This window comes from Oncorhynchus masou, chromosome 31 (assembly GCF_036934945.1).
Source record: "Oncorhynchus masou masou isolate Uvic2021 chromosome 31, UVic_Omas_1.1, whole genome shotgun sequence".
Lineage (NCBI taxonomy): Eukaryota > Metazoa > Chordata > Actinopteri > Salmoniformes > Salmonidae > Oncorhynchus > Oncorhynchus masou.
In genome coordinates this window covers 85,416,366-85,639,099 of record NC_088242.1, presented here as the reverse complement: position 1 = coordinate 85,639,099, position 222,734 = coordinate 85,416,366, and the positions used below count along the sequence as shown (strand labels likewise).

The following is a 222,734-nucleotide window of genomic DNA, read 5'->3' as shown; positions in this document are numbered from 1 at the left end:
AAGGACCATATCACCTCCACCCTACCTGACACCCTAGACCCACTCCAATTTGCTTACCGCCCAAATAGGTCCACAGACGATGCAATCTCAACCACACTGCCCTAACCCATCTGGACAAGAGGAATACCTATGTGAGAATGCTGTTCATCGAATACAGCTCAGCATTTAACACCATAGTACCCTCCAAACTCGTCATCAAGCTCGAGACCCTGGGTCTCGACCCCGCCCTGTGCAACTGGGTACTGGACTTCCTGACGGGCCGCCCCCAGGTGGTGAGGGTAGGTAACAACATCTCCACCCCGCTGATCCTCAACACTGGGGCCCCACAAGGGTGCGTTCTGAGCCCTCTCCTGTACTCCCTGTTCACCCACGACTGCGTGGCCACGCACGCCTCCAACTCAATCATCAAGTTTGCGGACGACACAACAGTGGTAGGCTTGATTACCAACAACGACAAGACGGCCTACAGGGAGGAGGTGAGGGCCCTCGGAGTGTGGTGTCAGGAAAATAACCTCACACTCGACGTCAACAAAACTAAGGAGATGATTGTGGGCTTCAGGAAACAGCAGAGGGAACACCCCCCTATCCACATCGATGGAACAGTAGTGGAGAGGGTAGTAAGTTTTAAGTTCCTCGGCATACACATCACAGACAAACTGAATTGGTCCACCCATACAGACAGCATCGTGAAGAAGGCGCAGCAGCGCCTCTTCAACCTCAGGAGGCTGAAGAAATTTGGCTTGTCACCAAAAGCACTCACAAACTTCTACAGATGCACAATCGAGAGCATCCTGGCGGGCTGTATCACCGCCTGGTACGGCAACTGCTCCGCCCACAACCGTAAGGCTCTCCAGAGGGTAGTGCGGTCTGCACAACGCATCACCGGGGGCAAACTACCTGCCCTCCAGGACACCTACACCACCCGATGTCACAGGAAGGCCATAAAGATCATCAAGGACAACAACCACCTGAGCCACTGCCTGTTCACCCCGCTATCGTCCAGAAGGCGAGGTCAGTACAGGTGCATCAAAGCTGGGACCGAGAGACTGAAAAACAGCTTCTATCTCAAGGCCATCAGACTGTTAAACAGCCACCACTAACATTGAGTGGCTGCTGCCAACACACTGACTCAACTCCAGCCACTTTAATAATGGGAATTGATGTAAAATATATCACTAGCCACTTTAAACAATGCTACTTAATATCATGTTTACATACCCTACATTATTTATCTCATATGTATACGTATATACTGTACTCTATATCATCTACTGCATCTTTATGTAATACATGTATCACTAGCCACTTTAAACTATGCCACTTTGTTTACATACTCATCTCATATGTATATACTGTACTCTACCATCTACTGCATCTTGCCTATGCCGCTCTGTACCATCACTCATTCATGTATCTTTATGTACATATTCTTTATCCCTTTACACTTATGTGTATAAGGTAGTAGTTTTGGAATTGTTAGCTAGATTACTCGTTGATTATTACTGCATTGTCGGAACTAGAAGCACAAGCATTTTGCTACACTCACATTAACATCTGCTAACCATGTGTATGTGACAAATACAATTTGATTTTAAATAAGATTTGATTTGGCTGACAGCTGTGGTTATATCAGACCGTATACCACTGGTATTACTAGGGCTGTATCCAGGCACTCCTCATTACGTCCTGCTAAGAACATCCCTTGGCTGTGTTATATTGGCCATACTACCACACTCCCTCGGGCCTTATTGCTTAATTATGTTCCAGGTCCCCGGACCATCTGCTCAAGAAAAATATTGTCCTGTGAATTGAGTTCATTATCCCTGGTTTAGGAAGTCGGAATTGGTTTGCAGCACTAATCACAGCTGGTGTTTTATAAAACTTAACTCTTGGACTCTTGGTCTCTCTAACTTCACAATGTGATAATTATTGTTGGTGTAATACATTGCAGGCTCAGGCACTTGACCTATCTTTAATTTAAATGTTAACATTGACTGGTTCATTTAGTCAATTTACCTACTGTTTTTGAAAGTTCTATAATGAAAACGGGTGAATCTCCAACCGTCATCAATTATATCGACACAACACATTATTTGGTTCTTATTTTTCAGAATAAATAACTCAGACATTAGAGAAGCTTAACCAAGTTTAATTCTTCCCAAAGGGTCTTTACAGCTGTAATTCAGACAACCAAACATTTCTCACCATCACAGGTGTGTATATACCACTTAAGACACTCCTCCTTCTCTCCAATCCTTACATCTAATGGTTCCACAGGAAGAGGGTAGTAAACCCTTATTACTCCCATCGGGGTATCTGACCTCACCTCCTGACCTCAACCCCTCCTTCGCCTCGTCCACAGATGTCCATCTGCCTCCACGATAGCAAACTTTTGATCTCTTCCCGTCCACCCAGCACATTCCACAGCCACTCTGTCTTTCTACAGATCTCACTCCAAATATTATATGTTTCTGATCTATCTGGATGTTCAAAGTTTAGCTGACTGTGTAGATTCCAACAACATTCAGTGAGACTTGATATTGGCGTGCTTGAAATACTTTGCAAATGCAACTTATTTCTATTTGAAAACTGAAATGGTTTATTCATTCCTTTTCAGTAGACACTCTTATCCAGAGCAATTTACAGTAGTGAGTGCATACATTTTCATACTGTTCACCTGTGGGAATCGAACCCTCAACCCTTGCATTGCAAATGCCATACAACTGAGCCACATCATCACAAACCACTTGATATATCAATGTGCTGTATTACTGTATTGTGCATTGTTTTTCTTCATGGTGATGGAAAGTCTACAGGTACAAACCTAATGTCCAACCTATGGTACAATACAGTAATAATTTACATTAAGTGGTTTGTAAGAGTGGTAAAATAATACTGCACAAAAGTGGGTGTTTTTCATGTTATTTGATCAAGAAAAATATTTTATTTGATGTGGATGTTGTGTGTTTTCCCATAACTTTGCACCTTTTTATATAAATGATTGAGGGCAGGGTTTTGTTCTTTCTGGACATCATTAGAATGACAATTGCAGAGAAAGCAACAGGGCAACAACTTATAATTCCAACTATTGAATCCTGCAAGATACTGTTCTTAATTAAACAACTACCTTTTTTGCCAAAGTAGAGATGCTGAAAAAAATGTTTCGTCACATTACAGATATCTATTTCGGTCCGCTGATATCTTTGTTTTGTTGTATTGTATTGATATATACAGTGCATTCAGGGAAGTAGTCGGACCCCTTGACGACTTTTTTCACATTTTGTTACATTACAGCCTTATTCTAAAATGGAGTAAATATTTTTTTCACTCAAATCTACAGACAATACCCCATAATGACAATGTGAAAACAGGTTTTTAGAAATGCTAGCAAATGTATTAAAACAGGAATACCTTATTTACATAAGTTTTCAGACCATTTGCTATGAGACTTGAAATTTTGCTCAGGTGCATCCTGTTGCCATTGATCATCCTTGATTGGAGTCCACCTGGGGTAAATTCAATTCATTGGACATGATTTGGAAAGGCCCACACCTGTCTATATAAGGTCCCACAAAAACCAAGCCATGAGGTTGAATGAATTGTCTGTGGAGCTCCGAGACAGGATTGTGTCAAGGCACAGATTTGGGGAAGGGTACCAAAACATTTCTGCAGCATTGAAGGTCCCTACGAACACAGTGGCCTCCATCATTCTTAAATGGAAGAAGTTTGGCGCCACCAAGACTCTAGAGCTGGCTGCCTGGCCAAACTGAGCAATCGGGGGAGAAGGGCCTTGGTCAGGGACGTGACCGAGATCCCAAGAACCAGAGTTCCTCTGTGGAGATGGGAAAACCTTCCAGAAGGACAACCATCTCTGCAGCACTCCACCAATCAGGCCTTTATGGTAGAGTGGCCACTCCTCAGTAAAAGGCACACGACAGCCCGCTTGGATGATGCCAAAAGGCATCTAAAGCAATTTTCTCTGGTCTGACGAAATAAAGATTGAACTCTTTGGCCTGTATGCCAAGCATCACATCTGGAGGAAACCTGGCACCATCCCTACGGTGAAGCATGGTGGTGGCAGTGTCATGCTGTGGGGATATTTTTCAGCAGCGGGGACTGGGAGACTATTCAGGATCGAGGGAAAGATGAACGGAGCAAAGTACTGCGAGATTCTTGATGAAAGCCTGCTCCAGAGCACTCAGGACCTGAGACTGTGGCGAAGGTTCACCTTCAAATAGTGGCCCAGTCAGAGCCCGGACTTGAACATCTCTGGAGTGACCTGAAAATACAGTGCCTTGCGAAAGTATTCGGCCCCCTTGAACTTTGCGACCTTTTGCCACATTTCAGGCTTCAAACATAAAGATATAAAACTGTATTTTTTTGTGAAGAATCAACAACAAGTGGGACACAATCATGAAGTTGAACGACATTTATTGGATATTTTAAACTTTTTTAACAAATCAAAAACTGAAAAATTGGGCGTGCAAAATTAATCAGCCCCTTTACTTTCAGTGCAGAAAAAGTTCAGTGAGGATCTCTGAATGATCCAATGTTGACCTAAATGACTAATGATGATAAATACAATCCACCTGTGTGTAATCAAGTCTCCGTATGAATGCACCTGCACTGTGATAGTCTCAGAGGTCCGTTAAAAGCGCAGAGAGCATCATGAAGAACAAGGAACACACCAGGCAGGTCCGAGATACTGTTGTGAAGAAGTTTAATGCCGGATTTGGATACAAAAAGATTTCCCAAGCTTTAAACATCCCAAGGAGCACTGTGCAAGCAATAATATTGAAATGGAAGGAGTATCAGACCACTGCAAATCTACCAAGACCTGGCCGTCCCTCTAAACTTTCAGCTCATACAAGGAGAAGACTGATCAGAGATGCAGCCAAGAGGCCCATGATCACTCTGGATGAACTGCAGAGATCTACAGCTGAGGTGGGAGACTCTGTCCATAGGACAACAATCAGTTGTATATTGCACAAATTTGGCCTTTACGGAAGAGTGGCAAGAAGAAAGCCATTTCTTAAAGATATCCATAAAAAGTGTTGTTTAAAGTTTGCCACAAGCAACCTGGGAGACTCACCAAACATGTGGAAGAAGGTGCTCTGGTCAGATGAAACCAAAATTGAACTTTTTGGCAACAATGCAAAACGTTATGTTTGGCGTAAAAGCAACACAGCTCATCACCCTGAACATACCATACCCACTGTCAAACATGGTGGTGGCAGCATCATGGTTTGGGCCTGCTTTTCTTCAGCAGGGACAGGGAAGATGGTTAAAATTGATGGGAAGATGGATGGAGCCAAATACAGGACCATTCTGGAAGAAAACCTGATGGAGTCTGCAAAAGACCTGAGACTGGGACGGAGATTTGTCATCCAACAAGACAATGATCCAAAACATAAAGCAAAATCTCAATGGAATGGTTCAAAAATAAACATATCCAGGTGTTAGAATGGTCAAGTCAAAGTCCAGACCTGAATCCAATCGAGAATCTGTGGAAAGAACTGAAAACTGCTGTTCACAAATGCTCTCCATCCAACCTCACTGAGCTCGAGCTGTTTTGCAAGGAGGAATGGGGAAAAATTTCAGTCTCTCGATGTGCAAAACTGATAGAGACATATCCCAAGCGACTTACAGCTGTAATTGCAGCAAAAGGTGGCGCTACAAAGTATTAACTTAAGGGGGCTGAATAATTTTGCATGCCCAATTTTTCAGTTTTTGATTTGTTAAAAAAGTTTGAAATATCCAATAAATGTCGTTCCACTTCATGATTGTGTCCCACTTGTTGTTGATTCTTCACAAAAAAATACAGTTTTATATCTTTGTTTGAAGCCTGAAATGTGGCAAAAGGTCGCAAAGTTCAAGGGGGCCGAATACTTTCGCAAGGCACTGTAGCTGTGCAACGACACTCCCCATCCAACCTGACAGAGCTTGAGAGGATCTGCAGAGAAGAATGGGAGAAACACCCTAAATACAGGTGTGCCAAGCGTCATACACAAAACTCGAGGCTGTAATCGCTGCCAAATGTGCTAAAACAAATTACTGAGTGAAGGGTCTGAATACTTATCTTGTTTCTTGTTTTTGCTTTGTCTTTGTGGGGTATTGTGTGTAGATTGAAAAAGATAAAAATATATTTGATCAATTTTAGAATAAGGTTGTAAGGTAACACATTTTTGAAAAAGTCAGAGGTCTGAATGCTTTCCCGACTGTACTGTATTTTTTTATTCTGATTTTTCAGGGGGTGCTGCAGCCCTACTTGTTAATACATTCGTTTTTTAGATTGAACCTTTATTTAACTAGGCAAGTCATGGGTGTTTGTTTGGTAGTGGAAAGTCCTTTGTGAGGATTTGACTGGCAACATGGGTTATTTGCCTTTTCGACCACTGTAAACTCGTTTAGATAATCTCCGAATCTTACTGAACAGAGTCCTTCTCAGCAAAATGTAGATCCAAGGGTCAAGGATGGCGTTGACGGCGGCAATCCGTATAGCCTTCAAATCTGCATGGGAATTATCTTCCCGTGATATCTGGTTAGCAAATACGCGTACCTACAACAGCATAACAAGAGATATGCCCATTAGACCCACTGCTTTCCTCGTAGACAAACTAAATTAACATATAAAATATTAAGACGTTCCTTACCACCAGCGGCGCTGAGCAACCTAAAACAACCATCGAGGTCACCACGAGCACCGTCATCATTTGGGCTTCCACGCCGGAGGAAAGCGCTGTCCAATGCGCCCGTGTGCTCACTCTAGTAACTGGACGTTGGATTTTCCTGCGATGCATTATCAATAGAGTGCCACAAACTGCAAAGTTGAGGACTATCGTCATCAATATGAGTAGAAAACTCACACTTGCATATAAAAACGAATAGGCTGCAGACCACGGCTCATGAGCCATCCAGTTGATGAAGCACCAGGTTTTTGAGGGCTGGCTCATGCTTTCAGTCATACCCATCACTGGAAGACAACAAAATACAATGTCGCTGAGATAAATGCAAAACAAGCACTTGCGCGCAAAATGTGGGCCAATTCCCCATCTTTGGTATGTGTACGGGCAGCATATTGCGAGGTAGCGCTCAGCAGACATTGCGCATATAATACTTAGTCCTGCCACTCCGAAGAACAGCAACAAAAATGAATGGAATTCACAAAGATGACGGTCGTGGAGTACATTTTTATCGAGGTAAGTGGCTATAGTGATTGGGCTGGCCAGACAAGTCCCAAGAAGATCGGTGATAGCCAAACCGCAAACTAAGGCGAAGAACGCCGACGACTTGCGCCCTTGCTTAGATCCAGATAGAGCGGCTATTGCTATTATATTTCCAATGACACCAACTGCAAACATAAATACAGGTAAAGCCATGGCTGCAGCTGACTTGTAAGGCACAGTGTGTGTAGTGAAATTACTTGTATCGTTCATGTTTTCCGTTCCAAAAGAAAGCTATCCAATGGGCGTTATTTGTTCCTTTCTTTTAGATAGATGCCACTTCTTGAGTCCATTACAATCCAAGCAGGATATTGACAAATGTGTTTTCTCTTGTAGAATCCCTATTTAATGATTGCTGTTGTTCAATAGCCTACATTGACATCAACCTTTTGAAATATCCCGTGGATGGAAAAACTTGGAAATGCGCTCTTGACGCACAGCAATCTGGTCCTAATAGATATATCAAAGCCAGTGGGGCGCAGAGCCAGGCGGCCCTATACGCTCACTACGCAAGTTGCGTAGGGCCCCGCAAATTACACAAGGGCCCCGCATACTCCTCGTGTCAAAGCCGGTGTTAATGTTTACAATTTCGATGAGAGGATAATTTTGTACAATTTTACTTAACCTTTATTTAACTTGGCAAGTCAGTCAAGAACAAATTCCTATTTACAATGAGGGCCTACCAAAAGGCAAAAGGCCTCCTGTGGGGATGGGCCTGGGATAAAATAAATAAACAATATAAATACAGGGCAAAACACTAAACAAGAGACACAACACTACATAAAGAGAGACCTAAGACAACAAAATAACAAGGCAGTAACACAACATGACAACAACATGGTAGCAACACAACACATGGTGCAAACATTATTGGGCACAGACAAAGGCCAAGAAGGTAGAAACAACAATACATCACACAAAGCAGCCACAACTGTCAGTAAGAGTGCCCACGATTGAGTCTTTGAATGAAGAGATTGAGATAAAACTGTCCAGTTTGAGTGTTTGTTGCAGCCCGTTCCAGTCGCTAGCTGCAGCAAACTGAAATGAGGAGCGACTCAGGGATGTGTGTGCTTTGGGGACCTTTAACATAATGTGACTGGCAGAATGGGTGTTGTATGTGGAGGATGAGGGCTGCAGTAGATATCTCAGATAGGGAGGAGTGAGGCCTAAGAGGGTTTTAGAAATAAGCATCAACCAGTGGGTCTTGCGATGGGTATACAAATATAACCTGTTTACAAAGGAGTATAGAGTGCAGCGTTGTGTCCTATAAGGAGCATTGGTGGCAAATCTGTTGGGCAAATGGTAAAGAACATCGAGCCGCTCGAGAGCACCCTTACCTGCCGATCTATAAATTATGTCTCCGTAATCTAGCATGGGTAGGATGGTCATCTGAATCAGGGTTAGTTTGGCAGCTGGGGTGAAAGAGGAGCGATTACGATAAATCTAGACTTGGTTTGCTCTAACTTTAGCCTGCAGCTTTGATATGTGCTGAGAGAAAATCAGTGTTCAGTCTAGCCATACTCCAAGTACTTGTAAGTACTTGTATGAGTTGACTACCTCAAACTCTAAACCCTCAGAGGTAGTAATAACACCTGTGGGATGAGGGGCATTTTTCTTACCAAACCACATGACCTTTGTTTTGGAGGTGTCCTGAACAAGGTTAAGGGTAGAGAAAGCTTGTTGGACACTAAGAACTCTTTGTTGTAGAGCATTTAACACAAAATCCAGGGAGGGGCCAGCTGAGTATAAGACTATCATCAGCATATATCTGGATTAGAGTTTCCTACTGCCTGAGCTATGCTGTTGATGTAAATTGAGAAGAGAGTGGGGCCTAGGATCGAGCATTGGGGTACTCCCTTGGTGACAGGCAGTGGCAGAGACAGCAGATTTTCTGACTATACACTGCACTCTTTGAGAGAGATAGTTAGCAAACCAGCCCAAAGACCCCTCAGAGACCAATCAAATAAAATTGTATTGGTCACACACATGAATAGCAGAGGTTAATGCAAGTGTAGAGAAATGCTTGTGCTTCTAGTTCTGTCAATGCAGTAATATCTAACAAGTAATCGAACAAATTCACAACAACTACCTGATACACACACACATGTAAAGGGATGAATAAGAATATGTACTCATAAATATATGGATGAGTGATGGCCGTGCGGCATAGGAAAGATGCAGTAGATGGTATAGAATACAGTATAGTCAAGATGCAGTAGATGGTATAGAATACAGTATATACATATGAGATGAGTAATGTAGGATATGTAAACATGATTAAAGTACTGTTATTTAAAGTGACTAGTGACACCTTTGTCAAGTCCATTTATTTAAGTGGCCAGAGATTTGAGTCTGTATTTTGGCAGCAACCTCTCTATGTTAGTGATGGCTGTTTAACAGTTAGATGGCCTTGAGAGAAGCTGTTTTTCAGTCTCTCGGTCCCAGCGTTGATGCACCTGTACTGACCTCGCCTTCTGGACGATAGCGGGGTGAACAGGCAGTGGCTCGGGTGGTTGTTGTCCTTGATGATCTTTATGGCCTTTCTGTGACATCGGGTGCTGTAGCTGTCCTGGAGGGCAGGTCGTTTTCCCCCTGTGATGCGTTGTGCAGACCGCACTACCCTCTGGAGAGCCTTGCGGGTTGAGGGCAGTGCAGTTCCCGTACCAGGCGGTGATATAGCCCGACAGGATGCTTCCGATTGTGCATCTGGAAAAGTTTGAGTGTTTTAGGTTACAAGCCAAATTTCTTCAGCCTCCTGATGCGCCGCCTTCACCACGCTGTCTGTGTGGGTGGACCATTTCAGTTTGTCCATGATGTGTACGCCGAGGAACCTAAAACTCTCCACCTTCACCACTACTGTTCCATGGATGGGGGGGGGGTACTGCCTCTGCTGTTTTCCTGGAGTCCACAATCATCTCCTTTGTTTTGTTGACGTTAAGTGAGAGGTTATTTTCCTGACACCACACTCCGAGGGCACTCACCTCCTCCCTGTAGGCTGTCTCATCGTCGTTGGTAATCAGGCTTACCACTGTAGTGTCGTCTGCAAACTTGATGATTGAGTTGGAGGCGTGCATGGCGACGCAGTCATGGGTGAGGCCTGTCAAAGTCCAGGACCCAGTTGCACAGGGCGCGATCAAAACCCAGGGTCTCAAACTTAATGACGAGTTTGGAGGGTACAATGATGTTAAATGCTGAGCATAACGAACAGCATTCTTACAAAGGTATTCCTCTTTTCCAGATGGGATAGGGCAGTGTGGTGGTGATTGCGTCGTCAGTGGACCTATTGGGGTGGTAAGCAAATTGGAGTTTGTCTCGGCTATCAGGTAGGGTGAAGGTGATATGATCCTTAACTAGTCTCTCAAAGCACTTCATGTTGACAGGAGTGAGTGCAACGGGGCGGTAGTCATTTAGTTCAGTTACCTTCGCTTTCTTGGGAGCGGGCTGTGTAAGTGGCACTGTATTTTCCTCAAAGCGAGCAAAGAAGTTGTTTAATTTGTCTGGGAGCAAGACGTCCACGACGGGGCTGGTTTTCTTTTTGTAATCCGTGATTGACTGGAGACCCTGCCACATACGTCTCGTGTCTGAGCCATTGAATTGCGACTCTACTTTGTCTCTATACTGATGCTTTGCTTGTTTGATTACCTTGCGGAGGAAATAGCTGCACTGTTTGCATTCGGCCATGTTTCCAGTCCCCTTGCCACGATTTAAAGCGGTGGTTCGCGGTTTCAATTTTGCGCGAAGGCTGCCATCAACCCACAGTTTCTGTTTAGGAAATGTTTTAATAGTCACCGTGGGTATGACATCTCCGATGCACTTGCTAATAAACTCGCTCACCGAGTCAGCGTATACATCAATGTTATTGTCTGAGGCTATCCAGAACATATCCCAGTCCACGTGATTGAAGCAATCTTGAAGCGTGAAATCTGAATGGTCAGACCTGAGTACGGGCGTTTCCTGTTTTAGTTTCTGTCTATAGGCTGGGAACAACAAAATGGAGTCATGGTCAGATTTGCTGAAGGCGGGGTGGGGGAGGGCTTTGTATGCATCGCGGAAGTTAGAGTATCAATGATCCAGAATGCTATCAGCTCGTGTCACGCATTCGATATGCTGATAGAATTGAGGAAGTCTTGTTCTCAGGGTAGCTTTGTTGAAACCATACATCCTGAGGCTGCATTTATTGTAGCTGGGGATTTTCAGTTTACATAAATTCCAGTGAGGTTCTTTCAGGGCCGACGATGTATCTGCTTGGGGGGGATGTACACGGCTGTGACGATAATCGAAAATAATTATCTTGGAAGATAATCCGGTCGGCATTTGACTGTGAGGTCAAAGTCAGGTAAATAAAAGGACTTGAGTACCTGTATGTTGTTGTGATACACCATGAGTCCTCTATCATAAGGCATACTCCCCCACCCTCCTTCTTACCAGAGAGATGTTTGTTTCTGTCAGCCCGATGCATGAGGAAACTGGGTGGCTGTACCGACTCTGATAGCATATCCCGAGTGAGCCATGTTTCCGTGAAAAAGAGAATGTCTTTCTGGAAGGCATCTTGTGCCCTAATTTTGTCCACCTTGTTATTTAGAGATTGGAGATTGGCGAGTAATATGCTCAGAAGCGGTGGATAGTGTGCTCGCCTTCTGAGTCTGACCAGTAGGCCGCTCCTTCTGCCACTCCTGCGGCAACCGCATTGTTTTGGGTCGGCCTCTGGGATAAGATGCCATGTCCAGGGTGGAGGTCCGAACAAAGGATCCGCTTCGGAAAGACATATTCCTGGTCGTTCTTCCTGGCTGTATGCAATAACACTTGAGATTTTCTGGGCTAACGATGTAAGAAATAATACATAAAAAAAGGAATACCTGCATAGTTTTCTAAGGACTTGAATCAAGGCGACCATCTCTGTTGGCGCCATCTTGCATCCAATACTCCTTAGCCAGGCCACAAGAATGGAATGGAATTGTCTACCGTATCAAAAGCTTTGGCCAAGTCAATACATACAGTGCCTTGCGAAAGTATTCGGCCCCCTTGAACTTTGTGACCAATTGCCACATTTCAGGCTTCAAACATAAAGTTCTAAAACTGTATTTTTTTGTGAAGAATCAACAACAAGTGGAACACAATCATGAAGTGGAACGACATTTATTGGATATTTCAAACTTTTTTTAAAAATCAAAAACTGAAAAATTGGGCGTGCAAAATTATTCAGCCCCTTTACTTTCAGTGCAGCAAACTCTCTCCAGAAGTTCAGTGAGGATCTCTGAATGATCCAATGTTGACCTAAATGACTAATGATGATAAATACAATCCACCTGTGTGTAATCAAGTCTCCGTATAAATGCACCTGCACTGTGATCGTCTCAGAGGTCCGTTAAAAGCGCAGAGAGCATCATGAAGAACAAGGAACACACCAGGCAGGTCCGAGATACTGTTGTGAATAAGTTTAAAGCTGGATTTGGATACAAAAATATTTCCCAAGCTTTTAACATCCCAAGGAGCACTGTGCAAGCGATAATATTGAAATGGAAGGAGTATCAGACCACTGCAAATCTACCAAGACCTGGCCGTCCCTCTAAACTTTCAGCTCATACAAGGAGAAGACTGATCAGAGATGCAGCCAAGAGGCCCATGATCACTCTGGATGAACTGCAGAGATCTACAGCTGAGGTGGGAGACTCTGTCCATAGGACAACAATCAGTTGTATATTGCACAAATCTGGCCTTTTTGGAAGAGTGGCAAGAAGAAAGCCATTTCTTAAAGATATCCATAAAAAGTGTTGTTTAAAGTTTGCCACAAGCCACCTGGGAGACACACCAAACATGTGGAAGAAGGTGCTCCGGTCAGATGAAACCAAAATTGAACTTCTTGGCAACAATGCAAAACGTTATGTTTGGCGTAAAAGCAACACAGCTCATCACCCTGAACATACCATACCCACTGTCAAACATGGTGGTGGCAGCATCATGGTTTGGGCCTGCTTTTCTTCAGCAGGGACAGGGAAGATGGTTAAAATTGATGGGAAGATGGATGGAGCCAAATACAGGACCATTCTGGAAGAAAACCTGATGGAGTCTGCAAAAGACCTGAGACTGGGACGGAGATTTGTCTTCCAACAAGACAATGATCCAAAACATAAAGCAAAATCTACAATGGAATGGTTCAAAATAAACATATCCAGGTGTTAGAATGGCCAAGTCAAAGTCCAGACCTGAATCCAATTGAGAATCTGTGGAAAGAACTGAAAACTGCTGTTCACAAATGCTCTCCATCCAACCTCACTGAGCTCGAGCTGTTTTGCAAGGAGGAATGGGAAAAAATTTCAGTCTCTCGATGTGCAAAACTGATAGACATACCCCAAGCGACTTACAGCTGTAATCGCAGCAAAAGGTGGCGCTACAAAGTATTAACTTAAGGGGGCTGAATAACGCCCAATTTTTCAGTTTTTGATTTGTTAAAAAAGTTTGAAATATCCAATAAATGTCATTCCACTTCATGATTGTGTCCCACTTGTTGTTGATTCTTCACAAAAAAATACAGTTTTATATCTTTGTTTGAAGCCTGAAATGTGGCAAAAGGTCGCAAAGTTCAAGGGGGCCGAATACTTTCGCAAGGCACTGTATAACTGTACAACATTGCTTAGAATCAAGGGCAATGGTGACATCATTGAGGACCTTTAAGGTTGCAGTGACACATCCATGACCTGGGCGGAAACCAGATTGCATACCCGAGAGAATCCTATAGACATCAAGAAAGCCAGTCTGTTGATTTTTGACATGTTTTTCCAACACTTTTGATAAACAGGGCAAAATAGAATTAGGCTTATAACAGTTAGGTTCAGCTTTATCTCCCCCTTTAAATAAAGGGCTAACCGTGGCTGCCGTCCAAGCAATGGGAACCTCCCCAGAAAGGAGAGACAGGCTTGGCGACGATAGGGGCAGCAACCTTAAATAAGAAAGGGTCTAAAACATCTGACCCAGATGATATTTTGGGGTCAAGTTTAAGGAGCTCCTTTAGCACCTCGGACTCAGTGACTTCCTGCAGGGAGAATCTTTGTAGCGGGGCAGGGGAAAAAGAGGGAGAAGCATTGGGGATAGTCGCATTGGAAGGGGTGGGAGATTAGGAAATGTTGGACAGGCAAGGAGGCATGGTTGAGTCAAATAGGAATCCTGACTTCATGAAGTGGTGATTTAAAGAGCTCAGTCATGTGCTTCTTGTCAGTAACAACCACATCATCAGCATTAAGGGACATGGGCAGCTGTGAGGAGAAGGGTTTATTCTCCAGGTCTTTAACCGTTTTCCAGAACTTCTTGGGGTTAGACCCAAAGAGAGAACTGCTCCTTAAAGTAACTAACTTTGGCCTTCCGGATAGCCTGAGTGCACTTATTTATCATTTGCCTGAACGAAAGCCAGTCAGCCTGAGTAACCTTGTGCCGATCCTTTCACCAAATGCAATTCTTGAGGTGGAGTAACTCTGCAAGATCACGGTCGAACCAGGGGCTGAACCTGTTTTTGATTCTAATTTTCTGTATCGGGGCGTGTTTGTTAACAATACCACTGAAAATATCAAAAAAGAAGGTCCAAGCGTCTTTGACAGAGGGGATGAAGCTGATTATATACCATTTAAGAGGCCAGTTTATGAAGGAAGGCTTGCTCATTTTAGTTTTGTAGCAAGCTTCTATGACAAATCAGGACAGGTCGTTTCACTGGGCAGCCATTATGAACACAGGCTGTTAAACAGTGATCACAAAGGTCATTACAGAAAACACCAGACTGATACCTATCAGGATTATTTGTGAGGATAACATCAAGGAGAGAGTGGCCTTTTCTGCATGTTTGGAGTCATACCTTGTGGGATTGGTAATAATCTGAGCAAGATTTAGGGCGTCCCATTGCTTTAGGACTTGGTCAGGTGTATTAAGCATGTCCCAGTTTAGGTCACCAAGCATGACAAATTCAGACTTCGTGTAAGGAGCCAGGAGACAGCTTAGTGCAGGTAGGGTACATGCCGGTGCTGATGGAGGACGATAGCACCCAGCAACATCCAACAAAGAGCTATTTGAAAGTTTAATGCTTAAAATCAGCAAATCATCAAGTTTTTCCCCAAACAATATGGAGACAACCGAGCACTGAAGGTGATCCTTGGTAAAGATTGCCACTCCCCCACTTTTGGAAGATCTGTCTTGCCAAAAAAGGTTATACCCAGAAAGGTTAACATCAGTATTCAAAACACTCTTCCTTTAACTACGTGTCAGTAATGACCAACACATTTGGATTGGAGCTGTGAACCCACACTTTCAATTGATTCTCTCTCTCTCTCGATGAAGCGGAACTATCCTTCTGGTCACAAAAAACACACCATGAGAGTGAATTGCGGTAAACTTGTGTTCTCTCCTCTCCAAGTTTGATGTCAGTAAATAACATTAACGTTAAGTTGATAGGCTAGCTTGCAGTACATGTCTCTCGAGTCTCTGTTTTGCTAACCTAGCTAGGCAGTGCGTCTCTTGGTCTGTCAGGGCTGTGTTCTGTGACTTTGTGCCTGGCAAAAGTGAAATGCAACTATTTATTACAGTTGATAAACGCTAACGGGAAACGGTGTTTATAAACGGCAGCTCGGAAAAGATAACGCGTCGCGCAGGAACATGCGTTCATATGCGAGTGCACAAAATGAAACTCGCGCTTTCCAGCTGCAACCTCTGTGGGGACCAGTCCATACAATATGAGTGTGATGGCACTCCTCATAGGCGCACGTTATTTTAAAACAAGACCATGATTATCTCGTCTCTCAGTCAATGTTTAGTTATCATTCTGGACTAATGCAAGATGGAAAGCAATGGATTCATATATTGCATTTAAAAAGTTGATTAGCTGGGCATACTGGACAATATGGATGCACATCTCTCAGTAAATAATAACCAAGTATTCAGCCAAGAGGTAGTATAAATAGTATTTTATATGTGAAAATTTATAAAAGGAAATCTGGGGGAGCCAGTTTGAATGGGCCTGATGCAGCTGTTAAAATTAATACTCATTTCTATAATTTACAGGTGCTTTGCGTAAGTTTGTCAGTAGAGAAGATGCTGGATCATCAGCCAGTACAAGCACAGACTCAATTGATCCACACCCAGCCTCAGCCAGTACTAACATAGACCCAGTCCAGCCGGCTTCAGCAAATACTAACATAGTACTTGCTGAAGATGGCTGTATTGGGTCTAACACAGACCCAGGTGAAGTACAGGCAGCCTCAGCCAGTACTAGCACTACTAGAGGTGTACAGCCAGCATCAGATACAAGCAGCTCAGACCCTAATAGAACAGTTGCTGCTTCACAAAATGACCCAGCAGATTGGCCCCCAGTCTTAACAGATTTTATGAGGACTGAGTTATTGCACAGAGGTCCATTCAAACCAGGACTGGATTTTTCTTACCCTAAAGACAAGTCTAGAAGAGGTTTCCATTCAGGCTTATTACAGAGACAGTTGTCAAATGGGGAAAAGATTACCAGGAGCTGGCTTTCATACTCAATCAAAAACAAAGCTGTGTATTGTTTTTGCTGTAAGCTTTTTCTACAAAAGACTACAAAATAATAAATGTGTGAATGACTGGTCAAATATCAACGCCATTCTGAAACCCCATGAGAGTAGTCCTGAACACACAAACAATATGATTAAGTCGAGAGAACTTGATCTGCGCCGAAGTCTGGGACAGACTCTTGACCAGATACAAATTACCATTTTGGAGGCTGAAAGAAAGAGATGGTGGGGATGTCCTTACATGTTTAATAAGTATCACCCAGTCTCTGGGTGAAATAAACCAAGCATTCAGGGGTTAATCAGACAACCTCTTCCAACCAGATAATGGAAAACTTCCTAAAAGAGGTTGAATTACTGGAAAAATTTGACCCCCGTTATGGAAAATCATCTCAGCAAAATTACCTTGGGAGGCGCACACAAAATGAGCTGATACAGATTGTGAGTGACAAGAAATAGTGACTCAAGTAAGAGACTCAAAGTACTTCTCCATTATCTTGGACTGTACACCTGACATTAGTCACCAGGAGCAAATGTCAATTTTTCTGAGAAGCGTGGCTTCAAAGGGAAAGCCAGAGATCAAGGAGCACTTCCTCGGCTTTGTGAATGTTGTTACAACGTGCTCGAATTGGTCCACTGTCATCTTAGATAAGCTGAAAACACTCTAATCTTCAGAGATCACTGTGACATCAGTGGAATGGAGATTCAGAATAGACCTGATCTGCCATCAGATATGATGACTACCTTTTGAGCTGCTTTCCTTTCTCAGTAAGAAAAACCTGGAGGAACTGTATCCTAAACTTTGGATAGCCCTAAGAATGGCAGTCACCCTACAGGTAACAGTAGCATCATCAGAGAGGAGCTTTTCAATATCAAACGCATCAAAAGGTACCTGAGGTCTACCATGTCACAGGAACGTTTGAGTGGTCTGGCCATCATGAGCATTAATCATGACGTGGGGAAACATGTCTTATGATGACGTCATTTATGATTTTGCCTCAAGAAATTGCAGAAGAGGAATATTTTGATGGTAAGATTTTAATTCAAACATTCAAATGTTTACACACTTAGTAATATTTGAGATTTTATGGCAGAAGTGCATTTGTGTAAATGACTGCTTAACTATGTGATATACTTTGATATACGTCCAGATAGACTGGTGTCCATGCTGATGCTGAAAATACCCAGGCTGTAGAGAGAACCAAAGCTAATCACACATCTGTATAGGTTTTATTGACTATTTTAAGACATATCGCTGCAGCCATAGGCTTATGTTTACATTGTGTAGAGTAAGCTAATTGTATAATATTGTGAGATTCTATAGAAAATATTATTTTCAATACATTTTGTTTATATCGTTCTATATAGGTCTACTTATTCTTAGACAGACAGATGGAGCAAACTGTTTTAAAGGAGGGAGGATTGTAGTGGGAGCACTGGGGTGTCAGGTGTGACTGTGTGGCATGGCAAATGGTTTACATGGCTCACGGGTCAGGTAGGAGGGCCCTTTAGCAGAATTTTGCTTAGGGCCCCAGGGAGGTCTGGACTGGCTCTGGTGTGGCGTCTGTGTTGATGTTAACGTCTCAACAGCAAAACCCAGACTGTGGATGGAATGGATTACAAGCCTGAACATTATTTTGTTAATGTCTCACAGTTGTCACTTGTTAGTCACCAAGCACGTGCATAATCTCTTCTGAAGTCAATATCAATGAGGCTCTCAAGAAAAAACTTGGGCTTTCCCCAAATGAGCATCATGAGCTTGTTGACATTTTTTAAATCCAAATGATAATGTTGTACAGATGATTGATAAAGCTGTCTATATGACTAATGTGGGAGCAGTTTGGCTAATAAATCATTTATTGAATGGATTTGATCTTGGTTTTAACCATTCAAATGTCACAACTTCCAAATTATAACTACAGTTCATTCACATAAATGTTAAAGGTTGTGGGTCTTTATAGAAGGACAACGAACCCAAACACACATCAAAAGTACCCAGGAATGGTTCAAGAAGAGTTGTTGGACTGCTCATTGTGTTTACTTGATAGCTACCGACACAAGTAGCTAGCTAGAACAAAGTGTTAATAAGATAAATTCATTAAAAAGACTAAAAGCAATACAAATAAAAGTTCTCCAGTAGGAGAACACTTAGGTTGGAGTCAATAAAACTAGTTTTTCAACCACTGCACAAATTTCTTGTTAACAAACTATAGTTTTGGCAAACCGGTTAGGACATCTACTTTGAAAAATTACTTCTATCATGCACAAACAATTTCTTACAGACAGATTATTTCACTTATAATTCACTGTATCACAATTCCAGTGGGTCAGAAGTTTACAAATGCTAAGTTGACTGTGCATTTAAAAAGCTTGGAAAATGCCAGAAAATGATGTCATGGCTTTAGAAGCTTCTGATAGGCTAATTGACATAATTTGAGTCAATTGGAGGTGTACCTGTGGATGTATTTCAAGGCCTAGCTTCAAACTCAGTGCCTCTTTGCTTGACATCATGGGAAAATCAAAGGAAATCATCCAAGACCTCAGAATTATTTTTTCTGACCTCCACAAGTCTGGTTCATCCTTTGGAGCAATTTCTAAACTCCCGACGGTTCCATGTCCATCTGTACAAACAATAGTACGCAAGTATAAACACCATGGGACCACGCAGCCATCATACCGCTCAGGAAGGAGACACGCTCTCTCTCCTAGAGATGAACGTACTTTGGTGCGAAAAGTGCAAATCAATCCCAGAACAACATCAAAGGACCTTGAGAAGATGCTGGAGGAAACGGGTACAAAAGTATCTATATCCACAGTAAAACAAGTCCTATATCGACATAAACTGAATGGCCGCTCAGAAAGGAAAAAGCCACTGCTCCAAAACCGCCATAAAAAATACAGACTACGGTTTGCAACTGCACATGGGGACAAAGATCGTACTTTCTGGAGAAATGTCCTCTGGGGTTGGCCATAATGACCAACGTTATGTTTGGTGGAAAAAGGGGGAGGCTTGCAAGCCGATGAACACCATCCCAACCGTGAAGCACGGGGGTGGCAGCATCATGTTGTGGGGGTGCTTTGCTGCAGGAGGGACTGGTGCACTTCATAAAATAGATGGCATCATGAGGAGGGACAATTATGTGGATATAGTGAAGCAACATCTCAAGACATGAATCAGGAAATTAAAGCTTGGTCACTAATGGGTCTTCCAAATGGACAATGACCCCAAGCATACTTCCAAAGTTGTGGCAAAATGGCTTAAGGACAACGAAGTCGAGGTATTGGACTGGCCCTCACAAAGCCCTGACCTCAATCCTATAGAAAATTTGTGGGCAGAACTGAAAAAGCGTGTGCGAGCAAGGAGGCCTACAAACCTGACTCAGTTACACCAGCTCTGTCAGGAGGAATGGGCCAAAATTCTAACTGACCTAAGTCAGGGAATTTTTACTCGGATTAAATGTCAGGAATTGTAAAACACAGAGTTTAAATGTATTTTGCTAAGGTGTATGTAGACGTCTGACTTAAACTGTATATTTACAAAAGTATGTGGACACCCCTTCAAATATTTCAACCACACCCGTTGATGACAGGTGTATAAAATCGAGCACATAGCTGTGGACATATCCATGGACTAATACTGGCAGTAGAATGGCCTTACTGAAGAGCTCAGTGACTTTCAACGTGGCACCTTCATAGGATGCCTCCTTTCCAACAAGTCAGTTAATCAAATGTCTGGCCTGCTAGAGCTTTCCCAGCCAACTGTAAGTGCTGTTATTGTGAAGTGGAAAGTCTAGGCGCAACAACAGCTCAGGCACGAATTGGTAGGTCACACAAGCTGACAGAACGTGACTGCAGAGTGCTGAAGTGTGAGGCGAGTAAAAATCGAAATTTCACTGCTGAGTTCCAAACTACCTCTGAAAGCAACATCAGCACAATAACTGTTCGTCAGGAGCTTAATGAAATGGGTTTCCATTGCCAAGCAACCACACATAAGCCTAAGATCACCATGTGCAATACCAAGCGTTGGTTGGAGTGGTGTAAAGCTCGCCGCCATTGGAATCTCTCTCTCTGGAGTGATGAATCTCGCTTCACCATCTGGCAGTCTGATGAATTAATCTGGGTTTGGCGGATGCCAGGAGAACGCTACCTACCCCAATGCATAGTGCCAACTGTAAAGAGTGGTGGACGAGGAATAATGGTATCGGCTGTTTTTAATGGTTCGGATTGGCCCATTAAAGAGATCTTAACGCTATAGCATACAATTACATTCTAGACGATGACTACCTAAATCGTCCAAACCCAGACGACACTGGGCCAATAGTGCGCCGCCCTATGGGACTCCTAATCCCGGCCAGTTGTGATACAGCCTGGATTCAAACCAGGGTGTCTGTATTGACGCCTTTAGCACTGAGATACATTGCCTTAGACTACTGCTCCACTGGGGAGCCTGTATATTGTAGGCCTCCCTATAAGGTGTTGTTTAAAAGTTTCCTTGCGTTGATACTGACCATACACTGTTTGGGCTCACCATGACTTACTGATATAATCATTGAGAAGCAGTTAGTCAAGCCAATTCTTCTTAGATTTTAGACATGAACATCCTGCATCCAAATTGCCTATTCGTTTTCCTTCCATATAGAGCACTGGACATTACATCTTGGTACTGCATGAGGTGTTACTAGTCATGACCATACTCCAGCACTGGGTTTCATTTGAGGGATACAATATGTTGCCTATTCCCTAGTTAGGTGTGTTCAGGTCAAGATCTCAAATGACAACCATTTGTACTCCATGTCAATGTCTTTATTGTAGACTGTAGGTCTCCTTAGAAGGCATTGTTTAAATTTTCATGTGAACAGTATTTGGCAGTCTGCCAGACTGCCACACACACTTTGTGTGCACATAGTGTGTAAGCTTGATAACCTTTCAAAGTTAGACTTTTCAATCGCTTGTTATAGTACCATTCGGTGTAATTTTGTAAATGCCGGCTCGCTATGGCAAGACCCATCATTCACCCAAATTGAGCCAGTGCTGTCTGAGATATCGCGCGTGATTAACGTACGGATGGAAACAGATTTCATGTGGGGGACAACTACTCAAAGGTAAAGGGATCACCAAGAAGAAACCTCATTACACACTAACCTTGTCCCCAGGCTATTTGCACAGATTGATTTCAAGGACAAAATGATAAATGACTTACTGATGTCCTCATTAATTAACACTAAGTAAGTATAACCTTGGTTAAGATAGGAGTAGGAGCCTATTCATATAGCAGATTGATGTACAAGTACACCCCCCGGAGAGGACATTAGTGTATCACAGGGAATGCCCCCAATTGAGTGCCAAGCAGAGAAGCATCCGGTCCAATTTTTACATTCTTTGGTATGACTCAGCTGGGGATCAAACTCCAAACCATCCAATCTCAGGTCAGAAACTCTAACCACAAGCCACTGAGTTGGTTATTGAGAAATACTAGAATCAACTTTATTCAGCCTTGAGATTCCCAGGATTTGTATACTGAATATATAAACATCCTGCTTTTAAATGAATGCCAATGAAGTTTTCCTTGGAAATCCATAACCCACAGATTTGTTTTTGTACAGTAATTAAATTATTCCATAATTTCCCCATATCCCCAAATTACAATCTGTAGAGTTTCAGACAATAATTAAGACCATCTTTGTGGTTTGGTAGAGTAGTTCTGAATAATTTCTTTCTGAATTAATTGTGCAATTGGGAAACTATAGTTTGAAAATGCAATTTGGGTAAACTGTGATCACTTGTATCAAAGGGAAAACCCCATATGAGAAAGTGTTCCTTTTGATCTAAGTCCTCTTGACATTTTGGTCTTGCACTAGGGCCTTTTTCCATGGTCTAACTTCTTAGGAAACCAGAAAGAATATCTAATTGAATACTAGTTTAACGTATGCCATATCCTCAGGTCACCTCTTTCTCTCTGCCAAATAAATGTCACTTTTTTGTTGCCTTATTAAAGTTTCATCATTGTCTTTGTTTACTTTCATTTTGAAGAGTTTTTAGAAAAGCACTGTGGAAACTCAGGATAAGCCTTATTCCTTTACCTTTATTTAAGTCAGTTAAGAACAAATTCTTATTTTCAATAACGGCCTGGGAACAGTGGGTTAACTGCCCGTTCATGGGCAGAACGACAGATTTGTACTTTGTCGGCTCGGGGGTTTGAACTTGCAACCTTCCGGTTACTAGACCAACGCTCTAACCACTAGGCTTCCCTGCCGCCCCTATACTTTAAGATGGTACGAATTGTCATTACTTTGTTGAAAAATAATTAAATGCGTAGCTAAATATATTTATATTTTTTTCTGGTAACTCGGCTTTAGTCGGGATTGTGCTTTAAGACTTCCTGTATCAGAACATTTTACAAAGCTCTTTATGGGAGAACATTATTGATACCCTACAACTGGAAATGACGTGGTTTCTATGGGAATCGAGAAGACTGGTAATTATTTAGTCAATGCCACTCCGACATTGCGCTATCTGATATTTATATATTTCTTACTTCCATTATTTTACTTTTAGATTTGTTTGTATTGGTGGGAATTGTTTTTAGGTACTACTGCACTGTTGGCGCAAGGAACACAAGCATTTTGCTACACCCGCAATAACATCTGCTAAATATGTGTACAATTTGATTTGATTTTGACTTGGTGCTGTTTGGTGCAAAGGTCCCTTCTGCCTTTGGTGACACTGACGTTTGACTGGTAGCAATGAAAATAACTTTCAAATGTATTGAATAAATCAAGGAAGGACACATTGCATTAACAGCCCTTACTTACCTCCTTTTGCAGAGCTGTCACTATCTGGCCAAGCTGGAAGTATGAACATTTTTCAAGCTGGAAGTAGGAACATTTTTCAAGCTGGAAGTAAGCCATTTTTCTCTAGAAAACCATAACCTTCCTAACCTTAATATTCCTAACCACATAACATCCATTAAGACTGGAAGGTTGATTTTTGTGTTCATTCATTTTCACAATATAGCCAATTTTAAGCTGTTACCACTTGAAATGTATCATTTCTATATACTCTCTGTATTACTGTTCCAGTGTGTTTTTGAGCTGACATTTTCATTCTATTTAGTATGTGATAAAAATAGCTTAGTGTTTCTACACCCGTTTAGCCCTTATTACCTTTGACTGTTACTTGTTTTATTATTGACATCACCACCTGGGAGATGATACTGTTGGTGGGAAAATTATTAATTTTTAAAGGGGAAATCTGTAGTTGCAACATTAATTTTGGGACTAAAAATTAATGATACAGTGCCTTCGGAAAGTATTCAGACCCACTGACTTTTTCCACATTTTGTTACAAAGCCTTATTCTAAAATGTTTGTTTTTTAAAATCCTCATCAATCTACACACAATACACCATAATGACAAAGCGAAAACAGGCTTTTCGAAATGTTTGCAAATGTATCAAAAATAAAAACAGATGCCTTATTTACATAAGAATTTAGAACCTTTGCTATGATACTCAAAATTGAGCTCAGGTGCATCCTGTTTCCATTGATCCTCCTTGAGATGTTTCTACAACTTAACTGGAGTCCACCTGTGGTAAATTCAATTGTTTGGACATGATTTGGAAAGGTACACACCTGTCTATATAAAGTCCCACAGTTGATAGTGCATGTCAGAGCAAAAACCAAGCCATGAGGTCGAAGGAATTATCTGTAGAGCTCCGAGACAGGATTGTGTCGAGGCACAGATCTGGGGAAGAGTACCAAAAAATATCTGCAGCATTTAAGGTCCCCAATAACACAGTGACCTCATCATTCTTAAATGGAAGAAGTTTGGAACCATCAAGACTCTTCCTAGAGCGGGACTCCCGGCCAAACTGAACAATCGGGGGAGGAGGGCCTTGGTCAGGGAGGTGACCAAAAACCTGATGGTCACTCTGACAGAGCTCTAGAGTACCTCTGTGGAGATGGGAGAATCTTACAGAAGGACAACCATCTCCACAGCATTCCACCAATCAGGCCTTTATGGTAAAGTTGCCAGACAGAAGCCACTCCTCAGTAAAAGGCACATGACAACCTGCTTAGAGTTTGCGAAAAGGCATCTAAAGACTCTCACACCGTGAGAAACCAGATTCTCTTCTCTGGTCTGATGAAACCAAGATTGAACTCTTTGGCCAGAATGCCAAGCGTTACGTCTGGAGGAAACCTGGCACCATCCCTATGGTGAAGCATGGTGGTGGCAGGATCTTGCTGTGGAGGTGTTTTTCAGCGGCAGGTACTGAGATACTAGTCAGGATCAAGGCAAAGTTGAATGGAACAAAGTACAGAGAGATTCTTGATGAAAACCTGCTCCAGAGCGCTCAGAACCTCAGACTGTGGCAAAAGTTCACCTTCCAACAGGACAACGACCCTAAGCACACAGCCAAGACAACGCAGGAGTGGCTTCGGGACACTCTGGTATCCACTACTGTCTGTCATGCTCTGTGTTCTTAGAAATCACTTTCAATCAATTTCAAAACCATTCAATACATGTTGTTTTAACATTACATTACATTACATACATGTTGTTTTAACAATCACATTAACCGTTGCTTAATCTAAAATATTAGGATATTTTCTGTAAGAAAATTTGGCTGGTAAAAAAATTGAGTAGCTGGTCAAATTTGGGCATCCATGGACCAAAAAGTAAATTTCCCACCCTGTCTTACACTGCCAATAGTGCGTGATTGCGGCACACAATTCCGGTCCCTCCTGCATGTGGGAATTCTTGTCTCTGTAGGAATACCTGCCCTGGAGCATCACGTTGGTTCCTGTATGAACATGGCCCCCCTTTGAGCACACTTGTCACACTTTTTCTTCATGCTTGTGTCACACTTTTTATATTCTGGATTCCCCTGATGGTCTGTGCGGGTCAAAATGGAAACAAAAGTATTATCTGAGTTTTTTTGGCTGCTGTGAGTTATCTGAGTTGTCCCGCCTTCCGCCTGCTTTGTACCGGAGGCCTCCCAGCTTGCACACAGTGTCCTTTGCACCTGCCTGCCACCTGCCCTCGTCGTCCCTAACAGAACTGCGGGAAAGCAGTGCCGGACAGGCGAGGACGAAGGACACTGTCATTGTCGCCCCCGCCTCTTCTTCTTCCTCTTGGGATTTATTGTCAGTTGGCGTCCAACGTCATGGTGCATTACCGCCACCTACTGTACTGGAATGACCCCGCCTCTGTACCAGAGTCCTGTCATGCCCTGATCTGTCTCACCTGTTCCTGTGCTTGTCTCCATACCCTCCAGGTGTCGCTTATTTTCCCCAGTGTATTTATCCCTGTGTTTCCTGTCTCTCTGTGCCACTTCGTCTTGTATGTTTGTCAAGTCAACCAGTGTGTTTTTCCCGCACTCCTTTTCCTATTCTCTTGATAGTCTTCCCGGTTTTGACTCTTGCCTGACGCTGGACTACTTTCCGCCTGCCTGATCATCCTGCCTGCCCTGACCTTGATTCTGCCTGCCCTTTGGTTTTGACCCATTTGCCTGTCCACGACCATTCTCTTGCCTTACAATAGGGTAAGAGTCCAACCATCTGCCTCCTGTGTCTGCATCCAGGTCTCGCCTTGTGTCATGATAGCACGAACTGTCCATGACAGATCCAGCAGACTTGGACCAGCTCCGCCACACTGTCTCCCTGCAGGGAGCCACCATTGGACACTGTGTTAACTAACCTCCAGACAAGTTTCAATGCCATTCAACTCTCCTTCCGTGGCCTCCAACTGCTCTTAAATGCAATTAAAACTAAATGCATGTTCTTCACCGATCGCTGCCCGCCCGTCCAGCATCACTACTCTGGACGGTTCTGACTTAGAATACTGTATGTGGACAACTACAAATACCTAGGTGTCTGGCTAGACTGTTTACTCTCCTTCCAGACTCCCATTAAGCATCTCCAATCCAAAATTAATTAAAATCGGCTTCCTATTTCGCAAAAAAGCATCCTCCACTCATGCTGCCAAACATGCCCTCGTAAAACTGACCATCCTACCTATCCTCGACTTCGGCGACGTCATCTACATAGCCTCCAACACTCTACTCAACAAACTGGATGCAGTCTATCACAGTGCCATCCGTTTTGTCACCAAAGCCCCATACACTTCCCACCATTTCGACCTGTACACTCTCGTTAGTTGGCCCTCGCTTCATACTTGTTGCCAAACCCACTGGCTACAGGTTATCTACAAGTCTCTGCTAGGTAAAGCCCCGCCTTATCTCAGCTCACTGGTCACCATAGCAGCACCCACTCGTAGCACGCGCTCCAGCAGGTATATCTCACTGGTCACCCCCAAAGCCAATTCCTCCTTTGGTCGTCTTTCCTTCCAGTTCTCTGGTGCCCATGACTGGAACGAATTGCAAACATCTCTGAAGCTGGAGACTCACGTCTCCCTCACTAGCTTTAAGCAACAGCTGTCAGAGCAGCTTACAGATCACTGCAGCTGTACATAGCCCATCTGTGAACAGCCCATCTATCTACCTACCTCATCCCCATACTGGTATTTATTATTTTATTTTGCTCCTTTGCACCCCAGTATCTCTACCTGCACATTCATCTTCTGCCGATCTACCATTCCAGTGTTTAATTGCTATATTGTAATTTCTTGGCCACCATGGCCTATTTATTTCCTTAACTTAACTCATTTGCACTCACTGTATACAGTGGGGCAAAAAAGTATTTAGTCAGCCACCAATTGTGCAAGTTCTCCCACTTAAAAAGATGAGAGGCCTGTAATTTTCATCATAGGTACACTTCAACTATGACAGACAAAACGAGGGAAAAAAATCCAGAAAATCACATTGTAGGATTTTTTTATTTATTTACATGATGAAAATTACAGGCCTCTCTCATCTTTTTAAGTGGGAGAACTTGCACAATTGATGGCTGACTGAATACTTTTTTGCCCCACTGTATAGACTTTTTGTTTTCTTTTGTTCTACTGTATTATTGACTGTATGTTTTGTTTATTCCATGTGTAACTCTGTGTTGTATGTGTCGAATTGCTACGCTTTATCTTGGCCAGGTCGCAGTTGCAAATGAGAACTTGTTCTCAACTAGCCTACCTGGTTAAATAAAAATAAATATACTGTACACAAACCATTATAGTGTGAATCTGTTTCTAGGGTACGGTTTTACATTGCTTTTTGATCATGTTGTACATTTGTGAATTTCAGCTCAACGGCAATTCTATTTGTAGGTTATTCAGTAGTCTTTACAACTTTTTGTGAATAAGCTTATTAGCTGAATAAGTAAGCTGTATGAAAATGACATTAAAGTACTTTCGTTTTGGAGGGATCTCATAACCGAACTTGTTCACAATTCTGAGAATGCCCATGAATGTCAGACAAATCTGAATTTTATACTTTCTCCATTCATGTAAACAAGGTAAAGTGGTTGTTTATGTTCCAGAAAGTGAAATCCATGCATGTTGTGGATCTCATAATGATGGGTGCTCATAAATCATGTTTGTCAGATTTTTTTATCAAGTAATGAAGGTGAAATACAGTTATGAGTATCTCACCTCCAATTTTGATTAAATGGTATGAGGCCTACTAATGGAACAGAAGCTTCGTAAATGGTAATCAAATCGAAAGACAGTTTTTTTTTAAATAAATGACTGTTTCACATGCATTTCATAATAAAAATCCATAGCCTATAAGTAACCTTCAGATATAAATGAACTCTTACAGTAGCCGTTTGTCACCCGCCCCACCTATTTCCTGATTTAGCATTGGAGATATCCATTGTGTAACAAACGGAACATTGTCGCGCAGCATCCTTGAATGACACAGTTCAACATGGATCACTTCATTTTCATCTACATTTAAGTTAAACTCCAAACGGACAAAGATGGTAAAGTATCACTTAAATATTGTTGAAACGACACAGGAAAAACATGCAAACGATGAATATTAAACAGCATATATATATATAGAAATTAGGCTATAACAACTTTGTAGCCCGTGTTCTATCTAACAGGTCGCGTTTCTTATTTGAGGTCGCATTTTTTGCGCTTCTACAAATACATGCGTGAAATGAAATGTCAATGACTCGAGCATCTATAAACCATATGTTCAACCCCAATCTTTTTTGGTTGAAGAGTGACTTTCACATCTACTCTTATGAGACCCAATAATCACTTGTTATTAGACTGGACATGATTGATTTCACTGTTCTCCAATTCAACAAAATGTTAATACATTTTTGTTTAGATTCAACGAAAATGTACAAACTTAAATGCTGAAGATGTGAAAATAATTAGCCTAGATTTAAGTACCTAAAAACGAAATATTGTCTTGAATAATGTTATTTCAAGGGACTAGTTTGAATTGATCATCAGGATATAGTCTGGAAATAATATTTTCAGTTTGTAAATGTCTCAATTAAGTTGAACATTTAAACATTGCACTCGAGCTATTTGATTGGTTGTTATTTCTCTGTGTAAGAAGTGGTGATTCAGTCAGGGAATTATTGATCACTGTTATAACCAGTTAATTATTAACACTCAGCATACCACACACAATGGATCCACACACTTTCTCTCCTATTAGATTAGATATTTGTTTCATCTGTGTTTTGTTATTTGGTATCACATTTTCCTTTAGCCTTCATACACCTATGCCATAAACAAACTATATGTTAATAACTCATGTGAACTCTTTGACAATTTTGGAAAGTTCTGGAGTCAATGATCATGTTAAAGGGCATGCAGTTCTGTTTTGAGTAAGCAAGTGCTTGAGAACAATGCTAGATAGACTCCATCTGTTGTGGTCCACAGACAGGTCTTTCTTATTTCCTCTGTGTGTCACAAGAAAAATATCTCTAGCAAAGCATGCACCTCATTGGCCCATTTAAGACTGCTACTGCATTTTCTATGGCAACCATTGCAGAGTGATACAGAGGTGAATAGGTGTGTGGTTGTAGTTACTTCCTGTTTCTCTTCATTGTTTTATTCTTTTAACTCTTTATTCAGCAAAGACCTTTACTCTTGAAGTAATAATTTTTGAGTGTGGGTTTTTCTAAACTTTTCAGAGAAGTAGCATTGATCATAAAAGTGCACTGTCTGTGACAATCTGACCTAATTGATTACTGTGCCATGACCTCTATCTCAGAACATCTTCCCTTACTGGCTCTTTGGTAGTTTCACTTGCATGTGACATTTGGTTTGGTTGCACCTAACATGTCAAATGTGCCTCAGAGAACACTATTCACACATCTATTGAAATATCTCTCTGTGTCTCAAAGAAAATAATAGCTTTCAGTTTTATCAGCTTTCTCTGACACTAGCACATTCAGAAAGACTTGTACCTGTATTTTCACTCTGGTGCTTGAGAGAGACTTTATATTGGTCAGAGCAAGTAATTTATTGAGCCTATAGTGTCATTTAGTGGTAGTAATGATGCTAGGATCAGGAACCGCTAGTGATTTGACGTGTGTATTCCCTCATTTGAATGATGCCTCAGTATTGGTGTGTGAAGAAAGAGAAATGTGTGTGTGGGGGTGGTTGCACTTGTTTTTGCTATTTTGCTAACTTCCTGCTTACAAACTGAGCCACATTCTCACCTTGCTGTATCTGTGTTAGGGGGAGAATGTGGATGTTCGTGCGTTGAGGGCCAGGTTCCATGCCAAGGCTGACATGGCAGGTAGCCAAGATAGTACTTCTCCAAAATCTCCACTGCCAGGATTTGGTAGAGGAGGCCCGTTGTTGGCAGATGCCGGTGTTACAGCAAATGGAGGGGTCCGACATAAACTGATGCCTACGGTTCCCACACCACCACTTTCTGGATCAAGCTCCACACCCGACCTTCAGAGACTACCACCACGACCTGTATGGGCTGAACTGGAGGGCATATCCACCATCCCCAAGCCTCATGGTGTCTTCCCCCGCCCTCCACCATCACACCGCCCCCATGGAGCCACCAAGGAGCCGCCCCGACCTCTACCCCCACCCTCAGACACTGACAGGCTAGGGAAGGTGAGGGTCACAGGAGAGCGCCTGCAGAATATGATGCTAACGCACAAGGGAGTACCCACCGCCCCTTCCAAGCCAGCGCCCCCCTCCCTACCCAGCCAGAGGAGTCTGACGGAGGTAACCCCCCTGAGAAGGACCCTGCCCTCTGAGGGCTCCAGACCCATAAAGCCCAGACGACCCCCCACGTCAACCTGCAGGCCCATCAGAGAAACACCAGGGCACCACACCTTGCAGGGCGCCCAGGGTTAAGGAAGACTGAAGGTAAGCAGCTTGGGCCTAGATCAGATCAAGCGGTCACCGGCGATAGCCGACACCCGCATAGCTGGTGTTTTGGCGGTGTCGGAGGTGTAACTTAGTTTGGCTAACACCTACAGTGCCTTCAGAAAGTATTCACACCCTTTTGCTTTTTACAGGCTTCTTTTTAAATTGATTGTGATCTACACGCAATAACCCATAATGTCAAAGTGGAATCTTGTTTGAAGAACATTTGAGATTATACTGAACAAAAATATATATGCTGCATGTAAAGTGTTGGTCCTATGTTTAATAAGCTGAAATAAAATATCCCAGAAATGTTCCATATGTACAAAAGGCTTATTTCTCTCAAATCTAGTGCACAAATGTGTTCACATCCCTGTTAGTGAGCATTTCTCCTCTGCCAAGATAATCCATCCACCACTCACAGGTGTGGCATATCAAGAAGCTGATTAAACAACATGATCATTACAGTCTCACCAGGGTAGACCTTACTGCAGTTCAGCATTGTAACCGATTTCAGCAGGTAAATGCTCACCTTCGCTGGAGAAGTGTGCTCTTCACGGATGAATCCCGTTTTCAATTGTATGGCGTCTTGTGGGCGAGCGGTTTTCTGATTTCAACATTGTAAAAAGAATGGTGGGGGTGGGGTTATGGTATGGGCAGTAGCGATGCGCGGGTTGACTTATAACCCGTAGTCCCCATGGTTACATCCACGGGGCGCATGGGTTTAGGGGTCATTGAATATTGGCTGAAGGGGTGGGTGGCGGGCTGGTTGAATAAATAGAAACAATACCTTTTAGAAAAATCAAGAAATGTATCATTATTGTGCAATTTATATAGGCTACATTGAGGTTTGTCGTTCATTATTTTAGGGTATTAGTGTATAACATGCTGACCACACTGGTTGCGTCGTGCCAACGAGCAACTTCATTGCCAGGCTCTAAAATAGAAGTTGATTCTATTTGTGGCACGGAATGCGCTGCAAGCCCTGTCTCTCCAATCTCCTCATTGGCTTTTAGAAGCATATACCCACGTGCCATCTCCTCATTGGTTATACCCACGTGGGCGATTGAAAGATGAACTGAGGTCAGTTATGGTAATACACCTTATTATGAAAGTTAGTTGCCAATCGCCATATAAAATCCAAAGAAGGAAAAAGCCTGGGAGGAGGAGGAGAGAGAACTAGAAACAATTCGGTTGAGCGTTGAATGTGTGGATTAATTGTCGGAGTAGAGGACCTTGTGCATTTCAGGTAAAATAACAACTCAATGTTTACATCCCAGGACAAATTAGCTAGCAACAGCAAGCTAGCTAAAATGCCTTAAATGTTTAATGCTTTCGAGCTGTCCCCAAATTAATATAATTGGTTAAGAGTTTGTTTTGATATTTCAACCTGTGTGTCCTGATCTTTGGTGTGGGGGGACAAAATCAATTTGAGCACAATGACACACATGTATTCAGGCACACGTTTGGTTTGGGCATGGTGTAAATCGAAACTTTAGGGCTTAACGGTACACTCGCCAAATAGCATACTCAGCCAATCGACAAATAATGTTTTTGGGAACAGGCAGAAAAAGTTAAGGGAGATTTTTTTTTAAAGGACATTGTCAAAGTTTAATGCAATAAGACAAAAGCTGCGAAAGGAGAGTTTAAAATAAAGTGTAGGGAGGGCCAGAGAAGTAATGTTTGGATAATATTTTGTGAAGTTGCAAAAGAGGATGATAGCAGTGCCGGTGTTGTGCCGAAAATCTCCCCCCTGCCAGAATCCCTCCCCCGTCTAATTTCCTTAATTTTGTGGCTGGAGTTAAATACTTTCTGTGACACACATCAGTCAAATACTTTCTACAGAACAAACTTCATGTCAGGATAGGCAACCAAAATTAATAATTAATGTATGTGTGTTATATTAAACATAGAGGAGGGAGTAAAATGCTGGTAAGCAATAAACATTTCAAAACAATTATGGCTGAATTATTATCCTTACACTTTCAAAAATACTAGTCGAATAAGAACTGAGAGTGATGACGAATTTTGGCAAAGAGATTTATCTAAAGACAAATACAAAATTCAGTAGCGGATTTAGGTACGGGCGACATGGGCAGCCGCCCCCGGTGCCCCCGGGTGTGGACGGGCGCGGACGCGGACGTTGGCCCAGGGCGCCGTACAAGTTAGAACCGCCACATACACTTGAAACAAATATACAAACCGAAAACTGCAGACAAAAATGCTTTCTGTTACTAAGGTCAGTGAAATGTAGCCTAAACTGACAACGGAGTGAAGAGCAGAAATCTCAACTCGCAAGCAAGTCGCAGCAATGAAGAACGCGAAGGGGGGGGGGGGATTCTGGCAGGGAGGAGATTTTCGGCACAACACCTGTTATGTTATGTGTGATGATTGTGAGACACTATACACATTCGACAGTCACAAGACGAGACTTCAACATTTGTGGACTATTTAATTGGCCTATGGCATGTCAAGGGAACTGTAGCCTACTGTTTAGATTGGTTAAATTGAAACTGAATAACCTCTCACATATCCTTAATAATAACTCCTGCAGAATTAAGCATTTCTTGCAGTAAAACGATACACCAAAAGTAGGCGAAATTTGGACTTGGGAACAGGAGTGAAGAAATATGATTTATTTATTTCTGCATCTTGAGAGAATGCAATGCTTAATTAGATACCATCTGTAGAGGTGCTCTCTTAATCATAAAAGCATCTTTAAAGCTGATAGTATTTTAACCACATAAAATATGCATTGAAGATGAACTGAAATCTTATCAGATGGGTCACTTGCACTTTTTTTTCGCTTTCCCCCCCTTACAACCAGTCAAACTGATATAATTTAGACATTTTGCACAGGAAATATTTCCGTTTTTTTTGCGTTACTGTATTTTCTCCCCAGTCCCTAAACGTCTTTGCTCCATGAAAGATGACAGAAAACTTTACTGACGTCAACTTTATTGAAGCATTCATTCTATTGATCTATGATATTATTCTGTTGAGCAAAGGTTTATTTAGTCTTCTAGGACGACATATATATGTTTCTTATTTAACTAGGCAAGTCAGTTAAGCAGAAACATATTTCAATCAGGCAAAAAAAAATCCTGCACCTCCTGTCAAAGAATTGTTCTGCTGTCTTTGACTAGCACATTGCGCATTTTTTCTATATTTGCAGGTTAGGGTTGGGTGCAAGCCTCAGATTTTCACTTTATCAGCGGTTGCAGATGGGTTATTAGCAATTGCTGTGCTACGGACATCGAATGCAATTGCATTTTATCAATTGCAATTTGAATGCACAGAGACACCGTGAAGAGATCCTGAGGCCCATTGTCATGCCATTCATCTGCAGCAATCATCTCATGTTTCAGCATGATAATCCACAGCCCCATGTCGCAAATACCTGTACACAATTTACAAGCATTTCGCTACACTCGCAATAATATCTGCTAACCATGTGTATGTGACCAATAAAATTTGATTTGATTTCACAATTCCTCGTAGCTTAAAATGTCCCAGTTTTTCCATGGCCTGCCTACTCACTAGATATGTCACCTGTTGAGCATGTTTGGGATGCTCTGGATCGACTTGCACAACAGTGTGTTCCAGTTGCTGCCAATATCCAGCAACTTCGCATAGCCATTGAAGAGGAGTGGTACAACATTCCACAATCAACAGCCTGATCAATTCTATGTGAAGGAGATGTGTCGCACTGCATGAGGCAAATGGTGGTCACACCAGATACTAACTGGTTTTCTAATCCACGCCCCTAAGGTGTCTGTGACCAACAGTTGCATATCTGTATTCCCAGTCAAGTGAAATCCATAGATTAGGGCCTAATGAATGTATTTCAATTGACTGATTCCCTTATATGAACTGTAACTGAGTAAAATCTTTGAAATTGTTGCATGTTGCATTTATATTTTTGTTCAGTGTAATAAAAAATAAAAAGCTAAAATGTCTTAAGTCAATAAGTGTTCAACCCCATTGTTATGGCAAGCCTAAACAAGTTCAGGAGTAAAAATGTGCTTAACAAATCACATTGTAAACTGCATGGACTCTGTTCAATAATAGTGGTTAACATTATTTTTGAATGACTACCTCATCGAGTAATTTCAAGCACACATTCAACCACAAAGATCCGGGAGGTTTTTCGATGCCTCACAAAGAAAGGAACCAATTGGTAGATGTGTAATAAAAAATATCCCTTTGAGCATGGTGAAGTTATTATTTAGGCTTTGGGTGGTGTATCAATACACCCAGTCACAACAAAGATACAGACAATTTAGTTTTGTTACTCCACAATACTAACCTAAATGATAGAGTGAAAAGAAGGAAGCCTGTAACAGAATAAAAATATTCCAAAACATGCATCCTGCTTGCAGCAAGTCGCTTAAATAATGCTGCAAAAAATGTAGCAAAGAAATTACATTTTGTCCTGAATACAAAGCGATATGTCACCAAATCAAACACAACACAACAGTGAGTACCACGCTTAATATTTTCAAGCATGGCAGTGGCTGCATCATGTTATGGGTATGCTTTTCATCTGCAAGGACTTTTTTTAAAGAAAAATAATTTTGGGATAAAAATAAATGGAATAGAGCTAAGCACAGGCAAAATCCAACAGACACTGTGAGACAAATTCACCTTTCAGCAGGACAATAACCTAAAACACAAGGCCAAATCTACACTGGAGTTGCTTACCAAGATGACATTGAATGTTCCGGAGTGGCTTAGCTACAGTTTTGACTTAAATCGGTTTGAAAATCTATGGCAAGACTTAAAAAATACTTTCTAACAAGGATCAACAACTTACTTGACAGCTTGAAGACTTTTTATAATAATAATGGGCGAACATTGTACAATCCAGGTGTGCAAAACTCCTAGAGACTTACCCAGAAACACTCACAGCTGTAATCGCTGCCACAGGTGATTCTAACATGATAAGTATTCTAACTCAGGGGGTTGAATACTTATCTAATAAAGATACAGTATATTGGTGTTTTATTTTCCAAAAACATTTTCTTTAAATGTTAGAATTTTTCTTCCACTTTGACATTACATAGTATTTTGTGTGGATCGTTGACAAAAAAAATGTAATTACATCCATTTAAATCCCACTTTGTAACGCAACAAAATGTGGGAAAAAGTCAAGGGTTGTGAATACTTTCTGAACGCACTGTAACTCTCTTTCTCTCGACCAGTCTGGTATGACTCTGATGTTGTTGGCACAATGTGTCGATAAGGAAAGGAGGGGCTGTGTTGGGTTTCCTCTGTCTATCTCAATCAAACACCCAAAAGCACAGCCACACACACCTCAAACCCACAGGGAAAAAGCGTATTTGAGAGAACAAATTAAACCCGTTGCACAATTTCTGAGCGAATATTGCATTAGCAAACAGCCTCCTTTCCAGACCAATGTGGTCACAGCTCTCCCTGCGCTGTGAGTCACCTGGGTTGCGTCAACCAGGCGAGGTGTAACTGCTTTAGAGCTGTCGAATCACAGCGTCTGCTCGTGTGGCCCGTGTCACAAAGCCACACCTTTCCTAATCGCATTAGAACTAGAAAGTGTAGGTTATATAGAAATAATGACACCCAAATTGAAAATCTTTAAACTAAATAATAAGGATTTCTATCAGCCTAATCGAGGAGTAATTACAACTCCTATTCCACTGTTCGAACTTGTAAACAAGGCTGCATGGGATTTCTCTTAATGCGACTTCATGCAGCCAATGGCAATTTCCTCTTTAGGTATAATGCCGGGAGCCGCTTGTGGATTTGACAGCTCTAATGCAGTTCCACCTCTGACACCGCCAAAACAACCATTATGCGGGTGTCGGCTAGTGTGGGTCTGACCTTAATCTAGGCCTTTCCTTTGAAAAAGCCCCCCTTCCGTACAAGTGTAAAATGGAAAACTGACTGTTTTGAATACATTTATACTATGTGTGGTCTTAATCCTGGATGATGGTTGGTGAAGACCGCATTTACTGTAAGCACCATAATGACTCAAGAAAGGTATCTGTTCACTTGCAACCTGTATAATATATAATTGTATAATATGCAGTGTGCTTTATCTAGTTACTAGTTAAAACCTCAACACGTCTCTCTCTAAAAAGTATTTTTGAATGACCTACTGTATACATGCGGAACAGTATCTTCTGTAAGAAATGAATGATCAAAAGAAATTCTCAGACTGCTGCTGCTGGTGCAGAGCATTGCCCTTCAATATATATGTTAATATTGAATTAGTTGGTGAAGACCTACTGTAGACGTACAGTGCAGGTTGTTTCTTTTCCTCAGGTGGCAGCAGTAAGTCTCTTCCAGGGATAGTCAGTCTGTCTGGCCCCTCAAGACTCCCAACCAAGCCCAGCAGCCTACCACGGCAGTGTACCCCTGTGTGAGTGTGCTCACTTGAAATGTCAAGTGTTGAGTGATAGTATGAACACAAATTGTAATTACTCTGTAGGCAACTGGATTTACAGGAACAAAAAAGCCACATTTTTCACTTAAGTATTTTTCCCTCTGATTCCTGTTGTTTTGTTAGACATTCTGAGGATGACCAGGGGGAATATGATGACATAGGCCTAGGCCTAGATGTAAAACCACCTCCCCCACCCCCAAACCCAAAACACCCAGGGAGCTGGGACAAGAGTGGTATGTCTGAAAATAACTACTATATTACCATGAACACATGCAAGAGATTCACTAGCTATTGTGAATTTAGGACTGAATCATGATGACTCTTAAATCGTGAATGTATGATTTATGTGAAAGCTTGAATTATATACACAAATAGTTTCTCAATCCATCATCCCATAATGTATGTATTTTACATGTTCATTGCTTGTTCATGCATGACATGAATTATATTTTCTGCTATTTCACCTACAGACTCCTGGAATGAAAATAGTTCTTCACAAATAGATAAGGTGAAAGAATACATGTTTACCATCAGTGACCATCAATGCAGAACACTGCTTTTGAATTATTTCTGAAATACTGTTCTTGATACACATGCTTTTCATGACATTTATGTTCTTATTCCTGGCTGCAGGGGAGCGATGAAAGTGAGGTCTATGATATGATTGATAAGTAAGTATAGTATTGAAATACAACTTTGATCCCCTGCCTACATAGAGTACGTGGTATCTTGGGTTTATGCTTGTCTTACAAGTAGACAACTCAATGTCTGGCACGGCATACTTTAAACAGCCAATATCACAAGGCTAATAATAATAAAAAAGACTTGGATACTCACATATCTGTTAAAATGTGTTTATATTGGCGTAATAGCTGTCCACTTCAAATAATCACTGACCCGTTAATTTATTTTGCCATCTCTGTCTTTTGCCATCTCAGAGGCAACCAAGAGGAGGTGAAAACCACAAGTTCTGATAAGAATAAACAGAAAGAGTTGAGCCGGCAGAAAGAGCAGGAGAGGAGAGAACAAAAGGAAATACTGGAAAGGGAAAACAAATACAGAAAGAAATTCAAGGTGATTTGCCACATTTCCATGCGCTAACAAATCCATAAATCCCCCCAAACAGTAATGTTTGTCATAACACACTTGCTACATTTGATACCAAGGTTTTGGATATGGTGCTGCAGCCTGGTCTCAGAGCATTTCTCATTATTCTGTATGTAAATCCAAGACACTCCATTTAGTATGATATGTTATGTTTCGTATGGTATGTATTTATATGTGGATGTCTATCACCCATTTCGTATGATATGTTGCAAATTACAATTCATATATGTTACAAATTTGCAAAATGTACATTATATTACGAATTTGCAAAATGTATGATATGTTCTAGCTAGGTGGCAAACGTTAGCTAGCTGGCTAACGTTAGCTAGGCTAGGGGTTAAGGTGAAGGTTAGGGTTAAGTTTAGAAGTTAGGTTAAAGGTTTAAGGTTAGGGTTAGGGGAAGGGTTAGCTAAAAGGGTTAAGGTTAGTGTTAGGGTTAGCTAACATGCTAAGTAAATGCAAAGCTAAAAAGTAGTAAGTAGTTAAAAAGTTGCTAATTAACTAAAATGCCTTAATTAGCCATCTGTCTTATGTAACCATACCAAACGTAACATATCATACTAATTTAAGTGTCCCGGATTTACGTTTACTATGCTACGTCTGAGACCAGGTTGGGAATTCTGGAACACACCTGTAATACATCTCTGTGAGCCTTTTACATATGGTGTTTTGCCAAGTATAGATGTACAGTAATGTAATCTCACATGCAGAACATAAATCTCATTAATCTCTGCAGTCTAAAAACACCACTTTACAACCCTCTGTGTTTATTTGTACCCTTCCACAGCTGGGGACTGGGGACATAGAGGTCCTTCACATGGCCAGGGTTCGACATGACTGGCAGGGGGGCAAGCAGGATCTAACTGTTCGGCAGGGAGACAGTGTGGAGATCTTACGGGTTGAGAACAATCCTGGGGGCATGTGGCTAGCCCGCACACAGACTGGCACCTGTAAGTAAACCACTGTTAAGTTCTATAGAACTAAGGGACGGTTCTACATTTAATGGGGTGAGGTGGCTGGTCCAAAATAGGGGGGGGGGTTGTCTATCTTATTTTTTTGATTTGTGGAGGGTTGTGTGATTTTTAAAAATGGGCACAGGGAGCGTATTTTTTTGCTTGTTACCTAGGTGTCTGGTTAGACTGTAAATTCTCCTTTCAGACTCACATTAAGCATCTCCAATCTAAAATGAAATCTAGAATCGGCTTCCTATTTCACAAAAAGCATCATTCACTCATGCTGCCAAACATACCCTCGTAAAACTGACTATCCTACCGATCCTTGACTTCGGCGATGTCATTTACAAAATAGCCTCCAACACTGTACTCAGCAAATTGGATGTAGTCTATCACAGTGCCATCCGTTTTGTTACCAAAGCCCCATATACAACCCACCACTGCGACCTGTATGCTCTCGTTGGCTGGCCCTCACTACATATCCATCGCCAAACCCACTGGCTCCAGGTCATCTATAAGTCTTTGCTACGTAAAGCACTGCCTTATCTCAGCTCACTGGTCACCATAGCAACTCCCACCCGTAGCACACGCTCCAGCAAGGTATATTTCACTAGTCATCCCGAAAGCCAACACCTCTTTGGCCGCCTTTCCTTCCAGTTCTCTGCTGCCAATGACTGGAAAAAATTGCAAAAGTCACTGAAGCTGGAGCTCACTAACTTTAAGCATCAGCTGTCAGAGCAGTTTACCGATTACTGCACCTGTACACAGCCCATCTGTAAATAGCCCACCCAACTACCTCATCTTCATGTTGTTATTTTTTTGCTCTTCTGCACCCCAGTACCTCTACTTGCACATCATATAGCCACATTTCCTCATCTGCTTGAATGCGCCCCCCTTATTAAGGTGTTTTGGTACTTTCCTTAAGCACTACGCTTTTCTGCGCGCCTAGTATACAGTCAACTCTATCTTGCCCATCTATACATAGTGACGATAGTGGTAGGTGGATAATTTGCACAGATTGGTAATAGGTTAACTAGCAATCATACTTCACATAAAATCATTCAAATCTGCACACATTTTCCATATAAATCTACAAGAACATAGAGGAATAGCTGATAGCTTTTTGATCTGCGTGTCTCCTATCGTATTGATCTTGTTTAGACTACAAATTTAATTGACTGTATAAACGGATTCCCTCTTCACATTTGTCAAAATAGTGAAAACTAAAATAGTGATTCTTTTAATTCATATCAATTGATTATTTTTAACAATAATTTTTCACTAACCGAATGCTGTGCTTCGCCATTGTAGTAGTTGGGGGTTTGGTTAAATCGCAGTTAATCAAATCATGGGAATAATCATTTGTGAATCACAAACAGTAAAAGGAAACAATTCAGCTGTAGTCTTCCTTTCGAATTGTGTCACTGTAAAACTAATTTCGTAGATGCTTTAAGTTGATCTGGACGTTCAACTTTTATTTTATTCTATATATACAGTTGAAGTAGGAAGTTAACCTACATTTAGGTTGGAGTCATTAAAAGTTGTTTTTCAACTGCTCCACACATTTCTTGTTCACAAACTATAGTTTGGCAAGTCGGTTAGGACATCTACTTTGTGCATGACAATTTTTCCAACAATTGTTTACAGACAGATTATTTCACTTATAATTCACTGTATCACAATTCCAGTAGGTCAGAAGTTAACATACACTAAGTTAACTGTGCCCTTAAACAACTTGGAAAATGTCCAAACACCTGAAGGTACCACATTCATCTGTACAAACAATAGTACACAAGAATAAACACCATGGGACAATGCAGCCGTCATACTGCTCAGGAAGGAGACGCGTTCTGTCTCCTAGAGATGAACGTACTTTTGTGCGAAAGTGCAAATCAATCCCAGACCAAGGGACCATGTGCAGATGCTGGAGGAAACGGGTACTAAAGTATCTATGTCCACAGTAAAACAAGTCCTATATCGTCATAACCTGAATGGCCGCTCAGCAAGGAAGAAGCCACTGCTCCAAAACTGTCATAAAAAAAGCCAGACTACGGTTTGCAACTGCACATGGAGACAAAGATTGTACTTTTTGGAGAAAGGTCATCTGGTGTGATGAAACAAAAATAGAACTGTTTGGCCATAATGACCATCATTACGTTTGGAGGAAAAAGGGGGAGGCTTGCAAGCCGAAGAACACCATCCCGACCGTGAAGCACAGGGGTGGTAGCATCATGTTGTGGGAGTGCTTTGTTGCAGGAGGGACTGGTGCCCTTCACAAAATAGATTGCATCATGAGGAAGAAAAATTATGTGGATATATTGAAGCAAAATCTCAAGACATCAGTCAGGAAGTTAAAGCTTGGTCGCAAATTGGTCTTCCAAATGGACAATGACCCCAAGCATACTTCCAAAGTTGTGGCAAAATGGCTTAAGGACAACAAAGTCAAGGTATTGGAATGGCCATCACACAGCCCTGACCTCAATCCCATTGAAAATATGTGGACAGAACTGAAAAAGTGTGTGTGAGCAAAGAGGCCTACAAACCTGACTCAGTTACACTAGCCCTGTCAGGAGGAATGGGCCAGAATTCACCCAACTTACTGTGGGAAGCTTGTGGAAGGCTACCTGAAACATTTGACCCAAGTTGAAAAATTTAAAGACAATGTTACCAAATACTAATTGGGTGTATGTTAACTTCTGACCCACTGGGAATGTGATGAAAGAAATAAAAGCTGAAATAACTCATCCTCTCTGCTATTATTCTGACATTTTACATTCTTAAAATAAAGTGGTGATCCTAACTGACCTAAGACAGGGATTTTTTTAACGAGGATTAAATGTCAGGAATTGTGAAAAACTGAGTTTAAATGTATTTGGCTAAGGTGTATGTAAACTTCCAACTTCAACTGTGTATATATATATTTTTTGCTGGCTCACCTCACTTATTCCTTATACAGTTAATGACATTTATATTGCCTTGGGGATGATACAATTAATCATTATTTTAGAGTTCATTTTATGAGGAGTGAGGCAGTGTATATATTTTTTTACAGTACAAGGGGAAAAAAACATTTACATTGGGGAGGGGGTACATTTTTTTTTTATGACACCTGGAGTTGGACAAGCCCCACCCCCCACTCCAGTAAATTTTGATCTGTCCCTAAACAATTCAATATGTGTTCCATATTTTATACTTGGTCCATATTTTCTTTGACAATGCTGAAAACCACACATTTCATGTACCTAAAGCTACCAAAAACCAGTAATGAAGTGTTACTTTGCAGATGGCTACATCATTAACACATGTGTGGATGTGGACTATGAGGAAGTGAAACGTAAACTCAAACTGTCCAGAGCACCTGACCCCTCACTGCCACCACCACCACCTCCACCTCCCGTCTCTTTTGAGGACAATGACATTTATTATGATGTCGACTCCTCACATAACATGAACAGGTAGCTCTCGCAAGCACAAATATACCATATTGCTTTAACTTTGTCGGTAATTGAAACAGTGTAACCTGAATGCAAGTGATTGATATGATTGATATGTTTCTCTCTTACAGCAGCATGACTCAAGAGGAGGGTAAGTGGAGCTGTGAATGACCGTTTTCCATTAAGTTGTTCATGTAGTATGCTTATGTTACTGTTTCTCTCTGTTTCTCTCTGTTTCTCTCTCTCTCTCTCTGTTTCTCTCTCTCTCTCTGTTTCTCTCTCTCTCTCTCAAGATGACTACGATGATGTGCAAGGAATAAACAATGACTTCCCCCTTCCACCTCCTGAAATAAGGTATTCCTCATATACAATGTCTTTGAATTCAATTATTATCATTTTTGTACCTTTCCGATACACAGGAGAGTAAGTCAAATGCCTTCCTCTGTCTGGGGTTTTTCATAGTGTGGTGTTGCTTTAATAGCTTGCCAACTTTGGCCTGTATGTTTACTTAAAAAATGAAAATCAAAGCTTGTATATGGTTTAACTTGTCTGTTGCATAGAGCATGTATTGCACTGTCTATAAATAAAGTAGTTGCTAATGGCTAACAAAAAGAAAGCATAAATAAGAAAGTTGGCTACTAAAAGAGGACAAAAACTACTTTTGTGATCAGACAAAAAAGGACATGTTTGTCTTTATGTTCCAGTCTACATCCAAAAATGAGCAAGAAACTGGAGAAAGATGAACAAGAGTTCAGAAAAAAATTTAAGGTAAATCTTAGCTTGCTCTTTTTGCATATCTGTTGAACTGTTAGTAAAAAAAAAGGCTTTTACCGCAATTCATGTGCACACATTACTCTGAAAGCACAATCACTAGTCGCCTAATAAAATGACATTACCAAGTCATATGAAAAAATAAACATCACTTTTATTTTGTTCTGTCAGTTTGAGGGACCGATTAAGGTGTTACACTGCATGATGGTTGACACAAGCATCAAGAAATCAGGAGGGAAGGATCTAGCTGTGGTTCAAGGAGAGATCCTGGAGATAATTCAACTCACCAGTGACAAGAAAGCCCTGTGTCGCAATGAGCAGGGGAAATGTATGTGAATACATCGCCCTCTTGTGAAAAGTTTCTGTAAAAGTCCGTTGTATATTTGATTAGGCTACAGCCTAATCAACTAAAGATTGCAGAAAATTCCCTGTTTTGATTACTTTTGTCAGCATGAGTGTCATTATTTTAATTGTTCATTAATTTTCATTCTCTCACAGATGGATATGTGCCCAGGGTTGTTCTTCTTCAGGCGTAGGTTTCTTGTATTTATTTTTATTTTATTTCACCTTTATTTAACCAGGTAGGCTAGTTGAGAACAAGTTCTCATTTGCAACTGCGACCTGGCCAAGATAAAGCATAGCAGTGTAAACAGACAACACAGAGTTACACATGGTGTAAACAATTAACAAGTCAATAACACAGTAGAAAAAAAGGGGAGTCTATATACATTGTGTGCAAAAGGCATGAGGAGGTAGGCGAATAATTACAATTTTGCAGATTAACACTGGAGTGATAAATTATCAGATGGTCATGTACAGGTAGAGATATTGGTGTGCAAAAGAGCAGAAAAGTAAATAAATAAAAACAGTATGGGGATGAGGTAGGTAAAAATGGGTGGGCTATGTACCGATAGACGATGTACAGCTGCAGCGATCGGTTAGCTGCTCAGATAGCAGATGTTTGAAGTTGGTGTGGGAGATAAAAGTCTCCAACTTCAGCGAATTTTGCAATTCGTTCCAGTCACAGGCAGCAGAGAACTGGAACGAAATGCGGCCTAATGAGGTGTTGGCTTTAGGGATGATCAGTGAGATACACCTGCTGGAGCGCGTGCTACGGATGGGTGTTGCCATCGTGAACAGTGAACTGAGATAATGCGGAGCTTTACCTAGCATGGACTTGTAGATGACCTGGAGCCAGTGGGTCTGGCGACGAATATGTAGCGAGGGCCAGCCGACTAGAGCATACAGGTCGCAGTGGTGGGTGGTATAAGGTGCTTTAGTGACAAAACGGATGGCACTGTGATAAACTGCATCCAGTTTACTGAGTAGAGTGTTGGAAGCAATTTTGTAGATGACATCGCCGAAGTCGAGGATCGGTAGGATAGTCAGTTTTACTAGGGTAAGTTCGGCGGCGTGAGTGAAGGAGGCTTTGTTGCGGAATAGAAAGCTGACTCTAGATTTGATTTTCGATTGGAGATGTTTGATATGAGTCTGGAAGGAGAGTTTACAGTTGAGCCAGACACCTAGGTACTTATAGATGTCCACATATTCAAGGTCGGAACCATACAGGGTGGTGATGCTGGTCAGGCTGGGTGAAGGCAGCGAACGGTTGAAAAGCATACATTTGGTTTTACTAGCGTTTGAGAGCAGTTGGAGGCCACGGAAGGAGTGTTGTATGGCATTGAAGCTCGTTTGGAGGTTAGATAGCACAGTGTCCAAGGACAGGCCGGAAGTATATAGAATGGTGTCGTCTGCGTAGAGGTGGATCAGGGAATTGCCCGCAGCAAGAGCAACATCATTCATATATACAGACAAAAGAGTCGGCCCGAGGATTGAACCCTGTGGCACCCCCATAGAGACTGCCAGAGGACCGGACAGCATGCCCTCCGATTTGACACACTGAACTCTGTCTGCAAAGTAGTTGGTGAACCAGGCAAGGCAGTCATCCGAAAAACCGAGGCTACTGAGTCTGCCGATAAGAATATGGTGATTGACAGAGTCGAAAGCCTTGGCCAGGTCGATGACGACGGCTGCACAGTACTGTCTTTTATCGATGGCGGTTATGATATCGTTTAGTACCTTGAGCGTGGCTGAGGTGCACCCGTGACCGGCTCGGAAACCAGATTGCACAGTGGAGAAGGTACGGTGGGATTCGAGATGTTCAGTGACCTGTTTGTTGACTTGGCTTTCGAAGACCTTAGATAGGCAGGGCAGGATGGATATAGGTCTGTAAACAGTTTGGGTCCAGGGTGTCTCCCCCTTTGAAGAGGGGGATGACTGCGGCAGCTTTCCAATCCTTGGGGATCTCAGACGATATGAAAGAGAGGTTGAACAGGCTGGTAATAGGGGTTGCGACAATGGCGGCGGATAGTTTCAGAAATAGAGGGTCCAGATTGTCAAGCCCAGCTGATTTGTACGGGTCCAGGTTTTGCAGCTCTTTCAGAACATCTGCTATCTGGATTGCTCTTGTTCTCCGTGGACTTCACAGTGTCCCAGAACCTTTTGGAGTTGGAGCTACAGGATGCAAATTTCTGCCTGAAGAAACTGGCCTTAGCTTTCCTGACTGACTGCGTGTATTGGTTCCTGACTTCCCTGAACAGTTGCATATCGCGGGGACTATTCGATGCTATTGCAGTCCACCTCAGGATGTTTTTGTGCTGGTCGAGGGCAGTCAGGTCTGGAGTCAACCAAGGGCTATATCTTTTCTTAGTTCTGCATTTTTTGAACGGAGCATGCTTATCTAAAATGGTGAGGAAGTTACTTTTAAAGAATGACCAGGCATCCTCAACTGACGGGATGAGGTCAATGTCCTTCCAGGATACCCGGGCCAGGTCGATTAGAAAGGCCTGCTCACAGAAGTGTTTTAGGGAGCGTTTGACAGTGATGAGGGGTGGTCGTTTGACTGCGGCTCCGTAGCGGATACAGGCAATGAGGCAGTGATCCCTGAGATCCTGGTTGAAGACAGCGGAGGTGTATTTGGAGGGCCAGTTGGTCAGGATGACGTCTATGAGGGTGCCCTTGTTTACAGATTTAGGGTTGTACCTGGTGGGTTCCTTGATGATTTGTGTGAGATTGAGGGCATCTCGCTTAGATTGTAGGACTGCCGGAGTGTTAAGCATATCCCAGTTTAGGTCACCTAACAGAACAAACTCTGAAGCTAGATGGGGGGCGATCAGTTCACAAATGGTGTCCAGGGCACAGCTGGGAGCTGAGGGGGGTCGGTAGCAGGCGGAAACAGTGAGAGACTTATTTCTGGAGAGAGTAATTTTCAAAATTAGTAGTTCGAACTGTTTGGGTATGGACCTGGAAAGTATGACATTACTTTGCAGGTTATTTCTGCAGTAGACTGCAACTCCTCCCCCTTTGGCAGTTCTATCTTGACGGAAAATGTTATAGTTGGGTATGGAAATCTCAGAATTTTTGGTGGCCTTCCTGAGCCAGGATTCAGACATGGCAAGAACATCAGGGTTAGCAGAGTGTGCTAAAGCAGTGAGTAAAACAAACTTAGGGAGGAGGCTTCTGATGTTGACATGCATAAAACCAAGGCTTTTTCGATCACAGAAGTCAACAAATGAGGGTGCCTGGGGACATGCAGGGCCTGGGTTTACCTCCACATCACCCGCGGAACAGAGGAGGAGTAGAATGAGGGTACGGCTAAAGGCTATAAAAACTGGTCGCCTAGAGCGTTGGGGACAGAGAATAAAAGGAGCAGATTTCTGGGCATGGTAGAATATATTCTGTGCATAATGCGCAGACAGGGGTATGGTGGGGTGCGGGTACAGCGGAGGTAAGCCCAGGCACTGGGTGATGATGAGAGAGGTTGTATCACTGGACATGCTGGTTGTAATGGGTGAGGTCACCGCATGTGTGGGTGGTGGGACAAAGAAGGTATCAGGGGTATGAAGAGTGGAACTAGGGGCTCCATTGTAAACTAAAACAATGATAACTAACCTGAACAACAGTATACAAGGCATATTGACATTTGAGAGAGACATACAGCGAGGCATACAGTAATCACAGGTGTTGAATTGGGAGAGCTAGCTAAAACAGTAGCTAAAACAGTAGGTGAGACAACAACAGCTAATCAGCTAGCACAACAACAGCAGGTAAAATGGCGTTGACTAGGCAGGGAGTGTCGGATTAACTACACACAGAGCCTGAGTGCGGCTGGGGCCGACAGATAAACATAAACAAGCAGAATGGAGTACCGTGATTAATGGACAGTCCAGCATGCATCAGCTATGTCGCCAAGTGATCAGATATATTTATTCAACACAATTATTGGTAGAATATCGATTCAGAATAGCCATAGTCTCTGTTAGTCACTGGTATCATAATTTACTGCTGACAACTGTGTCATAATGTTTTGGTTAATATGGTTTTCAATATTCCTTTTCAGGGAAGGGGAGGATATTTACGACGATGTTGATCATATTAACGGTAAGTTATTTTTAATTAATTATGCTTACTGTAAATACATTTATATTTAGACTCTGAAGTGATATTATGAATCTAGCTTTGGGACACAACATCAGGAGTCACAGACCCCAGATGAGCTCATGTAATATATACTGATCAAAAATATAAATGCAACATGTAAAATGTTGGTACCATGTTTCATGAGCTAAAATTAAAGATCCCAGAAATGTTCCATATGTACAAAAAGCTTATATCTCTCCAATTTTGTGCACAAATTTGTTTACATCTCTGCCTTTCTACGACAATAATGCATCCACATGACAGGTGTGGCATATCAAGAAGCTGACCAAACAGCAGGATCATTACACAGGTGCACCTTGTGCTGGGGTACAATAAAAGGTCACTCTAAAATGTGCAGTTGTGTCACACATCACAATGCCACAGATGTCTCAAGTTTTTAGGGATTGTGTATTTGGCATGCTGACTGCAGGAATATGCACCAGAGCTGTTGTCACAGAATTGAATGTTCATTTCTCTACCATAAGCCACCTTCAACGTCGTTTTAGAGAATTTGGCAGTATGTACAACCGGCCTCACAACCGCAGACCACGTGTAACCACGCAAGCCCAGGACCTTCACATCCGGCTTCTTCACTTGCAGGATCATCTGAGACCAGCCACCTGGACAGCTGATGCCCTTATGAAAACATATTGCAGTCAGAGTGTAGTATAACTGCAGCACATTGCAGTATAACTGTAGTTAGAGTGCAATATGACTGCAATATGCAGGAAAATACTGTGTCCAAAATAACACTGTTTTTTTAACTGCAGTAATTTTGCAGTGTAACTGCAGTATAACTTCAGTTCAACTGCAATTCAACTGCAGTGAACTGCAGTTATTCTGCAGTTACTGCATCCAAAATACCACAGTCAACTGCAGTTACTGCACCTTTACTGTAGTTTCAAAACTGCAATCTTTTTTTGTAAGGGTGAAACTGAGGAGAAATTCCGTCTGTAATAACGCCCTTTTGTGGGGAAACCTCATTCTGATTGGCTGGACCTGGCTCCCTAGTGGGTGGGCCTAAAGCACCCCTGCACAGTCATGTGAAATCCATAGATTATCGCCTAATTTATTTATTTCAATTGACTGATTTGCTGATATGAACTGTAACTCAGTAAAATCATTGAAATTGTTGCATGTTGCGTTTATAGTTTTGTTCAGTATATATGCAAAGTAGTAAAAGTACAAGTAGTTAACCCCTTTCTTGACCTCCTCTCTCCTCCTTACAGATATCTATGACAATGACAATGTCTATGATCACACCATCCACTGAAACCTTTTTCCTTTCCTGACCAACATGGATCACCAATCCTGGACTGACAATTTAATGCTTGTCTTCCAGGGAGACACACACGCACAGGGAGACACACAAACACACATGTCCTAAGAATTGAAACAATCATGGCATGACTGTTGTTTGCTCGAATTTGCTTGTAGGACTATTTAATACACTATGCTTTGTTCATGGCTGGGCTTCTTGAGATGAGTTTGAATAATAAATACTTTTTTGCCAGTTGTATTTTGTGTATTATTAATATTCTATTAGTGTACTCAAAACAATTATCCTCCCGAGAATTAGAAGAAGGATTTAAAAAGATGACACATTTATTGACATTCCCATGGAATTTATTATCAAAAGCTACCCACTTTTTCCGTTTTTTTCACAAGCGCATTGCATCTTTGAATATGTGATCTATTACTACTGCCTGCATGTTGTAAATATATCATTGAACACTTCCTGTTCAAAGTACAACACCATTTTTTCTGTGTCACAGATTGTAGAGGAAACCTGTTTTTGGTACTATTTCACACAATTTCGTGTGGATCTTCGAGCTGAAAAAGATGACATCTGTCACGTGCATTTACAGATCTTTGTTACTTTGACTCACAGTCATTGCTTTGACGTTGCAGTCAACACCGGCAGGATCAATTTGATTTCCATTCGAGTGAACAGAGCTGTGTACACCTGACTTGCAGACCGCTACTAGTGTGTTTACATAATGCAAAATTCATTGGAGTCGCTTGTGAATGTGCTTGAGTCGTACAGAGGAAGAGATAAAGTGGTAAGTGTCCCACCAAAACATTCAGCTATTTCATTTTAAATATGACAAATGTTGAGTCATTGCCCTATTTTAAATGAACATGCATACCACCACATTCTTCCTAATAGAATGGCCTTGTGTTATGTGGGATATTTGTGGGCAGATAAGGACACTGTGCTATGGGTCCCAGCTGGTTGGTGGGGTTCTGTCTGAGAAGCCAGGGCTGTCATCCGCACAGCTTGGAAAGAGCCTCCTACTGTTCTCTGCACAGCTAAGCCACTGTCGGACTGTACTTCGACTCTTCGATGACCTCTCCATGCTCACATATTCACAAAGCTATGGTCTTGGAGCCGGGGTGAGCAATGAGACTATAGCAGCGTTTCCCAATCTCGGTCCTCTGGACCCCTAGGGGTGCATGTTTTGGTTTTTGCCCTAACACTACACAGCTGATTCAAATGTACAAAGCTTGATGATTAGCTATGATGATTATTTGAATCAGCTGTGCAGTGCTAGGTCAAAAAACAAAATGTGCACACCTTGGGGGACTGAGTTTGGGAAACCCTGGTCTATTTCTATGACCAGAAATGCCCTGTATGAAACGTTTCTGAAATGACATAGCCAGCCATCATCTGTGACTCAAGACATGGCAATAGCCCCACTTCAATATCAAAGCATGTCAGTGTCAACACACAATTGAAACTAATTAAAGCCAGATTCCCGTAGTGAGAGATTGAGGGCCAGAGACTTAGAATAGAATTGACACTTTCTTTAGATTGACATGCATGTCCCTCTCTCCAGGAAGAAGATTCTGCACTGCGCTGGATGTCTGTGCTGAATAATATGGCTGACCAGTTGTATTACCCTTGTGAACATATAGCGTGGGCTGCCGATGCCAAGATCATCAGTGCTAAGTCTGACAAATGGTGGCTACTAAGCGGTATACTCTGGGGAATATCTCTGCTTTTAGGCGTTTTCAGGTAAGAATATTTCTCCACTGATGGTTTCATACTACATAACAAATCTGAGGCACTCTTCAATTAGTGAAAGTTACAATGCTGCTAGCCTATTTGGCATATGGCCAAAGTACTAAAAGTTGCTATTATCCTTGTTCCCAGGCTCAATTTCTACTGTAGAGAGTGGTTCAGTTTGGAGCTGGCTGGTGGATGAGATTACATTGGCATACTTACAGTACAGATTTTGGCATGGAGCTTTCCTTCGAATGTAGCCTATTGCTTTGGACAGGATTTGAAACACTCAGTGATAGTGGGAGGCATGTAGAATGGCTATAAGCAGGTGTTCTTCACCATACACACTTCTCATTCTAGGTCTATGAGGGTTGTCATGCTGCTGCGGAAGAAGTTAAGGAAGTCAACACGAGGCGACAGTAGGTAAGTCGGGTCAAAACTGAATCAGTTTACTTGTGTTGTCTCTGTGTGTGTGTGTGTGTGTGTGTGTGTGTGTGTGTCAATGACTGTGTTCCATTGCGTAAAATATATTGATGGAATCTTGACGTTCCCAATGCGTATTCATCACATCAATTGGGAGGACATTTCAGGTAAGGATACTAGATACATGTGTTGCTAAACCAATGAGTGTATATAAACGTATCTTGGGTTTGATTTGTCTCTCTCCAGTGACGGAACTGTTGCCAGCAGGTCTCAGCTCCGGAGGCAGGTGCAAGGGGAGGTCCTCAGTATTCTCAGCAGCATGGCAGATCTGAGTAATGCCATTCATTGGATGCCCCCTGGTTTCCTCTGGGCAGGACGCTTTCCAAATTGGCTAGTTGGACTTATGGGCACCACGTCATCCCTGATTGGCTTGATCCAGATGGGTGCCAGTCAAGCAGTCAGTGCCTAGTCTAATTGCTTTGACAAATCTTTTCTTTTTTTGACTAACACATTTGATAACCCAATCAGCATTTGTTGAAAAATCTACTGAAATTTGGGGAACATTCAACATCAAACCCTGTTCTGGATGACATCGTTGTGCCCAGTGTTGGTAATTAATGGTTTGTTTCTCTTTTCTTGACGAAGCTCCACAACCAGATGCAACAGTTGACTATTGTCTGTTTTTAAACCAACTGTTCAGCGGTGTTGAACATAGCCCAGGCATATTTTAAGTTGACTTGTTACTAGTAGGAATACAGTAAAGCATGGGAAGCTCTGTCCGCCTGTGCTTGAGTTGAGTCATGTTCAGCTGGCCTACTGTTTCTCCTAGCTAGGCACTCCAATTATTTGTTATGACTCTCAGTATTTCTCACATAAACCCATGGAATGTGAAGTGAAAAAATATAGAATATCTATTAGATTTTAATTAAATTAATGAACCTTTTTAACCTATTCTTTTCAGAATTCTGAATGTTAGATATGAACAATATTGCTGTAACATTAATTGTTTGGCATTTTGGCACCAATCAATTTTTTTTGTAAAATATAATCCTAACTTTTTCTCAGAGTAGCAATTGCCATTTCAGTATGGTTTTATGAACATTACCAATCAAACAACGTCAACACAACATTTGTGGCTACTATTTCAACCACAGAAACAGGCTCGACAATGAAAATATCAGCTGCTGTGAACAGTGATGAATTGTAATTTTTGTTCATAATTTTCCTAGAATAAAATAGACAGTTAAATTACATAATGTACCTGTTTTTATTATATATATATAAATCACATACAGTGCATTCGGGAAAGTATTCAGACCCCTGGACTTTTTCCACATTTTGTTATGTTACAGCCTTATTCTTAAATGTATTACATTGTCCCCTCCCTCCCTCAATCTACACATAATACCACATAATGACAAAGTACATTTCTTAAAAAAAAAAATGAAATTACATTTACGTGAGTATTCAGACCCTTTACTCAGTACTTTGTTGAAGCACGTTTGGCAGCGATTCCAGGTTTGAGTCTACTTGGGTATGACGCTACAAGCTTGGTAACACCTGTATTTGGGGAGTTTCTCCCATTCCTCTGCAGATCCTCAAACTCTGTCAGATTGGAAGGGGAACGTTGCTACACAGCTATTTTCAGGTCTCTCTGGAGATGTTAGATAGGGTTCAAGTCAGAGCTCAGGCTGGGCCACTCAAGAACATTCAGAGACTTGTCCCGAAGCCACTCCTGTGTTGTCTTGGCTGTGTGCTTAGGGTCGTTATCCTGTTGGAAGGTGAACTTTCGCCCCAGTCTGATGTCCTGAGTGCTCTGGAGCAGGTTTTCATCAAGGATCTCTCTGTATTTTGCTCTGTTCACCTTTCCCTTGATCCTCTGCCCTATCCCATCTGGACAAGAGGAATACCTATGTAAGAATGCCGTTTATTGACTATAGCTCAACATTCAATATCATAGTACCCTCCAAGCTCATCATTAAGCTTGAGGCCCTGGGCCTGACAGACTACAGGGAGGAGGTGAGTGTGGTGCCTGGAAAACAACCTCTCACTCAACAAAACTCAACAAAACAAAGGAGATGATTGTGGACTTCAGGAAACAGCAGAGATCCCCCCCCCCCTCCAATCGATGGACCGCAGTAAAGAAGCATCACTGACAAACTGAAATGGACCACCCGCACATACAGTGTTGTGAAGAAGGCGCAATAGAGCCTCCTCAACCTCATGAGGCTAAAGAAATTTGGCTTGTCACAGGAAGGCCAAAAAGTTCAAGGGCATGAACCACCCGAGCCACTGCCTGTTCACCCCACTATTGACCAGAAGGCGAGGTCAATACAGGTGCATCAAAACTGGAACCGAGAGACTGAAAAAAAGCTTTTCTCAAGGCCATCAGACTGTTAAACCGCCATCACTAGCACATTAGAGGAAGCTGCCTATAGGCATAGACGAGAAATCACTGGTCACTTTAATAATGTTTTACATATCTGGCATTTCTCATATGTATACTGTTTTTCTATACTATTCTGTATCTTAGTCCGTTCCGCTCGTCCATATGTATATCATCTTAATTAATTTCTACTTAGATTTGTGTGTATTGGGTATATGTTGTGTAATTTGTTAGATATTACTGCACTGTCGGAGCTAAAGCACAAGCATTTCGCTACACCCGCAATAACATCTGCTAATTAAGCGCATGTGGCCTATAAAATTTGATTTGATAAACATCCCTACAGCATTATGCTGCCGCCACCACAATGCTTCACCGTAGGGATGGTGCCAGGTTTCCTCCAGATGTGACGTTAGTCATTCAGGCCAAAGAGGTCAATCTTGGTTTCATCAGACCAGAGAATCGGGTTTCTTATGGTTGGAGAGGCTTTAAGGTACCTTTTGGCAAACTCAAAGCGGGCAGTGGCTTCCATCTGGCCACTCTACCATAAAGGTCTGATTGGTGGAGTGCTGCAGAGATGGTTGTCCTTCTGGAAGGTTATCCTATGTCCACAGAGGAACTCTAGAGCTCTGTCAGTGACCATCACTTCCCTGACCAAGGCCCTTCTCCCCCGATTTCTCAGTTTGGCCAGGTGGCCAGCTTTAGGAAGAGTCTTGGTGGTTCCAAAGTTCTTCCATTTAAAAATGATGGAGGCCACTGTGTTCTTAGGGACCTTAAATGCTGCAGACATTTTTTGGAACCCTTCCCCAGATCTGTGTCTCAGAGATCTACGGACAATTCCTTCAACCTCATGGTGTGGTTTTTGCTCTGACATGCACTGTCAACTGTGTGACATGTGTATGCCTTTCCAGATCATGTTCAATCAGTTGAATTTACCACAGGTGGACTCCAAGTTGTAGAAACATCTCAAGGATAATCAATGGAAGCAAGATACACCGGAGGTCAATTTCGAGGCTCATAGCAAAGGGTCTGAATTCTTATGTAGTAGGTTATTGATATTTTTATTTTGAATAAATTAGCAACAATTTCTAAAAGCCTGTTTTATTTAATTTTACTAGGCAAGTCAGTTAAGAACAAGTTCTTATTTTCAATGACGGCCTAGGAACAGTGGGTTAACTGCCTGTACCTTGTCAGCTCGGGGATTCGAACTTGCAACCTTTCGGTTACTAGTCCAACACTCTAACCACTAGGCTACCCTGCTTTATCAATATCGTGTATTGTGTGTAGATAATTTAAAAATGTTTATTCCATTTTAGAATAAGTAACGTAACAAAATGTGGAAAAGTCAGTGGGTCTGAATACTTTCCGAAGGCACTGTATGAAGTTCAGTTTGACAATATATTGAGCATGACTTAACTCAATTTTACGCATGCGCACTACGTCAACATTGTTTGTAGCGGCAGAGAGAAGACCACCGAAACAATTTATGTAACTCTGTAGTAGAGATGCATACAACAACAGCATTTTATGTTTCATACACGAGACGGACGTACTGCTAATTGCCTCAGCACAGTGTTGTTAAAAGTGTAGCTATTACTACGAAGACATTGCTATATTGCCGACTTGTTTTGTTGCAAAAGAGTTCCCAGCCACGTCAACTTCATCCGTGGCAGTAAAGTTCAAGCATTCATCGGATCCAGAATTTAACAGGGTGAGCATCTGGATCATGTGGTACTGCCAGTACTGCCAATATCGCCCTAAATGTCATGAACTTGTTCGCAAACCAGCAGGAAGATTACTAAAGCTTATTGGCTGTAAATTAGCTGAAAGTTAGCTGAGTGGATAGCCATACTTGCTAACGCGTTAGCTAAGCTAAATGAAGCTAACGTTAGCAAATTAGCTCTGGTGATTCAGTCAGGCTACAACAATGTAATACTGCAATTTCTCTAGCTAACAGTAGTGCAAGCATAATGATATGTTTTCAGTGTCATTATTGGGAAGACTGGTGTCTTGTATTTGTAAGTGTTAAATAGCGCACCATCATAATTACTTATGATGTTAGCTAGGATAATTGTTTTATATTGGTTACTGCGTTTTTTGTTACATATGGAGAAAATGTTACAATGACGACAGTAGCTTAATACGAATACAAACATACCGTATTGTCAGGCTCGTTTCACAAAGGGGACTTGGTGTCACATGACCATAACATGTACTTTGAGCCTGAAGCAATAGCAGCACTTATTTTTTGGACATGGGTCAATGAAGACAAAAACAGGGTGCTTTCATTATCCCCTGCACAAGAAATGGGGGTGAAAAGGGGTGAAAAGCATTTACAATTTTGATTACTGTAGGATAGTGTTAGACGATATGAAATTTGATGGTGTAAATATAAATGATTATTCATTAAGTAATATATTTTAATGTATGTTTTTAAAATGGTCTACTTTCACAGTGAAACAGTATATAGTAACCCCTTTAAATGGCTCAACCTTTGCCGAAACACCCCACAAGACATTGAAAGGTGCTTGTATGTGGAGTCTCTATCATGTCAACTTGTTGATGTGTTGCCAATGACCCGTACTCCTATCCAGAAAATGGAGGCTTATAATTGCCCTGCTGGAAACAAGGTGGAACAAACAGATTCCTCACCTCAACAGGAGAACACTGCTTGTGGTGGACCTGTTGTAGGTGATCCAGACAGTCAAAGCCAGTCACATAAAGCTGCCTCCAAGGCTTCCCACCCTGAATCAGAGGACCTGGACTCCTTTAACCTGATAGAGCCCCCTCCTCTGGACTGGAGGTCAGACGACTCTAGTGAAGCAGGGTCAGTGGAAGAGATGGATGATCCCAGCTTTCCTCCCTCGTCTGTCGCTATGGACAGTCCAGAGGATGTACTAGGTGAGTCCCTATCTGCCGTGGATGGAGTAGGTGAGTCCCTACCTCTCTTGGACACCAGTGACACTGTAGCTTTACCTGTGGCAGTTAGCCAGGAGGGGCTAATCAACTTTGCTCCTGAGGATAGAACCCCAACTGAACGGGTCCTGGATCCTTGTGAAAAGGAAAGAGTGGTGGGGGAAGAGAAGAAGGTTGAGATCTGGAGACCAGGTGACGAAGACCACACTCGGATCCACCACCTGTTGAACCGACTCCAAGTCATCAGAGAAAGCCCTTTCCCCAGGAACTCAAGCACTGACCCTACACCATCAGTGTTCTCTGAGTCCTCGGACTTTGACCCTGCAGGCCCATCTCTGTTGACTGACGTCAGCCTTTTCCTACCAGAGCAGAACCTGAACCAGGCCTCGGGGCTGCTGTTCTCTGAGAGTCAACAGAGAGACCTAATAGGGCTGCTGGAGTGTACAGAGATCGGGGTTCCCCAGCCCAGTCCCTCTGATACCCATGTTCTTCCTTACATGGCCCGGAGAGAAGAGATGGATGCGGTGGTGTCTGTCTCCTACAACCAGGAGGACGGGGAGAGGTTCTGGGACCACTTTGGGAACAGCGGGCGGCTGCGCCACATAGATGACTCCGTTGACTCTATCCCCGAGGATGAGGTCCCAGAGCCTGTGTGGATGAAGTTAGGGGAGGAGGCTCCAGAGGAGGTCAACGATGCAGAGAACATTGAGCGGGTAGGTGTGACATGCTGAAAGATGGTTATTAATGATTAATGGTGGTGTTATAATACTGAACAAAAATATAAACAACATGCAACAATTTCACTGATTTTAAAATTCATTAGGCCCTACTCTCAGGGGCACAGCCATGGGCGTGCCTGGGAAGGCATAGGCCCTCCCACTTGAAGAAGCCAAGGTCCTGGGCTGTTGTGGTTACACGTGTCTGCGGTTGTGAGGCCAGTTAGACATACTGCCAAATTCTCTTAAACAATGTTGGAGGTGGCTTATGGTAGATAAATTAACATTAAATTCTCTGGCAACAGCTCTGGTGGACATACCAAAAAAAGCAGACACCGATTAATCGGCTGATTTTAAAATAAAAATATATGTGTATTTATTTGTAATGACAATTACAACAATACTGAATGAACACTTATTTTAGCTTAATCTAATACATCAATAAAATCAATTTAGCCTCAAATAAATAATGAAACATGTTCAATTTGGTTTAAATAATGCAAAAACAAAGTGTTGTAGAAGAAAGTAAAAGTGTAATATGTGCCATGTAAAAAAAAGCTAACGTTTAAGTTCCTTGCTGAGAACATAAGAAAGCTGGTGGTTCCTTTTAACATGGGTCTTCAATATTCCCAGGAATGAAGTTTTAGGTTGTAATTACTATAGGACTTTCTCTCTATACGATTTGTGTTTCATATACCTTTGACTATTGGATGTTCTTATAGGCACTTTAGTATTGCCAGTGTAACAGTATAGCTTCCGTCCCTCCCCTTGCCCCTACCTGGGCTCGAACCAGGAACACACCGACAACAGCCACCATCGAAGCAGCGTTACTCATGCAGAGCAAGGGGAACAACTACTCCAAGTCTCAGGGCAAGTGACATTTGAAACGCTATTAGAGCACACCCCGCTAACTAGCTAGCCATTTCACATCGGTTACACCAGCCTAATCTCGGGAGTTGATAGGCTTGAAGCATTGCGAAGATCTGCTGGCAAATGCACAAAAGTGCTGTTTGAATGAATGCTTACGAGCCTGCTGGTGCCTACGACTGCTCAGACTGCTCTATCAAATCATAGACTTAATTATAACATAATAACACGCAGAAATACGAGCCTTTGGTCATTAAAATGGTCGAATCCAGAAACTATCTTTCAATAAACTATGGAACCGTTCCGTATTTTATCTAACGGATGGCATCCATAAGTCTAAATATTGCTGTTACATTGTACAACCTTCAATGTTATGTCATAATTATGTACAATTCTGGCAAATTAACTACGGTCTTCGTTAGGAATAAATTGACTTTACACAGTTCGCAATGAGCCAGGTGGCCCAAACTGCTGCATATACCCTGACTGCTTGCATGGAATGCAAGAGAAGTGACAATTTCCCTAATTATAAGAAATTAATGTTAGCAGGCAGTACTAACTAAATATGCAGGTTTAAAAATATATACTTGTGTATTGATTTTAAAGAAAGGCATTGGTGTTTATGGTTTGGTAACATTGTTGCAACGACAGTGCTTTTTTCCGCAAATGCACTTGTTAATTCATCACCCGTTTGTCGAAGTAGGCTGTGATTCAATGAGAAATTAACAGGCACCGCATCGATTATATGCAACGCATGACACGCTAGATAAACTAGCAATATCATCAACCATGTGTAGTTAACTAGTGATTATGTTAAGATTGTTTTTTATAAGATAAGTTTAATGCTAGCTAGCAACTTACCTTGGCTTATTGCTGCCCTCACGTAACAGGTAGTCAGCCTGCCAAGCAGTCTCCTCGTGGAGTGCAATGTAAGGCAGGTGGTTAGAGCATTGGACAAGTAACCAGAAGGTTGCAAAAACGAAGGTAAAAATCTGTCGTTTTTCCCCTGAACAAGGCAGTTAACCCACGAACCCTAGGCCGTCATTGAAAATTAGAATGTGTTTTTAACTGACTTGCCTAGTTAAATAAAGGTGTAAAATATATATATTTTTAATCGGTGTCCAAAAATACCGATTGTTATGATAACTTGAAATCGGCCCTAATTAATCGTCCATTCCGATTAATTGGTCGACGTCTTGAACCAATCAATCGTCAGCAAAATAATTGATACTTTACTAATGAGCTGTGTCTTTTACTTTGTTCAATTATCATTAACCTCTTCACTTACAGGGCACAGAGGACCACCCAGCCTATAAAGATGGTAAGCTAAACATAGGCTATGTAAAACTTCTGTGCTTTTTTATTGGAATCTCAATATTAATAATAATAATAGCAGTAATAACAATAGTAATACATTTCTGATAAGTCACTTTGTTTTTGTGTCAGTGCCTGGCCCCTGTGACCCAGATGACCTCCTGGATGGGGTCATATTTGGGGCCAAGTACCTGGGCTCCACCCAGCTCAAGTCTGACAAGAACCCTTCCACCAACGCACGAATGAAACAGGCCCAAGAGGCTGTGGACAGGATAAAAGTAAGTTTACTTTTGGCATTTTAGTCATTTAGCAGATGCTCTTATCCCAAGCAACTTACAATTTGGTGCATTTATCTTAAAGTAGCGAGGTAAAACAACCACATATCTCAGTCGATTGAGACTGCTAGGGTTTAGAGTGTGCTGCGGCAGAACCTTGTTTTTTTCTCCCGCTGTGGGTTGGTGCAACAGTAAAACTTTTCCTCAATAAAGCATCTATGACTGCAAAGTCGGTGCTAGTAAGAAAAGAAAGGCGCAAGTTCAATGGCAGGGTGTTTTTTTTCCCCTTCTACTTTTTGAAGGGGTAGGTTTTTAGATGTGGTCGGAGGATTGGCGGGGACTGTGGTGTCCTGACGTTAGGGGAAAGCTTGCCAGGATAGAGTATAGCTTTGACTGGGATAAGTGGGAAGTGGGGGGGCCATAAGTGCCAGAATGGGTCAGACAGATCATTCTGCTAAAAAGTGGTGATCTGCTTTAGATTGTGTCATCAAAACATCTGCTCTTGTCTTTTTCCAGGCCCCAGAGGGAGAGTCTCAGCCTATGACTGAGGTGGATCTCTTCATCTCCACTCAGCGCATCAAAGTCCTCAGCGCAGACAAACAGGTTTGGTTTGAATGAATGACAAAGTAGCTAAGGTCATTCCTTGAATAAAAGTGGCACTAATTTGCGTCGTACTCAGCCTGTACAGTTGAATAGGCAAGTGAATTTTGTGACAGTTTTTCAGCTTTTTTCCTACTTAATGGCTGGCTGGTCCTAGATATATAGTGGTTACTGTTAAACTAGCCTGGCCATCTTTGTTGTTAGACCCAGTGGGAATGGATCTATCATGGATTTCTTTCATTAGTGTTAAACTTACACCTAAAGGTTCAGCCCCTGGGTTTACCGTGATCTTGCAGAGTTCCTCCACCTCAAGAATTGCTTTTGGCGAACGACACAGCACACGCTGACTGGCTCTTGTTCAGGCAAATGAGAAATAAGTCCACTCAGGCTATCCGGGAGGCCAAAGTTAGTTACTTTAAGGAGCAGTTTTCTCTCTGTGGTTCTAACACCAAGGAATTCTAGAAAATGGTTAAAGACCTGAAGAATAAACCTTCCTCCTCACAGCTGCCCATGTCCCTTAATGTTGATGATGTGGTTGTTACTGACAAGGAGCACATGGCTGAGCTCTTTAAATCACCACTTCATTAATAACCTGTTATGGCCGCTGCGAATTTTCGCAGCTTTTTGTTAAAAATGCGCAACATTTCAACGTCCTGCTAGTCATGCCAGGAATATAGTATATGCATATGATTAGTATGTGTGCATAGAAAACACTCTGAAGTTTCTAAAACTGGTTCAATGATGTCTGTGACTATAACAGAACGAGTTCCGTGGTCAAAATCGCAAGGAAACCTGATCACAAAATCGACGAAGAAAAAATCCATCCGCCAGTCTCTGTATTGTCTATTGCACGCTATAATAGATGGAGATGGGCTTGCAGTTCCGACAGCTTCCACACGATGTTGCCAGTGTTGTGATTTCTAGGCAACTTAATCCTTGGTCAGATGAGTAATAGGCACATCCTGTCTTCGGGTACACAGCTGGAAAAAATGGAAGGGGGAAAGTGGACTTTGTTTTCCAAACTTGTTGCTATTGAATACAGATCGCTCCGTGATCAATTTGATCGTTTATTAATGTTTATTAATAATTAAATTAATTAAAGTTAATTAAAGTTGGATTACAGAAGTAGTTTGAAGTGTTTTGTCAAAGTTTATAGGCAACTTTTTTAATTTTAAAAAATGACGTTGCGTTGGGAAACGTGACTTTTTTCCTGGATTTGAATGTTTTATATTTTATTTCTGCGTTTTGTGTAGCGCCGGCTACGCTAATTTCTTTGTTTACGTCCCCTTTGTGTGTTTCTGGGGGCTGCCTGCTATCAGATAATAGCTTCTCATGCTTTCGCCGAAAAGCATTTTACAAATCTGACATGTTGGCTAGATTCCTTCTGTTCACCTGATTTAGAATTCCTCACAATCAAATGTAGACCGCATTATCTACCAAGAGAATTCTCTTCGATTATAATCACAGCCGTATATATCCCCCCCCCCCAAGCATACACATCGATGGCTCTGAACGAACTTGATTTAACTCTTTGCAAACTGGAAACCATTTATCCGGAGGCTGCATTCATTGTTGCTGGGGATTTTAACAAGGCTAATCTGAAAACAAGACTCCCTAAATTTTATCAGCATATTGATTGCGCAACCAGGGGTGGAAAACCCTTGGATCACCGTTACTCTAACTTCCGCGACGCATATAAGGCCCTGCCCCGCCCCCCTTTCGGAAAAGCTGACCACGACTCCATTTTGCTGATACCTGCCTACAGACAAAAACTAAAAAAAGAAGCTCCCACGCTGAGGTCTGTCCAACGCTGGTCCGACCAAGCTGACTCCACACTCCAAGACTGCTTCCATCACGTGGACTGGGACATGTTTCGTATTGCGTCAGATAACAACATTGACGAATACGCTGATTCGGTGTGCGAGTTCATTAGAACGTGCGTTGAAGATGTCGTTCCCATAGCAACGATTAAAACATTCCCTAACCAGAAACCGTGGATTGATGGCAGCATTCGCGTGAAACTGAAAGCGCGAACCACTGCTTTCAATCAGGGCAAGGTGTCTGGTAACATGACTGAATACAAACAGTGCAGCTATTCCCTCCGTAAGGCTATCAAACAAGCTAAGCGTCAGTACAGAGACAAAGTAGAATCTCAATTCAACGGCTCAGACACAAGAGGCATGTGGCAGGGTCTACAGTCAATCGCGGACTACAGGAAGAAATCCAGCCCAGTCACGGACCAGGATGTCTTGCTCCCAGGCAGACTAAATAACTTTTTTGCCCGCTTTGAGGAGAATACAGTGCCACTGACACGGCCTGCAACGGAAACATGCGGTCTCTCCTTCACTGCAGCCGAGGTGAGTAAAACATTTAAACGTGTTAACCCTCGCAAGGCTGCAGGCCCAGACGGCATCCCCAGCCGCGCCCTCAGAGCATGCGCAGACCAGCTGGCTGGTGTGTTTACGGACATATTCAATCAATCCCTATACCAGTCTGCTGTTCTCACATGCTTCAAGAGGGCCACCATTGTTCCTGTTCCCAAGAAAGCTAAGGTAACTGAGCTAAACGACTACCGCCCCGTAGCACTCACTTCCGTCATCATGAAGTGCTTTGAGAGACTAGTCAAGGACGATATCACCTCCACCCTACCTGACACCCTAGACCCACTCCAATTTGCTTACCGCCCAAATAGGTCCACAGACGATGCAATCTCAACCACACTGCACACTGCCCTAACCCATCTGGATCCTCAACACTGGGGCCCTACAAGGGTGCCTTCTGAGCCCTCTCCTGTACTCCCTGTTCACCCACGACTGCGTGGCATCCTGGCGGGCTGTATCACCGCCTGATACGGCAACTGCTCCACCCTCAACCGTAAGGCTCTCCAGAGGGTAGTGAGGTCTGCACAACGCATCACCGGGGGCAAACTACCTGCCCTCCAGGACACCTACACCTCCCGATGTTACAGGAAGGCCATAAAGATCATCAAGGACATCAACCACCCGAGCCACTGCCTGTTCACCCCGCTATCATCCAGAAGGCGAGGTCAGTACAGGTGCATCAAAGCTGGGACCGAGAGACTGAAAAACAGCTTCTATCTCAAGGCCATCAGACTGTTAAACAGCCACCACTAACATTGAGTGGCTGCTGCCAACACACTGACACTGACTCAACTCCAGCCACTTTAATAATGGGAATTGATGGGAAATGATGTAAATATATCACTAGCCACTTTAAACAATGCTACCTTATATAATGTTACTTACCCTACATTATTCTTCTCATATGCATACGTATATACTGTACTCTATATCATCGACTGCATCCTTATGTAATACATGTATCACTAGCCACTTTAACTATGCCACTGTTTACATACTCATCTCGTATATGTATATACTGTACTCACTACCATCTACTGTATCTTGCCTATGCTGCTCTGTACCATCACTCATTCATATATCCGTATGTACATATTCTTTATCCCCTTACACTGTATAAGACAGTAGTTTAGGAATTGTTAGTTAGATTACTTGTTGGTTATTACTGCATTGTCGGCACTAGAAGCACAAGCATTTCGCTACACTCGCATTAACATCTGCTAACCATGTGTATGTGACAAATAAAATTTGATTTGATTCACAACGAGTGTATCTTTAATTGAGTACCTTGCATGTGTGTTTTAATGTAAGTTTGAGTTGTATCGAGTACTATTAGTTGGCGCTCTGGAATTTCCGCTGATTTGGTCCCTGTACAGGTACAGCAGCCGTTAAGTCAGGATTCCTATTTGACTCAGCAATGCCTCCTTGCCCGTCCAACATTTCCTAATCTCCCACCCCTTCTAATGCGACTATCTCCAATGCTTCTCCCTCTTTTTCCCCTGCCCTGCAACAAAGTTTCTCCTTGCAGGCAGTCACTGAGTCTGAGGTGCTAAAGGAGCTCCTTAACTTGTTATGGCTGCAATCCCGTTAACGGGATAAGAGTCATCAACAACCACTGAATAGCATAGCGCTACATTCAATACATATTCCAACAAATATTTATATTCATGAAATCACAAGTGCAATATAGGGAAACACAGCTTAGCCTTTTGTTAATCCACCTGTCGTGTCAGATTTTGAAATTATGCTTTACAGCGAAAGCAATCCAAGCATTTGTGTAAGTTTATCGATCGCACGACAAAACGTTAAGTACACTTAGCATCAGGTACTTTGGTCACAAAAAATCAGAAAAGGAATCAAATTAATCGTTTACCTTTTGATCTTTGGATATCTTCACTCACGGGACTCCGTTACACAACAAATGTTCCTTTTGTTCCATAAAGATGATTTTTATATCCAAAATAGCTCCGTTTGTTTGTCTCGTTCTGTTTAGAAATCCACAGGAAAGAGGGGTCACGACAATGCAGACAAATTCCAAATAGTTTCCATAATGTCCACAGAAACATGGCAAACGTTTTTTATAATCAATCCTCAGGTTGTTTTAAAAATATATAATCGATAATATATCAACCGCAAATGTCTTTCACAGTAGGAGAGGAAAAAACAATAGCTGTCCAAAACTCATGTGACACAATGTTGACGCAATGTTATCTATCTGGCTCATTTTTCAAAATAAAAGCATGAAACTATGTCTGAAGATTGTTGACACCTTGAGGAAGTGATAGGAAAATGAATCTGGTTGATATCCCTTTAACCTCTTGGAACTCTAGGGGCAGTATTTCATTTTTGGATAAAAAAACGTTCCCGTTTTAAACAAGATATTTTGTCACGAAAAGATGCTCGACTATGCATATAATTGACAGCTTTGGAAAGAAAACACTCTGACGTTTCCAAAACGGCAAAGATATTATATGTGAGTGCCACAGAACTAATGCTACAGGCGAAACCAAGATGAAACTTCAAACAGGAAATTAGCAAAATATTTGAAGCTCTGTTTTCCAATGTCTCCTTATATGGCTGTGAATGCGCAATGAGAGAGCCTACAATTTCTGCCGTTTCCCCAAGGTGTCTGCAGCATTGTGACGTATTTGTAGGCATATCATTGGAAGATTGACCATGAGAGACCACAATTACCAGGTGTCCGCCCGGTGTCCTGCGTCGAAATTGGTGCGTAAACTTCAGCTGCAAGTATTTTTCCATGTGATTGAGAGGAGAAAGCAGACTTCCACGAACGATATATCAATGAAGAGATATGTGAAAAACACCTTGAGGATTGATTCTAAACAACGTTTGCCATGTTTCAGTCGATATTTCTCCTACACAAAGAATCTTTCAGGAAAAACTGAACATTTGCTATCTAACTGAGAGTGTCCTCATTGAAAACATCTGAAGTTCTTCAAAGATAAATGATTTTATTTGAATGCTTTTCTTGTTTTTGTGAAAATGTTGCTGGCTGAATTCTAGGCTTATAGCTATGCTAGCTATCAATACTCTTACACAAATGCTTGTTTAGCTATGGTTGAAAAGCATATTTTGAAAATCTGAGATGACAGTGTTGTTAACAAAAGTCTAAGCTTGAGAGCAAATATATTTATTTCATTTCATTTGCGATTTTCATGAATAGTTAACGTTGCGTTATGCTAATGAGCTTGAGGCTATAAATAGGATCCCGGAGACGGGATTGCTCGTCGCATGAAGTTAAATGGAGCAAAGGGAGGCTATGGGACATGGAGTTTTCAAAATAGAAGCCTCTTCCTGTTTTGATTTTCCTCAGGGTTTCGCCTACAATATCAGTTCTGTTATACTCACAGACAATATTTTGACAGTTTTGGAAACTTTAGAGTGTTTTCTATCCAATATGAATAATAATATGCATATATTAGCAACTGAGACTGAGGAGCTGGCCGTTTACAATGGGCACCTTTTCATCCAAGCTACTCAATACTGCCCCTGCAGCCATATGAAGTTAAACTGGGTCAGATGGTTTAGACCTTTCTTTTTTAAGGTTGTTGCCCCCATCTTCGCCAAGCCCATCTCTGACCCTTTTAACCTGTATCTTCTCTCTAGGGAGGTTCCCATTTTTATTTTAATTTTAATTTCACCTTTATTTAACCAGGTAGGTTAAATGGTCATGTGCAGGTAGAGATACTGGTGTGGAAAAGAGCAGAAAAGTAAATAAATAAAAACAGTATGGGGATGAGGTAGGTAAATTGGGTGGGCTATTTACCGATGGACTATGTACAGCTGCAGTGATCAGTTAGCTGCTCAGATAGCAGATGTTTAAAGTTGGTGAGGGAGATAAGTCTCCAACTTCAGCGATTTTTGCAATTAGTTCCAGTCACAGGCAGCAAAGAACTGGAAGGAAAGGCGGCCAAATGAGGTGTTGGCTTTAGGGATGATCAGTGAGATACACCTGCTGGAGCACGTGCTGCGGGTGGGTGTTGCCATTGTGACCAGTGAACTGCGATAAGGCTGAGCTTTACCTAGCATGGACTTGTAGATGACCTGGAGCCAGTGGGTCTGGCGATGAATATGTAGAGAGGGCCAGCCAACTAGAGCATACAGGTTGCAGTGGTGGGTGGCATAAGATGCTTTAGTAACAAAACGGATGGCACAGTGATAAACTGCATCCAGTTTGCTGAGTAGAGTATTGGAAGCTATTTTGTAGATGACATCGCTGAAGTCGAGAATCGGTAGGATAGTCAGTTTTACTAGGGTAAGTTTGGCGGTGTGAGTGAAGGAGGATTTGTTGCGAAATAGAAAGCTGATTCTAGATTTGATTTTAGATTGGATATGTTTGATATGAGTCTGGAAGGAGAGTTTACACTCTAGCCAGACACTTAGGTACTTATAGATGTCCACATATTCTAGGTCGGAACCATCCAGGGTGGTGATGCTAGTCGAGCGTGCGGGTGCAGGCAGCGAACTGTTGAAAAGCATGCATTTGGTTTTACTAGCCTTTAAGAGCAGTTGGAGGCCACGGAAGGAGTGTTATACGGCATTGAAGCTCGTTTGGAAGTTAGATAGCACAGTGTCCATGGAAGGGCCAGAAGTATACCGAATGGTGTCGTCTGCGTAGAGGTGGATCAGGGTATCGCCCGCTGCAAGAGCAACGTCATTGATATATACAGAGAAAAGAGTCGGCCCGAGAATTGAACCCTGTGGCACCCCTATAGAGACTGCCAGAGGACTGGACAACATGCCTTCCGATTTGACACACTGAACTCTGTCTGCAAAGTAGTTGGTGAACCAGGCAAGGCAGTCATTTGAAAAACCGAGGCTACTGAGTCTGCCGATGAGAATATGGTGATTGACAGAGTCGAAAGCCTTGGCCAGGTCGATGAAGAAGGCTGCACAGTACTGTCTTTTATCGATGGCGGTTATGATATCGTTTAGTACCTTGAGCGTGGCTGAGGTGCACCCGTGACCGACTCGGAAACCAGATTGCACAGTGGAGAAGGTACGGTGGGATTTGAGATGGTCAGTGATCTATTTGTTGACTTGGCTTTCGAAGACCTTAGATAGGCAGGGCTGGATGGATATAGGCCTGTAACAGTTTGGGTCCAGGGTGTCTCCCCCTTTGAAGAGGGGGATGACTGCGGCAGCTTTCCAATCCTTGGGGATCTCAGACGATACGAGAGGTTGAACAGGCTGGTAATAGGGGTTACGACAATGGCGGCGGATAGTTTCAGAAATAGAGGGTCCAGATTGTCAAGCCCAGCTGATTTGTATGGGTCCAGGTTTTGCAGCTCTTTCAGAACATCTGCTATCTGGATTTGGGGAAAGGAGAATCTGGGGAGGCTTGGGCGAGTAGCTGCGGAGACGGACCTGTTGGCCGAGGTTGGAGTAGCCAGGAGGAAGGCATGGCCAGCCGTTGAGAAATGCTTGTTGAAGTTTTCGATTATCATGGATTTATCGGTGGTGACCGTGTTACCTAGCCTCAGTACAGTGGGCATCTGGGAGGAGGTGCTCTTGTTCTCCATGGACTTTACAATGTCCCAGAACCTTTTGGAGTTAGAGCTACAGGATGCAAATTTCTGCTTGAAAAAGCTGGCCTTTGCTTTCCTGACTGACTGCGTGTATTGGTTCCTGACTTCCCTGAACAGTTGCATATCGCGTGGACTATTCGATGCTATTGCAGTCCGCCACAGGATGTTTTTGTGTTGGTCGAGGGCAGTCATAGCCCTTGGTTCACTCCAGGCCTATCTGTTCTTAGTTCTGCATTTTTTGAACAGAGCATGCTTATCTAAGATGGTGAGGAAGTTACTTTTAAAGAATGACCAGGCATCCTCAACTGACGGGATGAGGTCAATATCCTTTCAGGATATCCGGGCCAGGTCGATTAGAAAGGCCTGCTCGCAGAAGTGTTTTAGGGAGCGTTTGACAGAAATGAGGGGTGGTCGTTTGACTGGCGACCCGTAGTGGATACAGGCAATGAGGCAGTGATCGCTGAGATCCTGATTGAAGACAGCGGAGGTGTATTTGGAGGGCCAATTGGTCCGGATAACGTCTACGAGGGTGCACTTGTTTACAGGTTTAGGGTTGTACCTGGTGGGTTCCTTGATGATTTGTGTGAGATTGAGGGCATCTATCTTAGATTGTAGTACTGCTGGGGTGTTAAGCATATCCCAGTTTAGGTCACCTAACAGAACAAACTCTGAAGCTCGATGGGGGGCGATCAATTCACAAATGGTGTCCAGGGCACAGCTGGGAGCTGAGGGGGGTCGGTAGCAGGCGGCAACAGTGAGAGACTTATTTCTGGAAAATTCATTTTTAAAATTAAAGTTCGAACTGTTTGGGTATGTACCTGGAAAGGCAGCCGGTTCGTCTTTTATTTAAAGGGGAGATCAAGCTGATCCTAAATGTTATAGGCCTATTTCTATTTTGCCCTGTTTATCAAAAGTGTTAGAAAAACTTGTCAATCAATTCTGGCTTTCTTGATGTCTATAGTATTCTCTCTGGTATGCAATCTGGTTTCTGCTCAGGTTATGGATGTGTCACTGCAACTTTAAAGGTCCTCAATGATTTCACCATTGCCCTTGATTCTAAGCAATGTTGTACTGCTATATGTATTGACTTGGCCAACGCTTTTGAAACGGTAGATCATTCCATTTGTGTTGGCTGGCTAAGGAGTATTGGTGTTTGAGGGGTCTTTGGTCTGGTTTGCTAACTACTTCAGAGTGCAGTGTATAACGTCCAAACATCTTTCTTAGCCACTGCCTGTCACCAAGGGAGTACCCCAAGGCTTGAGCCTAGGCCCCACTCTCTTCTCAATTTACATCAACAACATAGTGGGGCAAAAAAAGTATTTAGTCAGCCACCAATTGTGCAAGTTCTAAAAAGATGAGAGAGGCCTGTAATTTTCATCATAGGTACACTTCAACTAGAAAAAATTAGAAAAGACATCCAGAGAATCACATTGTAGGATTTTTAATGAATTTATTTGCAAATTATGGTGGGAAATAAGTATTTGGTCACCTACAAACAAGCAAGATTTCTGGCTCTCACAGACCTGTAACAACTTCTTTAAGAGGCTCCTCTGTCCTCCACTCGTTACCTGTATTAATGGCACCTGTTTGAACTTGTTATCAGTATAAAAGACACCTGTCCACAACCTCAAACAGTCACACTCCAAACTCCACTATGGCCAAGACCAAAGAGCTGTCAAAGGACACCAGAAACAAAATTGTAGACCTGCACCAGGCTGGGAAGACTGAATCTGCAATAGGTAAGCAGCTTGGTTTGAAGAAATCAACTGATCCTTGGAAAGGAAAGAATGAATGGGGCCATGTATTTTGAGTGAAAACCTCCTTCCATCAGCAAGGGCATTGAAGATGAAATGTGGCTGGGTCTTTCAGCATGGCAATGATCCCAAACACACCGCCCGGGCAATGAAGGAGTGGCTGCGTAAGAAGCATTTCAAGGTCCTGGAGTGACCAGTCTCCAGATCTCAACCCCATAGAAAATCTTTGGAGAGAGTTGAAAGTCCGTGTTGCCCAGCAACAGCCCCAAAACATCACTGCTCTAGAGGAGATATGCATGGAGGAATGGGCCAAAATACCAGCAACAGTGTGTGAAAATCTTGTGAAGATTTATAGAAAACGTTTGACCTCTGTCATTGCCAACAAAGGGTATATAACAAAGTATTGAGATAAACTTTTGTTATTGACCAAATACTTATTTTCCACCATAATTTGCAAATAAATACATTAAAAATCCTACAATGTGATTTTCTGGATTTCTTTTCTTCTCATTTTGTCTGTCATAGTTGAAGTGCACCTATGATGAAAATTACAGGCCTCTCATCTTTTTAAGTGGGAGAACTTGCACAATTGGTGGCTGACTAAATACTTTTTTGACCCACTGTAGCTCAGGCAGGAAGCTCTCTCATCCATTTATGAACAGATGATAATCTTATACTAAGCTGGCCCCTCCCTGGAGTTTGTGTTAAATGCTCTACAACACAGCATTCTTAATGTCCAACATTCTTTCTCTGCCCTTAACCTTGTTCTGAACACCTCCAAAACAAAGGTCATGTGGTTTGGTAAGATGAGTTTACTACTTCTGAGGGTTTAGAGCTTGAGGTAGTCACCTCATAAAAGTACTTGGGAGTATGGCTAGACAGTACACTGTCCTTCTCTCAGCACATATCAAAGCTGCAGGCTAAAGTTAAATCTAGACTTGGTTTCCTCTATTGTAATCGTTCCTCTTTCACCCCAGCTGCCAAACTAACCCTGATTCAGATGACCATCCTACCCATGCTAGATTACAGAGACGGAATTTATAGATCATCAGGTAACGGTGCTCTTGAGCGGCTTGATTTTATTTACCATTCGGCCATCAGATTTGCCACCAATGCTCCTTATAGGACACGTCACTGCACTCTATACTCCTCTGTATATCCGGGGCAAGACCCACTGATTGATGCTCATTTCTAAAACCCTCTTAGGCCTCACTCCTCCCTCCTCCCTGTCTGAGATATCTACTGCAGCCTTCATCCTCCACATACAACACCCATTCTGCCAGTCACGTTCTGTTAAAGGTCCCCAAAGCGCACACATCCCTGGGGCGCTCATCTTTTCAGTTCGCTGCAGCTAGCGACTGGAACGAGCTGCAACAAATTCTCAAACTGGGTTGAGTTTTATCTCAATCTCTTCATTCAAAGACTCAGCCGTGGGCACTCTTACTGACAGTTGTGGCTGCTTTGCGTGATGTTGTCTCTACCTTCTGTTGGGTCTCTACCATGCTATGTTGTTGTCTTAGGTCTCTCTCTTTTTTTAAAAATTTGTAATTCTTCTCCCCAATTTCGTGGTATCCAATTGTTTTAGTAGCTACTATCTTGTCTCATCGCTACAACTCCCGAGAGATGACCAGTTTACAGAGGAGTATAGAGTGCAGTGACGTGTCCTATAAGGAGCATGGGAGAGACATGGGAGAGACATGGGAGAGACGAAGGTTGAAAGTCATGCGTCCTCCGGTACACAACCCAACCAAGCCGCACTGCTTCTTAACACAGCGCGCATCCAACCCGAAAGCCAGCCGCACCAATGTGTTGGATTAAACACTGTGCACCTGGCAACCTTGGTTAGCGCGCTCTGCGCCCGGCCGGCCACAGGAGTCGCTGGTGCGCGATGAGACAGGGATATCCCTACCGGCCTACCGGCCAAGCCTTCCCGTCATCCTAACCCGGATGACGCTAGGCTAATTGTGTGTCGCCCCACGGACCTCCCGGTTGCGGCCGGTCACGACAGAGCCTGGGCGCGAACCCAGGGCCTCTGGTGGCACAGCTGGCGCTGCAGCGCCCTTAGCCACTGCGCCACCCGGGAGGCCCCTTAGGTCTCTCTCTTTATGTAGTGTTGTGTTGTCTCTCTTGCCGTGATGTGTGTGTGTGTGTGTGTGTTGTCCTATATTTTTTTAATTTAATAAATTTTTATTCCTAGCCCCCTTCCCCGCAGGAGACCTTTTGCCTTTTGGTAGGCCGTCATTGTAAATAAGAATTTGTTCTTAACCGACTTGCCTAGTTAAATAAAGAATAATTAAAAAGACCAAATAAAGTGTTAGTAAACAGTTTCTATACATTCATCCCTCCTGCTTCTCCTATAGGAGGCCATGATGGACCACCCTCTCCAGATGATCTCCTACATCGCAGACATCGGCAGCATCGTGGTCCTGATGGCCCGCAGGAAGCCGGCCGTGGACCGTAAAGGCCAGGAGGAGAACCCCACCGTGGCCAACTCCCCCGGGCCACAGAAAAAGTGCTGCATGATCTGCCATGTGTTTAACTCCGATGATGTGAGTCAGCCAAGTGGAAACCGTACAACTTTATGTTCAATATGTTTTGTGTTTTTTTTGTTGAAAATAATTAGGTTGAACTGTTATTTTTTTTTCCGGTGCCAGTCTTTTTCTACAGTACTTGAGCCAACTTGTTGTTGTTTTGCCTAAGCAACTAGGTAAACCAGCTTTATTGAATACAGAAAGAAACAGCCTGGCACACAGGTTATTTTTCCATGCCAGGAGTCGATTAACAGGAGGAAACACTAATTAGCAGTTCATTAGATTATTATAGGTTAAGGTTCGGTTTAATAATACGTTAGCCACAGGCTTTTTTGTCTACTTGAACTACTCTGTGAGAAGGAACAGGTATGTAAAGGATTACCATACTGTTGGCTGCCAGTCTGGAACATGTCTGAACACGCCCACTGACTCACTGTCACTTTCCTGCATGTAGGCACAGGTAATCGCTCAGGCAATTGGCCAGGCCTTCGGTGTGGCCTACCAGCAGTTCCTCCATGCCAACGGCATCAAGGCCAGCGAGCTAAAGCCCAGCGAGTACAGCGACTACCTGGGCACACAGGAGCTCTACAACGGCGACCTGGTGCACTTTTCTGATTCAGATAACATCAGAGAGGTACAGTAACACTCAATTTCAGCACCTTGTTGTTAGGACCACCCGGGGTGGCCTTTTAAATGTAGGTCTACAAATGCGGTATTCCTCCCTGCAGGGATTCTCAACCCTCTCCTTGGGGACCACCAGACGTTTCACATATTGGTTGTAGCACTAAACTGGCACTACTGATTCAATTAATCAACTATCACCAAGCCCTTAACTAATAGAATCAGGTTTGCCAATTCAGGGAAACAACAAATGTGTAAAACATCTGGTGATCCCTGATGAGAGCTTTGGGAAGTACTTGCCTAGATAACAATCTGTTTTAACATTTGGTTGTTCATGGAGATAATATTGTCCTTAATAAACCAGAGGTATTTGTGGTTTTACACTATGCAACAACCACTTACTCTTTTGCTCAAGACACAAATGAAACAGATCCATACATTTCATGATTTTAGTGAAATGTACATCAATGTTGTGTAGCGTTAAGATAAAATCATGTTTAAATTGGGTTAGGTACTCCCTGAACTTGTCAACTGTTTTACATCTTGAAATTTGTTTCCCTACTGAACACCACCTTCCTGCTGTCTGTCCAGGTGTCCATCTCCAAGGCTCCCGGGGAGATAGTGGGGGTGGCGGTGGTGGAGTCGGGCTGGGGGTCCATCCTGCCCACGGTGGTGGTGGCCAACCTACTCCACGGTGGCCCTGCAGAGCGCTGCGGGGCCCTCAGCATTGGAGACCGCATCATGTCTGTCAATAGCACCAGCCTTGTGGGCCTCCCCATAACCACCTGCCAGAGTATCATACGGGTAAGAGGGGGTTGTGTTGTGCATCTGTGTTTCATTAGTTCCTGTGACTGTTGGCTGTCTATCATGTAGTTCGTAGAATGCACACTAGATGGTGCTGTATTGCTGAAGTCATACAGCAGGGTTCCCCAACTGGTGGCCCACGGGTTATTTTTATTTGGCCCATGTTGAGTCCAATGCTTCTCACATTTGTGTGAAGTTGGCTGGATGTCCTTTGGGTGGTTGACCATTCCTGATACACACGCCAAACTGTTGAGCTTGAAAAACCCAGCAGCTTTGCAGTTCTTGACACAAACTGATGCGCCTGGCACCTACTACCATACCTCGTTCAAAGGCACTTAAATATTTTGTCTTTCCCATTCACCCTCAGAATGGCACACATGCATCCCATGTCTCAAGACTTTAAATGTCCTTCTTTAGCCGGTCCACTCCCCTTCATCTACACTGATTGAAGTGGATTTAACAGGTGACATCAATATTGCATCAGCTTTCAACAGGATTCACCTTGTCAGTCTGTCATGGAAAGAGCAGGTGTTCCTAATGTTTTGTATACTCAGTGTATGATCATATACAAATGTAATCAAGGTTTGAAAAACAGATTATATCTTTTTGGGCTTCCGGTCAATTTGCAGCCCGGCCCCTTGACCATCTACTCTAGAAAATAATCTAGTTGATGATCCCTGGCATAGACTGATGCGGGTGACGTGTCGAGTGGGAGATCAATTGGTGTTTGCATTCTAAAGTATCATTTCGGCATGCGGTTGGACTTGATGGTAGGATGTTGGATTTCTTCGCCTAATGTTCTGTGCTCCGCACATGCACGGATGCACACACACAATACCCATTCTGTGAATCCCTTTCTTCATGTACGGAGCACAGAATGCAATTAGATAGTGAATGGATACTTTAAGGTGACATAGAAATGTATGTTGCAGGAATCTCTCCAGTATTTGTATGATGTATTTTCCCCTTTTTTTTGTTTTTATGAAAGGATTTGAAAAACCAAGCCGAGGTGAAGCTCAGTATTGTCCACTGCCCTCCCGTCACCATGGCTATAATCAAGCGACCGGACCCAAAATTTCAGTTGGGCTTCAGTGTGGAGGACGGCATTGTAAGTGGCAGTTACTTTGTATATCATTTTACTCTACATTTTTATTAAAATAAAAACGATGTATATGTATTCAACTGCCAGACAGAATCTAACATTCAGGTTATTAATGTTTCATTTATGTCAATATTTATTTGGTTCAGGCCCTGTCCAGTCAGTAGTGAGTAATATGCAATTGAGATTATTTTTTGTTTCTCACTTCAAGCATTGTAACGGTTTTGACTTGAGGTTATTATTTATAGGGGTGCCAGGTAGGTTTTGCCTACCAGAGAAAACATTGGTTTCTCCTTTTGGTTTGGGAGGGAATGAGTCCCATCTGGTCCGTCAAGTCTACACCAATACAAAGGACTTATGCAAAAGTCAGGATGGAAATAAACTTTTCATAAACCCTTAAAACATTGGAAAGAACTTCAAAAACAACTATTTTGCGTGGGTTGTATTAGCAACATCAATGATTACACACACATATTATTATATCACAATGAGTTCTGGTTCTTCTAGAAATGTCCTGTACCTCGGGCCTAAAAAGAGTCCAGCCCGGTAAAGGAGTTCAGGGAACTCCCGTGACCTTAGTCACGCAATGTTTGTCCGTTCATTCAAGTGTAGCGTAAACCCCGTATTAATCATACAATCCATGTAACAATTATTTTACCACAGAACTTTAAAGCGTATCAACTCTTACTAAGTCCTCAACTACAACTAACTACATAAGTCATCACCGTATACATGACATCAAAACAAATGAAATACCGTATACAAAAAGGTGGTAGTCAGTTGGTCAGTCAGACAATCCAATCCGCCAATAGATCTCCAGCGGAGAAAGGACACGAAGAACAGAGAGGTGTAGTCCACGGAAGCAAAGAGTGGATCCGATCCTGGGTAAACTCAATTAGACTACAAAACACACGTTTAACGGCAACAAAAAAACGGAATAGAGAAGCGTCGGGAACTGAGGGTTGAACACATCCTCATTCACGTCTCCATCACAACCCCACTTTTGCGCAGCTAATGCTGGCTATTTAATTGGGAATTAAAGGGAAAGCGCCCTATTGGATGGAGCTGCACTGAGACGGTTCAGAAAAATTCAGGACCGTCACAACATGGTCTTGAATAAAGTTAATCTGAAATCAATGTGGTCTGAAACTGACTTTTTTCAATTGAATAGTACCTGTACAGCATCCATTTTATGAAAGTCCATAGTAGTAAAGCAAAAGGGTAAATTGCCCACTTTCATAGCTTCACAACCTTCAATCACCTCAACTCTATCTTTTCATTCTGTATCTTTCTCATACCCATGTTGCCTTGAGCAGATCTGCAGTCTGATGCGTGGAGGGATTGCGGAGAGAGGTGGCATCCGGGTTGGACACCGCATCATTGAAATCAACGGGCAGAGTGTGGTAGCCACTCCTCACGAGAAGATCATCCACATTTTGACTAACGCAGTCGGGGAGGTGAGAGGATTTCCACCCCAAATCAAAGCACTAGATTTAACATTTACTTTAATTTCAAGAAGCCTACTTTCTTTTTTATTAGCTTTGACATTCATAACTGCTCATCTTTCTGAACAGATTCACTTAAAGACAATGCCAGCCTCTACATATCGCCTTCTAACGGGACAAGATACGCCAGTATTTCTCTGACAGAACGGAGAAGAGTGCAGCTGTGCTCACAAGCAAACGAGCTATACGCAAGCCATTCTCCAACTATACACAGGCCATTCTCCAACTATACACAGGCCATTCTCCAACTATACACAGGCCATTCTCCAACTATACACAGGCCATTCTCCAACTATACACAGGCCATTCTCCAACTATACACATGCTCACTCGCAGCCTCATTCTATTTTTTTTTCTCCCCATATGCAATTGTACTGTATCAGCTGGCTATTGATACACATAAAGGGGTTCTTCACCTGTACAGAATATTTGATGTATGTATGTTGGAATTACATGATGATACAGCACATTTTGATTTTTTAAAAATAAAACGCAGTTTATATTTGAGATGTTTTAAAGAAAATGATAACTACGATTGGTAATAGGAAAAGTGAGGTTATTTTTAGACTATACTAAGCATCTTAACAGGAACAGCATGAGTACGTACAGTGCCTTGCAAATGTATTCGGCCCCCTTGAACTTTGCGACCTTTTGCCACATTTCAGGCTTCAAACATAAAGATATAAAACTGTATTTTTTTGTGAAGAATCAACAACAAGTGGGACACAATCATGAAGTGGAACGACATTTATTGGATATTTCAAACTTTTTTAACAAATCAAAAACTGAAAAATTGGGCGTGCAAAATTATTCAGCCCCCTTAAGTTAATACTTTGTAGCGCCACCTTTTGCTGCGATTACAGCTGTAAGTCGCTTGGGGTATGTCTCTATCAGTTTTGCACATCGAGAGACTGAAATTTTTTCCCATTCCTCCTTGCAAAACAGCTCGAGCTCAGTGAGGTTGGATGGAGAGCATTTGTGAACAGCAGTTTTCAGTTCTTTCCACAGATTCTCGATTGGATTCAGGTCTGGACTTTGACTTGGCCATTCTAACACCTGGATATGTTTATTTTTGAACCATTCCATTGTAGATTTTGCTTTATGTTTTGGATCATTGTCTTGTTGGAAGACAAATCTCCGTCCCAGTCTCAGGTCTTTTGCAGACTCCATCAGGTTCTCTTCCAGAATGGTCCTGTATTTGGCTCCATCCATCTTCCCATCAATTTGAACCATCTTCCCTGTCCCTGCTGAAGAAAAGCGGACCCAAACCATGATGCTGCCACCACCATGTTTGACAGTGGGTATGGTGTGTTCAGGGTGATGAGCTGTGTTGCTTTTATGCCAAACATAACGTTTTGCATTGTTGCCAAAAAGTTCAATTTTGGTTTCATCTGACCAGAGCACCTTCTTCCACATGTTTGGTGTGTCTCCCAGGTGGCTTGTGGCAAACTTTAAACAACACTTTTTATGGATATCTTTAAGAAATGGCTTTCTTCTTGCCACTCTTCCATAAAGGCCAGATTTGTGCAATATACGACTGATTGTTGTCCTATGGACAGAGTCTCCCACCTCAGCTGTAGATCTCTGCAGTTCATCCAGAGTGATCATGGGCCTCTTGACTGCATCTCTAATCAGTCTTCTCCTTGTATGAGCTGAAAGTTTAGAGGGACGGCCAAGTCTTGGTAGATTTGCAGTGGTCTGATACTCCTTCCATTTCAATATTATCGCTTGCACAGTGCTCCTTGGGATGTTTAAAGCTTGGGAAATCTTTTTGTATCCAAATCCGGCTTTAAACTCTTCACAACAGTATCTTGGACCTGCCTGGTGTGTTCCTTGTTCTTCATGATGCTCTCTGCACTTTTAACGGACCTCTGAGACTATCACAGTGCAGGTGCATTTATACGGAGACTTGATTACACACAGGTGGATTGTATTTATCATCATTAGTCATTTAGGTCAACATTGGATCATTCAGAGATCCTCACTGAACTTCTGGAGAGAGTTTGCTGCACTGAAAGTAAAAGGGGCTAAATAATTTTGCACGCCCAATTTTTCAGTTTTTGATTTGTTAAAAAAGTTTGAAATATCCAATAAATGTCGTTCCACTTCATGATTGTGTCCCACTTGTTGTTGATTCTTCACAAAAAAATACAGTTTTAGATCTTTATGTTTGAAGCCTGAAATGTGGCAAAAGGTCGCAAAGTTCAAGGGGGCCGAATACTTTCGCAAGGCACTGTACAATTGTCTTCCTCCACCGCTCTTTAGTTGCAGATGTGCCTCCGTTAACTTGAGTTAATGGAGAGAAGCCTTACTTAAGGAAGATATCTCTTGTTGTTTCGTGCTTCCCGCCTCATTCTATTTTGGTATTTTATTAGGATCCCCATTAGCTGTTGCAAAAGCAGCAGCTACTCTTCATGGGGTCCACACAAAACATAACACAGAACATCATTAGACAAGAACAGCTCAAGGACAGAACTACATACATTTAAAAAAAGGCACATGTAGCCTACATATCAATGCATACACAAACTTGGTCAAATAGGGGAGAGGTGTTGCTTTATCTGTTTTTTGAAACCAGGTTTGCTGTTCATTTGAGCATTATGAGATGGAAGGAAGTTCCATGCAATTAGGGCTCTATATAATACTCTACGTTTTCTTGAATTTGTTCTGGATTTGGGGACTATGAAAAGACCCATGGTGGCATGTCTGGTGGGTCAGACCTGTGTGTAAGTTGACTATGCAAACAATTTTGGGATTTTCAACACATTGTTTCTTATAAACATAAGTGATGCAGTCAGTCTCCCCTCAACTCTTAACCAAGAGAGACTGGCATGCATAGTATTTATATCAGCCCTCTGATTACATTAAGAACAAAATGTGCCACTCTGTTCTGGGCCAGCTGCAGCATAACTAGGTCTTTCCTTGCAGCACTGGACCACACGACTGGACAATAATCAAGATTAGACAAAACTGGAGCCTGCAGAACTTGCTTTTTGTAGTGTGGTGTCAAAAAAGCAGAGCATCTCTTCTTTCTTTCTTTTTACGGCTAGACAATGTCATTGACTAACATGCACGTCAACTGGCGACTAAATGAGTTTTAAATTATTACACTGTATCTCTGAACGGTGTACTATTAAAATGCTGAAAGATGTATTTTGCATGCCATTCCCTATTCCCATTTCAGTGCCTGGAAGAATTCTTAACGTTGACTTCTGTATTTGCAGAATCAAAGGTAACTTTTAGCGTTAGATATGTTTTTAATGACTGCAGTTTTGGATGTTTTATTAAATTTGATCTATCCCTGGCAATTGCCATTGTTTATTGATTATGGACTGGGGATATGTGTGACTAAACCTCTAATGGTATTGTGTGATATGTCTTGTTGCTCTACCTCTACAGGTGTTATATTTAACTGAACAAGTTCCACAGACATGTGACTAACAGAAATGGAATAATGTGTCCCTGAACAAAGGGAGGGGAGGGGGGGGGGGTCAAAACCAAAAGTAACAGTCAGTATCTGGTGTGGCCACCAGCTGCATTAAGTACTGCAGTGCATATCCTCATGGACCGCACCAGATTTGCCAGTTCTTGCTGTGAGATGTTACTCCCCTCTTCCACCAAGGCACCTGCAAGTTCCCGGACATTTATGAGTGGAACTGCCCTCACCCTCCGATCCAACAGGTCCCAGCCGTGCTCAATGGGATTGAGATACGGGCTTTTCGCTGGCCATGGCAGAACACTGACATTCCTGTCTTGCAGGAAATCACGCACAGAACGAGTAGTATGGCTGGTGGCATTGTCATGCTGTAGGGTCATGTCAGGATGAGCCTGCAGGAAGGGTACCACATAAGGGAGGAGGATGTCTTCCCTGTAACGCACAGCATTGAGATTGCCTACAATGACAACAAGCTCAGTCCAATGATGCTGTGACACACCGCTCCACACCATGACGGACCCTCCATCTCCAAATCGATCACGCTCCAGAGTACAGGCATCGGCTCATTCCTTCGACGATGAATCCGAACAATCACCCCTGGTGAGACAAAACCGCGACTCGTCAGTGAATAGCACTTTTTGACAGTCCTGTCTGGTCCAGCGACGGTGGGTTTGTGTCGGTGATGTCCTGCCTTACAGCAGGCCCACAAACCCTCAGTCCAGCCACTCTCAGCCTATTGCGGACAGTCTGAGCACTGATGGAGGGATTGTGCGTTCCTGCTGTAACTCAGGCAGTTGTTATTGCCATCCTGTACCTGTCCGCAGGCGTGATGTTTGGATGTACCGATCCTGTGCTGGTGCTGTTACACGTGGTCTGCCACTGCGAGGACGATCTGCTGTCCGTTCTGTCTCCCTGTAGCGCTGTCTTAGGCGTCTCACTTTATGGACATTGCAATTTATTGCCTTGGCCACATCTGCAGTCCTCATGCCTCCTTGCAGCATGCCTAAGGCACGTTCACACAGATGAGCAGGGACCCTGGGCGTCTTTCTTTTGCTGTTTTTCAGAGTCAGTAGAAAGGCCTATTTAGTGTCTTAAGTTTTCATAACTGTGACCTTAATTGCCTACCGTCTATAAGCTGTTAGTGTCTTAACGACCGTTCCACAGGGGAATGTTCATTCATTGTTTATGGTTCATTGAACAAGCATGGGAAACAGTGTTAAAACCCTTTACAATGAGGATCTGTGAAGTTATTTGGATTTTTATGAATTGTCTTTGAAAGACAGGGTCCTGAAAAAGGGCAGTTTCTTTTTTTGCCGAGCTTATAAGGGCACACAATAGCAAAACATTGCGGAATAGTGAACTAAATATGTTGATGAATATTGAATCCACTTTTGAAATCAGTTATTGCAGTACCAACTATTTTTAGTGTACAGAATTCCTGTTGAAGAATGTGTATGCAATATGTCATAACTGTTTGTTTGTTTGATAAGAAGGTGTCTAAAAAACAGTGTTGGGCTATTTGTTATACTGCCTTATTCTATACCTAAAATTACCTCTACTTTTTTCTGTTATTGAGTAGTAGTAGTCGATCTTGTGTAACACTGCCTGTCATACTCCTGGCCAATCAGCTTCATTTGTGTGCCAAAATAGAGGTAGAATTGGCTATGCCATTAACCCTCAAAGTTCCAGGATTAGGGGGACAATGGCAGCCATATTGATCAGGGATAAATCCAAACCAGTCTAATTGGAATGAATGGCAGTCATCATCTTGATTTTACTTATGCAGGAAGATAAAAGTAAGGAATGTAATATATCAGAAATTGTGTAATAGAATTATTGACAACATAAAATATTGTCATATAATTATAAATAGAATTTATAGAGGTTTTAAACACACTTTCTGTATAGAACCCCAAAACTATTTTCAGCCAATTGAGAAAGAGATGTACTATCTCGATTTAAAAAAAAAAAAGCTAAAACAATCTACTTTTTAATCTCTGGTGATCCTGCAAAATTTTGGAAAACAGTAAATGCACTGAAGAGTACACATTCCTCTTCCCTGCTTAAGAAAGTTAGGTCTGACTCTGTCAACATAATTGAGAAGAATTGGATAACTGATGCTTTTAATCATAATTTTATCTCGCCAGGCTTTTTGTTTGAGAGAAACTGGGGTTTAATTGACCTTGGTCAGTCAATCGACTGCTCTTCCCTCTTCCAGCCTCTAGCTGACTCAACAGTTAACCCCTCAACTTCTAGTTCTAGTAAATCACTGTTTTCTGTGATGTGCTCGATGCCTTGCTTAAGATTTATGTAAATAATAATAATAATAATCCATTGGGGCACATATGATTGATCCATTTTTGCTGCAGCTCTGCCCCCGATTGCTGAATCATTAACCCATATTTTTAACCTGACGATCATATCTGCTACTATCCCCAAAGTTGGAAGGTGGCCCATGTACTCCCCCTTCACAAAGGTGGTGGCCTAAATAATTATCACTCTTTCTACTTTCTTGCCTAGCTAAAATATTAGACTCCTTGATTCATTCTCAGCTAAGATATTTATTATCTTTGAAATTTATTCTAAATGTACAGCAGTTGGGTTTTAGACCAGGTCATAGCACTATCTCTGCTGTGTTCCTAGTTCTAAATGATGTATGGATAAAAGGCAACGTTTTTCTGCCCTCTTCATTGACCTGTCAAAGGCTTTCGATACTGTTTGTCACTCACTGCTTAATTCAGAGGCTTTTGACCTGGTTGAACTCAATGTGTATCTACTGATGGTGTTAAATCAGGTTTCCTGGATATTAAGAAATGTGTCCTGTAGAGGTTGATTTCTGGGTCCTGTACTTTTTACTGTTTACATAAGTCTGTCTTGTTAGTCTGTAAAAATTGTAACTTGTACTTGACGATGACACTTGTGTATGCTTTTGCCCACATGGTTAACCAGGCTCTATCTAAACTGCAGTCTGCCTTCATTGTATTACAGAACAACTTTATTGACCTGAAATTAGTATTGAATGCAGGTAAAACTATGTATATGTTCTCTAGAGCGTTTAAAATAACTTATTTAAGCATATGTACTTTGGATTGTGTCCATGTTGATCGTGTCCCTGCTTACAAATATCTTGATATATGAAAAGGTGTCTTTTAAAAGCATATTGATGAGTTAGTTAAGAAACTAAGAATAAAAATGGGCTTCTATAGGTCCTGCCTCTCGCTAAATAGTAGAAAGCAGATTATTCAGTCGACGTTCCTATCTTTCATATATATGAACGCAGCTACTTCTTCATAAAAGCAGTTAGATACAGTGTCATAGCGCGCTGCGCTTTATTACGGGCAACAATTTTAGTACTCCTCGCTGCATTCTCTACCAGAAAGTTGGTTGACCCTCTTTGATGTCACGTAGGTTGATACATTGCTATGTTTGAATTTATAAAGCCCTTTTACAAAAAGTCCCACTGTACCTAATATCTTTACTAAACTTTAGACATATGAGTTACCACACCCGGTCTCAGGGATGGTTAACTCTGGAAATTCTTTTAGTCTCTACTGATTTAGGTAAATCAGCTTTTAGTGTTCTTGTTCCACAAATAAGGTGCAATCTTCAAAATGTTCTTAAATGTGACGTTTTGGTGCCTCTAGGGTAATTCAGAAAGCTGACTGAGGACCTTTATTACTGATGAATGTGTTTTTTTTTTGCTTGCGTTTTGTATTTATATTGATGTGTTTCTGTAATTTGTTTAATTCAGGCTGATCTGTAAAAGAGACCTTGGTCTCAGTTTTACTCCCTGATCAAAATTAAGTTAAAAATAATGTATATTGCCTCTAAAATATTTGTAAACCGCCTATACATGTCTCAATTTTAGTTTTGAAATGTTGGGTTATATTGCTTTATTCTACACCTAAAAATGTATTCCCCTACCCTTTTCTTGTTATTATTATGTAATAGTTTTTGAAAAATTATTATTATAATTTTGTTTTATATAATGTAGAAAAGTCTGTATACATACAAGACGTACACAACTAGACAATGATAACATATGCTAGGGGATACAACAAACTACAGATTATACAAAGACCTTAAAAGAAGCACACATTGATTGCTTTAACAGCTTTCTTATTAGAAGAATGTTGAATGGTCTTAATGTACTGCTCGAATTCCTTATAGAAAACACAGAATTGTTTTTTTATTAGTGAATTTACATTTATGAATATGACATTTTCCCATTAGCACAATTAGATTTATGAGGGAGAATTGTTTTTCTTTATCTTTATTATGGTTAAGGAAACCGAACGGCACATTCTCCCATTAAAAAAAAACAAAAGTCAACAAGAATATTAACAATTATAAAACTGTAAATATCTTTCCATAATTGTTTTACATGTAGACAATGCCAAGATAAATGCGAAACTGTTTCTAGATGCTCAACACAAAAAGTGCAATCAATGTTAATGTATTGTTTGTTTCTTCAGGTAATGATTCGCAGGGTAATACTTGTGGATCATTCTGAAAGAGACCATTATTATGTAGTAGTAATCGACCTTGTGTAACACTGTACGTGTCATACTCCTGGCCAATCAACTTCATGTGTGTACCAAAATAGCGGTAGAATTGACGGTGTTGCAACCAATGAGACAGGAAACCGGTTTCTGTAACCTCTGTCATAATCCTCCTTTAGCCAATAAACATCCACCAGTGGGCGTGCAGCCTGTAGATTTGATCTCCAATTACAAATACATGAGCTACACACACACAGTTTACGTCAATGCGGTACCGAAAATACTTATTTGGTACATATACACTGATAAATAGGAATATTCTCTTTCATGCGAAAGGTGAGCCTATTATATTATTGTCCTGGGATGCATCTCTTTCGGCTAAATTACCTAATTTAGTCCTTAATACTGCGTAGGCTGCTTTATCCCAAACACGTTAGCATCACTTTGGGAGAAGAGCATGTACAATTGTTATATTCTGCCCATTTTTGTAGCTATGTTAACGTGTAAAACCAGTCATTTATTTTAATGTTACATAATTATTTATCTGCTTTTATAGTTTTTTTAACAAACATTTTTGCTGACTTGTTTGAATGAATAATACTGGTATATAGCCCTGTAAATGATTACATTTAATTTAGTTATAATTTGATTAAGACCTTTTAATTGGAATTTAATTCATTAGTAATGAACGTGTTAGCCTACATTTGCGTGATCGCTGTGTAGCATTGCCTGGTATGGCATGTTGTTGACATACGTTCTTTCTCAGGTGTGTAGCCCAAATTGTGTGAAATGTTGAGAATACTTTCAAAATATGTTGTCATCCATTGTCAAACATTTAGTAATGTCTCTCTTATTCATTTTAGGGTGCAGTATTTAATTTGAGCCCAGGTCAGTTAATATTCTCTATGGGGGTAGACCAGGTTGCTTTTATTAGGCCTATTTGTCTTCCGACCTCTAGTCAAATCAACTTTCAAATCAAATTTCAAATCAAATTTATTTAGAAAGCCCTTCTTACATCAGCTGATATCTCAACGTGCTGTACAGAAACCCAGCCTAAAACCCCAAACCGCAAGCAATGCACGGCCCTAGAAAGGCCAGAACCTAGGAAGAACCCTACAGAGGAACCAGGCTATGAGGGGTGGCCAGTCCTCTTCTGGCTGTGCGGGGTGGAGATTATAACAGAACATGGCCAAGCTGTTTTAATGTACATAGATGACCAGCAGGGTCAAATAATAATAATCACAGTGGTTGTCGAGGGTGCAACAGGTCAGCACTTCAGGAGTAAATGTCAGTTGGCTTTTCATAGCCAGTCATTCAGAGTATCTCTACCGCTCCTGCTGTCTCTAGAGAGTTGAAAACAGCAGGTCTGAGACAGGTAGGTGAACAGGTCAGGGTTCAATAGAGTATCTCTCTCTCTCTACTAGTGTCATTCATCCAGGCCCCATCTGGGTTCTCAATTGAATTGTGTTTGATATAGTCAATTCCATGTCTGACATCAGCCTTACCATTTTGATCTGGTTGTTGTGGAGGTGTTTAAAGAAAAGGAACTTATTGAGCATGTATTGTATTCATTTATTTGCACATTATGATAGTGAGCATGTTATAAAGGTTTACTGTGGATAAAGTGCATCGTTGTACACAGATGAATGCACACATAATAGCTTGGCACTAGGGATAGGCCTATGAAATATGAGTGAGGGGAATTTGCAAGTGAAATCACACTTGTTTGCTGGTGAATTCATTTAGATGACATAATGCTGTTTATCAACAAATGATAAGACGTGGAAGCATTTGTTGAGCAAAAGTTAATTTAGAAATCTCAATCACATAAACCAATTGGGATAATGAGGATTGCAGGATCAACCTAGGGGGAGTCCTGAGCAGATTAATGTTTTCTCCTCTGTGACATAATAGCATAGTACCCTCATCTTCATGCTATTTCATTGTTTTTGTTAAATATTTATCCCACATTAGATGACATTACTCAAAGTTTTCCAACTGAAGCTACACTGCATCTGTGAAGTACAGATGTTTGTTAAAAGAGATTGTTTATTGTCTGGGTTAAGCTAGCCTGTCGTGATCTATCAGTGTCTTAAGACTCCCTGTGAGGATGTGGAACTTACAGGACGGTGTGCTCCCGTCTGCACCTGAATTAGCCATGTACTGTGGCAATAAGGAATATGTTAAGATAACAAATATCCCAATTTTTCTGCTAATTTTACATTTCCAAGTCGAGGTGCTCACACTGCTGCTGTTTAGTTCATTTTCTTTGGTCAGAAAATACTTTTTAGTCGAGACACAGGTAACCAACTGCTCTCCCTCATGTTTTGTTCCTATAGTGCTGCACTATGGCTTGGTAGCACCTTGCAGCACAACATGGGGATCGGGACTCAGCTCTTGCTCCTGCTCTGGAAGAACATCACTTACCGCAGGAGGAACAAGGTGGGAACTGAACTGGCACGTGTTCAGTGGTGTAGCAGTAGTTGGCCTTACATCACATTAACAGATGAAATTAGGATATTAAGAGGCAACATGTCTCTATGTACCACCATTTATAAAGAGACAGCATGTCTCAATGTACCACTTGTTATAAAGAGCAAACATGTATGTGTGTACCACTTATGTAAAGCCAACACGTCTCTATGTACCACTTCCGATTCTAATGTTCCTATTGACCATGTCCCCTTTAAAAATCATGAATGAAATTGATATCCATGATGTAACCTCACAAACTAATTAGGCCTTTTTGACCATTAAGCTACAGGTGCAATCTGTTGTCTTAAGACTCCTAACATAAGGCAGGCATCAAAGGCAGTGGTAGCTACTAGCCACTATTAGCCTAATGTGTGTGATGATGTAATCCCTCCCTCCAGGTCCAGTTGATTATCGAGCTGGTCTGGCCTCTGTTCCTCTTCCTCATCCTCATCTCAGTGCGTCACTCTCATCCTCCCTACAAACAGAGCCAATGTGAGTGCCCATCAGTCAGTCTACTCTTGTGTTGACAGTGTTGCTCTTGTGTCGACTGCCTACCAGCTCTGCTGTAACACACAGGTTAAGCTCTTCCTCCCTGCCTCAGAAATTTCCAGCCAACCATATAAGCTGATTAGCTAGGTGAGAGTGATTCTGGGTGCCACCAGACTTTTTCCGGCCTGTTCTGCTCTTGACCGTCTTGCTTATTTGTGGATTCTTGTCATGCAGTGTGTCAATTTCACGGTGATAACATTGTATGTATTTTAGCTCAATCTCAGTGTTTACATTTGTCCATGGTTCACATCATGACTGGTTGCCTCTCACATGAATCCTATCAGTCTTGAGACACCAGCAAAAATGGGCTTTAAATGTATCTGTTTGACCTAGATAGTTTGTGTATGTATTGATATGTAGGCTGCGTGTGCCTTTTTTTTAATTGTTTTTTTAAAAATTTAGTTCTGTCTTTGAGCTGTTCTTGTCTATTTTGTTTTGTGTGGACCCCAGGAAGAGTAGCAGCTGCTTTTGCAACAGCTAATGGGGATCCTAATAAAATAGCAAATAAATGTATCTGCATGTCCAGCCCTTATATTTAGCCTCACAATGAAGTGGTTTACCCTTTTCTTTTCAGGACAACCAGGGCACCAAGTAGAACACAACACAATTTGACATAAACAGTTGCATTCATGAGCTGTATTGACAAATGTCAATAAAAATAAGGTTAGCCAAAGCAAAAACCTGATAGAAATGAATGTATATGAAAGCTGTAAGTAAAGAAATTGTTTTCTCAGTGGGAAATTAATAATTAATATCCAACTTGTCAGTGACAACTGTGTGGTGAATTTGAAAGCAGCTATGTGCGATTCTGCTCGTCTGTAGTTCAAACACACAATGTTTAAAAGGGGTTTGAAGGTGGGACTCATTGGATTAACCATGTTCTGACAGACATCTCAGAGATGAGGCCAATCTTACTGTGTTGAAAGGAGTGTGATTATTACACACATCAAAATCTATCACAGGAACTGGGCAAAAGTTTAACAGTGTTTTGCATGTCTCAGGCCAATCCCACAGCTAACGTGTGTGTGTTTGTAATTCCAGGTCATTTCCCCAACAAGGCACTTCCCTCAGCAGGCACTCTGCCATGGGTTCAGGGGATCATCTGCAACATCAACAACCCCTGTTTCCACAACCCCACTCAGGGGGAGACCCCAGGGCGGGTGGGCAACTTTGACAACTCCATGTGGGTGTACTGCAGTGTATTTGTGTGTGGCCAAAGAACTTAATTGGTGGTTGTTGAACATTAGGGATTTGGGCCAGTTCTGTTTTCAATGTGTTGATAAAAGTGTTCTAAACCAGATAATGTGATACAATTAAAGTAAATGATTTAGGGCATGTGTTGGAACCAGAACATTTCAACATGTTTATTTTTTATTTAAACTGAATTGGAGTTGACTTCCAACCCTACTGCATGCCACTGAGTTTGTATAACAACCAATCCATAAATCTGTTTTTATCTCACCCCAAGTGTTTTTTTCCTTCTGCAGACTCTCTCGACTCTTAGTGGACTCCCAGACCATCCTGTCCTACAGTGGCAACCAGACAGCCTTCTCTGGCTTTCAGGACCTTCTAGATACTATACGGAGACTTGGAGAGAGGCCAGGCGCCTGGCCAAGTATGTGGCTGTCTTGAGACTGAATACGGATCAGAGCATTGTAGTCCGCAAATTCTCTTTGTGGATTGTCTCAAACAGGAGAAAACAATGAAATGTCTGTCTGTCTGTGCTATTTTGTTGTCCTGTTATGTCCTGATTCATGTTTTTTGTTTGCGTTATAGATCTTCCTGTGGGAGAATACCTGCGAGCCAATCAGACTTTCTCCAACTTTCTCCTGACCAATGGCAGCCTGTCTCCCTCTGCCCTAGACCAGCTGTTCAGGGCTCGCCTGAACTTTCAGGTGGTAAGCACTGCAGTAAACCACACGTTGACTCCCAGTCAGGATAAAAGTATCTCATGAGTTCAACCAAGGTAGTATATGCACAGAAAAAAACACTAATTGAATCAGCTGTGAACATGAACCTGACTATATACACGCCAACTTACATTATTTAGCAGGCAGTCCAGAGCAACTTACAGTAGTGAGTGTATACAATTTCATAATGGTCCCTCATGGAAATCAAACCTACAACCCTGAAGTTGCAAGCGCCATTCTCAACCAACTGAGCCACATGGGACCACTTGTTTTACATCTGTGTCTTTGGGTATCTTCTTGACCTCATGTATCTCTCTGGACAAAAGGAATACCTACAGTATGTAAGAATGCTGTTCATTGGCTATAGCTCAGCCTTCAACACCATAGTACCCTCCAAGCTCATCATCAAGCTCGGGGACCTGGGTCTGAACCCCGCCCTGTGCAACTTGGTCCTAGACTTCCTGACGGGCCGCCCCCAGGTGGTGAAGGTAGGAAACAAAACCTCCCCTTCGCTGATCCTCAACACAGGGGCCCCACAAGGGCGAGGTCTGTACAGGTGAATCAAAGCTGGGACTGAGAGACTGATAAACAGCTTCTATCTGAAGGCCATCAGACTGTTAAATAGCCATCACTAACCGGCTACCAATTGGTTACTCAACCTCCCACCTTAGAGGCTGCTACCCTATGTAGACATGGAATCACTGGCCACCTTAATAATGGAACACTAGTCACTTTTAATAATGTTTGCATATTTACTAATTTCATATGTATCTACTGTATTTTAGTCAATGCCTCTCCCGGCATTGCTCGTTCTCGTGCACTCTTGGAGCTAGGAACACAGCATTTCGCTACACCCGCATTAACATCTGCTAAATATGTGTATGTGACCAATACGATTTGATTTGTAGGTGTCTCTGGCAGGCACTGGGGTGATGCTGAAGGACATTGTGTGCAATGCCACTGTGCTGAGCCAGTTCCTCACTGTAGATCAAGAGGATTCTATGGCAGAGCTGCAGAGCCAGCTCTGTGCCATCCCAGCCGACACCCTGCAGCAAGCAGAGCAGCTCTTCCTCTCCCAGCTGGACTTCAGCAAGTTCTTCACGGTCCGTTGAGGTCGCACACTCTCTGTCCGTGGCTGTTCATGTTGTTTTGAAAGGAAAAATATATTGCTGTTTTCCTATCGAAGTGCATGTAAATTAACTTGTACAAAAATATTCAGCCACTCTTGGAGGAAAATGTATTTTTCAATGGGTCCCATAGTATGTCTGCTTGCTCTTTTATAGATTAATTCTACCTGACAACAGGTGCTTATTATTGTCTTCCAAGAATCAAGTACTGTATGCATGAAGTTAATAAATTAACTGCGTGTCATGTTCTTAGCTGTGAACAAGCTAAGAGCATCTGTCTATCAACCTTGCAAAAGACTCTTTAGTTACAGGGACTACATTAAAGTGCTTACTAAATATGCACTCAATTCACAGTAGCAGTGGAAAATAATAGTCTGGCCTATATAATCCACTGAATTCTATAAGAAATGTGGAGTAAATTGCTTGTTCAGTTTGGCCATTTACTTTTGGATAAGATTATTATATGAGCGGACCCTCTGCAATTATGTGGCTTTAATTAGAAATGTTTAGGTGAGCTCAATTAATTTGTATTGGGGAATACAACTGTTTGAAGGTTTTTAGAAAGCTAATTTACTATAGCATTTGTGCTAATGTAGCATTATACTCTTAACACCAACATAGAATATCATTGCACACAATAGAATCTCCAATCTTCAGAGTCTCTAGATGTGGACAACAGATCGAGCTAAATCCTAAGGTTAATCCTGGCTCTCCTTTCCTTCCTCAGAGAGACAGACTGAGGGCCAACGCCGGTGACCTCCGGATCATCAGTCAAGCGGTCACCTCCGTGTCCAAGGAGTTGGCAGTACTCATGGATGACGTAAGAATACCATCTTCTATTCTTTTTTATATCTCTTAGGTAAATGAGAATGAGATATTTCTGTAATTAGCCGTTCAAGCTTGAATACCTGCCTTGATAGCTTTGTGACACTGCCTAAAACACATTCTCACTCAGTAGTAGCAAAACTATGCTTCACACCTGCCTGCAGGAAAATCCATTAATGTTGCATCTCTCCTCTTTCTTCGCTCTCTCCTTTCTTTTTCCTCTTCTCTCTTACTTGCGCTTTTCCCCCGCTAGCTGTCCTCTCTTGCTAGCTTTAGGGAGTTGAACTCGGAGCTGCGTCTGCTCTCGCCAGAGAACCGTTCGACCCTGCCGCGGGAGAGCTTCAGGGCCTTCTCCAGGATTATGTGTGGGCACCCTGAGGTGGGCGGCGAGAGGATCCCTTCACTCAACTGGTACGAGGACAATGACATCAAGTCATTCCTGGGCAAGAACGGCACCGAGGACAACGACATGGAAAAGGACAATGTCACCAGTGAGAGAGAGATTTCAAAGTTCACTTGATATCTATAGGGTTTATGTGTGATGGCATTAGCTAATACTAATGAAAATCAAAACTAGCATGACTGTAGATCATCTCGGATGAAAGGGGATTTGATAATTAGATTGACATGTGTTTTCTTCTTTTTGGATGGAGGTTGAATTGATGTACGTTCAAAAGGTGTATTGTTTAGAATAAGTGGTGAGCTGATGAGCCGACAACCTACCTAACATGGGTGTTGTGTTGGTTCTCCCAGCCCCGTACTGTAAAAGCTTGATCCAGAGCCTGGAGTCCAACCCACTGTCTCGCATCGTGTGGAGAGGTATCAAGCCCCTGTTCATTGGCAAACTGCTGTACACACCAGACACCCCTGCCGTACGAGACGTCATGAAAGAGGTACATCAAGCCTCTTGTCTTTTCACACCCATTCGCTCTGTATTTATTGTTTATCCAATTTTCTCTTTGATCTGTAACAACAAAAAAATAATTCAATATTTTCGGTTTTCTTCTATGATCCCTGTCTTCACTCGTAGGTGAACAAGACCTTCCAGGACCTGCAGGTCCTAGAGGAGCTGAATGGTGCCTGGATGGAGGTAGCACCTGGTATCAAGACCTACATGGAGAGTAGTGTGGAGATACAGCTGCTGCAGGTACTGCACACATTAAAAATGCCAACAAACCTGGGAAGGTCTTGATTAAGAAAATGTCATCGTGAATACTGTGTGGCTATAGCTATGACATCTCAACCAAAGTGCATGGTCACTATTATTGTATGTTGTGTATATGAAGAGCCTACTGTAAACATTGCTTAAGTGCCAAGTAGTCCATACCATAGGACCCAGCAAGCCAGAACTTCTAGAAATTAGAGCCTCCCTGGTGAGAGTGGTACTATTTCTAGTCTGGCCTTCGCCATTGAAATCCTCCTCATTTGGCAGCTTTGGCCAATCGTGTCACTTCTTCTGTGTGACAGGATCTGCTGAGGCGACCGGAGGTGGCTGTGTTGGTTAATCTGCAGCTGGAGAACACTTCCTGGACAGCCAAGCGCATTGCCCGCTTCCTGTCCACGCCCAAAGAACCCAGGAAAGAAGGAGCGCCCCTTACCTGGCTGGACGTGTACTCCGACCTGAACAACACCATCACCACTCTGGCTCAAGTTACCCAGGTAGCTACCCCTCCTCCTACTGAACCATCTATGCTGCGTATTGTAGATTGGTGATCACCAACCCTGGTTCTGAAGAGCTTGTCATGATTAGTGTAACTTTTACTTAACCGTTAATTAGTCTAATTAGTTTAGTTGTTCTACCCCTGAATTAAAGTCCTCATTGGCATTGTGTCTGAGTTAGCTTCACTAGTCTACAGTTGTGGTTTCAAATCAAATTGTATTTGTCACAATCACATGGTTAGCAGATGTTAATGCAAGTGTAGCGTAATGCTTGTGCTTCTAGTTCTGACAGTGCAGTAATAACCAATGAGTAATCTAACCTAACAATTCCACAACTACTACCTTATACACACAAGTGTAAAGGGATAAAGAATATGTACATAAAGAGATATGAATGAGTGATGGTACAGAATGGCATAGGCAAGATGCAGTAGATGGTATCGAGTACAGTATATACTCATGAGATGAGTAATGTAGAGTATGTAACCATTATATTAAGTGGCATTGGTTAAAGTGGCTAGTGATACATTGTTTACATTTTACATTATTAAAGTGGCTAGAGATTTGAGTCAGTATGTTGGCAGCAGCCACTCAATGTTAGTGGTGGCTGTTTAACAGTCTGATGGCCTTGAGATAGAAGCTGTTTTTCAGTCTCTCGGTCCCTGCTTTGATGCACCTGTGCTGACCTCGCCTTCTGGATGATAGCGGGGTGAACAGGCAGTGGCTCGGGTGGTTGTTGTCCTTGATGATCTTACTGGTCTTCCTGTGACATCGGGTGGTGTAGGTGTCCTGGACGGCAGGTAGTTTGCCCCCGGTGATGCATTTCAGCCATTGTGTATGTACTTATTACAGTGTGTATAACTTCACCCATTCCCTCACATTGAGTTACATTATGTTTATCTTGTACATTGTTTTGTACTATAACGTTATTCATGTCCTTTTTTATCCTTCAGTGTTTCTCCCTGAACAAGCTGGAGGGTGCTGCCACAGAGGGACAGATGATTGACAGGGCCTTGGAGCTGCTGGAGGAGAGAGAGTTCTGGGCTGGGATAGTGTTCCTCCTTCCCAACACGTCTTTACCCGGTCTGCCCCCTCATGTCACCTACAAGATCCGCATGGACATCGACGATGTTGCACGCACCAACAAGATCAAGGACAGGTAAACTCACTCAGGGGAATGTTTGATATGAACAGTGCTATTGGTTGTATTTTGCGTCATCAAATCAAACTAGATTTGTCACATGCCGAATATTTCACCTTACAGTGAAATGCTTACTTACAAGCCCTTAACCAATAAGTGTTAAGTAAAAAATAAAAGTAAGAAATAATTAAAGAACAGCAGTAAAATAACAGTAGCGAGGCTGTATACAGGGGCTACCGGTACAGAGTCAATGTGTGGGGGCGAGGTAATTATGGTAATATGTACATGTAGGTAGAGTTGAAGTGACTGCATAGATAATAAACAGATTTGCAGCAGTTTAAAAGAGGGGGGGGGGGCAATGCAAATAGTCTGGGTAGTCATTTGATTAGCTGTTCACGAGTCTTATGGACCTAGACTTGGCGCTTCTGTACCATTTACTGTGCGGTAGCAGAGAGAACAGTCTATGACTAGGATGGCTGGTGTCTTTGACAATTTGTAGGGCCTTCCTCTAACACCGCCTGGTATAGAGGTCCTGGATGGCAGGAAGCTTGGCCCCAGTGATGTACCGGGCGGTGATCCGTTCCTGGGTCGTCTCCATTCCCAGGTGCGCCCCCAACAAATGAGTGTGGGCCAGCTAAAGAACAGTTTTGACTGTTCATCAGCAGCAACAACATCCCTCGAAGTTCCCCCTGTTCATGCGTCTTCTGATGCAACAGGTTCTTTTTTTATTTGTAAATAGTGACATCGCTAGTCACTTTCCCCAGAAGAACTGGCCATCCACCGTTATCATTTGGGACGCGGCGGCTTTCAAGTTCGGATCCTCCCACTGGGCGGTCCCGAACTGTCCCTTTGGGGCTCAGGGCAGGTGTGTCGGCAGGTCCCTCAAAATCGAGGAGGAGCATGGGCTCCTCTGGTTGTTCACTAGGTGACGTTGGTTCCGTTGCCCCCTCAGAATCCGACTCCGGGTCCGTAGACACTGGGTTAGCAACCGCTTGCTTCCGGGCCATGCATGCAAAGGTCCGTCCCCGCTCTCATCGGTCGTAATCTTTATTTATTATTTTTTTCCCCCATTTCGTGCCTCCACAGTGCCGCAAACAGAGGATAATCTTGTCCCACGAGGAGGGGTACCGGCAACTTGGGTATGGCACCCACCACCATCTGGCAGCTCACCATTGTAGCATCACGATGGTGGCCTGCCCAGTTAAATACCGCTTGGTGTCACCGTGGACACAGGAGACAGACCATAGTCGGTCGGATGGTCCAGCAGTCGCGCTTGTACGAGCGTTGCCATACTCCCGGAATCCAACAGAATGTGGCTGTAATTGGTGCTGGTGGTTCGCTGTGGGCCCAACGTAGTTTATTGCGTGGCCCGCTGATGGCATCAACTCCTCTCGAACTGGCAATTCCATGCGAGGTGTTCCCGGGCGCCACACTCAAACACCTCCTTTTAGTCTTTTACCTTGGCTTTTATCCTTTACCCTGGCTGACTGTGGAATTGGGGAGTAATAGTGGTGGGGTCCCCTTCGACGGTTCCCGGCCTCGGCCTGCACCCCCTTCAGCAGGGCCTCAGTATTGTGGTGCTTCTCCACGGCTCCCAAGAGGTCCGAGGTCTGGGGCGTGCGTAGGCTCACCGCCCTCTTCATGTTGTAAGGTAGCACCCGAAAGAAGGGATCCATGACCACTTAGGGGAGGGTGGCTATGTCGGTTAGGAGTCATGCTCTGGTGATGTGCAGTAGGTTGCTCATCTGGGCACGGGGGGGGAAGCTTCGGTCACGGATCTCCAGTTATGGACCAGTTGGGCCTTACGTGCCAGGCTGTACCCGTAGCGGCTGAGTACCTAACTCTTGAGACAGTCATAGTTAGCCGCCTGTTCGGTGTTGAGGTCATAATATGACTTTTGGGCATCTCCGGTCAGGAACGGGGCCATGGGCCATCCATCCCGGAGTGCTGTCTGTTCGAAAGTGCAGAGGTAGGTCTCGACATCGTCATCCTCTGCTTGATTAAGAACTGATTAGGATGAGATTCGGTCTGTGTTTCTCCTCGCAGCTTCCTGACTTCCTCCAGCAGGTAGACACTCTGTAGACGCTGTTCTTCCAGCGTCGGTTCCTGAATGTCCTGTTGTGCTTGTTGGCCCGAACAAACTCATCCATGCTGATACTGTGTAAACCTCAACCCTGGTCTGACCACGTTGTCAGACTTGCCCGTATTCTCCACCACTTGTGGCAGACCAGGGGTTTGATGAAGACGTTTACACAGATCAGACACAAGTGAAAAAGGAACGAAAAGAAACCAGTCTTCTCCAGAAGACCTCTTCCAGGTTACTGCCTTCTGGGTTCCGGGGAATTTTGTCTCCTCTGGGGTAGAACACAGAGCCCCTCGATTCCAGCAGACTGTGGGGACGTCTGTCCGGTAGCATCCTCTCACTACCTCCAACCCTCCCATATGCTGCCCTCCTGGCAGCTTTAAGGGCCTCGTAGGGCTGGTGAGCCTCACCCGGGTCCAGCAGCGGACCCCTTCAATGACATGCGCTCCATCTGGGGGGGCTTTGTGTAGGTACAGGACCTGGTGAAGAGAGCTGTGGCCCGTGTGCTGAGTGGTGTGGAGCAGTCCACTGGCCTCTACATCCAGCAGATGCCCTACCCCTGCTGAGCCTCACCAGCCTCAATCAGCCCCAATTAGTACTAGCCGGGGGACCCGTCGAAACCTGGCACCTCAAGCAAAGGGAGCCACTGCCGCGTGATGTAGACTCCATCTGTCACCAGGCCTCGATGAGTTTCCACCTGGTGACTTGTCCGCGGTACGCCACATATGATGATTTTAAAAGTTTTTACCCGACTTTTAGCCCACTTCTTTTGAGTTGAGTTGCTGATACAAGGAACAAGGGCTGGTAACCCTGGCTAGCTCTGTTGCCCCCTGCCTAAAATAATTGTGGGTACATTATCACCTGATAGACTTCCACTATTGCTTTAGATACAACCATGGTGCTGCTGCATTACAATACCAATATATTGTTCATGGGAATGTTTCCCCCCCCCAGGTTCTGGGACCCGGGCCCAGCAGCGGACCCCTTCAGTGACATGCGCTACATCTGGGGGGGCTTTGTGTACGTACAGGACCTGGTGGAGAGAGCTGTGGCCCGTGTGCTGAGTGGTGTGGAGCAGTCCACTGGCCTCTACATCCAGCAGATGCCCTACCCCTGCTACGTGGATGACGTGTGAGTAGGACGTTAGGTCATATTTGGGTAGGATCTCTGGAAAATTCTTTTGATATTTAAAAACCTCAACCTCCTTATCAACTTTTTTTCCCCACCTATCCTCCTCTCGCTCTTAACTTTTCCTTTTTTTCATGCTCTATTACCCACTCATACTCCTCCAGTTTCCTACGCGTGCTGAACCGCTCTCTGCCCCTGTTCATGACGCTGGCGTGGATCTACTCGGTGGCCATGATCATCAAGGGTGTGGTGTACGAAAAGGAGGCGCGGCTCAAGGAGACCATGAGGATCATGGGGCTTGGTACAGGCCAGCTGTGGGTCAGCTGGTTCATCAGCAGCCTGGTGCCCTTCCTGGTCAGCGCCGGCCTCCTCATTGCTCTGCTCAAGGCATGTGGTCTAATATCAATCAATAAATCAAATGTATTTATAAAACCCTTCTTACATCACCCGATGTCACAAAGTGCTGTACAGAAACCCAGTCTAAAACAGCAAGCAATGCAGGTGTAGAAGCACGGTGACTAGGAAAAACTCCCTAGAAAGGCCAGAACCTAGGAAGAAACCTAGAGGAACCAAGCTATGAGGGGTGGCCAGTCCTCTACTGGCAGTGCCGGGGGGAGGTTATAACAGAACATGGCCAAGATGTTCAAATGTTCATAGATGACCAGCAGGGTCAAGTAATCACAGTGGTTGTCGAGGATGCAACAGGTCAGCACCTCAGGAGTAAATGTCAGTTGGCTTTTCATAGCCAGTCATTAAGAGTATCTCTACCGCTCCTGCTGTCTGTAGAGAGTTGAAAACAGCAGGTCTGAGACAGGTAGGTGAACAGGTCAGGGTTCCATAGCCACAGTTAAAACTGGAGCAGCAGCACGGCCAGGTGGACTGGGGACAGCAAGGAGTCATCAGGCCAGGTAGTCCTGAGGCATGGTCCTAGAGCTCAGGTCCTCCGAGAGAGAGAAAGAGAGAGCATACTTGCATTCAAGACAGGAGCCTTCCTATTCTCATAGCTTCTACAGATTGTAAATTAAAAATATATTTTTTTGCAAAAATAATTATATTATTGATTGATTATGGCTTTTCAAATCACCCAGTATTGCTATCTGTAGTGTTAGTTCTAGGCAAATGTTGCAATTCTTCAGCCATTCCTGGACCTGTGACCAAAAATGAGCTACATATGGAGAATACCAAAATAAATGATCTAATGACTTTGTCTCCTCACAGCAGAATCTGCAGAGCTGGGAAGATTGTACCCCCCATATAAATATATAACATTCTATTAGTTGCAAGAATTTTGTATAGTAATTTATATTGAACAATTTGTTTTTGAATCCGGTGTTTTGCGTATCAATTCATAAACCATGTGCCATGGAATGGGTACATCGAAAATCTCTTCCCAACATTTTGCAATTTATATGGCACAGCTGTCCGTTTTTTGGTCCTTAAATGAAATTGGTATATGTTTTTATTTATCACACTTTTCTTTAACCATTTATGTTCTTTAATACAGGGCCGACATACAAGTTCCTTACTTTTTTCCCCTTCTACTTGCCTCTTCCATTTTTGTGGTAATGCTGCAATTAATTGGTTGTAATTTTGGGTAGAGCAGACATTTCCATATGTCTGTGTTAGCTGCATGTGCGACATAACTCCACCAGTCCTATTTATGATATCATTCACTAAATGTATACCTTTTTTTTTTTTTTTTTTCGATAAATACATTTTTTTTTAATCAATTAGTATATTTGAATTTAACCACAATATTTGTTGTACTATTTGTTCCGTCCTTTCAGGTGGATTAAACTGAAATTGCAACCAACTTTCTAAGGCTTGTTTAAAAAATAAAGATATTTTGGAGATTATTTCCTTTTCAAACAATCGAAAGTGAGCAGGTGTAACCTGAATAAAGAGGAAAAGGCCCTTCCTGAATATAGGATGAGACATTCGTACCAATTGACTAGAGAACCAGTTTGGATTGAAGTATAACTTTTGTATGACTGATGCCTTTAGTGAGAGGTCTAATGCTTTAATATTTAATAATTTCTGCCCACCGAATTCATATTCATTATATAAATAGGCCCTTTTAATTTTATCTGGTTTGCCGTTCCAAATAAAATGGAATATTTTTTTGTTCATATAATTTAAAAAGCAGGTCAGTAGGTGTAGCCAAAACCATAAGCAAATGGGTAAACTGTGATATAACTAAGGAGTTAATCAGGGTGATTTTTGCACAAATAGACAGGTATTTTCCTTTCCATGGTGGCAAGATCTTATCTATTTTTGCTAACTTTCGATAAAAATTTATTGGAGTGAGAATTTCTTTCCTTTGGGATTTGTATACCGAGTATGTCTACATCTCTGTCAGACTATTTAATTGGTAAACTACATGGTAATGTAAAATGTGAATTTTTTTAGTGAGCCAATACGTAATATGGTACATTTATCATAATTTGGTTTTAATCCAGAGTGGATAGCAAAAGTATCTAGATCCTCTAAGAGGCCGTGGAGAGACTCCAATTGTGGTTTTAAAAGAAAACATGAATCATCAGCGTACAATAACACCTTAGTTTTTAGGCCACGGATTTCTAATCCCTTAATATTATTGTTTGATCTAATCTTTGCAGCTAACATTTCGATGGCAATGATAAACAGATATGCCGATAGTGGACAACCTTGTTTTACTCCTCTAGATAGTTTAAAACTTTCTGAGATGTAGCCATTATTTATTATTTTACACTTAGGGTTACTATACATAACCTTAACCCATTTTATAAGAGATTCCCCAAAATTGAAATATTCTAGGCATTTATATATAAACTCCAGTCGTACTTTATCAAAAGACTTTTCAAAATCAGCTATGAAAACCAGGCCTGGTGTCCACGATATTTCATAGTGTTCTATTGTTTCCAGTACTTGTCTTATATTATCTCCAATGTGTCGTCCATGTAAAAAAACTTGTCTGATTCGGATGAATAATATCTGACGATACTTTTTTAATTCTGTGTGCCAAGCATTTTGCTAGGATTTTTGCATCACAACACTGAAGTGTCAGAGGATAACTGATTGTTGTACTCTGATGTCCTTGGGTAGGTGGAGGGAGTCTGGAAGGGTATCTAGGAATCTTTGGGTTGTCCAAGAATTTGATGATCCTTGGTTGGAGTCTGAGCAGATTATTTGTTGCAATTGCAAACATAATAAAATGGTGGTCTGATAGTCCAGGATTATGAGGAAAAACATTAAGACCCACAACATTTATTCCACGGGACAAAACTAGGTCCAGAGTATGACTGTGGCAGTGAGTAGGTCTGGAGACATGTTGGACAAAACCCACTTAATCGATGATGACTCCGAAAGCCTTTTGGAGTGGGTCTGTGGACTTTTCCATGTGAATATTGAAGTCACCAAAAATGTGAATATTATCTTCCATGACTACAAGGTGCAATAGGAATTCATGGAACTCAGTGAGGAATGCTGTATATGGACCAGGAGGCCTGTAAACAGTACCTATAACAAGTGATTGAGTAGGCTGCATAGATTTCATTACTAGAAGCTCAAAAGACGAATACGTCAGGGTTTTTTGGTAAATTGAAATTTTCTATCGTAAATGTTAGCAACACCTCCGCCTTTGCGGGATGCGCAGGGGATATGGTCACTAGTGTAACCAGGAGGTGAGGTCTCATTTAACACAGTAAATTCATCAGGCTTAAGTTATGTTTCAGGCCAATCACATCAAGATTATGATCAGTGATTAATTAATTGACTATAACTGCCTTGGAAGTGAGGGATCTAACATTAAGTAGCCCTATTTTGAGATGTGAGGTATCATGATCTCTTTCAATAATGGTAGGAATGGAGGAGGTCTTTATTCCAGTGAGATTGCTAAGGCAAACACCACAATGTTTAGTTTAGCCCAACCTAGATCGAGGCATAGACACAGTCTCAATGGGGATAGCTGAGCTGACTACACTGACTGCTCGTGGCAGACTCCACTATGCTGGCAGGCTGGCTAACAGCCTGCTGCCTGGGCTGCACCCTATTTCATTGTGGAGCTAGAGGAGTTAGAGCCCTGTCTGTGTTTGTAGATAAGATGAGAGCACCCTTCCAGCTAGGATAGAGTCCATCACTCCTCAACAGGCCAGGCTTGGTCTTGTTTGTGGGTGAGTACCAGAAAGTCCCAATTATTTACAAATTCTATATTTTGGGAGGGGCAGAAAACAGTTTTCAACCAGCGATAGCCTTGTGTTGATAATTTAGTCACTTGTTTATTTTGCCCGAGACCATGCACAGCTTGTTTTTTTTTGCTTTAGATGCTATCAAGCGAATTATCAAGCCATTTTGTATCTGCAGTCTTTTGGCAGGACTGAAAAGTATTCACATCACAGCTATGCAGTTGTCCTAGAATAATGCCCTGGATTAATGACTGGGTTCATTACAGCACTCTGTATAGTTTTGAGGCATTGCATTAGGGACACACTAAGATATAGTACTAAGACAATGAAACATCACAGAGGTGTATCGCTGTTGTCTCACCCTCCCCATCTCTTCCTGTATTGTGTTGTTCTCTTCCTCCAGTGGGGGGACATCCTGCCCTACAGCAACCCGGCTGTGGTGTTCTTCTTCCTGACGGCCTTCGCTACGGCCACCATCATGCAGTGTTTCCTTATCAGCACCTTCTTCTCCCGGGCCAACCTGGCAGCAGCCTGCGGAGGCCTCATCTACTTCGCCCTCTACCTGCCCTATGTGCTGTGTGTGGCCTGGAGAGACCACCTCACTACCACACACCGTGTCCTAGCAGTGAGTTCTTATAATACACATTCTCACCACCACACACCGTGTCCTAGCAGTGAGTCCTTATAATACACATTCTCACCACCACACACCGTGTCCTTGCAGTGGGTCCTTATAATACACATTCTCACCACCACACACCGTGTCCTTGCAGTGGGTCCTTATAATACACATTCTCACCACCACACACCGTGTCCTAGCAGTGAGTCATGTTACACATTCTCTTTGTTGTGTTTTGTTAAGGTTTGCGTGAGTCGTTTTTTTTTTTATAAGGAAGAATGATTATGGTACTGTATTAAACCCATTACTTGCTGCTGATAAGTCGCTCTTTTGAATGAGGTTTGGAATCTCAATGGTATCACCTGTATAAATATATGAAATGAACCCATCCAATCTGGTAGTACGACAGTATCCATTGAGATTCTCATCTCTCCCAACAGAGCCTGTTTTCTCCTGTGGCCTTTGGCTTTGGCTGTGAGTATTTCTCCCAGTACGAGGAACAAGGAGTGGGCATCCAGTGGTTCAACCTGCACTCCAGCCCCATGGAGGGAGACACCTACAATTTCACCACTTCCATAATCATGTTGCATATCGATGCATGTATCTACGCTCTGGCCACCTGGTACATTGAAGCCGTTTTCCCAGGTAAGGTACATTAAAGCTGTTTTGCCAGGTATGGTACGTTGAATCTGTTTTCCCAGGTAAGGAAATTAATGGTTTAAGTTATTTTTATCTAACTGCTCTATGGTTTCATGCCATGTTGTATACAAGTGCATATTAAAATGCAGTTATATGTTCATTATAATATGTAATGCCAGTGCACCTTTGCAGATAGTAAAACTGCACTTATACTGGTATGACTAAACACATGTTGTTGGGATCTTTTGTCCAGGTGAATATGGGGTCCCCAGGCCATGGAACTTCGTGTTCAGTTTGAACTATTGGGGAGGAATTCCTCTCGAGGCCGGCATGCCCATCCCTCCGGCTCCCAGAGGACAGGGAGGAGGTAAGAAAAACACACACACACTACATATGATGTAAAAAAAAACGGACACCGTTTTATGGTCCTGAGGTTCCCTCTCTGTACCCGTCTCAGATCGCATCGAAGCTGACCCCTCTCACCTCATACTCGGTGTGGCCATCCGCAACCTGGTCAAAATCTACAAACAAGGTGCCAAGCTGGCGGTCAACCACCTCAATCTCAAGTTCTATGAAGGGCAGATCACCTCTTTCCTTGGGCACAACGGTGCTGGCAAAACAACCACCATGTAAGGGCTGTGCTCAAGAACCATTGAATCAATATAGAATGTTTTAAAATGAAGTACAACAGCCAACACCACCATGTAAACCTACACCTTCATTACAGACACATAGAAATGAATGTGGTGCTTGTACAGTAGGTGTTTTGTATTGCTTATGAATGTGGTACATACTGTCACCCTAATCGAGGGCCATTGTACTGCTTATGTATTGCTTATGAATGTTCTATGAACAACTCATTTATGGTTATCATGCTAAAATACACATTTAGTTTCCAATGACAGGTCTAATCTAGGGCCCTTGTACTTGTGGTGCTTATGTAGGTGTTATGAGTTGCTTATGAATGTGCTTTGAAGCTCTAATGTAGGGTTCTAACTTATAATCGGTGATGTAGTAGTTTAAGAATAAATGGGTAAACTCTGCCGTTCGTGGTGAGTAATTTCTATACTTTCGATGCATTTTTCAGCAAAAGGTGTGTAAGTGTTGTTTACATGTGTTTACCCTCCACTGGTTATAATGCATAATACGCAGTTCATTTCCATTGACAGGTCTATCCTGACGGGTTTGTTTCCCCCCACGGCTGGAACTGTGTACATTAAGGGCATGGACATCCGCACTGACATGGACATCATCAGGAAGACCTTGGGAGTGTGTCCTCAGCACAATGTCCTTTTTGACATGTAAGACCCTGCTGCTGGTAGCCTTGTGGTTAGAGCGTTGGGCCTGTAACCGAAAGGTTGCTGGATCGAATCCCAGAGTTGACAAGTAAAAAATGTGTCGTTCTGCCCCTGAGCAAGGCAGTTAACCCACTGTTTCCCGGGCGCTGAAGATGTGGATGTCGATTAAGACAGTCCCCCGCACATCTCTGATTCAGAGGGGTTGGGTTAAATGTGGAAGACACATTTCAGTTGAAGGCATTCAGTTGTACAACTGACTAGTTATCCCCTTTTCGCTAATATTTCTACTCTATATCTCATGAATACATGTCATTAAGTAATTTATCCTATTTCATTATATTGTAGTGCATACCATGTTGACTCCATTTATCTGTGGTGCTTGTTTTCGATCTTCCAACATAAATGAATTCATTGGTAATGTTAAAGCTGCAATATTTAACTTTTTGGGCATGTTGAGTAATGTGATTTTATAGATCTGTAGATATGTTATATGTGTGCTATTTCTATGCTTCCCGTTCTTACGTTTAGTTTTTGCGTCTTTTGCTTTTAGTTTTGTACACCAGCTGAAAATACAATAATTTTGGTTATTGAAAATATATTTCAGAGGTTTAGATGGTCCAGTGATTATTTTGTCACATAAATTGAAATTAGGGCGGACTATTCGAATTTTAGAAATCAGGAAATGACGGAGCAATTTCTGCATATTGCACATTTATTTAACTGCTATAACAGTGACAAAGATGAATAATCACTAGAGGGAATCAAGATAACGAAAGGCTCCATTCACTTAATCTCTTGCCCCTCGGGCTCCATCTTAAAACATTTACCCACTGTACATGTAAAAGAGTTTGATGTTACTTAATCAGCCATCTGACTTTAACCTTGTTATTCTTGTATAGTCTGACTGTAGAGGAGCATGTGTGGTTCTATGGTCGTCTGAAGGGCCTATCAGGCGATGAGGTGAGGAAGGAGTTGGACACTCTCCTGGAGGATGTGGGCCTGCTGCACAAACGCCACGAACAGACCAGGAACCTGTCTGGTATGGCTCCCTCCCTCTACTACTCAACATCCATTACAAATATGGCCTTCAGCTGTATACTATACAATATAATATATCCTTCAACAGCCACTACATATACACTGCTCAAAAAAATAAAGGGAACATTTAAACAACACAATGTAACTCCAAGTCAATCACACTTCTGTGAAATCGAAATGTCCACTTAGGAAGCAACACTGATTGACAATAAATGTCACATGCTGTTGTGCAAATGGAATAGATATTAGGTGGAAATTATAGGCAATTAGCAAGACACCCCCAATAAAGGAGTGGTTCTGCAGGTGGTGATCACAGACCATTTCTCAGTCCCTATGCTTCCTGGCTGATGTTTTGGTCACTTTTGAATGCTGGCGGTGCTTTCACTCTAGTGGTAGCATGGAGATGGAGTCTACAACCCACACAAGTGGCTCAGGTAGTGCAGCTCATCCAGGATGACACATCAATACGAGCTGTGGCAAGAAGGTTTGCTGTGTCTGTCAGCGTAGTGTCCAGAGCATGGAGGCGCTACCAGGAGACGTGGAGGAGGCCGTAGGAGGGCAACAACCCAGCAGCAGGACCGCTACCTCCACCTTTGTGCAAGGAGGAGCAGGAGGAGCACTGCCAGAGCCCTGCAAAATGACCTCCAGCAGGCCACAAATGTGCATGTCTGCTCAAACGGTCAGAAACAGACTCCATGAGGGTGGTATGAGGGCCCGACGTCCACAGGTGGGGGTTGTGCTTACAGCCCAACACCGTGCAGGATGTTTGGCATTTGCCAGAGAACACCAAGATTGGCAAATTCGCCACTGGCGCCCTGTGCTCTTCACAGATGAAAGCAGGTTCACACTGAGCACATGTGACAGACGTGACAGAGTCTGGAGACGCCATGGAGAACGTTCTGCTGCCTGCAACATCCTCCAGCAGTACCGGTTTGGCGGTGGGTCAGTCATGGCGTGGGGTGGCATTTATTTGGGGAGCCGCATGTGCTCGCCAGAGGTAGCCTGACTGCCATTAGGTACCAAGATGAGATCCTCAGACCCCTTGTGAGACCATATGCTGGTGCGGTTGGCCCTGGGTTCCTCCTAATGCAACACAATGCTAGACCTCATGTGGCTGGAGTGTGTCAGCAGTTCCTGCAAGAGGAAGGCATTGATGCAATGGACTGGCCCGCCCGTTCCCCATACCTGAATCCAATTGAGCACATCTGGGACATAATGTCTCGCTCCATCCACCAACGCCACGTTGCACCACAGACTGTCCAGGAGTTGACGGATGCTTTAGTCCAGGTCTGGGAGGAGATTCCTCAGGAGACCATCCGCCACCTCATCAGGAGCATGCCCAGGCATTGTAGGGAGGCCATACAGGCACGTGGAGGCCACACACACTACTGAGCCTCATCTTGACTTGTTTTAAGGACATTACATCAAAGTTGGATAAGCCTGTAGTGTGGTTTTCCACTTTAATTTTGAGTGTGACTCCAAATCCAGACCTCCATGGGTTGATAAATTTGATTTCCATTGATAATTTTTGTGTGATTTTGTTGTCAGCACATTCAATTATGTAAAGAAACAAGTATTTAATAAGAATATTTAATTCATTCAGATCTCGGATGTGTTATTTTAGTGTTCCCTTTATTTTTTTGAGCAGTGTATAATACCATACTCTCTCTCTCTGTGTCTGTCTTTCTCGCTCGCCCTCTGTCTCTGCCTCTACTCTCAGGTGGTATGCAGAGAAAGCTGTCAGTAGCCATAGCATTTGTGGGGGGTTCCAAGGTGGTGGTCCTGGATGAGCCCACAGCTGGGGTGGACCCCTACTCCCGCCGAGGCATTTGGGACCTGCTGCTCAAGTACCGCAAAGGTTAGCCCTGAACTGTGTCAAGGGTTGCAACATTTTCCGTGAACTTTGCCAAAATTCCCAGGATTTCCAGAAATCCCTGGTCTAACTTGGTGGCGGAGTTTATCATTTCATGTCAATTCAGGTGAAATATAATTTAATTGAATACTATTTTATCTACTAGATCTTTTCGCTCTCTTTTTCTCCTTTTCCTTCTCTCTCCATCAGATCGCACCATCATCCTCTCCACCCACTACATGGATGAGGCTGACCTTCTCGGAGACCGCATAGCCATCATCTCCCAAGGGAAGCTGTGCTGCTGCGGCTCCCCCCTCTTCCTCAAGGCCAAGCTGGGGACGGGCTACTACCTCACCGTCGTCAAGAAGGAGGGACTAGATACTCGAACCCCCAGTAGTGCCAGCGCTACCAAACTGCCCCCTGCCACAAAGGTGAGTGAGAGATTGTATACCCCTGCACATGAGACTTTCTCAGGAATACGTTGTGCTTATTCACAAAGCGTCTCAGAATAGGATTTCTGATCTAGGAACAGGTCCACGTGTCCTCATAATTAAGATCTAAAAGACCAAACTAATTCTACATCAGCACTCTAACGCTGAGACACTTTGTGAATATGGGCCCTGAAGACCATTTTACCAGTGCATCTTAATAATCAAAAGTGGCTCACCTTTACTCATTTACTACAGAGAGGAGATGAGGAGGTTATTGTAGACTATCGCAATAGGGCAATGTATACTGTGGGATGCTAAAGGACATTACTTTTATCACTGAACTATGACCCCTTTGCTGATTGGCTCTCCCTCTGTATTTCAGGACAGTGACTCCTCCATGAGTGACGACACAGGTCTGGGCAGTGATGTTAGTGGCCCAGGTAGGGTCTCCAACCCAAAGTCACTAAGTGACATCCTGCTAGCTGTGTGTTGACAGCTCGCCATTATTGCAGACTCCTGAAAAAAACAACCATTCGCTTGGCTGTTCTGTTCGTCCCAATGACGAGCCTCTACCCCCCCCCCCCCCCCCCCGAGGGTATCAGATAGGTCTACACAAGTATCCAGTGAAGTTTCAAACCTCAGAATAATTATCATTCTCTCTACTGCTCCCGCTCCCTCTCCCCCGCAGACCTGGCTGCACTGTTGACCCTGGCACAGCGTCACATCCCCGGGGCGCGGCTGGTGGAGGACGTGGGCCGTGAGGCGGTCATCAACCTGCCCCAGAAGTCAGCAGAGGACAGCAGTCTGGCCATCTTCCTCACAGAGCTTGACAGGAGGCAGGCTGATCTGGGCATCACCAGCTACGGCCTGTCTGACACCACCCTGGAGGAGGTGAGGAAAAGGAGACACACATACACATATGCAGTGCATTCGGAAAGTATTCAGACCCCTTGACTTTTTCCACATTTTGTTACATTACAGCCTTACTCGAAAATCGATTCAATTGTTTGTTTTTTCCTTATTAATCTACACACAATACCCCATAACGACAAGCATAGAAATCTTAAAAAAAAACTGAAATATCACATTTACATAAGTATTCAGACCCTTTACTCAGTACTTTGTTGAAACACCTTTGGCAGTTATTACAGCCTTGAGTCTTCTTGGGTATGACCGTTACAAGTTTGGCACACCTATATTTGGGGAGTTTCTCTAATTATTCTCTGTAGATCCTCTCAAGCTCTATCAGGTTGGATGGGGAGTGTTGTTGCACTGGTATTTTCAGGTCTCTCCAGAGATGTTAGATCAGGTTCAAGTCCGGGCTTTGGCTGGGCCACTCAAGGACATTCAGAGACTTGTGCCGAAGCCTTTCCTACGTTGTCTTGGCTGTGTGCTTAGGGTCCTTGTCTTGTTGGAAGGTGAACATTCGCCCCAGTCTGAGGTCCTGAGCGCTTTGGAACAGGTTTTCATCAAGGATCTCTCTGTACTTTCCTCCATTCATCTTCACTCGATCCTGACTAGTCTCCCAGTCCCTGTCGCTGATAAACATCACCCCAGCATGATGCTGCCAACGCCATTCGTTAAGGCCAAAGAGTTCAATCTTGATCTCATCAGACCAGAGAATCTTGTTTCTCATGGTTTGAGAGTCCTTGAGGTGCTTCCGTATGGCCATTCTACCATAAAGACCTGATTGGTGGCATACTGCAGAGATGGTTGTCCTTCTGGAAGGTTCTCCCATCTCCGCAGAAGAACTCTAGAGCTCTTGTCAGAGTGACCATCGTGTTCTTGGTCACCTCCCTGACCAAGGCACTCCTCCCCCGTTTGCTCAATTTGGCTGTGCGGCCAGCTCTAGGAAGAGCCTTGGTAGTTCAAAACTTCTTCCATTTAAGAGTGATGGAGGCCACTGTGTTCTTGGGGACCTTCAAAGCTGCAGACATTTTTTGGCACCTTCCCCAGATCTGTGCCTCGACACAATCCTGTTTTGGAGCTCTACGCTTGGCTTGTTTTTTGTCTTGGAGCTCTACACTTGGCTTGTTTTTGCTCAGACCTGCACTGTCAACTGTGGGACCTTATATAGACAGGTGTTTGGGCCTTTCCAAATCCAATCAATTGATTTGAATACAGGTGGACTCCAATCGAGTTGTAGAAACATCTCAAGGATGATCAATTGAAACAGGATGCACCTGAGCTCAATTTCGAGTCTCATAGTGAAGGGTCTGTATACTTATGTAAATAAGGTATTTATGTTTTTAATACATTTGCAAAAATGTATTATGTGTAGATTGCTGGGGAAAAATGTAATTTAATCCATTTTAGAATAAGGCTGTAACGGAATTAAAAAGTCAATACTTTCCGAAAGCACTGTATACACAGACACACACACACACACTACATGGACCGGAGCCCATGCTGGCCAAGAGGCCATGAGGTCAGCATGCTTGCTCGTCATGGGCTTCTCTCTCTCACATTTTCACACACTCTCTCTCACACACACACACACCCACACACACACGCATTAGCACACAGATAACACGCACACACATTGGCATACACACAGTCTCTCTCACACACATTTAGGGCTTAAAGAGGCTTTGCGTCAGAAGTTGCTCTAAGCACTATATTACGTAGACACTAGCGTGTAACAGGCCAAAGTTACATGAAGCTCATCCTAAATATAGTCATGACTGCACTAAACTAACCTGTATTTACAAGCCGTCCATTGAACCTCTTGTGGACAGTTAAAACTCAGCTTTAACTAGATTAAGCAGGGTTTACCCAGAATAGTATATTTGCGGAGTTACTGTCACGGTAATGTGCTTAGGCTGCCAGCTTACCACGATTACCAGAAAAGATCCCGTTTGATAAGTTAGTAGGTTGGCTCCAAGCAGATTCTATCTCTCCCCAGAGTTTTGCATTTTTGTGTTAGAGTTTTGAGTTCTCTATTAGTTATTATAAACTGTGAGCCCTGAATGATGATTGGCTAACAGCCGTAGTGTATCAGACTGTATACCACGGGTATGACAAAACATTTATTTTTACTGCTCTAATTACATTGGTCACCAGTTTATAATACTAATAAGGCACCTCAAATCAAATGTATTTATATAGCCCTTCCTAGGGCTCAGGTCCTCCTCCGAGAGAATTAGAGAGAGCATACTTAAATTCACACAGGACACCAGATAAGACAGGAGAAGTACTCCAGATATAACAAACTGACCCTACCCCCCCGACACAAACTACTGCAGCATAAATACTGGAGGCTGAGACAGGAGGGGTCAGGAGACACTGTGGCCCCAACCTCTGGGTTTGTGGTATATGGCCAAAAAAACGTTGCGTCGTTCAAAAGGACAGCCCTTAGCCGTAACATATTGGCCATATACCACACCCCCTCGGGCCTTATTGCTTAATTGAAACATGACATTTATCTACTTGATTCCAACACACAAGGCTGAAGATGTTTAACAATGTCATCTGTTTCTGTAGATCTTTCTGAGAGTAGCTGAGGAGACAGGGGTGGACGTGGACCCAGAAGACAGCCCAGGACAAGCTGACACACCCCATGGGCAGGGTCAAGAACAGGGCTTGTCTGGAGAGCCATCTGAGGATCCAGGTAAACACAAGGGAAAACATAATCACACACACATAGAAACACGCCTAGAAACACAGTCTTCCTGTGTTATTTAACATGGTCTGTCCTCCTTTCTGACTCTTTCTTTGCACTGCTGCCAGGAAGAAAACGGCTTCGCAAGCAAGGTACCTACAGTACTGGGTCTTTAACTTCCTTTTTCAGAAGCTCAGCTCTCTACCCCTAACACTAACTGCAGCAGTTGGAATAAGAGTCGTTTGGCTCAATGAACAATGTGTTTCTTTCTCTCCACCATGCTTGGGCCTTTCCTGCACACAGAGCCCCAGGAGACAGACCTGCTGAGTGGGGATGGCCATGGCGGTGTCCCTCTGACCGGTTGGGGTTTGACGTGGCAGCAGCTCCGTGCTCTCTTCATCAAGAGGTGGCTGTATGCCCTCCGCAGTCGCAGGGGATTCTTCGCTCAGGTGCAGACTCATAAGCTTGACTCTATTCTCAATCAGTTGTCCTTATCAAATAAAAGGTCCGATATGAACTAAAATACAAGCATGTGATACAATGAAGAGAGACCAATGACAGGCTATTGTGACACCATGTCCTTGTGTTTCAGATCGTGCTGCCTGCTGTGTTTGTGTTGATCGCTCTCCTTTTCAGCCTCATCGTCCCTCCATTCGGAAAGTACCCCTCGCTCCAGCTACAGCCCTGGATGTACGGGGAACAGTACACCTTCTTCAGGTAAAGACCTACATCTATTGATTTCAAGTACAGATGTAGGATCTTAATGTGAGCCAGTTTTCTACAACAGGAAAATAATCCTGCAGCAACAGGAAATGTGAATTATTATGTGGATTATAATTAATGGACATTTTTGTATGGGTTAATACATTTTTCGTAAGGGAAAATCAAGTCAGAAAATGACAAACTACATAAGCCTTCTTTTTTTTTGACCCCCTTTTCTCCCGAATTTCGTGGTATCCAATTACTATCTTGTCTCATCGCTACAACTCCCGTACGGGCTCGGTAGAGACGAAGGTTGAAAGCCATGCGTCCTTCGAAACACAACCCAACCAACCCGCCCTGCTTCTTTACACAGCGCGCATCCAACCCGGAAGCCAGCCGCACCAATGTGTCGGCGGAAACACCGTGCACCTGGCTACCTGGCTACCTGGTTAGCGTGCACTGCGACAAGGATATCCCTACCAACCAAACCCTCCCTAACCCGGACGACTAGGCCAATTGTGAGTCGCCCCATGGACCTCCCGGTCGCGGTAGGCTGGGACAGAGCCTGGGCTCGAACCCAGAGTCTCTGGTGGCACAGCTAGCACTGCGATGCAGTGCCCTAGACCACTGCGCCACCCGGGAGGCCACAGAAGCCTTTTTTAACCTCAAATATACTACAAGTTTAATTCTCCTGCAACAAGGTGATCAGATTAAGATCCTACATCTGTAGTCTTGAATGGCAATTATCAGATTAAAATTCTAATAAATGTTTGGACTGGAGCTTCAAGGAGTCAGTTGTTCCCATGTTGCCAGATTCTGCTTTGTCTTTCTATTTTTCTTTGTTTGTATTGAACCTTATCTGTGGTGTCCTCTTTCCAGCAACGATGCCCCTGGGGATCCTGCCATTCAGAATCTGCTGGATGCCCTTCTGGACCGGCCTGGATTTGGAACCAAGTGCATGGAAAACAGCACGTAAGGCCTTCTCCTCGGTTTTCTCCTCTACTAAAGCAACACAACACTGTGTTACCTGGCTAGTCCAGCCCCAACCACAAAGGAAAGCGGACACCTACCTATGTGTTATTATTTTAAAGTGTAAACCAATATCTTCATTATCAGCATTACCAACAAGGTTTTTTCTGTTGTCTCAATGTATTCTCAGTTCGTTTGCGCATATAGTTGTGTTTTTATGAGAGAGGGTTCATACTATTATGGACCTGTCATTCACCAGGTTCCCCACATGACTTATGACTTAGTGCTATTGACTTTTCCCAAGGACACTTCTGGAGGGACAGTGCATATTAGCATGAACGTAAGAGATTTAAATTGGGCCTATGTTTCCTCAATTAGGTGTCATGGTGTATTTTGCATGTTCACGCTAGGATGTGTCCCCTGCAGGGATCCTCAGTGTTTGCAGGAGGAGGAAGGCATGTTCATGAGGCCCCAGATTCTCTACTCCACCTGGCAGCTCTTCAACAGGGGCAACTGGACTGCAGACAAGCCATCTCCTGACTGTGAGTGCAGCTCTGAGGAGGTCCGCAGGATGCTACCAGACTGCCCTGAAGGAGCCGGAGGCATCCCCCCTCCACAGGTCAATACTTCATAACTACTTTTACTTTATTCTTCTTTATAGTTAAACATTGCATTATATATACTGTTACTTTGTTCTCAGTGGTTAAACATTGCATAAATAATGGTACTGTAACTAATCTCCTATGACAGACTTTCATTAAAATATGAGAATTTGTTCTCAATGACTTAGCTACCTGCCTAAATATATATCCAATACCTAAATGTCCACATACTGTTGTGTGTACTGGAACTTGTTTCTATGTTCCACAGGTCCAGAGATTGACAGGGGATATCCTGCAGAATATGACTGGCCGCAATATCTCGGACTACCTGGTCAAGACTTACCCTCAGATAATGAAGAAAAGGTCTCTTACACCACTCGCTTGATTATTATCTTTGTTGGAAAGTATTACTGTGATTAAATCTGTGTTTTTCCACCTTAGAAATTCATTTCTTCTTACACTCTTACGGTTTCAGCCTAACTTCAGCCACTAAGAAGTGGATCAATGAATTCAGGTAAGTGGAGTGGGATACATACTCAACATGTAAAATCATAGACATCACTTGTCTACAGTCCTAATCTCAGTTAACCCAGAACTAAAATCTTGCATAATTTGGTCAGATGCTGTCCAAGAGAGATTACTAATACATTACAGTCCATCTACTCTGATGTAAATGGGATGTCTGTTTCTGTTATAGATATGGGGGCTTCTCTCTGGGGGGCAGAGGTACTCAGGCTGTCCCACAGTCCTACCAAATGGAGGACTCAGTCATGTCTATACGGTCCCGTTACAAAGTGGCACAGGTAGGAGAAATCTTTTACACCCTCAACGTCAGGTTTCTTTGTTGTCTTTTTTTAATGTCTGGTTCTCTCTTTCTCACAGAATAGCTCATTGGATCAGCTCCTGGGTCGCCTACCAGAGTTTCTGGGTGGACTGAATAGTCAGAACAATGTTAAGGTGAGAGGTCAAAGGATGAGTGTGTGTGAGCACCCGTGGGTGTGTGTATGCATGTGCATCTGTGTGTTTTGTTTCACCGTTACCTAAGCTCTACCTCACCCCTGCTAGGTGTGGTATAACAACAAGGGTTGGCACGCCATGGCATCGTTTGTCAATGTCATGAACAATGGCCTGCTCCGTGCCAGCCTGCCCCCAGGGCCAGAGCGAATGAAGTATGGCATAACCGCCTACAACCACCCTCTCAACCTCACCAAGGAACAGCTCACTGAAATTGCCATGTAAGCTCTCTGTCTCTCTTTCTCTCTAGTTTCCTATTCAATTCACACCAATAAGTCTCATTGTTGATTAAGCCTGAGCTTAGTGTGTCGGAGTGAATCAAATCCCTCTTTTTGGAATTGCTTGTTGTAAGCACTATTAGACAATAATTGTACTGTACAGAGCAAGTTGAGTACTGTTAGTATGAAAATGTGATAGGTAAACATGATACCACACTGGCCTTAAAAGTGACTAATCATTTCTGTCAACAAAATACAGAATAAATTGTGCTTACCATACTCATTGCCGCTCTGTTTTCAGGATGACCACCTCAGTAGATGTTCTGGTGTCCATCTGTGTGATCTTCTCCATGTCCTTTGTGCCGGCCAGCTTTGTGCTGTTTCTCATCGAGGAGAGGGTCAGCAAAGCCAAGCACCTTCAGTTTGTCAGCGGAGTCCGGCCCATTCTCTACTGGCTGGCTAACTTCACCTGGGACATGGTTAGTCTCCTACCATCCTGATAGGCTTAACTGATACCTGTTTTGTTAGCAGTAATATAAAATGTACACTCCAGAGCCTTATTCACTAGTTACCTTGAGTTTTGGCTCAAATATCAACTTTATATCAAATCATATCTAATACAATTTTATTGGTTGTGTACACATTTTGCAGATGTTATCGCAGGTGTAGCCAAATGCTTGTGTTACTAGCTCCAACAGTGCACTAATACCTAACCATAGAAAACAATACATGCAAGATAAATAACTTATGAATAATATAACTGATGAAAAAGAGACATAAGGGGAATGAATGTAGGCATGTATTGTCTTTGTTTCAGAAGCCTGATAATGTTAACAGTAAAACGTCTCCTTTCAAACCTTGTGCCTCTCTGTCATTCAGTGGCATGTACTGTAACTCCAGGGCACAATTTTTAAAATGTTATCGATCTGGATTTCGCCTATCGGATTAGATTAAATGCATAGAAATAGAATGGCCGAATCATTGACTTGACTTGTTCTATTCATTATATTTCTATGCATTTAACCATATCCGATATGTGAAATCCCTGATAGATAACTTTTGAAAAACTGGACCCAGTGGACAAGTCTCATCTCTATTGAATTGTACTTAACTGGCCTTCTACTTTCTTCCAGCTGAACTATACAGTCCCGGCCACTATGGTGGTCCTCATCTTCATTTGTTTCCAGCAACAGTCCTATGTGTCTGAAACCAACCTCCCTGCTCTGGTCTTGTTGCTCTTGCTTTATGGGTAAGGGCCATGGACACGGGTGGCTTTGTTATCATTGCACTCATAACTAATGATGTTGTATGTGCACTTTATTACATTCAGTAATAAACAATCATTTTGAATTTTTATAATCTTTTCAAACATCACTACAACAGTATGTTTGCTTGAGTGGTCATATCATTGTTTATTTTATTTCAATAGCTGAGGTCTCCTTTAAAGAATGTCACAGTTGTTCTTAGCAAAGTTCATGGTGCATTGCGAAACAAATTCCTTCTTACTGATTAGAATTTCTCTATCCTCTATTTTAGCTGGTCTATCACTCCTCTCATGTATCCAGCTTCCTTCCTGTTCAGTGTCCCCAGCACTGCTTATGTTGTCCTCACCTCAATCAACCTCTTCATCGGCATCAACGGTAGCATAGCCACCTTTGTCTTGGAGCTGTTCGTAGATCAGGTGGGTCATGCACTTGACTATGATATTATATCAGGGCTACTGATTAGTCTCAGGGCTCTGCTGATATTTAGATTTACAACCAACACTAGATCAGCTGAGGGTGTCTGGTTACATGGTACAACAGTGTACTACTTTAAATGTTGTTTTTTTCAACTTGCTTGCACCACTACAATTGCAAAATGTTTGCCAGTGTTACTAGAAGCAAACATGGCTGCAGATTAACAAATCAGATTTGAATGTTCTTTTACTATGGTATTCAGACATTAACTCGTCTGTCTGCTTTTCAGCACTTGAACGATATCAACAAGATCCTAAAAAAAGTCTTCCTGATCTTCCCCCACTTTTGTCTGGGTCGAGGCCTCATCGACATGGCTAAGAACCAGGCTATGTTGGACGCTTTCCAGAGACTGGGTATAATATTTTTTTATTTTATTGTGACAAACTTTTTATTTAGTTTAGTATTTTTTTCCCAGAGGGAGGGGCTACGGGTACAAAAGAGTCCGCATTCTCAATTTCATCGTAAAATGTTTCCTTGGTGTTAAATAGTCTGTGGACAAACTTAAAATGTATAAATTGATGGTTCGGATTAAGGGATGCCAAGGTCATATTTTTTCATATTCTGTTCCAGTTACAGGGTTGTTCAGATTCAATTAGATCTGTGGACCATACTTTTTTAATGGCTGTCTCATAATACGAGCGTTCCAAAAGTAGTTTATATATTATAGAGATCAGTCCTTTCAGAATAATTTTTTTAGAAATCACATCATTGGATGGTTCAGTAGTTGGGTTTTCCATTTAAAGTTTGGTACGGATAGTTCTCCTACGTCCTTCCCTTTTTCCAAGATTGTTTAACCTGTTATGGCTGGAATCTCGATACCTGGGTCGATATGACAACTACCAGTGAAAATAGAGGGCAACAAAATACAAACCACAGAAATCTCATAATTACAATTCCTAAAACATTCATGTGTTTTATATCATTTTAAATCTATTTCCGTTGTTAATCCCACCAAAGTGTCCGATTTCAAATAGGCTTTTCAGCAAAAGCACTACAAACGATTGTTTGGTCTCCACCAAACCACAATAAGCACAGCCATTTTCCAGCAAAATATAACCTTCACAAAAACCAGAAATAAAGATAAAATTAATCACTAACCTTGAATTATCTTCATCAGATGACACTCATAGGGCTTCATGTTCCACAATACATGCATGTTTTGTTTGATAAAGTTCATAATTATATAAAAATAATCTGAGTTTACAATGGTGCGTTAGATTCACCAGTTCCAAAAACATCAAGTGATTTTGCATAGCCACATCATTCAACAGAAATACTCATCATAAATGTAGATGATAATATAGTTATACACATGGAATTGTAGATATACCTCTCCTTAATGCAACCGCTGTGTCAGATTTCCAAAAAACTTTACCGAAAAAGAAATGCATGCAATAATCTGAAACGGAGCTCAATTTAAAAACACCACAGCCGCAAAGATGGCGTCGACATAAACAAGAAATAATAAATATTCCCTTACCTTTGATCTACATCAGAAAGCACTCCAGGAATCCCAGGTTCACAATAAATGTTTGATTTGTTCGAAAATGTCTGTTATTAATGTCCAAATACCTTCTTTTGTTAGAGCGTTTGGTATACATATCCAAATGCTAATTCTGGTCAGCGTTATATCGGACAAAAACTTCAAAAAGTGATATTACCGGTTGAAGAACCATTTCAAACTAAGTACATAATCAATCATTAGGATGTTTTTAACATATAGCTTCAATAAAGTTCCAACCAGAGTATTCCTTCTAGTCTTCGTGAGCCATGGAACGCAAGTGGGTACCATGAGGAAAAAGCGCAATCACAAGATGGCTGCTTGATGGACAGCTGATATATTCTGCTCTCATTCACTCCCACAACAACATAGAAGCCTCATTATAATTTCTATTGATGGTTGACATCTAGTGGAACCACTAGGTAGTGCAATTCATATCTCAAGGGGATTTCATTGGGGACTGGTAAACATACAAGCTCAGATTTCTGACTTCCTGTTTATATTTCAACTCAGGATTTTGCCTGCCAATATGAGTTCTGTTATACTCACAGACATAATTCAAACAGTTTTAGAAACTAAAGTGTTTTCTATCCAATACTAATAATAATATGCAAATATTAGCAACTATGACTGAGGAGCAGGCCGTTTTGATATGGGCACCTTTTCATCCAAGCTACTCAATACTGCCCCTGCAGCCATAAAAAGTTAACTTGCCATATACAGTGCCTTCGGAAAGTATTCAGACCCCTTGACTTTTTCCACATTTTGGTACAGTATCAATCAAATTCGTCAGCTGATGTCACAAAGTGCTGTACAGAAACCCAACCTAAAACCCCAAACAGCAAGCAATGCAGGTGTAGAAGCACGGTGGCTAGGAAAAACTCCCTTAGAAAGGCCAGAACCTAGGAAGAAACCTAGAGAGGAACCAGGCTATGAGGGGTGGCCAGTCCTCTTCTGGCTGTGCCGGGTGGAGATTATAACAGAACATGGCCAAGATGTTCAAATGTTCATAGATGACCAGCAGGGTCAAATAATTATAATCACAGTGGTTGTCGAGGGTGCAACAGGTCAGCACCTCAGGAGTAAATGTCAGTTGGCTTTTCATAGCCAGTCATTAAGAGTATCTCTACCGCTCCTGCTGTCTCTAGAGAGTTGAAAACAGCAGGTCTGAGACAGGTAGCACATCCGGTGAACAGGTTAGGGTTCCATAGCCTCAGGCAGAGCAGTTGAAACTGGAGCAGCACCATGGCACATCCTTATTCTAAAATTGATTAAATTAAAAAATACCCCATAATGACAAAGTGAAAAAAGGTTTTTAGAAATGTTTGCAAATGTATTAAAAATAAAAAATAAATGCCTTATTTACATAAGTATTCAGACCCTTTGCTATGAGGCTCGAAATTAAGCTCAGGTGCATCCTTTTTCCATTGATCATCCTTGAGCTGTTTCAACAACTTAATTGTAGTCCAGCTGTGGTAAATTCAATTGCTTGGACATGATTTGGAAAGGCACACACATGTCTATATAAGGAACCACAGTTGACAGTACATGTCAGAGCAAAAACGAAGCCATGAGATCAAAGGAATTGTCCATAGAGCTCCAAGGCAACATTCTGTCGAGGCACAGATCTGGGGAAGTGTACCAAAAAATGTCTGCAGCATTGAATGTCCCCTAGAACACAGTGGCCTCCATCATTCTCAAATGGAAGAAGTTTGGAACCACCGACTCTTCTTGGAGCTAGCCACCAGGCCAAACTGAGCAATCGGGGGAGAAGGGCTTTGGTCAGGGAGGTGACCAAAAACCTGATGGTCACTCCGACAGAGCTCTAGAGTTCCTCTGTGGAGATGGTATAACCTTCCAGAATGACAACCATCTCTGCAGCACTCCACCAATCAGGTCTTTATAGTAGAGTGGCCAGACAGAAGCCACTCCTAAAGACTAAAGACTTGAGAAAGAAGATTCTCTGGTCTGATGAAACCAAGATTGAACTCTATGCCCAGAATGTCAAATGTCAAGTCTGGAGGAAACCTGGCACCATCATTACGGTGAAGCATGGTGGTGGCAGCATCATGCTGTGGGGATATTATTCAGAAACAGGGACTGGGAGACTAGTCAGGATCGAGGCAAAGATGAACAGAGCAAAGTACAGAGAAATCCTTGATGAAAACCTGCTCAGGACCTCAGACTGGGGCAAAGATTCACCTTCCAACAGGACAAATGACCCTAAGCACACAGCCAAGACAACGCAGGAGTGGCTTCGGGAGAAGTCCTTGAGTGGCCCAGCCAGAGCCCTGACTTGAACCCGATCTAACATCTCTGGAGAGACCTGAAAATAGCTGTGCAGCAACGCTCCCCATCCAACCTGACAGAGCTTGAGGATCTGCAGAGAAGAATTGGAGAAACTCCCCCAAGTATAAAAACCTGTACTAAAAACCTGTTTTTGCTTTGTCATTATGGGATATTGTGTGTAGATTGATGAGAAAAAATATATATTTAATTAATTTTAGAATAAGGCTGTAACCTAACAAAATGTGGAAAAAGTCAAGGGGTCTGAATACTTTCTGAAGGCACTATAAATGTTGAAACCGCACTATGAATTTTATGCAAATAACCAGAATGGGGAGCCATGGGAAGCATTGAACAACAGAAATTCAGCCGTGGTAATATATTCATTTTGACAATAGATATTCTGCCGGTTAAAGCAACTGGGATATTATTCTATCTACTGAAGTTGAATTGAATTGAGCATTCTGTTAAAGTTTTTGGCAATGGTTTTATCTAAAGAAGGAAATACATTACCAGTCAAAAATTCAGACACAACTACTCATTCAAGGGTTTTTCTATTTTTATTTATATATACTCATAAATATTTTAAATGGGAAACAATTGGGATTTCATAATTAGAGATGGAGTCCTCCATCGGGGTCTTGAGATTCAGTAGGGCTGATTTGAGTGAAATTCAGCTTTTTTTCAAGTTATAAAATAATCTATAATCTTCAATGTGATTCATTTTATAGTCCCGTACCCCTTAAAACATTCAACCTCCAGCTGTGTACCCCCTCTAGCACCAGGGTCAGCGCACTCTCAAATGTTGTTTTTTGCCATCATTGTAAGCCTGCCCCACACACACTATACGCTAGCTTTATTAAACATAAGAATAAGTGTGAGGTTTTGTCACAACCCGGCTCGTGGGAAGTGACAAAGAGCTCTTATAGAACCAGGGCACAAATAATAATATAATAATGATCAATCACTTTGCTCTTTATTGTTATACCATCTTACATATAAAACCTTATTTGTTAATTGAAAATTGTGAATAACTCCCCACAGGTTAATGAGAAGGCTGTGCTTGAAAGGATGCACATAACTCTGCAATGTTGGGTTGTATTGGAGAGAGTCTGTCTTAAATAGTTTTCCACACACAGTCTGTGCCTGTATTTAGTTGTCATGCTAGTGAGGGCCGAGAATCCACTCTCACATAGGTACGTGGTTGCAAAGGGCATCAGTGTCTTAACAGCGCAATTTTCCAAGCCAGGATACTCTGAGCGCAGCCCAATCCAGAAAGTTTTCACAGAACCGCTTGTTGCCATTTCGATGAGGCTCTCTTGTTCAGATATCAGTAAGTGGACTGGAGGCAGGGCATGAAAGGTATAACGAATCCAGTTGTTTGTCATCTGTTTTCGGGAAAGTACCTGAGTAATTGCGCACCCAACTCACTCAGGTGCTTCGCTATATGACATTTGAAATTGTCCATAAGCTTGAGTTCATTTGTACATACAAAAAAATCCAACAATGATGGAAATACCTGTGTTGTCCTTGTTAATGCAGATAGAGAAAAGCTCCAACATCTTAATCATAGCCTCAGTTTTGACCCGCACATTGAATATAATTGCGGAGATTCCCTGTAATCCTAGATTCAGATCATTCAGGCGAGAAAAAACATCACCAGATAGGCCAGTCATGTGAGAAACTCATCATCATGCAAGCGGTCAGACAAGTGAAATTTATGGTCAGTAAAGAACTTTAAGCTCATCTCTCAATTCAAAAACACGTGTCAATATTTTGACCCTTGATAACCAGCGTTTTCTGTATGTGTAAAAGCTTTACATGGTCGCTGCCAATATCATTGCATTGTGCAGGAAATACACGAGTTCAGGGGCCTTGCTTTAACAAAGTTAACCATTTTCACTGTTGTCCAAATGTCTTTCAAGCTGTCAGGCATTCCCTTGGCAGCAAGAACCTCTTGGTGGATGCTGCAGTGTACCCAAGTGGCATCAGGAGCAACTGCTTGCATGCGCGTTACCACTCCACTGTCTCCCTGTCATGGTTTGTCAGAGTTTACTAGGAGTGGTGGGTTGGAGTCAGGCGCAGAGAGCAGAGGGTTCGGTAACTTGTCATTTATTCTCCGGCACAAAACGGTCACGCCAAAATACAGGGCGCATAAAACATACCAGCCCAAACACAGGACCAAACAGTCCGGAGAAAACAAACCCACAACCAACAGAGTAACAATCCCGCGAACCTAACAGGCTTAAATAGACATAAAACAAGAAATGAAACAGGGAACAGGTGCAACCAATAAGACAAAACGGAATGAAAAAGGGATCGGTGGCGGCAAGTAGACCGGCGACGACGACCGCCGAGCGCCACCCGAACAGGAAGAGGAGCCACCTTCGGTGGGAGTCGTGACAGTACCCCCCACAGCGTGCCGGCGACGAGGCGCAGGGCGATCCGGGTGGAGGCGGTGGATGTCCCTCAGTAATAAAGGGTCCAAAATGTCCCCCACCGGTACCCAGCACCTCTCCTCCGGACCGTACCCCTACCAGTCCACGAGGTACTGCCGGGGACCCCTCGATGTCCAGAGGGGGCGGAGGGACCTCCGGCACCTCACCATCCTGCAGGGGACCAGCCACCACTGGCCTGAGGAGAGACACATGAAACGAGGGGTTAATGCGATAGTAAGGAGGAAGCTGTGACCTATAACACACCTCGTTTATCCTCCTCAGGACTTTAAATGGCCCCACACATTGCGGCACCAGCTTCCGGTATGGCAGGCCGGAGAGGCAGGTTTCGGGTCGAGAGCCAGACCCGGTGCGAACACGGGGGACCGGTCCTAGGGCTCATGTCCTGCAAGAGAGAGAAAGAAAAAGAGAAAGAGAGCATATTTAAATTCACACAGGACACCGGATAAGACAGGAGAAGTACTCCAGATATAACAAACTGACCCTAGCCCACCGACACATAAACTACTGCAGCATAAATACTGGAGGCTGAGACAGGAGGGGTCAGGAGACACTGTGGCCCCATCCAAGGACACCCCCGGACGGGGCCAAACAGGAAGAATATAACCCCACCCACTTTGCCAAAGCACAGCCCCCACACCACTAGGGATATCTTCAACCACCAACTTACCATCCTGAGACAAGGCCGAGTATAGCCCACAAAGATCTCCGCCACGGCTCAACCCAAGGGGCCGCCAACCCAGACAGGAAGATCACATCAGTGACTCAACCCACTCAAGTGACGCACCCCTCCCAGGGACGGTATGAGAGAGCCCCAGTAAGCCAGTGACTCAGCCCCTGTAATAGAGTTAGCGGCAGAGAATCCCAGTGGAAAGAGGGGAAACGGCCAGGCAAAGACAGCAAGGGCGGTTCGTTGCTCCAGAGCCTTTCCGTTCACCTTCACACTCCTGGGCCAGACTACACTCAATAATATGACCCACTGAAGAGATGAGTCTTCAATAAAGACTTAAAGGTTGAGACCGAGTTTGCGTCTCACACATGGGTAGGCAGACCATTCCATAAAAATGGAGCTCTATAGGAGAAAGCCCTGCCTACAGCTCTTTGCTTAGAAATTCTAGGGACAATTAGGAGGCCTGCGTCTTGTGACCGTCGCGTACGTGTAGGTATGTACGGCAGGACCAAATCAGAGAGATAGGTAGGAGCAAGCCCATGTATCGCTTTTGAAGGTTTAACACTTTTTTGGTTACTACATGATTCCATGTGTTATTTCATAGTTTTGATGTCTTCACTATTATTCTACAATGTAGAAAATAGTAAAATAAAGAAAAACCCTGGTATGAGTAGGTACCTTTTGACAGGTACTGTATATGGAGATAGTTTAGTGCCAGAAATAAGGGGTTAAATGCATGTAAAATAAAAATAAAAACATGTTTCCTGATCTTACTAACATCTCTCAGATATAAAACCGACACTTCAGAACAAACTTCCTTTAGATATTTGGGGAGGAGTATCTATTGTTCCTTGTAGTGAATCTGTAATTCAATGACTTTGTATGGGCTAATAGCAAATTGAAGGCCAAATTACAATGTTCATTAAAAAAAATGTTTTAATTGATCTTTCATTGATTTTTAATACCTGAAGGGGTCTTTAAAATTCTAAATCATATAACTAAATGATCCGTGTATGACCTTAAAACAATTCCATATAGTTTAGTAAAATGTGGCTTTCTCTGTTGAGAGAAGAGGAGTTCTTAATGATAATACTCTTGTCAACATTAAATCAGTGCCAACGACATCATCTGGTTTGAAGTGAATTGATTGTTTCCATGTGGGTACCCATGTCCACAGGCGCAAAGCAGACCCTGGACCCCCTGGAATGGGACTTTGTGGGGAAGAACTTGTTTGCCATGGCTGTGGAGGGTGTCGTGTTCTTTCTCTTCACAATACTGCTACAGTACAAGTTCTTTGTCAACTGCAGGTAGGTACTGTGACCTCTGCTGCTGGTATTTCAGTTGGTAAAATGTAATCTCATTCATAGATCCCTTTTCAAAGACTGCTTGTCAAATGCATCTTTCCTAATTTTTTTGCTCAAAAATATTACTGATCACAATGTGATTAGCTATATTGAGTGAGCCCCTCCGACACAATGCAAAAGCACTTTAAGACCTTGTGAAAAAAGCGAGAAACACATTACTATAGTATTGCTATCATTATAGGTGAAATCTTTACAGTGAAACCCATGCCACCTCTTCTCCATAGTGTCTGATAAGTGAAATCATAAAAATGTTATGGGCTCAGTACTTCTCAGGTCATCTTACTCATAAGTCTATTCTTCCAGGCCCTGCTCTGAGCCTGAGTTGCCTCCTCTTGGCCCGGAGGATGAGGACATCGCCAGGGAGAGAGAGAGAGTGAAGAGTGGGAAAGCCCAAGCCGATATACTCACCATGATGGACCTGAGTAAGGCAAGTAAAACAAACTTTGGACTTGTAGATTAAAAAGTTGTGTCATCTACTTTAGGTTTAAATGCATGGGATATAATCTCTAAGGGGTTTAAACGGATTACCTTGTGTTTATGCAGGTGTACAAAGCTGGCAAGAAGCCAGCAGTAGATCGTCTGTGTCTGGGTATTCCTCGTGGTGAGGTGAGAAATAGAGCTGTGTTTTTGTCAGCCACAAATCTACTGTTGGCTCAATACAACACTTCGGGAGGGCATTGAGTAGCACACTATACATGTTTTAGATAGGTGTGACTGTGAGTGTTGCATTTCCTCTGCCTCTCCCTGTCAGTGCTTTGGCCTGCTGGGGGTAAATGGGGCTGGGAAGACCTCCACGTTTCGCATGCTGACTGGAGACACTGCGATCACCTATGGAGAAGCATTTCTCAGTCATCACAGGTAAGTAAGACCAGTTTGATTAAGCGGTCACCATTTACACCGTAGATATACCAAACATGTTTGCTCTTTCCTTCCTGCTATTTTATGACATTATTCATATGCTTAGTAGCTGTGAAAAACAGACACATTGGGGCGGCAGCGTAGCCTAGTGGTTAGAGCGTTGGACTAGTAACCGGAAGGTTGCAAGTTCAAATCCCCGAGCTGAGGTACAAATATAGGTACAAATCTGTCGTTCTGCCCCTGAACAGGCAGTTAACCCACTGTTCCTAGGCAGTCATTGAAAATAAGAATTTGTTCTTAACTGACTTTCCTAGTTAAATAAAGGTAAAATAAAAAATTAAATAAATAAGAGGGAGTGAAAGTGAGTCTAGAAATGCTGTTCTCACATTCATTGTATCCATAATGATAATTCCTACCGCACAAACCCGACATTATACCTGTACTATGTGATATGTAGTGTGCTGACAGAGATGGAGCGGGTCCACCAGCTGATGGGCTACTGCCCCCAGTTTGATGCCATCTGTGACCTGCTGACTGGCAGGGAGCACCTGGAGTTCTACGCTAGGCTCCGAGGGGTGCCAGAGGAGTCTGTGGCTAAGGTACTTAACTTGTAGACAAAAACACAGACAAACACACGACCAACTACACACAAATAGCAATTCACCCATAGCGTTTGTCTTAGAAAATGTCCTGACAAATGTAACTTGTGTCCCTCTAAGGTGGCTCAATGGGGAGTGAAGAAGCTGGGGCTGACCCAGTATGCAGAGCGAGAGGCCGGAGGCTACAGTGGAGGCAACAAACGCAAACTCTCCACTGCTATCTCCCTGATTGGAGCTCCCCCTGTTATATTCCTGGTAGGTATGAGAGAAAGGAGTGAGTGGATTTCTAAGATAACAAATGATGCTTTCCTTTTCTCACATCTCCTCTAACCTACAGTTACGTCTGCACTCCTGTTTATAGGATGAGCCCACCACTGGCATGGACCCCAAGGCCAAAAGATTCCTGTGGAACTGTATCCTGAGCGTCATCAAGGAGGGAAGGGCCGTTGTTCTCACCTCCCACAGGTAAGTGGTGCTATTCATGCCAACAGCATGCCTCCTAGGCCTCAAACTTGGTCTATTTAATTGACGTCTTAACACTTGTATGGTATGAACATTGGCTAATAATGGGGTATTTTGCTGTATGTGTGTGTGAGCAGTATGGAGGAATGTGAAGCTCTCTGCACACGAATGGCCATCATGGTGAACGGAAGGTTCCAGTGTCTGGGCTCCGTTCAACATCTTAAGAACAGGTACAAGTTTACAGCTGATTTGACTGTCTTTGTAAGGTATCTTAGTGTAACATACATGATCACTGATAATGTATAGATATGATCACACTTAAAATTGGCCTAAAGTCAGTGATGCTGTCCTTTTTATAGGCCTTCACTCGCCAACATCATTATGATACAGACCTAACCCGCTATACAATTTAACACACAATACAAATCTCCATACACATTTAATATAGTATCTAAACTGGCACTCTTAAGACTTTCAAATCCCTCACCTCTCCCTATTTCCACTTTGTCATCTTTTCCACAGGTTCGGGGACGGCTACACGATCGTCCTGCGCCTGTCGGGGACCAAGCCTTCTGAGGATCCGTGCACAGTGGACACCTACATCAAGGGCTCCTTCCCGGGCATCGAGCTAAAGGAGAGGCACCAGAATGTGCTGCAGTACCAGCTGCCCTCCCACTCCTGCTCCTTGGCGCGGGTCTTCGATGTGCTTTCTAACAACCACGAGGAGCTGGGCATCGCCGACTACTCAGTGTCACAGACCACCCTGGACCAGGTAGAGGTCATTCAGGTGTCAGTCACATGGGATGGTTAAACTTTGAGGCTGGGGGATTTCCTTCATAGAATCAGTAGCAAAGACTCCAATGTGGGGAGGGAAGAAGTAGGTTATAAAATGTCAGATTACACTGAAGAGGCTAGCAGTTGTTTGCCAAAATAAGGGAAACACTGACACAAAGTATCTTAATAGCCCATTGGGCCACCACAAGCCGCCAGAACAGCTTCAATGCTCCTTGGCATAGATTCTACAAGTGTCTGGAACTCTATTGGAGGGATGCGACACCATCTTTCCACGAGAAATTACATAATTTGGTGTTTTGTTGATGGTGGTGGAAAAAGCAGATTTATGAGAGATTAAAACCTCTCACTTCCTCTCTGCCATGGTAGCCAAAATAATGGACAACTGGGCATTTTTATACGTTACCCTAAGCATGATGGGATGTTAATTGCTTAATTAACTCAGGAACCACACCTGTGTGGAAGCACCTGCCTTCAATAAACTCTGTATCCCTTATTTACTCAAGTGTTTCCTTTATTTTGGTAGTTACCTGTATAACACTTCAGAATTCATTTTCTACTTATTCACTGTGAGGCACTTGAACCGGGCACTTCTTCCTCCTCCAAGCACCTACTTCCATTTGCATCTCATCTTAAACCATGCCCGTGTTAACCCTTTGATGTATGTGCATTACCTCTCCCTCACCCTGCAGGTGTTTGTCAACTTTGCCAAAGAGCAGAGCGATGATGACCTGCTGAGGGAAGTGACAGTCAACGGTGGGACACCAGCACCTCAACCCAGAAGAGCGGCCCAGCCCACCCAACCAGGGCAGACAGCCAAACCAGCTCAAACAACCAAGCCTCCCCAGTCTGTCAAGTCCTCAGACGGCAGACCCAGAGAGACCAAGCCAAACGGGGTCACAGACAGTGGCATGGCGATGACCAGCAGGCCACAGGAGAAACCCCAGTCGAGCAAGGGAGAGAGCAGGAGAGAGTTGAGTAGTCGGAGGTCAAGCAAGGAATCGTCTGCCAACGGATCCAAGGGCACAAGGGAGACTTCAGGCAGTAAGGATCCGACCAGTCTGTTCCTAGTGGGTAGCAGCACACAAGACAGCAGTGTGTAAAGTTATTGGGCAACAGCCCCCTTAATGGACAGACCGGGAGCTCTGTGCCCTCTAGGAGAGGGGGGAAAGTACTACCGGATAGCTCCTCTAATTTCTGGGTGTGGTGCCTTGTTCATTCTCCATCACAGCTATACTGTAGTGCTCCAATATATCCAAACTAATTGTATTCACCTCCAATTACATACAGGCACTTTCATGGGTCAGGTATTTTGCTTATTATTTACTTTTTATTTGTCATTTCAATTTCCAAATGTTTTGAAAATTAATTATGGAATAGTGGTATTCATCATGGGTCAATCAAGTCTTTCAATATCTTTGCATTTTGCCTAAAGCACTTTAACTGAGAAATGCTGCACACAATGATTGTTACATTATCACTGAAGATGTTCAGGGCAACAAAATCATCAATATCTTTTCACATAGAGAAAAATATTTTTTTTTCTGATGTCCAGTCACATGTATTATTTGATGCTAAAAACATGGTTTATTTGCACTGGCACAACATTGAGATGTGCAGTTACCAGACTGCATACCAGACTCCAAACACTGCCTTCATTAGGTAAACTGTATTTATATCGTTTTTTTAAAATCTGTTTTTAATTGGGCTCGTTATACTGTATGGAACTTGAAAAAACAAACAATGTAGCTGTAAATCCAAAGCAGTTTACTACTGTGCTGTACTGCAGTCTGATGTATTGGAAAGATACAATAACTGATAGGCATGTGTAGAATATCTATACATACAATTGAATGTATGGTCTTATGATGTACTATATTATGCTTGAACATTCATACTTGATTATGTGTATGATTATTTATGTGTACATATAACTAGATGTATACAGAACATATAGTAATAAACCTTTAAATGGGGATAAGTCTATCTTGGGTATTTTGTTCTAACAACAGTATTAACATGTACAATTTATCTATTGTTGATGGTGATTCATCCATGTTCAAAGGCTTCCTTTGGTCATACTAAGGATGACAGGCAGTTTGGTTTTATTGCAGAGGGAGGCAGGGTTCTGCATTCCATTCTCTGTTACTAGAGTGGTCCCTTTCTGTCCACCAATTGGCTTGACCTCTGGACATCTTACCGCTCCCCTGGGAAAGGTTCAAATAAATTAGTTAGCCATTAAAAGGGGCTTCATCTCAATCAATTGCCACAATAGAACAACAATGATCATGAATTATGACGGGCCTCTGTGCTCATTGTTGGTACGGCTAGTAGGCTAAGAGCGTTGGGCCAAGAACCAGAAAGGTGAAAAATCTGATGTGCCCTTGAGCAAGGCACTTAAGCCTAATTGCTCCTGTAAGTCGCTCTGGATAAGTGTCTGCTAAATGACTAAAATGTCAAATTGTTAAAGGATAACCTTCCCATTGTAAGCACTATTGATGGTACAGTACTCTGAGCTATAGTCTCCCCAATGCTGGAGCCTCTTCTCTCTCAGGTTTCGCAGCGTGCCAGCCATGAGAAGATGATCAGGATTGGTCAGTCCCGATGTCTCATCCCTCTTTCTCTCTCTCCTTCCCACTCGCTCTGCAACTCTCTGAAGCAGGCCTTCTATACTGGACACTGAGATCTCAGGGAGGTGAACCTGGGCAGACCTCTGAATAGAGACAATATGAAGATTGATGTAACTGCTTCAATTGTGGATGTAATTGCTCATTCAGTATTTGATACACAATGGATTACTTTTTTATTTCCCTTAGATCATTTGTGTAATAAATAAGGTACATTTATAGTGGATTTTGACAAGGTTTGATGCTCTGTTTACCAATTAAGTAATTGTGTAATACTTGAAAGGTGGTGAAAATGCAGCTGATCCTTACACATTGGGAGATAATGGTGCTGTCCATCAAAGTGCTGGTCTTCTGCAATAGGATCATGGGAAATGGTGCCTTATTCTCAATGGCTTTTGTCCCCTTGGAGGACTTGACCAAGGCATCTTGGTCTGATATACATGTCTGTGGCAGAGATGTTTGTGGCACTGGCATTCCCGTGCACTCTGAATGTGCTAGTCGTGTTGTAAGGGATAGTTTACTTATGGGTGGTAGTAAAATAGGCTTCACTAGACAGCTTGCTTTAGCCCTGTCCAATTCTTGTCTAACATGGGGTCTCCTTTCTTGGTCTCTCGGACGCTGCTCACCAGACTTTGATGTGTTGAAGGTCCTTGTATCTGTGCTGGTCCCAGGTTCCTCTTCATCCAGTGAACTACTGCTTTCCTCTACAGGCTCTTTGGCTGAAGCCAGGACAGGCCATAGATTGACACAGATTTTCACCACTCTATTATCTAATCTCTCATACATATTGGAGACAGGACTTCGGATGTTTGTGGTTACTTCACACGCCTTAAGTAAGTTTAAGGCAGTCTTCCTGGGTAGTACACATTTCACTGCTCCCACAACCATTGGATGAGGGTCAAGTGTTACCAATTTATCACCTATTTCTGGTCTTGTTGCCCTTGGCTTGTTCCTCCGGCCCATTCCTATGTCTACAATTTGGCCTTAAATAAAAGTAAACAATGTAAACATGATGCTCTAATATTATGTAAGCAAAAGCTGTTTTTCTAAAACATTTGATACTAGTATAAGTATTCATCTACAAAGGAAACCACCAGGACATACCTGAGAAAGATATCCAAAATATAAAAGTAGCCTTTTCCCAATTCTATCACCCAAACAAGGAACAACAAGAAAGAACAGTAGGCTCCTGACTGTTTAGCCGGGTGGGACTGTCTGGGACTCTGGCTTGTAAATTGACTCTCTTGCCTCTGGAAGGGCACAGTTAAACATTGCTGTTATGGAAACGTCTACAACTTGAACTTTACGAGACATGTTCAGATGTCATTGAAATAGAGCTTGCATGTATTTTTCGCGTAGCTCGCTACTAATAAAAAAAGAAACGTTAAGGCGAGAAAAATAGTTATTTTGTAGCAAACGTCAAAACTTGGTTTGATGTGGACGATCAAGATTCTAATGACCTAGAGCTCGTGCCTCGTTTTCGGTTTTGTGAAGGGCGGGGATCAGCTTTGCTGTTGTCTGTCTCCCTGCTCTGACAGCGCCAAGCTAGCAAGTGGCTAACTGAACGCCTACGCTAGTTGTGTGTGTATCGTAGCTACTGTTTTTGTTTTTGTACTCACCCCTCTTTCGTTGTTCTTTGCGTAAGATGGTTGTTTTGACAAATAATAATGAGGAACAGGATATTATGTGAGTGAAAAAGTCTAACTAAAGTGGGAACTTGAGAGCTAACGTTAGCTAGCAGCAATCGACAAGCACATTTTAGTCATTGTTTTCAAACATTGAATATTTGATAGCTAATTTAGTCTGTATCGTAGATTTTGCCCGTTTAGATATCAGGCACATTTGTGTAAATGAATGCTATATTAATATGCTTGGACTTAACGCTACACTATGGGTAGCTAATGTTAGCAAGCTAAGCTTGCAAGCTGGTGGTACACATCGAACATATGTGTGTAGGTTTGCCGGCTTCTGTTGATGAAGGTGAACTAAGCTTATCACAACTGGCTTGTGTATATGCTACATTTACGCCATTTCAAGTGGCTGACCTTAGTTAGTAACAGGTAAAACAGGTTAGCAGGAATTTTTTTTGTTTTGCTTGAGTTGTTTGTTACACCTCTGCTGCTCTCGTTCTACTCATGCAAAAATATTTGTAGCCAATCGTTATATTCTCTGACGAGGCCTCTTCTACACACACCTAGCTATAGCTGTTACTAATGTAACCAATAATATACTTAATTCATGACAGATCATCAAGCAACTCATTTGCATGAGCAATTTGTTGGTTTGTGCACTTCTGTCAGTATGACGCAATGATTACGATAGGACGTTAACTCCAAATGCTGCCGTCTGGTCTAAAAGTGGTAACATTGAAAATCGACCATTCAGAGCTCGAGAATCTTAATGGGGCGTGGCTTTGAAATTTAAACCCACTGACCCACTTTTTAAGGTGGGGTGTCATGTAACCTACATCTAGCCTACTATTCTGTTGTCAGTATAGCGGTAGCGAGATTATTCTATTAGTAAGGCCATTCAATATTACCTACTAGCCACACATGAACAAATACATATTTTGTGAAGAGGTCACCTTCCGAACACATAAGTCAACACAATAATTGAGTCCTCATAATTCTTGCTCTCTATTTCTCTCAGCCTGATAGAGGAGCGCAAATGCACCTCTCTGCCCAACTCCCCAGCCAAACGTGTGTCTCCAACCAAGAAGAAACAGTTCTTCATCAACCAGGCCATACGCAACTCTGACCTCACACCAAGAGCCAAAGGCAAAAAGAGCCAAAGGCGGCAGGAGAACAGTAAGTTCTCATGTCTGTCAGTGGGAATATTTCACTCTGCTGTAGATGGAAGACACCTGCTCAGTACATATTCTTAATACCCACTTGCTTGATAGCAGCTGGTCTGAACATGTTCAATAGTCATAGCCATTAGCCAAACAGTATTTTATCAAAATGATTTAACGATGCTGCCTATTCGTTTTTCAAATCTCCCCCCAAAAAGGTCGCTACCTTGCCAATCTACTTGAAAAAGATGAGTGCTCCAAAGACGAGGCAGAGGTATGCAGTGACCCTGCCCTCCCTTCCATCTTTACTGAGGCCTGCACCAATGGCAACTACGTGGAGGTAGGATTCTACTGGTCCCAACAATTTATCTTCAATCAGGCCTCACTTGTTGCAAGTGAGACTCGCTGAATGTTTTACCACTACTACCCCTAACTAAATGTTTTCCCCCTAAGCTGTAGCTCATTGTCCCCTTGTCTGTCAGCAATGGAATGACTTCATGAATCGCTCTGGAGAGGAGCAGGAGAAGCTTCTGGCCCTTCTAGAAGAGGAGGCCAAGAGGAGCAACTCCAACAAGCTCCCCAAGGACCAGAGAGAGGGTGAGAGCCCAGGATAAATGCCTGCCACACACCCAACATGCGCTGCCCTATATACAAAGTTTGTAGCGTTATGCTATTGAAAGTTCATTACCAGGCGTATGTTTCGGTTGATGTGTTTTATCACTACAGGTCAGTGAACAACAATGTTTGCCATGAAATAAAATGTATAAATTATGAAAATGAGTGCATCATTGGTTTAACATGCTCATTGTCAGGATTTGGGGATATTTGATATGAACTGATCACATTTTTCTACTCTGCCGTGAATCCAGCCTTCACTGCTCAAGACTACTTCCAGAGGATTGATCGAAGGCTGCGTGCTACGCTGAAACGCAAACAAATTCCCATTGTAAGCATCAACATTCAACATTATGAGATTTTGAGAAATGCTTGTCAACCATATCATGGTTTAACCTAAAGTAAAGACACTGTTATCTGTGCTAGTGACACCTGTCCTCATCAACACCTAATTACACACTTTAGCTTCTCTCTGTCTCATTGCCATTCTCCACTCTGATTGGTTTAGGGGACACTTGAGGTACTTGAAGAGAACCTTCTCAGTTTCTTTGGTGCTCAGCCTCACTCTGTTTACACCACCAACCTTGGAAGCAGGTACTTTTTTCCCTCTGAAAATGTTCCCCAAACATAATTATCAGAATTGTTCTTTACACATTTGAGAAGCTCTTCTGGGCTAATATTTGGACTTGTATAGATACCAATTATGAATGAATCAGATGTTACTGATTTTGTGTTTTGTTTATTAGCTTTGAGAGGCTACTGCTTCATGCCGTCTGCCAGTACATGGACCTTGTTTCAGCAAGTGAGTAGTAGTAGAGTAGTAGTTTATTTTTTTAATACATTTTTTGGTGTGTACTTTTACCCCTTTATTTCTCCCCAATTTCATGATATTCAATTGGTAGTTACAGTCTTGTCCCATCGCTGCAACTCCCCTACGGACTCGGGAGAGGCGACGTTTCGAGAGCCGTGTGTCCTCCGAAACACGTAGCCTGTCAAGCCGCACTGCTTCTTGACACACTGCTCTCTTAACCCGGAAGCCATCTGCACCAATGTGTCGGAGAAAACGTCCAGTTGGCGACCAAAGTCAGCTTGCAGGCGCCCGGCCCGCCACAGGGAGTCGCTAGAGTGTGATCGGACAAGGAAATCCTGGCGGGCCAAACCCTCCCCTAACCCTGACGATGCTGGGCCAATTGTGCGCCGCCTCATGGTACTCCCAGTCATGGCCGGCTGTGACACAGCCTGGGATCAAACCCGGTTTATAGTGATACCTCAAGCACTGCGATGCAGTGCCTTAGACCGCTGTGCCACCCAGGAGGCCACAATATGTGATTTCTATAGTTATTTATGACTTTTAAAGTGACACTGGCATCTAACCGACACTGGCACCTAACCTACGAAAATATGCACATTTTCCCACCAGTGGTTTGTTTCCATCAAACTGACTTGTTGCAGTTTAAAGGCTGTGTGTGTTGAGGTAGTGCACATTTAAAAAATAAAAAAACTTTTGCACTAAAGTTCTCATGTGCCGAATAAAAAGCATACACTAGCATACAAATAAAACCCAAAAATATTTATTGGAAAGAAGCAACAAGCTCATCACGTGCACTTTCAACACCTTGTGAAGTTCTTTTCAGTCTATTTCATCTGTAGCCTGATGTGCATGCTTTGTCAAGATGTAGTTGGAAGACCACACAACATAGCATAGCGTGACTGCAAATTTACCTCGACATGATGGTTAATTCTATCAACAATTACCCAATTACCCGAAATTTGTAGCATAATTCATTTTACAGGCACAAAAGATCCCACCATATTGAACAAACAAATTGTTGACATTTATGAAATTGTACCAACAGCTGTTGTAATTTTTTTAAATGTACTGTATGACTTTACTCGTATAAAAACTGTGGATGGAAATGTGGTTAGTAACATGAAAATAGAGCCCCACAGTAGAGGTGTCATAATACCCATAAAACCTTGTCCAAGAGAGATTTACACGGTTATCAAAACGTCATGCCTTTGTAAGCCTACACAATACACAGCCCTTATTATGTGTGTTTCTAAAATCCCTTACAGGAAAAATGAATGGTGTAAAAACGATTGGAACCATTTCCCTGTTTGACCGCTAGGTTTTATGGGTATTATGACTCATACTGTGTTACTCTATAATGAGGTATGTATTGAGAGACGTTTTATGTTGTCTTTGTGCTGCAGGCTCAGACTGCAATGGTGCTCGTCAAACTGATGTCATGAACAAACAGGAGGGCTTGTTCCAGCCTCCCAGCCCCATGCTCTCTGCCTACCTGGAGCACATGAGCTGAGAGACGGTCACACCGCTGGACAGATGGGCCTGGTTCCATTTCACTCCCTAGCCCCATAAGTGCAGACTTGAAAGGTACAGATAGGCATAAGTTAGTGTGTATATAGGAGTACTCAAATCCGATTCTGGAAGTCCAGAATACTGCTGGTTTGATGTCACTGATTAGCCAGAGATTCCACTCAACTGGTATCAAAAATCTGAATCTGTCCATGATTTGTTATAATGAAAATCAGCAGTGTTGCTGGATGTCCACATTTAAATAAGTTGTGTTGACTACCTAGTCCACTCAAGTGCTTTGTGGATGTCATATCGCTCTTAACTATCCAATCTAATCTTCATCTATCTGTGAACTTAAAATTGATGGCCACCAGGGTAAGGGGGCAGAGATCAGAATAAAACTGGGCCAGAGAGGGAGTATGCAGTTCACCTACTGTGTTTGTACTGATGATTTAATTAGCCACGTTGAATTGAAAAATAAAACAGCTTTAGTGGTAGGACCAGGCTTAAAATCCTTGGACCTTTTCATGTAACTTGAGAGTGCAGAAATAACGTGATCGGGAGCTATTCTATAGCACAGAACTCATCACTATGATAATTTATCAATGTATATGGCTTTGGAGGTATATCTATGGCTTTTGTTACTTCTCCTGGTAAAAAAAATACTTACAAACTCTCTTGGAACAATATTCACATTCTTGCAAAAGTATAAGTCTATCCACAAAGATATTGGGCACTTTCCGATTTGACTTTGCATGATTGTGTTTTATTTGGGGGAGAAAACTTTTCAATTGTTTTGTCAAAGATGTACACCATTTGGCAGCTTTTTATACTTGCATGCGTAGATAGACCTTGTGTTCTACTGTACTGAATGCAGGTACATTGTTATTCTCCCATTCTTTACATCATTTAGCAAATTATATAAGTTTACCATCTGACAATGAAACAGGTCAACTTCAAAAAATGTATATACAGCTTCTTCATATACTTTTTCAACAACTATTTGGTTTGGAATGTCTAATCAAAAGTACTGTACCGATAATATGCAGTACTAATGAGTTAATATAACACAACCTTCCTACTGGACAGCAACCCTGCTCTGTGCTTTGCCTCTTAGGCACTTTTTTCTATCATAAACCACCCCTGGACTAGCACTTCTGCCTTACGAATGCATTCCTGGAACTGTCAATAAATTCCCTGCTTTTCCAGAAATCCTGACTGAATGGATTCGGATTTCCTGCTTATTCCCTCCTGATACCGGGAATCCTCCAACTGAGATTTTGGGAAAAACAGAATTTATTGAAAGTTCCAGGAATTTTGGCAACCCTATTTATATGTATTTGTGTATGTATTTATACATTTATACTAATGACTTTTTGAAAGCATCCATCCAGGTTATTTGAAATATCCATAACTTTATTTGTACTATCAAAAATGGTATGAAGAAACTTGACCTGCCGGTGCATCTGTGTCGATAACCAAAGTTTGTTGTGCCCGTACATTTAGTTTCTCAGACTTTCAGCCACTCACAATGAATGTCTTTTGTGATTTCACAAGTAATGTATGCATACCAGAAGCTTAACTTATTTTGAATATTACAACCAACAACCCTCTACTGTATGTAGTGGTGCAACGTTTTTGTCAACTTTGTCGCTTGTTTATTACTAGTAGTGCTGTAAATATTAAGCCCCAACATTAATTAATTGAACTCATGTTCAATGTGTGCCAACACAGGATAGGAAAAGTTCTGTTTCTGTGTAGTATTCTCTTAACTTAGGGCATTTTACAGTGATATGAATGGATGTTTCCTTCAATGATTGTTTGATGCAAGAGTGTATATCTTAAGTAATGTCAGTACATAATTATATCAGTCAACAAATGATAATATAGTAGTTTAGTTTGTAAACGTTTATCCAATTGTCTAGGTAGTTGGTTGCGTAATCCTTACTGAAAGTGCCGAAAACCATGTCTGAATAGACACATTTTAATAAATCTTAACTCAAGTGTTCAATGACTCTTAAATGACTCGATTATTTAATCGTCGATTCAGACAGTATTTCATGAACATCATAAAATGTACAGTATATCCCTTAATTTTGCATTTGGAACGTTAAATGGACAAATGGTAGTAGCAATGATGGAGCAGTATGATGACGCAGTGTGACTCCCTGACAATTTTTACATTTAATGTTACTGCTTGATGGACACTTAATATGTAATAAAACAAGTGATTGCACGGGATCTTTAAAGAATGTATTGCATAGCAGGAAATGTGGAATGTAATTGAGCTTCAAATGTGAGGAAATGTCCACATAATATGCCACAAGAATGCAATACCTCTGACGAAACATTTCTCTGAGTTGGGTACCACAATGTGAAAGACTAAACTTTTTTTAACCAATTACAACCCTGAACTAAACTAAAACTTTGAGCAATTAGTCAATAGATCTAGGATCAAAATAAAATGATCTGCTGCAACATCCAAACGTGAAAGTGGGCTTTTACAGTATATCTTTAAATTGTGTCAAGTTTATAAATAATGACAAAGAAAGCACAAACTCAGGGTGTATGTTTAACTAAATGTTCACTTAAACATAGTATGTTTTAGCCAGGAGCCTAGGTGCACAGTCACACCTGTGACAGTTGGGCAATTACTTGCAGTAATTACTCCTGTTTTGAATTGTGAAAATAAACATAATATTTTATGATGGTGATCATTGCAATAGCTAACTAAATTGTTTGCGAGATACAGTAGAGTATCCTATTTTGAGAGCCGGCATGATTCATGCTTCTATCCACTAGATGGCAGCCTAATGTTAGTAATGCGTCAGTTAATGTGTTATAAGAAACTAGTAAACTACAATAAATTATTTGGGTTTTTTATTTATTAAATGCAGCCAAATATGTAATAGGTAAAGTGTTGATACTGTTTAGAATTAAATTAGGCTTCAATTAGATTCTGTTTATTAATTGGTGTTTATAATAACATATAGCTGCATTGTTGCTGACCTTTGCTGTGTGATTAAAATGCATAGGCTACCCCTTGATACAAGTAACTGATGCAGAAAAGCAAGGTTTCGGCTTATAACTGTTATGCATTAATGATGGTACTAATAATGATGAATTATGTCATAATAATTACGTAATTTTATTTCCCAAGGAAATTCCACCATAACATTTATTACATGGCAATTTTGATGAGGGGAAAAAGCAAGAGTTGGCGAAATGTATAAGCAATAATTAGGACGCGTGGTCTCATCTTCATTCAGTTTGCTTATTTTGTGTGCTTATGAGCATACAGTAGTCAGTAGGGCAGAGTAGGCAACTAGATTCAGCCGCAGGCCAATTTTAGTCAGAGCAGATGGTCGAGGCCCAGAACATAATTATAATCATTTGAACATTGCAAATTGACCACAACTAAGCCCATAAAGAAATTGTATTTGAACATTGAGACACGATCACATCTCTTTTTTTATTTGTGGGAATACATGACAACACATTTCCTTAATTAAACATCATTTTTAGCTGAATTCCTGGTGATTTTAGTGGTTTTGGCCCATGGGCCGCCAGTTGCAGACCCCAGCAGCAGAATATTGGCACCACCCACCTGATGTAGGGTGAAAAGGAATCACTCACTACCTAAGGGAACCTCGCCAAAAGCTCAAATGGGGTAGGTAGTCTTTCATTATAATGTCAAGGGACAATCTGCCAAGTTTCTTACGTTGAGATGTGCTTAGGGAGAAAATAGTTTCCCTCTTCCTGGAGGTATAGAACACACGTTTCAACATCCCATACATATTTCACCAACATGAAGCTTAGAAGCTATTATAATACAATGCCATTATTTTCCCCCACACTGACTGCACATATATTTGCATTTGCCGACATTCCCTTTGTATGTATAGGTTGGCCCCCAATGATTCAGAGGTAATTTGCATCTGATTGCTGTTTGTCAACCAATGATTTGACTCTACGACCGTGAGCACGCCTTAAATTAGTCAAGATACAATGTAACCTGTGAATCAAGCCATACATTGAAATCGGATTAGATGTGTGCAACGTAATAGAAATACCACAATCAATTGATATCAGTTTACTACTATATGTGAAATATACAATCGTTAACCTCCAGAACGCCTTAGATTCAGGAGGAAATAAGGAATATTTCTTCCGGTTCCCAAGAATGCAAAAATAAAACGGAAGCTGATTTGGTAAGTATTTTTTTTCTCTTATTGCGACTCGCACGCTCGGTCTGGAATTCATTATACAAGCAGGAGTCTTATCCTGCCTAATGATGTTTTATATGTTCCTGGGATAATTAATATACGATATCATGTCTGATTCAACTTGACTAATCGGATACAGCCCAATGTGTACATGCCCTTTTGATATTTAAGAATATGTTTATTTATATATCGCTTTTCATTACACGTTGAATCTCAAAGTCGCTTTAAAAACAAAACAACCAGAAAACTATTTAACAAAACAAAAGTAGGAGGATCTGGCAGTTCTTGGTCGATGGTCTTCCACGGTTTTAGATGATGGGCTGTGCGGAAAGGTACAATCTTGAGCGGATGGAGCATTGATAGTACAGTACGCAGGGAGTTAGAGACATCTGACAGACAGGCCACGGAGCTCTCCATCTGGCACCTCGTTTTCGATGTTCACAGCTCCTCCTCTGTAGGTAGGCTGGATCGTCCACCTGGGTGATGCTTTGGCGGCTGTAAAAGCGCCAGTAAGAACACCACTCTCAGTAGTAGTCCTAAAAAGCCCACTATCAGGGGAGCCTCTGCAACACCTCACACCGCATATGTGGCAATGTGCCAAGTAATTAAATTATCGTTTAGAATTTGGGTTGATTTTGCATTTGCAAATAGTAAAGTACATCACTCATATACTTTCTAATATATAGAAAGCTATTATATGTTGTATCGTAGCTTAGTGTGCTATGTTAGGCTACCTGTTGCTCACATTGGGTGTAGGAATTGGGAAGTTGCCAAAAGATTCTGGAAACGGTATTTACGTTTCCTGAAGTCAAATTAAATAGAACTGTCAAGCGTTCAATTGACCTGCTTTTTGTGTTGATGTTGTCCACCACATTTAAGACAATATAGCCTATTTGTTTAGTGAGTCATTTGAGTAGGCTACAGAGTAGCCACAACTCGACTGATAAATACATAATTTTAGTTGCTCATTTCTTGAAACGCATATGATGATGATTCTATATGTGGGCATATATTCGTTTCATGAAAGTTATAAACATAAACAACGATATACCTATTATATTTATCAGTTGAATTACATTCAATGGATTGCATATAATTAATTGGTCCTTTTCAGCATAGCCTTTGAATTTACTTTTTGTAGATATAATCGGCTTTCTATTCCGCAACAAAGCCTCCTTCACTCATGCCGCCAAACTTACCCTTGTAAAACTGACTATCCTACCGATCCTCGACTTCGGCGACGTCATCTACAAAATAGCTTCCAACACTCTACTCAGCAAACTGGATGCAGTTTATTACAGTGGCATCCGTTTTGTCACTAAAGCACCTTATACCACCCACCACTGCGACTTGTATGCTCTAGTCGGCTGGCCCTCGCTACATATTCGTCGCCAGACCCACTGGTTCCAGGTCATCTACAAGTCCATGCTAGGTAAAGCTCCGCCTTATCTCAGTTCACTGGTCACGATGGCAACACCCACCCGTAGCACGCGCTCCAGCAGGTGTATCTCACTGATCATCCCTAAAGCCAACACCTCATTTGGCCGCCTTTCGTTCCAGTTTTCTGCTGCCTGTGACTGGAACGAATTGCAGAAATCGCTGAAGTTGGAGACTTTTATCTCCCTCACCAACTTCAAACATCTGATATCTGAGCAGCTAACCGATCGCTGCAGCTGTACATAGTCTTATCGGTAAATAGCCCACCCAATTTTACCTACCTCATCTCCATACTGTTTTTATTTATTTACTTTTCTGCTCTTTTGCACATCAATATCTCTACCTGTACATGACCACCTGATCATTTATCACTCCAGTGTTTATCTGCAAAATTGTAATTATTTGCCTACCTCCTCATGCCTTTTGCACACAATGTATTTCTACTGTGTTATTGACTTGTTTATTGTTTACTCAATGTGTAACTCTGTGTTGTCTGTTCACACTGCTATGCTTTATCTTGGCCAGGTCGCAGTTGCAAATGAGAACTTGTTCTCAACTAGCCTACCTGGTTAAATAAAGGTGAAATAAATAAATAAAAAATAAAAAAAATATAAAAGTTGAAAGGGAATGAGGAGCGTCACGTAAAAGTCTTTGCATGGTCAATTTGATCTCTTCAGTTGCCATACAGCTTTTACTGCGATAGCGGCTCTGCAGAAGTCAGGGCATTTATACTTCTTGGGCTTTGATGAGCAAAGGTGATGTGTAGATGTTTTCAAGAAAGGGAGTTTGTGTTTATACTGGACCTCCCGCCCCCACTTGTCGTCAACCAATCATGTCAATACGGAGCTATATGGAGCCCATTTTACAACATTTGGGCGGCGCACGTCGATGCGGTACAGAGCTGATTTGAATAACTGGTTATTAATATGTCTTAATTTCCTATTAACCAGACATATCAATCCAAAACACACTTTTCTCTCCCTATCATACCCAGCTTCCAAGGCAGTATCTCTACTTGAAAATGTTGGACAGCATGGCAAATTATTTTATATTTTAGTGCAATTTTATGACACATTTCATGCAACTCTACTTATTTTGCATGGGGCAGAGAGAAAAATCTTATTTACTGCAATTCTACCCATTGGGTAGCCTAGTGGTTAGAGCATTGGACTAGTAACCGAAAGTACGCAAGTTCTAATCCCCGAGCTGACAAGGTACAAATCTGTCATTCTGCCCCTGAACAGGCAGTTAACCCACTGTTCCTAGGCAGTCATTGAAAAAAAGAATTTATTCTTAACTGACTTGCCTAGTTAAATAAAGATAAAAATTAAATTGCCATGTTAACAATATCTGCCTGGGGCCATAAGAGACTGGAGCCGGCCCTGATGAAACCATAGTGGATCACTTTGTGCCTGTCCATATTGCAGTGGAGGCTCCTCAGAGGAACAAGGGCAGGACCATCCTCCTCAGTGAATTTAATTAAAAATATATACACTGCTCAAAAAAATAAAAGGAACACTAAAATAACGCATCCTAGATCTGAATGAATGAAATATTTTCTTTACATAGTTGAATGTGCTGACAACAAAATCACACAAAATGATCAATGGAAATCAAATTTATCAACCCATGGAGGTCTGGATTTGGAGTCACTCAAAATTAAAGTGGAAAACCACACTACAGGCTGATCCAACTTTGATGTAATGTCCTTAAAACAAGTCAAAATGAGGCTCAGTAGTGTGTGTGGCCTCTATGTGCCTGTATGATCTCCCTACAACGCCTGGGCATGATCCTGATGAGGTGGCGAATCTCCTCCCAGACCTGGACTAAAGCATCCGCCAACTCCTGGACAGTCTGTGGTGCAACGTGGCGTTGGTGGATGGAGTGAGACATGATGTCCCAGATGTGCTCAATTGGATTCAGATCTGGGGAACGGGCGGGCCAGTCCATAGCATCAATGCCTTCCTCTTGCAGGAACTGCTGACACACTCCCGCCACATGAGGTCTAGCATTGTCTTGCATTAGGAGGAACCCAGGGCCAACCACACCAGCATATGGTCTCACATGGGGTCTGAGGATCTCATCTTGGTACCTAATGGTAGCCAGGCTACCTCTGGCGAGCACATGAAGGGCTGTGCGGCCCCCCAAAGAAATGCCACCCCACACCATGACTGACCCACCGCCAAACCGGTCATTCTGGAGGATGTTGCAGGCAGCAGAACGTTCTCCACGGCGTCTCCAGACTGTCACGTCTGTCACATGTGCTCAGTGTGAACCTGCTTTCATCTGTGAAGAGCACAGGGCGCCAGTGGAGAATTTGCCAATCTTGGTGTTCTCTGGCAAATGCCAAACGTCCTGCACAGTGTTGGGCTGTAAGCACAACCCCCACCTGTGGACGTCGGGCCCTCATACCACCCTCATGAAGTCTGTTTCTGGCTGTTTGAGCAGACACATGCACATTTGTGGCCTGCTGGAGGTCATTTTGCAGGGCTCTGGCAGTGCTCCTCCTTGCACAAAGGCGGAGGTAGCCGTCCTGCTGCTGGGATGTTGCCCTCCTACGGCCTCCTCCACGTCTTCTGATGTACTGACCTGTGTCCTGGTAGCGCCTCCATGCTCTGGACACTACGCTGACAGACACAGCAAACCTTCTTGCCACAGCTCGCATTGATGTGCCATCCTGGATAAGCTGCACTACCTGAGCCACTTGTGTGGGTTGTAGACTCCATCTCATGCTACCACTAGATTGAAAGCACCGCCAGCATTCAAAAGTGACCAAAACATCAGCCAGGAAGCATAGGAACTGATAAGTGGTCTGTGGTCACCACCTGCAGAACCACTCCTTTATTGGGGGTGTCTTGCTAATTGCCTATAATTTTTACCTGTTGTCTATTCCATTTGCACAACAGCATGTGAGATTTATTGTCAATCAGTGTTGCTTCCTAAGTGGACAGTTTAATTTCACAGAAGTGTGATTGACTTGGAGTTACTTTGTGTTGTTTAAGTGTTCCCTTTATTTTTTTGAGCAGTGTATTTTTAAACATTTAGAGAGTTCTCATTTTTAGATAAAACTATACTAAATATAATCACATCACCAAATAATTGATTAAAACACTGTTTTGCAATGAAGGTCTACAGTAGCCTCAACCGCACTCTGTAGTGCACTCTACACCATGGTGTAGGACAGCTAGCTTCCGTCCTCCTCTGGGTACATTGACTTCAGTCCAAAATCTAGGAGGCTCATGCCTTCCATAGACTTTCACAGTAATTATGACAACTTCCAGAGGAAGTTGCAGCATGAACTGACATGTTGTTCACCCAATCAAATGAGTAGAGAATTATCCTTTGAACTGAATGCATAAACTACAGTTAGCTAACACTGCAGTGCATAAAATGGGGTGAGTAGTTGACTTAATTTCTTCAAAAATGAAGAAGAATCAATATAAACTGCTTACTGACTATACACTGTAAAGTTAAATGCTTGTAGTGGGTTTACTAACACGTTAGTTCTGTTGACTATGATGTTACTTTAGCTAATATAGTGACAACGATGTAGGCTGTATGTAGCGGTTATGATATTGTTCGGCTTGGAAAGTTTTTTTTGAATGGTCACATTCAGATTCAGATAATTTTAATGTGCTCAGAGAAGCAATTCATTTTGCAGAAGCTGATGTGTTGTGCATTGAAGTCCACAAACGAAAGGACAAGGTGAGAGGAGGAGAGCGCATAGAAGGAATACAATGTACAGTGGGGCAAAAAAGTATTTAGTCAGCCACCAATTGTGCAAGTTCTCCCACTTAAAAAGATGAGAGGCCTGCAATTTTCATCATAGGTACACTTCAACTATGACAGACAACATTCGCATTTTTTTTTTAAATCACATTGTAGGATTTTTAATAAATTTATTTACAAATTATGGTGGGAAATAAGTATTTGGTCACCTACAGACAAGCAAGATTTCTGGCTCTCACAGACCTGTAACTTCTTCTTTAAGAGGCTCCTCTGTCCTCCACTCGTTACCTGTATTAATGGCACCTGTTTGAACTTGTTATCAGTATAAAAGACACCTGTCCACAACCTCAAACAGTCACACTCCAAACTCCACTATGGCCAAGACCAAAGAGCTGTCAAAGGACACCAGAAACAAAATTGTAGACCTGCACCAGGCTGGGAAGACTGAATCTGCAATAGGTAAGCAGCTTGGTTTGAAGAAATCAACTGTGGGAGCAATTATTAGGAAATGGAAGACATACAAGACCACTGATAATCTCCCTCGATCTGGGGCTCCACGCAAGATCTCACCCCGTGGGGTCAATATGATCACAAGAACGGTGAGCAAAAATCCCAGAACCACACGGGGGGGACCTAGTGAATGACCTGCAGAGAGCTGGGACCAAAGAAACAAAGCCTACCATCAGTAACACACTACGCCGCCAGGGACTCAAATCCTGCAGTGCCAGACGTGTCCCCCTGCTTAAGCCAGTACATGTCCAGGCCTGTCTGAAGTTTGCTGGAGAGCATTTGGATGATCCAGAAGAAGATTGGGAGAATGTCATATGGTCAGATGAAACCAAAATATAACTTTTTGTTAAAAACTCAACTCGTCGTGTTTGGAGGACAAAGAATGCTGAGTTGCATCCAAAGAACACCATACCTACTGTGAAGCATGGGGGTGGAAACATCCTGCTTTGGGGCTGTTTTTCTGCAAATGGACCAGGACGACTGATCCGTGTAAAGGAAAGAATGAATGGGGCCATGTATCGTGAGATTTTGAGTGAAAACCTCCTTCCATCAGCAAGGGCATTGAAGATTAAACGTGGCTGGGTCTTTCAGCATGGCAATGATCCCAAACACACTGCCTGGGCAACGAAGGAGTGGCTTCGTAAGAAGCTTTTCAAGGTCCTGGAGTGGCCTAGCCAGTCTCCAGATCTCAACCCCATAGAAAATCTTCGGAGGGAGTTAAATGTCCGTGTTGCCCAGCAACAGCCCCAAAACATCACTGCTCTAGAGGAGATCTGCATGGAGGAATGGGCCAAAATACCAGCAACAGTGTGTGAAAACCTTGTGAAGACTTACAGAAAACATTTGACCTCTGTCATTGCCAACAAAGGGTATATAACAAAGTATTGAGATAAACTTTTGTTATTGACCAAATACTTATTTTCCACCATCATTTGCAAATAAATTCATTAAAAATCCTACAATGTGATTTTCTGGATTTTTTTTCTCATTTTGTCTGTCATAGTTGAAGTGTACCTATGATGAAAATTACAGGCCTCTCTCATCTTTTTAAGTGGGAGAACTTGAACAATTGGTGGCTGACTAAATACTTTTTTGCCCCACTGTATATCGACATAACCTAAAAGGCTGCTCAGCAAGGAAGAAGCCTCTGCTCCAAAACCACCATTAAAAAGACAGACTACGGTTTGCAACTGCACATGGGGACAAAGATTGTACTTTTTGGAGAAATGTTCTCTGGTCTGATGAAACTGTTTGGCCATAATCAACATCGTTATGTTTGGAGGAAAAAAGGGGAGGCTTGCAAGCGGAGAACACCTTGCCAACCATGAAGCACAGGGGTGGCAGCAGCATGTTGTGGGGGTGCTTTGCTGCGGGAGGGACTGGTGCACTTCACAAAATAGATGGCATCACAAGGAAGAGAAATTATGTGGATATATTGAAGCAACATCTCAAGACATCAGTCAGGAAATTAAAGCTTGGTCACAAATGGGTCTTCCAAATGGACACTGATCCCAAGCATACTTCCAAAGTTGTGGCAAAATGACTTAAGGACAACAAAGTCAAGGTATTGGATTGGCCATCACAAGGCCCTGACCTCAATTCTTTAGAAAATTGGTGGGCAGAACTGAAAAAGCTTGTGCGAGCAAGGAGGCCTGCATGACTCAGTTACACCAGCTCTGTCAGGAGGAATGGGACAAAATTCACCCAACTTATTGTGGGAAGCTTGTGGAAGGCTACCCGAAATGTTTGACCCAAGTTAAACGATTTAAAGGCAATGCTACCAAATACTAATTGAGTGTATGTAAACTTCTGACCCACTGGGAATGTGAAATACAAGCTGAAATAAATACATTTTCTCCACTATTACTCTGACATTTCACATTCTTAAAATAAAGTGGTGATCCTAACTGACCTAAGAAAGAGAATTTTTACTAGAATTAAATGTCAGGAATGGTAAAAAACTGAGTTTAAATGTATTTGGCTAAGGTTTATGTAAACTTCCGACTTCAACTGTATATTGAGCATTCAAGACACAATGTGCAGAAATAAAGGGAGGAGCCAGGAATATTTTCCACAATGGAAAGATCAGCTAACTCCTCTGCTTTCTAGAAAAAGCCATTATCTCTAAACTACACTATGTACAAACGTCCCTTTTCAGTACCCTGTCTTTCAAAAATAATTCATAAAAATCCAAATAACTTCACAGATCCTCATTGTAAAGGATTTAAACACTGTTTCCCATGCTTGTTCAATGAACCATAAACAATTAATGAACATGCACCTGTGGAACGGTCGTTAAGATACTAACAGCTTACAAGCAATTAAGGTCACAGTTATGAAAATGGAGTCCTTTCAATGGACTCTGAAAAAAAGGCAAAAGAAAGATGCCCAGGGTCCCTGCTCATCTGCGTGAACGTGCCTTAGGGATGCTGCAAGGAGGCACGAGTACTGCAGATGTGGCCAGGGCAATAAATTGCAATGTCCATACAGAGGCCTGTACTCTGGAGCGGGATCGATTTGGAGGTGGAGGGTCCGCCTGGTCTGGGGCAGTGTGTCACAGCATCATCGGACTGAGCTTGTTGTCATTGCAGGCAATCTCAACGCTGTGCGTTACAGGGAAGACATCCTCCTCCCTCATGTGGTACCCTTCCTGCAGGCTCATCCTGACATGACCCTCCAGCATGACAATGCCACCAGCCATACTGCTTGTTCTGTGCGTGACTTCCTGCAAGACAGGAATGTCAGTGTTATGCCATGGCCAACGAAGAGCCCGGATCTCAATCCCATTGAGCACATCTGGGACCTGTTGGATTGGAGGGTGAGGGCTAGGGCCATTCCCCCCAGAAATGTCCGGGAACTTGCAGGTGCCTTGGTGGAAGAGTGGGGTAACATCTCACAGCAAGAATTGGCAAATCTGGTGCAGTCCATGAGGAGGAGATGCACTGCAGTACTTAATGCAGCTGGTGGCCACACCATCTACTGACTGTTACTTTTGATTTTGACCCCTTCTTTGTTCAGGGACACATTATTCAATTTCTGTTAGTCACATGTATGTGGAATCTGTTCAGTTTATGTCTCAGTTGTTGAATCTTGTTATGGTCATACAAATATTTACACATGTCAAGTTTGCTGAAAATAAACGCAGTTGACAGTGAGGACGTTTCTTTTTTGCTGAGTTTATAGTAAATGGCACATGTAAAACCATCAGTACCTGCTTGTTTCCTACTCACAATTTCAGTTATACTACAAAAGCGCTCCCTTTGTGAGCCCAGCGTGGACTCTGAGCACATTCCAAACATAATTTCCTGTATACAACAACAGTGGCCAGCAGTAACGTAAACTCTTCCTTAACAAGGCATGTTATTCATTAGACTGCATTCATTATGCAAAGACATCAGGGTTTTAAGACCTGAACTTGATCTCCTACCATACGTTTATAATCCACAGAGGTCCAATCACTGAGCAAATCCCCCTTTTCTAAAGAGGCCTCATTGCAGGCAAATAAGGAAAATGGTCCTCCATTGGAAAAGGGATGTGTATGGGATGCTGAGTTACAGTAGGCTATAAATCAGTTGCGGTCAGAGCCGTTTAAGATGAGGGAAAACGATTTTGTTTTTTTCATTAGCATGGCCTTATTTCTATTACAGCATATTAAATGACTGACATTGATATTCTATTCACCCAGTTCAATGTAACATAAATAGGTTTAGGTTAATACATGATACTAGAATTTTCCCTTCATGAGGTTTCTACAACCTAGTCTACGAATAAAATTTTCCAACATAGGTGCACACAGATCGAGAGAAGAAATGTAGGTGACAGACAGTGACACATGGACAGAGAGAGACACATTCAATACCGCCTTGCACACTCTTGCCTGCATCTAGCTGATCAAGGGTGTGATCATTAGTCCAACAGAAACGTTTTTCAACAGAATCGGCAAAATGACTTACACCTCTAATCAGGCGTAAAAACAGTTCACTTTCATAGCAGCTACAGTGGGGCAAAAAAAGTATTTAGTCAGCCACCAATTGTGCAAGTTCTCCCACTTAAAAAGATGAGAGAGGCCTGTAATTTTCATCATAGGTACACTTCAACTATAACAGACAAAATGAGAGAAAAAAAATCCAGAAAGTCACATTGTAGGATTTTAATGAATTTATTTGCAAATGATGGTGGAAAATAAGTATTTGGTCAATAACAAAAGTTTATCTCAATACTTTGTTATATACCCTTTGTTGGCAATGACAGAGGTCAAACGTTTTCTGTAAGTCTTCACAAGGTTTTCACACACTGTTGCTGGTATTTTGGCCCATTCCTCCATGCAGATCTCCTCTAGAGCAGTGATGTTTTGGGGCTGTTGCTGGGCAACACAGACTTTTAACTCCCTCCGAAGATTTTCTATGGGGTTGAGATCTGGAGACTGGCTAGGCCACTCCAGGACCTTGAAATGTTTCTTACGAAGCCACTCCTTCGTTGCCCAGGCGGTGTGTTTGGAATCATTGCCATGCTGAAAGACCCAGCCACGTTTAATCTTCAATGCCCTTGCTGATGGAAGGAGGTTTTCACTCAAAATCTCACAATACATGGCCCTATTCATTCTTTCCTTTACACGGATCAGTCGTCCTGGTTTCTTTGCAGAAAAACAGCCCCAAAGCATGATGTTTCCACCCCCATGCTTCACAGTAGGTATGTTGTTCTTTGGATGCAACTCAGCATTCTTTGTCCTCCAAACACAACAAGTTGAGTTTTTACCAAAATGTTATATTTTGGTTTCATCTGACCATATGACATTCTCCCAATCTTCTTCTGGATCATCCAAATGCTATCTAGCAAACTTCAGACTGGCCTGGACATGTACTGGCTTAAGCAGGGGGACACGTCTGGCACTGCAGGATTTGAGTCCCTGGCGGCGTAGTGTGTTACTGATGGTAGGCTTTGTTACTTTGGTCCCAGCTCTCTGCAGGTCATTCACTAGGTACCCCCGTGTGGTTCTGGGATTTTTGCTCACCGTTCTTGTGATCATTTTGACCCCACGGTGTGAGATCTTGCTTGGAGCCCCAGATCGAGGGAGATTATCATTGGTCTTGTATGTCTTCCATTTCCTAATAATTGCTCCCACAGTTGATTTCTTCAAACCAAGCTGCTTGCCTATTGCAGATTCAGTCTTCCAAGCCTGGTGCAGGTCCACAATGTTGTTTCTGGTGTCCTTTGACAGCTCTTTGGTCTTGGTCATAGTGCAAATAAATTCATAAAAAATCCTACAATGTGATTTTCTGGATTTTCTTCCCTCATTTTGTCTGTCATAGTTGAAGTGTATCTATGATAAAAAATTACAGGCCTCATTTTTTTAAGTGGGAGAACTTGCACAATTGGTGGCTGACTGAATACTTTTTTGCCCCACTATAGGACTCGTTTTTCTGTGGATATCGATACGTTTGTACCTGTTGCTTTCAGCATCTTCACAAGGTCCTTTGCTGTTGTTCCGGGATTGATTTGCACTTTTCATACCAAAGTACTTCTTCTCTAGGATACAGAACGTGTCTCCTTCCTGAGCGGTTTGATGTCTGAGTGGTCCCATGGTATTTATACTTGCATACTATTGTTTGTACAGATGAACGTGGTACCTTCAGGCATTTGGAAAGTTCTCCCAAGGATGAACCAGACTTGTGGAGGTCTACAATTTTTTTTCTGAGGTCTTGGTTGATTTCTTTTGATTTTCCCATGATGTCAAGCAAAGAGGCAGTGAGTTTGAAGGTAGGCCTTGAAATACATCCACTGGTACACCTCCAATTGACTCAAATGATGTCAGAAGCTTCTGAAGCCATGACATAACTTTCTGGAAATTTTCAAGCTGTTTAAAGGCACAGTCAACTTAGTGTATGTAAACTTCTGACCCACTGGAATTGTGATACAGTGAAATAATCTGTCTGTAAACAGTTGTCTGGGGGGACAGTATTGAGTAGCTTGGATGAATAAGTTGCCCAAAGTAAACGGCCTGCTCCTCAGTCTCAGTTGCTAATATATGAATATTATTATTAGTTTTGGATAGAAAACACTCTAAAGTTTCCAAAACTGTCAAAATATTGTCTGTGAGTATAACAGAACAGATATTGCAGGTGAAACCCTGAGGAAAATCAAACCAGGAAGTGGCCTCTATTTTGAAAACTCCATGTTCCATAGCCTGCCTTTGCTCCATTTAAAGGGATATCAACCAGATTCCTTTTCCTATCGCTTACTCAAGGTGTCAACAGTCTTTAGACATAGTTTCAGGCTTTTATTGCAAAAAATGAGCGAGAAAGATAACATTGCGTCATTGTATGGCTGGGTGCCCGCAGCATTTTGTATGCGCAACAGAGTTTGGGCAGCCATTGCCTTTCCCTCTCCTACTGAAAAAGACAGTTGCGGTTGATATATTATTGATTATATATTTTAAAAACAACCTGAGGATTGATTATAAAAAAACGTTTGACAAGTTTTTGTGGACATTACGGATACTATTTGGAATTTCCGTCTGCGTTGCCGTGACCGCTCTTTCCTGTGGATTTCTGAACATAACGCGCCAAACAAACTGAGGCTTTTTGGATCTAAAAATAATCTTTATGGAACAAAAGGAACATTTATTGTGTAACTGGGAGTCTCATGAGTGAAAACATCCGACGATCATCAAAAGTAAACGATTAATTTGATTGCTTTTCTGATTTTCGTGACCAAGCTACTTTGATGCTAGGTGTTCACAATGTTTTGTCAAGCGATCGATAAACTTACACAAACGCTTGGTTTGCTTACGCTGTAAAGCATATTTTCAAAATCTGACACGACAGGTGGATTAACAAAAGGCTAAGCTGTGTTTTGCTATATTGCACTTGTGATTTCATGAATATAAATATTTTTAGTAATATTATTTGAATGTGGCGCTTTGCAAATGAGCGGTTGTTGATGAAAATTATCCCGTTAACGGGATTGCAGCCATAAGAAGTTTTTAAACACATGACACAAATTCTGGAATTATATATATCATATATTTGTGCTGACAACATTCCCAGCATCAATCTGCAGACATTTTATGAAAAAGTAATAAAACAAGGGCAATTTAGAACAGCGAGAACGTCTTCATCCTTGTCATTACATAACAGTATCTAAAACCAGTTTAAACTGGCAACTGATCTATATCTTTAAGCTATGATTCATCCAATAGTTCTCTTCGACGGTCTCTTTCCAGGCACAGTGAAAGTACACTCACCTAACAGCTTACTTTTTTATGAAAACACAGGCAAGATATAGGAAAAAATCAGGGTCTTATGTTTGCTGTCTAAATGTTTTTGTTGTTGTTTTTTTCTCACCTTTATTTAACCAGGTAGGCTAGTTGAGAACAAGTTCTCATTTGCAACTCCGACCTGGCCAAGATAAAGCAAAGCAGTGTGACACAGACAACAACACAGAGTTACACATGGAGTAAACAATAAACAAGCCAATAACACAATAAACAAGTCAATGACCCAGTAGAAAAAATAAAGTCTATATACAGTGTGTGCAAAAGGCATGAGGGGGTAGGCAATAAATAGGCCATAGGAGCGAATAATTACAATTTAGCAGATTAACACTGGAGTGATAAATGAGCAGATGAGGATGTGCAAGTAGAGATACTGGTGTGCAAAAGAGGAGCAAAGTAAATAAAATAAAAACAGTATAGGGATGGGGTAGGTAGATTGGGTGGGCTATTTAAAGATAGACTATGTACAGCTGCAGCGATCGGTTAGCTGCTCAGATAGTTTATGTTTAAAGTTGGTGAGGGGAAATAAAAGTCTCCAACTTCAGCGATTTTTGCAATTCGTTTCAGTCACTGGCAGCAGAGAACTGGAAGGGAAGGCGGCCAACTGAGGTGTTGGCTTTAGGGATGATCAGTGAGATACCTGCTGGAACGTGTGCTACGGGTGGGTGTTGTTATCGTGATCAGTGAACTGAGATAAGGCGGAGCTTTACCTAGCATAGATTTATAGATGACCTGGCGACGAGTATGTAGCGAGGGCCAGCCGACTAGAGCATACAGGTCGCAGTGGTGGGTTGTAGAAGGTAATTTGGTAACAAAACGGATGACACTGTGATAGACTGCATCCAGTTTGCTGAGTAGAGTGTTGGAAGCTATTTTGTAGATGACCCCCCCGAAGTCGAGGATCAGTAGGATAGTCAGTTTTCCTAGGGTAAGTTTGGCGGCGTGAGTGAAGGAGGCTTTGTTGCGAAATAGAAAGCCGGTTCTAGATTTGATTTTGGATTGGAGATGTTTAATATGAGTCTGGAAGGAGAGTTTAAGCATGCATTTGGTTTTACTAGCGTTTAAGAGCAGTTGGCAGCCACGGAAGGAGTGTTGTATGGCATTGAAGCTCGTTGTGTTTTTATAGACACGTAAATATCTCAATGTGGTTGAGTTTATATCAGTTTTAGCTGTTGTGCCAACTCTAGAAATGACATGCGTAAAAATATTGTTACTGTCCAATCTCACATTTGCATTTTAGTCATTCTTATCCAGGGCAATTTACAGGAATTAGGGTTAAGTACCTTGCTCAAGGGCACATGGACAGATATTTTTACCTCGTCAGCTTGGGGATTTGAATTTGCGACCTTTCGGTTACTGGCCCACTGCTCTTAAGTGCTAGGCTATCTACCTCTATATCTACAGTGAAATTACAGTTCTACTTGTGTGAAATAGGACAAATTATAAACACCCACCCAAAAATTATAATTATAAATAGATTAACTTTAAAAGTGAAGTTGTGGGGCTTGCTAAAGCTCTTTAAAGTATTTTTCTGGTAGTGGTAGAAGTTTAAAACATTTTACTTTGGAACTTTTTTGCTTTAAATATTAAAGTATCTAAGTAAAACTTTATCGTAGTGGTAGTGTCTGCAGTAGTATTTCTGGTGACTGGTTATAGTTGAAAAAGAAGGTCGATCAAAAGTTAGGATAGCCTGAACATAAAGTTGGTTCGCTGTATCTAGCTTGAATGGTTCAAGAGTTACTGTTGGTGGGTTATTTTATTGAAATGTATGCAAAATAATATAGTTATAGTTTATTTTTTTTAAATCAGAATTTTAAGTTAGGATAGCCTGAACATGTGAAAGTTGGTTTGGTGTCTGTTGTTTTTTCAGTAGGGGTCAGTAGTTGTGGTCAGTATTTGTGGTATTTTGTGATCAATAGTTGTGGTCAGTAGTTTTGTGGTTATGGTCATAAGTTGTTGTGGTCAGAAGCTGTGTGGTTTTGGTCATAAGTTGTTGTGGCCACTCGATGTGTTCAGAAGTTGTGTGGTCAAAAGTTGTGTGGTTGTGGCCAGTAGATGTGTGGTTGTGTTCACTCAACGTGGTCAGCAGTTGTGTGGTTGTGGTCAGTAGTTGTGTAGTCAGAAGTTCTGTGGTTGTGTTGTGGTCAGTTGTTGTGTGGTTGTGGTCACTAGATGTGGTAAGCAGTTGTTTGGTTGTGTTCAGAAGTTGTGTTGTCAGTAATTGTGTAGTTGTGGTCAGAGGTTGTGGTCAGTAGTTGTGTGGTCGAAAGTTATGTGGTTGTGGTCACGAGATGTGGTAAGCAACTGTGTGGTTGTGTTCATAAGTTGTGTGGTTGTGGTCAGAAGTTGTGGTTGGTAATTGTGGTCTCTGGTTGTGGTCAGAAGTAGGGCTGTGGTGGTCACGAAATTTCATCAGCCGGTGATTATCAAGCAAATAACTGTCGGTCTCACGGTAATTGACCGTTAATTAAGCATCTCCTGGCTTCCACACATAAATCCATGTCTAATAAATCCATGTAATTAGCCTACACCTTCACAATAAATCCATTATTTATTTTAGACGTGTCTAAAGACGCATGATATGAAGAAAATGTAGTCTATTTCAGAAGAAAAGAATAGCATACTCTGAGTTGTCCTTATGTTAGGTGCTGATGTGGCTATGCCAAATGGCTGTGGGATACACTAGTTCATTAAGCAAACAAGATTTGCTTATAATTCAGTGGCATTATTTTATAGTATAAAGAATACAATTGAACGAATCTATTCTGTGTTGAGCGATTAACAAAGAAATAGGTACTCGTATATACTTAATTTCGAGTTCCTAATTTAAAATGCAGACCACAATGGGCGCCTCTTTAGCATCTGCATGGCCAGGCACTAAAATAGAAATAGGTTCTATTTGTGACGCTCAACACTCTGCAAGACCGGCCTCTCCCATCTCCTCGTTGGTCTTTCGGAGCGCATGGGTGATTGAAAAGTGAACTGACATCCACACTCCAGTCCTTTGTACTAATGCACAGTAAAGTTGGTTGCCAACCGCCATATAAAGTCCAAAGAAGTAAAAAAGAAGCTTGAGGAAGGAGGAGAGATGACAAAACGGTAAACCGAATTCCTTTCTCATCTGTTCGATTAATTGTCGGAGTAGAGGACCTTGTGCATTTCAGGTAAAATAACAACTCAATGTCTATATCCCAGGACAAATTAGCTAGCAACAGCAAGCTAGCTAGTTAAATTGCCATAATTGTTTAATTATTTTCGACCTGTCTCCAAATTAATATAATTGGTTCAGAGTTTGTTTTGATATTTCAACCTGCGTGTCCTGACCGTGTCTGGTTTTGGGGTACAAAATCAACATGCGCGCGATGGCGCACGCAGGCGGTTTAGTCAGCGTGTAACTTTAGTTGTTCTACAAACGTTGGGCTATATGTTTTGATTTTGAATACATTGTAAGGCTGAATGATGAGACTCTAATGATGATTTGAAAAAAGTTGCTTGAAAGGCATGAGCTCTGCTTTGTTTTTTTTGCGCAGGCTGTACACACTTCAATAGTCTCTCATTCATAATTTGACAAGCACTTAATATGCCTTGAATTTCATGGCGGCATCCCGTCTGGCCGTAATGCACCCTAAAAAAATCTATGCCTTTTGCGGCCCTGAGTGCTGCGCATTCCAAAGCTACTCTCACTCACATGGCTCTCTGTCACGTGATCAGGTCTTTCTCGCAGGCTACAAGTGAAGACAGACACATCGGTGAAGCAACTGCACGTGTCCTTATCCAAATTCGAGGTATATGTTGAAGATATTGGAAGAACTGTCCACATTTTACTTTTCGTCAGCCAACAAGATGAGTAGGCCTAACGAACAGCAAAACCACTAGCCTATGTCAATCTACTATCCCCCATAGTACAAAAGTCGACCTATTCTGTCCTAGAAATAAATATTCCAAACATAGTCGGTCACAGTTGTGGGATGCGATTAGATCCCAAGTGAATACAACCACTAGCATCAAAAAAAACTTTTTTGTGCAATGTGGCTGATGCAACATGTTAGTAGGCTATAAGCACAAATGTTCCATTAGCGGAAAACAACATTATCAAAAGTGACCGCAAATGCAATTATGCATGTAATGCTTTTATTATAAAGGTGCATTTTTATGGTGAAAATTATGTTCCTCAAACTTGAAATTCACACGCTGCTTATGTATGTCAGTTAGGCCCTACACTCCTTGTAAAGCGGATTAATGTGCTTAATTTTAAGAAGTTATTTGGCCACTTTAGTTGTGATACAAACCTTATTAAAACATATAGGCATATGGGCAAGGCTACATGAGGTGTGCGATTATGATTTAAAAAAGTTTCAAAAAAGGCATTGTTTCTTACACTGGACATACAGTGGGGGAAAAAAGTAGTTAGTCAGCTACCAATTGTGCAAGTTCTCCCACTTAAAAAGATGAGAGAGGCCTGTAATTTTCATCATGGGTACACTTCAACTGTGACAGACAAATTGAGGGGGAAAATCCAGAAAATCACATTGTAGGATTTTTTATGAATTTGCAAATTATGGTGGAAAATAAGTATTTGGTCACCTACAAACAAGCAAGATTTCTGGCTCTCACAGACCTGTAACTTCTTCTTTAAGAGGCTCCTCTGTCCTCCACTCGTTACCTGTATTAATGGCACCTGTTTGAACTTGTTATCAGTATAAAAGACACATGTCCACAGCCTCAAACAGTCACACTCCAAACTCCACTATGGCCAAGACCAAAGAGCTGTCAAAGGACACCAGAAACAAAAATGCAGACCTGCACCAGGCTTGGAAGACTGAATCTGCAATAGGTAAGCAGCTTGGTTTGAAGAAATCAACTGTGGGAGCAATTATTAGGAAATGGAAGACATACAAGACCACTGATAATCTCCTCGATCCGGGGCTCCACGCAAGATCTCACCCTGTGGGGTCAAAATGATCACAAGAACGGTGAGCAAAAATCCCAGAACCACACGGGGGGACCTAGTGAATGACCTGCAGAGAGCTGGGACCAAAGTAACAAAGCCTACCATCAGTAACACACTACGCCTCCAGGAACTCAAATCCTGCAGTGCCAGACGTGTCCCCCTGCTTAGGCCAGTACATGTCCAGGCCTGTCTGAAGTTTGCTAGAGAGCATTTGGATGATCCAGAAGAAGATTGGGGGAATGTCATATGGTCAGTAAAAACTCAACTCGTCGTGTTTGGAGGACAAAGAATGCTGAGTTGCATCCAACGAACACCATACCTACTGTGAAGCATGGGGGTGGAAACATCATGCTTTGGGGCTGTTTTTCTGCAAATGGACCAGGATGACTGATCCTTGTAAAGGAAAGAATGAATGGGGCCATTATCGTGAGATTTTGAGTGAAAACCTCCTTCCATCAGCAAGGGCATTGAAGATGAAACGTGGCTGGGTCTTTCAGCATGACAATGATCCCAAACACACTGCCTGGGCAACAAAGGAGTGGCTTCGTAAGAAGCATTTCAAGGTCCTGGAGTGGCCTAGCCATTCTCCAGATCTCAACCCCATAGAAAATCTTTGGAGGGAGTTGAAAGTCTGTGTTGCCCAGCAACAGCCCCAAAACATCACTGCTCTAGAGGAGATCTGCATGGAGGAGTGGGCCAAAATACCAGCAACAGTGTGTGAAAACCTTGTGAAGACTTACAGAAAACGTTTGACCTCTGTCATTGCCAACAAAGGGTATATAACAAAGTATTGAGATAAACTTTTTTTATTGACCAAATACTTATTTTCCACCATAATTTGCAAATAAAATCATTAAAAATCCTACAATCCTACAATGTATCCATAGCGACGGCTCCGTTTAGGCTGCTCAATGATGACACAGAGACGTCAGCTAGCAACTTTCACTCTAAACTCCGACAAACAGCTGTAACTTTTTATTGGTTGGAGCTAATCCTAATCCGCTTTATCCAATCGGAGGGGTACAGCCCATTCTTCTCTTTAGAGACAAGCAAACTGTTTTACAGGAGTTTTATTGAATCCGTATTGATGTTCTCGATGGTGGCGTGGTTTGGCAATCTTAATGTTTGCAACAAAAATAGTTTGGACAGGGTGGTTAAGGTGGCCAGCAAGATCATCGGTGTGCAACAGGCACAGCACTCAGTGACATTCAGAACGCAGGTGGTGAGGAGAGTTAACAGTATCCTAGACTGTCCTGATCACCCCCTCCTTGACCATGTTGAGCTTCTCCCTTGAGGTCATCGTTTTAGACTTCCCAAACTCAATAGCAACAGATACAATAACTATTTTATCCCACATACCATGAACTTTCTGAATCTGCACACAAAATGAAATTTCTATTGCTGCACTTTTGCACAATGATTGCTCCTTTTTATCCGTCTCTCTGTTTCATGTTATGTGTATATCAGTTGTATGGTCGTCACTGTTTTTAATGTTTGTTGTTGTTTTTTACCCTGACTGCAGAACAAATTTCCCAATTGGAACAATAAAGATAACTTGAACTAGCCAGTTGAGTTATTTAGAGCACGGAGCATGATCCTGGAAAAGGAGGATGAAGCTCGTAAGCATTAGAAATGTTCTCTTTATCGTTCAAGGTCGTCCAGACTGGGAAAGTATTCTTAATCTTAACACTAGCTTGTTTGGTCTGAAACAGATTGACAAATCATGAGAATTTGAATAGCTATGAAAGACATTCATTCCAGCAGTCAAGCATTGCTAGGCAACAGTTGCCTTGACAACACTACTCTCTTCTGGCTCAAGCAAGTGTGAGGAAACATGCTAACATACAGTAAATTTGTGCTTTAATATGAACTAAATACTGCACTCTGACCCACAAAACTAATTTGCTAGATTCATGATAGTGTTGTTAGACAAAGCAAGGAAAGTGAACTTCAAAACGTGATGTATACTACTGTTCAAAAGTTTGGGGTCATGTACAAATTTCCTTGTTTTTGAAAGAAAACCTTTTTTTTGTCCATTAAAATAACATAAAATTGATCAGAAATACAGTGTGGACATGGTTAATGTTGTAAATGACTATTGTAGCTGGAAACTGCAGATTTTTAAGGGAATAGCTACATAGGTGTACTTAGGCCCATTGTCAGCAACCATCACTCCTGTGTTTCAATGCCACATTGTGTTAGCTAATCCAAGTTTATCATTTTAAAAGGTTAATTGATCATTAGAAAACCCTTTTTCAAGTATGTTCGCTCAGCTGAAAACTGTTGTTCTAATTTAAGAAGCAATAAAACTGGCATTCTTTAGACTAGTTGTGTATCTGGCGCATCAGCATTTGTGGGTTCGATTACAGGCTTATTGGAATTTGCAGCTGTTGTTGGTAAATAATTAATCTGCTAGCTTCTGACATGATTTACTGCAGCTAGAAAGAGAGTTGTTGATGGGTTACTAAAACAGCTCTATCTACAGATTGGTAGACACTACTCCTAATCCGTTTTTCAGATTGACAAGCAGAGAAGTAGGGCAAGATTTCATACCTCTGATTGTTTTTATCTGACTTGTTAGGTTAGTCGTCAAAATGGTGGTTGTTTGAAAAAATTTGGCTGAAAATGTGTTTTAGTAATACAGTTACTAAAACAGCTGTACCGTAAGATCTGCAGTGAATGTTTTGGTTCCGCAAACAGATATGAATAGCAGAAAAGTAGAGGAAGATTTCACACCCTCTAACTTTTTGTCTAAATTGTTGGGGTAGTGGTCAAAATGGCAGTTGTTTGCAAAAAGGTTACAGAAAATGTTGACGTGGTTACTCAAACAGCTGTAACTTTTATTAGAATATAATTTTTAGTCCAAGTATTTTTGGTCTGAAATTCTCCATGTTATTCAGGACATCACAGGTATTATTATTCAACTGGACCCATGTCATCTCCTTCTTGGTATTGTTCCTGTGGATATACTCCAATCCTGTCCATTTAAATTGATAGATTATCTTTCAGTAGCAGAAAGGAAATAAATGTGTAACAAAATGCTGGAAAAATAATCATGCACCCTCAAAAGATATGTGGTTAGGTCTATACGGGGAACTTGCTGACTTGGAGAGAATTACATCAATCTTGCAACATAGGCAGCATAGGTGTGAAGGTGTCTGGTCAGTACATATCGTACTGGTCTTATTCTGTCATTTTTTCTGTTATTTTTCTGTGGCTTTATACAAATTGTATTCTTATTTAGACTCTTGAAAGATTTTTGGGAAAAACAGCAAAGATATATTTTGTATTTATGGTACATGTTCATTATGTGCTCTTGAATAAACATTAATGAAACAAATATATACATATTGGTTCAAACGGCAGATTTGAGTAGCAGAGAAGTAGACGATGATGTAAACGCTCAAACTTTTTTCTAAGTGGTCAAAGTAGCTGATTTGTGTCAAAAGTTGTATTATTGCATTTACAGAGAATGTCAGTTGGAAGTGATGATGTCACAATAGGGAGCTTTAGAATTTTGAGGAAATACCATAACAAGCAGATGGAGGACAACAAAAAAACGAATAACGTAAAAAGTATAAAATATATTAAAGGTTGTCTACAAGCAACTTGAGTGAGACCATTCCGCACATTATAATGTTTGAACGGCGTTTCTAGCTTAAACGGTGTAGGCCGAGTAGCGTGCTAAAAAAGAAGAAGTACCGTATGTTGAAGATTGAAGCTGGGGTTTTGCTGCACAAAAGTGTAATTGGTTTCTCATATCACAAAGTTTGACAGTCCTATCTAAATCCACTTAACTTTGCTGAATTACATCCCATGATATTTGCAAAACATTCATAGCCGATAAGTATTTTTTTATTTAACAGTTAAGAACAAATTCTTATTTACAATGACGGCCTACCAGGGAACAGTGGGTTAACTGCCTTGTTCAGGGGCAGAACAACAGATATTTATCTTGTCAGCTCGGGGGATTCGATCCAACAACCTTTCGATTACTGGCCTAATGCTCTAACCACCCCGAAGTAACCAATTTGAATAAGCCTGCTCAGAGTTATGTCAAGAAGTAACGGTAACCACAAGGCCAATGAAATAAGTATTTGTTTTAAAATAAGATTCTGTCAAATACTCTAGGCTTGAACTGAGAGCTTTATTTGTAGTGATCATACTGTCATAATCTTGTTGCTCAGATTTGCTACTATAAATGGACATGCGGGCTCCTGTTGTCTTCTATACGTTTAATATCGTATGTCATCTTCTATTACTATTGTGTGTGTCTGATTCCCACCTGCCTGCCTGTAAACTTCACTCCTCTAGTTTCCTTGACATTTTAAGGGAGAAGTGTTGTGAGTTTGCTCGTTTTCATCTGTTGCTTTGCCAAAACCCAAATTCCTAAGTGTCTTCCTGGCATGGAAGCATTTTCTGTTTCTCCTGCCAAAAAAATAAGAAAATCACTACATCACTCTTTTAGTCTGAGACATGGGGGAATCCCGGCCTGCTGATAGTGACATACTGTAGGTGTAATGGAGCCTTGGTCAGGATCTTACTGTGGGTTGTCACTAGTTACCACAGCCACAAAGTAATAACCCCGCCTATTTTTACAATTTATCTTCTTAATCTGATTTTAAACCTAACCTTAACCACACTGCTAACCTTATGACTAATCTTAAATAAAGACTAAAAAGCTCATTTTTGTTTTTATGAAGTAGTACAATATAGCCAATTTTAACTGTGGCTGTGGTAACTAGTGGAAACCCTTACTGTGGGAAGAGCCATGTCATTTGTCCACCAATAAAATCAAATGTATTTATGTAGCCCTTCTTAGATCAGCTGATATCTCAAAGTGCTATACAGAAACCCAGCCTAAAACCCCAAACAGCAAGCAATGCAGGTGTAGAAGCACGGTGGCTAGGAATAACTCCCTAGAAAGGCCAAAACCTAGGAAGAAACCTAGAGAGGAACCAGGCTATGAGGGGTGGCCAGTACTCTTCTGGCTGTGCCGGGTGGAGATTATAACAGAACATGGCCAAGATGTTCAAATGTTCATAAATGACCAGCATGGTCAAATAATAATAATCACAGTAGTTGTCGAGGGTGCAACAGGTCAGTTGGCTATTCATAGCTGATCATTGAGAGTATCTCTACCGGTCCTGCTGTCTCTAGAGAGTTGAAAACAGCAGGTAGCACGTCCGGTGAACAGGTCAGGGTCAGGAGACACTGTGGCCCCATCCGATGATACCCGGACAGGGCCAAACAGGCAGGATATAAGCCCATCCACTTTGCTAAAGCACAGCCCCCACACCACTAGAGGGATATCTTCAAATACCAAAAGAAAGCCCTGCCTCCAGCTGTTTGCTTAGAAATTCTAGGGACAACTAGGAGGCCTGCGTCTTGTGACCGTAGCGTACGTGTAGGTATGTACAGCAGGACCAAATCAGAGAGATAGGTAGGAGCAAGCCCATGTAATGCTTTGTAGGTTAGCAGTAAAACCTTGAAATCAGCCCTTGCCTTGACAGGAAGCCAGTGTAGGGAGGCTAGCACTGGAGTAATATGATCACATTTTTTGGTTCTCGTCAGGATTCTAGCAGCCGTATTTAGCACTAACTGAAGTTTATTTAGTGCTTTATCCGGGTAGCCGGAAAGTAGAGCATTGCAGTAGTCTAACCTAGAAGTGACAAGCATGTACACATTTTTCTGCATCATTTTTGGACAGAAAGTTTCAGATTTTTGCAATTTTACGTAGATGGAAAAGAGCTGTCCTTGAAACAGTCTTGATATGTTCTTCAAAAGAGAGAACAGGGTCCAGCGTAACGCCGAGGTCCTTTACAGTTGTATTTGAGACGATTGTACAACCATTAAGATTAATTGTCAGATTCAACAGAAGATCTCTTTGTTTCTTGGGACCTAGAACAAGCATCTATGTTTTGTCCAAGTTTTAAAAGTAGAACGTTTGCAGCCATCCACTTCCTTTTGTCTGAAACACATGCTTCTAGCGAGGGCAATTTTGGGGCTTCACCATGTATCGTTGAAATGTACAGCTGTGTGTCATCCGCATAGCAGTGAAAGTTAACATTATGTTTTCGAATGACATCACCAAGAGGTAAAATATATAGTGAAAACAATAGTGGTCCTAAAACGGAACATTGAGGAACACCGAAATTTACAGTTGATTTGTCAGAGGACAAACCATTCACAGAGACAAACTGATATCTTTCCGACAGATAAGATCTAAACCAGGCCAGAACCTGTCAGTGTAGACCAATTTGGGTTTCCAATCTCTCCAAAAGAATGTGTTGATCGATGGTATCAAAAGCAGCACTAAGGTCTAGGAGCACGAGGACAGATGCAGAGCCTCGGTCTGATGCCATTAAAAGGTCATTTACCACCTTCACAAGTGCAGTCTCAGTGCTATGATGGGGTCTAAAACCAGACTGAAGCATTTCGTATACATTGTTTGTCTTCAGGAAGGCAGAGAGTTGCTGCGCAACAGCCTTTTCTAAAAATTTTGAGAGGAATGGAAGATTCGATATAGGCCGATTAGTTTTTTATATTTTCTGGGTCAAGGTTTGGTTTTTTCAAGAGAGGCTTTATTACTGCCACTTTTAGTGAGTTTGGTACACATCCGGTGGATAGAGAGCCGTTTATTACGTTCAACATAGAAGGGCCAAGCACAAGAAGCAGATCTTTTAGTAGTTTAGTTGGAATAGGGTCCAGTATGCAGCTTGAAGGTTTAGAGGCCATGATTATTTTCATCATTTTGCCAAGAGATATAGTACTAAAACACTTGAGTGTCTCTCTTGATCCTAGGTCCTGGCAGAGTTGTGCAGACTCAGGACAACTGAGCTTTGAAGGAATACGCAGATTTAAAGAGGAGTCCGTAATTTGCGTTCTTATAATCATGATCTTTTCCTCAAAGAAGTTCATGAATTTATTACTGCTGAAATGAAAGCCATTCTCTCTTGGGGAATGCTGCTTTTTAGTGAGCTTTGCGATTGTATCAAAAAGGAATTTCGGATTGTTCTTATTTTCCTCAATTAGGTTGGAAAAATAGGATGATCGAGCAGCAGTAAGGGCTCTTCGATACTGCACAGTACTGTCTTTCCAAGCTCGTCGGAAGACTTCCCGTTTGGTGTGGCGCCATTTCCGTTCCAATTTTCTGGAAGCTTGCTTCAGAGCTCGGCTCTTTTCTGTATACCAGGGAGCTAGATTCTTATGAGAAATGTTTTTAGGCGTGCAACTGCATCTAGGGTATTGCGCATGGTTAAATTGAGTTCCTCAGTTAGGTGTTTAAATGATTTTTGTCCTCTGGCGTCCTTGGGTAGACAGAGGGAGTCTGGAAGGACATCAAGGAATTTTTTTAATTTTAATTTTACTAGGCAAGTCAGTTAAGAACAAATTCTTATTTTCAATTACGGCCTAGGAACAGTGGGTTAACTGCCTGTTCAGGGGCAGAACGACAGATTTGTACCTTGTCAGCTCGGGGATTTGAACTTGCAACCTTTTGGTTACTAGTCCAATGCTCTAACCACTAGGCTACCCTGCCGCCCCCCAATCTGTGTTGTCTGTGAATTTATAGCACGACTTTTGATGTTCCTTGGTTGGGGTCTGAGCAAGATTATTTGTTGCAATTGCAAACGTAATAAAATGGTGGTCTGATAGTCCAGGATTATGAAGAAAAACATTAAGATCCACAACATTTATTCCATGGGACAAAACTAGGTCCAGAGTATGACTGTGACAGTGAGTAGGTCCAGAGACATGTTGGACAAAACCCACTGAGTCAATGATGGCTCCGAAAGCCTTTTGGAGTGGGTCTGTGGACTTTTCCATTTGAATATTAAAGTCACCAATGATTAGAATATTATCTGCTATGACTACGAGGTCCGATAGGAATTCAGGGAACTCAATGAGGAACGCTGTATATGGCCCAGGAGGCCTGTAAACAGTAGCTATAAAAAGTGATTGAGTAGGCTTCATAGATTTCATTACTAGAAGCTCAAAAGACGAAAACGTCAGGTTTTTTTTTTGTAAATTGACATTTGCTATCGTAAATGTTAGCAACACCTCCGCCTTTGCGGGATGCAATGGTCACTAGTGTAGCCAGGAGGTGAGGCCTCATTTAACACAGTAAATTCATCAGGCTTAAGCCATGTTTCAGTCAGGCCAATCACATCAAGATTATGATCAGTGATTAGTTCATTGACTATAATTGCCTTTGAAGTAAGGGATCTAACATTAAGTAGCCCTATTTTGAGATGTGAGGTATCATGATCTCTTTCAATAATGACAGAAATGGAGGAGGTCTTTATCCTAGTGAGATTGCTAAGGCGAACACCACCATGTTTAGTTTTGCCCAACCTAGGTCGAGGCACAGACACAGTCTCAATAGCTGAGCTGACTACACTGACTGTGCTAGTGGCAGACTCCACTATGCTGGCAGGCTGGCTAACTCCCTGCTGCCTGGCCTGCACCCTATTTCATTGTGGAGCTAGAGGAGTTAGAGCCCTGTCTATGTTGGTAGATTAGATGAGCGCACCCCTCCAGCTAGGATGGAGTCCGTAACCTTCCGGTTACTGGCCCAACGCTCTAACCACTAGGTTACCTGCCGCCCCTAAATGTTTCTAAAATCCCCTATGGGGAAAATTTAATGTGGAGAAGTTTAATTTATTTGCCAAAGAAAACAAGTGATAAACAACAGATAAAAACAAATACATTTTTTTTAAACAGTGTGGTTGGAAGCCCAATATACAATACATAAATACAAAAGGTTTGTTAAAACAGATAATAAAACCTACTAATTACAAATGTATGATCAGTAATCACGATAATTATTTTTTGTTGTTTTGTTTAAATGTGAGTGTATAAGAGTTAAGCTATTTGGAGGAAACACTTAACACAATATATTTACAATATTTCTTACTAGCGAATACAATAAACTTTTACATTTAATGATAATTTGTAATAATTTAATCTGGAACCATTCAGAAAATGTGGCCATGCCTGAGTTGGCTTCATTATTTAGTGAATCAAAATTATTGTGTGATAAAATCAAATTGGTATCCTCAGCAAAGAGAATTGGAAGTACGGTAGAAGACACAGCAGCAAGGTCATTGAAATAGATTAGGAATAACAAAGGTCCAATTATCAAACCCTGTGTCACGCCGTTAGATATCTTGGCCTTGGTAGATGCACATCTGTTTGCATAAACAAATTGTTCTCCATAATAAATTATATGTATAATCATGAAACACGTAATAATGCAATTTATAAAATCATATTTCATGATCAACCGTTTCAAACGCTTTGGATACATGTAAAAAGATGCCCAGAGCATATTCATTGTTAAGGGCTGTAAATATTTTATCCAGAAGTTGCAAAAGAGCCATATCTGTGGAGTAGTTTTTACGAAAACCATATCGGTGCTCATATAGAATGCAGTGTTGATTTAAATGTTTCAACATTCTCTTATACACCAATTTTTCTAGGATTTTAGAAAAACACGGTAGTACAGATATTGGCCGATAATTTGTAAAAGATCTTGGATACCCAGTTTTATAGATGGGGATAACTTTGGCAATTTTCAAATCTTTAGGAACAATACCATAGATTTGGTGAAGATATACATTAGAGGCTCAGTAATCAAGGAAGACACTGATTTCACCATAGAGGCACCACTCTCCTCATGACCTGCTGCTGATATCTTTAAGTTACCAATTATCTCCATCACCTCCATTACATCAGGAGGGTCAAACTGAGCAGAGAAGGGAAATGTCCCTTAATATAATCCAAGGGATTTCCATTAGTATTTTTTATTTTATTTTTATTTTTTTTTACCCCTTTTTCTCCCCAATTTTGTGGTATCCAATTGGTAGTTACAGTCTTGTTTCATCGCTGCTACTCCCGTACGGACTCGAGAGTGGCAAAGGTCAAGAGCTGTGCGTCCTCCGAAACACAACCCAACCAAGCTGCACTGCTTCTTGACACAATGTCCACTTAACCCGGAAGCCTTCCACAACAATGTGTCAGAGGAAACACCGTACACCTGGCGACCGTGTCAGCGTGCACTGTGCCCGGCCCGCAACAGGAGTCGATAGTGCGCGATGGGACAAGGTCATCCCTGCCGACCAAACCCTCCCCTAACCCGGACAACATTGTGCCAATTGTGCGACAGAGCCTGGACTCTAACCCAGAATATCTAGTGGCACAGCCAGCATTGCAATGCATACCTTAGACCACTGCGCCACTCAGGAGGCCCCATTTCCATCAGTTTTGCTAATTTTCTTTGACAGAGAAGAACTCACATTCACAAAAAAGTTATTAAATTCACATGAAATAACATCAGGATCACTATAGGTCTTATTTCCAAAAATACATTGAGAATTGAATTTTTTCTTATTCAACTGTTGATTGAGGATTTTCCAAGTAGTTTATATTATTTAAGATTTCTTGGAATTTGTTAGTCAAATATATTTTGGGGGATATCCAAAGTAGGTGAGTAAATTTGTTCTTATACTTTGTTTTCAGATGTGTGAGGTCCTCTCTTACAAAGAATTTAAAACATTTATGAACAAAAATGGACACTCATCCTCCCACTCTTGATGTTCTACACTGGTGAACAGCATTATAAGGAGACATGTCATAAAGCATGGTTGTCTCTTCAGGCAACCATGTTTCTGAAAGGGCAACAATGGAGATTTTTAGAAAAACTGCAAAAGTTAAAGTGAAAGGTAGAAAATAAGCATTTCTTGGAATTAGATAAACTGCTATAAAGGTTGTTAAATTTCTTAACATTATATTAATCGCGAGTGATAGACTTATTTCTGGTAATTTTCAGGAAGTTTGAATCAATCATATCTATTGTTGGCTTCATTAATATCTAATGGGTTAAAGACCATGTTATCAGGGTTGATATCCTGCCCAACTAAGAGAGATACACAGTCGGAATCATCCAGAGAGTGAAAAGGAAACATAGAAGTGCATGCCTCACATGTCCAATACAACCATACATTTGTGTTAGTTTTATCAATAGGGGTGCACTTCCCATGGAATGCACATTGACACAGTCCACATAACACCACTGAAGACTTTGGAGGGTTATGGTGCTTTGAGCAATGTGTGTTTTTGGTCATGAGGTTAGGTGAAACACATGAACAAATTATAGTAAATATACAGTGCATTCGGAAAGTATTCAGACCCTTGACTTTTTCAACATTTTGTTACGTTACAGCCTTATTCTAAAATGTATTGCCCCCCCCCCCTCCCAATCTACACACAATACCCCATAATGACTAAGCAAATTATTATTTAAATGTTTAATTTGAGCAAATGTATAAAATAAATAAATATCACATTTACATAAGTATTCAGACCCTTTTCTCAGTACTTTGTTGAAGCAACTTTGGCAGTGATTACATCCTCGAATCTTCTTGGGTATGACGCTACAAGCTTGGCACACCTATATTTGAGGAGTTTCTCTCATTCTTCTCTGCAGATCCTCTCAAGCTCTGTCAGGTTGGATGGGGAGCGTCACTGCACAGCTATTTTCAGGTCTCTCCAGGGATGTTCGATCAGATTCATGTCCTGGCTCTGGCTGGACCACTCAAGGACATTCAGAGACTTGTCCCCAAGCCACCCCTGCGTTGTCTTGGCTGTGTGCTTAGGGTCATTGTCCTGTTGGAATGTGAACCTTCATCTAAGGTTATGAGCAGTCTGGAGCAGATTTTCATCAAGGATCTCTCTGTTCTTTGCTCCGTTCATCTTTCCCTCGATCTTGACTTGTCACCCAGTCCCTGTCGCTGAAAAATATCCCCACAGCATGATGCTGCCACCACCATGCTTCACTGTAGGGATGGTGCCAGGTTTCCTCCAGATGTGGCGCTTGGCATTCAGGCCAAGGAGTTCAATCTTGGTTTCAGCAGATCAGAGAATCTTGTTTCTCATGGTCTGAGAGTCTTTAGGTGCCTTTTGGCAAACTCCAAGCGGGCTGTCATGTGCCTTTTACTGAGGAGTGTCTTCCGTTTGGCCACTCTACCATAAAGGCCTGATTGGTGGAGTGTTGCAGGGATGGTTGTCCTTCTGGAAGGTTCTCCCATCTTCACAGAGGAACTCTTGAGCTCTCCGAGAGTGACCATCGGGTTCTTTGTCATCTCCTGACCACGGCCCTTCCCCCCCTGATTGCTCAGTTTGGCTGGGCGGAAAAAAGGTTAAATTAAAAACTGGTTTGAGGTTTCATTCCATCAGGACTATGTTAAAGCAAATAGTCAGTAGGCTACTCCCAATGTCCGATTTTTCAAAATGACTGAATTTGGGTGCTTGATTGAAAACGCCCCAGATTCCTTTAAATGTATAGTAAGGAGATCATTGGATTACGATTTATTTATTTTTTTTTTACGAATTTTGACCAAAATAATTTATGGCTGCCTTTGCAGATCAGATTTAAGATTTGGGCGACTTTTCGCATGGTTTGTTGAAGAGGTTGGTGGAAAGTACTTGTAACACGCTCTGAAGGATTTTGTTGTTAACGGGCTCAATAAAGGCAGTGTTATTCTCTCCAAGAGAAGGTAGTCTAGCAGTTAAGAGTGTTGAGCCAGTAACCGAAAGGTTGCTGTTTCGAATCCCTGAGCTGACTAAGTGAAAATCTGTTGATGTACTCTTGAGCAAGGCACTTAATCCTAATTGCTCCTGTAAGTTGATCTGGATAAGAGCATCTGCTAAATGACTAAAATGTAAAGAAGTTGAGGAATGTGACAGAATACCATGTAGTCAAGGCCAACGCCATTGGCCAGCTTTCTGTAAGAGGGCTATTACGGTGGTTATCTAAACTGAACAAAAATATAAATGCAACATGTAAAGTGTTGGTCTCGTGTTTTATGAGCTGAAATAAAAAATCCCAGAAATGTTCCATATGCACAAAAAGCTTATTTCTCTCAAATTTTGTGCACAAATTTGTTTACATCCCTGTTAGTGAGCATTTCTTATTTGCTTAGTTGGGCAGGATATTTTTTTGCCAAGCTAATCCATCCACCTAGCAGGTGTGGCATATCAAGAAGCTGATTAAACAGTTTGATCATTATGCAGGTGCACCTTGTGCTGGGGACAATAAAAGGCCACTTTTTAAAAATGCAGTTTTGTCACACAACACATTGCCACAGATGTCTCAAGTTTTGAGGGAGCGTACAATTGGCATGCTGACTGAAGGAATGTCCACCAGACCTGTTGCCAGAGAATTTAATGTTAATTTCTCTACCAGAAGCTGCCTTAAACGTTGTTTTAGAGAAGTATGACTAACCTGCCTCACAGCCGCAGAACACGTGTAACCACGCCAGCCCAGGATCTCCACATCAGGCTTCTTCACCTGCGGGTTGGTGCTGAGTATTTCTGTCTGTAATAAAGCCTTTTCTTTTGGAAAACTCATTATGATTGGCTGGGCCTGGCTCCCCAGTGGGTGGCTCCCCCACCCATGGCTGCACCCCTGCCCAGTCATATGAAATCCATAGATTAGGGCCTAATGAATTTATTTCAATTGACTGATTTCTTATATGAACTGTAACTCAGTAAAAAAATTGAAATTGTTATATGTTGCGTTTATATTTTTGTTCAGTCCAGTCTGAAAAAGGCCTCCCAAATGTCCAACTGTATTCTGAGCAAAAATGGAAATGATGTCAAGAAGTGGTCCATAGTGGATACAGGGGGGAGAACAAGTATTTGATACACTGCCGATTTTGCAGGTTTTCCCTACTTACAAAGCATGTAGAGGTCTGTCATTTTTATCATAGGTACACTTCAACTGTGAGAGACGGAAACTAAAAAAAAAAATCCAGAAAATAACATTGTATGATTTTTAAGTAATTAGTTTGTATTTTATTGCATGACATAAGTATTTGATCACCTACCAACCAGTAACAATTCAGGCTCTCACAGACCTGTTAGTTTTTATTTTTAGAAGCTCTCCTGTTCTCCACTCATTACCTGTATTAACTGCACCTGTTTGAACTCGTTACCTGTATAAAAGACACCTGTCCACACACTCAATTAAACAGACTCCAACCTCTCCACAATGGCCAAGACCAGAGAGCTGTGTAAGGACATCAGGGATAAAATTGTAGACCTGCACAAGGCTGGGATGGGCTACAGGACAATAGGCAAGCAGCTTGGTTAGAAGGCAACAACTGTTGGCGCAATTATTCGAAAATGGAAGAAGTTCAAGATGACGGTCAATCAACCTCGGTCTGGGGCTCCATGCAAGATCTCACCTCGTGGGGCATCAATGATCACGAGGAAGGTGAGGGATCAGCCCAGAACTACACGGCAGGACCTGGTCAATGACCTGAAGAGAGCTGGAACCACAGTCTCAAAGAAAACCATTAGTAACACACTACGCCGTCATGGATTAAAATCCTGCAGCGCACGCACAGTCCCCCTGCTCAAGCCAGGGCATGTCCAGGCCCGTCTGAAGTTTGCCAATGACCATCTGGATGATCCAGAGGAGGAATGGGAGACGGTCATGTGGTCTGATGAGACAAAAATAGAGTTTTTTGGTCTAAACTCCACTTGACGTGTTTGGAGGAAGAAGAAGGATGAGTACAACCCCAATAACACCATCCCAAACGTGAAGCATGGAGGTGGAAACATCATTCTTTGGGGATGCTTTTCTGCAAAGGGGACAGGACAACTGCACCGTATTGAGGGGAGGAAGGATGGGGCCATGTATCACAAGATCTTGGCCAATAACCTCCTTCCCTCAGTAAGAGCATTGAAGATGGGTCGTGGCTGGGTCTTCCAGCATGACAACGACCCAAAACACACAGCCAGGGCAACTAAGGAGTGGCTCCGTAAGAAGCATCTCAGGGTCCTAGGGTGGCCTAGCCAGTCTCCAGACCTGAACCCAATAGAAAATCTTTGGAGGGAGCTGAAAGTCCGTTTTGCCCTGGAGAAGGTCTGTATGGAGGAGTGGGCCAAAATCCCTACAGCAGTGTGCGCAAACCTGGTCAAGAACTACAGGATACGTATGATCTCTGTAATTGCAAACAAAGGTTTATGTACCAAATATTAAGTTCTGCTTTTCTAATGTATCAAATACTTATGTAATAAAATGAATTACTTAAAAATCATACAATGTGATGTTCTGGATTTTTGTTTTAGATTCCGTCTCTCACAGTTGAAGTGTACCTATGATACAAATTACAGACCTCTACATGCTTTGTAAGTAGGAAAACCTGCAAAAATTGTCAGTGTATCAAATACTTGTTCTCCCCACTGTATGTTGGAGAGATCCCTATACACTTCCAAACTCAACTAGCTATTTTCTGTCCATTACCGGCATAAATAAACACTGCACATTTGAAACATTACCAATGCACAATTTCAATGCTCTGTACTGGTCTTGTTTATTCTTTAGGAGACTATAGTTGAGTATTGGAGCACCCATTATGTGAGGTGGCAGAGACCCTTTATCCCTTTGGAATTAGACCCTTAGCGCTTTCCTTATCTCTTTGTCCTGTTTGTTCAGACCTTGCAATCTTCCACCCTCAACCCTCCCTCAGTCTCTGTGCCAGTAGGTAAGTAAAGGATTAACCCAATAACTCATCATTCGTCCCTTATCCTTCATGTAAACCGTCTGTCCACTAGATTGGCTTCATGACAGCTCCCCCCTCATCCAGTTTCATCTAGCCTACACCAATAACCATAAGGTCAGATCACTTATGGGTGTCCATTGCTTTGGTTTGAAGCTGAAAGACATTTGAGAGGAAAGTCATATGAAATGTAAACGGGTTGCAATGATAAAGTGGTTGACTTAAGGTTGTGGTTCACATTGTGTGTAGTGTAGTGAAGTTACTCAATTCGCCCTGGCCGTTCACCACCAGTGGGTTGCGTCTACCTGTGATGCAAAATAGCTTGTTTGCTCTACAATGCTTACCACACTACACATCAGTATTGCATAACACAGAGAAAATATAATTCCTATGTGATCAGGCTTGTTTTTTCTGTCCATGGCTAGAAACATATTTTTTGGCCCGTTAGTCTTGGCGTTAGAAACTGAATTAGTCACGACATCATCAGCAATTATACCATCACATGAATCATAGACATAAACAACATAGTCCCAAAGTTGTTGATATAATGGTGATTCATATGATGCAACGCTTCAATGTTCCCTATTAACATTCAGAATGATAAATGAATGACCTAACACATACAGTCCCAATCAGAATGATGAATCGATGACCTAACACATACAGTCCCAATCAGAATGATGAATCAATGACCTAACACACAGTCCTCATTCCTTGCTGTATCTTGCCATCTCTGTGGAAAATCACAGGTGTTGACACCAAAAAAGGCATTTGAAGCAGAGGAACCACAAACACCTCCCCCAACTAAATGTATTTTGTTAAGGAACAGGAAACCAGTTTGCTGTTCATGGTCTGTCTGTCATGGAATATTTCCAAATATAGGGAAGCACATTTTGTGCACCATTGTTGAAAACCACTGTCGTGAAGCTTAATCACTGGCTTATGAAATGTTATTGTGAAACATTGGGTGCAGCAACTTGGCATAAGATAAATAATTATGGTGCAATGCATCCGACTGTTGGATGATTCATCATGTCTGTTTAACTTGATATTATTTTAAATGTAATGTCAACATAGCATTTTTGGTCCATAGCCTGTAATCTTACAGACCAGAATATGCTAAAATGTAAATGTCTTGTTTTATGGTTGCAATGAACAGACAATAGTCTTGTTACCATAGTGCAATAAAAGCCGATACAATATGATATGATGTCATATTGCTACTATTTTGGATCCAACAACTGGAGTGACATAGTTGCTCTCTGTGCCAGAAAATAATATTGAGTGAGTCGATATTGAATGACTCACCTCTACTAATAAAACTGCTCATCTTGTGGTTATTTCTTGCACGTCTTCTGAAACACAAGCCCAAGGAAGTGACAAGTTTTGCCAGTGCCGTTTTTCTTTTGCCAGTGAGTAGAGAAGCATCACGAACACTATCATGGCTGGAGTTATAGGCCTAGGGTCAAAAGTAGTGCATTATAGTTATAGGCTAGCCAGGGTGTCATTTCAGAGGCAACCTAGTCTGTTCAACACCTGCTTGGAGAATGTGTCTTCATATCCCTGTCAGTGTGTGCTATTGATTCCGGAACACTGTGTTAAGCTTATCTTTTTTCTGACCTAGATGTGACCCAGGTCTTATTCAATCGAAATGTAGACCTTTCCCCTTATAGCATGTGCTAGGTCTTTCTAGCTTACAGTCATGCCAAGTTTGACATGCCTTCTTATGAATTGCTGTGGTGTGAGTCACTTGAGAATAGTACAAAAAGATCATGGTCATCCTAGAACATGCTCTGCATAGAAGTCATGTAAACCAGGCCTGTTCAGTCATGAGTACCATAGATTTCCCCCTTATATTTGCATTTCTGACTGAAAAAAAGATGCCTGACTTATGGGTCATTCCACGAATAGGGTGCGTTTCACATTCTTTAGACAGCAGCGTAGCCTAGTGGTTAGAGCGTTGGACTAGTAACCGAAAGGTTGCAAGATTGAATCCCCAAGCTGACAATGTACAAATCTGTCGTTCTGCCCCTGAACAAGGCAGTTAACCCACTGTTAATAGGCCGTCATTGAAAATAAGAATTTGTTCTTAATTAACTGACTTCACTAGTTAAATAAAGGTTAAAAAAATGTATGTTAAAAAAAAGGATCAAATACATCTATCCTCTAACTCAGCCATACTCCTTTGGATCCGTAACCAGAACAGGGCCAAGATAGACCCCCCCCCCCCCCCCCCCCCCAATATGTTTTTTTTAACAGAAACAGAAAACGTTCAGGTTTGAACAAACATAAGACATGGAAAATGTGTAGAATTGCAGGAAATGAGCTTAAAAACTTCAACATTTTCCTTTCACTCAATGGCATAATGTATAGAATTGCAGGAAATAAGATTTGGGTAAAAAAAAAAAAAATTAAGGGGTATGAATGCACTTGAATATATTTTTTTATGTGATTTAATGATTTATTTCCTTTTGTCCCTCAGGTTTAAGGTCAATCCTGTAACATTTTAATATGGTAAAACTATTCCTTAAAAAATGTATCTAAATCAGAACAAAACATTGAACATCTAATTGTCAAATCAGTGTGAAAGCAGTTCGCTGGTTCTACTCTTTTTGGTAATTTTCTGCCGTTTTGTTGGGAAAACTGTTTGTGTTGAGCATAACACTTAGTGGGCACACACTTAGTGTGTTGTGAAATCTGTACTGAATGTATTGTAACGTTTTTTTAAATTGTATAACTGCCTTAATTTTACTGGAGCCCAGGAAGAGTAGCTCATGCCTTGGCAGCTAATGGGGATCCATAATAAATTGAAATAACTCGCCAACCCTGCTACCCATAGATAGATTGGCTAGAAGCCTTTAAAAAAAATGTTTTTAAGGGAAATATGGGCCTCCCAGGTGGCGCAATGGTCTAGGGCACTGCATCGCAGCGTGAGCTGTACCACCAGAGCCCAGGCTCTGTCGCAGCCGGCCACGACTGGGACATCCGTGGGGTGATGCACAATTGGCCTAGCGTTGTCCGGGTTACGGAGGGTTTGGCCGGTAAGGGATATCCTTGTCTCATCGCGCACCAGCGACTCCTGTGGCGGGCAGGGCGCAGTGCGCGCTAACCAGGGTCACCAGGTGCACGGTGTTTCCTGGCTTCCGGGTTGGATGCGCGTTGTGTTTAGAAGCAGTTGGGTTGTGTTTCGAAGGATGCATGACTTTCGACCTTTGTCTCTCCCGAGCCTGTATGGGAGTTGTAGCGATGAGACAAGATAGTAACTACTAATAATTGGACACTAATTGGGGAGAAAAAGGGGTAAAATTCAACAAAAAAAGAGAGGGAAATATAGAAAATAGTTTATCTATGTAACACACTTGTTACTATTTTTACTGTCTCTTTGAATACTTTTTGAATTTGACACATCAACTGAAACCAGCATGTAGACTGTCTGCAACCAACCAACCATATTGGCTAACCGACATGAGAAACAATGTTGAAGCAGTGGCTAGAGCTTTTTCTCACATTCGTCTCTTTCCCACAGGCCCTGGTAAAGCCATTACGGTGTGGTCCACATAGAGATTTCCACCACTTCAGCCGGTAGTGCCTAAGTACGGCGCTCACAGGGACTCTCCACTGGCCTTCCCTTCCCTGCACAGAGAAACAGTACTAGAGACTTCTGGTTCGGGAGCTGTGGACAGTGTCCGAGTGAATGTTTCATTGCTCTAAGAACCCCTCCCGCTCTTCGAGGACCTAACTTACCTACCCATCAAGAGAGCGCTCCTGCTGCTGAGTTAGCTGGTCAGGCATTTCATCCAGCCCCTCAGCATCAGGACTTAGTGAGGCGGCAGCCCCCACCAGCCCCTGTGTCTGGAGCTATTCAGGGGGAGGAGGGGAAGGAGACCCCCGGCCGGTGCATCACTTTCCCTTGAGATGAAGCTTCAAGCCGTGATGGAGAACCTGCACAGGCAGCAGAGGGCCAAGTTGCTGATGGAACTGGAGCAACAGCAGCTGCAGCAGGACGGCTCTCCGCAGGGTCACGGCCGGACCACCGCTGGCGTTGGGGACCAGCTGATGGGAAGCCCCACCCCGGAGTCAGAGCACGCCCAGATGGCGGCCTTGGCAGCCATGAGGGTAGTGGCGGCTGGGCTGCAGAGGGCCTCAGACAGCCCCATGTCAGAGCGCAGCAGCGGGGGAGAGGACGAGGAAGAAGAGGATGATGACGAGGAGGAGGAAGGGGAGCAGTACAAAGATATGATGGGCTCTGAGGAAGAGGAGATGATGTGAGTAGGACTGCCACATGCTTATACATGCTTATGCCTGGCCAGTATCCGATAGGTCACTAGTTTGAATCCCCAAGCCTTGATCAAGGCACTTAACCCTAATAAATCACTTTGGATAAGAGTGTCTGCTAAATGACTAACCTTGAAAGTCTGACTGGGTGCTTTGCTCTGGTCTAGGGTTTTGTTTGACCTTTGTAAGTTTTTTAAAATGTTCCCAATCTTTACCTTTTAGCCTAGCCTATATACTGACACGCAACACCTTTTTAAAGTTTCAATAGTGTGTTAGCTAGCTTTCCATCAAAATAATCATTGTCTATATATCTATATACTCATCAATTACACAATACATATCTATATACTCATCAATTACACAATATATATCTATATACTCATCAATTACACAATACATATCTATATACTCATCAATTACACACTACATGAAAGCAAATGCAAAACATGAAAATCAAAACACAATAATATGAAACAAACACATTCTTTAGTAAAAAGGCCCTCTAACATATACCTGAATTGCCCTAGATGCACCAAATCCAGCAGCTTTAAGGACTTTTGGAGATCATTCCAAGTCACCCAAACACCAGTACATTGGTAAATACTAGTATGTGTACTGTGTTGTAACGTGGCTGGCATGACTCTTTCTCTCGGCTGCAGAAAGCAGAAGTGGGATGAGGAGGACTTTGAGGGGGAGATGGAGGAGGACTATGAGGACGAGCTGGTGGACGAGGGGCTTCCCACGGGCCGGGAGGCGCTGGCCCTGCTGCTGCCCCACCGTCAGCTGCACGCCCACTCCCAGCTGCTGAAGCAGGCCCGGCCCCGCACCGGGACCCGCCCAGACCAGGAGCCCAGAGTGGCCATCCTCCCCCCACACGGATCCCACAGCCAGCTGGGTGGCCAGGACCATGGAGACTGGACTTACGAAGAGCAGTTTAGACAGGTAGGGGGGGGGGTTAATAGTGGGTAGGTACATGTAGGTAGGTATACTCAGTTGTATGATGTCATCATACACAGCAGGGGTGACTTCCTGCTTCCAGACATCAACGGAAGACAATATTTGCCAAGAAGGCCACTATTAGCTCTTCAGTTCGGCTCTCCAATTTGAAACCTCCCTCCCTTGAGGCATGCTCACATTGGAAAGGGTTGAAGGAAATTTAAATGCTGTTGATGTAAGCAGGAAGTCGCTTAGCTGTGTATGATGTCATATTGCTGAGTCTACCTTTAACCGTCCTTAGCAGGCTCATATTTACTGTAAACACTGCATTGGTTTTGATATGGTTTGGAGACCCTGTTGAAATTGTTGTATAGATACAGTGGGATTGTTTTTATGTGAAGGATTTCCGTTGTGAGAAGCTGTGTTCGAGCATAGCGATAGGGCTATGTTGAGGTGGACCAGAAAGAAGAGAACATAATACACTGCATACATGTATGTTTCCATTGTAGCTAATGCTAAAGGTTAGGTTAGCTATTGATAAAGGGTAGTGAATTGCATTATTTAAACATAAATTATAATTTCTCTTCTGTGAAAATAAAGTTCACCCAACCACAAAATATTCCTAGCTGCTATATGCACATTTTTACATAAGCCAGCCTCTGTAAAATGCTGCCGCAGGGTATTTTTTTAAAATAGGGAAATACAAGTTAAATGTTTGCTACACATATTGTCATTTTTACACAAACTTCAGAAGTTATGTAATAATGACAATATAGTTTTGATACTTGCATATTTGGTGAAATTATTTAGTACATGGGTCTCTGTGTTGAGACCCAAGGCAAAATGTATGGAATTGGGCATGTTCTACCACATGTTATCATGACATGTCAGCGTTACCGTAACAATCTGAGTTATATCATGGTTACCCCAGAATCTATATTATATTGTTGACAGTTATATAATCAATTACTGGGCGGCAGGTAGCCTAGTGGTTAGAGCGTTGGACTAGTAAATGAAATGTTGCAAGATCAAATCCCTGAGCTGTCAAGATAAAAATCTGTCATTCCAGCCCTGAACAAGGCAGTTAACCCACTGTTCCTCGGCTGTCATTGAAAATAAGAATTAGTTCTTAACTGACTTGTCTAGTTAAATAAAGGTTAAAAAAAAAGAGAGTTCCATTCAGATAATGTTACGCAATTCAATGTTAATGACTCACTGCGGAATTCAGTTTATTTCTCTGCATAATTCCCCTCCACACGGAACTCTGTAACTCAAACTTTATGTATTTTCCACCTTCATTTTTATGTTAAACAAACACATGTTAAATGTGTTTTCTTGTTGATAGTAGCTGAGTAGAAGTGCTGTGATGGTCTGGCATGTGCTTCACCATGGGGAGGAAGGGGTTAAGACTGTACCATTTATTTTGGGCAGGTGGGTGGAGGCAGTTGGAATGTGCCTGAGGGAGAGTGCTAATCTGGCCATTCAGGACCCAGACCCTCTCAGAAATGTTGCATGTCTCTATAAGTCTGTCAGTTGGAACCATTTCAAACAGAAATGTAAGCCCTGCATTAAAAACTAGACATTCAGGTAAGTGCTAGATGACAGCCAGTGTATAGCTGCCTTTAGCCAAACCTGGCCATGTGGAAAGGTCAGACTAAATTAGCCCCCATGTGGTGGGGACGGAGGTCTGATTAAAAATGTGGTCATCAATTAATCAAAATTGAGGCGAGGCAGGTTGCCAGGAGCCACTGATAGAAGATATCTGCCGGCGGCATAAGGAGGCAGCTGAATTACAAAAAGGATTCGTTGGGTGGATATCAAATTATACCAGCAGTGGATACTTTTTTGCCAACGAAACTGATTTGCCCCTGGTAGAGTGCCATTTGAGCTGTGTTATTTTAGTGACACCCATCCCTACCCCCTGGCGCCTGTACATACACCTGCCCCCTGATATTTTGTTATGGCAGCACTTCTTTTATTACTACCCGGACCTCTTTCCATTCACTGTTGTTTACTCCATCAAACACATGAGGGAGGATCTTTTTCTTTTTTTTCTCCCAACCTGTAGGCCTACATGTATCTGTTACAGTTCAACATCTGATAAGGCAGAGGTCATCATACCCGTTCGTTATCACAATAACATGACACGAGAATCTGGTGCTTTCTAGGCTAGCCTACTTCCACTGATCAGCACTGTCCAAAATGTCACCCTATTTCCTATTTGTGGTGTGTGTGTGTGTGTGTGTATATATATATACACACACAGTGCATTTGGAAAGTAATTAGACTCCATTATGGGAATAAACCCCATAATGACAAAGCAAAAACTGTTTTTTATACCTTTTTGCAAATGTATGAAAAGGACATTCAGAGACGTGTCCCGAAGCCACTTCTGTGTTGTCCTGTTGGAAGGTATATGTTCGCCCCAGTCTGAGGTCCTAAGCGCTCATGAGCAGGTTTTCATCAAGGATCTCTCTGTACTTCGCTCCGTTCATCTTTCCCTTGATCCTGACTAGTCTCCCAGTCCCTGCCACTGAAAAGCATCCCCACAGCATGATGCTGCCACCACCATTCTTCACCGTAGGGATGGTGCCAGGTTTCCTCCAGACGTGACTCTTGGCATTCAGGCCAAAGAGTTCAATCTTGGTTTCATCAAATCAGAGAATCTTGTTTCTTATGGTCTGATAGTCTTTAGGTTCCTTATGGCAAACTCCAAGCGGGCTGTCATGTGCCTTTTACTGAGGAGTGGCTTTTGTTTGGCCACTACCATAAAGGCTTGATTGGTGGAGTGTTGCAGAGATGGTTGTCCTTCTGGAAGGTTCTCCCATCTCCACAGAGGATTGGGTTCTTTTCTGCAACGTAACTAAATGTGGAAAAAGTCAAGGGGTCTGAATACTTTCTGAATGCACTGTGTGTGTATATATATATTTATCTTTTTTTGGGGGGTGTTAGTTTAATGTGTATTTTATATCTTGTTATACAGGGTGCATTTGGAAAAGAGACCTAGGTCGCAATATGTCTTCCCTGTCAAAATAAAGGTTAAATAAAAATATGGTGTACTACTTTTGGCCAGAAAGTAGTGCACTGTGTAGGGAATACGGTGCCATTTCAGAAGCAGCTTGGTGCTCAATCACCAGAGGGTAACTCTATGTTTTACCTCCCATGTTTAATTTACAGTCTTGTTTGTTGTGTTCAGAACTGGATTTACCCCCTGCAGCTCATTAACCCTGCAGCTAGTGTGTAGACTTACATATTCACCTCTTGTATTTTGTTTTAACACCTTGAAACATGTACTAATTATTATCCCAGCATGCCGTGCATTCAGACCTCTGTAACAAACAAAAATGTGAGAAAATAAATTGCAAGCTGTTTTTACATACAGAGAAATAATCCAGTAAAAAAAATTGCATCTTAATTGACAATCCACCAGGCCCCTACTTTTATAGCACAATTCCAGACGAAACCTCAAATAATGGGCCTTTTAGAATGACAATTACCATGTTCCTCTTTCCTGAAGTTGACTAACCACAACAGTAATTTTGTTGAAGGGGAATCTGTTGCTCATCCACAAACGAGGTGGAGAGTGTTGATCTCCCCACTGTCCATTGCCTACCCCTTCTCCTTTCATTACACATTCATCCTCCGGCTATAAAACTCCAAAGCAGAAAAGACTTTGATGTACCCTGTCCTGATTTTTAAATACAAACAGCAGGGCAGATGTAACACAGATGGACAGTAAAAAGAGTATCTGTTTTAAAATGTATCGCACTCATTATTATCAGGGAGTTGGTATTAAATATTGATTTGCACGCACCAACACACAGAATGGTGGGGAAGGGCGGTGACCCCAGGAAATGCAGGATGAATTGGAGACAATGCCACAAAGTGACACTTATTGGGATAACTCGCCAGCGTGATTCTGCTGATACTACTACTATATCGATGGCATTCCTTGATGTTCACTCCTGAAATGTGTAACCTATACATTGGATTCTGAAAGTTTTCAGACCCCTTGACTTTTTCCACATTTTGTTATGTTACAGCCTAATTCTAAAATGTATTAAATAGTTTTTTTCCCTCATCAATCTACACATAATAACCCATAATGACAAAGAAAAAAGTAAAAATTATGGCATACCCAAGAAGACTGTCAAAGGTTCTTCAACAAAGTACTGAGTAAAAGTTCTGAATGCTTATTTGGTTTTTGCAAAAATGTCTAAACCTGTTTTTGCTTTGTCATTTTGGGGTGTTGTGTGTAGATTGATGGGGGGGGGGGATATTTCATCAATTTAGAATAAGGCTGTAATGTAACAAAATGTGGGAAAAGTCAAGGGTCTGAATTTTTTGTGGTACATCCTTGTATTACACAAAGTCTTGCTCAAAATGTGACTCGAGCCTTTTGCTATTGGTGTAACCACTGTAAAACAGTTTGCCTCTGAAACCATGTAGCCGAAAAGGATTCGCTCTTACAAAAGAAGTCAATTGGCCTGATATTTAGTGCCCTCTGTAATTATTGGGACAGTGAAGCATTTTTTTCTTATTTTGTCTCTCTACTCTAAAATTTTGGATTTGAAATCTAAAAATGACTGAGGTTAAAGTGTAACTGCTTTAATTTTAGGGTATTTTCATCCATATCAGGTTAAGTATTTAAAAATTACAGAACTTTTTGTACATATTCCATCCATTTTAGGGAAGCAAAAATATTGGGACAAATTCACTTGCATGCATTTGCTGTATAATTTGGTTGTTTCAGATTATTTTGTGCCAAATAGAAATTAATGGTAAATAATGTATTGTGTCAATTTGGAGTCACATTTATTGTAAATAACAATAGAATATGTTTCGAAATACTTCTACATTAATGTGGATGCTACCATGATTACAGATGATCCTGAATGAATCGTAAATAATGATGAGTGAGAAAGTTAGACGCACAAATATCATACCTTCAAGACTTGCTAACCTCTCACCATTACAATAATAGGGGAGGTTCGAATTTTTGGGGGATATTTGTGTGTCTAAAAATGTTTAACTCCTTATTCACAATTCATTCAGGAGTATCCATATGCACGGTAGCATCCAGATTAATGTAGAAGTGTATTGAAACATATTCTATTCTTATTTACAATAAAAGTGACTCCAAAATGACACAGTACATTATTTATCATTCATTTCTATTGGGCACAAAATAATCTGAAACAACCTAATTATACAGCAAGTGTGTAGAGTCACAAGCTTGATGTAGTCACTGTGTGCTACAAATATGGGACCAAATACTTAACTTTTGACTACTTTAATACACATATAAGTGAATTTGTCTCAAAGCTTTTGCTCCCCTAATTTGGGGGGACTATATACAAAAAGTGCTGTCCTTTATAAACGTGCTGTCCTTTATAAATGAAAGCTGACAATCTTCACTTTAACCTCATTGTTCGATTTAAAATCACAACTTTTGAACTATAGAGCCAAAATAATAATTACGGAGGACACTGTAAATGAATAAAATCCAGACTTAAGCAAAGTCAGTGATGTATTGCATCCAGTTCTCACAGAATTTATCTGTGTGACCCAATCATTTGTGTGCAGTGCATGACAGATCATTGGAGGATATGCTGAAGGTCTGTTGAAAAATTCTGTCGTCAAACTATCGGCCATGAAGTGCCCTGGGGAACCTTTGGGTGTGTGACAGACTTTGTTTTAACACAAAGAAAGAACAGGGTTAATGGAACTAGGCATCCCATAAAAACAACGGCTTAAACAAAACAAACAGTGGCATGGGAAGACCTATTAAAGTCTTCCTGATGAGTCAAGGAGAAACAGAGGGATGTAACTAAAGGGTGTGGGAGGGAGCCAGGAAGAGAGAGAGCAGTTTGAACAGCAGCCAAGCAGTACAAGTGTAGTGAATACTGGCTTTTGGCTGTGAAGTGGAGTGTTTTAAAGTGTCCAGTATCTAGTTGCTGTGCAGCTGATGTCAGAACTGTGCAGCCAAGGGGATTCTGGAAATTGGCAGGCACTCAATATGGTGTTGAAGGGGGGTAGCTAGTTGCAGGAATGTAAACAATGATTGCATAAAGGTCAGCATTTCTTTTTCTCTGTTCCAATTTTGGCATTTGGCCTTTTTTGTATAGTTTCAAGGCATCTACACAGTGTCTTTAGTTATCTGGGAAAACCTAGCTTTGTATTTATTCAGAAGTGATTTGATTTAACCGTGACTTGTCAACTAATACATTGTCAGGGAGTGGATTGAGATTATACAACATGCATTTGCTTTATTGGCTAAAGCAAAAAAAAAAAAAAAAAAAAATATGTTTGACATTGCTAGACTGAGTCCAACCTCTCAAACCATATATCTTTCTTTGTGGATGACCTGCGTCGTTTGTTGTGTCTTATCTGTACATTTCTATACAAGGCTCAAGCTTCTTATGGTATGAAAGACTAAAATGTAACCTTGTGCCAAAATACTCTGGTAAAAATGTGATTACTATTGAATGGTTACTATTGAAGTGTCAACAAACAAAGTTATGACGTCTATGAAAGAAGTAATTTATAGAAACATCCATATCCTTACAAAGACCATGTTTGTGCTCTGTCGCCTTGAAATAGCTTGAAACAGTTCTCCATCAGCCTTGGGCATTAAAAGGTTGCATTCTTTAAGAAATTAATGGGAAATAGATCAGACACAGATATAATGTTTCACACTACCTGGTATTTCTGAATCCACCTTATTTGAAATAGATTGGGGAAAATGTCAGTTGGGGAAAATGTAAATGTACAATTCAATAGCCATTATAAGCATGACCGTCATACAAAGAATGATGTGTGAGATTAACCAGCCACACCTTATTTTGATCCTATCCACTTCTGAAAGATGGTTAGGATTCAAGTCACAACAGTCGGCATTGTCATGACTCCCCCTGGGGTGTATTCATTACGCTGATTCTGTTGCAAAACATTTACTGCCATTTACTGCAAACTAAAAATGTTTTGCAATGAAAAAATGTGTTTCTATTCGACAAATTCAGGTTGGTACCACAACATGGCAGCTGACAAGGAGAGGACAATTTTATTTTATAAAAAAAAAAATATATATTTAGCCATTATTTAACGAGGCAAGTCAGTTAAGAACAAATTCTTATTTACAATGACGGCCTCACGACGCTGGCTGGGACAATTGTGCGTGCCCTATGATCAAGGGTTAGCACAGGTTAAACGTTTTACCTATCCAACCTATTGATCTGGATGGCCCGGCCAACACAACCAGGGCAGATGTCACTAGTTACCACAGCCACAAAATTATGGCTAAACCCCACCTATTTTGACAATTATCTTAATTAAAATCTGGTTTTAAACTTAACCTTAACCACACTGCTAACCTTATGAGGAACATTTCATGAATTTATATGATATAGCCAATTTTGACTTTGTGGCTATGGTAACTAGTGTTAACTGACCAGGACATCTCCTTCCCTAAAGAGCCTCGTGGAAAGGGCTGGTGGGGGGGGGGTGTGACCTGGGCTGTCGTTATCCATCACCCTCATAGCCAAGGTTATCAATCATCCTGATTGACACTCTGCTAACAACCAGAGCCTTTCTCGCCAGACATGTCTTCTGTTCCCTTCAGATTGTCTGCCGGTCCTGTTTGGTAACGCAGGCACTGGGACCAGTTTGTTTGGTTAGGTGATGTTGTCTTCTTAGAGCCTGTTCTTGTTTGTGCCAATCAAACATTTCCCCATCCACTCACATTGCTCACATGTGAAACTGCAGCTTGCTCAAAGTTCCGCCCTACCTTCTTTGGCATTTATAAACATGATACTATTCATTAGACTGTGTAGTTAGGTTAGGCCCTTAATACATCGTCATACAGTTAGCAATCTAGACGCTCTCACAAGCTGCCAACTGTTCCACATTCTTATAAAAGCCTATACAGGCTGTATGTACTGTAAGAACAGCTGAGGTTAGTGGGAATGGGATACATGTGTCATTGAATAGTGTTCATTCTATTTCCATGTCTTGTATCGTCAAGTGGTGTTCACTCTATTTTCACATCAACTGTAAATATATCCAATGAAAGACATGATTATTTTGGCCCTATGCAGGATTCCTTCATTGACTCCATTAATTGACAGAATTCAAACATATTACACTTGCTATTACACTTCTGTTCCCAAGAAAGCTAAGGTAACTGAGCTAAACGACTACCGCCCCGTAGCACTCACTTCCGTCATCATGAAGTGCTTTGAGAGACTAGTCAAGGACCATATCACCTCCACCCTACCTGACACCCTAGACCCACTCCAATTTGCTTACCGCCCAAATAGGTCCACAGACGATGCAATCTCAACCACACTGCACACTGCCCTAACCCATCTGGACAAGAGGAATACCTATGTGAGAATGCTGTTCATCGACTACAGCTCGGCATTCAACACCATAGTACCCTCCAAGCTCGTCATCAAGCTCGAGACCCTGGGTCTCGACCCCGCCCTGTGCAACTGGGTACTGGACTTCCTGACGGGCCGCCCCCAGGTGGTGAGGGTAGGTAACAACATCTCCTCCCCGCTGATCCTCAACACTGGGGCCCCACAAGGGTGCGTTCTGAGCCCTCTCCTGTACTCCCTGTTCACCCACGACTGCGTGGCCACGCACGCCTCCAACTCAATCATCAAGTTTGCGGACGACACAACAGTGGTAGGCTTGATTACCAACAACGACAAGACGGCCTACAGGGAGGAGGTGAGGGCCCTCGGAGTGTGGTGCCAGGAAAATAACCTCACACTCAACGTCAACAAAACTAAGGAGATGATTGTGGACTTCAGGAAACAGCAGAGGGAACACCCCCCTATCCACATCGATGGAACAGTAGTGGAGCGAGTAGCAAGTTTTAAGTTCCTCGGCATACACATTACAGACAAACTGAATTGGTCCACTCACACAGACAGCATCGTGAAGAAGCCGCTATCATCCAGAAGGCGAGGTCAGTACAGGTGCATCAAAGCTGGGACCGAGAGACTGAAAAACAGCTTCTATCTCAAGGCCATCAGACTGTTAAACAGCCACCACTAACATTGAGTGGCTGCTGCCAACACACTGACACGGACTCAACTCCAGCCACTTTAATAATGGGAATTGATGGGAAATGATGTAAATATATCACTAGCCACTTTAAACAATGCTACCTTATATAATGTTACTTACCCTACATTATTCATCTCATATGCATACGTATATACTGTACTCTATATCATCGACTGCATCCTTATGTAATACATGTATCACTAGCCACTTTAACTATGCCACTTTGTTTACATACTCATCTCATATGTATATACTGTACTCGATACCATCTACTGTATCTTGCCTATGCTGCTCTGTACCATCACTCATTCATATATCCTTATGTACATATTATTTATCCCCTTACACTGTGTATAAGACAGTAGTTTAGGAATTGTTAGTTAGATTACTTGTTGGTTATTACTGCATTGTCGGAACTAGAAGCACAAGCATTTCGCTACACTCGCATTAACATCTGCTAACCATGTGTATGTGACAAATAAAATTTGATTTGATTTGATTGCTATGCTACCCTTTGCATTGTGTATCACCATATTACTCTTAATCCAAGCAAAGCAGTTTGTTATTTTTTTTACAATCCTCTCCAATCTCTCTTCAGTTCTTAGAAAATGCTGCAATACTCACTGGGAGGAACAACTTTGTTTTTGCTTCTCTGAGTATTTGCTTACGTCTAAATCTTTTGATACTGTCCCAACCCAATATCCATTAGGTGAATCTTGGATTATGAAGTCAGGAATTCAGTCAGGATGTGTAGCTTTGTGGGCGACCCAACCAAATTCACATAGAAATGTGAGTTATAGATCTGTCATTCTGAAAGCAAGTCTATGAAGCTTCCCATTCTTTCGTTTAGTTTTTGATTATTTTACTTTCGGTTTTGTACACCAGCTGAAAGTACAATATTTTTGGTTGTTGAAAAGATATTTCTTAGCTGTTTAGATGGTACAATGACTCTCTACACTATACTTCTTTTGCTTGTTTGTCACATAAACTAAAATGACACTAAATATTTTAATTTTAGCAACCCGGAAATGGGGGAGCGATTTCTACATAGTGCACCTTTTTTTAAATGTGTTGTGCCATGTTCAACAGTGGTTCTGTCTCTAGGTATAGTGCTCAGGTAGCCTAGTGGTTAAGCGCATTGTGCCCTTGAGCAAGGCACTTAACCCTAGTTGCTCTGAATAAGTGTGTCTGCTAAAATGTAAATGTAGAAAGGCTGAATTTTTTTCATGTTTGAAAACAAGACAAAATGTCTTTGAAGAGGTTTATGTATTTGTTTTCTCGGTAAAAGTACAGATAAATCTCAAATGAAAATTTCAGAACATTTTCTCAGCTATTCGACATTTAAAATAACAAACTGATTGTGGTGTGAAGGTTGGTAATGTGTTACAACAGTATGATGTATGGGGTGTAGAAAGAGGGTAGAGACAAACAGGGAAGACAAAAATATTTAAAAAAATTGTCAGACTAGTTTCAGGCTCATTCAAATAGAGAGTGGAACTGCTCTTGCTATTCATTCATTGACCATCCACAGGTGTGAACCGTGTTCATTCTTACTGTGCTAATGTCTTCACACTACAAAAGAGAAACATCCATTTTCAAAAAAAAGTAGAGGTTGGGGTTTATTTTATTTACATACTTTAAACTTTACTTTTTTTTAAACGACAGTGTACTTTGCTGGTTCCCTCTTCTTAAGCTTGTTCAGTGTATTATGTAGTCTCCCGTTCTTGTTCCTACAGCTTATTGAAAGTTTAACGTGACTTGTAGAATTGATTTTCCCCTTGAATGGAAATCTTCTCAAGAAGGCAAGTAGTGAAATTGCTTGCTACGATAAATCTAGCCAATTCCAATAATGTGGACCTAAATAGCATTATGAGCAATTTTTTCTAATAAAGAAATGTAGGCTGTTGGTTGTGAAACATGTATGGTAACCGCGGGGTATAATGCTCGACACAGATCATGGCTTATCTGTTTCTACACACCAATCACAAATGATAAATACTGAACAGTTGCTCCTTTAATTCAATACATATTTAGTAAGCTAGCAAAGTCACCCAGCATAGCAGGAGCTAGATACCTCTTCTCACTGCGATGCTTTGCCATTACTGTGGTTTCTTAGGTGGTGCTGTGGTTTTATATCTCTTTGAGTTGGAAATCAAAGTATGAGTGTGATAATGAGTCAAAGGGAGCAGTCTGCGCCACATTTTGTTGTTGAATTGTCCTTGTTCACTTGATAACCGTGTGAAAACGCAACAAACTAGCATGGGAGAGACACAGCTAGGAACTATACACTATTTGAATAAGAGAGATTGTGTGCCCAGGTTCACACCCCATATACAGCACCCCCTCACACCGGTGAAGTCAAGCTGCATGCTCGCTTCCTCCCATCCCCCTCCTGGCCTCTCTCTCCCCTCCCCCACTGCCCTCCTCTGTGTGTGTGTGTGTGTGTGTGTGTGTGTGTGTGTGTGTGTGTGTGTGTGTGTGTGTGTGTGTGTGTGTGTGTGTGTGTGTGTGTGTGTGTGTGTGTGTGTGTGTGTGTGTGTGTGTGTGTGTGTGTGTGTGTGTGTGTGTGTGTGTGTGTCAGTCAGTCAGTCAGCCCTGGCAGGTGTGAAAGGATGGGTGTGTTTCATAGGCAACAGCTCGTGTGACACACCAGCTCCATGCGATCCCCTCTCAATGTCCATGTGGGGACAGGGCTCAATAGCTAGGCCCAATTATGTGCTATGTGACACTTGTTGCGAGGTGCCTGGATGACTCGCATGGGACTCCGATAGCTGTTGTTTTTCGCAACCTCTGAGTAACCGTGACTACTTGTGCTGGAATTATTCATGATGTTTGACATGAAACAGATTTTTGTGTGTGTTTCACCCAACAGGCAAACAACAAGCTTGACCTGCATAGTTAAAGCATTCAGAAATGAAGACGTTGCAGATCTTGTATCAATGATCCATGAGACACGAACAAAGAAACATGAAGTCATAAACAGCAGCCTGAACAAAGCTTGCTCAAACGTTTTATGCAGCGCACACACACAGGCAATGCATTGAAGTAGTGTCTTTGACAATCTGTTGGCCATTTCACATTGTAACATTCTGGGTGGATCTAATGAAATCTGTGCTGGCAGGAAACCTGCTCACACTGAAACTCCCTGCTTCTTAAAGTTCACTCTAAAATGCCTGCCTGCTTTTCTATCACTCAGAAACACGTAAAACTCCTCAGTAGTGGCATGTATGTAACGAGGTTTATGCTCACTGCCAACGTTTTGCTCATTGACACAGCTCTTTGTGAGACAGTTGCACACAAGGAGACGGTCGACACCCTATCGGTGTGTGTACTATAGATTTAAGTTGATGTGAAAACCTGTATCCCCAAACTCCACCCGTCCCAGATAAACAGATGTGTTCTGCCAGAGTGATGTCGGGGGGGTTAGAATGAGGGGGTTAGAGGGGTATGTGGGGGGGGTGTACAGGTAGGAGTTAGAATGAGGGGGTTAGAGGGGTGTGTAGTTGGGGGTTAGTGGGGTGTGAAGGTGGGAGTTAGAATGAGGGGGTTAGAGGGGGTCTCTAAGTGAGGGGGTGAGAATTAAAAAAGCTTTTACTTTGTACAGACTGTGAGTATAGCCTTGCTATTGAGAGAGGCCGACGTAGGCAGACCTGGCTCTCGAGACGATAGGCTAAGTGTACACTGCTCACATAATGACGTGGAAACTGAGCTATGCTTACTAACTTGCCAAATGTATGACCATATTAGAGACACATATTTCCCTCAGATTACACAGACCAACAAAGATTTCAAAAACAAATCAAATTTTGATAAACTCCAATATTGGCCGGTGTAGGCCTTCATTGTAAATAAGAATTTGTTCTTAACTGACTTGCCTAGTTAAATAAAGGTTAAATAAAATATTTTAAAAATCTATTCAGTGAAATACCACAGTGTGCCATCCCAGCAGTAAGATGTTTTCCATTTTGTATTTTAACTATTTGCACATCGTTACAACACTGTATATAGACATAATATGACATTTGAAATGTCTTTATTCTTTTGGAACTTCTGTGAGTGAGAGAGAGCATTTTGAAGATTTATGGCTCGGCACTCCTCGAAATGCATGCATCCTGTAATTAAGACTGGCCTTGCCTCCAGCCCTACATTTATTACCGCCCCTCCACCGCCTCGTCATCCAGCCCCACATCCTTCTGATAATAAGATCTAACTGCAGCTTGGCATCACTAATGGGCCCTAAATGCCACAAAGAGAATGGCCTGTTTGTGATTACACAGCAAGAGCCTGCATAAAGTACTCCCAAGTCCAGAACAAGACTAGAGTTCTGCATTGTGTGCTCTGGCCGAACTGTTGCTTTGATGAAGCATCTTGTGCACTTAACAAAAATATATACGCATAATACAACAATTTCAAAGTCTTTACTGAGTTACGGTTCATATAAGGAAATAAGTCAATTGAAATAAATAAATGATGCCCTAATCTATGGATTTCACATGACTGGGAATACAGATATGCATCTGTTGGTCACAGATAATGTACCTTACAAAAAGAAGTACGGGCGTTGATCAGAAAACCAGTGAGTATCTGGTGTTACCACCATTTGCCTCATGCAGTGCAACAAATCTCATTCACATAGAGACATAGAGTTGATCAGGCGGTTGATTGTTGCCTGTGGAATGTTGTCCCACTCCTATTCAATGACTGTGCAAAGTTGCTGGATATTGTCTGGAACTGGAACATGCTGTTGTACACGTTGATCCAGAGCATCCCAAACATGCTCAATGGGTGACATGTCTGGTGAGTATGCAGGCCATGGAAGAACTGGGACATTTTCAGCTTCCATGAATTGTGTACAGATCCTTGCAATATGGGGCCCTGCATTATCATGCTGAAACATGAGGTGATGAATGGTACGACAATGGGCCTCAGGATCTCGTCACGGTATCTCTGTGCATTCAAATTGCCATCGATAAAATGCAATTATGTTCGTAGCTTATGCCTGCCCATATCATAACCCCACTGCCACCATGGGGCACTCTGTTGACAGCAGCAAACCGCTCGGCCACACAACGCCATACACTCTACGCTGTCTGCCATCTGCCCGGGAAAGTTTAAACTGGGATTCATACGTGAAGAGCACACTTCTCCATCATGCCAGTGGCCATCGAATGCTGAGCATTTGCCCACATACCGAACTGCAGTCAGGTCAAGACCCTGGAGAGGACGACAAGCATGCAGATGAGCTTCCCTGAGATGGTTTCTGACAGTCAATTAAGAACAAATTCTTATTTACAATGACAGCCTACCGGAACTCCCAATCACAGCCAGTTATGATACAGCCTGGATTTGAACCAGGGTGTCTGTAGTGAAGCCTCTAGCACTGAGATGCAGTGCCTTAAACCGCTGTGCCACGCGAGAGCCCACTCAGGAGCTTCTTGATATGCCACACCTGTCAGGTGGATGGATTATCTTGGCAAAGGAAAAATGCTCACTAACAGGGGTGGAGACAAATTTGTGAACAAAATTTGAGAGTTAAAGCATTTTGTGTGTATTTCTGGGATCTTTTATTTCAGCTCATGAAACATGGGACCAACACTTTACAGTAATTTCAGAGAGAATTAAAACCCAATGATGAAAAAATGTATTCTTCCGCCTCAGCTATACATTATTGGTTTGTTTTGTAAACTACACTTTTGTTTGACAAGTTAGTCAGTCAAAAGATACTCTCCACACCAGCGAGTGTGAATCAATCTTTGTTGTGAACAATCTTCATACCGCAATTTAAGTTACCACAATAGCCCACTGTATTCCCCGGAGCCATGTGCTTCACTTTTACTGTTAATTTTCACTAAACTTTCCGGAGCTCTCGGCCATAGCAGCTGGGCCACATCAGGTTTTCATCATACTAGACGTCCTCTCTCGACTTAATAGCATTCTAAAGCTGAGGCTCCATCCTCCATTTTGGGGCAATAATAGTTTTCAACCCCCCTTGGTAATCTACTCCCAGCTGTAACCTGTTTTTATCTCTCCCCCTCTTCTCCGCTCCTCTCCAGCTCTACGAACTAGATGGAGACCCAAAGAGAAAAGAGTTTCTGGATGACCTATTCAGCTTCATGCAAAAGAGAGGTGAGCGAGTATTGTAAAAGGAGTGGTGGATATACAAGACAGGACTATACCTTTCTGTCCCAGTATCTCATGCAGCAGAGCCACATTAATACAAGTAAAAGACATGACTCGATAGAGATTTCACTGTTTGCCTTGGTGGGTTAATACTGAGAGGCCCTGTTGTGTTCTCTAGCCACCTGCCCCCGCCCCTCCCCCCTTCACTGACATAGGAAACAAAACTCTCAGCTTTCACCTCCGTGGGTGGATCTTTATTCATTTGCAGATGATTGCTTTATGGTCGGCCAAGCCTTCACTGTTCCCAGCTCGTCTAAAACTAAAGCGTACATGAGACTGCATGTATCAACTTAGGAATGTATTTAGGTATATGTTTAGGCGCCAGACTTTTTATGTAGCTCTGTTAAGTTACGGTGTTTGGTTTGGTTCAGCATTTGCATCTTGTATTAATGATCGTCACTTCGTCAGACTCTATTTGTATTTATTCTGGTTGCCCATTAGAGCTACTCTTCCTGGTGTCATGCAAAATTAAGGCAGATATATACAATTAAAAACATTACATTACATTTCACAACACATTTCACAACACGTTAAGTGTGTGCCCTCAGGCAAACAGCACATTGTATGATTTTGATTCACAAACTAGTTCTACTTTGGAAATATAAGACCAACATGTTGAAGGTAATAGTAATAAATATTATTATGTTAAGATAGTCAGTGTAGAAAATCCAGTATTGGGTGTTTAGGGTATGTTTACACTATACACTGTGCCCTCAAAAAATGTATGGGCTGGTCTGCGTGCCTAGTTGCTCAAAGAATTGGACACTGCCCTCTAGGTACAATATAGGGAATTGAAAAGAGACTGAGATGAGAACATTTTCCTGTTTTTTTTCTCCATAGCTTTCTTTCAGAATTATAAAAACAAGTCATGTTTTTTAAAGCACAATAAGACCCAATACTATAACAAGAACAAAACAGACATGGCATTGACAATTGATAATGTATTGAAGTATTGTGTGCTATGAAAAGGTGTGATACTCTCCGTAGGAAAACAATACCGTAGAACCACTGTAGGGTAGGTTACTTTCTAAATGTAATCTGTTACAGTTACTACTTACCTGTCAAATTGTAATCAGTAATGTAACTTTTGGATTACGCAAACTCAGTAACATAATTTGATTACTTTCAGTTACTTTATGATTACTTTCCCCTTACTTTATTATTACTCCCGAGTGGAGCAGCGGTCTAAGGCACTGTATCTCAGTGCTAGAGGCGTCACTACAGACCCTGGTTTGATTCCAGGCTGTATCACAACCAGTCATGATTGGGAGTCCCATAGGGTGGCGCATAATTGGACCAGCACGGTCCGGGTTAGGGTTTGGCCGGGGGTAGGCCATCATTGTAAATAAGAATTTGTTCTTAATTTGCTTGCCTAGTTAAATAAAGGTTAAATATAAAATGTAAATAAATAAGAGGCATTAGAAGAAGACAAAAAGGATCCATCAAATGCATTTGGTGTGTCATCATAGTGATCGCTCATGTGTAACAAGCATAAACTTGCGCCTTTTTGTCAGTGCTGAATTGAGTGTCAATGATAAAACAAGGTGTCATAATGTATTATTTTTTTTTTGCTTGTAATGTAGATGATTACAGTTGTTTTTTTTGGTAATCCGATTACATGTAACTGATTACATTTAATCAGTTACTGTCCAACCCAGAATATAGAACATGACATTTCTGAATATATTGTTGTACTCCTGAAGCATTAAAATGTTTCAGACCACTAGAAAGTTTTCTCAGTTCAGTCAGTTTCATGGCAACTTATCAAAAGGGAAACCTAGCAAAAGAGTATGGTGTTAGCGACAGGCAGTGAATAGTCTTTTCCTCGTCTCCAGGAACCCCTGTGAACAGGATCCCCATCATGGCCAAGCAGGTCCTAGACCTGTACATGCTGTACCAGCTGGTGACAGAGAAGGGAGGCCTGGTAGAGGTCATCAACAAGAAGCTGTGGAGAGAGATCACTAAAGGACTCAACCTGCCTACCTCAATTACCAGTGCAGCCTTTACTCTCAGGACACAGTGAGTACACGCAAGCGCAAGCACACACTTACACACACACACACACACACATGCGAGCACACGCTTATGCACACCGAACACACACACACATTCCCCCATATCATTTGTAAACTTGTTTCAAGGTATACTTATCCATTGTAATACTGTGTTTTTCAAATAGTTTCATATTTCATAAAATTATCCCAATACCAACTGAAATATATTTTTCACAGGTACATGAAGTACCTGTATCCATACGAATGTGACAAGAGGAGCCTCAGCAACCCCAACGAGCTGCAGGCAGCTATCGACTGTAACCGACGGGAGGGCCGCCGGCAGAGCTTCGGCAGCTCCCTCTTCACCTACTCCCCCAATGGGACCCCCACCATGCTGTCCTCCCCCAAGATGTCCATGCAGAACATGGGGATGAACGTGGCCACCAACGGAGGCCACTCTCTCACTCCCATCCAGAAAATCAAGAAAGGTACATAAAAGGAAGGGTTGGGGTTTTGAACTTTGTATGCACTCGTCTAGCCAACGATGAACAGTATTGATGGATCGAAAGGTGTTTTGCTATACTCAGATATCTTTAAAGGACAATTATTCTGCATTGAGATGAGGAAATTTATTTTGTATTTTTAAAACAAAAAAATTTAAAAGGTGGGTTCATTCATATCACTGACATGAATAAAGCCAAAGATTGAAGTGAACGTGAACACAATGAGGGTTGGGAGGGTTCATACTTATCACAGAAAGCTTGAAGTGAACAGTAACCCATAACATCAGACAACAGATACTTAATTTGAAGAGCTACCACATCCTGGACCAAAACTACCTTGCTCTAAACTTATCCGTCTCCCCTCTCCCCTGTAGAAGAGGAGGGTGACCAGCCTGTGTCCGGCTTGGGATTCATGTCCAGGCACCCTCTGGTTGGTAATTCGGTGGCGGTGCAGGCAGCAGCGGCCCAGTTAGCGGCTCTAGAGCAGCTGAGGGACAGACTGGAGGCAGGTGAGCCCCCGGAGAAGAAGATTGCCCTACCTGCTGAGAAGCACCAGCGGCTGCTGCAGAGAGCGCTGCAGCACAATCTGCTGGCCAGGACTGCCCAGATGCCCATGAACATCCGCATCAACAACCAAGGTAGAGCATGTTGCCATTTTTAAATGCACTTTAAATAATGTTAAATTTGATTCGAAAGTACCAAGATTGGTCCACCATTGCTTCCCTTCAGTAAAATAAATGATTTCTTAGTATAGTTAATATTAAAGGTGTGATGGGTTCGCATTCTAAAAGATGTTGCATACAGCTTAATTCATTTTATATTTTATTTTATTATTTTCACTTCATTAGGGATTAGCATACACAGACGTTTCAGCTTTTCAGCCTTCTTCAGTGTGTAGGTACAAAGCTTTTTCATTCAAAACAGCATTTGTAGGGAACACAGGTGAGCAACCGATGAGCAGAAGGTGCTTCTAATCAGGTTTGCCACCAATGTTCCCTCTAAACTGCACGTATGCGTGGGTGCGCAGTTGCCCCGAGGACAGAAGAAATATCAGCCCACTGAGAGAAGCACAAGATTGAACTTCACTCAACTTTCTAGAGTTTTCCGTTAGTTAACACTATCAACATTTTCCTTTACTGTGGCTATTGTGATCGAATCAACGCAATATTAGCCACATTCAATGTAACATACCGAAAAACAAAACAAATTATGCAAGAGATTTTGTTGTAGGCACAAGGCATCAGAGTATGATTATTTTGCGCACTGACTCAGCCCATACTCTACACAGACCGGTGCATAACTAATCAGAGCTGCAGAAGGCCTATATGCAAATAGACCATTGCCATATATGGATCTGTGTAATTTAATTTTAACTCTACAGCTGTGGTAGTGGTGCATGTAGCCACGTGTGCACATTTAGTTCATATCCTTTGCTAGTTAGTGAGTTATTAGCCCAGTTATAGATCATTTGTAGTCACCAATAGGGGTGTGATTGCTTACTACAAGAGCACAAAACGTGTTTATTTCTAAACATTTTTGAAAGCGAGTCAGGTACAGAGCTTTTTTCTTGTCTTGAAGGGTCTTGAAGGGGCAGTGTTGTATTTTGAGACAGGCTTGAATAAACTAAATAGCCAATAGGCAAAGGGTAGCTAGCATAATTTGTCTTAATTTGACTCTCTGTAATAATGGTATGGGAATAATAATGCATTTTATTTTGTCAAGTGGTTTCTTGCATCAAACAACACAACATGTTCAGTCACGTCCTTGTCTGAAGGACAAGTGGATAAACAGGTTAATGTCAAGCCCTTTCCCAAAAGTCTCATGGAATGTAGGCCTACATTGAACACCACACATTGGCTGCTACTGTTGGCTGAATGATAGAACAGCTATTTCCATGTTAAAATGTTATGGGATGCATTTTCTCTCATGGTAGGCCACTGGTAGGCCTACACTATGATCAAATAGCCAAAGTAACCTACTTGGCCCCTGTTGAAACTAACTTAAAGCGGTTACAGCCTCAGTGTTCACAGTAAACGCGTGCTGGAAGATGCACATAATTTTCACAACGTTTAAGTTAGAGGGAACATTGGTTGTCACTCATCTGCCAATCAGGGATGTGGCTTCTCTGGTGTACCTGTATACAAGTTACAGTCATAAAGAAATACAGAATGATAGGGTATGGGAGTGGGCACAAATGGCAACTGAGGACATCAGGTGGGAACCATTCATGAATCAATGGCCTTAGGTGTCCACTCACTTGGATAGGTTGGTAAACTATCTCATGAATTGATATAATGTATCCAAGTTAGCGGGGTGGGTTCCATTTGTTTGTTAGGTTGTTCCAGAAGTTAGTTAGTTTATTCAGATATTGTCACGCCCTGAACTTAGAGAGACTTTTTATTTCTCTATTTGGTTAGGTCAGGGTGTGATTTGGGTGGGCATTCTAGTTTGTCTATTTCTTTGTCGTTTAAAATAAAAGTATAATGTACGTCTACCACGCTGCACCTTGGTCTCATTCTAACAACGGACGTAACAGATATTCCTTATTACAGGTTATTAGATTGTTCAATTCATTTATTTATACGTTTGTTTGTGCAGTTAGTTTAAGATCCTTTTACTCGTCAATTGTACAGAAGGTCCAACCGAAATGTGGCCAAGTCCTCTGAAAGACAAACATACATATACAGGTTGGAGAAGTTAGAGCAGGGGGCTGCCCCACTGGTGCTTTTGTTGTGGGGGGTGTTAAGTGACTTCCTTAGACCCAGGATTTGAACTGGCAACCCTCCAGTTGCTGGCTCGCTTCTCGAAACTCTAGGCTACCTGCCGCCCCATATGTTTATGTAGTGAGGTTCTTCATATTTACACATTTTCCTGAGATGTTGATGCTGATATCTGCTGTTAAACATCACCTATGAGTGTTGTGTACATTACATGCTGTGTGTGGTTTCTCAGATGGCCGACAGGACTCAGCTCTCAATCTCACAACTAATGGCATGAGCAGCATCAGTATGTCAGTGGAACTCAATGGAGTCATTTACACCGGTGAGTCACCAGTCACAGAATCAACAACACGGTCTTATGTTACCATACAGTACCTGTCAAAAGTTTGGACACACCTACTCATTCAAGGGTTTTTCTTTTAACATTTTATACATTGTAGAATAATACTGAAGACATCAAAACTATGAAATAATGCATATGGAATCATGTAGTAACCATAAAAGTGTTAAACAAATGAAAATATATTTTATATTTGAGATTCTTCAAAGTAGCCACCCTTTGCCTTGATGACAGCTTGAATCAGGCCTTCATGGTCAAATTGCTGCAAAGAAACTACTAGTACACCAATAAGAAGAAGAGACTTTCTTGGGCCAAAAAACACAAGCAATGGACATTAGACCGGTGGAAATCTGTCCTTTGGTCTGATGAGTCCATATTTGAGATTTTTGGTTCCAACCGCCGTGTCTTTGTGAGATGCAGAGTAGGTGGATGGCTGATCTCTGCATGTGTGGGTCCCACCGTGAAGCACAAAGGAGGAGGTGTGATGGTGTGGGGGTGCTTTGCTGGTGACACTGTCTGTGATTTATTTAGAATTCAAGGCACACTTAACCAGCATGGCTACCAAAGCATTCTGCAACGATACGCCGTCCCATCTGGTCTGCACTTAGTGGGACTATCATTTGTTTTTCAACAGGACAATGACCGAAAAAAACCACCTCCAGGCTATGTAAGGGCTATTTGACCAAGGAGAGTGATGGTGCTGCATCAGATGACCTGGCCTCCACAATCACCCGACCTCAACCCAAATGAGATGTTTTGGGATGAGTTGGATTGCAGAGTGAAGGAAACCAGCCAACAAATACTCAGCAGATGTAGGAACTCCTTGGTTTTGAGAATGCCAAGAGTGTGCAAAGCTGTCATCAAGGGTGGCTACTTTGAAGAATGTAAAATATAATATATATTTTGATTTGTTTAACACTTTTTTGGTTACTATATGATTCCATATGAGTTATTTCCTAGTTTTGAAGTCTTCACTATTATTCTACAATGTAGAAAATAGTAAAAATAACGAAAACCCCTTAAATGAGTAGGTGTGTCCAAACTTTTGACTGGTACTGTATGTGTTACTACAACTATCATTCTAGAATTCACAACATTGTTTGTCAACATTTGACTTATGTAGGTCAGTTTACTCAGACCAACTTGCTATCTTTTATTTTTGCAATGACAGAAGTCTCACACTGGTGTTTCTGCTTTCTGTGCAGGTGTGCTTTTTGCTCAGGCAGCAGGATCAGCCTCGTCAGGCTCCTCTGGATCATCAAGTAACAGCAAAGCCCCTGGTGGGCACAGTGGATCCTAGTGGCTCCCCTACACTTCTACCTCATCCACCTATCTTTGATGCTAACTAAAGCCAAAAATAAACCTCGTTTTCTACTTAGCCTATGCCAAAAAAAACATATATATGACAAGACAAACTGAAACTCAGACCACTTGAAGTACACTCTCAGGTCCCCTCATATATTCTTCCCTCTTTTGTTCTTTAGCCTAAATAAGTTTGAATAACCCAACAAGGAGCCAGTATATGATAGATATTTGCACAGCCTATGAATAATTTATTTCTACATAAATGTACAGATTATCTGAGAACAAAAGAAAAAGAATACATTGGAAGGGTAATGCACTGTTTAAACATTTAACACAGCTACTGACTGACAATGAAGCTTCTTCTCAAGAGGAAAAATAAGTTGTTTGTAACATTATCATTCTCCTCATTGTTATTATTATTATTATTACCATCATCATCACTAACAATATACTCGTTGCAAAAAATATATATTTAGGATTCTATAAAGCAGAACATTTGACATTTCTTGTATTTTAAGTAGAAAAGCTTTAAAGTATGTTATTTCTTCAGGGTATAACAAAGTACCATTGTGACCTCATGTTATAGAATTCCTCTTTTACGTTTGCATGATGCAGTCAGAAACAAATCAATCCTTGCTGAGATGTTCTATTAATTGCTCAGACACAGGTTTTGTCTTGCATTTTTTTTCTAGTAGAAGTCAACAGGCATTCTTAATGCTCATTGGGCTTTAGAATATGTGCAGGTTTTTCTCAGGTGTCTGCCAGATTGCTGTGAAACAATAACATTGTATTTAACTGCTATATGTTTCTGTCATAGCCACACATTATACAAATGTATTTCCTGGTTTGAGTGTTTGTTTCTCTCATGACACATTTCAACCATATTTTTTTAATTTTCATGTAGAATTTAGTTTTCTATCAGGTTGTCTCATCAATTACCCAGGGTACTCTGTCCTTTTATAAGAAGTGGGATCATCTTCACTCTACGTAAAGCTTTTAGTTTAAAGGTTGATCACTCTGAGACGACACAGAGTAGGGGATATGTGCAGGAATTCTTAGCTCTGCCATTGTGAGCCTTTAAAACTGAGGTTTGGGGCTGAAAGTGACTCTATTTAAAAGCTTTTCATCATAATGTCTCAAGAGTGCCTACACCTTGATATGTGAAATCTTCATAACGACAAAGCATTAATGAATTTAGCTACATGCTTGCATTATATAGTGCTGCTTATATCCAAGTGCTTCTTATATTCACAGCTATACCATTATCTTCAATCTGTTGAGGAGTCAGAGGAGGCCAGTTTAATGACAATAGAAGATGTTACAGAGAATATTGTGGGATTGACTGATATCTGTTTCATCTGCTGGCATTTGCTTTACTTAATTTCAGTTATCAGAAGTACAGTTTTTTTGTATATAACACAGTTGCATAGTAATCATGCTCCTGTAGCAACAGAACAATGGTTATTCTATTAAACAATTTTCACTGAAACGCATGAAGGAGTCTGTCCTCTCCAGCTAGACCCTGGGGGGAAAAGCTCTCTCAGAGAATGATAAAAGTAATAGCCAATTATTATCCCAATAAATGGCTAATGATAACATAGAGCTGTGTTATGGTTTAAAGGATGGGTGGAATCACCCAATCAATTCCTGACTTTGGGTCAGCACGGATCTTCGATTTGATATTTTTACCACTTTGTCCCCAAGGCAAGCATTCCCATCCGAGCATCTTCTCATTAAAAAATATATATATATTTTTATCAGATATCCATTGATTTGCAGCTCTCAGAGATATTTGCATTCATCTTAAGATAGCTAGCTGGGATAACCACATATCACAGTAAGTATTTTTCCTAAACAAAGTAGCTATCAGCAAAGTCACAGCTAGCAAGGGGGAAAAAAGTAAAGTGTTTCAGATGTTTGCAGAAGATGGGCAGGGACTCTGCTGTCCTAGCTTCAGGGAGAAGCTTGTTCCACCATTGGGGTGCCAGGACAGAGAAGAGCTGCCCTTCTGTAGGGGTGGGAGGGCCAAGAGACCAAAGGTGGCAGAATGGCATGCTCAGGTTGGGGTGCATGGTTTGAACATAGCCTGAAGGTAGAGAGGGGTAGTTCCTGTTGCTGCTCTGTAGGCAAATACCATTATCTTGTAGTGAGCTGCGACTGGAAGCCAATGGAGTGTGCTGAGGAGCGGAGTGACATTGGAGAACTTGCAAAGGTTGAACACCAGGCAGGCTGCAGCGTTCTGGATAAGTTGCAGGGGTTTGATGGCACATGCAGGGAGCCCAGCCAACAGCGAGTTGCAGCGTTCCAGATGGGAGAGGGCAAGTTCCTGGATTAAGACCTGCGCCGCTTCCTGTGTGAGGTAGGGTCATACTCTGTTGTAGAGCATGACCCTGCAGGAGCGAGTCACTGCTTTGATGTTTGCAGAGAAAGACAGCATGTTGACCAGTGTCGTGCCAAGGTTCTTTGCACTCTGGGAGCTGGGGGGGACACCATGGAGTTGTCAACTGGGATGGACAGGTCTTGGGGCGGGCAGACCTTCACCAGGAGGAAGAGCAGCTCCATCTTGTTGAGCTTGTGGTGGTGGGCCGAAATCCAAGCTTAGATATCTGCCAAGCAGCCAGAGATGTGTGTTGCCACCTACAGTGCCTTGCGAAAGTATTGGGCCCCCTTGAACTTTGCGACCTTTTGCAACATTTCAGGCTTCAAACATAAAGATATAAAACTATTTTTTTGTGAAGAATCAACAACAAGTGGGACACAATCATGAAGTGGAACGACATTTATTGGATATTTCAAACTTTTTTAACAAATCAAAAACTGAAAAATTGGGCGTGCAAAATTATTCAGCCCCCTTAAGTTAATACTTTGTAGCGCCACCTTTTGCTGCGATTACAGCTGTAAGTCGCTTGGGGTATGTCTCTATCAGTTTTGCACATCGAGAGACTGAAATTTTTTCCCATTCCTCCTTGCAAAACAGCTCGAGCTCAGTGAGGTTGGATGGAGAGCATTTGTGAACAGCAGTTTTCAGTTCTTTCCACAGATTCTCGATTGGATTCAGGTCTAGACTTTGACTTGGCCATTCTAACACCTGGATATGTTTATTTTTGAACCATTCCATTGTAGATTTTGCTTTATGTTTTGGATCATTGTCTTGTTGGAAGACAAATCTCCGTCCCAGTCTCAGGTCTTTTGCAGACTCCATCAGGTTTTCTTCCAGAATGGTCCTGTGTTTGGCTCCATCCATCTTCTCATCAATTTTAACCATCTTCCCTGTCCCTGCTGAAGAAAAGCAGGCCCAAACCATGATGCTGCCACAACTATGTTTGACAGTGGGGATGGTGTGTTCAGGGTTATGGGCTGTGTTGCTTTTACGCCAAACATAACGTTTTGCATTGTTGCCAAAAAGTTCAATTTTGGTTTGATCTGACCAGAGCACCTTCTTCCACATGTTTGGTGTGTCTCCCAGGTGGCTTGTGGCAAACTTTAAACAACACTTTTTATGGATATCTTTAAGAAATGGCTTTCTTGCCACTCTTCCATAAAGGCCAGATTTGTGCAACTGATAGAACTGATTGTTGTCCTATGGACAGAGTCTCCCACCTCAGCTGTAGATCTCTGCAGTTCATCCAGAGTGATCATGGGCCTCTTGGCTGCATATCTGATCAGTCTTCTCCTTGTATGAGCTGAAAGTTTAGAGGGACGGCCAGGTCTTGGTAGATTTGCAGTGGTCTGATACTCCTTCCATTTCAATATTATCGCTTGCACAGTGCTCCTTGGGATGTTTAAAGCTTGGGAAATCTTTTTGTATCCAAATCCGGCTTTAAACTTCTTCACAACAGTATCTCGTACCTGCCTGGTGTGTTCCTTGTTCTTCATGATGCTCTCTGCACTTTTAACGGACCTCTGAGACTATCACAGTGCAGGTGCATTTATACGGAGACTTGATTACACACAGGTGGATTGTATTTATCATCATTAGTCATTTAGGTCAACATTGGATCATTCAGAGATCCTCACTGAACTTCTGGAGAGAGTTTGCTGCACTGAAAGTAAAGGGGCTGAATAATTTTGCACGCCCAATTATTCAGTTTTTGATTTGTTAAAAAAGTTTGAAATATCCAATAAATGTCGTTCCACTTCATGATTGTGTCCCACTTGTTGTTGATTCTTCACAAAAAAAAATACAGTTTTATATCTTTGTTTGAAGCCTGAAATGTGGCAAAAGGTCGCAAAGTTCAAGGGGGCCGAATACTTTTTTTAGGTGTCAGAAGGGGAGAAGGAAATAGTAGTTGAGTGTCATCTGCATAGCAATGAGGGGAGAGACCATGTGAGGATATGACGGAGCTGAGTGAGATAGAAGAGGAGAGGGCCTAGAACAGAGCCCTGGGTCAAGCCAGTAGTGAGAGTATATGGTGCTGACACAGATCCTCTTCACGTCACCTGGTAAGAGCAGCCTGCCAGGTAAGAAGCAGTCCCAAGAGTTTGAGGAGCACAGCCCTGGGAGGGTGGAGAGGAGAATCTGACGGAAGGCTGTTTCTGTATCTTCAAGAAACCGCATAGATTCACACTCAGTACTTTTCAGAATCCTCAGGGAAGGTTGATTTTGACTTTATTGTAGCAACATTAAGGAGATGTTACACACATTGTATACCTCATGGTCTTTTTTCCTGCAGATCCATTTGACCTCAATGTAGGGCCTGCCTCTACCTCAAGTCTATGATTTGACCAAATATCTTGTAAGACCATTTCCCTTTACACAGTAAATAATCCAAAATGGTTGGAAGGATAGATTATTGCAGACAATCGTCTAACGCAAGACCCGTCCTTTTTTCTTCCCAATTGGTAGTTACAGTCTTGTCCCATGGCTGCAACTCTCCTACAGACTTAGGAGAGGCGAAGGTCGAGAGCCGTGCGTCCTCCAGAACACGACCCAGCCAAGCCGCACTGCTTCTTGACACAATGCCCGCTTAACCCGGAAGCCAGCCGCACCAATGTCTCGGCCCGCCACAGGAGTCGCTAGAGCGTGATGGTACAAGGAAATCCCGGCCTGCCAAACCTTCTCCTAACCCGGACGACACGTGGCCAATTATATGCCGCCTCATGTCACGGCCAGCTGTGACACAGCCTGGGATCGAACCTGGGTCTGTAGTGACGCCTCAAACACTGCGATGCAATGCCTTAGACCGCTGCGCCACTCGGAAGGCCCCACAAATTGATTTTAACAAACAATTGGTCCGCCCAAAAATGCGGCCCTCCTTTGAATTTCAAAATCCCAATGTGGCCCTCGAGGCAAAAAGTTTGCCCACTCCTGGTCTAATGCCTTTTGTCTAACGCCTTTTTCATAATTGATGACAATCCCTTTGTTTTGGCAACATGCAATGGAGACCAGGGAAGCCTCTGTCAGCAATACTGACTTCATGCCTTGGTGATTCTGCCCCCTAGTGGATTTATTTCTTACAGCACACAATCAGATACAGTTTGGGATGCATAGCGTGTTTATAGCTTCCGTGGTCGGCCTAATCTCTGCCTTTCCTGTTTTATATTTGATTGCAAGGCCCATAGTTTAGATTTCAACTTGATTTTGAGGAGAATTCTATCATTTCTTGATCTCAACAGAAGTTAGGAGACCTACTTAACATGGAAGAGGCTTGCTTATAGATTTCTATTCTATATCCTTTAGATTTTAGAGAGATTCTCATCAGAATCTTTCCATGAATGTTCAGCCTTAAGACATTATAAGACATACCACTTGCTTTAGCTATCTGTTTGGCAGATTGTACATGGCTGGGACAACCAAAACATGTGTGAAGATGAAATAAAATACAATGTTATCCTGAATTAAAATATATAGTTCTATTTACAGGTTAATTCATAGAAGAATTGTCACAGCATAAGAAATCTTGTAATTATAGCACTTCTGAAAAGTAATTATACACTTCTGAAAATTCTTTGGATGGCTCTAGATTATATTACTTTGTTTTTACATTGAAGTTTTCTTTAAAAAAAATATGATATAGTAACCTAGCACAGACATTACATTTACAGCTGATGACATTTATTATCATGATATTAATAACAATAGTTATTGTGACGACTCCTGTACTGGGTGATTTGGGGAACTGCTAGGTTGGCACACTGGCCTTGGTTTTGTTAACTATTTTGTTGTCATGTGTAGTACTTGGAAATGTAGAATATAAATGAAGATTTTTTCTTCTACTTCTCAGGAATATACTTCTACCTCCAGTTTTTATGAATGTATCCCTGCTAGGGCTGAAGTTACAGGTTAGTGTGTGCACATGGTGTTGCGCTTTGGATTTCTCTTTCTCTTCATTGGTGTTACAGATTATTTTTCATGTACTTTTGCATTTTGGTCGGTGTTACACCGAGGCAGCAAACTGCTATATTGAAACACTATTGCTGCAGCCTACAACTACTTCTTATAGATACAGGAACAAAAGTATTTTTCAGTCCTTTTTGTGCATGTGTGATATTTTTCTCATTATTTTCTATGATGAACCTTTTTTCCACTGAATGGGATGTTTCCCAAAATACAAGGAAACAAGTGAAGTTGAGGGGTGGCATTTTGTGCCTCTTCAGTGACCAGTTTTTAGGTGGAGTGCCCAAACAACAGATCAACAACACGCTTTTTAGAACGTGTGATCTCTTTTTAATGCTTTTTTCTGAGGGGTGAAGAATGGTTCTTGGCTATTTAATCAATGTGTTTGTGTGAATACATTCATTTTGGATTTAAATAAATATAACATTTTCCTAGAATGTCAGCTGATGTTTTACACCACAATTGCATTGATAAATACTTCAGCACAAAGAGATGAATGTTGGTATCAACTGAATGGCATGGTTAAACTTGGAAATATCTTTAAACACATTTGTAAATTGTTATCCATCAGCCTTTACATTGGAAAAGTTTAAGACAATTTATCTGATGAAGGCCTATCTGCATGGATTTTAAATGGGGGAAAAAACACAATTATACAATCTTAAATAAAATGGGTGTGTTTTATTGTATTTTGTATTGAACCTCGTCTTATTACTGATGTACATTATGTACATTCTTACTCCATTTTTACAAAACATTTTAGGTATACTAATGGTTCGCAAAAATCCACCTCGAAAGTTTACACTTTGTCATACACCATCTATCTATTCATCCACAAAAATCGGGAGTTAACTGTAAACAAAAAGCCATACAAATGGAATATGAATAGAATATGACTATTACCCTTTCTAGAAATGGTCTGCCACCACAAGGCTACCATCTGCAACGTGACTTGGGTATCACGTTGACTGTTTTTTTTCTTTCTTCAAAAGCACCGCCCCTTGATTACAGCAGTAGACCTTCCCGGTAGATTTAAATGAACAGAAACAAAACAGCACGAGAACGAATGGAATAAAGGACGAAAAGCAACCACAAACAGGAACTGATCTGTTCTCGACTTTTTTTTAGTAGGTACAAGGATTATTTTTTCACGGGCGGTATAACGATTATTGTTTGTGTACAACATTTCATTTTGTGAAGATGAGACTTCGGTCTCGAAGTATTGCTGACCCTTCATCAGCACAGTTTAACGGTCGGCGGTCCTCGAAGAGAGCGGCTCCGAGCGTAACTCCGGAAAAGGTAAATCGATGAGCTTGTTTTGACCAAATATCTTGGAATAAGCTGAACTTTGAATGCGTCATACGCATTATCGTTGGCTTAAAACAAATTTGCTAGCCGAACTCACAATAGCTTGCTAACTAGCTAGCCAATTTGATAACCGTAAACATTTTCGCTAACCCTAACCTTTTTCCTAACCTGACGCGTTAATTATCATAACCTGAATATGTTCATTCTCAACCTACTGCATAAATTCTCCTAACCTACTACGAAAACGTTCATTCCGGTTGTAGATGTAACGAAGTGGCGTGAAAAGAGTATCCTCACTTGCTGGCAAAATTGGCTAACTACAACGGACAATGTTATACAATGGGTTCTTGTTCACAGTTCAACTGACCAGTTGGCCACCCTGAATGTATTTTTCGTTCTTACCCAAAACTATATATGCAATATTTTATCTCATTTATTATAATTGAACATAACCTGTCTGTAATATAAAATGGTGACTCATGTTTTTGTTTAATTTGACAAAGCATCACACTGGCTTTATCATCAAATCATGTTGATACAGGCAGGTAGTCATGTCTTACATTTCGCTTGAAATAGCTCCACGGATGTAGTGTCTGGCAGAGAGGATACAGATTACCCATCACAAGTAGGTCGAGGGGGAAGGACTTGAACTTGTATCTATGTCGCCCATGCGCTCTGTTTTTACTATCACTGTAGCTAGATGTTGTTAAATGTCAGTATACACACTGATTGATTGAAATTAATCCTCCATAGGACAAAGACTCATAATAATGTGGTCATTAGTAGGTCAGTTGGTAGATTATGGTGCTTGGAACTCCAGGATAGTGGGTTCGTTTCCCATGACCCCCTATACATACTATGTATGCATGACTGTGAATCGCTTTGGATAAAGCCTTTTTCATCAAGGTTTGGGTCAGCCTGTATGTGAGACAACTTGCAAGTTTTTATACTAGTGCCCAATACTTTACTGACATACAGTTGGTGGGGGTAATTCTGATCCTTTTTATGTGAGCTTTTAGCTACTTTTTCAGACTGTCACAATTATATTTTCTGTGTGTAGGATGATGTACAACAGCCAGACAACCAGTCACTCTACCCTGATGATGATATCCCCACCGCTACAAAGCGCCCTCTTGTACAAGGGCGTGGGAGGAAAAGGGTGGCAGCCCCTGCCTATGAAGATGGAGAAGGTACCCATTTATTTTGGTGAATGCAATTGCTCTATTGTTTATTTCAAGATGTCAACTAAATACTGACAACCATTCTGTATTCATTTCTAGATCTGGGCTTCAAGACCCCCATTAATGTGCGCCATCACCGGGTGCTGTCGGAGCTAAACCCCTCCTCTCCCCTCAATTCCACTATGCGAAATATCTACTCCCCCATGGTCCGGTTCCTCACACCTACCAAGGAAAGTAAGTACTTCAAAGGTGGATTGGATGGGCGTTCGAAATTGCGTACTTGCACACTATTTAGTAAGCGATCCCGAGTGTGTGTGTGTGTTTTGGCTTTTGTATGTATTTTACAAGTAGAGTAGTCTGCCTGGAATGCCAGGGGCTAATTCATGGGTGTGCAGTGTTTGTGTTCAGATAGAACTATATTGTGTAGAACCGAACAGACATTCTTCTGTCTTGTAGAATAGGCCATCATGGTTTGGCACTTTCCTGAGTCCATTGGGTAGGCCTATTTGTTTACAGAGAAACTGTCACTTTCGGTTTCTAATAAACAAACTACTGTATAGGCTAGCAAGGACTTGCTTGTGATTATTGAGGCAAGAGTAGATGAGGTCAGCACAGTAATGCCTGAATTGGTCCAGGGTGAATGAGTCTTATTCATTTGAATCAAGGCTGTTTTTTTTAAACGTTTTTTTAAAATCTATTCAGATGCGAGAACCCCCAGCAGTGGTGATGTGATGAGCCCAGAGCAGTGTGTGTTTGGCTATGGTTCCATCAGCCTTCTCGCTGGAGATGAGGACAATGATGACGTTTTCAGCCCGTGGGTTCTTCCGTTTTTTTGTTCTTGGTTCTGTGGAATGATTATAAGGTTGCATGCCATAACATATTATGAAATACTTGATGAATGAGATCACCTCAGGATCATCTTGGAGCTATGTCATAATGCAGGATCAAAGAGTTACCAGCAAACCGTCCATTGGTGTCAAATAACTCTGATAAGATAATCAACAGCTGGGCATCTAAAGAAGCTGGCCAGCCTGGCCCACATAATTGTTCCTGGCTTGTGATGCACTTCTGCTGAAATAATACACTGCCCATACTTGCTGTCCTAATGTCTGTGGTTCTCAAGGACTCCCTTTTCCTGAAAGTAATTAATGCATTGCACTGTTGTATTTAGCTTTACCTTCATCAAGAACATTCCATCCAAATCCCAGCAATCCAAACCATGCATACGAGACATCCCACCTAAGACGAGGAGTACGCCCCAAGCCACTCTAGTTTTAGATCTGGTGAGTGTTGGGTTTACCTTTGAGATTAGTGACTAATCAAAGCATTTACTTATGTAATTCCCATGCAAAGTATAATATATATTTTTAGGCGGGTCTGGTTTACAGTCTAATATTTACTTAGTATATTAATGTATCAGTAGGTTGTATTTCCATGATGATTACCAAGTTATATTATCATTCCATCAAAATTAAACACTGGGGTACCAATTGCTTGGATATTTTTTGTGTTCTAGGATGAAACGCTCATTTACAGCTCTCTGAACCGGATTGAGGATGCAGAGTACACCTTTCGCACGTGCTTTCAGGACAATCAGTACAAAGTTAGTGAATCAATCTGTTCATTTCAGACTTATCACTGCCTTCCTGAGGCCTTATAAGGGCTTTTATCCTTTGCTTGAATGACCAGTGTTTATTTTTTTAATAGGATGAATGTCTGTCTAATGATGGTAGCATAAAATATTGTAATATTTTAATTCTCTTACCTCAATAGGTCTACATGATTCTACGACCACATGTGAAAGAATTTCTGGAAGCAATGACAAAACATTTTGAGGTATGTTTTGTATTTGTTGTTATTATGTGTGCAGTAGCCATGTGTTTCTATTTTTGCTACATGTTTAACTTTCCCCCATGTATGTTTATTGTTAAGAAGCCAGTTAATTGAATGACTCAAATGTGTTTTTCGCAGATGTTTGTTTATACATCTGCAAAGAAAGAATATGCAGCGAAAATACTGGACATCTTGGACCCGAAAAGAAGGCTGTTTCGGTATGAGAAGTAAAAAATTGTTTTACTTTGGTTGCTGTCCTTTTGCAATGCTTGTTTTGCTGTATTGATATTGCAGCTGCAGAGTTCTGTTTACCAGAGACAGGCTGACAATCTCATCTACTTTGAATAATTTGAGGAATAGATTTCAGTTGATATTAGGTTGTACTTTAAATGTGTATAACTGATATCTCCTTTTGTAGACACTGTATATATCATGTACATAACTGATATCTTCTTTTGTAGACACCGTTTGTATCAACAGGACTGTACCTGTGTTCTTGGGCACTATGTCAAGGATTTGGGCGTACTTGAGAGGGACCTTGCTAAAACGGTGGTTTTGGACAATGCTCCACACACATACCCCTACCATGTGTGTTTACTGTGATGTTGTTCACTTAATTATACAATGCATTTTTTTTCTTCTTTGGAAGCAGAGTGGAGTTTTATTAAATTTCCTGCTTTATTTCTGCAGCTGATGAATATGCTTCCCATCAAGAGCTGGTCTGGGGATAAGGAGGACAAAGAACTTCAGAAGCTCATCCCGTATCTTGAGAGAGTGTCCGGAACAGTACGTTGACAGTGTTTTGCTATCCCACCTCCGGTGGCATACAAAGTATTATTTTCATTAAATTGTAGTGTTTCTTTTTGTTGTTCCAATTTCCATAATTCATGACCTAGTTGGGTGTCTTCTAGGATTAAATCTCTTTTGACAAAACCAACATCACACATGCAACAGAGCTCTCATTTGGGAAGTGGGTATGCCCCTGGGGTGTGGAAAAAGCAGAAAAACTAACCTTGAGTCAGTCTTAAACACTTGGCTAGTATTCTACAAATACCACAAGTTAAAGCTGTTATCGTATGTTTGGAAATGTAATTCAGAAAGACTGTGCCACTACTTGCATTCCACAAGAAACAGCAACAGTGTTCTACAAAATAAATAGTGGATGTTTTTACTAACTTGAAGGCACCAATCTTCTGTAGGATGATTGCCGTGAGGTACTGAAGAGGAGGACAGACCACTTTCACAGACTGCTCTCTGAGGATTGAGAAAAGGCTTCTGATCATCCTTCCATAAATGTTTTAATTGCAAACATGAACTATATCTACTATTCTAGTCCTTCTGTATAATCCCTGAATGACCAATGGATTTCTGATAGTGTGTCAATTTAAAATACAGAGATTCCCAAACATTTCTCACTCAGCCCAGCAATAAATTGTTAATAGTTTAAAAATGAATTATTTGAATATAATGATGCAACTTAATATGTTCTTCATACTTAATCATCCTAATTTATTGACAGAAAATATATTTTTAGAAGCTGTTATGTAAATATTCTTTGATTATTTTTGTGACATGATTGGATTTTTCACCTCAACAAAAGCCAGAACAAGTTTATCTGTAAATAATAAAATTTAAACCATGCTGGTCTTTTTCAGAATCATTTGAGAAGTCTCTGATGAATTTAGTCTTATTTGTCTGGTTGACCTCATGCACAAAAATGCAAATCTCCCTTTACGCTTGTCAAACTAGATTCTGACACTACTGCTTACATCTGCACTGGGGTCGGACAGGCTTCCTGTTTAGATTAAGACACTATGGAGCTGGTGCAAGATATGGCTCGGAAAACAACTCAATCCAGGAGGGAGAAATGCGTTGTTCTCCGAATTGTCCCATTATCCAAACTGTTACACCGAGAATCATTGAACGGCTGCTAGTTTAAGTAAACTGCTATTTGTCCTCATTCTAGCTATTGGTACCCACCGCAGTCATTGTGGAATGGCACATAGCGTTGAACAAAGAAGCTGATTAGCTGACACTGCCATTCCAAAATGGCTGCTTTAGCTTCTGCTACTTAGCATGAAGATGGAAAGGGGCATTTTCTGGAAAAACTAGTGGTCATTCAATCTCGATCTAACAGTTGGGATAATGGGACAATTTGGAGTACAATGTATTTCTCATCCCTGGGAATATCTCACTCCGGCTCCACGGTGTCTTTATCTAAATAGGAATCCTGTCCGATCCCAGTGCAGCTGTAAGCAAGCATAGGGTCAATCTATTCTGGCTACCTTTACAGTGCCTTTAGCACACTATAGAAATGTCATGTGTCCTATGACTTCCATGGTTAGCCTATTTGTTTTGTTTTTGTATGTGGAATTTTGACAATACATTTTTACCCCAAGAATGAATATTCAGAAACTAAACTTACCCCTCCCATTAAACAGACCTTTCCACCAAAGCTATAGTGGAATCCTACTCTAATGCCAGTTTCCCCCACATGTGGCAGGAACACAAAGACTGCTATTGTCTGCCTATTCTCTTACCTTTCTAAAGTTTCAACATGCTTCACAAATCAGTCTCAGGGGTTGGCACCTGGTCACCTTTCAGTCGACACTAAGGTCTGAGTGGGTTAATTTCATACTGCTTTTGGAAACCCGTCTAGAGTTTGCAAATCTGAGTTGAAATAACTTTGCATGTGATTTGTTTTTAATTTTCTGTGTGTACCATAGCACTTTACGGGAGGCTGATTTATTTGATGATCAACTCCAGGTGACTTCCTGTTTAAGTAATGTTTTATTTTCTAAATATCTGGACCAAACAGCAGAGCCCCAAACCCCCCGGTGTATCCGCTTTGGATTTATTTGCTCCATATGGTCTGTGTGACATGGTACCCAGAAAGTGTGTGGGCGGGGGCTTAAACGTAGTATTTTGTCCGTCTTGAAATTTGATTCAGAAGTTGAGACTGTATACCAGATTCTAGAAGACAAAAGTTGGGGGAAGGAAAAAATAACGAAGAAATTGAAACAACAGTAATTCTGCCTCCCTAGAAAAAGTAAGTATATTAAGCATCTTTGAATCGAAAAGAAGTGTGTAGGCTACTTTATCTGTATGGATTTTGACTGTATGTCCATATGACTGTATAAACTAAGCTAGTGGCTTCATCAGACCTAAAAGATGAGGCTATCGTTTATATTGCTCCTCTTGTTATTATTAGTAATTTGATATGGGAATATTAGATGTATGTATTATTTATGATCAATAAACGACCACTTCAATCATCAAGTATCCTATTCAAAGAAAAATAGTAATATCCTAATCAATGAATGCAACTGGCAACAATTAATCTGCAACAGAACAGCAAATACACATTTTCTCTTGTGTGCGCGTTCCGTTTGTCAATTGGTCATTTCAATTCGATGCCTCACTTTCCAAAAGCTGCTCAAAATGTTATGATAGTAAATCCGTCTTTTGTTTGGAGAATGAACCCCAGTCGTGACGTGTTTGGTTTAGTTGCGTGTCAGTCCTAAAATCAGACGACGAGCCGCCCTCCACGATTGGCGCTGCCACAAGGGCCGATTCCAAATTCAATCCCCAGATGTTCATAATACAGCCTGGCGCGAATGGGGTGGACCCTTTGAACCTCGCGTGCGGAGATGCAAACAATATCAATATGACCGATATTGTCATGTTATTGTAGGGTTCACATAGTAAATGTGAAATTGTCTATCTGCAGTTATTTCTGTCGGCTGTGCGACTATGACGGGGCGTCAAGCCACCAACCCAGAAGATGGCAAAGAGATTGACAGTGTGAAGGAGTCCATCAGTGACATCATCAATCAACTGCAGGATATTGACCCTGCCAGGCTGTCATTCTCTCCATTCCTCGACCTGGACACCCAGATCTCTTTAGCACCAGTGTCTGACAGTCCTGAATCTTCAGTGGAGGAGCTCCACTCCTCTTCTCACTCAGTCATGGGCTCTCACCACTCCCTGGAAGCCCTGCCAGCTGATCAACTTGTCCGTAAGTGATAATCGAACAAACACATTTTTTGAGTGCCACTAATTAAACATGCAGATTGGGTGACATTCATTATTCACAACATTGAACATATGGTGGCAGAAAGATGTTGATTATGCTTTGTTTTGTACAGAGCTTGATTCCTGCCACCAGCAACCCAGCGAGGGCTTCAAAGCAGAGCGAAGACCGCAAGAGGGAGTTCAGGATGGAACTATTTCAAGTCCGATTGCTCTTGTGCAGAATTTGGAAGACCCAGTGGAAAACTGCATCAGCACTCCAAATCTAGCCTCTCGCAGAGACATTCCCAATGGCACAGACACACAGAGATGGAGTCCAGAATCCAACAATCTGGAGTCCACCATTGATGAAGGCCAACCGTTGCTCGGCTTGCCACCAGAGAGCATAGAGTTGACTATGTGGAGTTCCCAAGATCAAGAGACTTGTGAGGCTGTCCCAGAGGTGGCAGACAAGAGACTGTGGTGCTGCTGCTGTAGATGTTGCCAAAGTGGCCGTGTTCCTGCTGTGTGCTCAGTCCTGGCCTCCCTTCTGATTACTGCAGGGCTTCTCTATGCACTTTATTTCTATGTTCCCATAGATTCCCCAGACTGCCCTGACATGGTCAGCCGCCTCACTTTCACACTTTGCTGCTGTGCCGTAGCTGCAGTCCCCATCTTGTTGGGTATGTCTGAATAATTGTTTTCATATGCGACTCAAACAACACAACTATCACACTGGGCACAGACATTAGTTCAACATCTAGTTTAGATTTAAATTTGGTTGTTGTCAACAAACGTGAAATCAAAAAAAAATACGTAATTGGATTTCGGTAAAAACTTGGGTGAAAAGATGTAATCCCCTTACGTTGATGACTTTTTGCAAATCCAATAATTTTCCCAAATTGATTCAAAGTCATCACATTTTCTTTTTTGTTGAAATGACATGGTAACAATGTTGATTCAACCAGTTTTTGCTCAGTGGGGTGCCTTTTTATACTGAGCTCTACAAACCTACTTATTTAGTTGGAGCAATCAATCTCCCAAAAAGCTCTTGAATGCAGTATTACGTTATTTTAGGTTTTCTAGTAGTCCACGTCTCATAATTTGTCTAAGGCTTAGTCTTTGTCAACACATTCAACCTCAAGGCAATGCAAGTCTTACTGAAGCACTGGCAATTTCCTCCCCTTTCTTATAAATAGCTTAACATGGAAACTAGAATAGAAAAGATGAGGGTAACTAGTTCTCCAGTCTCCTGGGCAGTGTCCCAATAGTTTCTCATTACTTTCCTCATCTCATTTTCTTTCTACTGAAAGGACTTGACTGTAGAAAGCAACATGGCTAAAAACAAATCCTTTCACATATTTGGCTTTCAAGTGTTATTAGTCGAATGTTCAAGCAGAAACGGAGGGTATTATCAAAGACCGGACTAAGCATCAGTTCAAAAGCAATCAGTTCAAAACACTAGGATGCTGAAGACTCATAATGCCAGACAAAGTCAAACAGACCATTAGGTGTTTTGTGTTGTGTTTCCAAATGTGAATACTAAAATATCTATTACTCCCCCTATAGCTATGCTGATTGGTGCTATGTGCCAGTTCTGCACTGGGTCTTTAAATCCAGCTGAGGCTCTCCACAGAAGATCGGCCATTCAGCAGCTGTTTGTCTCTGCGTCTATGGAGCAGTTGTTTCTCTACGTTCTCAATCTGTTGGTTCTGGCTACATTCCTGCCTCAAGACCAGCTGCGGGTGGTGCCCATTTTGACTGGCGTTTTCGTTGGTGGGAGGTGAGTGGTTTCAAAGTCATTGATTGCTCAGTGAGTGAAAAGAGTGACGTCTCTAGAATGGACATTGGGCTAGTAACTGAGTAACTGAGCATTGGGCTAGTAACTGAAAGTTTATTGGTTCAAATCCCCAAGCCGACTAGGTGAAAAATCTGTCTGCCCTTTAGCAAGGCACGTAACCCTTATTGCTTCAGGGTGCCCATGAATAATGGCTGATCCCTGGCTCTGACCCCATTCTCCAAGGGTGTCGGGGGAGTGGGATATGCAAAAATCAAATATCCAATTCACACATGCACTTGTACATGTGTGAAATAGGACAAATGTAAGCACCTAATTATTAATTATTATAAAGCTGAACATGTTTTAAGTTTATCCTAATTTTATTCCTATAGGCTTATCTACTGGCTCTGCTTCCACATATGTAGCCCCTGGAGAGGCTTTGGATCGGGGCTCACTGTTTTCCCACTCCTTGCCATGGTGGCTTTCAATCTGTACTGTCTGTACGACTTGAGCCTCAGACAGCTGCTCTTTGGGTCAGAGGACACACTCTATTATCAGACCACCCCTTCATCTTGGCCTCTGGAGGTGTCACAGAGCTCCAGTGGCAAATCTGATAGTGTCATACCCACGGACATCTTGGAAACTCAGTAAGGAGGAGAGCACTGTCCCTTATAACTTAAAGAGAAAGCTTAGAACCCAGAAATAGCCCATTCCTGTGGTCTGAAGTTCAGCAGAGCTTCACAGAATGCCACTAACCTCTAAGTCTGTAAAGGCTTAAGTTGTATTTTGCTCCTCATATACAGGACCTTTTTATGTGGATTCATGCTTATTATCTGAAATGCAAGAGCCGTTCCTCCCTTTAGTTGTGGAGGAGGTCTTTGAACAATGTTCTACTTCTAAATGTGTGTCCTTTTAAGCTATTCCAGTGCCTATATTTAATGTTTTGTGAAGTACTTTGACTTAAAAGTTATAATTGCAAATGAATGGATATTCTACCAATTGATGTGTTCTTATAAAAACCACTGAATGCAACTTGGGTCCCAAATAGACATTTATTTTATCCATCCAAAAGTTTGTAAATGATACTGAAGTAACAATAAAAGCTATTTGGAAAATAATTTCTGCTGTTTCTGTTAGTCGACAGAATTTTATTATTGGCTACTTTAATGTTGACTGAAGCGAGTCAAATTCCTCTTGAAGTGAAGTATTGGGAATGTTGGTGTTGGGAATGAGATGTTCTCTCGCTGTTCTCTGCCTGGTCTTCTGTAATACGGAAGACCACCATCTCCACATCCCTAGCCTCCTCACTGTTGCTATGACTGGTGCTGCTGTCCACTTCGTTCCTGGCAGCGACACATGGTAGGAACACCCTGCTCACCATCCATGAAATCGCCCACATGATGCACAAAATCACCAGCGGCCCTCCCATCAGGATACCAAGAACTGCTGCCGTCCGCTCCATGCCACTGGTCACTTTACCTCTGTGGTCCCAGGGGTAGACAGGGGGGCTACAGGTACCAAGACGAAAATCCAAGATAGAATACGGAGGGCAGTCCAGACAGTTTGTGTCCTGTTTCCCAAAACAAGTGTGGCAGTTGTGATGGCAGGGTAAGCATTTCCGATGGGAACGGGTGCTGTTTCCATCTGACTCATAGTAGTGAGGTGGACAGGACATTAGGCAGATGCTCTCAAACACGTACAATGGGTAGACACACTCTAAAAAAGGAGGATCCTTACTTGGTTAGTAACATTTTCAAACTGTCATAGAATGTGACATTAAAGTGTGCAACTGTTTCATTGTAAAATATAGTGAACAAAAATAAAAAAAACACAACATGTAAAGTGTTGAAATAAAAGGTTCCAGATATTCTCCATATGCACAAAAAGTGTATTTCAAATCAAATTGTATTTGTCAGATGCACCGAATACAAGAGGGGTAGTAGACCTTAGTGAAATGCTTACTTACAAGCCCTTAACCGACAATGCAGTTAAGAACAATAAGTGTTAAGTTAAAAAAATGGATAAATAAAAATAACAACTAAAGAGCAGCAGTAAAATAACAGTAGCGAGGCTATATACAGGGGCTACTGGTACAGAGTCAATGTGCGGGGGCACAGGTTAGTTCAGGTAATATGTACATGTAGGCAGATTTAAAGTGACTATACATAGATAACAGAGTTACAGCAGTGTGAAAGAGGGGGGGGGGCAATGCAATAGTCTGGGTAGCCATTTGATCAGCTGTTCAGGAGTCGTATGGCTTGGGTCTAGAAGCTGTTAAGAAGCCTTTGGGACCTAGAATTGGCACTCCGGTACCGCTTGCCATGCGGTAGCAGAGAACAGTCTATGACTAGGGTGGCTGGAGTCTAACAATTTTTAGGGCCTTCCTCTGACACCGCCTGGTATAGCGGTCCTGCATGGCAGGGAGCTTGGCCCCAGATATGTACTGGGCCTTACGCACTACCCTCTGTAGTGCCTTGCGGTCGGAGGCCGAGCAGTTGCCATACCAGGCAGTGATGCAACCCGTCAGGATGCTCTCAATGGTGCAGCAGTAGAACTTTTTGAGGATCTGAGGACCCATGCCAAATCTTTTCAGTCTCCTGAGGGAGAATAGGCTTTGTCGTGCCCTCTTCACGACTGTCTTGGTGTGTTTGGACCATGATAGTTTGTTGGTGATGTGGACACCAAGGAACTTGAAGCTCTCAACCTGCTCCACTACAGCCCCGTCGATGAGAATGGGGGTGTGCTCAGTCCTCCAGTCCGCAATCATCTCCTTTGTCTTGATCACATTGAGGGAGAGGTTATCCTGCCACTACACGGGATAGGTCTCTGACCTCCTCCATAAAGGCTGTCTCATCGTTATCGGTGATCAGGCCTACCACTGTTGTGTCATCTGCAAACTTAATGATAGTGTTGGAGTCGTGCCTGGCCATGCAGTCATGAGTGAACAGGGAGTACAGGAGGGGACTGAGCAATCACAACTGTGAGGGACCCCCATGTTGAGGATCAGCATGGCAAATGTGTTGTTACCTACCCATACCACTTCGGGGCGGCACGTCAGGAAGTCCAAGATCCAGTTGCAGAGGGAGGTGTTTAGTCCCAGTGTCCTTAGCTTAGTGATGAGCTTTGAGGGCACTATGGTGTTGAACACAGAGCCGTCGTCAATGAATAGCATTCTCACATACAGTGGGGCAAAAGGATATTTAGTCAGCCACCAATTGTGCAAGTTCCCCCACTTAAAAATATGAGAGAGGCCTGTAATTTTCATCACAGGTACACTTCAACTATGACAGACAAAATGAGAAAAAAATTCCATAAAATCACATTGTAGGATTTTTAATGAATTTATTTGCAAATTATGGTGGAAAATAAGTATTTGTTCACCTACAAACAAGCAAAATTTCTGTCTCTCACAGACCTGATCTTCTTTAAGAGGCTCCTCTGTCCTCCACTCGTTACCTGTATTAATGGCACCTGTTTGAACTTGTTATCAGTATAAAATACACCTGTCCACAACCTCAAACAGTCACACTCCAAACTCCACTATGGCCAAGACCAAAGAGCTGTCAAAGGACACCAGAAACAAAATTGTAGACCTGCACCAGGCTGGGAAGACTGAATCTGCAATAGGTAAGCAGCTTGGTGTGAAGAAATCAACTGTGGGAGCAATTATTAGGAAATGGAAGACATGCAAGACCACTGATAATCTCCCTCGATCTGGGGCTCCATGCAAGATCTCACCCCGTGGGGTCAAAATGATCACAAGAACGGTGAGCAAAGTAGTAACAAAGCCTACCATCAGTAACACACTACGCCGCCAGGGACTCAAATCCTGCAGTGCCAGACGTGCCCCCCTGTTTAAGCCAGTACATGTCCAGGCCCATCTGAAGTTTGCTAGAGAGCATTTGGATGATCCAGAAGAAGATTGGGAGAATGTCATATGGTCAGATGAAACCAAAATATAACTTTTTGGTAAAAACTCAACTCGTCGTGTTTGGAGGACAAAGAATGCTGAGTTGCCTCCAAAGAACACCATACCTACTGTGAAGCATGGGGGTGGAAACATCATGCTTTGGGGCTGTTGTTCTGCAATGGGACCAGGACGACTGATCTGTGTCAAGGAAAGAATGAATGGGGCCATGTATCGTGAGATTTTGAGTGAAAACCTCCTTCCATCAGCAAGGGCATTGAAGATGAAACGCGGCTGGGTCTTTCAGCATGACAAGGATCCCAAACACACCGCCCGTGCAACATAGGAGTGGCTTCGTAAGAAGCATTTCAAGGTCCTGGAGTGGCCTATCCAGTCTCCAGATCTCAACCCCATAGAAAATCTTTGGAGGGAGTTGAAAGTCTGTGTTGCCCAGCAACAGCCCCAAAACATCACTGCTCTAGAGGAGATCTGCATGGAGGAATGGGCCAAAATACCAGCAACAGTGTGTGAAAACCTTGTGAAGACTTACAGAAAACGTTTGACTTCTGTCATTGCCAACAAAGGGTATATAACAAAATATTGAGATAAGTATTTAGTCAATAACAAAAGGTTATTTTCCACCATAATTTGCAAATAAATTCATTAAAAATCCTACAATGTGATTTTCTGGATTTTTTTTCTCATTTTGTCTGTCATAGTTGAAGTGTACCTATGATGAAAATTACAGGCCTCTCTCATATTTTTAAGTGGGAGAACTTGCCCAATTGGTGGCTGACTAAATAATTTTTTGCCCCACTGTAGGTGTTCTTTTTGTCCAGGTGGGAAAGGGCAGTGTGGAGTGCGATTGAGTCAAACTGGACTGGGTCTAGGGTTTCTGGGATAATGGTGTTAATGTGAGCTATGACTAGCCTTTCAAAGCACCTCATGGCTACAGATGTGAGTGCTACTAGTCGGTTGTCATTTTGGCAGGTCACCTTAGTGTTCTTAAGCACAGGGACTATGGTGGGCTGTTTGAAACATGTTGGTCCGGGACAGGTTGAAAATATCTGTGAAGACACTTGCCAGTTGGTCAGCGCATGCTCGGAGTACACGTCCTGGTAATCCATCTGGCCCAGCGGCCTTGTGAATGTTGACCTGTTTAAAGGTCTTACTCACATCAGCTATGGAGTGCTTGATCACACAGTCGTCTGGTACAGCTGATGCTCTCATGCATGCTTCAGTGTTGCTTGCCTCGAAGCGAGCATAGAAGTAATTTAGCTAGTCTGGTAGGCTTGTGTCACTGGGCAGCTTGCGACTGTGCTTCCCTTTGTAGTCTAATAGTTTGCAAGCTCTGCCAAATCTGATGAGGGTCGGAGCCGGTGTA

General features: G+C 42.0%; 8 protein-coding genes, 1 long non-coding RNA gene and 1 pseudogene across 11 annotated transcripts; 8 read left to right on the top strand and 2 right to left on the bottom strand.

The window, feature by feature from the left end:
* Positions 1-6,300: 6,300 nt before the first annotated feature.
* On the bottom strand, positions 6,301-7,460 carry LOC135525038 (prostaglandin E2 receptor EP4 subtype-like; annotated as a pseudogene).
* Positions 7,461-28,508: 21,048 nt separating this feature from the next.
* Positions 28,509-49,681, top strand: si:ch73-40i7.2 (FYN-binding protein 1). The gene is made up of 16 exons (XM_064952808.1): positions 28,509-28,619; positions 30,349-30,982; positions 37,300-37,396; positions 37,544-37,653; positions 37,891-37,928; positions 38,054-38,091; positions 38,359-38,494; positions 39,315-39,477; positions 42,764-42,935; positions 43,046-43,065; positions 43,208-43,268; positions 43,619-43,682; positions 43,857-44,013; positions 44,184-44,217; positions 48,085-48,125; positions 49,394-49,681. The coding sequence occupies exons 1-16, from the start codon at positions 28,617-28,619 to the stop codon at positions 49,435-49,437; spliced, it is 1,812 nt and encodes a 603-aa protein (XP_064808880.1). The 5' UTR covers positions 28,509-28,616; the 3' UTR covers positions 49,438-49,681.
* A 209-nt stretch (positions 49,682-49,890) lies between these two features.
* On the top strand, positions 49,891-52,849 carry pex11g (peroxisomal biogenesis factor 11 gamma). The gene is made up of 5 exons (XM_064952349.1): positions 49,891-50,227; positions 50,370-50,561; positions 51,005-51,183; positions 51,532-51,594; positions 51,841-52,849. Exons 1-5 carry the CDS (start codon positions 50,165-50,167, stop codon positions 52,061-52,063), a joined length of 720 nt encoding a protein of 239 aa, XP_064808421.1. The 5' UTR covers positions 49,891-50,164; the 3' UTR covers positions 52,064-52,849.
* Positions 52,850-55,352: 2,503 nt separating this feature from the next.
* On the top strand, positions 55,353-77,419 carry LOC135524635 (amyloid-beta A4 precursor protein-binding family A member 3-like). The gene is made up of 11 exons (XM_064952348.1): positions 55,353-55,691; positions 56,436-57,609; positions 59,770-59,800; positions 59,926-60,071; positions 60,585-60,671; positions 72,713-72,901; positions 73,338-73,517; positions 74,096-74,308; positions 75,297-75,416; positions 76,724-76,864; positions 76,982-77,419. The coding sequence occupies exons 2-11, from the start codon at positions 56,554-56,556 to the stop codon at positions 77,051-77,053; spliced, it is 2,235 nt and encodes a 744-aa protein (XP_064808420.1). The 5' UTR covers positions 55,353-55,691; positions 56,436-56,553; the 3' UTR covers positions 77,054-77,419.
* A 7,130-nt stretch (positions 77,420-84,549) lies between these two features.
* Positions 84,550-130,473, top strand: abca7 (ATP-binding cassette, sub-family A (ABC1), member 7). 2 transcript variants are annotated; one of them, XM_064952345.1, is made up of 50 exons: positions 84,550-85,186; positions 87,190-87,292; positions 87,724-87,817; positions 88,916-89,057; positions 89,362-89,489; positions 89,651-89,772; positions 90,693-90,887; positions 91,639-91,731; positions 91,990-92,227; positions 92,490-92,629; positions 92,767-92,883; positions 93,204-93,395; positions 94,349-94,554; positions 97,574-97,750; positions 97,912-98,134; positions 102,314-102,535; positions 102,970-103,174; positions 103,422-103,535; positions 103,626-103,797; positions 104,338-104,469; positions 105,366-105,505; positions 107,225-107,362; positions 107,567-107,787; positions 108,170-108,227; positions 108,476-108,678; positions 111,271-111,397; positions 111,517-111,540; positions 111,692-111,837; positions 111,981-112,105; positions 112,970-113,062; positions 113,486-113,678; positions 113,930-114,024; positions 114,137-114,175; positions 114,359-114,464; positions 114,544-114,618; positions 114,727-114,896; positions 115,195-115,372; positions 116,027-116,142; positions 116,430-116,574; positions 116,862-116,985; positions 124,723-124,852; positions 125,213-125,336; positions 125,453-125,515; positions 125,661-125,767; positions 126,225-126,366; positions 126,487-126,621; positions 126,728-126,831; positions 126,966-127,058; positions 127,351-127,600; positions 128,313-130,473. In XM_064952345.1, exons 2-50 carry the CDS (start codon positions 87,227-87,229, stop codon positions 128,721-128,723), a joined length of 7,053 nt encoding a protein of 2,350 aa, XP_064808417.1. In that variant the 5' UTR covers positions 84,550-85,186; positions 87,190-87,226; the 3' UTR covers positions 128,724-130,473. The 2 variants fall into 2 exon arrangements, with proteins under 2 accessions (XP_064808417.1, XP_064808418.1); XM_064952346.1 differs by lacking the exon at positions 111,517-111,540.
* LOC135524634 (uncharacterized) lies at positions 129,738-131,504 on the bottom strand. Its single transcript, XR_010453003.1, has 4 exons — positions 131,352-131,504; positions 130,557-131,230; positions 130,131-130,333; positions 129,738-129,827 (listed from the first exon to the last, which is right to left on the bottom strand). It is a non-coding gene; the product is annotated as an uncharacterized LOC135524634 (long non-coding RNA).
* A 344-nt stretch (positions 131,505-131,848) lies between these two features.
* r3hdm4 (R3H domain containing 4) lies at positions 131,849-137,981 on the top strand. Its single transcript, XM_064952347.1, has 8 exons — positions 131,849-131,933; positions 132,897-133,054; positions 133,257-133,378; positions 133,521-133,635; positions 133,908-133,984; positions 134,162-134,247; positions 134,400-134,455; positions 135,868-137,981. The coding sequence occupies exons 1-8, from the start codon at positions 131,893-131,895 to the stop codon at positions 135,972-135,974; spliced, it is 762 nt and encodes a 253-aa protein (XP_064808419.1). The 5' UTR covers positions 131,849-131,892; the 3' UTR covers positions 135,975-137,981.
* A 1,972-nt stretch (positions 137,982-139,953) lies between these two features.
* LOC135524631 (AT-rich interactive domain-containing protein 3A-like) lies at positions 139,954-202,486 on the top strand. The gene is made up of 9 exons (XM_064952344.1): positions 139,954-140,181; positions 177,192-177,930; positions 178,600-178,882; positions 194,005-194,077; positions 195,967-196,150; positions 196,363-196,613; positions 197,003-197,266; positions 199,581-199,670; positions 200,894-202,486. Exons 2-9 carry the CDS (start codon positions 177,581-177,583, stop codon positions 200,986-200,988), a joined length of 1,590 nt encoding a protein of 529 aa, XP_064808416.1. The 5' UTR covers positions 139,954-140,181; positions 177,192-177,580; the 3' UTR covers positions 200,989-202,486.
* Positions 202,487-208,331: 5,845 nt separating this feature from the next.
* ctdspl3 (CTD (carboxy-terminal domain, RNA polymerase II, polypeptide A) small phosphatase like 3) lies at positions 208,332-213,299 on the top strand. Of its 2 annotated transcripts, none has more exons than XM_064952343.1 (11): positions 208,332-208,629; positions 209,699-209,828; positions 209,919-210,053; positions 210,522-210,633; positions 210,991-211,102; positions 211,336-211,422; positions 211,593-211,655; positions 211,791-211,870; positions 212,114-212,201; positions 212,343-212,438; positions 212,852-213,299. In XM_064952343.1, exons 1-11 carry the CDS (start codon positions 208,531-208,533, stop codon positions 212,915-212,917), a joined length of 1,068 nt encoding a protein of 355 aa, XP_064808415.1. In that variant the 5' UTR covers positions 208,332-208,530; the 3' UTR covers positions 212,918-213,299. The 2 variants fall into 2 exon arrangements, with proteins under 2 accessions (XP_064808415.1, XP_064808414.1); XM_064952342.1 differs by having other exon boundaries at positions 212,114-212,240.
* A 96-nt stretch (positions 213,300-213,395) lies between these two features.
* On the top strand, positions 213,396-218,555 carry LOC135524629 (transmembrane protein 79-like). Its single transcript, XM_064952341.1, has 5 exons — positions 213,396-214,701; positions 215,383-215,670; positions 215,801-216,346; positions 217,233-217,446; positions 217,836-218,555. The coding sequence occupies exons 2-5, from the start codon at positions 215,406-215,408 to the stop codon at positions 218,092-218,094; spliced, it is 1,284 nt and encodes a 427-aa protein (XP_064808413.1). The 5' UTR covers positions 213,396-214,701; positions 215,383-215,405; the 3' UTR covers positions 218,095-218,555.
* Positions 218,556-222,734: the final 4,179 nt, after the last annotated feature.

What these genes read in the sequence shown, in the direction of transcription:
- si:ch73-40i7.2 (XM_064952808.1), top strand. An exon ending in TCCTCACATAACATGAACAG is followed by an intron (nt 42,936 to 43,045) that starts GTAGCTCTCGCA and finishes TCTCTCTTACAG; the next exon opens with CAGCATGACTCAAGAGGAGG. An exon ending in AGTTCAGAAAAAAATTTAAG is followed by an intron (nt 43,683 to 43,856) that starts GTAAATCTTAGC and finishes TTGTTCTGTCAG; the next exon opens with TTTGAGGGACCGATTAAGGT.
- pex11g (XM_064952349.1), top strand. Translation starts at nt 50,165, where the DNA reads ATGCAAAATTCATTGGAGTCGCTTGTGAATGTGCTTGAGTCGTACAGA. An exon ending in GCTATGGTCTTGGAGCCGGG is followed by an intron (nt 50,562 to 51,004) that starts GTGAGCAATGAG and finishes CCCTCTCTCCAG; the next exon opens with GAAGAAGATTCTGCACTGCG. An exon ending in CTGCTTTTAGGCGTTTTCAG is followed by an intron (nt 51,184 to 51,531) that starts GTAAGAATATTT and finishes TTCTCATTCTAG; the next exon opens with GTCTATGAGGGTTGTCATGC.
- LOC135524635 (XM_064952348.1), top strand. Translation starts at nt 56,554, where the DNA reads ATGACCCGTACTCCTATCCAGAAAATGGAGGCTTATAATTGCCCTGCT. An exon ending in ATTCAGATAACATCAGAGAG is followed by an intron (nt 73,518 to 74,095) that starts GTACAGTAACAC and finishes CTGTCTGTCCAG; the next exon opens with GTGTCCATCTCCAAGGCTCC. An exon ending in TCAGTGTGGAGGACGGCATT is followed by an intron (nt 75,417 to 76,723) that starts GTAAGTGGCAGT and finishes TGCCTTGAGCAG; the next exon opens with ATCTGCAGTCTGATGCGTGG.
- abca7 (XM_064952345.1), top strand. Translation starts at nt 87,227, where the DNA reads ATGGGGATCGGGACTCAGCTCTTGCTCCTGCTCTGGAAGAACATCACT. An exon ending in CTTACCGCAGGAGGAACAAG is followed by an intron (nt 87,293 to 87,723) that starts GTGGGAACTGAA and finishes CCCTCCCTCCAG; the next exon opens with GTCCAGTTGATTATCGAGCT. An exon ending in GAACAGTACACCTTCTTCAG is followed by an intron (nt 112,106 to 112,969) that starts GTAAAGACCTAC and finishes TCCTCTTTCCAG; the next exon opens with CAACGATGCCCCTGGGGATC.
- r3hdm4 (XM_064952347.1), top strand. Translation starts at nt 131,893, where the DNA reads ATGGTTGTTTTGACAAATAATAATGAGGAACAGGATATTAT. An exon ending in AACGCAAACAAATTCCCATT is followed by an intron (nt 133,985 to 134,161) that starts GTAAGCATCAAC and finishes TGATTGGTTTAG; the next exon opens with GGGACACTTGAGGTACTTGA. An exon ending in CATGGACCTTGTTTCAGCAA is followed by an intron (nt 134,456 to 135,867) that starts GTGAGTAGTAGT and finishes TTTGTGCTGCAG; the next exon opens with GCTCAGACTGCAATGGTGCT.
- LOC135524631 (XM_064952344.1), top strand. Translation starts at nt 177,581, where the DNA reads ATGAAGCTTCAAGCCGTGATGGAGAACCTGCACAGGCAGCAGAGGGCC. An exon ending in TCTGAGGAAGAGGAGATGAT is followed by an intron (nt 177,931 to 178,599) that starts GTGAGTAGGACT and finishes TCTCGGCTGCAG; the next exon opens with AAAGCAGAAGTGGGATGAGG. An exon ending in ACGAAGAGCAGTTTAGACAG is followed by an intron (nt 178,883 to 194,004) that starts GTAGGGGGGGGG and finishes GCTCCTCTCCAG; the next exon opens with CTCTACGAACTAGATGGAGA.
- ctdspl3 (XM_064952342.1), top strand. Translation starts at nt 208,531, where the DNA reads ATGAGACTTCGGTCTCGAAGTATTGCTGACCCTTCATCAGCACAGTTT. An exon ending in CAATGACAAAACATTTTGAG is followed by an intron (nt 211,656 to 211,790) that starts GTATGTTTTGTA and finishes TGTTTTTCGCAG; the next exon opens with ATGTTTGTTTATACATCTGC. An exon ending in CACACACATACCCCTACCAT is followed by an intron (nt 212,241 to 212,342) that starts GTGTGTTTACTG and finishes TTATTTCTGCAG; the next exon opens with CTGATGAATATGCTTCCCAT.
- LOC135524629 (XM_064952341.1), top strand. Translation starts at nt 215,406, where the DNA reads ATGACGGGGCGTCAAGCCACCAACCCAGAAGATGGCAAAGAGATTGAC. An exon ending in GCCAGCTGATCAACTTGTCC is followed by an intron (nt 215,671 to 215,800) that starts GTAAGTGATAAT and finishes TGTTTTGTACAG; the next exon opens with AGCTTGATTCCTGCCACCAG. An exon ending in TGCAGTCCCCATCTTGTTGG is followed by an intron (nt 216,347 to 217,232) that starts GTATGTCTGAAT and finishes CTCCCCCTATAG; the next exon opens with CTATGCTGATTGGTGCTATG.